This window comes from Zootoca vivipara, chromosome 8 (genome assembly GCF_965207765.1).
Source record: "Zootoca vivipara chromosome 8, rZooViv2.hap1.1, whole genome shotgun sequence".
Lineage (NCBI taxonomy): Eukaryota > Metazoa > Chordata > Lepidosauria > Squamata > Lacertidae > Zootoca > Zootoca vivipara.
The window spans coordinates 87,831,991-88,110,406 of NC_142591.1; the positions used below are offsets into that span (position 1 = coordinate 87,831,991).

General features: G+C 52.3%; 9 protein-coding genes and 1 long non-coding RNA gene across 69 annotated transcripts; 8 read left to right on the top strand and 2 right to left on the bottom strand.

The window, feature by feature from the left end:
* Positions 1 to 2,504: 2,504 nt before the first annotated feature.
* EPPK1 (epiplakin 1) lies at positions 2,505 to 41,572 on the top strand. 2 transcript variants are annotated; one of them, XM_035124476.3, is made up of 2 exons: positions 2,505 to 2,646; positions 18,149 to 41,572. In XM_035124476.3, exon 2 carries the CDS (start codon positions 18,234 to 18,236, stop codon positions 37,665 to 37,667), a length of 19,434 nt encoding a protein of 6,477 aa, XP_034980367.3. In that variant the 5' UTR covers positions 2,505 to 2,646; positions 18,149 to 18,233; the 3' UTR covers positions 37,668 to 41,572. The 2 variants fall into 2 exon arrangements, with proteins under 2 accessions (XP_034980367.3, XP_060134181.2); XM_060278198.2 differs by lacking the exon at positions 2,505 to 2,646 and adding an exon at positions 16,120 to 16,300.
* An 18,004-nt stretch (positions 41,573 to 59,576) lies between these two features.
* LOC148684944 (epiplakin-like) lies at positions 59,577 to 62,264 on the top strand. Its single transcript, XM_088676136.1, has one exon. It carries the CDS (start codon positions 59,577 to 59,579, stop codon positions 62,262 to 62,264), a length of 2,688 nt encoding a protein of 895 aa, XP_088532262.1.
* An 18,351-nt stretch (positions 62,265 to 80,615) lies between these two features.
* On the top strand, positions 80,616 to 98,076 carry NRBP2 (nuclear receptor binding protein 2). The gene is made up of 18 exons (XM_035102648.3): positions 80,616 to 80,848; positions 88,435 to 88,557; positions 88,710 to 88,811; positions 89,435 to 89,524; positions 89,861 to 89,901; positions 90,003 to 90,097; positions 90,362 to 90,385; positions 91,008 to 91,091; positions 91,187 to 91,242; positions 91,460 to 91,555; positions 92,863 to 92,995; positions 93,101 to 93,203; positions 93,294 to 93,344; positions 93,668 to 93,803; positions 94,023 to 94,076; positions 94,235 to 94,298; positions 94,595 to 94,650; positions 95,424 to 98,076. Exons 1-18 carry the CDS (start codon positions 80,717 to 80,719, stop codon positions 95,490 to 95,492), a joined length of 1,509 nt encoding a protein of 502 aa, XP_034958539.2. The 5' UTR covers positions 80,616 to 80,716; the 3' UTR covers positions 95,493 to 98,076.
* An 11,036-nt stretch (positions 98,077 to 109,112) lies between these two features.
* Positions 109,113 to 123,056, top strand: PUF60 (poly(U) binding splicing factor 60). 2 transcript variants are annotated; one of them, XM_035102649.3, is made up of 11 exons: positions 109,113 to 109,165; positions 113,637 to 113,732; positions 114,142 to 114,231; positions 114,942 to 114,992; positions 117,138 to 117,299; positions 117,410 to 117,502; positions 118,008 to 118,221; positions 118,302 to 118,492; positions 118,796 to 118,940; positions 122,206 to 122,441; positions 122,630 to 123,056. In XM_035102649.3, exons 1-11 carry the CDS (start codon positions 109,139 to 109,141, stop codon positions 122,927 to 122,929), a joined length of 1,605 nt encoding a protein of 534 aa, XP_034958540.3. In that variant the 5' UTR covers positions 109,113 to 109,138; the 3' UTR covers positions 122,930 to 123,056. The 2 variants fall into 2 exon arrangements, with proteins under 2 accessions (XP_034958540.3, XP_034958541.3); XM_035102650.3 differs by lacking the exon at positions 114,942 to 114,992.
* A 6,698-nt stretch (positions 123,057 to 129,754) lies between these two features.
* Positions 129,755 to 188,625, top strand: SCRIB (scribble planar cell polarity protein). 46 transcript variants are annotated; one of them, XM_035102667.3, is made up of 46 exons: positions 129,755 to 130,157; positions 141,666 to 141,783; positions 142,479 to 142,557; positions 144,140 to 144,229; positions 144,315 to 144,371; positions 144,624 to 144,687; positions 145,234 to 145,308; positions 145,722 to 145,866; positions 147,413 to 147,531; positions 147,674 to 147,873; positions 149,823 to 149,989; positions 150,118 to 150,239; positions 150,591 to 150,716; positions 151,019 to 151,315; positions 154,598 to 154,915; positions 155,165 to 155,227; positions 156,661 to 156,750; positions 156,916 to 156,993; positions 157,488 to 157,805; positions 158,026 to 158,106; positions 158,776 to 159,060; positions 159,263 to 159,373; positions 165,496 to 165,672; positions 166,062 to 166,178; positions 166,546 to 166,734; positions 166,889 to 167,008; positions 167,139 to 167,195; positions 171,736 to 171,801; positions 171,891 to 171,974; positions 173,321 to 173,611; positions 174,820 to 174,888; positions 175,021 to 175,071; positions 175,461 to 175,505; positions 175,953 to 176,078; positions 176,203 to 176,310; positions 176,404 to 176,656; positions 177,034 to 177,214; positions 177,618 to 177,710; positions 177,798 to 177,992; positions 182,841 to 182,990; positions 183,503 to 183,642; positions 183,787 to 183,824; positions 184,450 to 184,524; positions 185,502 to 185,550; positions 185,638 to 185,671; positions 188,475 to 188,625. In XM_035102667.3, exons 1-45 carry the CDS (start codon positions 129,996 to 129,998, stop codon positions 185,640 to 185,642), a joined length of 5,844 nt encoding a protein of 1,947 aa, XP_034958558.1. In that variant the 5' UTR covers positions 129,755 to 129,995; the 3' UTR covers positions 185,643 to 185,671; positions 188,475 to 188,625. The 46 variants fall into 46 exon arrangements, with proteins under 46 accessions (XP_034958558.1, XP_034958555.1, XP_034958556.1 ...); XM_035102664.3 differs by having other exon boundaries at positions 185,638 to 185,667; positions 187,041 to 188,625; XM_035102665.3 differs by having other exon boundaries at positions 185,638 to 185,667.
* LOC148684945 (uncharacterized) lies at positions 181,191 to 181,684 on the top strand. The gene is made up of 2 exons (XR_015951623.1): positions 181,191 to 181,536; positions 181,645 to 181,684. It is a non-coding gene; the product is annotated as an uncharacterized LOC148684945 (long non-coding RNA).
* Positions 188,626 to 189,030: 405 nt separating the features above from the next.
* On the bottom strand, positions 189,031 to 207,228 carry IQANK1 (IQ motif and ankyrin repeat containing 1). Of its 10 annotated transcripts, none has more exons than XM_035102684.3 (16): positions 206,768 to 207,228; positions 204,653 to 204,750; positions 203,077 to 203,139; positions 201,221 to 201,354; positions 200,742 to 200,906; positions 198,600 to 198,791; positions 197,501 to 197,626; positions 197,126 to 197,265; positions 195,433 to 195,487; positions 195,095 to 195,187; positions 194,642 to 194,750; positions 191,044 to 191,140; positions 190,698 to 190,832; positions 190,368 to 190,496; positions 189,477 to 189,638; positions 189,031 to 189,222 (listed from the first exon to the last, which is right to left on the bottom strand). In XM_035102684.3, the coding sequence occupies exons 2-16, from the start codon at positions 204,744 to 204,746 to the stop codon at positions 189,168 to 189,170; spliced, it is 1,749 nt and encodes a 582-aa protein (XP_034958575.1). In that variant the 5' UTR covers positions 204,747 to 204,750; positions 206,768 to 207,228; the 3' UTR covers positions 189,031 to 189,167. The 10 variants fall into 10 exon arrangements, with proteins under 10 accessions (XP_034958575.1, XP_088532305.1, XP_060133516.1 ...); XM_088676179.1 differs by having other exon boundaries at positions 204,657 to 204,750; positions 206,768 to 206,922; XM_060277533.2 differs by lacking the exon at positions 206,768 to 207,228 and adding an exon at positions 206,529 to 206,600.
* An 834-nt stretch (positions 207,229 to 208,062) lies between these two features.
* SACK1H (scaffolding CK1 anchoring protein H) lies at positions 208,063 to 237,999 on the top strand. 2 transcript variants are annotated; one of them, XM_035102644.3, is made up of 5 exons: positions 208,063 to 208,243; positions 225,187 to 225,662; positions 230,308 to 230,472; positions 231,501 to 231,625; positions 232,580 to 237,999. In XM_035102644.3, the coding sequence occupies exons 2-5, from the start codon at positions 225,204 to 225,206 to the stop codon at positions 235,191 to 235,193; spliced, it is 3,363 nt and encodes a 1,120-aa protein (XP_034958535.2). In that variant the 5' UTR covers positions 208,063 to 208,243; positions 225,187 to 225,203; the 3' UTR covers positions 235,194 to 237,999. The 2 variants fall into 2 exon arrangements, with proteins under 2 accessions (XP_034958535.2, XP_060133514.2); XM_060277531.2 differs by lacking the exon at positions 208,063 to 208,243 and adding an exon at positions 208,342 to 208,480.
* A 2,098-nt stretch (positions 238,000 to 240,097) lies between these two features.
* MAPK15 (mitogen-activated protein kinase 15) lies at positions 240,098 to 253,789 on the top strand. 3 transcript variants are annotated; one of them, XM_035102645.3, is made up of 14 exons: positions 240,098 to 240,253; positions 240,414 to 240,512; positions 241,098 to 241,127; positions 243,949 to 244,039; positions 245,156 to 245,286; positions 245,631 to 245,794; positions 246,953 to 247,092; positions 247,899 to 247,956; positions 248,113 to 248,250; positions 248,441 to 248,546; positions 249,984 to 250,248; positions 251,660 to 251,814; positions 252,468 to 252,614; positions 253,196 to 253,789. In XM_035102645.3, exons 1-14 carry the CDS (start codon positions 240,182 to 240,184, stop codon positions 253,418 to 253,420), a joined length of 1,821 nt encoding a protein of 606 aa, XP_034958536.1. In that variant the 5' UTR covers positions 240,098 to 240,181; the 3' UTR covers positions 253,421 to 253,789. The 3 variants fall into 3 exon arrangements, with proteins under 3 accessions (XP_034958536.1, XP_034958537.1, XP_060133512.1); XM_035102646.3 differs by having other exon boundaries at positions 252,471 to 252,614; XM_060277529.2 differs by lacking the exon at positions 241,098 to 241,127.
* Positions 253,790 to 254,534: 745 nt separating this feature from the next.
* Positions 254,535 to 257,882, bottom strand: CCDC166 (coiled-coil domain containing 166). The gene has a single exon (XM_088676189.1). The coding sequence runs from the start codon at positions 256,192 to 256,194 to the stop codon at positions 255,154 to 255,156; it is 1,041 nt and encodes a 346-aa protein (XP_088532315.1). The 5' UTR covers positions 256,195 to 257,882; the 3' UTR covers positions 254,535 to 255,153.
* Between the last annotated feature and the right edge of the window lie 20,534 nt (positions 257,883 to 278,416).

The window sequence follows — 278,416 nt, forward strand, 5'->3', positions numbered from 1 at the left end:
AATTAGGGGCTGGACTGGGTGGGCCCCTTTGGCCTGATCCAGCTCCTACAGGGCTCTTCTGATAGACTAATACGGGTTGAGCACGGGTGGAGACACAGCGGACATCCAACATGTGCAGGGCCAGATTTACATATAAGCTAAACAAGCTCTAGCTTAGGGCCCCGTTCTCTTGGGAGCCCCCCCAAAAAATTAAAGGGGGAAAAACTGGATGTACATTTCCAAAATATAAGATAAAAAACATATAAAATAAAACCTACATCCAGCAACAGTGTTTAGTGTTGTGTAGGCTCCTATGATGTAAGTCAGGGGTCCCCAAACTAAGGCCCGGGGGCCAGATGTGGCCCAATCGCCTTCTAAATCCGGCCCGCGGACGGTCCGGGAATCAGCATATTTTTCCATGAGTAGAATGTGTCCTTTTATTTAAAATGCATCTCTGGGTTATTTGTGGGGCATAGGAATTCGTTCATATTTTTTTTTCAAAATATAGTCCGGCCCCCTGCAAGGTCTGAGGGACAGTGGACCGGCCCCCGGCTGAAAAAGTTTGCTGACCCCTGATGTAAGTCATGGGCCCCGCCTGCTAACTGCTCCCTAAAATATCACATATAAAGGGCACCATTACCTCCAGTAGCTTAGGGCCCCTAAATCCGCCCCAGAACATGTCTCCCAGATGTCTAGGGCTGGGCCCACAGTGTTTCTCAAATTTGGGTCTCCCGCTGTTGTTTGACCACAACTCCCATCATCCCTGACCACTGGTCCTGCTAACTAAGGGTAATGGGAGTTGCAATCCAACAGCAGAGGGAGATCCAAATTTGAGAAACCCCAGTAGGGGAGCCCAGAGTGTATTTTAATGTTTTGTTGGAAGCCGCCCAGAGTGGCTGGGGGAACCCGGCCAGATGGGCGGGGTATAAATAATAAATTATTATTATTATTATTATTATTATTATTATTATTATTATTATTATTAGGAGTTCTTGCAGAGAGCATCTCAGCACTCTGTGCACTTTCCCCAGTCCCAACTCCGCCCTCCCCCAAGTTGATGCCATTCAAATGGTGTGTGCGCACTAAATCTTCTGATCAATTATGTGGGGTGGGGCTTACCTGGCCGCCCAATCTTTTATTCCAGTTGGCACCCCCTGCCTACATCTTCTCCTCCGTACCAAGCCAGGTCCACAGGGACCAAAAGCCACAGTAAGAAAGGAGACGCGGCTGGCTGGCTGAGCTGCCTTGCACAAACTTTTGAGCAGGTTGAGCTGCCTCCTCCTCTGGCAAGGATGGTTCTGGGAGAACAAACAGCCCCACACAGCAAGCTGCTCTCCTTGCTCACCCAGCCTGGTTACTCTTCCCACTGGGCCACCCAGCCCAGCTCTGCAGGCAAGACAGAGGCTGGGGCCATGTCAGTTCTCACTGGGACTGGGGGGGGGGGGGGCAAGTGAAGGAAACGCAGAGGAGCAGGCAATACAGAACAGAGTGTTGGCAACTCATCCTGATGGGGTTGGATCCATGTCATGTACCAGACCAGCGGGGTAGTAGGCAAGTGCAGGGTGGGGTGGAGGGTCTTCTCCTGCCCTGTCCAGAGGGGGCTAGTGCTGGCATTTAAACCAGGAGAAGCTTTGCCTTGTGATGAACGCTGGTGAACAAAATTGACCCTCACCCCCCCTCCCAGTTTGGCCGGGTGCAGCGTGCCTCTTCTGGCAAGCCCCCACCCCACCCAGCAGAGCCCAGGCAAAATGCAGGGCTCTCCCCACTGGTGATGCTTTGCAACTAGCCTTCAGAGGTGGAACACAAAGAAAGGAGGTGGAATACAGCTATCTTGGCTAGGAGCCACAGAAAGCCTTGTCCTTCATGAATTTGCCCCGCCCTCTTTAAAGCCATCCAGGTTGGTGGCCATTACTGGCTCCTCTGGCGGTGAGTTCCACAGATTAACATTTCCTTAATCGGTCCCGACCCTTCCAACATTAAGAGAAAGGGAGAACTGCTTCCCTCTCTCTGCTCTCTCCACCCACGCTGCTCCCACCCCGACTTGCACAACGCGGCCCGGCCCATTCCCAGGAAGACGCACTCTCCAATCTCGCTTTCTCAGCTGCGGCAGCAGGGCCGAGGAAAGCCCCGAAGGGCAGATCAGGTGGCAGGAATTCCGTTGCAGACACACCTGGGCAAGGATTAGGATTGACAAGCTGGAGAGGAACCAAAACCACCTCCAAGCTGGCCCTATCACTTGAGAGCCTGGACCCCACCCAAGGGTCTTCTCATACTCCATGAGCCCCCTGGTCTCTCCCTCTCCCCAGCGACACTCTTCTTGCCCATCCCAGGCAGGAGCATTGCACAAAACCCCTGTTTGTTTGTGTGTGTGTGTGTGTGTGTGTGTGTGTGTGTGTGTGTGTGTGTTTGCACACTGCCTTCTGAACACCATCCCCTCCCTCCGGTTTGGGCAAAATCAGTGCCTGTGCGAACTGAAGAGGCAGGTGTATAGCAGGATCGCTCCCTCCCTCCCTCTCTGTGTTTGCACCACTTGGGTTGGGCCAGTGTGTCATCCCAGGGCGGGGACATAAAAGCAAGGTTGCGCTCAGGCCGTCCCACCTTGGCACAGTTGGAAAGAGCAGCAAGAGGCGGCAACAGCAGAGGACCTGCCCAGCAGAGGACCCACAGGTAGGACTGAGGAATGCCTGCTTAGGGGTCATCAGCTGGGGAACGGGGGGGAGTGGGGGGCTCTGCTCCCCTTGGCAAGGCCACTGGGAGTGCTGGGCACTGGTGCCCTTGACAGGGGCAGGCATATGGGAGTGAGGAGCAGCGCCCATGGAGCTGGGCTGCCCTTGGCAGGAGGTGCCTCACTTGTTGCTAGGAGCCAGTGTGGGTCTTCTTGCTGGGGGACACGTCTGGGGGGAAAGCAGCCTCAAAGGCAGACCCCCCCTTGCATTCCCTCAGGCTTCTCTGCCCAGGTGGCTCCCCTTTGGGTCTCCTGTTCTGGGGCATACCTATGGATTGGTTAGGTATGGGGGCAAAAAATCACACCTCCCGACGCTGAAACATGTCCTTGCCGAGGGTTCAAGGGAACCTAGGTCTGCCTCTGCTCCTGTTTGCTCCCTGCCACCTTGCCACCAGCCACTCTGCCGGTCCTTGGTGCCCACTCTGCTCCCTGGGCATCTCCCTGGGTGAAGGCTGGCAGGACCAGGAGCAAGGTGGTGGCAGTGGCAGCAGGATGCGCTCTAGGCTCATACCCTCACTCTGTGTGCCAGAGGGGGGAGAAAAAAATGCCCCAGGAGGGCTCAAGGTGCTTCCCAGGTGCAGCAAGGAGGAGGAGGACTAGGAGGAGGAGGTGGAGGTCTTTGCTCCAGGCTCCTCCAGCATTTTGTGGGCCTTTCCAGTGGTGGCCCCTTCCAAGGGACACGCCCTTTGCAACTCCATGGTCTTTTCTGAGGCACCAGGTGAAGCCAGGCCTGCTGGCCTCCTCTTCCCAAGGGAAACCTTTGCAGGCACCACTGGCTAGTCAGACATTTAATTTTATCCATGTGGAGTTTTCATGTTCATTTCTTAGGGACATTTTCACTTTTCTAAAATGAAAGGCAAAGCATTCTGAAGCAATGCAACCTCTTGGCAAGTAGCTGATATGACGAAAGGCTTTAAACCGAGGTTGGGTGTCCATCTGCCAGACATTTTTCAGCTGTGATTCCTGCTTTGCAGGGGGTTGGACCAGATGACCCTTGGGGTCTCTTCCAACCCTAGGATTCCATGAGAGTGTCCCCCACATGTGTGTGGGTCTGTGGTTTATCCAGAGCCTCATGATCCGGGGGCGGGGGCGGGGGGGAGCATCCAGAGCCCAGCTATGGCGCTGCCAAGGCTCTTGGCTTTGTGGGATCCACTAGCATTGCCTGAAGGCAAGCCCCCAATCTTGTGCTAACTCCCTATTCCTTCACAGGAGCAGGATGAGCTCTTGAAGGGGCCCCGCAGGATTAGGGGCGGGCAGGGAGCACAAGCCCCTGGGTCGTCTCTGCTAGAGCTCCCCCACCCATTTCTGGCGTTGTTGTTTTTTAAATCACACCATACATCTGAAGCACATTTAAATCACATGGCATTTCCCCCCAATGAATCCTTGGTTGTTATTGGTGCTCTGTGGTGGGTAAACTACAGTTCCCAGGTTTATTTGGGGGAAGCTCTGTGGTGCTTTAATTTCATGGTGTGGGTGTGTTTTAATCTTTATTATTATTATTACAGTATTATTATTATTATTATTATTTTATTTTATTTATTTATTTATTTCATTTATACTGTATACTGCTCCTCATCAGGGGGAACTACTTTTCTAGATGGGGTATTTTGGGGTAGGGGGGCTCAGAGCACACACACACACACCCCGGAGAAGATTTGCCAATTGAGTGACTGGCATGTTTTTTGTTTCTTTAGAAAAAAGGATGTTAAGGGGACAGTGAACAAGGGGAGACCAAAAAAAATCAATGGGGGGCAGGGGGGGTGCTGAGTACCGCAAGCACACCTTTTTGGATAAATCCAGTGAGATGGAGTTTCAGACTTATTAGAATGCTTTCCTTTACAAATTCTCCAGAAAACCAAAGACCAGTTCCAAAGGATGTACATACTGATATAAGTTGTGGTGCATGTATGGGAGTGTAGGTTTTCAGAATGTATTTGGGGGGGGGGGTCTCTGGGGAAATACTTAAAAGGGGGAATGCTTTCAGAGGGGTACATTCACAATGCAAAAGGCATCCCATCCTGCTCAGCCCAGGCAAGGCAAGGGGGGGGGCGTGGAGCGGAGTTTGACACCATCTCTGCAAACAGAGGTCCTGCATTTAAACCTGCAAAAGTTCTTTGGTTACCAGACAGGCTCCTTTAAGCAATTCTTGAGTGACAGGAGTGGTCCTGCAAAATCCACCTTCAGTAAGGGAAAGTGAGCAGATTTGGCGGGGTGGGGTGGGGGTCTCCCAGAAGAGACTTTCGCTGTGCCTTTGCTCTCTAGAATTATAGAGTTGAAAGGGACCCCAAGGATCAGGCATCCCCAAACTGTGGCCCTCCAGATGTTTTGGCCTACAACTCCCATGATCCCTAGCTAACAGGACCAGTGGTTGGGGAAGATGGGAATTGTAGTCCAAAACATCTGGAGGGCTGAAGTTTGGGGATGCCTGCCAAGGATCAACAAGCCCTGCCTTATTCACAATTTTTTTCAGGGGCTCCTATTCTTAAATTGTTCCTGTTTATAAAAGCAAGGTGGCATTCTTTACATGGAAGCTGTCACTGTCTGTCATGACAAAAATTCAAAAGACAATGTTCCACACACACAAAATCCTGGAGGAGGGAGCAAAGCACAGCTCCTGGCAGGACGATGGGTGGGGATTGGACCCTGACTGGGACCCCAGAAACCTTCACATCTTCATGTCTGGAGCGCCTCTTAGTTTCAGGAACTTCTGCTACCTTCCTGCAGGCATGGGTCATCCCCAAAGTTAGCCACAGGGCTTCCAAGCTGTGCCGTGGGTCTCCTTGCTCATTACCCCCCCCAGCAGCAGCTTCCCTCCCTGGCTGTGTGTTTGCACCAGAAAAAGGGCTTGTTATTGGTCTTGCAAAACAAGCAGGTATTTAGACTTCCCCCCTCCTACCTAATCCCTGAATGCTCAGGCAGGCAGATGGCAAACATTTGAAAATGACAAGACTGCAGTTTCAGGAAAAAAAATGTGTTTCAAATGTGAATATACTAGTAAAAGAAGAACCTGTCCCTAACTCATGGCCAGCTCTAAACTGCTTCTGGGGCTCCCGGAGGATGCTGTGGGAGGCAGGCAGGCAGGGAGGGCACAGCAGTCCTTGAAATTATACTCTGGCAATGATCTGGGCACCTGCCAGGATGTGCTTTGGGCTGAGCCTCTGGCAGACTAAGAGGTCCCAGGGTGCTCTGCGGGTCAGTGGGGGCTCTCCCTCTTGTCAAAGGGGCCCTGCTGCCTGCAGCAGGTGGGGGTCATGTCCTGGGTGCTGCTGGTGCCACTCGGGCCTTCAGCCAAGGCCTCTTTGGTCTTCCTGCCCTCGGGAGCACTGCTGCTGCAGGCTCCCTCCCAGCCCCAATGTGGCCCCCTCCTTCCTTCCTCCCTCGCATCTCCTGAGCTGCCTGGGTGGCCAGACCGGGTCATCATCTCCTCTTACCTTGTGTCCCCAACCGACTGCCGTGTGCCAGAGGCTCCTTTGCGCCAATCCACTCTCCATAAACAGCAATTCTCCACATAATTGCATTTGGATTAGGCTGAAACCACATAATTGCAGAATAATTGCATGCTGAAAGGTGTGACTTGCCAGCCTGTCATGGCGCAATGTTAAAGGCAGTTTTTATCACTCCTCCATCCATGGGTCTCTATGGATGCTATAAAGGCACTTGGGGAATTAGAGACCTGCCCCCCCCCCAAGCAAGCAGAGTGTCTGGAGTGCCACTGCTGCGAAGGTGGGATTTTCCTTGTGACAATGTGAGGGTGGGGGACTAGGGACAACTGTGGACATAGGGACATAGGGACATGAGGCTGGAGCAGGGCAGGACGCAGTGGCTGGGCTGCTTGTGGGGCAAATGACTTCCAGCATAGATGAGCTTGTTTGTGGGACTAGCTCTGGCTGCAATTCTGCCTCTGGGCCAGGTCCAAGACTTTGGAATTCACAGGTCAGGCCCAATGAAGCTCAGGACCAGGTAACTTGAGGGAGACCCTTATCCCTGACCTGCCCCATAGCCGGTCACTCTGACCTGCAGGAGAGTTCCTCCTTCAAATCCCCCCAGATCTCAACAGCCCCCTCCACGGTAACTTGGGGCAGGCCTTTGGGGGGGGGCGTCATCCATCTTCCATGGACAGCATCCCTCTTGAGTCACAGGAGGGCGTCCAGGATGCTCACTTCCCAAAAACCACCGGGGACAGATTTGATTGGAAAAACTTTTCTAGCTGAGTGAAAAGGTCTCTGCCTTTGGTGCTGATTCTGTGTTGTTTTGAAACACATCTTTAATTGTTGCTTTTTTGTACTGTTTTTATTTTCAGTGTTTTTTATGGTATGCCTGTAAAAGGGCCTTGAGACTCATGCGGAAGGTGATGCATAGATTAATGAATGAATAACCACACATGCACTTGTGGAGCCTGAGGCAGAGCTGGTCCGGGACAAAAGGGCACCTGGAGCAGGGCAAGCCCCTCCCCTGCCCAAGTCAAGGGCCAAGAGGCTCTGGTCCCTGGAGGACTCCACCAACACAGTGGGGTTCAGTTCAATAGCTCCCCATTTGCTTCCCTTTCATGCTATCCCAGGTCAGCTGCTCTCCCTTCCCTTTAGAACTTCAACTTCTTCTTCTTCCCTTTAGAACTTCTTCTTCTTAGGAATGCTTTGATGGAGTTTCCTGCTTGGCAGGGGGTTGGACTGGATGGCCCTTGTGGTCTCTTCCAACTCTATGATTCTATGATTTGGCAATCACTCGTAGCCGAGTAAGATTGTCTTCCATAAACACGGTTTTCACAGTGAGTCCATGAGTGACTGTGGAGGCCAATTCTGGATCCACATGTCTTTCCACAGTGGGGACATTGGTTTCCGGGTGGGAGTTGATCACGGTGAGGTTTTGCCAAGCATGCCTTCCTCTTAGCCTGTTTCTCCCTTGCATCCTGAGTTCGAGTGTCTTCAAAGCCCGTGTCACCTTTGGTAAAGGCTGTTCTCCAACTGGAGCGCTCACAGGCCAGTGTTTCCCAGTTGTCAGTGTTTATACTACATTTTTTTTAAGATTTGCCTTGAGAAAGTCTTTAAACCTCTTTTGTTGACCACCAGCATGACGCTTTCCATTTTTAAGTTCGGAACAGAGTAGTTGATTTGGAAGACGATCATCAGGCATCCGCACAACATGACCAGACCAACGAAGTTTATGTTGAAGAATCATTGCATCAACACTGGTGATCTTTGCTTCTTCCAGTACACTGGCACTAGTTCGCCTGTCTTCCCAAGTGATGTGTAAAAAATTTCGGAGACCCCGTTGTGACCTCCATCCGAATGCAATTAGCCTTCAGCAAAGGACCTCCAAGGCCTAGCATTTCCTTCTCTGCATTCCACCTGCATCCAGGGGGTGGAAGTGGGTGGTGGGTGGGTGCAAATGGTGACAAGAGCAACTTCCGGGCCATGTTCCCATGAAGAAGCTCCACGTGGGCTGGACATTGAAGTGGCCAGACACGGATCCGCTGGTGAGCCCAGGGCCACAGCAGCCCAGGGACAGAGCTGCTGCTGAAGGTCCCGTTCCCAATGTCAGCCCCTCCAGGTTGAGCTGGGAACGTCCCTTGTCTGAAAGCCTTTGACTGCCATTGGGAGCAGGCAGCGCTGACAGGGGTGGGCCAAGGGTTTGATTCGGCGTGACTCCATAAGGGACCAGGGCAGGGGATGGGAGTTTCTATAAAGGAGGGTCAGATTCGGCAGTGCTGGGTTCCCCACACCCCCAACCCGCCAAGTCCTGTGGTGTGTGCAGGCTCTGCTGGGTGTGGTGGGGACCAGTTTCTGTGTGTGTGTTGCCATGAGACGCTGCAGCTGTGCAAACAAGGGGGCGGTGGTGTTGCATGTGCGATGTGTGACTGTGGTTGCTGCCATGTGTGTGGACAGGCCCAGGGAGGTGTGCCCAGCCTGGCACTCTCCCAGCCAGGCCTGGGTCCAAACAGGCAACAGTCAATTCAGGAGGAGGAGGACCAGGAAATCTCCCCCTCCTGCAGAAAGGCAGGTGATGCAATTTCCAGGCAAGGCAACACCCTTTAATTTGCAGGGAGCAGAACCTTCTCCCAACCGGCCCAGTAGCTTTTATCACTGGGAATCTGGGGTGTCAACACTACGCAGATCCCAGGCCTCCTGAATCCTGTTTGCAGGTGCTTCCCAGGGAGGAGGCTTCTTCCAGGCCCAGCAGGAGCCTCCGCCTGCCTCCCTCCCCCTGCCAGGGCTGGGAGAGGAAGGCTCTCACCCCACCCACCCCCTGCAAAGGGACCTGTGCATCGAATGGCTGCAGAAGCACCTGGCATTGGCCCGAGGATGAACCTTTTCCTGGCATGTGGATGCGGTGAGGGGGAAGCTTCACCAGGGACCTTCTGCATGCAAAGCAGCTGCACTGGGGCTGAGCTATGATGGCCTCCTCCCATTTGTTGCATTAGAGTTCTGCAAGATTGCTGCTTGCTGGCTGTGACTGTGGGTTCGCATTAAAGCCGGGCAGGATCACTTTGGGAAAAGGAAAAGGAATAACTCCAAATGATAGAAACAGAATTGTAGACCTGGAAGGAACCCCAAAGGTCATCTAGCCCAAAACAGGAAGGAGAAACTGGCCTTTTCGTGACATCGGCCCAGTCCTGTGGAACTCCCTGCCACTAGAGATTCAGCAGGCACCTTCTGTGCCAGTTTTTAAATGACTGCTGAATACTTTTATATCCTGCCATGCCTATACAGGCAGTTAAGAATACACCCTCCACAATCATCTACTGATGCCTGTTTTTAATTTATTTTTGCTTTTAACTTTTAAAAACTTTTATTGTCTGTTTTTATGTTTTTATATTGTTGTAAACCACCATATTTACACTGTATATTTATGATACAGTGGTATATACATTTTTTTTTAAAAAAAATAAATATTAAAAATGACCAAGCTAAATAATCTCTGGCAGGTGGCTATCCAACCTCTGCTTCAAAAGCTCCAGTGCAAGAGAGTCCATCACCTTCCAAGGTTGCCTGTTCTACTGTTAGAAAGTTCTTCCTAACGTTTAGTCAAAATCTCCTTCCTTGTTATGTGGATCCATCAGTTCGGGTCCTCCCCTCTGGAGCAGCATAAAGCAAGCTTGTTCTGTCCTTTAGCTATTTGAAAATGGCTATCCTATCGCCTCTCCCAGTCACCTTTTCTCCAGGCTAAATATATCCATTCACCATTTCTCATAAATAAGTCTTTCTTTCTTCAGCATCTTGCTTGTCCTCCTCTGCACGTTCCAGCTTGTCAATATCCTCCTTAAACTGGGGTGTCCAGAACTGGACACGGCATTCCGGGTGGGATTTGACCAAGGCAGAATATGACTTTTGATCAGAACACTCAACTTAGGTTGATACAGTCTAGTTCAGGGGGCCCCAAACTTTTTTCAAAGAGGGCCAGATTTGATGAAGTGAACATGTGTGAGGGCCGACCAAAGTTGTTGAGCTTTTTTTAGGATTGAAGTTATTGAGCTTTGGGGGGATTTTAAACTGCCACAGGGGCCAGATTACAGTGACCTTCAAGACAGATTAGGCCCCCGAAACGGACTTTGGACATGCCTGGTATAATTAGTATAGCATTAGCTTTTTTTGCTGTTTTGAAAAAAACCACACGTGGTTCATGACTCCTTAATGGCTCAGAAAGACTCCTTAAGAGGAGCTAATTGTTAGAAGATGCTCACTTGATAAAGAAACCTCTCTGGAATGTTCTGGGTAGAGAAACCCATCTATTTAGGGAAGGCGATGCCCTAAATAGGGCAGGAATGGGGGGGGAGCTTCTAGATGCCATTGGGCTCCATCTCCAATGGCCAGGGGTGATGGGCAGTCATAGTCCACCAGCTTCTCAAGGGATGCAGAGTCTCCATCCCAGTGTTAAAGGGGCGGGGGAGGGAGCCATTAAATCAGCTGGCGCTGTTGAAATGCTTGGCAACCCCTCCCTCATCTCCAAATCCTGGAGGCTTCCAAATAAGTTGACTGGGGCTCTTCTTTTTCTTTGGCGATCCCTCGTAGCCGAGTAAGATTGTCTTCCATGAACACGGTTTTAACAATGAGTCCGTAAGTGACTGTGGAGGCTAATTCTGGACCCACACAGTGGGGACATAGGTTTCCGGGCAGGAGTTGATCACGGTGTGGATTTGCCAAGCGTGAGCAATGGATGTCAGTTTTACAAATGGGCTCAGGCTGTGTCAGTTGAGGAACTTGGGTTTTCGGGTACTGCTTCTGTGTTTGGCGATTCTACCTTCTCAAGAACAAGAGCAAGTTGTTGGTTTCTGCAAAGTCTCTCACATTTGATTCCTTGCACATTGGATTCCACGGGTTCTGCCCTGTCTGTTCTCCAGGAGGACTGAGGGCTCATCCACTCTTGGCTTTGCTCTACATTGTAAGCTTTCCAGGTTTGTGTCTGAGCCGTTTCCCCTTCTGTTTTTTTGCCCTGGCACTTTCTCTGCAAAAAAACCCACTCTTGACCACTGAATCTGGGCAGCCACCTGCAGAAAACCCAAATTGCCCTTGGTTCCAATTCAGCTTTAAAGAGCATGTTTTTCTGGTATGGGGTGGAAGGGCCTGGACACAAGCTGGGAAGCAGCAGGGCAAAAACAAGTGTAGAGGATGAGCCTTGATACCATAAGCTCTCTCTTTGCTCTTCTGGATCTAAATGGCATAGTTTTCACACTGAATTGCACCGATTCTTAAAAAAAAGAAGCTTATAACCTCTCTTAGCTTGGAAATATGAAGTGGCCATTATTTCCAGGAATTAAATTCTGACCATAGCTGCCAAGTTTTCCCTTTTCTCGTGAGGAAGCCTATTCAGCATAAGGGAAAATCCCTTAAAAAAAGGGATAACTTGGCAGCTATGATTCTGACCAAGCATTGGAGAAGGGTGTTCTGTCTTCCCATTAGCAGTTTTGCTGGACCAAATCTAGTTGCTATCAACGGAGTTGACCTGTAGCTTACAAGAGCAAACAGGTCGGGCATCCTGTCTCAATATTTTCTTGGCAGTCTGTGCTGCTCTTTCTGCCTCATTATTTTATTGAGGGTCAGGGCCGTCTTAAGCAGATCTGGCGCCATGGTGCGACGTATCCCTCCGGCGCCCCCACCCCGCGCCGTTTCCCAGCGTGGCGGGCGGGTGGGTGCAGTGGGCGGGCACCCCGGCGCCCCGTGCCACCCAGCCTGGCCATAGGGCCGGCCCTGTTGAGGGTAATTTGAGCTAGTGGCAATATGGCAAAAGTTGCAAGATGCCAGAAATGACTGGAATTCTGCTACTGTAAATTGGTTTGCATTGTGGGTCATGTTGATCAGGCGTGCCAAAGCAAACAGACCTATTCTCCAGTGTTTAGGCAAGGGAAGTATCTCAATAGACCTTGAAAAGCAGGACCTGAGAAGCACGCCAGGTCAGCCTTACAGTTCACAAAGGTCAGCTGCACTGTCTGCACACCTTTCCGAAGGTCTATCATTTGATTAAAGGATCTTTCCACTGTGCTGATCCAGTTCTTCTACAGAAGTCACACCATGAGATTTTGTTCTTTCTGCCCCTTCCAGAACCTGACCATCACACTGTCCACTTGGATCACTTACAGCAGCCCAGGGTTAGACCTTGACAACCTTGGTAGATGGATGAGTTCTGGTCTAGACAAGTTCTAGATCTAGGATCTCTTTCCCCATTGGTTGTGCTGCAACAATGCGCTTCCCTTTGGGGATTAGGCCTTCCAGTTCACTGCAAAGTTCTTCCGACTCACCTCTGAAGAATTGCAAAAGTCTTTAGGCCATCCTGATCCAACATAGCAGAAGACTTCTTGAAGTTCTGGATCTCCATGAATAGCATTTGGGGTTGGAGTTTTGCGAATCCCGGCCACCATTCCAAGAGGCTTCCTCGCTGCTTTCACTCATTTGATGGGGAGTGACTTTGTACAGTATTGTTGTTGTTGTTGTTTAGTCGTTTAGTCGTGTCCGACTCTTCGTGACCCCATGGACCATAGCACGCCAGGCACTCCTGTCTTGCACTGCCTCCCGCAGTTTGGTCAAACTCATGTTCGTAGCTTCGAGAACACTGTCCAACCATCTTGTCCTCTGTCGTCCCCTTCTCCTGGTGCCCTCAATCTTTCCCAACATCAGGGTCTTTTCCAAGGATTCTTCTCTTCTCATGAGGTGGCCAAAGTATTGGAGCCTCAGCTTCATGATCTGTCCTTCCAGGGTGCACTCAGGGTTGATTTCCTTAAGAATTGATAGGTTTGATCTTCTTGCAGTCCATGGGACTCTCAAGAGTCTCCTCCAGCACCATAATTCAAAAGCATCAATTCTTCGGCGATCAGCCTTCTTTATGGTCCAGCTCAGTATTGCGCTATTGCATCTCCCAAGAGCTCTATGTTGCGTTGATGAAAAGTGTATTTCTCCTTGTTCAACTTGCGGCTGGATTCATGGAAGAAGCAGCAGCAGCAGCAGCAGCAAGGATCATACAGACCAACCTCCAGCCACCATGATTGGTGGGGGTCCTGTGGAACTGCCCAGGGTCAGCTTTCAACTGGATCACAGAACCACAGAATGGTAGAGTCTAGTGTCTGGTGTCGGCAGTCTTTGCTCCCTGGGTGGCCATTGGTGGTCAAAGGAAGACCCTGCTATGGCCAGGGCAGTGTTTAACCCTGACACATTCTGCCATTCCCAGCCTCGGAGGCTCATATCAGGACCCATTAGGAACACATCATCAATTAAGTGAATTATACATTACCTTTACGGTTCACAAATGATGAGATAACACCCACATTTTAAAGCATGCAATTAGTCTTCATCTGTCTCCACCCAATATTAAGAGCATGTGTTTCAGCTGAATTACAGGTTTCTGTCCCTTACCTCCACATTCCCATCCTTTTCAGGATTGTGGCTGTGTACACATCACACATTTAAAGGACATTTCCACCCCTAAAAATACTGGGAACTGTTGCTTACCCCAGAGCTATAATTCCTAGCACCCTTAACAAATGACAGTTCCTAGGAATTGTTGTTGTTGTTGTTGTTGTTGTTGTTGTTGTTGTTGTTGTTGTTGTTGTTTTACAACCAAACATAGTTATTTAAAAGTTCAACACACCAGAGAGATGTGAGAGGCAGCTATTTCTAGACTGTGTTGTGCTGAACAGTGCGATGTTAAGGGACTTGGTGCTGAGCCTGCTTTGCGCATGGCTGTGTTAAAGATGCTCCGTGCAAAGCTCTCTCCCCTCTAACTTGAAAAAGGCATGAGCCTATTTGGGGGGCGGGGGCGGAGGGAGCACATGCAAATATTTGAGGTGTCGGAGTGGTGCCTCAGCCCCATTTTGCAGTGGAGTTACAGCTGGACAGGACCTCTTCAGTTCTGCATTTCCTTTAAGTTCTAACTTTGTGCCTTTGCTCTGGTCTGAAGGGGCTGCTTGGAAGTCCAATTGTCTGCCTGCACACCAGATCCCTTTGAAGCACTTTCGGAGCCCATTTCCCCCTCAAAGCATCCTGGGCTCTGCACTTTGCCCCTCGCAGATTTACGATTCACAGCCACTCTCTTTGAAGGCCACAGCCCATCCACAGCCCAGGCTGCTATTTGTGGGGAGGATGCTTCATGCATTTTGCTTCATGCATTTTGTTCCATTTATAGTTGCTAATGTTATTTATATGGAGGTTTTCTTGCACTTTTTTATTGCGCTTGTATCTGATTCTCATTTGCAGTGTTTGAAATTTCGCAAATTATTTAAGGTAGGTTGTAAAACACTTAGAGGTTCCTTTGAGATTGTGAAGGGGTATGGAAATCATATATTCATAGAATCATGAACTGTAGAGTTGTAAGGCACCCCCAGTGATCATCTGGCCCAACCCCCTGCGGTGCAGGAACCATAGCTCAAGAATCTGCCGCTGGAGATGTCTGGAGCCCAGGGGGGCTCCGGGGTCCCACTGTGGAAAAGTGAGCTGCAAATGGAGCTGCTGCTCCAGAGAAGCGGACACAGAGCAATGGATTCAAACTTCAAGAAAGAAGATTCCACCTGACAGTAAGAGCTGTTCGGCAGTGGAATTTGCTACCAAGGAGTGTGGTGGAGTCTCCTTCTTTGGAGGTCTTTAAGCAGAGGCTTGACAGGCATATGCCAAGAATGCTTTGATGGTGTTTCCTGCTTGGCAGGGGGTTGGACTGGATGGCCCTTGTGGTCTCTTCCAACTCTATGATTCTATGATTCTATTCTATTAGATGGCAGCAGGCCTGTGTGGCGGGAGCTGGGTGAGTCCGCTGCTGTGGAGTTGGCTTCTTAAGGAAAGAAAAAGTGATGCTGTGACAATTGGCATCAACCCTAACATGCCCACGCTGGGCACTGATGCTCTGCCAGGCGGCCACTGTCACCCACTGACTGCCCCTAGTGGTTGTTTCCTCCCCACCCCTAGGTTGTGGGGCCCCAGGCTTGGACCATGAAGTCTAGCATCCTAAACACCAGTCCCCATTTACAGGGGCCTCCCCCCCCCCACCATACCTTCCACTGCAGCTGCCTCCAAAGAGCATTTTGCTGTGGAAGCAGGGAGGGGGAGGGCCTCCCTTGTACCTTTCTAACCACTAGGCTTCAGGACCCCTAAAGCCACCAGCTTCAGTACGTTTCCGAGCACAATTCAAAGTGTTGGTGCTGACCTTGAAAGCTCTAAACGGCCTTGGTCCAGTAAACCTGAAGGAGCATCTCCACCCCCATCATTCTGCCCGGACACTGAGGTCCAGCACCGAGGGCCTTCTGGCAGTTCCCTCGTTGCGAGAAGCCAAGTTGCAGGGAACCAGGCAGAGGGCCTTCTCGGTGGTGGTGCCTGCCCTGTGGAACGCCCTCCCATCAGATGTCAAAGAGAAAAACAGCTACTAGATTTTTAGAAGACATCTGAAGGCCGCCCTGTTTAGGGAGGCTTTTAATGTTTAATAGATTACTGTATTTTATTTTTCTGTTGGAAGCCACCCGGAGTGGCTGGGGAAACCAAGCCAGATGGACGGGAATAAATAATAAATTATTATTATTATTATTATATTATTAAGTTTTACACATTATTTCTACTTTTTGTAAAATACCAGGATTTCAGGAGTAAAACACACACCCCTGGCACATTTCTTCTGTGCAAGCAGGCAAGCCGGCCCTGCGCAGGAGTCCTGAGATCAAGACCCGTCAGCCTCTCACTTGGCTAAGCTCTGGGTGCCCTCAAGGCCTGGCCTGCCAGCAGTTTATCTGACGTTGGGCTACTCCATAGGCTAGTGTGGGTTTCACCCGTGGCAGCCGGCAGTATCGGAGCCAGCAGCTGGGTGCTGTGTCCCCCCTTCTCTGCGTGCCCCCCCTCCCTGACCCCTCCTGCATTCCAGGCTCAGTGCAAGCCTTGATGGGGATTATCTGCCACCAAGAGGAACAGGGCTGGGCTGGGGAGGGGAGAGGCAAGTGGGACGCCTGGGCTTGCCTCCATCCTTTGTTGCTCAACCTTGGCAAATGCTCAGAATGTAAGCGGAGCGGGGAAGTTGAAAGAGGCTGGGGCTGGGCTCAGGAGGATGCCAAACCTGTCTGGGTTTCCTTCACCGCTCTACTCCTTCCCACCCTAGCGCAGGCTGAAAGGGGACAGAGATCTCACGAAGCAACAGGGGGTGAGCTAATACGCTGTGGCTGGTCATTATTCCGCTTGGCCTTGACAAGTGCTCAGTTCCAGCTTCATTCGAGGGCAGGTTTCTGGTGCACTGACTCCGTGTGCCCAAGGAAGATCTCACCTGGCAAATCCTCCGAAGGGGCTGGCCCAGCCCAAAGCACAGAGACCCTCCCTCACCAGGCCCCGCTTCCTGGGTATTACTGGACTGTGGGGGTTCTGCACACACCACATGGGCCCCTCCTGACATTTCTGCCTTTTTATTCCATGCTTTCTCTTTTATTACCGGGGTTTTTGTTTTCATGCCAAGCTTTTGCTTGTGGTGTGTTGTAACATTGCTCCATTATCGCTCGTAATTGGTGGGAGTGTCCTTACAACCGGAAAAAGCAGATCTGCACAGTTGTGAGGAACCACTTTTAAAATCTGTTTCTTTCTCTCCTCAATTAACAGGGAGTATTTGGGAAGTTTCCCCTTGTGTCTCCCCCATGGGAATGTGCTTGAAGGTAGAAGGCGCATTCCAAGGACACTTTGCAGGTGCCACTCAGGTCTCAGGTTGCATCCAGAGTGAAATTGCATGCCAGCAATCCTTAGGGAAGGAATGGAAAATAAAACTGCCAGTCTCATAATGCCATTATACAAATCTATGAGGCAACCCCATTTGGAGTACTGTGTGCAGGTCTGGTCACCGCACAATGAAAAGGATATTGCAGAGTTGAAAAAGGTTCAGAGAAGGGCCACCAAAATGACTGAAAAATAAAAAAAAAATTCCTTCAGTAGCACCTTAAAGACCAACTAAGTTTTTATTTTGGTATGAGCTTTCATGTGCATGCACACTTCTTCAGATACACTTGAAACAGAAGAGTCAGACCCTATATATATACAGAGGGGGGTGGGGGTGGGTGGGAATGGGTGATGGGCTGATAGGAGTGGTAAACCTGTGGATGTACCTGTAGATGTACATACACCCGGACAACATCATTACTGGCCCCAACAACATCCAACATGCCATCTCAGGACTATTTAATTGCTCATCTTCTAACATTGTGTATGCCATCAAATGCCAACAGTGCCCTTCAGCTCTCTATATTGGACAAACAGGCCAAAGGATAAATGGACATAAATCTGACATCAGGAATCACAAGACAGAGAAACCAGTAGAACACTTCAATCTCCCAGGACATTCTATACAATATCTCAAAGCAGCTGTTTTATTACAGAAAAATTTCAGGAACAGACTGGAAAGAGAAGTTGCTGAATTGGAACTCATTACCAAGCTTAAAACCATGGAGCCACCTGAGATGAACAAAGACATAGGATTCTTATCTCATTATGCATGATCAAGCTTTATTTAGCACCTCAGCCCTTGCTCCCCCCCCCCCGCAGGACCTATTGCAGTCATCAGCAGTCGTTAACAGCCATCAACAGGTTTACCACTCCTATCAGCCCATCACCCATTCCCACCCACCACCCTCTGTATATACATAAGGGTCTGGCTCTTCTGTTTCAAGTGTATCTGATGAAGTGTGCATGCACACGAAAGCTCATACCAAAATAAAAACTTAGCTGGTCTTTAAGGTGCTACTGAAGGAATTTTTTTATTTTGCTTTGACTCAGACCAACACAGCTACCTACCTGTAACTACAAAATGACTGAGCTTGAGTGATTCCTCTGTGAAGAAGGTTTGCAGCACTAGGGACTTATTAGTTTAGAGAAAAGAAGTTGAGAGTAAGAAGTGGCACAACAGAAGTTTATAAAGGGATGCATCGCATGGGAAAAGTGAAAGAGAAAAGGTTTCCTTTCTGCTCTGCTCTTCATGACAACTGACTGTTTCCTTTCTTTCCTCTCCTTGCAGAGACCCACTTGCCACCCGCAAAGGGAGCAGAAGAGTCACCTGCTTGTGCCAGGAGCGGGAGACTCGGAACAACTGCACAAACAGAATGGAGGCAAGGGGCCCAGGGACACGGGGGCAAGCAGGGTCAGCAGCCATGCCAGGGGGCTACATCTCCCCCAGCAGCTCCTCAGCAGCACCAAAGGCAAACCCACACATCAGGAGCATTGCCGGAGTCTACGTGGAGGCCTCTTCTGGCAAGACGATGAGCCTGAATGAAGCTGTCCAGCATCATTTGCTGCACCCTGATGTTGCATCAGCTCTCTTGGAGGCCCAGGCAGCCACCGGTGGCATCGTTGACCTTGCGGGAAAGCAGCTGGTCTCTGTGGCAGAGGCCCTGGAGATGGGACTGGCAGGGCTGGAGATGAAGGAGAAGCTGCTCTGCGCAGAGCGAGCAGCAACGGGCTTCACAGACCCTTATACAGAGGAGAAGATCTCCCTCTACCAAGCCTTGCAGAAAGAGCTCCTTGGAAGGGAACAAGGCCTGTATCTGCTGGATGCCCAGTTAGCCACCGGGGGCACCATTGAGCCGTCCACTGGTCACCACATCCCTCCGCAAGAGGCTTATGAGAAGGGCTACCTTGATGAGAAACTAAGCAATTTCCTCTCTGACCCTGAGAACGAGGAGGCCAAGGGCTTCCTGGACCCAAACAACAACCAGAAGGTCACCTACATGGAGCTGATGAGAAGGTGCATTTGTGACCACACCAGCGGCCTGCTCTTGCTGCCCCTGAAAATCTCCTTTCCTGGGCTGCGAGGGTCTGTGTGCAGCCATGAGCTCCTGGATGCTGGAATCATTGACTCAGCCATGTTCAAAGCCCTCCATGACGGGGAGCTCACGGCACAGGAAGTGGCGGAGCTGGACTCTGTCCAGGGGTACCTCTCTGGGACAAAGAGCATTGCCGGTGTGGCACTGCTGCACGCCAATGAATGCAAGAGTCTGTACCAGGCCTTAGCGGAGCACCTCCTAGTGCCAGGCACAGCTGTGATTCTCCTGCAGGCTCAGGCTGCGACAGGATGCTTGATAGACCCTGTAAGGAACGAGAAGTTCACGGCTGATGCGGCCATCCGTGCAGGAGTTGTTGGGCCAGAGCTCCACGAGAAACTGTCTTCGGCAGAGAAAGCAGTCACAGGGTACAAAGACCCCTACACTGGCGAGACGGTCTCTCTGTTTCAAGCCATGAAGAAGGGGCTTGTGCCCAGGGACCCTGGCATTTTCCTGCTGGATGCCCAGTTTGCCACTGGAGGCATCGTCGACCCCCACACGCATCACCGGCTTCCTGTGGAGATGGCCTGTCAGCGGGGCCACTTAGACAAGGACACAGAGAGCCTCCTCCGCAACCCCACAGATGAGATCCGTGGGTTCTTTGAGCCCAACTCCAAGGAGAACTTGTCCTATGCAGAACTGCTCTTGAGGTGTGTCACAGATCCAGACACGGGCCTCTGCCTCTTGCCTCTCTCAGGAGGCCATGGAAGGGAGAACTCTTTCATTAACCACAACACAAAGTCCGCTCTGGAGAACGCGGCTGTGTCGGTGTCCTGTGGGAAATTCAAGGGGAAGCAGGTTTCACTCTGGAAGCTCCTCTTCTCAGACTACTTTACAGGACAGCAGAGGACAGACCTCATCCAGCAGTTCCGCTCTGGGCGCCTTTCCACTCGGCAACTGGCTGACAAAGTCTCTCACACTGTCCAGCAAGCCGTGGCCAACTCCAGGGTCACCTTTGAGGGCTTGAGGGACAAGGTGACGCCCGCCCAGCTTCTGAGCTCAGACATCATCAACAAGAATTTGTTTGAGAAGCTGACCCAAGGGGAGACCTTGGCCAAAGATGTCGTCAGCATGGGCACCGTGAAGAAGTATCTGGAAGGGACGGGCAGCATCAGTGGGCTGCTCCTGCCCGACTCCCAGGAGAAGATCAGCATCTACCAAGCGAAGAGGAAAGGCTTCCTGCGGCCAGGGACCTCCCTCATCCTCCTGGAGGCTCAGGCTGCCACAGGATATATCATTGACCCTGCAGCCAACAAGAAATACTCTGTGGACGAGGCCCTGAGGGCCAACGTAATTGGCCCAGATGTTTACGACAAGCTCCTGGCTGCCGAGAAAGCTGTCACTGGCTACAGGGATCCTTACACAGGAGAAAAGATCTCCCTCTTCCAGGCTATGATGAAGGATCTGATCATCAGGGACCATGCCATCCGCCTGCTAGAAGCACAGATAGCGACGGGGGGCATCATCGACCCCATCAACAGCCACCGCCTGCCTGTGGAAGTTGCCTACAAACGGGGCTACTTTGACAAAAAGATGAACCTGATTCTCTCGGACCCCAGTGATGACACCAAGGGCTTCTTTGACCCAAACACCCATGAGAACCTGACCTACTTGCAGCTGAAGGAGAAGTGCATCCTAGAGCCCTCAACCTCCCTCTGCCTCCTGCCACTGAACAGCAAGAAGCCGCGGTTCATTGACGCCACCACCAAGCAAGCGTTCAGGGGCTCCTCGGTCTTTGTGAAATACGGGCGCTTCCGAGGGCAAAGGGTCTCCCTGTGGGATTTGCTGAACTCTGAGTACTTCAGCGAGGGCAAGAGGAGGGAAGTCTTCAACCATTACTGCCTGCGGAAGGTCACTCTGGAGAAAATCCGGCTCATGTTGGAGGAGGAGATGAAGAAATGGGCCTGCATCCAGTTCCCAGCCATAAGGGGTCGCGTCACCGCCTACCACCTGATGGAGATGGGCATAATTGACAGGACCCTCTTTGAAAGTTTGCTGGAGGGAGCTGTGAGCCCAGAGGAGGTTCTGCGCATGGGCTCCGTCCGGAAATACCTCTATGGCACTGGAAGCATTGGAGGCATCGTGCTGCAGCCCTCCAACGAACGAGTGAGTCTCTACGAAGCCATGAAGAGGAACATTGTAGTGCCAGGAGTAGCCGTGCCCTTACTTGAGGCACAAGCAGCCACTGGCTTCATCGTTGACCCAGTGAAGAATAAAAAACTTGGCCTGGATGAGGCTGTGAAGGAAGGCCTTGTTGGCCCCGAGCTCTATGAGAAACTCCAACGGGCAGAAGAGGCTGTCACTGGCTACAAGGATCCTTTCACAGGCCAGAAGATCTCCCTCTTCCAAGCCATGAAGAAGGGCCTTGTGGCTGACAAACAAGCCAGGCAGCTGATGGATGCCCAGCTGTCAACGGGGGGTGTCATTGATCCGCACAGCGGACATTATGTCCCAGTAGAATTTGCCCAGAAGAAAGGTTACTTGGATGAGGACTTCAGCAAAACACTTTCCAACCCAAGCAGTGGTGCCCAAACTTTCAGCACTCTGGACAGAAAGGAGATGGTGAGCTACAGCCAGCTGATAGATCAGTGTCAGAAGGATGAAGCCTCTGGGGTCCACCTGCTCCCTCTGCCGCAAGCAGCTTCTCCTGCCTCCACAGATGAGCAGATCAAGCAGCTCTTCAGGGAGACCTATGTGCAGGGCAAAAGGGCCTCCCTCTGGGAGCTCCTAAACTCTGGCTACTTCACGGAGGAGCAGAGAAGAGACTTCCTGGAGAAGTTTAGGTCTGAGGCAATATCACTACAGCATCTGGTCACCCTTGTCCAGGAACTCATCAAGGAAATGGAACTGAAGGCTCAAACCCAGGTCACTTTCCAAGGCCTGAGAGGTGCGGTTCCCGCAGTCTGGCTTTTGGATACTGGCATCATTTCGGAAAAGATATTCAGAGAGCTGGCTCAGGGCAGGAGGACAGCCAGAGAAGTGTCTGAGATGGACAGCGTGAAGCAATACCTGCAGGGCACTGGCAGCATCGCTGGGGTCTTCCTTCAGGCCTCCAACGAGAAAATGAGCATTTACCAAGCTATGCAGAGGAGCCTCCTTCTCCCCGGCACAGGGGCAACGCTTCTGGAAGCCCAGGCAGCGACGGGATCCATCACGGACCCCGTGACCAACCAGAGGCTTGGAGCAGAAGAGGCCGTCAAAGCTGGCATTGTAGGCGAAGAACTTGTGGAGCAGCTACTGCAGGCTGAGAGGGCCCTGACAGGCTATCCTGACCCCTACTCAGGGAAGCCCATCTCAGTGTATCAGGCAATCCAGAAGGAGCTGATCTCCACCACTGCTGGCATCCCCTTGCTTGAGGCCCAGTTGGCCACTGGAGGGGTCATCGATCCCATCCACCACCACCACCTTCCTCTCCAGGCGGCCTACAAGCACAACTTCTACGATGAGGAAATGCACAAGACCCTTTCTCAGCACACTGACGACACCTGCATCTTCTTTGACCCCAACACACAGGAAAGCCTGACCTACCAGCAGCTGAAAGAGAGGTGTATCCGGGATGCCGAGACAGGACACTTGCTGCTTCCTCTCTCAGAAGAGGCCACTTTCTATGCGGATCGGCAGACCATGGAAGTGCTTAAATCTGTCACCGTCGGTGTCAACATTGGGCGGTTCAAAGGCCAAGAGGCTTCGCTCTGGGACTTACTGAACTCTGAGTACATCACCAACAACAAGCGGAGAGAGCTGGTGGCAGCATACAAAGAGGGGAATGCTGAGATCCTTGATGAGATTGCAGTGGCTGCCTCCAAGATCATCGAAGACACAGAGCAGCAGAGCAAGAGGTTCACTTTCAAGGGCCTACGCAAACAGGTGTCAGCCAGTGACCTCTTCCAGTCGGAGCTCATAGACAAGGAAACTCTGGACGAACTGAGAGAGGGGAAGAAAACTGTCCAGGAAGTCACCCAGATGGATTCAGTCAGCCGATACCTTGAGGGCGGCAACTTCATCGCTGGAGTCCTTCTGCAGCCAAGCCAGGAGAGGCTGAGCATCTACCAGGCCATGCGGCAGAGTCTCCTCCGGCCAGGGGCGGCTCTGGTGCTGCTGGAAGCCCAGGCTGCCACTGGCTTCCTCCTTGACCCAGTGAGGAACAAGAAGTTGTCAGTGGACGAAGCGTTGGCAGGCGGGCTGATTGGAAGAGAGATTTATGAGAAGCTGAAGAGTGCAGAAAAAGCTGTGACAGGATACACACACCCCTACACAAAAGAACAGATCTCCCTCTTTGAGGCCATGAATGAAGGGCTCATTGTGAAAAGCCATGGCATTCGTCTCCTGGAGGCCCAGATAGCCACCGGGGGCATCATTGACCCTGTTCACAGCCACCGCATCCCCGTAGAAGTAGCTTACAAACGAGGTTACTTTGATGAAAAACTGAACCAAATCCTTTTGGACCCCACAGATGATACCAAAGGCTTTTTTGACCCCAACACCCATGAGAATCTCACCTACTTGCAGCTTCTAGAACGTTGCACCCAAGATCCAGAGACTGGACTGTACATGCTGCAAATAGTCAAAAGGGGTGGAATGTACTTTTACATCAACGAGGCAACCAAACAGCTCCTGCGAGCACAACCGATGGAGATGCACATTGGCAGGTACAAAGGCCAAACTGTCTCCATGTGGGACCTCCTTTGCTCCCCATACATTCAAGAACAGAGAAGGAAAGAGCTGGTGCGCCAATACAAGTTTGAGGGTCTGACCCTGGAACAACTCGGCAAAGCCATCACTGCTATCATCGAGGAAACGGAGCAGCAGATGCAGGCGCTCAAGCTGAAGGGACCGAGGGGGGACGTGTCAGCGGCAGAACTCTTCAACTCCGAGATCATTGATAAGAAGACGCTGGATGGGCTTCACCAGGGGCCTTGTGCCCTCCACCAACTTGCCCAGAAGGACTCAGTGAAGCGATACCTGGAGGGAACAGGCTGCATCGCTGGAGTCGTAGTAGCCCAAGGGCAGAAGATGACCATCTATGAAGCCATGAAGAAAGGGACCCTGTCCCCAGAACATGGTCTGATGTTGCTGGAAGCACAGGCTGCCACCGGATTCATCATCGACCCATTGAAGAAGAAAACGTTCTCCGTTGACCAAGCGATCTCTGTGAGGCTTGTGGGTGAAGACCTTCGAGAGAAACTTCTTTCTGCAGAGAAAGCCGTTACTGGCTACACTGACCCTTCCACAGGGAACAAAATATCTCTCTTCCAAGCCATGAAAAAAAGCATCGTAGAGAAAGGACTTGCTCTCAGGCTTCTGGAGGCCCAGATTGCCACTGGTGGCATCATTGACCCTGTGCATGGTCACCGCATCCCTGTGGAGGTGGCTTACAAACGGGAGTGTTTGGATGAGGGCACTTACCTCTGGCTTTCTGATCCAAAATATGCTACCAAAGGATTTGTGGATCCCAACACCCAGGAAAGGATTACCTACGCCCAGCTATTGCACAGGTGCACCAAAGAGACAGGAATGTACCTCCTACAGCTGCTGAGCAAGAGGGACTATTTCTATGTAGATGAAATAACAAAAAATATATTTTCATCCACCAAAGTAAATGTAACACTTGGGAAATTCAGGGGCCAGACTGTGTCTCTGTGGGACCTTCTTTCTTCAAGCTACTTCACTGAAGAGAAGAGGAACGAGCTGATTAAAAAATACAAACTGGAATCTTCTGCTGTTCTGCAGCCCATCACGGATGAAATTCTGAACATAATAAAAAAACACGAAGAAAATAGAAGAGATATATGGTTCCAAGGGCTACGGAAACAAGTAACAGCTTCAGAACTACTGAAAGCAGAAATAATAGGTAAAGAGACACTGAAAAGCCTGGAGGAAGGAAAGCAAACGGCAAAAGACGTGGCCAAGATTGACTCGGTGAAGCGATACCTGGAGGGCACCAGCTGCATTGCCGGAGTGCTTGTGCCGTCCAAGACAGATCCTTCCAAGACTGAGAAGATGAGCATCTACCAGGCCATGTGGAAGAATGTCTTGAGGCCAGGAACTGCTCTGGTGCTGCTGGAGGCACAAGCTGCCACTGGGTTCATCATTGACCCCCTGAAGAATGAGAGACTGTCTGTAAATGAGGCCATCTCTGCCAGGCTGGTGGGTGGGGAAATTCACAACAAGCTCCTTTGTGCTGAGAAAGCTGTCACTGGATATACTGATCCAAACACAGGGAAAAATATATCTCTTTTCCAGGCCATGAAGAAAGATCTGATCATCAAAGAGCACGGGATCCGCCTGCTAGAAGCCCAGATTGCTACAGGGGGCATAATTGACCCAGTCAACAGCCATCGTGTCCCTGTTGAGGTGGCCTACAAACGGGGCTATTTTGATGAGGAAATGAACCAAATTCTCTCAGACCCCACTGATGACACCAAGGGCTTCTTCGACCCCAACACCCACGAGAATCTCACATATATGCAGTTGCTTAAGAGATGTGTTCATGACACAGAAACTGGACTAATGATGCTTCAAATACAGGATCAGACCTCAATTCCCTTCAGTTTGGAGGAAAACATAAAGAAGACTTTGAGGTCTACGACAACAAGAGTAAATGTGGGTCATTTCCAAGGACAGGTGGTTTCCCTTTGGGATCTCCTCTTCTCTAAATACATTACAGAAAATAAAAGCCAAGAGATCATAAGACTGTACAAATCTGGAAAAATAACAATTCAGGAAATGATTGATACATTGATATCAACCATCAAAGAGAAAGAGGAGCAGAGCATTAATCAACAGAGAAAACAAGAACATGACACTGCCCAGCCATCCATCAAAGAGAACTGGCAGAAGACCTTGAAGTCCACGACCCTCCAAATGCCTGCGGGGCCGCAAAGAGGCCAGACAGTCACTGTGTGGGACCTGCTCTTCTCCAACTATATCACGGAAGAAAAGAGGGCAGAGTTCTTGAACTTGTACAAGAGAGGGATGCTACCAATGGACCGGTTGATCCATGTCCTCACCACCCTGGTCACAAAAAAGGAATCCACAAGTAGGAAATTGGACATTAAAGTGAGAAGCCCCAGCAACAATGACTCTGAGCGGGAGGGGGACGGGGAGGAGGAAGATGATGATGATGAAGAGGAGATGGACGCACCAGAACTGGGAGAAAAGGAAGTGGCTCTGAAATCCCGGAAGGTTAAAGTCAGCGCAAGCGCGTTCCACGGAAAGGAGGTGTCCGTGTGGGACGTGCTCCACTCCAAATACATCCCTGAGGAGAAGCAGAAGGAGCTGTTTCAACTCTACAAATCTGGCATCCTCACCATTGACCAAATGGAAACCGTAGTCACCGCCATCGTCAACAAAACAGAGGAGGAGAAAAGGAAGGAAGCATCCCATTCGCCCTCGCCCTCGGGAAGCTGGGAAGAGCCCTTGCGGAATCACACCGTGGTCCTGCATGTCGGTGAGTTCCAGGGGCAAGAAGTCTCCCTGTGGGACCTCCTCTTCTCTCAATACATTCCAGAAGCCCAGAGAGAGGAGCTCTTCACAAAGCACCGGTCAGGAATCCTCAGCATTCAGGAAATTATTATGACACTGGCCCCCCTTCTCACAGAGACAGGAGGAAGCCACGGCGGAGATAGAGAAGGTGCCCGCAGTCCCAGCAGGGAAAGGACTCCGTCCCAAGGAGATCCTGCTGCAGCATCCTCAAGCGAGGAAGAACTGGAAAGTGCCTTGCGGCAGGTGACCGTGGAGGTGCCCTCGGGCGAGTTCCAAGGCCACAGGCAGTCCGCATGGGATCTTCTCTTCTCCAAATACGTGACTGCAGACAAACGGCAGGAACTCCTGGAGAAGTTCCGAGCAGGATCCTTGACCAGCGAGGAGCTCGTCCGAAGGATCACCATCCTCATTGAGGAGATGGAGGAAAAGAGCAACAAGCTGAAATTTTTTGGGCTCAGGAGGCAGGTGACGGCCTCGGAGCTCTTCAACTCGGAAATCATTGACAAGGAAACACTCTCTGAACTCACGCACGGAACCAAAACTGTAGAAGAGGTCACGGAAAGAGATTCGGTGAAGCGATACCTGGAGGGCACCAGCTGCATTGCCGGAGTTCTCGTGCCGTCCCGCTCAGACCCTTCCAAGACAGAGAAGATGACCATCTACCAGGCCATGTGGAAAGGCTTCTTGAGGCCGGGCACCGCCCTGGTGCTGCTGGAGGCACAGGCCGCCACGGGGTTCATCACGGACCCTCTGAAGAACGAGAAGCTCTCTGTCGACGAAGCTGTCTCTGCCGACCTGGTGGGTGCTGAGCTGAAGGACAAGCTTCTCTCTGCAGAGAGAGCCGTGACCGGATACAACGACCCCTACACGGGGAACAAGATCTCCCTTTTCCAGGCCATGAGGAAAGGCCTCATCGTCAAAGATCACGGCATCCGCCTCCTGGAGGCTCAGATCGCCACTGGCGGCATAATCGACCCAGTGCAAAGTCATCGCCTCCCCGTCAACGTAGCATACAAGCGGGGCTTCTTTGACGAGGAAATGAACCGCGTCCTCTCAGATCCCACCGATGACACCAAGGGCTTCTTCGACCCCAACACCCACGAGAACCTCACGTACTTGCAGCTCCGGCACAGGTGTCTCCCTGATCCTGAGACCGGTCTGTTGATGCTCCAAGTGATGGACAAGGGCTCCTTTTCCTTCTATCTGAACGACAGCACCAGGAAGGTCCTGCAGTCTGCCAAGACCAGGGTTGGCGTGGGCCTATTCGAGGGCCAAGATGTCTCCGCCTGGGACCTCCTCTTCTCCAGATACATCTCTCCGCATAAGAGGATGGAGCTGCTGAGGCAATACAAAGCTGGCACCCTAACCCTTGAGGAGATCACCCACAACCTCGTTGCCATCGTTACCGAGACAGAGGAAAGGAACACCAAGCTGACGGGCCACGAACACGCTCCACGTACACCTCAAGCAACATCACCAAAGCGAGACCCTGCCCAGCCATCCTTCGAAGAGAACTGGCAGAAGACCTTGAAGTCCACGACCCTCCAAATGCCTGCGGGGCCGCAAAGAGGCCAGACAGTCACTGTGTGGGAGCTGCTCTTCTCCAACTATATCACGGAAGAAAAGAGGGCAGAGTTCTTGAACTTGTACGAGAGAGGGATGCTACCAATGGACCGGTTGATCCATGTCCTCACCACCCTGGTCACAAAAAAGGAATCCACAAGTAGGAAATTGGACATTAAAGTGAGAAGCCCCGGCAAAAATGACTCTGAGCGGGAGGAGGAGGAGGAGGAAGAGGAAGATGATGATGATGATGAAGAGGAGATGGACGTGCCAGAACTGGGAGAAAAGGAAGTGGCTCTGAAATCCCGGAAGGTTAAAGTCACCGCAAGCGCGTTCCACGGAAAGGAGGTGTCCGTGTGGGACGTGCTCCACTCCAAATACATCCCTGAGGAGAAGCGGAAGGAGCTGCTTCAACTCTACGAATCTGGCACCCTCACCATTGACCAAATGGAAACCGTAGTCACCGCCATCGTCAACAAAACAGAGGAGGAGAAAATGAAGGAAGCATCCCATTCGCCCTCGCCCTCGGGAAGCTGGGAAGGGCCCTTGCGGAATCACACCGTGGTCCTGCATGTCGGTGAGTTCCAGGGGCAAGAAGTCTCCCTGTGGGACCTCCTCTTCTCTCAGTACATTCCAGAAGCCCAGAGAGAGGAGCTCCTCACAAAGTACCAGTCAGGAATCCTCAGCATTCAGGAAATGATCATGACGCTGGCCCCCCTTCTCACAGAGACAGGAGGAAGCCACGGCGGAGATAGAGAAGGTGCCCACAGTCCCAGCAGGGAAAGGACTCCGTCCCAAGGAGATGCTGCTGCTGCTGCTGCTGCTGCTGCTGCTGCTGCATCCTCGCGCGAGGAAGAACTGGAAAGTGCCTTGCGGCGGGTGACCGTAGAGGTGCCCTCGGGCGAGTTCCAAGGCCACAGGCAGTCCGCATGGGAGCTTCTCTTCTCCAAATACGTGACCGCAGACAAACGGCAGGAACTCCTGGAGAAGTTCCGAGCAGGATCCTTGACCAGCGAGGAGCTCGTCCGAAGAATCACCATCCTCATTGAGGAGATGGAGGAAAAGAGCAACAAGCTGAAATTCTCGGGGCTCAGGAGGCAGGTGACGGCCTCGGAGCTCTTCAACTCGGAAATCATTGACAAGGAAACACTCTCTGAACTCACGCACGGAACCAAAACTGTAGAAGAGGTCACGGAAAGAGATTCGGTGAAGCGATACCTGGAGGGCACCAGCTGCATTGCCGGAGTTCTGGTGCCGTCCCGCTCAGACCCTTCCAAGACAGAGAAGATGACCATCTACCAGGCCATGTGGAAAGGCTTCTTGAGGCCGGGCACCGCCCTGGTGCTGCTGGAGGCACAGGCCGCCACGGGGTTCATCACGGACCCTCTGAAGAACGAGAAGCTCTCTGTCGACGAAGCTGTCTCTGCCGAGCTGGTGGGTGCTGAGCTGAAGGACAAGCTTCTCTCTGCAGAGAGAGCCGTGACCGGATACAACGACCCCTACACGGGGAACAAGATCTCCCTTTTCCAGGCCATGAGGAAAGGCCTCATCGTCAAAGATCACGGCATCCGCCTCCTGGAGGCTCAGATCGCCACTGGCGGCATAATCGACCCAGTGCAAAGTCATCGCCTCCCCGTCAACGTAGCATACAAGCGGGGCTTCTTTGACGAGGAAATGAACCGCGTCCTCTCAGATCCCACCGATGACACCAAGGGCTTCTTCGACCCCAACACCCACGAGAACCTCACGTACTTGCAGCTCCGGCACAGGTGTCTCCCTGATCCTGAGACCGGTCTGTTGATGCTCCAAGTGATGGACAAGGGCTCCTTTTCCTTCTATCTGAACGACAGCACCAGGAAGGTCCTGCAGTCTGCCAAGACCAGGGTTGGCGTGGGCCTATTCGAGGGCCAAGATGTCTCCGCCTGGGACCTCCTCTTCTCCAGATACATCTCTCCGCATAAGAGGATGGAGCTGCTGAGGCAATACAAAGCTGGCACCCTAACCCTTGAGGAGATCACCCACAACCTCGTTGCCATCGTTACCGAGACAGAGGAAAGGAACACCAAGCTGACGGGCCACGAACACGCTCCACGTACACCTCAAGCAACATCACCAAAGCGAGACCCGGCCCAGCCATCCTTCGAAGAGAAGACCTTGAAGTCCACGACCCTCCAAATGCCTGCGGGGCCGCAAAGAGGCCAGACAGTCACTGTGTGGGACCTGCTCTTCTCCAACTATATCACGGAAGAAAAGAGGGCCGAGTTCTTGAACTTGTACGAGAGAGGGATGCTACCAATGGACCGGTTGATCCATGTCCTCACCACCCTGGTCACAAAAAAGGAATCCACAAGTAGGAAATTGGACATTAAAATGAGAAGCCCCAGCAAAAATGACCCTGAGCGGGAGGGGGAGGAGGAGGTGGAGGAAGATGATGATGATGAAGATGATGAAGAGGAGATGGACGCACCAGAACTGGGAGAAAAGGAAGTGGCTCTGAAATCCCGGAAGGTTAAAGTCACCGCAAGCGCGTTCCACGGAAAGGAGGTGTCCGTGTGGGACGTGCTCCACTCCAAATACATCCCTGAGGAGAAGCGGAAGGAGCTGCTTCAACTATATAAATCTGGCATCCTCACCATTGACCAAATGGAAACCGTAGTCACCGCCATCGTCAACAAAACAGAGGAGGAGAAAAGGAAGGAAGCATCCCATTCGCCCTCGGGAAGCTGGGAAGAGCACTTGCGGAATCACACCGTGGTCCTGCATGTCGGTGAGTTCCAGGGGCAAGAAGTCTCCCTGTGGGACCTGCTCTTCTCTCAGTACATTCCAGAAGCCCAGAGAGAGGAGCTCCTCACAAAATACCGGTCAGGAATCCTCAGCATTCAGGAAATAATTGATACATTGATATCAACCATCAAAGAGAAAGAGGAGCAGAGCATTAATCAACAGAGAAAACTAGAACATGACACTGCCCACCCATCCATCAAAGAGAACTGGCAGAAGACCTTGAAGTCCACGACCCTCCAAATGCCTGCGGGGCCGCAAAGAGGCCAGACAGTCACTGTGTGGGACCTGCTCTTCTCCAACTATATCACGGAAGAAAAGAGGGCAGAGTTCTTGAACTTGTACAAGAGAGGAATGCTACCAATGGACCGGTTCATCCATGTCCTCACCACCCTGGTCACAAAAAAGGAATCCACAAGTAGGAAATTGGACATTAAAGTGAGAAGCCCCGGCAAAAATGACTCTGAGCGGGAGGAGGAGGAGGAGGAAGAAGAAGATGATGATGATGAAGAGGATGAAGAGGAGATGGACGCGCCAGAACTGGGAGAAAAGGAAGTGGCTCTGAAATCCCGGAAGGTTAAAGTCACCGCAAGCGCGTTCCATGGAAAGGAGGTGTCCGTGTGGGACGTGCTCCACTCCAAATACATCCCTGAGGAGAAGCGGAAGGAGCTGCTTCAACTCTACAAATCTGGCACCCTCACCATTGACCAAATGGAAACCGTAGTCACCGCCATCGTCAACAAAACAGAGGAGGAGAAAAGGAAGGAAGCATCCCATTCGCCCTCGGGAAGCTGGGAAGAGCCCTTGCGGAATCACACCGTGGTCCTGCATGTCGGTGAGTTCCAGGGGCAAGAAGTCTCCCTGTGGGACCTCCTCTTCTCTCAGTACATTCCGGAAGCCCAGAGAGAGGAGCTCTTCACAAAGTACCGGTCAGGAATCCTCAGCATTCAGGAAATGATCATGACGCTGGCCCCCCTTCTCACAGAGACAGGAGGAAGCCACGGCGGAGATAGAGAAGGTGCCCGCAGTCCCAGCAGGGAAAGGACTCCGTCCCAAGGAGATGCTGCTGCAGCATCCTCAAGCGAGGAAGAACTGGAAAGTGCCTTGCGGCGGGTGACCGTGGAGGTGCCCTCGGGCGAGTTCCAAGGCCACAGGCAGTCCGCATGGGATCTTCTCTTCTCCAAATACGTGACCGCAGACAAACGGCAGGAACTCCTGGAGAAGTTCCGAGCAGGATCCTTGACCAGCGAGGAGCTCGTCCGAAGAATCACCATCCTCATTGAGGAGATGGAGGAAAAGAGCAACAAGCTGAAATTCTCGGGGCTCAGGAGGCAGGTGACGGCCTCGGAGCTCTTCAACTCAGAAATCATTGACAAGGAAACACTCTCTGAACTCACGCACGGAACCAAAACTGTAGAAGAGGTCACGGAAAGAGATTCGGTGAAGCGATACCTGGAGGGCACCAGCTGCATTGCCGGAGTTCTCGTGCCGTCCCGCTCAGACCCTTCCAAGACAGAGAAGATGACCATCTACCAGGCCATGTGGAAAGGCTTCTTGAGGCCGGGCACCGCCCTGGTGCTGCTGGAGGCACAGGCCGCCACGGGGTTCATCACGGACCCTCTGAAGAACGAGAAGCTCTCTGTCGACGAAGCTGTCTCTGCCGACCTGGTGGGTGCTGAGCTGAAGGACAAGCTTCTCTCTGCAGAGAGAGCCGTGACCGGATACAACGACCCCTACACGGGGAACAAGATCTCCCTTTTCCAGGCCATGAAGAAAGGCCTCATCGTCAAAGATCACGGCATCCGCCTCCTGGAGGCTCAGATCGCCACTGGCGGCATAATCGACCCAGTGCAAAGTCATCGCCTCCCCGTCAACGTAGCATACAAGCGGGGCTTCTTTGACGAGGAAATGAACCGCGTCCTCTCAGATCCCACCGATGACACCAAGGGCTTCTTCGACCCCAACACCCACGAGAACCTCACGTACTTGCAGCTCCGGCACAGGTGTCTCCCTGATCCTGAGACCGGTCTGTTGATGCTCCAAGTGATGGACAAGGGCTCCTTTTCCTTCTATCTGAACGACAGCACAAGGAAGGCCCTGCAATCCGCCAAGACCAGGGTTGGCGTGGGCCTATTCGAGGGCCAAGATGTCTCCGCCTGGGACCTCCTCTTCTCCAGATACATCTCTCCGCATAAGAGGATGGAGCTGCTGAGGCAGTACAAAGCTGGCACCCTAACCCTTGAGGAGATCACCCACAACCTCGTTGCCATCGTTACCGAGACAGAGGAAAGGAACACCAAGCTGACGGGCCACGAACACGCTCCACGTACACCTCAAGCAACATCACCAAAGCGAGACCCTGCCCAGCCATCCTTCGAAGAGAACTGGCAGAAGACCTTGAAGTCCACGACCCTCCAAATGCCTGCGGGGCCGCAAAGAGGCCAGACAGTCACTGTGTGGGACCTGCTCTTCTCCAACTATATCACGGAAGAAAAGAGGGCAGAGTTCTTGAACTTGTACAAGAGAGGGATGCTACCAATGGACCGGTTGATCCATGTCCTCACCACCCTGGTCACAAAAAAGGAATCCACAAGTAGGAAATTGGACATTAAAGTGAGAAGCCCCAGCAACAATGACCCTCAGCGGGAGGGGGAGGAGGAGGAAGATGATGATGATGATGAAGATGATGAAGAGGAGATGGACACGCCAGAACTGGGAGAAAAGGAAGTGGCTCTGAAATCCCGGAAGGTTAAAGTCACCGCAAGCGCGTTCCATGGAAAGGAGGTGTCCGTGTGGGACGTGCTCCACTCCAAATACATCCCTGAGGAGAAGCGGAAGGAGCTGCTTCAACTCTACAAATCTGGCACCCTCACCATTGACCAAATGGAAACCGTAGTCACTGCCATCGTCAACAAAACAGAGGAGGAGAAAATGAAGGAAGCATCCCATTCGCCCTCGCCCTCGGGAAGCTGGGAAGGGCCCTTGCGGAATCACACCGTGGTCCTGCATGTCGGTGAGTTCCAGGGGCAAGAAGTCTCCCTGTGGGACCTCCTCTTCTCTCAGTACATTCCAGAAGCCCAGAGAGAGGAGCTCCTCACAAAGTACCGGTCAGGAATCCTCAGCATTCAGGAAATGATCATGACGCTGGCCCCCCTTCTCACAGAGACAGGAGGAAGCCACAGCGGAGATAGAGAAGGTGCCCGCAGTCCCAGCAGGGAAAGGACTCCGTCCCAAGGAGATGCTGCTGCAGCATCCTCAAGCGAGGAAGAACTGGAAAGTGCCTTGCGGCGGGTGACCGTGGAGGTGCCCTCGGGCGAGTTCCAAGGCCACAGGCAGTCCGCATGGGATCTTCTCTTCTCCAAATACGTGACCGCAGACAAACGGCAGGAACTCCTGGAGAAGTTCCGAGCAGGATCCTTGACCAGCAAGGAGCTCGTCCGAAGGATCACCATCCTCATTGAGGAGATGGAGGAAAAGAGCAACAAGCTGAAATTTTCTGGGCTCAGGAGGCAGGTGACGGCCTCGGAGCTCTTCAACTCGGAAATCATTGACAAGGAAACACTCTCTGAACTCACGCACGGAACCAAAACTGTAGAAGAGGTCACGGAAAGAGATTCGGTGAAGCGATACCTGGAGGGCACCAGCTGCATTGCCGGAGTTCTGGTGCCGTCCCGCTCAGACCCTTCCAAGACAGAGAAGATGACCATCTACCAGGCCATGTGGAAAGGCTTCTTGAGGCCGGGCACCGCCCTGGTGCTGCTGGAGGCACAGGCCGCCACGGGGTTCATCACGGACCCTCTGAAGAACGAGAAGCTCTCTGTCGACGAAGCTGTCTCTGCCGAGCTGGTGGGTGCTGAGCTGAAGGACAAGCTTCTCTCTGCAGAGAGAGCCGTGACCGGATACAACGACCCCTACACGGGGAACAAGATCTCCCTTTTCCAGGCCATGAAGAAAGGCCTCATCGTCAAAGATCACGGCATCCGCCTCCTGGAGGCTCAGATCGCCACTGGCGGCATAATCGACCCAGTGCAAAGTCATCGCCTCCCCGTCAACGTAGCATACAAGCGGGGTTTCTTTGACGAGGAAATGAACCGCGTCCTCTCAGATCCCACCGATGACACCAAGGGCTTCTTCGACCCCAACACCCACGAGAACCTCACGTACTTGCAGCTCCGGCACAGGTGTCTCCCTGATCCTGAGACTGGTCTGTTGATGCTCCAAGTGATGGACAAGGGCTCCTTTTCCTTCTATCTGAATGACAGCACCAGGAAGGCCCTGCAGTCTGCCAAGACCAGGGTTGGCATGGGCCTATTCGAGGGCCAAGATGTCTCTGCCTGGGACCTCCTCTTCTCCAGATACATCTCTCCGCATAAGAGGATGGAGCTGCTGAGGCAGTACAAAGCTGGCACCCTAACCCTTGAGGAGATCACCCACAACCTCGTTGCCATCGTTACCGAGACAGAGGAAAGGAACACCAAGCTGACGGGCCATGAAAACGCTCCACGTACACCTCAAGCAACATCACCAAAGCGAGACCCGGCCCAGACATCCTTCGAAGAGAACTGGCAGAAGACCTTGAAGTCCACGACCCTCCAAATGCCTGCTGGGCCGCAAAGAGGCCAGACAGTCACTGTGTGGGACCTGCTCTTCTCCAACTATATCACGGAAGAAAAGAGGGCAGAGTTCTTGAGCTTGTACAAGAGAGGGATGCTACCAATGGACCGGTTGATCCATGTCCTCACCACCCTGGTCACAAAAAAGGAATCCACAAGTAGGAAATTGGACATTAAAGTGAGAAGCCCCAGCAAAAATGACTCTGAGCGGGCGGAGGAGGAGGAAGATGATGATGATGAAGCTGAGGAGGAGGAGATGGACGCGCCAGAACTGGGAGAAAAGGAAGTGGCTCTGAAATCCCGGAAGGTTAAAGTCAACGCAAGCGCGTTCCACGGAAAGGAGGTGTCCGTGTGGGACGTGCTCCACTCCAAATACATCCCTGAGGAGAAGCGGAAGGAGCTGCTTCAACTATATAAATCTGGCATCCTCACCATTGACCAAATGGAAACCGTAGTCACCGCCATCGTCAACAAAACAGAGGAGGAGAAAATGAAGGAAGCATCCCCTTCGCCCTCGGGAAGCTGGGAAGAGCCCTTGCAGAATCACACCGTGGTCCTGCATGTCGGTGAGTTCCAGGGGCAAGAAGTCTCCCTGTGGGACCTCCTCTTCTCTCAGTACATCTCAGAGGGCAAAAGAGAAGAGCTTCTAAGCATATATAGAAATTGTCAACTAACTCCTGAGGAATTGGCAGCTGTTCTTTCTACTCTTATTACTGAAATGTCAGAGCAACGCCATAAACCTTATGCAGATAATCTCTCATCTGCTGACATAGCTTCATCTGGGACAGAAGAAGCATCACTTCTGGAATGGGAAGAAAAGGAAAAAGCTCTAAAATCCCGAATGGTGGAGGTCACCATAGGTGAGTTCCGTGGACGGAAGCTTTCTGTGTGGGACATCCTTCACTCCAAGTACATCCCTGAGGAGAAGCAGGAGGAGTTGTTGAAGCTGTACAGATCAGGGGTCCTCACCACTGACCAAGTCGAAACTGTTGCCACCTCCATTGTCACTAAAACTGAGGAGCATCCGGAGAGGACTTCACATCTTAGCAGTGATGCAATTGAGCAAAAGGATATTGAAGCTCCAGAGTCATCATACTATGACCTTCTCCAGCACACCTTGCGCCTTAAAAATATCGATGTCACCATACGAGAAATCCATGATCAAAAGGCTTCCGTCTGGGATCCTTTCTTTTCACGGTTTGTCTCCAATATCAGGAAAGAGGAGATTGTACACAGACATGGAGCACCAACCGTAAGCGTTAAAGAAAGTATTCAAAGCATCACTACACTTATTACACAACCCACAATGGGTAGTGGCACACCATGCAGAAGTGAGGAAATTCCCATGGAAGACATTAAACCACCCAGGACACTTGACGCTTCTCAGGCAGAAGACCAAGAGAGAACGCAGGATGCTTTGAAATCCAGACTGGTCAACGTATCCATTGGTCAATTTCATGAGCCCCATGTATCATTGTGGGATCTGCTCCATTCTCATTATATCCCCGAGGAGAAACGGAAGGAGCTGCTGCAACTGTACCAGTCTGGCATCCTCACCATTGACCAAATGGAAACCGTCGTGACTTCTATCATCAACAGAACAGAGGAGGAGAAAGTCACTGACCCTGGATGTGTTGCAAGTCCAAAACAAGAGACACGATTGCCAGACAGAGCTGAGAACATTTGCCTCTCCCCTTCCTCTTCTTTGGAAAACATGCTACGCTCTGAGAGTTTTGTGGTACCAGTTGGAGAGTTCAAAGGGCAGATGGTGTCTTGCTGGAATCTTCTCTTCTCCAAATACATCTCAGAGGAGAAGAAGCAGGAACTTCTAAACAAATGTGAAGCCAAAGCGCTCTCTGTGCAGGAACTAATTGGCATTCTCACCAGCATCATCACCGAAATGGAAAAGCGTGACAGAGATCAGCCAGCAAGTGCGGAGGGCAGCCTCGCGGAGGAACACGCCAATTCACATGCACGGCAGCAGCAGCTGAGGAAATCCTTGAGGACAACTATGGTCCACGTGACTGCAGGAGAGTACAAGGGGCAAAAGGTTTGTGTGCTGGATCTTCTGTTTTCTAAGTATGTCCCTCAAGATAAAAGGCAAGAGTTCCTTGAATTGTACAGAGCAGGGACATTGCCCATTCAAGAAATGATAACCACGATCACTGCCATGATTGATGAGGTTGAAAGCAAACGTGGGAAGCACAACACAAACAGAAAAACGTCCTGCAGAAAAGGGAAAGTATGTTGGAAAGACCAGGGTGCCCACTTATAGCCAAGTGAGTCATCAAAGCCTGGTGGTTCATTCGGCTCTCTCTAACCAAAGGCTGCCCGCCCCGCCCCCCAGCATCCATCCTTAACCAACATTCTCCTTCACAAGAACACCACGGATGGGCCCTGTCAGCAGGAAGCTGTTCATCTGCTGTGAACTTTTGAGAGAGTTCTTAATGTTTCTCACTGTTCTCTACCACTGCATTTGCACACTGGTGGGGGCCTGGGGCACTTCTTGTTTTGAGCATCTGGAAATGAATACTTGATTTCCACACCCATCCATTTTTTGGTCAAGTGCTGCTTTTTCCTTGTAGATTGTGGGGAACATAGGAAACTTAGCTTCCATTTTCACTGATCTTTGTTTATTCCAAACCTGGGGTTGCAACAACCGCCCTGGAGACATCGCAAGGGGGCTGGAACTGTGAGCCCAGGTCCAAAGGCCCTTCCATTCTGTGATGGGTTCCAGAGCAGGTGATATGAACGCTTCATGAGAAAGGATGGAAGGGTGTCACAGAGCAACTACTCAGCTTGACTGTTTCTACTAACAATAAAAGGCAACTTAAAAACTCTGTAGGATTATGTGACTGCATTGATAAGATAAGATATCTTTATTGTCATTGTCCCCTTGCGGGAACAACGAAATTACTCTGCATTGACTGCATTAACATTTAGATCCATTGTTTCTAGATCTCCTAAGGATTGGCAGTTTCATTCATTCATTCATTCATTCCAAAATTTAGTATTTATAGGCAAAGTCCTCCTCCCAATATAGCTTACATAAAACATTTAAAACATGAAATAAGTCTTAAATATACATAGAAACAACCCAATTAAAACCAGCAGCAGTTAAAACAATATATAGCCCAGCTCACAGTGTGCTTAACGAAAAGCTGGCTGAAACATTTTAAGACCTGTTTGAAAGCTCATGGACCTTTCCTCGTCCATTGCCTGTCTCTGTTGCCCCCTAGGCCGATGGGTCTTGTTAACGGAAATCTGAGGGCTCTTTTAGACAAAACAAGACTCCAGCCAAGAATATCAGAGCAAAACAGCAGCCAGTAGGCTTGGTCTTTATCAAAGAAAAATACTGTTACGACAGAGCCCCACCTGCAACAAGGTGAAGCAAGATGGAGACTCAGAACAAAAGAGAACCTCCACTTTGTTATCAGTTTTCCCATCACCAAGAAACACCGCCAAAATACATCATTCCTACATCACAGCTACATAATCAATACCTCACAAAAAGAGAGGGTTCAAGGTAGAAATCTGAGCACCTTTGACACCCCTCCTAGTCCTCCTTTGACCCCTCCCAGGTGTGAATTCCTAAACACAAAAAGAAATTAACAGTTTCCTAAGAGTTGATCACTGTCTTTTGTTCGGAGGAGTCTTCCATTGTGAATGAGATGGCTAGCAGTCTGGCACCATTGATGGGGAAATGTCCAGTTGGCAGAGCCTTCTGCCTACGTGTCATAAGGCTTAGAGGATTATGGCTCCCAAGTCCCCCTTTCGATAGTCATGTGGAAATGTGTGTGTGTGATTCAGTGGGGTGAGGGGAAATTCCTACAACAGTTCCCCCTTCGGGGATAAGATTGCAATGGTGGCTACCGTACAATCCTTTTCTCCGCACAATTTAATGTGTTAAATAATAACCTGCTTTCCAACCTACCAGATGTGTGGGTCTATGTGAACCTGGAATGGACTTGCACGTCATGCTTCTTAAGGCCATTCGCAAGTGTAGCAGTGTACATAACTGGACATAGGATATCACATAAAAATAATACATATTGCATTTTGTTAGTACAGTGGTACCTCGGTTTATGAACACAATTGGTTCCGGAAGTCTGTTCATAAACTGAAGCGTTCATAAACTGAAGCGAACTTTCCCATTGAAAGTAATGGAAAGTGGATTAATCCATTCCAGACGGTCCGCGGAGTAACCGTTCATAAACTGAAGCGAACTTTTCCATTGAAAGTAATGGAAAGTGGATTAATCCGTTCCAGACGGGTCCGCGAAGTACTTAAACTGAAGCGTTCATAAACTGAAACATGGGTGTAATTGGTTCCGGCAGTCTGTTCATAAACTGAAGCGTTCATAAACTGAAGCGAACTTTCCCATTAAAAGTAATGGAAAGTGAATTAATCCGTTCCAGATGGGTCCGTGGTGTTCATAAACCAAAAATTCATAAACCGAGGTGTTCATAAACCGAGGTTCCACTGTAAAATTACTTGTGACATTCTAGCACTTTGGGATAAGCATTTTCTCAATAGTGGTCTATGCTTTACATTTATCAGGAAGGTTCAGCAATGATTGAAAAATGCATTCTGCTTTGTTTCTGCCTTTTTGTGTGTTCTCAGGTGTCAAAGCTAGTTTTCTGGTCCCACACCTCCAACATACTCACAGCAACAACTCCTGGCGAAATCCCCTTAGGGCTTTTCTTTTGACCATGTCGCCTTGTCCCTGGCATAAGTTTGGACATGTCCTGAGAGAAATGCCTTTATGGGATTGCATCATTATTTTTGGCGTTGGTCTTGCACTCTAGGAAAGTTGCTCAGTTGTTCTGAGGGGATCAGAGAAAGTTCATTGCACCTGGGATACATGGCCAATCAGAACTGAGCCAAATTAGAATTTAGATAGCACCACGGTTTGGTTTTCAACTTTTCAAACCAATCCGTAAAAAAAACATTCTAAGAAGGGCACTTGTCCAAATAGGTTGATTTAATTGTATAAGGAATCATTCCTGGTAAATCAAGGCATATATCTTGTATCTGCTGTTTCATGGATCCTGAAACTACTCTTTGGTAAAACAAATTAAAACAATCTAAAATGTATAGAGAAGGTTGGGACATGGAAATGTGGTCATAAATTGATGTAACTTAAATACTGGACTACGCAATCCCCCCTCATCAGTCCCCCACCCCCCTTTGTGGAAGTAACACACTATCAGACACATTTCAGCATTCCTACATAATAACACATAATACTCAAAACATACAAATTATTAATTATACACCAGTTGTATATCTTGAGGCAGTCATGTGATCATGAGACAAACTTTTCAACAACAGTTTCCCCCCTTCCTTCCCCCGTCCCCTTTTGTCCCAACGTCCATTATGGAAACAATGGCTGTGCCTCTTCTCATGGTGTTCAGCTGCTGAAGAGTTAGGCTGTAGGTTCATTGTCCAATCTTCAGAAATACATCCTTTGAAGAGATAGCCTGCAGGGGGACAAGAGTGCTTGGGATTAAAAAAAAAAAAACAGGAGGGAAGGAGGTAAAAGCCAGGGCGGGAAAAATCTCCAAGAGTTTTTTGGGGGAGGTACAAACAGTAAAAAATCTTAGCAAGTTAAGCATTTTATTCATTTCAAGTATTATTATCACATTTCTATATAATTGTTACTGTTATTATATGCTAAAATAGAAAAAAAGAAACCACATAAAAAGAAAATGAAAATGAAAAAAGATAGATTACCAGTTAAACAGTTTTTTTTCAGATAAAATAAATGCACTTGACACAAAGACAGCGGATTTTAAAAAAAGAATTATTAACTAATACACAGATATTATCAGAACCATACAGATTACTATTGGACTGGAACCTTATTCCAGATGTGATGGACAAGTCCACAAAGTAAAAATAACAAAAACAAAACAAACCATAGCAAAATAGTGGAAATGAGTTAATACCAACAAAAGATGAGTGGCAACTTAGAAGTTGTGCAGGCACCTCGAACTAGCCATGATGACAGAATTAATAAGACATTTCAGGTAACAAAAGGGAATGGGTTTGCTTAAAACTACCTGATAAAATATGATTCCAAAACGATACTTGGTTGTGGTTAGATTAATTTCAGACATAATGTAAAAGAAAACTTATTAAATAAAAGAAACAGATTATTTGTTATTTAAAAGAAAAGTTCAAGCCACAAAGAAATGGAGGGGAGTCGGCTTCCTGCCCAGAGCCTTATAATCACTTTTGATCTTCTGGAGGCTATGGCTAGCAGTGTCATTGGTGCCCACATGGACCAAAAGGAAGGGCTATTTGTCAGTGGGTTTTTGATTCCTTGCAGCCGTTCTGTTACATCTTGGATCTTTGACCCGGGGAGACAGCACACCTTTCGAGACGTCTTATCAGGCCCACAGATCACTGCTTCTGTACCCCTCAGTAGGGAATCCCCTATCACCACCACACGCCTCCTTGGTCATGGCTTGGTCATGATTCTTGGTCATTGATTTCTAGTTTTGCATTTCAGGGGGTGGGGAAGACACTGGTTGTCACTAAAAGAAGCTTTCCAGCACAGGCATGAGGGAAAACGTGGCTCAGAGGCATGGAGAGTTACGGAGCCTCATAATCTGTTTCACTTAATCACAGGTTCCCTCTTTGTCCACACATGTCTTCTGTGGTTTCTTGGTGGTTTTGCTGCCATTCTGTGCAAAATTCATGAAGCTCCTTGATAATCCATGCCTTGAAACAATGTTTTTTTTATGGAGGGTTCAGTCCCAAAGGCATATGTAGGTGTGGGTGGCAATGGGGAAACCCAGATGGGCAGGGAATAATAATAATAATAATAATAATAATAATAATAATAATAATAATAATAATAATAATAATATGCCATCTGAAATCCTGGAGAGCTGCTGCCAGGCTGTGTGGGCAACATTGAGCTGGAGGAACCAAGGGTCTGACTCGCTGGAGCAAGCCCTGAAGGGGTCTCCACCCAGCTCCCGCTCACCCCTCAAATCAGGAGCACATAGCAGCCTGCAGGCTGTGAATCCAGAAACTGCTATGCAGAGGCACTTGCCGCCTCCAGCTGTGGAGAGAAATCATAAAGCTGGGAGGGACCCCCCAAGAGTCATCTACCCCAAGGTCAGGACCGTCTTAATCTCTCCGGCGCCCTCCCGCCCCATTGCCCAGTGCGGCGGGCAGGCAGGCAGGCACAGCACGATCTCTCCGGCGCCCTCCCGCCCCGTTGCCCAGCGCAGTGGGCGGGTGGGCGCAGTGCGCAGCTGCGTGGCGGACCGGCTGGCCAGCGGGCGGGCGCAGCTCACGGCGCCCTCCTGGCGGGCCGGCGCCGTGGTGCCCTGCGCCACCCAGCCTGCACATAGGGCCGGCCCTGCCCAACCTCCTGCAATGCAGGAATCATGGCCTCAGGAGTTGGCAGCCATCAATGGCCTGATCCTTTGTGAATTTGTCTGGTCAAGGAGAAGCATCCAGCCACAGAGGCAGGGCCAGTTCCCAGAACCTGGCTGCAGGTTTTAGGGGTCCATGGTGTGGCATGCAAAGGGTTAAGTGCAGTTAAGTCACAACAATCCCTAGAGCAGGCATCCCCAAACTGTGGCCCTCCAGATGTTTTTGCCTACAACTCCCATGATCCCTAGCTAACAGGACCAGTCATTGGGGAAGTTGGGAATTGTAGTCCAAAACATCTGGAGGGCCGAAGTTTGGGGATGCCTGCCCTAGAGAGTCCACTTGGAGGACTGTGGAGGATCACATGACTAGCTTGGTTTCCTGTTCTTCCACATGCAAATGAGTTGGGGAAGCGGCAGATAAATTCACTGGCGAGAAGCCATTTCCTTCTCTTGGACCAGACCTCTTGGACTACACACATCTAAGAAGCAACATCTTAGTGAGTCTCCCTCTAGGCTTCCAGCCCAGAGAGAGATGAGATGGAGTCTCACTTCCTATAAGTGAACTTCACAATGTATATATTACTTTTTACCTAAGCAAGTCTGCCTCTTGAGTGTGCTGTACCTCGAGATGCTTGTAAGTAAACATCTTTTATACTTTTAAGAGCATTGTGTCGTGTCTTTTCTTTCAAGAGTGAAAAAGGGGGAAATACCAGGAAAATACACTTTATTTTATAGCTTAAATCAAGCCTGCGCAAACGCTTTTCTGTTGTGCATTTTGCAAAAGGGGAATGTTTTTACTCTGCTAAAGTTTGGTGCTTACTAGCTCAAGCGGGGATAGGATATATTAAACAATATCTGCTCATCCACATTCCTGAACATTCCCACACATGGGCCATGTGTCCTCTCTTGGGCCGGCTCCTCTGTCGGCTTGCTCCAGATCTAGCCACCCTTTAAAATTCCCACAATGCCCCAGCGTGATGTTAGGTCAGGAGCATTGTGGGAAATTAAATGGGGGCTAGGTGCAGCTGCCCTGAGCTGAGCCATGGAATGAATCTTTTAAGGTGGGGTGGGGAGAATTGGGCCAGGCATCAGGAAGCACACCCTCAGCTCTGGCCCCAGTGCTGGGCCCTGGTAGGATGTGAAGAAGAAGAAGAAGAAGAAGAAGAAGAAGAAGAAGAAGAAGAAGAAGAAGAAGAAGAAGAAGAAGAAGAAGAAGAAGAAGGAGGAGGAGGAGGAGGAGGAGGAGGAGGAGGAGGAGGAGGAGGAGGAGGAGGAGGAGGAGGAGGAGGAGAAGAAGAAGAAAGAGATGCTGGGGGGTGGTGGTGGTTTATTTTTATATTTTGTACAACACATCTTGGCTTCAAGGGCTTAACTCACATCAAGGGCTTATCTCTATCAGCAGCTCAAAAACCATCCGGTTTGAAGACTTTACGGGGCAAATCTCCTTCAAGCTGAACTGCAGTGGGCTAATATAACAATAAACTACCACTCTTTCCAGCATCTCTGAAAACATTTCTCTCTCTTTGGATTTACATTATTGGACGCTTCCTGCTTCCCATCAGCAACCCAAGGATGCTAGAGGCCCTAGCAGTTTTCCCTTCCCAAACTGGGCCATGCTTTGGGCAGTAGGCCAGAGGGTGCCCCAAACTCCGCTTCCAGGTGTGGGCAGGGTGCCCCCCAGTGGCCATGCAGCAGACTCAGGCTCAGCCTCCTCAGCTTGGCCTGGACCCCTCCTTGCAGGATGCAACCGTGAAGAGGCTCCCTTGTCACCTGCTCTCCCTTCACCTGAGCACCAGCCCCCTCAGCACCCAAAGAGGGGTGTCTTCATGCCCAGCTCTTGGTGGGCACCAGAGACAGAGGAATTTCAGTGGTGCCACCCTCTTTCGGCTCTTCAAAGAGCTCTAAGGACCCATCTGTCTCAATCTGCTTTTAGCTGAGATGGCAATTTGTCTGCTGGTTTGAAACTGTATTTCAGCATGATTGAATTAACTTTAGGGCTTGCTAGGTTGGACTCTCTATTGCCAGATTTTGTTAACTATTCTTTTAAATTAAGGGGTTTGTTGAAATTGTAAACTGCTTAGAGGTTTTACTACAGTTAAGTGGTATATATGATTTTGTTAATTGAATGAATCAAAACTGATAGTGTGTTTTTACTGAGTTTTAGCCTCCTTTGGAGATTTCTTTCCCTTGTAAGGAAGCCTGCGCCTTACTCCCAAGAGCCTGGGCACAGTGATTGCTCAGTGAGCAGGAAAAACATCTCTCTGCCAGGCTCAGAGGTGCTGCCCCCATATGGTGTCTAATAATAATAATAATAATAATAATAATAATAATAATAATAATAATTTATTTATACCCCGCCCATCTGGCTGGGTTTCCCCAGCCACTAAGGGCGGCTTCCAACAGAAAAATGAAATGAAATAATCTATTAAACATTAAAAGCTTCCCTAAACAGGGCTGCCTTCAGATGTCTTCTAAAAATCTGGTAGCTGTTTTTCTCTTTGACATCTGATGGGAGGGCGTTCCACAGGGCAGGCGCCACTACCGAGAAGGCCCTCTGCCTGGTTCCCTGCAACTTGGCTTCTTGCAACGAGGGAACCACCAGAAGGCCCTTGGTACTGGACCTCAGTGCCCGGGCAGAACGATGGGGGTGGAGACGCTCCTTCAGGTATACTGGACAGAGGCCATTTAGGGCTTTAAAGGTCAGCACCAACACTTTGAATTGTGCTCAGAAACGTACTGGGAGCCAATGTAGATATTTCAAGACCGGTGTTATGTGGTCTCGGCGGCCGCTCCCAGTCACCAGTGCCGCATTCTGGATTAGTTGTAGTTTCCAGGTCACCTTCAAAGTCCCACGTAGAGCGCATTGCAATAGTCCAAGTGGGAGATAACTAGAGCATGCACCACTCTGGCAAGACAGTCCGCAGGCAGGTAGGGTCTCAGCCTGCGTAACAGATGGAGCTGATAGACAGCTGCCCTGGATACAGAATTGACCTGTGCCTCCATGGACAGCTGTGAGTCCAGAATGACTCCCAGGCTGCACACCTGGTCCTTCAGGGACACAGTTACCCCATTCAGGACCAGGGAACCCTCCATACCTGCCCACGTCCTGTCCACCACAAACAGTACTTCTGTCTTGTCAGGATTCAACCTCAGTCCAAGTACTTGCAGGCTTCAGTAAGCCAGGGGACCCAGCAGGGGGTGCCAGCTGACCAGGATCCGGCCCTGAAAGAGGGCGAGGAGGAACTCTGCAGCAGGCCCTCTTTCTCTCTGCCAACACTGCACCAAGGTCACGTCACCCACGTTTTAGATTCGAGTGTATACTGTATGTATGTGCAAATGTGCATCTATCTCTATCCATATGCAGATGTGCGTCAGTTGAAGCAGCCACACCTGCAGAGCCGTCACTCTTCTGGCTGAATCCTTCAGGTGTTTTCCAAGAGGGCAGGTGGGGTTGGGGGCTTCCTCTCCAGGCCTTTGGGAGATGCAGAGAGGGCTTTGATTATCAGAGGGGGGCACCCCTGAAAGGCCCCCTTCCTCCTCATGCCCTCCAACATTTCTCTTATGGAAGCAGGGACATTCTGTTCTGCATCCAGGGCAGTCTCGAGCAGGTCGCGCGCCCTGGTGCTGAGGGGCGGACATAGCTCCGGCGCCCCCGCCCTCGCAGGGCGCAGCATGGTTTCCGCGTGGCTTTGCCGTGCGGCGCCTGGCCTACCGGTCCGGCGCCCTGGCACACCGTGCCACTGGGGGTCTACCTAGAGCTGGCCCTGTCTACATCAATGTGTGGCATCTATGTGCGCGGGACATGAAATGCGGGAGCAGCTTCCTGATGTAGAATGGTCACCTGGAGCAAATGACTGCCTCTCTGCCGAACCTACCTCACAGGGTTGTTGTAAAGAAAAAATGAGGGAGGGAGGGAGGGGATCATGTATAACATCTTCCACAGGTAAAGGGAATGAAACACCAGTAAAATTTTAGCTGGAAGCTGCCTTAAGTCCCTGACAGGGGAAAAGGTGGGGAAAGAAGAAGAAGAAGAAGAAAGAAGAAGAAGAAGAAGAAGAAGAAGAAGAAGAAGAAGAAGAAGAAGAAGAAGAAGAAGAAGAAGAAGAAGGAGGAGGAGGAGGAGGAGGAGGAGGAGGAGGAGGAGGAGGAGGAGGAGGAGGAGGAGGAGGAGGAGGAGGAGGAGGAGGAGGAGGAGGAGGAGGAGGAGGAGGAGGAGGAGGAGGAGGAAGCTGTTGAGAATGATCAGGAACTTACCAGAGAGAAAATTCTACTGAATTCTGGAACTCAGTTCTGAGTAAAAATGCTTCGGATTGCAGTGTAAGGCTGCCCCAGTCTGGACCCAGTTACTTGGGAGTAATACAGTGAGACTTACTTATGAGTAGACAGCATAAGGTTCTATTTACAATAAAGGAATCAATACTCCATGCACCTCCTCTGAGGGACGGGTCTGATCTCTCCACCACTTTCAATTCTTGTCCAAGATGTCGAGGGGAGGGAAAAGGAAAAGCAAGACCTTCTGGGATCGAATCAGAAACCGGAATGGCTTCTGTAATTCTGGGACTGTCTCTGGAAAATTGGAGAGTATGATGCTAACAAAGGGCGAGGGGCTTTCCTTCAGCCTGGTGGGGACGTGAATGGCAAGGGCCTCCCAGCCACCCCCCACCCATCCTGGACCATTAAATTGGAACAGGAGCATTGAGGGTTTCAAGCCAGCGCTGGAACCCAGCCGAAATTGTGGGTCAGCCCACAGAGAGCAGCTGAGTCCACTTCCCTCCTCCTGCTGCTGCCTGGCCTGGCCCTGCTCTGTGGTGGGCTCTGCTTGGCGGGAGACCCCTGTCCTGCTGCGGCCCCTCATGGAAGGCCCAGCAAGGCCACAGGAGGCAGGGCTGGGCCTGGGGGGCAGACCTGCATGGCAGGTGGTGGGGCTGGGTGACCCTCGGGGGTCCCTTGGATCAGGGCCGTCTTAAACGCCCCTGCCGCTGTGGTGCGCCGGATCTCTCCGGCGCCCTCCCGCCCCGTTTCCCAGCGCGGTGGGCGGGTGGGCGCAGCTGCGCGGCAGACCGGCGGACCAGCCGGCCAACGGGCGGGCGCAGCTCGCGGCGCCTTTCTGGCGGGCCGGCGCCATGGTGCCCTGCGCCACCGGGGGTCTACCTAGAGCCGGGCCTGCCTTGGATTTGGCCGCCCTGTGATCACTGTGATCATGGGGGGTCTCTGCGCCATGGCCTGCCATGGCCCCTGAGGCCACTTAGGCTGGGGCCAGAGACCCCCGGCAGGCCGAGGAGAGAGAGAGAGAGAGAGAGAGAGAGAGAGAGAGAGAGAGAGAGAGAGAGTACCCCTCTCCACTTGCAGCCTCTGCCTAAAGCACAGCCAGCTGAGCCACCACCAGCACCAGAGCCTGAGGGAAGTGGAGCGATGGGCTTCCTTGCCAGGAGAGAAAACTTAACGGCAAATAATCTAGGGGTTTCCAGAGGCAGAACAGGCAGGAATCAGACAAGCGCCACAACAGCTGGCTCTGCCTCCGCCTGCCGCCATGTAGTGGCTGGGTTGGGGGGGCGGCCTCTGCCCTTCTCCACCCACTTCAGGGAGGTCCAGTTGCTGCCCCCCTTTTCCCCTGGGGAACTGAGGGGCTTCTGCTGCCCTTGGAAGCAGCTGGCAAACCTTCCAGGTGAAAAAAATGGCCCCCTGTCCCTGGGCAGACGGAGGAGCGAAGAGCCGACTGCTGCTCTCCTTCTTATTACATCTATTTGGAGCCCACATTTTCTTACAGGTACAAAATGCAAAAACACAGATAAAATAGAAAAAGCGAAAAACATAAGAATGCCAATAATCAACAACTACAGTGGTACCTTGGGTTGCAAACACTTCGGGTTTGCAGACTCCACTAACTCGGAAGTATGACCTCGGGTTAAGAACTTTACCTCAGGATGAGAACAGAAATCGCGTGCCGGTGGCAGCGGGAGGCCCCATTGGCTAAAGTGGTACCCAGGGCCGGTGCTAGGGTTTTTTGCGCCCTAGGCGAGATCACCTTCTGGTGCCCCCCCCCAACTAATAAAAAATAAAATAAAAAATAAAAAAATAAAAAGCAGAAAAAATAAAAATTAAAAGTGGGAAAAAAATAAAAAGTAGAAAAAATAAAAAGTAGAAAAAATAAAAATGAAATGAAAACAGCTGAGAGGCGTGGCGAGGTGGCCCCAGGCTTGTGCCCCGTGTTGGGAGCGCAAGCCTGGGGCCGCCTCTACTGCGCCTGTCAGCTGTTGAGCGGCTTCAGGCCACTCTCCGGAGGCATGCGCGTGTCGTGGGATAGCGGCCTGAAGCCACTCAACAGTGACATGCGCGAAGGAGGCAGCTCAAGGCTCGCTCAACAGCTGACAGGTGAAGTGGAGGCCGCCCTAGGCAGCAGCGGGCAGCGGCGGGGGGCAGCGGGCAGGCTGTCGAGCGCCCCCTCCATTTTGGCGCCCTAGGCAGCTGCCTAGTTCGCCTTAATGGATGCGCCGGCCCTGGTGGTACCTCAGGTTAAGAACGGTTTCAGGTTAAGAATGGACCTCCGGAACACACACACACACAAACAATTGCAGTGAGGTATGCAACTGGACTGGGCAGCCTTTAAAAGGCAGCAGCAGTGGGAGATGCGCAGACTTGCACCAGGGCGAGAGCGCATCCTGCACCCAGGAAGGCCTCAGATGTTGGCGTGACTCAAAAGTGTCCAGCGCTTTAATTAATCTGCCCCACCCCAGCTCAGGGCTCACCAGCAGCACCAAGGCATATTTTAAGCTCCCATTCATTCTGTGGAGAGGCAGGGAGGGGGAGGGGAGGGAGAAGCTCCTTCATAGGCCAAAGGGGGCTGGAAAGGGAGAGGCTGGGCTGCCCATCGGAGTCCATGGCCAGTTCTACAATGGGAGGGGAGGGGGAGAGGCAACCTGGGTTGCACCCACCCAGTCCCTATAGTGGGAGCAGGCACCATTCTTGGCATTGGCAGCAGGTGGGCCCTGGATGGGGGGGGGGCAAAGGCAAGTGGGCATGGCAGGCAGTGGCAGTGGTCAGGGTCATTCACACACACCCCTTAGAGACACACCTCGTCCCAGTTAGGGACACACACCCATTAACACATCCAGATTCACCATGACACCCAGTACCCCCCCATTCCCCACCCCCCACGCACAAAACCTCCCTCCCTAGCCCCTCCCTGTCTCTATCACTTTTACCCACTTTTTACCCACCTGGCTTGAGAGCAGTACATGTGAAAAGGACCTAGGAGTCTTGGCAGACCACAGACTTGACATGAGTCAACAGTGTGATGCAGCAGCTCAAAAAGCCAATGCAATTCTGGGCTGCATCAATAGGAGTATAGCATCTAGATCTAGGGAAGTAATAGTACCACTGTATTCTGCTCTGGTCAGACCTCACCTGGAGTACTGTGTCCAGTTCTGGGCACCACAGTTCAAGAAGGATACTGACAAGCTGGAACGTGTCCAGAAGAGGGCAACCAAAATGGTCAAAGACCTGGAAACGATGCCTTATGAGGAACGGCTTAGGGAGCTGGGTATGTTTAGCCTGGAGAAGAGAAGGTTAAGGGGTGATATGATAGCCATGTTCAAATATATGAAAGGATGTCATATGGAGGAGGGAGAAAGGTTGTTTCTGCTGCTCCAGAGAAGCGGACACGGAGCAACGGATTCAAACTACAAGAAAGAAGATTCCACCTAAACATTAGGAAGAACTTCCTGACAGTAAGAGCTGTTCGGCAGTGGAATTTGCTGCCAAGGAGTGTGGTGGAGTCTCCTTCTTTGGAGGTCTTTAAGCAGAGGCTTGACAGGCATATGTCAAGAATGCTTTGATGGTGTTTCCTGCTTGGCAGGGGGTTGGACTGGATGGCCCTTGTGGTCTCTTCCAACTCTATGATTCTATGATTCTATGATTCTCACATCCCCCCATTCCCACTTCCCCCCAACTATCAGCCATGAGCTAGAGTAGGGCTGGGCTAGGTTTGGGGGCTCATGGCTGTCCATCAGGGATTCTTCAGCTGCAATTCCTGCATTGCAGGGCTTGGACTAGATGGTCTTTGGGTACCTCTCCCTGCGCTACCATTCTGCAAATGCCCCTGGCTCCCTCCCAAACTGTGTCAGTCAGTCGGTGTGGGTAGAATCTATAAGAGGAAACCAGCCAGACCAGTTCCTTTGCTCAGGTAATGGCCTCAGCCGGTCAGTTAAGGACTAGCATTTGCAGGAGGGGGAAGCTGCCCTTTGCCAAAGAGACAAATGGGGGCAAATCCCACCCCCAACTGGAAGGGCGGCAAACAATAGCCAGAGGTTTTTGTGTGCATGTTTTGGGGCTGATGCTGGAAGCTGGAGAGACAGAGGTCTGCCTAGCTCTGTGCTGGATCTCTAACAAGGAGGCCGGATTGGCCAGTGCTGTGAGCCCCTCTGCTCAGGTTGCAGATCTGCATAAATAAAGCTGTATATCTTCAAAGGAGGTTTTCAAACAGAGGTTGGGAGGCAATTTCTCAAAAATTATTTAGCTGGGATTCCTGCACTGCAGGGGGCTGGACTAGATGACCCGTGGGGTCCCTTCCAACTCTACAATTCCATGAAGACACCACACTCTTCAGTGACCTTCATTCCAAGGAAACCGAACCCTGGGGAGCCTCCAGAATCTCTCGCTGCTCAGAGATTGGGGTGCAGGCAACCGTGGGGAGACACTTGTTGTCCTCATGTGGGTGGACTGGGAGCACTGGCTGGGGTGTGGGGCTGAAGCCTCCCCATCAACAAAGGACAAGGATCTGAACAACGATCTGGGAGGACAAGTCCTGCCTGCCCAGCACCTCTCACTGTGCAAAAGACCACAGCTCCCTCCCCCACCTCTGGCTGCCATCAACATCCTCCCCGAGGTCCAGGGACAGGTCTAGAGCCAAGGTCTGGAAAGACCTGCCTGCCTGCTGGCCTGCAAGTTCCAGCCCTGAAGAGGGGCCAGCCATGGGGTGTCCTGGCGGGACAAAGAGTCCCATATGAGAAATTGATGCCTGGGGGGAGGGGTCTTGGAGCTACTGACCTCTTTGGGCTCGATTTTGCAAGGTGAGGGGGACGTGGCATTGGTGACCAAACTGCTTGCATTGTTGCTTTCTGCAGAGCCCAGCTCTGGCTGTCAGTTCTCAGCTTTTGTAAGGCTGGTTCCACAGAGGCAGTTATTTTGCATTTATTTATTTATTTATTTATTTATTTATTTATTTATTTATTTATTTATTTATTTATTTGCAAGTCAAGTGCTTGACTTCATTTAGGGGAAAGCTGTCCAGAAGAGGGCAACCAAAATGGTCAAAGGCCTGGAAACGATGCCTTATGAGGAACGGCTTAGGGAGCTGGGTATGTTTAGCCTGGAGAAGAGAAGGTTAAGGGGTGATATGATAGCCATGTTCAAATATATGAAAGGATGTCATATGGAGGAGGGAGAAAGGTTGTTTTCTGCTGCTCCAGAGAAGCGGACACGGAGCAATGGATTCAAACTTCAAGAAAGAAGATTCCACCTAAACATTAGGAAGAACTTCCTGACAGTAAGAGCTGTTCGGCAGTGGAATTTGCTACCAAGGAGTGTGGTGGAATCTCCTTCTTTGGAGGTCTTTAAGCAGAGGCTTGACAGGCATGTCAAGAATGCTTTGATGGTGTTTCCTGCTTGACAGGGGGTTGGACTGGATGGCCCTTGTGGTCTCTTCCAACTCTATGATTCTATGATTCCATGTCAGGAGCCGAACCCGGGACGCCTCCGTTCGCCAAGGCTCTTCCAGATGCAGCCACAAGAGGGGAGGACCTTCTAGAGCAGCTGGAGGAAGGCAACCCGGCTGGCTGGCTGGCTATGCCCCCTCTCCTGACACACCCTGCGCTCCAGAGCAGGCTCAACTGGGAGCAGGGAGGGCATGGGAACCCCCCATTGGCATTCTCCACCCCTGGTGGGCCCCTGCAGGGCCCAGTGCAATGGGGCAGAGGCCCATCGCCACGACAACCCCTCTGCAGTCTCCCCTGGGCCAGATCTTGCCTGCCCATCGTTCCCTTGCAAAGAGGAGGCGGCCTTCCTTGGCCCACCCTGGCTAGGGTGGGGGTACCCCCGAACCTCCCTTTCCAGGGGCTCTGAAAGGCTTCTCCATGTGAGACAGGATGGGGTCTCCAGGGTCTTCCCACCTCTCCTGCTCCACAGGCCTTCTCTCCCTCGATTCCCTCCCCCCCCCAAAAAAACGCCCCCTTGGCAGAAGGGGCTCCCTCCTCAGCTGCCTGCCTCCTGGGGGTGTCAGAGGGGTGCCTCTAGCAGCTGTTTCAGCAGGGGGGGGTTACTGTGAGGAGCTGCTGGCCTGGTCTTGGGGGCTTCTTGGCTTCCTCCAAGGAGCTGGGCTGGGGGGGCAGCTGGACGGTTCTCCCTGCCCCATCTTCTCCTCCCCTAGAGCCCTGCAAGGTCAGCTAAGCTGAGAGAGGCCTCATGCTGCAAGGCTGCGGTGGGATTGGGACCCAGCTCTCCCTGGCCCTCCTCTGACACCCCCCCCCAAGCACTGCAGGATGAGGCCTCGTGTTCCTTGCGCTGCATTCAGATTTTATGCTGGTTTCAGTTTGTGCTTCTGCATTAAAATGGAAATGCCTTTCCAAAGGGCAGTGGTCTTGTCAACCTCCCCCCCCCCCGTTGTGAAGACCCCTCCCCTTGTTTGGGCCTGCTGGTTCTCTGGTGGCAAAGGAGGACCTGGGGAGGCAGGAAGAGGCTTCTTTCTGCCCTGTTGTTGTGGCAGCGTGTGCCTGCCCCCACCTTGGCCTGGCAGGCAGGGCTGGGCTGGGCCGTGTGTCATCCCTGGGCGGGGTGGCCAGGTTTAAAGCCGGGCAGCAGCACCTGTGGGACAGTCAGAAGAGGCAGAAGAGATCCGTCCAGCGCTTCACCAGGAGCTTTCAGGTAGGGGCTGGGGGCACCTTCGGGGGGGGCACCTGGGAGGGTGCCAAGGAGGGAGAGGCGGAAGTGCCTTCCTGCTCAGATCCCTCCAAGAGGAAATTAGGCAAAGGGATGCTGAGGCCCCTGCTTGACCCCCAGGGATGGGGCTGCCCAGTCAGGGTCTGGCAAGGAGCCCATGGATGAGGGTGGAGGAGCTCTCCTCGCCAGCTGGCTGACCCCTCACCCCCTGGAGTTCAAGACCTCCCTATCCTCACTCAGTTTAAAAAGGTGTTGGGAGAGAGGAGAGCAGGAGTGGGGAAATGAGGGAGGGATGGAGGAAGAGATGGAAGGAGGCTCTGGCCTGGCTCGTGTCAGGTGCTGAAGCAGCCAAATGGAGGCGGGAGACCATACCAGTCCCAAATGCAGCTTAGTTGCCCACTGAACAGCCTTCTCTCCAGAAGCGCTCCCACTCAGACATGGCTGCACCCTCCGCTCTGCACCCCACTGGGCCACAGTGACGCTTAGATGGCGAAGCTGCAGATTCCAGCCCCCCAGCCCCATGGGGAGCCCACAGGAGTGAAATCAGAGGCTGGCCAAACTCCCTAATCCAGACGTGCCCCAAGTGTGGCTAAGATACATGCCTGTTTGCCCCCCCACCAACTCTTCCCCAGCCCCAGGGGCTGCAGGATGCAGAACAGGAGGAGGAGGAGGAGGCGGCACCCAGTGCCTTCTTGTTTGCAGGAGCTCAGCACCAGTGCCAGGGAGAAGAGGCTGGGCTCCTGGAGGGACTGCCTGGCTCAGCTGCTGGCCAGGACCTGGAAGCAGCAGCAGCAGCAGCAGGGAGGCTGAGAGGCACTCAGGAAGGGTCTGGATTCTGCCACAGCCACCCCTTTGGAATGGGGTGCTTGTGGGGAGCAGAGAAAATGAGGGGCAGCCCAAGGGTGTGTGGGGGGGTTAAGGGGCAGATCCTGCTGGCCTTGGAGGAGAGCCAGCAACTCCACCAAGCCGTGCACCTGGCTGCCGTGGCCTCAGAGGGGTGGTTGATCCCCCTACCCTGGGTTTTGGTGTCGAGTCCCTCAGGCCCTTCCCTGTGCCAGGCTCATGCCAGCCCCACGGGTCCCCAGAGAGGCTCAGGGGCCAGCTGGCCATTCAGCAAATTGGCCCCAGAGGCAGGAGGCCATTTGGGCAGTTGTGCTCCTCCTCCTCCTCCTCCTGTTGTTGTTGTTGTTGTTGTTGTTGTTTGTTGTTGTGTCATTTCCTCTGCTTGGCTGGCCCTGGCAGAGCAGGTGGCCTCTGCCTCCAGGACTCCAGCACCAGGCCAGCCTCCTCGGGTGGCAATTAGGCGGGCATGGAATGTGGTTGGCTGCCTCCTGGCACTCCAGATGCATCCGGCTCCTGCACCTCTTTCCCCAAATTGGCATGCCACTCACCAGGAGGAGACCGGGCAGCTCTGTCTGCCTCTGAGAAGCCACAGAGTGAGAGAGGGCAAGAGGAGGGAGCAGGCCGCCTTTCTGAGCCGCCTGGGATCCACTCAGCCCTTTCTCTGCTTGAGGAGCAAATGGACACCAGGCCTTGAACAATGCAAGACGGTGCGTGGGGTGGAGAAAGTTTTCTCCCTCTCATGATCGTAGATTCAGTGAAGTTGGAGGTTGGACATCCTTCCACATGAAGCACATGGTTAAAACTATGCAGGAGGCAGCCATGGCCACCAACCTAGATGGCCATTATTATTATATTATTGTTGTTGTTGTTTAGTCGTTTAGTCGTGTCCGACTCTTCGTGACCCCATGGACCATAGCATGCCAGGCACTCCTGTCTTGCACTGCCTCCCGCAGTTTGGTCAAACTCATGTGCGTAGCTTCGAGAACACTGTCCAACCATCTTGTCCTCCGTCGTCCCCTTCTCCTAGTGCCCCCAATCTTTCCCAACATCAGGGTCTTCTCTTCTCATGAGGTGGCCAAAGTATTGGAGCCTCAGCTTCACGATCCGTCCTTCCAGGGAGCACTCTGGACTGATTTCCTTAAGAATGGATAGGTTTGATCTTCTTGCAGTCCATGGGACTCTCAAGAGTCTCCTCCAGCACCAGAATTCAAATTATTATTATTATTATTATTATTATTATTATTATTATTATTAGCCCACCTATCCCCTGATGGGACTCAAGGCAGCTTTGAAAGAGAATCAGACAGACGCATGGAGGATGAGCCTACTAGTCAGGCCGGCAGCATCTTTTCTTCTGACTGCTGCTTGCTGGGAAGGGCAGGTGGGGAGAGCTCTGCTGCTGCAGCTGCTCTTGGGGGCTTCTTCCCTCTGAGAATTGGATGCTGGTCGAGGGCCCCCCCTCTGGCCTGATCCAGCTGCTGACATTCTTATGAGGGGCCCTTGGCTGCATTTGCCACAAGAGCCCTGGAAGCACTTTTGTGTTTTCACTGCAATCTGGTGTGTCATTTATTCCACATTTCAAGGACAGCCCTGCAGGATCAGGCCCAGGTGGGCCCCTCTAGTCTGACCCCCGTGGCTACCCAGATGCCCCACTGGGAAAACTGCAAGCGGGACATGGAGGGGGGTACAACCTCCCTCACTGCTTTTTGCACTACAGCACCTGGCACAGTGGGGTAGACTGCCCTTGCAGACAGAGATTCCACTCTAATGAAGCCGTAACAAGAGTCCTACTGACCAAGCCAGCAAGCGGGATGGGGGGGGCATCCACAGCCCTTGCACCCCTTGCCTGCTCTCTTTGGTCCCTGGTGACTTTGGCACTTCATGCGGACTCCCCTGTGTCTGTATTGTGTGGGAGGGGTTCAGGTACAGGCTGCAGGTGGAAGTTTGCCAAGCTGCAGGATCAGGCCCAGTTAGGCCCCTCTAGTCTGGCCCCAGTTTCCCTCATGGCTACCCAGATGCCCCACTGGGAAGACTGCAAGCGGGTCATGGAGTGGGGTACAAAGTGGATTAAATCCCTCTGTTACCCAAGTGCCACAAATCTACTTTTAAAAAGCAGCAGTGGTTAGGAAAGTGAAGCAATGAAATTGGGGGGGGGGGAGAGAGAGAGCATTAACACACAACTTGTGAGGAGTATCAGAGCTTACAGGGTTAATCCATAAATCCCACACAACTTCCCTGCAAACAGACTGCTCAATAAATACTGGGTTTAATTCAACTTCTGCGCATTGGCGTACCCAGCATGGGGCAAGGGGGGCAGTTGCCCCCCCCCCAGAAGGCCAAACCACGGGCCCGACTAGGGAAGCCTCCGGAAAGCGGCCTGAAGCTGAGAGGTGCGCCTGGGTCGGCCTCCGCTGCACCTCTCAGCGGGCGTAGTGGCGCCCCTGGTGGCCTGGCGCCCCGCGCCACCGGACCTGGGCCTAGAGACGGCCCTGCTTCAGAGCAGGGGAATTTTGTATGAGAGAGTTTAGGGGGTTCGTTTAGCGGCTGCAGCCGCCGCCACCGAGTTGTTGGGCCCGCTGGCCCTGTAGCCCCGCCCACATTCCCACTTTGTGGTCCCTCCCCTCCTGTGCCTTGGCCCCGCCCCTGAACGACCATGGCTTGCCACCCCCACCCCTAGTTTTGATCCTGGGTACGCCCCTGCTTCTGCGTAAGCTTTGTGTGAGCAAATTGGGAAGGATGCAAATTCATGGCGGAGGGGGCTACTAGTGAGGAGTAGATTATCCTGGAGGTGCCTTCTGACTGCAGCCCTAATGCTCAATGATTCTGTCTCCACAGTCAGAGGCAGCAAGGCTTCTGAATCGCAGTTGCTGGAAAACACAGGAGGGGAGAGTGTTGCTCTTGTGCCTGAATCCTGCTTGTAGGTTTCCGCCCAGGGGCATCTGGGTGGCCGCAGTGAGAAGAGAATGCTGGACTTAGAAGGGCCCCTTTGGCCTGATCCAGCAGAGTTCTTCCCACCTTCTTATGCTCATTAGGTGGTTGGGGAATGGGGTCCCCCCCCAACCCGGCTGCCTCTCCACACTGGCCACCGCAGTGGGTGGAGGGTGAGTCGGAGCCAGGGGCCGGTGAGTCGGAGCCAGGGGCCGGTGGGTCTTCTCTGCCCTTTCAGCTCAGGATGAAGGCTGAGGGTGGTTGTCTTTGTGACTATGCGACCGAGCGGGGAGGGCAAGTGCTTGCCCCAGGCACATTCACACAAACACACAGAGGAAGGGTGTGTGCAGTTCCTGTGTACACGCGCCCATCCCCCAAACCCTGCCTCCCGTGTGGTTTTCCCAAATTGTTTCAAAGGAGCCCTTTTCCTCCACTTCCTCCCCAGCAAAGTGACTTTGCTCCACCACAGCCCCAATTAGGTACATTTGGGGCATTACCTCACCAGGCAGGCAGCCCCGCTTCCAATTTGAGCACCAAATGAGACAAAGCAAACAGCCGCCAAGCCCCAAAACACGGCAATTAACATAATGACGCAGGTGAGTCGGCAGCCTGTGGACGGACGGATGCAGGGCCTGCAAACAGGTTTCCTGGCTGGGGGCACAAAGATGGGGTCACATGCCTGGCCAGGCCGGTCTGGCTGAGCCCCGTGGCACAAGCAGCGTGCCCTCTCTGTCTTCCTCTTCCTCTGCCCGCTGGCCCCGGCAGCTCAGCTTCAGGTCCCACTTGTCCTGAGCAGGTGGAATCCTGCGAAGCAATTCCTGGCACAGGAAGTCTCAGCGGAGTCTGCTAAACTTTGCCTTCTCCATCATGTTCTTTGCTTAACTCAGGGGTCACCAAACTAAGGCCCGGGGGCCGGATGCAGCCCAATCGCCTTCTCAATCCGGCCCGCAGACGGTCTGGGAATCAGCCTGTTTTTACATGAGTAGAATGTGTGCTTTTATTTAAAATGCACCTCTGGGTTATTTGTGGGGCATAGGAATTTGTTCATATTTTCCCCAAAAAATATAGTTCGCCCCCCCCCCAAGGTCTGAGGGACAGTGGACTGGCCCCCTGCTGAAAAGCTTTGCTGACCCCTGCTTAACCAGTTTGCTTGAGAATGAGTTGGAGGGAAGCAGCCCTCAGCCTAGGCTGAATCAACACCCCCCCCCCCGCCCTACCAGTCCATGCAGGCACAGGACCCCCCCCCCTCCCAGGGGACTTCCTTCCAGATCAGCCTCTGCTCCCTCCTCCAAGGCAGCCTGGCCAGGATTTCTGCCCCAGGAGCAAACACACACACACACAGCACCAGGCATCATCACCAGCAGGTACTGAACTGGCACAGTTACTCACCTGGTGCCTGAATAGTCAGCAAAGGAGAGGCAGGGCTGACACAGCAGTGGGCAAGACTTGTGGGGAGGGGATGTGTGCTGGAGAATCACCCTAGAGAAGTGTCTGGGAAGGGGCTTGGTCTGCATTCTCACGTTTACCCTGGGAAATGGCTGTGAGCTAGCCGTCTCTAAGCCGACGCCCTCCTGGCATCCTGGACCTTCGCTCCCACTGTCCCCACCTGCTGGCAATGCCGCAAGGGTTGGTGGGAGCTGCAGTTCAAGCCATCTGGCAGCGCCCAGTTGGAAGACGGTTGTTGGCGAAGCCACAGCTGAGCTGAATGACATTGCCGAATGCTTGGCCTGTGCTGCCTATCCCAGAGATGGCTGGGGCACACCTCACGGGGCAGTTGGGCATTTCCTGGCAGCCAGCAAGGGAGCAACCTCTGCCCAGGGCAGGATCCAGACGTGCCACCCAGGGCCAACTTGACAGGTCTGCATTTGGGACAGGCAACAGGTGTTGGAAGGCCCAGCACTGTGTGGAAATATTCCCCTGCCTGCCTGGCGCTGGCTGCTCTCTCTTTTTTGCAAAACAGCTCCCCTTGTGACCCCCAAATGGGAGCACAGTTGTCTCACAAAGCCTTTTCTCCCTCTCTCTTTCTCCAGAGACTTTCTTGCTTCCCCCACCCAGAAGACACGCCTGGACCCCCTTGCACCCAAGCCATGCCACAGGACAAGCAGCTTCCCAAGGGGGGCACGGACGCAGCCCCAATAGTCCAAGTCCGCGAAGAGCCACGCTGGCCCTTTCCTTGTGCGACCGACCTGAGCGAGGACCATGTCATTGCGGGGATCCTCAAGGAGCCTGGGAAGGAGAGGCTGAGCATTCGGCAAGCCATGCACCGAGGCCTCCTGACCCACGGGACAGGCCTGGCTCTGCTGGAGCACCAGGCGGTCTCAGGCTACATCGTGGACTTCACAAACAACCGGCTGCTGTCTGTGAGGGATGCCAAGAACGCTGGCCTGGTCGACCGGGAGCATTTCAACACTCTCCTCATTGCAGAGAAGGCCGTGACAGGCTACACGGACCCCTTCTCCGGGAGCAAAATCTCCCTCTTCCAGGCCATGAAGAAAGGCCTGCTCATTAAGGACCACGGCATCCGCCTGCTGGAGGCTCAGGTCGCCACGGGGGGCCTCATCCACCCCATGCACAGCCACCGCCTGCCTGTCGAGGTGGCCTACAAATGGGGCTACTTGGATGCGGAGATCTTCCACCTGGTCTCCAACCCCGCCAACCACACAAGAAGGTGCTTTGACCCCAACGCCCGTGACAACCTCACCTACCTGCAGCTCCTGCCCAGGTGCTTTCCTGACCCTGTCACTGGGCTGCTGATGTTTCAGGTGATGGACAAAGGGTCTGTCCATGTGGACGAGAGTCTGCGGAGGTGCCTGAAGTCTGCCACAGCCCAAGTCCACGTGGGGCTTTTCCAGGGTGAAGAGGTCTCCATCTGGGACCTCCTCTTCTCCAGGTACATCCCCCGGCACAAGAGACAGGAGCTGCTGCGGCAGTACAAAGCGGGCACCGTCACCCTTGAGGAGATCACCCAGACCCTCACGACCATCATCACTGAGGTGGAGGCCAGAAGCAACCCCGGCTGTGTGAAGAAGCAAAGAGCCACCCAAACGACAGCGTTTCCGGAGGCGGAGAAGAGCAAGCGGACTTCCGAGCGGGACGAGATGGTGAAGGCGCTCAAGTCCAGGGTGGTCAAGGTGCCTGCTGGGGAGCTCCGTGGGAGGAAGGTCTCTGTGTGGGACTTGCTCCACTCCAAGTACATCCCCAAGGGGAAGAGGAAAGAGATCCTGAAGCTGTACAGGATGGGCATCCTCAACATGGAGCAAATTGAGACGGTGGTCACTGCCATTGTGGCCAAAATAGAGGAGGAGAAAGCCAAAGAGCTGGGTCAGGTGACTGGCAAGGCTCAGGGCGAAGGGAACAGAGCCGACCACCAGGAGAGACAACTGAAGCAATCTTTACAGCTGGTGCGGATCCCTGTGACCTTTGGAGAGTTTAAAGGGCAAAGTGTCCCTGTGCTGGACCTTCTCTATTCTAAATATTTCTCCCAGGAGAAAAGGCAGGAGCTGATGGAGCTGTACAGGACAGGGGTCCTCAGCCCTGGACAAATGACACTGGCTGTTAGTGAGACCTTGGAAAGAGCAGAAGCCAGCAAGAAGAAGTTCTCCATCAGAGTGAAAAGCCGGAGCCGAGAGTCGTCAGCAACCAAGGAGGCCAAGGAGGCCAAGGAGGCCAAGGCTGTGGACCCCTCACCCAACAAGCAATCGGATGATGTGCTGAAGGCCAAAATGGTCACGTTGCCCGCTGGGGAGTTCCGGGGCCAGCAAGTCTCCCTGTGGGACCTCCTCTTCTCTCACTACATCACAAGAGACAAGCAGGAAGAGCTCCTGAGGAAGTACAGAGATGGCCAGTTCAGTGCCGAGGATCTCTCCTCCATGCTCACCATTCTGGCTTCGCTGCACGACCTCTTCTACACTCTGGAACAAACGCCAACAAAGGCCCCGGCCCAGGAGGCGGCCTCTTCCCCAGCAACATCACTTGAGGAAGACGAGGAGGAGGAGGAAGATGACGATGACGACGCTGATGATGACGACGACGATGACGACGACGAAGGGCAGGATGACAAGGACAAGGTCTTGAAGTCCAGGATGGTCGAGGTCCCTGTCGGTGAGTTCCGTGGGCGCAAAGTGTCCGTGTGGGACCTTCTCCACTCCAAGTACTTCCCAGAGAAAAAAAGGAAAGAGGTCCTGAAGCTGTACCGGATCGGGATCCTCTCGGCTGACCAAATGGAAAAGGTGGTCACGGGCATCGTCACCAAAGTAGGGGAGGAGAAGTCAGGCGAGGGTCGGCGTGCCAGCATCTCCAGCCAAGGGGCAGGAGCCCCGAGCGAGGCGAGGAGCGCCGGCCTCCCCCAAGACAGCCCCGCAGACCGGACAGTGGAGGTGCTCACCTTCGAGTTCCCCCTCGGGGAGTTCCAAGGCCGGAGAATCTCCATGTGGGACCTGCTCTTCTCCACGTACATCTCGGAGGCCAAAAGGCAGGATCTTCTGGCGAGATACATGACAGGAGCCCTGAGCAGCCAGGAGATGGTCAGCATCCTCTCTGCCCTTGTCGTCGAGGCGCACAGGCAGAGAAGCTCCACCAGCATCCCACACCTCTTTGGCCTTCTGCACCCTGATGCCTCCTACATGATGTTTGGGCCGTCCCAGGCCCAGTCGGGGTCTGTGCACGACCTGTTGCAGTCACATGAACAAGAAGCGCCCAAAGCAGGGAGGGTGACCTTCAGTGAAATCACCATGACCACCACCGTTGTGCATGGGCCTGAGCAGAAGCCGGAGTAGCTTTGGAGCAACGCAGCCGCCAGCAAGCGGCAGGTCCCAGAGCAGAGAGCTGCTGGTGGCTGTAGTGGGGGGGGGCAGCAGAGCACCCCCTTCTGGGTGGGGGAGGGGAAAAGGGGAGGCCAAGAAGGGAGGGGGAGGGCAGGGGATACTAGTGTAAGTAGGCCACTATAAGAGGTTGGTGGGAGGGAGGCTGGGGGAGGGGGTTAATTGGGGAAACAGAGATTTGGGGCTCCATCCTCGAAACTACGAACATGAGTTTGACCAAACTGCGGGAGGCAGTGGAAGACAGGAGAGTCTGGCGTGCTCTGGTCCATGGGGTCACGAAGAGTCGGACACGACTAAACAACTAAACAACAACAGCTAGGCAGGCAGTTCAGTGCTGGCCTCATCTACAGGACAGATCTACCAGTCTGATGCAAAGAGCAGTGCAATCTTCAGCCCTCCCAGGGAATTGGATGGAGTAGCTGGGGGGGTGTTGAGGGGGGAGGGTACCCAAAGGAGACCCCTCAGCTGGCCAGGAAAGGACTACCAGGGAAAGGACTACCATGGTGGCTAAACCTCAGAAAGAACTTTCTGATAGTAAGAGCCATTTGACCGTGGAACGGTCTCCCTTGGGAGGTGGTGAGCACTCCTTCTTTGGGGATTTTAAAGCGGATGTTGGGCAGCCATCTGTCAGGAATGCTTTAGTTGAGATTCATGCATTGCAGGGGGTTGGACTAGATGACCCTCGGATCCCTTCCAACTCTATGATTCTATGATGATGAGGTTGGTGTGTGTGTGAGAGAGGAAGAGACTGTGATGGGGCTTCTTCAGATGTGGTCCTGAGTCTTCTTCCCCTTGGCAGGGTGAAGGAGGGGGAACTGATCTCAAGGGCATCGCCCCAAAGCAAGCCAGGATCCGCATGCAAGCAGGTGACCAAGAGCAGCAGGAAGGCACCTTGGACTCCGCGCCAACCTACAGCTCCAAAACATGCTCAGGGCACCATGTCCCAGAAAGCCCCCAATCCCAGTGGCCCTGCCAGTTGGGGGAAGGGGCTGGCTCTGCTAGTGGGGCTCTTTGACCATTGGGTTGACAGGCCCTTCCATGGGGAGATGTGTTCAGACCTCCCTCTGTCAAAGCTACAACCAGCCACAGAGGGAGAGTGCCTGGAAATGGTCCTGGTAAGATGTTCAGTCAAAGTTAGGAAAGATTAAAGTTGACGACATTAGTGATGAATAAAGTGAGGGTGGAATGCAGGTTTGAAGGCTGAGTTTTTGGATTCTAAAATCATTGAATTGTAGAGTTGGAAGGGATCCAGAGGATCATCTAGTCCACCCCCTGCAATGCAGGAATCTCCACCGAAGCAGCCATGACAGGTGGCCTCCCAAACTCTGCTTTAAAACCTCCAAGGAAGGAGAGTCCACCACCTCCCTCTAGAGACAGGAGGGAAGCCTGGATGTCCCTGATGTGAAATCCAGATACAGAGAGTGAAAGGCAAGAGAGACTAAGGGATGGATCCTGGAAGCAGCTGCTCTCTGGATCAAGTCATGGGAGACCAGCATGGCCAAGCTGCCTCTTTCTATTGGTGGCAGTAACCAACCGGGAGGGGGGGTGTTCCTGGGTGCTCCCCTTTTGCTGACGCCACATTTGCCTACAGCTGAGAAAGAGGAAGAATGGAACAAGAGGAGCGGAAAGGCGCCTGGCCCAGCGGCTGCTGCCTGTCGTTGCTGACCAGTTCCCAGCAGGCAGCGCTGCAGAATTGATGATGGGAGAAGCCATGAAAGGATGAGCAGCAGCACAGCCACGCGGAGCCTCCCAGGGCCTTTCGTGTGGGTCATTCGCCGATGGCTCCACAGAGTTCCTTCTTCCATTTTAGTCCATGCCAATAAAGCTATTTCTGGACCTTCTACTGGTGGCCTGATTCTGTACCCCTGCCTGGGTCCCAGAGGTGCTTGGAGCAAGGCCCAGTTCCAAAGGGCTTCCTTTCACCCCACAGATTTCCATTCTTTTGAGGCCAGTTCTGCAAATGTTTCATTGTTGTAAAGGACGTTTCTGGGATTCCTACCAGCTGTCCCTGTTGACCAAGGACTCAGCTACACAACTGCAAATAAAATGTCTTAAATGTGCTATAAAAGTGCAATATACAAATGTGACACTAAATGGCAACAATGAGCTATGCAAAATTCAATGTATTTTCCAAAAATGGTTTTTTTAAAAAAGTATTTTCACAGTATTTTTTATATGTGTGTAGATCCCACTCAAGAGTGATTTTTATTCTGAGTCACCTGCCCTTCTGTCCAGCACCTTTCTCTTTGCCTTCTGCAAAAGCATTAGGCCTTATTAAGATGTTGCTGACGTGTGACTCCCCAGAGGATTGTAGCAAACTCCTCCACTGAAGTGTGGAGTCCTCCTGCGTCTCTTGGCTATGCACATAAATTCTTGCGCGTGAACCACACAGTGCTGATTCTTTCGGACACCAGCTGCAGACTAGAGTATAAATGTAGGGCAAATGACAATGCCCCAGTATGCTCCAATATGGAGCAATGCCCCAGTTCTCTGTGGCAAGATCTCCAGGGCTTCTGTTTCCTTGGAAGGAGGAAACTAGGGGCAGAACGGGTGTTTTGTGACATGGCTAATTTCCATGTACATATATACAGGTTGAGCACAGGTGCCCTCAATTCCCTGCTCCTCATCAGGTACCAAGGGGCACCCATAGATTCTCCAGAGAGCGGCTCAGCCCTCCGCCTCCTCCCCTCCGCCTCCCCACCCTTCCTGGTTGCCATGCCTCAGGCAGCTTCCTTCCTCCACAGCTTCACTTTCACAGGCGAGAGTGAGCACCTGACCCAGCTGAGACAAGAGGTGGGCAGGGCAGGTGGCTTTGCTCCTTCCAGGCCTGGAAAGAGCCATTGTCCTCATAAGGCAAAGGACTTGATCATCTCTGGCCATCCTGCTAGCTCCAAAAGCCCCCTCCTCAACCAACCCCAATTCTAGAAGCATGGGCAGGACTCCATGGGAGACTGTTCAGAACTATCTTCCCATCTCATAACAATTGCACAGGAAGTTGCCTCCTATCAACTCAGTCCGTTTACCTGTAGAAGCAGAGATGAGTAGAGTTGGAAGGGACCCGAGGGAATTGCAGAATCCCTGATAAATGGCCCCCCAACCTCAACTTCACAACCGCCAAGGAAGGGGAGTCCACCACCTCCAGGGGAGTCTGTTCCCCTGTCGGAACAGCTCTTACTTTCAGAAAGCTCTTCCTGGTGTTCAGTTGGAATCTTCCTTTTTGTCACTTGGGATCTTCCCTCTGGAGCAGCAGAAGACAAGCTTGTCCCACTTTCCATTGAGAGCCCTTCAGATGTTTGGAGATGGCACTCAGGTCATCTCTGGGTCTCCTCTTCTCCAGGCAAACATGTAACTCATGACTGTCCACTCTGCCTGGTGGGTCTTTCCATCCCTGCCTTCCTTCTTTGGAGGTCTTTAAGCGGAGGCTTGACAGGCATATGTCAAGAATGCTTTGATGGTGTTTCCTGCTTGGCAGGGGGTAGGACTGGATGGCCCTTGTGGTCTCTTCCAACTCTATGATTCTATGATTTTATGATTCCCACCCTCCCCTTACATCCGGAGAGGCATCTGGGGACTGAGCAGGGACCCTCTGCCTGCAAAGGAAGGGCTCTGCCACTGCTGGAGGCACTGAGCCAGATTCAGCAACATCTGGCCATGCGGGTGCTCAGGCCTGAGCCTCCCTGTGAGAAGAGGGGGTGTCCTGAGGGGATTTGTGAGACGCTGCCTGGAACGCACATGCCCAACAGGAAGAACAAGGAAACAGTGGGGTCACTTAGAGGAAAAGATGGTGAAATGCGAACAGGGGACAGAGAAAGGGCAGAACTCCTCAATGCCTTCTTTGCCCCAGTCTTCTCCAAGAAAGAAAACAATGCCCGACCTGAAGAATATGGAGCTGATCATTCAGCAGGGGAAACACAGCCCAGAATAAGTAAGGAGGTAGTAATTGGCTAGTTTAGATGTATTCAAGTCTCCAGGGCCAGATGAACTACATCCAAGAGTATTAAAAGAACTGGCAGAGGTGATTTCAGAACCTCTGGCAATAATCTTTGAAAATTCCTGGAAAACAGGCAAAGTCCCAGCGGATTAGAGGAGGACAAATGTCCCTATTTTCGAAGGGGAAAGAGAGGACCCAAACAATTACTGCCCAGTTAGCCTGACATCAATACCAGGAAAGATTCTAGAGCAGATCATTAAGCAAACGGTCTGTGAGCACCTAGAAAGAAACGCTGTGATCACTAAAAGTCAGCATGGGTTTCTGAAAAATAAGTCATGTCAGACTAATCTGATCTCATTTTTTGACAGAATTACAAGCCTGGTATATGAAGGGAACACTGTGGATGTAGCCTATCTTGATTTCAGAAAGGCCTTTGACAATAATAATAATAATAATAATAATAATAATAATAATAATAATAATAATTTATTTATACCCTGCCCATCTGGCTGGGTTTCCCCAGCCACTCTGGGCGGCTTCCAATCAAATATTAAAAACAGTACAGCATCAAACATTAAAAACTTCCTAAAACAGGGCCGCCTTCAGCTGTCTTCTGAAAGTAGAATAGTTACTTATTGCCTTGACATCTGCTGAGAGGGCGTTCCACAGGGCGGGTGCCACTACTGAGAAGGCCCTCTGTCTGGTTCCCTGTAACCTCACTTCTCGCAGGGAGGGAACCACCAGAAGGCCCTTGGTGCTAGATCTCAGTGTCCGGGCTGAATGGTGGGGGTGGAGACGCTCCTTCAGGTATACAGGACCGAGGCCATTTAGGGACAAGGTGTCCCATGGTATTCTTGTAAAGAAGCTGGTAAAATGTGGGCTAGACAATGCTACCATTCAGTGGATTTGTAACTGGCTGACTGACTGAACCCAAAGGGGGCTCATCAATGGCTCCTCCTCATCCTGGAGAGTAGTGACTAGTGGGGTGCCACAGGGTTCTGTCTTGGGCCCAATCTTATTCAACATCTTTATCAATGACTTGGATGATGGGCTTGAGGGCATCCTGAGCAAGTTTGCAGATGACACCAAATTGGGAGGGGTGGCTAATACCCCAGAGTACAGGATCACACTTCAAAATGACCTTAACAGATCAACTGGGCCAAAGCAAACAAGATGAATTTTAACAGGGATAAATGTAAAGTACTACACTTGGGCAAAAAATAATAATGAAAGGCACAAATACAGGATGGGAGACACCTGGCTTGAGAGCAGTACATGTGAAAAGGATCTAGGAGTCTTGGTAGACCACAAACTTGACATGAGTCAACAGTGTGATGTAGCAGCTCAAAAAGCCAATGCTATTCTGGGCTGCATCAATAGGAGTATAGCATCCAGATCGAGGGAAGTAATAGTACCACTGTATTCTGCTCTGGTCAGACCTCACCTGGAGTACTGTGTCCAGTTCTGGGCACCACAGTTCAAGAAGGAAACTGACAAGCTGGAATGTGTCCAGAAGAGGGCAACCAAAATGGTCAAAGGCCTGGAAACGATGCCTTATGAGGAACGGCTTAGGGAGCTGGGTATGTTTAGCCTGGAGAAGAGAAGGTTAAGGGGTGATATGATAGCCATGTTCAAATATATAAAAGGATGTCATATAGAGGAGGGAGAAAGGTTGTTTTCTGCTGCTCCAGAGAAGCGGACACAGAACAATGGATTCAAACTACAAGAAAGAAGATTCCACCTAAGCATTAGGAAGAACTTCCTGACAGTAAGAGCTGTTTGGCAGTGGAATTTGTTGCCAAGGAGTGTGGTGGAGTCATAAAATCACAGAATCATAGAGTTGGAAGAGACCATAAGGCCCATCCAGTCCAATCCCCTGCCAAGCAGGAAACACCATCAAAGCATTCTTGACATATGGCCATCAAACCTCTACTTAAAGACCTCCAAAAAAGGAGACTCCACCACACTCCTTGGCAGCAAATTCCACTGCCAAACACCTCTTACTGTCAGGAAGTTCTTCCTAATGTTTAGGTGGTGGAGACCTTCTTTGGAGGTCCCATATTTGATGGTGTTTCCTGATTCTATGAACAGAGCCCGGCTGCGCAGACGCCCCCTACTTCTGTCGAGGCAGGCAGCGCGAGTCCTCGAGGGGACCCACACCTCCAACCCGGTGCTTCCCTCGCTCTTGGCGGGCGCTGGATGCGGAGGGGGCCGCGGGTGGGGGGCTCCTGGGCGGGCCGTAAGGGTTGCTTCACCTTGAGGGTTTCCCAGAAGGGTCGGCGCCGGGACGCCTCGCCGTGGGGAAACCAGGAGCGCTGCCCTGTGGGGGGGGGAGTTCAGGCTCTGCGCGTGCCACGCTCCGCTTCGGCCGCTGAGCCGGGGCGGGCGGGCCTTCCTTGCCAGCTGCCTCGCTGGCCCAGGACAGCTTCGCCCCGGCAGGGAGCCCGAGGGGCCCGTCGAGCCTCCCTGCGGGGTCGCCCTTCCTGCGCCCGGTGCACTGCAAAGTGCGCCTGGCCGGAGAAGACGCGGCGCCTGCTGCGCACCAGACTCAGCCCACATCCGGCAACCCCTGGAGGAGTGCGGAGGCCCACGATTGGGCCCCCTCTGCCTCCCCGAACCCCAAACGTCTGGGGCGGCTCTGGAGCCAAGAGGGCGCCGCAGCCGTTGCGCCTCGGCTGAGCCCAGAACACCAGTGGCCCAGTGGATTGACTCCGCCAAAGATGCAAGTTAAAAGCCAGGCAGTCCCTTCTTGCAAGTTTAGCATCTGAAAGACAACACAAAATGAGAGGGGGAGGGGGAGGGAGAGGGAGAGGGAGAGGGAGAAGGAAAACAAGTGAACCCAGACGTTGCCTGGGAAAGCTCCACAGCTGTTCTCAGGGTCGGATTGAGGTTGGATGAGGCCCTAAGCTACTGAAGGTAATGGGCTGCAGAATCCGGGACCGGCAGCCATGTGACACCAGAAGTTGCGTCGACGTAACTTCCGGTGTCGCTTTGCCCTTCTATGGGCACCAAAAATGGCCACCGCCAACACCAGAAGTCGCGTCTATGCACTTCCGGACATGCGTAGATGTGACTTTTGAAGCCAGCGGCGGCCATTTTTTGTGCCCATAGAAGGGCAAATCGGAAAGAAAAAAATGGCCGCCAGCAGGAGAAAATAACGGAGAAAAACGGGAAACGAAGAGATACGGGGGACCACCGGGAAAAGGTAAGTAAAAACGGGGGTTTCCCGGGGAAAACGGGGTACTTGGCAGCTATGGGTAATGGGGCCCTTTCTATGTCCAGCTGCCCTTTGTCAACAACAAATTGTCTGTTTTTTGTGTTGAATATATATTATATGGTAATTTATGGTAGTTTATGTTGCCATGCAACCAGTCCATGCAGAATGTAGGCACCCTATATATAAAAATGAGCAAACCAGGGATATTTGAGGGAGCAGGCGGGGCTCATGACTTACATCATAGAGCGTACATAACACAAAACACTGTTGCTGTAATGTCTCGGGGAAAGTCACATACATCACAGTTGCTGTAGGTAGGTTTTATTTTATTTGTTTTTTATTCTGGTGGTTCCTTCACTGCAAGAAGTGAGGTTACAGAGAACCAGGCCAAGGGTCTTCTCGGTAGTGGCACCTGCCCTGTGGAAAGCCCTCCCATCAGAAGTCAAAGCAATAAGCAACTATCTTACTTTTAAAAGACATCTGAAGGCAGCCCTGTTTAGGGAAGTTTTAAATGTTTAATGCTGTATTGTCTTTTTAAAATTCGGTTGGGAGCCGCCCAAAGTGGCTGGGGAAACCCAGCCAGATGGGCGGGGTATAAATACTAAGTTGTTGTTGTAGTAGTAGTAGTAGTAGTAGTTACCATATTATTATTATTATTTTGGAAATGTACATCCAGGGTTTTTTCCCTTTAATTTTTTTGGGGGGTCCCCAAGGGAGTGGGGCCCTAAGCTATAGATTGTTTAGCTTATACGTAAATCCGGCACTGGCTGTTCTTGCAGTGAGCAGCTGTGCTGTAAATAGGCACGGGAGGAATCTGCTTCTCCCTCCTCCCAGGCTGAACGGCAGCGGCTGCTCTTTCTCCTTTGCCTCCTCCTGCGCCCGACACACAGCTTTCTCAATCCAAAGGAGTTGGAGTATTTCTGATGTTTTGCCTGGCTGAGGTTTGAAATGTGCCACATCTTTGGACTTCGAAATACCACACAGTGTGGCTGCTGGGGGTGGAATGGAGGGCTGGACTGAGAAGGAGGGTGGGTGTGGGTGTGCCTGGGCACCAATGCCATTGCCCAGTCACTGTGGGTGCCAGTCAGCCAGCGTCTCCCACCTGTGGGCTGCTGCAGTTGCTGCCAGGAGAAGAAACAGCCCCCCTCCCCAGCCTCACTTTCTCTTCTGGACCTTTGATGTGTTCCATGTGGGGCTCGGCCAGAGGGGGACAGGAGAGATTCTGCTGCCCTTATATTTGTTGTTGTTTAGTCATTTAGTCATGTCCAACTCTTCATGACCCCATGGACCAGAGCACACCAAGCACTCCTGTCTTCCACTGCCTCCTGCAGTTAGACCAGGCATCCCCAAACTTCGGCCCTCCAGATGTTTTGGCCTACAATTCCCATCATCCCCGACCACTGGTCCTGTTAGCTAGGGATCATGGGAGTTGTAGGCCAAAACATCTGGAGGGCCACAGTTTGGGGATGCCTGAGTTAGACTCTGCTATTTTAAAAACCACTAAGCATTTGCTGGAATTGCATCATTTGCTCACCTGCCTAGAAGTTGCCTTGTGAAAGTCTTTGTCTCAAAGGAAGAATATAAATTAAAAATAAAAATAAAAATAAAACAAGGGCTGCTTTACTGGGGGGGGGCAGATGTAGGAATGTGTGTCTTTTGCATGGTTGGGATGGAGCTAAGCTTCCTGCCCCCCTCCCACTGGCCTTGGTCATTGTTGGTTCCTGTGAGGGAGCGAGTTCCATAGTCAAAAGCCTGCTTCCGGCTGCAGCCTCCAGCTCATCCTGCCTGGTGGTCAGTGCCTGGCAAAATGCTTCTGCCCGAGGATCCTGCAAACTGGTTCGGTCCCATCTGTGTTATGACTCCTCTTGGCATTTGCCCCAATAAGTGTCTTGTGCATAACACAAGTCACACTCTTTGAGGCCGGCCAATTAGCCTAATTTCAAGCTGGTGGCTTCCTGATCTCAGCCTGACATGAATCAGGATCATCCTTCTGCAAATTCCTTTCTATTGTATGTAAACTCCCCTTCTAGGCCTCTGCTTTTGTGTAAACTTAGCAATTGCTTGAAGGGAATTGAGGCAAGGGGTGGGGGCTGGTGCTCAGCCTGCAGCAAGCGATTCCGCTCAGGTCCCTTTCTGCCCCTTCCCTTTGCGGAACGGAGGAGTGCTGCCGGCCTGTGATGGTGTCAGGGTGGACTTGGCTCTTGCCCAGAGGCCCCCCTTCTTGTCAGCTGCTCAAAGGGCTCAAGGTTGGCTTAAAAGAGGAAGAACCAGAATAAGGCAGCTACATGCAGATGAAACAAGAGAGCTCAAAAGCATTGGCTTGAAAAGGCAGAACTCCTCAATGCCTTCTTTGCCTCAGTCTTCTCCAAGAAAGAAAAAAACGCCCGACCTGAAGAATATGGAGCAGATGATTCAGCAGGGGAAACACAGCCCAGAATAAGTAAGGAGGTAGTACAAGAATACTTGGCTAGTTTAGATGTATTCAAGTCTCCAGGGCCAGATGAACTACATCCAAGAGTATTAAAAGAACTGGCAGAGGTGATTTCAGAACCACTGGCAATAATCTTTGAAAATTCCTGGAGAACAGGCGAAGTTCCAGCAGACTGGAGGAGGGCAAATGTTGTCCCTATTTTCAAAAAGGGGAAAAGAGAGGACCCAAACAATTACCGCCCAGTCAGCCTGACATCAATACCAGGAAAGATTCTAGAGCAGATCATTAAGCAAACAGTCTGTGAGCACCTAGAAAGAAACTCTGTGATCACTAAAAGTCAGCATGGGTTTCTGAAAAATAAGTCATGTCAGACTAATCTGATCTCATTTTTTGACAGAATTACAAGCCTGGTAGATGAAGGGAACGCTGTGGATGTAGCCTATCTTGATTTCAGCAAGGCCTTTGACAAAGTGCCCCATGGTATTCTTGTAAAGTAGCTGGTAAAATGTGGGCTAGACAATGCTACCATTCAGTGGATTTGTAGCTGGCTTACTGACCGAACCCAAAGGGTGCTCATAAATGGCTCCTCCTCATCCTGGAGAGTAGTGACTAGTGGAGTGCCACAGGGTTCTGTCTTGGGCCCAGTCTTGTTCAACATCTTTATCAATGACTTGGATGATGGGCTTGAGGGAATCCTGAGCAAGTTTGCAGATGACACCAAATTGGGAGGGGTGGCTAACACCCCAGAGGACAGGATCACACTTCAGAATGACCTTAACAGATTAGACAACTGGGCCAAAGCAAACAAGATGAATTTTAACAAGGAGAAATGTAAAGTACTACACTTGGGCAAAAAAAATGAAAGGCACAAATACAGGATGGGAGACACCTGGCTTGAGAGCAGTACATGTGAAAAGGATCTAGGAGTTTTGGTTGACCACAAACTTGACATGAGTCAGCAGTGTGATGCAGCAGCTAAAAAAGCCAATGCAATTCTGGGCTGCATCAATAGGAGTATAGCATCTAGATCAAGGGAAGTAATAGTACCACTGTATTCTGCTCTGGTCAGACCTCACCTGGAGTATTGTGTCCAGTTCTGGGCACCACAGTTCAAGAAGGATACTGATAAGCTGGAACGTGTCCAGAAGAGGGCAACCAAAATGGTCAAAGGCCTGGAAACGATGCCTTATGAGGAACGGCTTAGGGAGCTGGGTATGTTTAGCCTGGAGAAGAGAAGGTTAAGGGGTGATATGATAACCATGTTCAAATATATAAAAGGATGTCATATAGAGGAGGGAGAACGGTTGTTTTCTGCTGCTCCAGAGAAGCGGACACGGAGCAACGGATTCAAACTACAAGAAAGAAAATTCCACCTAAACATTAGGAAGAACTTCCTGACAGTAAGAGCTGTTCGGCAGTGGAATTTGCTGCCAAGGAGTGTGGTGGAGTCTCCTTCTTTGGAGGTCTTTAAGCAGAGGCTTGACAGCCATCTGTCAGGAATGCTTTGATGGTGTTTCCTGCTTGGCAGGGGGTTGGACTGGATGGCCCTTGTGGTCTCTTCCAACTCTATGATTCTATGATTCTATGATTCTATGAAAAGAGGCTTTGACAAATTCATGGGTTCCAAAGTCAGAGACAGTCATGCTGGAAGCCACAGGAGAGAACATTGTCCTGGTGTTCAAGCCCTGCTTTTGAGCATCCCATAATGCTCACCTGGTTGGCCACTGTGAGAAGAGGGTGCTGGGCTGGATGGACTTGGGACTGATGCAGCCGCCAGGGTCCTCTTCTGCTCTTCTGAGCCACTGCTGCCCCCTGCAGGAGGAACAGGCACTTCGCCAAGGCTGCTTCAGCCCATCCTAGAGATCAAAGGAACAGAGAGGCAAGCAAAGGACTCCTCTGGGCTGCTGACCTGAATCCAGGGCCTCCCACTGAGCTCCCATGGGGCAAATGCAGCCGGACCCAACGTCTACAAGGCAGCTGCCATCGCCTGCAAGGCTGCATTGCCTGTAAGGGGACACAGTGATGCATGTCTCTGGGGGAGGAAGTGTACAGTCCCCCCCCCCAGTGGCAGTGGGGCATGTTTCTTGCATAAAGGGAGGGTTTATGTCTGTTGTGGAGAAGATGTTTCAAACCTGAGTTAAACATATGTTATATGAACATTTTGGGGTTGGCTTTTACTGCCTGTTATTGGGGGGGGGGGAATCCAGAGTGAGAGACTACTCAACAGCCCCTTGTGGGTCTATGCAGGCAGTAAAAGCCAAGTCATTTGGAGCAAAACAGCAGTCCGTAGACCACGATCCTTATTGTTGTGCAACAGGTCCCCCCAGGAGTAAAAACCTTGAGCATGGGGTGACATTGACTTTTAAAACTTCCCTCTTTCCCCCAGAATATACTTTGAGAGGCATGATTGATACATCATCACTACATCACTAGCATGTCACAAATGGGGAGGGGTTTGTCTACGAGGGTTACTTACACAAATTCAACATTGGGCCACTTTATCAGAGCCCTTTCCCAACACCTCTAAAGTAGTCATCACCCAAAGAACAATAAAACTCTTGACATAGCCTTGCCCTCAGGGCTTCTCCAGAGATGGGCTTTCAGAATACCTGACTCTATTGTTGTCCCCTTGGTCGCTCCCTGGGGGGGGGGGGGTTGTGTCTGTACTCTCACGCTTGGGGAATTATGGTGAGATGCCCTGTTCCTGCTGCCTACGTGACGTCCTGCTTCTTGGTTCATGGAGGGAGGTGGAGCCCAAATTCACCTTTCTTAAGGGTTAAAATGGCATTGGAACATGGGCGTAGCCAGGTGGCAGGGGGGCAGCTGCCCCCCCCTAGAAGGCCAAACCGCGGGCCCGACTCAGGAAGCAAATACCGCGCAGGAAAAGACGTGCAAACCCCCGGCACAGGCGCCCCACTTGTTGACACGGGGGGACGGGGACGCTGCTGGTGCCTCGGCTCCGCAGCGGTGGCTTCTCTCAGCACGCCCTGCCTACTTTGCGCCAATTCCCACCCACTAAAGCCTTCGCGCCTCCCAATGGGAAGCCCTGCCGGGCAGCAACCTATACTGCCAGAGAGTTCTAAAGCCACACCCACTTTTCCAGAGACTGGCGGTTCTGAGGGACCCAGGGCTGCCCGGGTGGTTGCTCTAATCCCGCCTTCCCTGGGAGGGATTCCTGGCATCCTGAAAGCAGACCAGAGTGCCAGACAGGTAGCCATTCCAGAAACAACAAGCCCAGATGAAGACAAAAGGGTGTGATTAACTTAGCTGGGTAACAGGGAAATGTAAATACGGTATCTCTCTTGTTCCACTTGAGGGATGGAGGGCAAGGGGAGGCATGGGGCAGGGTCCAGGATGCTCAGATGATTGCCACCAGACCTCCCCTTTCATGATGTAACTATGATATATTAGTGATGTAGTTTGGGGGGGAATAGCAGCTAATAAACGTTGGAGCTTCCATCTTGTTTCACCTGGTGGCAGGGGGGAGTCCTGTCGCGAGTCTTCAATAAAGACCAAGCCTACTGACTGCTCTTTTGCTCTGCTATTCCTGGCTGGTGTCCTTGTTTTTTTGTCCAAGGGAGCCCTCAATATTTCTCCGTTAACAACAGAAAAGTAAGGTATTTCCTTCTGCAAAGGAAATGTTGGGAGCCATTAAGAGTCAAGATGGCTTCAAGATTGCTCTCCTCTACTATTTCAGACATCTGGTTTGTGTACATACTGTATTTATGTGTAAAATAAAAAAATTCCTTCAGTAGCACCTTAAAGACCAACTAAGTTTTTATTTTGGTATGAGCTTTCGTGTGCATGCACACTTCTTCAGATACTTCAGATTTATGTGTGCTTACCTTGTTCACTTACATTTTATTTATGCCACCTTAGAATTATTATAACACAGAGATGGCTGGGGGGGGGCAGCTGTGTGAGACTCTTTCCATCATGGAAAGAGTCTCACACAGGGGCACAGAGTATAGGGTGGAGTGGGCTTTCGCCCCCCTTAATATTTTGGGGCAGGGGGCTCAGCCTCCCCAGTATTGAGGGGGCTGCCCCACCCTGCCACTGCTGTTGCCGAACCCCATCCCCCTGCCCCACTGCCAGGTGGGACATGTGAGGCTGAGCTTCACCCTCCGTGTGCCCCATCCCTCATGCACCGCCATCTCTCTCTGCCCCTTGGTTCAGGCTTGACCTGTGGCCAGCAGCCTCTCTCCGCTGCAGTGGAGCTATGCACCGGGCAGCCCAGTTGAGGAGAGGGGCAGCAGCTCTCGGCTGCCAACCCTCCACTCTGAGGAAGCTGCCTCCAGAAAATGCGCCCGGTGGATGGCGGGCTGAGTGGGTCTGGGCAGGTTGGGAGGGTGTCATGCGCGGTTCCACAGAGCACAACTGGGAGAAATCTTGAGTCGATCCTGTCCTAAACATCAAGAACTGAAAAGTGCACAGATTGCGAACAGCATTCATTCATAGCTGGAGGAATCCGAGACCTCCCCCCCCCCTTTAGGGACATCACACCAGCACCTTCCTCCTCCAGTGTAGGACGCTGCACCCTGGAGCTCTGGACAGCCTTCCAGATTTATTTGAGTGCCTGCAAGAGTCAACCCTTGTCCCCCAAATCTCATGTCAGTAGAAACCAGGCCGCGTTTGTACCAAGGCATGAGTGGCTGGAACACATCAGGGTTGCAACAAACGACACTTGTGGGGGAGGGCTGTGAAGTGGGGAGCAAGAACTCAGCTGGCTTTGGGGTCCATGGCATGGGGCAGCAGGCACACTGTAATATTGGGGGTGGGGAGGTGCACAGGACCTGGCTGCTGAGCCTGGAATGGCTTTGCTCATCAGGAGGACAGGAGCGGCTTTGCTTCCAGTCTCCTCCTGCAAACTGTTTGCTTTCCCCATAAACCTGGTGGGGTGGGTGGTGGAGGAGGAGGAGACCCGTCCTCTCTCTCCATTGGCGGGACAGTGAGCTATTCCAGGCCTGAAAGCAAAGTGTGTGGGGGTGGGGAGGAGAAACAAGGATGTGGGGAGGATGAAAGCCTTTCCAGGAAAGCAGCTCTGAACAAGACGCACACACAAAGAAGCAGGTTCTGCCAAGGAGCAGAGAGAGAGGTTCCTGGCACAGCAGGCGAGCTCTGGAGCGGCCCCCAGCCTCTTGCAAACACAGCTACTGTCATAGGACAGAGCCTGCTTCTTCAAGAGGGGGGAGAGGGCTGCTGCTTCCACAGAAGCGGTGCATCGCCCCCACACTCTGAAGAATGCACAACGAAGCACCTTTTCACCCACACAGAAACATCCCCTTCTCTCCTTCACTCTTACTGCAGGAGGGGGGGTGAATGTGCTTTAAACGTATGGGGTGTGTGCAGCCTCAGTGGCCCCATAAAGCCAAGGAGATTGATTGTGGCAGGCAGCTCCATAGGAAGTGTCCACTGCACCCAACTCACAAAGGGCCCCCCCTAAGTGTTGATACATCCCTGAGGACCAAGAGATGTGCGTGAGACCGGCTGCATGGGCCTTGGAAGCAAGCGATGCAGGACCTTAGGGGGCCACAGCCCCTGGCAGAGCCCAGACAAACAGAGGACTGAAGGAAGGCCAAGCTCCTAGTCCTCATGGGGGACTCTGCTCCCATCCAGCCGCCACCGGAAAGAGGCGACTCAGCAGGAGGATGGAGCCACGCTTGACAGTGCCTCAAAAGGTTCCCCTTCCCCGCCTCAAGGAGCTGGAGAGTCCCAGGACTTGCCAAGACCAAATTCCTGGCTGTCACTGATGAGTGCCAGAGGAGGAGGAGGAGGGGCAGCTGCCTCCTTTGCCAGAGTTGCAGCAGAGTCTGGCCTTCTCCGGCTGGAGGGTTGGGAATGTGTGTCTCTTTTCCAGCACTTGATCCTTCCAACAGGAGAGGCTGCCAGGAACATAGGAAGGTGCCTTGTACCGAGTCAGGCCATTGATCGGTCCAGCTCAGTACTGTCTACACTGGCTGGCAGCACTGGCTCTTCAAGGCTTCAGGCAGGAGCCCCCCCCATGGGCGTACCCAGGATCAAAACTAGGGGGGGGGCAAGGGGAGGGGCCAAGGCACGGAAGGGGAGGGGCCACAAAGTGGGCGGGAACGGCGAACTCGCGCTCCGCCGGGCTGTGCCCCTCCCTAGAAGCAGGGCTGGTGGGTGGAGGCGGAGCCCAGCCCAGCGGAGCGCGAGTTCGGCGTTCCCGCCCACTGCGCCGCGCTCCCTGGTTCCCCGCTGCGCTTGGCCTTGCCTGAGGGCGCGGCGGGGAGCTGGAGGGAGGGTGCGGCGCGGCGGGAATGGCGAACTCGCGCTCCGCCGGGCTGTGCTCCGCCTCTGCCCACCAGCCCTGCTTCTAGAGTAGGGCAGCTGCCCTAACTTGCCCCGTGGTGGGTACGCCCTTGCCCCCCCCCCAGCCCTACTTGGAGGTTGAAGACACTCTACTCACTGAGTTATGGCCCTTTGGTAGTGGATTTTTGCCCCGGAAGGGGGGTGGCTTCTGCAGGCTGAGCAAGGGCCTCTCACTGAGCTACCTGGGGCCCCTCCCCCATTCACAATGCTCCAAAGAACTTGCCAAACATGTGAGGATCCTGTGACCCTCAACCCAGTTGCACAATCCTGGTGCTGTTGTTTTTGACCAGAAGAAGGCACCTAGGGCTTCTCTGCACATTTAAGATTTGGGGGCTGTGGCCTCCATGTTACGGAGTCTTTTCAGAGATTGTCTTGCCGCTGCCTGGATGGGCCAAGGGACTTAGAACCCCACCCAGCCTGTGGCTCTGTGGGGTTGGCCAGACCACACCCTGGGCTCCCTGTAAAGCAGCGACAGAACCCAGGGCCCTCTCCATAGGAGCCTCTGGCTGAAGGGACCCCCTTCCCTGCTCCCTAGACAGGCCCCAAGCCCCCCCCCCAGCAGGCACCTTCCAGAGGGAGTGGCTGTGCAATGGGGAGTCTCTCAGCCTCTCTGTCTCTCTCACTGACACCTCGAGTTACAAACACTTCAGGTTACAAACTCCGCTAACCTGGAAGATTTACCTCGAGTTGAGAATTTTGTCCCAAGATGAGAACGGAAATCGTGTGCCGGTGGCGCAGTGGCAGCAAGAGGCCCCATTAGCGAAAGCACGCCTCTGGTTAAGAACAGTTTCAGGTTAAGAACGGACCTCCGGAACGAATTAAGTTCGTAACTAGAGGTACCACTGTATTACAATTATTCTCTGCCCTTCGCTCAAAGGTTCCAGGGTAGAAACCTGCAGGGCAGCTCTCTGCCCCCTTGCAGACCAGTGGGGCAGCTGGCAGAGGGAGGGCTAGTGGCTCCCTGGCTGATCAGAGGGCAGCCCCTTTGGGTCCGGGGGGGGGGGCAACACGCCACAAGGCTCCTCCTTCCTGCACCTTCTGCTACCGACTGAACTGCAGCCATTCTGGGGACTTGTTCTGCAAGACAGATGTTTCTACGGAAGACAAACTGTTGTCGTTTAGTCGTTTAGTCGTGTCCGACTCTTCGTGACCCCATGGACAAACTAGGCAGCCAGAATTGTAGCAGGACATGGAAGGAGCAACAGGCAGAATTCAAGAGCAAAGTCCTCCTGCCTTGGCCACTGGCCCATCTTGGCCTGCCTTCCTGGGTCGTGTCCAGTTGCACCCTTCCCCCACACAAACGGGGGACCACTTTTGACTTTGTGCTAGCGCTCATCACAGAACATCCCCTCCCATTTCTCCGCCTGACCAATTCACCCTCTTCCACAGACAGACGTGGGGGGGGGGCATGCACTACGGAAATTCTGTCATGGGTGCTGTTTGGGGGCTTCTCTCATGCGCATGCACAATTTCAGTCTGTACATGCTCAGACGGGCACAGTGCCGGATTTATGTATCAGCTAAAAAGGCTATAGCTTAGGGCCCCACTCTCTTGGGCCCCCCAAAAAAATCAAAGGGGAAAAACCTGGATGTACATTTCCAAAAGATAAAATAAAAGACAAATAGAATAAAGCCTACATGCAGCAACAGTGTTTTGTGTTGGGCAGGCTCCTCTGGTGTAAGTCATGGGTCCTGCCTGCTAGCCTGCTCTCTCAAATATCCCTGGTTTGCTCCTTTCTATATATAGGGGGCCTACATTCTGCATGGACTGGTTGCACGGTAACATATGCAAATGTCTTGAGATACCTATTAGGTCCAATAATTACTTTGATAAAATACATATTTTGTTATGTGCAAATGTCTTGAGATACCTATGAGGTCCATCAATGACCATATAGCATATATTCAACACATAAAACAGCGACAACCTGTTGTTGACTAAGGGCAGCTGGACATAGAAAGGGCCCCAATAGCTTCAGTAGCTTAAGGCCTCATCCAGCCTCAATCCGGCCCTGGTCAGTCACCACCAGCAGCAGCAGCAGCCCACGACACCCCCTTCCCGGAGCCCGGAGGTGGGGGGCTCGCTCTCCTTGGCCCCCGCACCTTCCTCCCGGGTGGCCGCGAGGAGACCATCCCCCCGCCGGGTCCCCTTTGGCCACGGAGGGCGAAGGGGCCTCGGCTCCCGTCTCGGGGGACCCGCGGCAGCAGAAGAGGGCAGACGAGCACCGGGCCACCTTCTCCGGCGGCGAGCCGGGCCTCCTTCTGCCGCCGCCAGGGCCCGGAGGCCTCGGTGGGGCGCCCGAGGGTAGCGCCGAGCCCGGCGGCCGAGGCCGGCACTGGGACCCGGGGCGGCTTCCGGAGCGGCGGCGGGGCGGAGCTGAGTCCGGGACCGCCCCGGCAGCGGCGGGCTCGGGCGGAGGCGGCGGGGCAGCAGCGGCGGGACGGAGGCTGCAGCTGCTCCAGCGGCGCGTCTGTCCCTCGGGCGGCGGCGGCGGCGGCATGTCGGGCGCGGCAGAGCCGGAGGCGGCGGCGGCGTCGGTGGTGTCGGCGGCGTCGCAGGAGGAGAGCGAGGACGAGAGCGAGGTGCTGGAGGAGAGTCCCTGCGGCCGATGGCAGAAGCGCAAGGAGCAGGTAGCGGCGGCGCGGGCGGGCGGACGGAGCCCAGGGACAGGGAGGGCAGCTCCCGGAGACAGCGACCGGGCCGCGGGGTCCCCTGGCCGCCGGCAGGAGGAGGGGCGGCAGCAGCAACGGCGGCGGCAACCGGGCGGGAGGCAGGACGGAGGCCGAGCAGGGCTTCCTCGGGGACGGGCGAGCGGGGTCTGCTGCACCCGCGCCGGTGCCTCCCGCCGTGCCCAGCCCCGCCGGACTCCCCCTTGCCTCGCCTGGTCTCCGCGCCAACCCGGCGAGATAGGCTCGCGAAGGGCGCCAGGAGAGCGGGGCTCCCGGCCGGGACCCGTCGGAGTGGCCTCCCCTCCCGGCCCCTCGCACCGAGGGGGAGCCCGAGGATGCAAAACAGGGCGACGGGTTAGGGTTAGGGGACCCCTGTTCGGGAGCAGCCCTGCCCGGGGGGGGGGCTGGTCCTGGCTTCTCGTGGGCTGCTTATCTGGATGTGGCCCGAGGAAGGCGCCCCAGAAGCGAGGTGGGGGCGGGAAGCAGCCCAGCTCAATCCCCCTCCGGTAGGGCGAGGCAGAGGCTCTGCCCTCTTGGCTCCAGCCCCGCTTCGCCCCATATCCAGAAGACAGTTGCCTCCTGTCGCCCACAGACAGAACATGTCTTTGACGGGGAGCGTTTGGATGCTCAGGTGGGGTCCTGCCTACCTGAAGAAATCTCTCCTTGGTCAGGACCCGTCTAAAGGCAACAAGATCAGGAGGAAACCTCCGAATCCCCCAAAGGGGCGCCCTCCCCCCGGCACCAGGACCCACCTTCTTCGCACGGGTGCTGAGCGATCTCCTTTGCCTTCGCTGGTGCAGAGACCCCCCCAGGCGCCTCCGGTGCTGCTGCTCCTGATAAGGCCATGTCTGCCTTCAGGGGAGGCCCCCAGCATAGCTGCCAAGTTTTCCCTTTTCTCGCGAGGAAGCCTATTCAGCATAAGGGAACTTGGCAGCTATGGGGGGCCCCAGGGCGGCCTGCTTGCCCAGTGCTGGGGCGCCTTCTTCTTTGTGCTGCCGCCCCTGAACCAGTCAGAGTAGGTTCAGTGAGGCTTAACCTGCCTGGAAATGTGGCTCCCTGAGCCACACTCTGCACTGGACCAAAAACACAACTGAGATGTTGTCTGTGTTTCTGCTGGCCAGCTGGCCAGGACTGAGCTCTCTCTCCTCTTCCGGGGTCTCCCCTCTGCCTTCCCCCAGTCCAGTGCCTGTCTCAGGATCGCGCTGCAGCAGCCAGCAGGGGAGTCTGCTGGGACTCTGCCATTGCCAGGGAAGTGGATCCTGCCCAGGTGGCTTCGCTGCAGCTCTGAGGCCCAGGGTGGGGCTCCTGCTCTTGGCTCTGCCCAGTGCCAGAGAGGCTCTTGCCCTCCTGGTCACTCGTTCCTGGGCCTCTGCGCACAGAGTGGCTGCATCACAGTCCAAAGGGTCTCAGCCGCTGCCGACGAGAGTCTCAGGAGCCAAGGCCTTTGCTGGCAGGATGCAAACCCAGGCAAGACAGGGCGATTTCTTCTGCGCTGATCTCCCCGCCTCTGCTGTTTGCAAAGCATTGGCAGCTTCAAGCTTTCATTGGCACAAAACAGGTCTATGGAACCGCCAGCAGTCCCTCTTATGACCCACCTCCTGCCCAGGGGGGCTCCTGCCTCGTGGGAGTGGCCACCATTGCCAAAGCTGCCTCAGGAGCCCGGCCCACCCATTGAACCACTCGCTCTGGCCTCTGGGGACAAGCCTAGATGTGCTGGTGTCCCTCTGGGGCTGGGGCAGACTTCTGGAGCCCCACAGGGCCAGATTTGTAATCCCTGCCTTCATTCCTGTCTTCTGTAGAAAATGGGAAGCTTGGAGGGTTGTTTTTTTTAAAAAAAAATACTCAGGCAATATGGTATATGCAATTCATGGAAAAAATGCCTAGGACAAGCTGTGGGTCTGGCCTGCCTCCCCCCCCCCCCGCACTTTGCCTCCTGCTCCTCTTCTTAAGGAAGAAAGCCCTACCACCCGCCCTCCACAGCGGAGGATCCTAGAATAAGCATGGGTGGGGTGCCAGGGGTGGGGGAAGGGGGTGCTAGGGCGGGAGCTGTGCAAGCCAGGAGGCCCCACAGGTGACCTCTGCAGAACAGCTGCTTATCTTGCAGCGGACCTGGCCTCTGGGCTGGCTTATCAGGGCCTCTTGCTGTGCCAGGCTTAGGGGAGGGGGGAGGGGGCTTTGGCTTCAGTTCGGCCCTCAGCCCCTCCAGACCTGCTGCCTGCCTGCCCAGCCGGCTCCACTCTGTTCTGGAATGAGGCCTCTTGAGGAATTCTCCTCCTCCTCCTCTTCCTCCTCCTCCTCCTCCTCCTCCTCCTCCTCCTCCTTCTTCTTCTTCCCCTTCCCCAACAGGGTCTCAGGGCACCTTACAGCTAAAATACAAGCAGCTAAAATATAGGGGGGAAAGCAATAATTAAAAAACAATTAAACATTAGTACAATTAAACAATATGAATATAAAAATCACCACTACAGCATCATTAGAATATGAACACCACAGGATGAGCCCTTTCCTCAAATAACAGTCGGTTCCCAAAGGCCAGTCAAAATAAAACCATCTTCCCCTCCTGCGGAAGGAGTGCAAGGAGGGAGCCCGCCTGGCTTCCTAGGTTTCAAGGTTGGGGGAGAGCAGCCACCACCAAGAAGGCCCTCTCCTGTGTTCCCACCCAACGTGCCTGGCTGGGAGGTCCTACTTGGGCAGCTTCGGCCACAGGCTTTGCTTTCTGCCTTCCTGGAGAGAGGCTGGCACCCTTCCCAGGAGGTAAAGGAGGGAAATGGGTCTCATGTAGCCTCTGTGGGGGGGATCTCCTGCTCCTTTTGCAAAAGGGACCTCAAGGCACTTTCTTTGCAAAAGTGTCCCCTCACAAAATGACCCTTGAAGGCTCAGGAGCGCCCCCCCCAGCAGCTGCCTCCCTTGCAGCTTGATCTTATGCTGCCCGCTGTTGCAGCCGCAGAGATCGTAAGGCTTCCACATGCCTGGCCCTGTTTGCCTCCTGGGTCTGGCAATGCAGTTGCCATGACTACAGCTTCTCCAGAGCAGCTGTGGTACCCAGCCAGATGGCCCTGCAGCATCTTGTTGGCTGATGAGCCAAGCCCTCTTGTTCCTCATTGGCTGCCTGGGATGAGAGGAGGAAAGCAGAAAGAAAGAAAGCACCTCCAGCTGCTGAAGAGGCCAGAGACTATCTTGGTTGTGAGTTTTGGTGAACCTTCTCCCAGCCTGGCTGGGAGGATGGGGTCCAGACTGACTCCAACTACGAAAGCAGAGGCTGCTGAACAGACCCATGGTGCTGTTTGTGCTTTGCTGTTGTCAGGGTTGTTGCTGTTGGTTTTGTGTATCTTTATTTTGTATCTTGTGATTTATGTGGAAACGGTTCAGTTTGGCTATGTACTTTTTCATATTTCATTTATTTTTATGACCACTTTTGTCATGTTGTTGTTACTTATTTTTTCATGTTGTAAGCTGCCTTGAGCCAGGGCTTTTGCCCGAGGAATTTCTCACCAGCATCAGCACGATGTTTTTGTAGCAGTTGTCAGGCATCCTTCCCCCGGAGAGGGTGGGATAAAGGACATTTATCTCACGCCTTCCCAACAGAATGTTGCTCAAGGCAATCAATGATAATAATAAAAAAGGAAGCTCATCAAAATTCAAATGAAAACATTTATAAACTTCAATTATAAGGGCTTCAATTATATCAACAGCCAACACAAAGCTAGCCACTGAAAGTCAGTGGCAGAGCCAGTGGGAAAGAGCAGTTACCTCCCCCCCCCACTTGCCACCTGGAAGGCTGTCAAAGAGGAGGTTGAACTGGTCAAGAGAAATCCTCAGGAGTGTGTACCTGTGGTTCTCAGGGAGGGGCAGCCTCATCCAGTGCAGGTGGGGTCCCCATTCCTGCTTCACTTTAAAGACCACCAGCACCTGTGCCAGGTCTGTTGACTTTTGGCTTATTTGCCACCTCCCAATGTCGGACCAGGACCTTCTCAGATGCCTTAGCACAGGCATCCCCAACCTTCAGCCCTCCAGATGTTTTGGACTACAATTCCCATAATCCCTGACCACTGGTCCTGTTAGCTAGGGATCCTGGGAGTTGTAGGCCAAAACATCTGGAGGGCTGCAGATTGGGGGTGCCTGCCTTAGCAGGACAACGAAAGAAGAGACAGAGCTGGGTGCCACCTGCTCATTGAGACTACAGAACTGCAAATCCCTGGGTGACCCCCTCAGTATTGGGGGACAAGCGTCTGTGATCCAGCTCAGGTGCCCAGCAGGAATCCGCAGTGTCTGGAAGTGGCCTCCCAACAGGGACCAGGACACCCTCTTTCCAGGCCCCTCTTCTCAGGGAGCTAGTCCAGGAGGCTGTCGTATTTCTCTGCCCCGTTGAAATTTTGACTAAACTTCTGGGGACAGGGACCTGCCCTGCCTTAAAAAACCTTTGACCCCTATTGCTTCTGTGTGTTACTCTGCAAAGCGCACTTCCTCTGCTTTGAGCTGTCCCCTCTCTGCCCTGACTTCTTTCTCTGCCTCCCCCCTTTGCCCTTTGCTCCTCCTCTTCTCAGCAATGCCACTCGTGTCCTGGCATGACCCCCCCCCCTTCCAGGCCACAGAGCCAAAGGCGAAAGAGCAACAAACCCTTTTGCACCAGCAAAGCGGCCTCAGCCATTTCTGCACAACAGTGGTGGGGGCTGTTGGATGAAGAAATGCCTGTGTGTTGTTGTCCGTCCACCCCACCCCACCCGGTCCTTTTTGGGCTTCTGCTCCCAGGTACCCTGCCTGGGTTTGACTGGCTCTGAGGTGAGTCACTCCCCCTTGGTCTCTTGTGGGGGGACATAGACCTTCAAGAAGCCTTTTTTCGAGGGGGAGGGGAGTTCGTCTGACATCCACTTGGCTGCCCCTTTTGCAATCCCAACTAATAGACAGGCAAGAGGGTGGCGCCTGCCCATCATGTGCGCAGATTGTGACCTGTTTAATTGGCAATGGGCAGACAGGTCCAAGGCCTTTCCTGGTTGGGCTTGGCCACCGGCCCAACTCTGGCTTCCTTCTTGGCAGACACTGCCTCCCTCTTGGTGGATCTCTTTGGCCCATGTGAGGGGTGCCCTGTTCTGGCAATCCCAGGCACACCTTTCTGGGCCTTTGGCAGAGGGGGTCCCCACGCCAGCTAGCCAGGCAGCCAGCAGCAGAGCCCCCCTCGGGTGAAGGTGGCTGGTTTCTGGCCCTGGCAACCCCACTCCTTGGCCCAGGGGGAGGCAGGTGGCCAAGGGGGGGGGAGAAGGGGACAATGGGGCCTCTTTGTTCCTCGGGCAGGAACTGGGCCATGAGGCGCCGCTGCCAGGACAGCTCCATCTTCCCCTCTTAATGAACTCGAGCTGGCGTTGCGGCTGGAGGCCTTTGTCCCTCCTGGCCTGCCAAGACAGACGTCTGCGGGTGCCCCAAGCCCTGGCAGGCAGGCGGGACAGGGTGTCCTCTCTGGGCCACAAACAATCCTGCCTTTCAGCAGGTGCTGGGCCAGCTCTTGCATCCCCCCTGCCAGTGCCCGCTGCTGTCGGAGGCCCCACAGCAAGAGCCAAGGGGTTTGCACAGCCCCCCTGCAGGGCATACCCTTGGTCCCACGTCCAGGAGCCAGCCCTCTGCCTCAACTTCCCCTGTGGCAGGAGTGGCCAGCCAGGCAGGAGAGCAGGATGGAGCCCAGGGCTGGGCTAGCAGGCTGCCTTTGGCTCTTGCCTAGCAACAGGTGGGGCCTTGTTTTTTCCACCCATTTCTGCCAAGGAGATGTGCTGGGTCTGGGGGCAGGTAGCTTGGCCAATTGGGGGGCCATGGCAATCTCTCTTCCCCCCAGGGAACCACTGGTGACATTCCCCCCCCCTCCCAAGCATCCTGGGAATCTCAGCATTTCTTTACTAAAAGATATCCCACATTCCTTTGCCTGCCCTGGATGCCGCCTACAGAAAGGCTGGGAGAGTGTGCCTCCTGCCCCACCCCCGTCAGCCTCTGTGCCCCCCACAGAGGTTGAGTAGTAGGACAGGAGCCCAATAGACCCCCCCACACACACACACCCTTCCTTGTATTCGGAAATATACTGCCTTTGATCATGGGGGTTAGCTTTGCAAATTTATTAATAGCTTCCCACAACAGATGGTCCCGCAGCAATTTAGAAGACAATGAAGCAGAAGAAAATACATGAACATATTAAGACATAAACAAAATAAAAGCATCTCGTCGCTGGTGCTGCCCAGAAAGGCAAACCCAGATTTGCCTGGCACTGAAAATAAGACAAGTTGGAGGCCGATGGGTCTCCTGGGGACGGGGCATTTTCTAGCTGGGAAGCTACTGCAGAAAAGGCCCATTCTCCCCTCACCAGCCCTGAGGACAGAAACAGCCTGCAGGATCAGGCCAGTGGCCCATCTAGTCCAGCATCCTGTTCTCACAGTAGCCAACCAGAGCATGGCAATTGTGAAGATTCCACCTAAACATTAGGAAGAACTTCCTGACAGTAAGAGCTGTTCGGCAGTGGGATTTGCTGCCAAGAAGTGTGGTGGAGTCTCCTTCTTTGGAGGTCTTTAAGCAGAGGCTTGACAGGCATATGTCAAGAATGCCTTGATGGTGTTTCCTGCTCGGCAGGGGGTTGGACTGGATGGCCCTTGTGCTCCCTTCCAACTCTATGATTCTATGATTCTATGAATGGTAGCCTCCGGTAGCCCTGTCCTCCATGGCTTTGTCTAATCCTGTTTTGAAGACATCCACCTTGGCTGCCATCCCAGCCTCCTGTGGGAGAGAGTTCCACAGTTTGACTCTGTGCTGCATGGAGGACTTTTATCCGTCCTGAATCTTCCAGCATTCAGCTTCATTGAATGTCCCCGAGTTCCAGCATTATGATTGGGGGGGGGGGGAGAGCTTTCCTCTCTCCACTTCCTTTGTGCCAGGCATCCTTGTAGAGGCTTCTCTCATGCTGCCCCTTCCTCGCCTTTTCTCTAAACTTAAAAGTCCCAAATACTTCAACCTTCTTTCATTGGGGAGTCAATCCACCCCAGGTCATTTTGCTGGGCCTCAGGAGGGCCTCAGGTGAGGATCTCTGGGACTGGGCAGGTAAATGTGGGGAGAGACAGTCCTCTAGGGTTATGAGTCAGGAGCCATGGGAGGTTTAAAGGCCGAAAGCATCACTTTGAATTAGGCCAGAGCAGTTTCCACAAGAAACAGTGTTAAATGTTGTTGTTGTTGTTGTTGTTGTTGTTGTTGTTGTCATTCACCACCATTCATAGATATCAGGGCAGTTCACAACATAAAAATACAAGATAAATAACACAGAATACAAAACAAAACAAAAGACGAAGCAATAGCCCACATCCCCTCCTGCAAACAGATCTGCTCCTCCTTGTTCCGGTTGCCCATGGAGCCTTCTGCACTAGCCAGATTCCAAGCCATCTCCCAAGGCAGCCCCATGTGCAATGCATTGCAGCAGTCTCAGTCTCATCTTTGAGAGAAGACCTGGGGCCGTGACTCCGCTGGGCTCTGGTGGGGCAGGGCCCATGTTCGGCAGCCGCTCTGAGCCGCGTCTCTCCCCTCAGGTCAACCAGGGCAACATGCCTGGACTACAGAGCACCTTCCTGGCCATGGACACAGAGGAAGGCGTGGAGGTCGTGTGGAATGAGCTGCAGTTCACCGACAAGGCGGCCTTCAAAGCTCACGAGGTGAGGCTGGCAACCCCATAGGCCTTGGGGGTGGTGCACGCCAAGCACTCCTCGCCAAAGGAGGAGGCGCTTCCCCCTGCCCAGCTCCAGACCCCCAGCTTGTTCCCCATTGCTGAGAGTCTCCCCTCCCTGCCCACTTCCTCTGGCAACAGGAGAAGATCAAGACCATGTTTGAGCAGCTGGTTGTCGTTGACCACCCAAATATCGTGAAGGTCCACAAGTACTGGCTGGATGTGAAGGAAATCAAGGCCCAGGTGAGGCAGGGGCCCCCCACGGAGGCTTGGCAGGGCTGCCCCCCAGCCCCAGGGGTAAGCCCCCTCCACGATACGGGTCTCAGACCTGACCCTGAGTGGGGAAACGGGTTGAGGGTGACCACCCTGGGGGAGGTGGGCTTGTGTAGGGGTCTCAGGGGCAGGGGAGCCCTTGGGTTCAATCCTGGCAGCATCTCCCATCTCGGCTGAAGTGGCAGCGGCTGCTGAGGCTGCCAGCACAGGGCAGGCTTGGCAAGACCCTCCTGCGACTCTGGGGAGCCCTTGGTGCTGCTCCAGGGGACCGAGAGCCTGACTTGGTCATGCCGGGGTGGGGTGGGGTGGGGGTGGGGAGGTAGAAGCCCCACACATCCAAAGTATGGTGTCCATGCCCTGGTTTTGGCCAAGCCGTCAGGTACAAAAGAGCCTCTGGCTGGGGCCCAGAAAGGAAGGCAGCAGGTCCAGGGCAGGATCCTAAGACTAGTAAGAGCCCAGCGGAAGGGAGGATTCCTAGAACCCTCTTTCTGTTGTGGGGCTGGCTTCATCTTTGGGCTGCTGTGGGAAATGTGAACCTGGGGCGGCAGGTCAACCCCTCAGGTTCACCAACCTGGTTCCCCCCCCCCCACCAGGTGATCTTCATCACAGAGTATGTCTCCTCCGGAAGCCTGAAGCAGTTCCTCAAGAAGACCAAGAAGAACCACAAGGCTATGAATGCCCGGGTAGGACCCCTGCCCTGCCCCCTGGGGGGAGGCAGACCCCAACCCCCACTTCCCCCAAGCCAGGAAGGGAGCGCAGCCCCTGCAGGGATGCTCCAGCTTGTACCCCAGGGCAACAGGGCAGGTGGGGGGGCTGGGGGAGAGCCAGGCGACCCCTTGGGCTGACCGGGGCACCCCGATGGGTGGGTGAAGGTGGATTCAAGGCAGGCTGCTGCCTTGTCCAGGTGGAGGCTGCTCCTGTTGAGTGAAAAAGGCACTGAGTCGAAGTGTTGGCGGGGGGGGGGTGTCTCCTGAGCTGGCTGACTGTCTCATTGCTCCCCCTACCAAAAAACAAAACAGGCTTGGAAGCGCTGGTGCACCCAGATCCTCTCGGCCCTCAGGTAAGCCTCCGCTGCTGCTCCCCCCCCCTGCGCAGTGCCTCAGCCCCACCTCTCTGTGGGGAGAAGCAGTCCAATGCCCCTCGACTCCCTTCCTCTTGCAGCTACCTGCACTCTTGCGACCCCCCCATCATCCACGGGAATCTCACCAGTGACACCATCTTCATCCAGCACAATGGGCTCATCAAGATTGGGTCAGGTACAGAGCAGGAGCCAGAATCCTGGGCCTTGGCAGGGGGGATTCCGCCTGCTGCCCCCCCCCCCCCCGGGAGGGGAAGGGGGTAAAGAACTGCCTTTGTTACCCATGGAGCAAACTGACATGGGAGGACCTAGTCCAGCCCCCACAGCTTCCCCCCCGTGGCCAGGCAGGGGCCTCAAGGCTAGGTTTGAAAGCCTTTCCCCACCTGCTTCCCAGAACCACTTGCTTTCCAGTAACTCTCCCTCCCTGTTCTCTCCCCTGCAGTTTGGCACAGAGTCTTTGCAAAGGGTAAGTGCTGCCTCTTCCTCTTGCACCCCCAAATGTATTCCCCGCCCTGTTTCATAGGGAGCGGCAAGTGGGGTTTTCTCCACATTCTTCAGGGCTCCAGGTCTTGGGCTTGACCAGAGGCAGCACAGCCACCCTCAATAAATCCCGGGAGTGCTGGATTGCTTCCTTGTGCAGACCTTCTCTGGGTCACTGTAGGGTGGCCTTGGGCTTTGGGGGCAATGGAGTGTGTGTGTTTGAGGGGGGTCCCCGCCCTTTGTTCTGGCCCCAGTCCATTCCTGGAGGCTATGGGATCGCTTGCAACCGGCTGCCTGGGGGAGGATGTGCCCCTCTGGACATTCCAGTAAGCCCATCAGAAGAGGCTGCCAGGTCCAGCCAGTGGTCCAGATACCTGTGGGAAAAACCTGCAGGCAGGATCCGAGCCCAAGAGCCCTCTCCCCTCCGGGGGTCAACTGAACTTCAGAAGCATTGCTGCCTCTGGCTGTGGAGGACAGAGCAGAGCCATGAAGTTGTGCCATCCTCTTTGAAAGGCATCCCCATTGGTGGCTGCCATTGGCTCCTGCCCTGCTTCCTGGTATCCGCCCTGAATGCTGCCGTCTTCCTCTCCCTTCTCGCCCTCCCACAGCCATCCCGCCTGAGCTCCGCAGCCCCATCCGTGTGGAGCGAGAGGAGCAGCGCAACTTGCACTTCTTCCCCCCGGAGTACGGGCGTGAGTAGTGGTGCAAGAGTCCTCGGGAGGGTGGGCGGGGCTTCCCTGGAGGAGGGGCTTTGGCCAGCTGGGTCTGCTTGTGCTTGCTTTTTCAGACGTGGCGGATGGGACGGCCGTGGACATCTTCTCCTTTGGGATGTGCGCTCTGGAGGTAGGGAAGCTGGACCCAGGGGCCCTGATGACCCTGCCCTCGGGGTGTGGGGGTGTGGCTCCCTTCCTCACATCCATCACCTCTTCAGCAGGGGGCTCCTTCTCAGGGCCAGGCCCTGTCTTCTGGCAAAAGGGCTGCTGCCCGGTGAGCCGTGCTGCCCCTTTCGTTCTGCCCCAACTGCATCCCCTTGCCCCCTCCCCTCTGCTTCTCCCCCCAGATGGCAGTGCTGGAGATCCAGTCCAATGGGGACACCTATGTGTCGGAGGAGGCAATTGAGCGGGCCAGGCATTCTCTGGATGACCCCATCATGCGGGTGAGAAAAGCCCCTTGGCCCCCTCCCCACAGGGGAGCAGGGGCTCAGGCTACCTGCCTGTCTTAGTGGCTGTGACAACCCCTCTGCCCCCACCCCCATTGTAGAAGCCTGAAACACCCCACTGCCCTTCCGTTGAGGGTGAATGCTGCCAGGCGGCTTAGCCATTCTGGCCTTGAGAGGATGAGCAGAATGGAAGGGAGGCCTTCCCCGCTCCTCCCCAAGTCCTGCTGCTGTGGCTGCTGCCCAGTGAGCCAGAGCAAAGCCCTGGGGAATCTGGCTTCCCAAATACCCACCAGTAGCACACCAGGAACAAGCCTTGGCTACAGCTGGAGGGCTGTGTTAGGAGTCTGGGGCCTGTGCTGGATGCACCAGGACGGACGGACGGACGGACGGACGGACGGAGCTTGTGCCTTCCCCCTGCCAAGCCATCGCCAGGCTTAGCGTGATGCATGAACTAGGGCAGGGACGTCCAACTCCCAATAGGCTCATAGTATAAAAAAACTGGCAGTGATCTATCCATTGTTGTAAAAAGACTGGCAGTGATCTACCCAAAGATGTGGAGCTTTTTTTAGGAAGCCAAAGTTAGGTGGGTTCTTTTTTTGCAAGGAGATCGCTGAGGGGCCAGAGATCGTCTACCAGGAACACCCTGCGATCTACCAGTAGATCATGATCTACCTGTTGGACACGCCTGAACTAGGCCATTGTGAAAGGCTTGGGGCGCCCCATGGCTACGGGGGAGGGGGGCAATTTTACTGCATAGGAAGAGCCTGCTGGATCAGGCCAAAGGGGCTCATCTAGTCCAGCATCCTGTTCTCACAGTGGCCAACCTGGTGCCCATTGTGGGAAAGCTGCAAGCAGGATTCTGTCCCCCTATGGTTTCCACCCACTGGAATTCAGAAGCGCCTCTGCCCCCAACTGTGGAGACAGAGCACAGCCCCCCTCCATGCAGGGGCCGCTTCAGCCCTGGCTGCCTCCCTCAACACCCCCTCCCCGCCAGCCCCTTTGGCAATCCCAGTTCTGGGTCAAGCAGGGCCTAAGAGGCCAGAGGCAGGAAGCTCCCAGGAGGCAAGGCAGGTCCTCGGGAGGGGGAGCAAATGTGTGTCCCATGGGGCAATTCCCTGGCAGCGTCTCAGCTGCCCTTTCTCCTGCTTTCCTGGGCAACCTCTTGCCTGGACACTGTGGCCACTGATCTGTGGCTTTTCCTGGCCAGCCTCTTGGCTATGATGCCCAGCTCTCCTGGCAGGAGGTTGGCGCTGAGCCCGCCTTCCCCTTAAGACACCCCCCCCGCTGCCCCTGTGTCCTTGCAGGAGTTCATCCTGGGTTGCCTCCTCCTGAACCCGGACCGGCGCCCTACAGCTCACAACCTCCTTTTCCACCGCGTCCTCTTTGAGGTCCACTCCCTGAAGCTCCTGGCCGCTCACTGCTTCATCAGCAACCAGTGTGAGTTGGGGAGGAGGTGGGAGGGGGGCAGCTGGGAAGAGCCCCGCCCCGCCCCTGCCAGGCCATCCTGCTTCAACCCCAACCAAGCCTGCCTGATTCTTGTAGACCTGTGGCCTGAGAATGTGGTGGAAGAGAAAACCAAGCAGCTGGACCTCAGTATCGTCATGGCAGAGATCCAGCGGAAGGGTCGCCCATCCGTGCAGTGGAGGTGGGCAGCCAGGGAAATGGGTGGGGCTGGGCAAAGGGAATCTCCCCCCCCCCCAACCAGCCAGCTCCTCATTCCTTTTCTCCACTTTAGATACTCAGAAGTTTCCTTCCTGGAGCTGGACAAGTTTCTGGAGGATGTCAGGTGAGTCTGTGCATGGGCTGCATGTGTGGGTCTGTAAGGGTCCCCTGCCCCCTTCACACCCCACAGCAGGATTCCAAGGGTGGGGCTCCCTTGAGTTCTGGGACTGCAGAGGAGCAGTCCTGCTTTTTGCCTCCCCCCCCCCAGTGGGGGGTGGGGAAGACGGATGGATGAAGCAGAAGAGCTGCTGCTCTCTTAGGGGGCTGAGCCCCAGAGCCCCCCTCTCCCCTTCCCCTCTTGGGCTCTGGCTGCCAGTCTCCACCAGGCTGTGGGATCCATAGGGCTGATACTCCCAGCGGGCCTGTCTTTCTCTCCCCTCTCCCCAGGAATGGCATTTATCCCCTGATGAACTTTGCTGCTACCCGCCCCCACACACTCCCCAGATCTACATCCCAGCCCACCGAAGACCCTCAGAAAGCCAAGACGCCGACGCCAGAGCCCTTTGATGTGGAGACCAGAAAGGTCAGAGCAGCCGGGGGGGGAGAGGGAGGGAGGGAGGGGTTGCAGAGCTGCAACGGAGATCCTGACCTTAGTTCCCCAAGGGCATCTTTGGGGTGGGGGGCTTGGAAAGACCCCAGCTTGAATCCCTGGGGGGAACCGGTGTAGGCTCTGGCCTCAGCCCCCACAGGAGACCCTCTTCCCCAGCCTCGCCTCCTGAGGAGTGTCCCTGCCTTTCCCCAGGTGGTGCAGATGCAGTGCAGCATGGAGTGGAGCGAGGAGAAGAGGCAATGGCGGGTACGTCTCCCCTCCCTTCCTGGGCAGGAGGGAGCCCTGGGTGTGGGGCAGAGGAGAGGCGGCAGCTCTGTGGGTGCCCTCCCCCTCTCACACATGGGGGGGAAAGGTTCTCCCTCAAGAGCTTCCCCCCCATACACTCTCCATGTGTGTCCCCCCAGCTCACCCTCCTTCTGGTCCTGGAAGACAAACTTCACCGCCAGTTGAGCTACGACCTGCTGCCAAGTGAGTGGACTCTCCATTCCCCCAGGGCAGGGGGGCCTCCCCTGTACCCCCACCCTCACCGTTGCCTGGCTCTTGGACATGAGACCTGGGTGGGGGGCTCCCAGCGGCACAGCCATGGGGTTGGGGGGCTGCTTTGTTGGCCTGGGGTCAGCTGTGCCTCCCCCGCTTTGTGGGGGACCCTCCCCACGCCATTCTTCCTTTCACCTCTCACTCATTGCCACGAGAGGCTGGAAATACCAGCCGGGCCTTGGGCCCTTTGGTGCCCCCCCCCTTCAGCAGCTCCTCCTCCTCCACAGGTGACAATCCCAAGGACTTGGCTGCGGAGCTTGTGCACTACGGATTCATCAGCCCGGTGAGCTTCTTCAAGGCCCCCCCCCCCTGGTGAAGGGCGAGGGAGCAAATGAGGTTGAAAAGAAAGGTTGGTTTGAGGCAAGAGCTCTAGTGCTCCTCCTCCCAGGGATTAAGCAGGTGAAAAACAGGTGGGGCTGCATTTTCCTGCCAGTTCTGTCTGCCTAGGAAAATAATCCCAGCTGTCAAGTTCCACAAGCGCTTTCTTTCTTTCTCCTCCCCTTTCTCTTTGTGTGCCCTTTTCTGCGCAGCCTCTGCCCCCCCTCCGCTGAGGTGTGGGCACCGCCTTCCTGCTCCCCCTCAGTCAGCTGGCATGGGGGCACCAAAAGGCCCCCCTCCTCTTCCAGGGCCCACATGCAGAGCCAGACTGCCAATTCTCCACCCTCTTTTTCAAATCTATTTTGATTATTACATTTATACCCCCCCTTTCCTACCCAGGAGCTGAAAGCAGCCTACATGGTGCTCCCCCTTCCCATTTCATCCTCACTGTCAGCTAGGCTGGGGATGGCGACTGGCCCAAGGTCACCTGGCAGGGTGGCGAGAGCCAGCTCAGAGCCAGCCCTGTGTTCGATTTCTGCTGGGATCCCTGGAAGTTGGGGGGTGGAGTTGTGCACCTCAGGCTGCCGAGGGCAGAGAGGAGAGGAGCAGGGAGAAAGGGCACGGAAGGCAGTGGGGCAAATGCACCAGGCTGCGCTCTGGCAGAAGCCTCCATATAGGGGCCAACTGGGAGGAGGGGGAGGGGAGCCCCTGCTGACCCTGCCTCTTGTTCTCCCCCAGGACGACTGTGACAAGCTGGCCGCCTTCCTCGAAAGCGCCTTCCGCAAGCAGCACCCTCCTCCTTCCTGAGCCAACGTTTGTCCGGGGCAGGTGGGCCCCATTGGAGAAGGGACAGAAGCCACCTTGGGCGTGGTGGGCCGGAGGGAAGCTGCCGAGGCTCCTCTGTGCCAAGGCTGGCTTGGAGGGCAGCAGCCAGGTGGGGGAGGCACCAGGAGGCCTGAGGCTGCCCCACCCTGAAGACCAGGAAGAGCTGGGCAGGGCTGAGAGTTGGCGCTGACCAGGGCGAATCTCAGGAATAGTTGCCTTTCCACCAGCCCCCCCCCATCTCCCTCTGACTGGAAGCAGCTGTCGGTGGGGGTGGCAGAGGAAGTGCAGGCTTGCTCAGAGCACCCGCTGGCTCCTCTTGCTCTGCAGCATCCTTGCGATGGAGAGGGTGGCAGGCTCAGAGCCACGAGAAGGAAGCAGAGCTCCAGAGGCCTTAGCTTGGCTACCACACCCGCTGGATTCCCCCCTCTGCTCCTGTCCGTCTCAGATGGTGGGCGCCCAGGAGGGAAGTCCCAGGACCTCGTCCTTCTTGGAAGGGCCGGGAGCCACAGGGCAGCTGAGCTGCTGGCATTTGGACTGGGAAGGAGCTGGGCCCCAGGAACCCCCTGCTTCAGAAGCTGCTTCTGCTGCCGCCACTTTGAGCTGCTCAGCTGTGCCCTGCTTCTCTGGGCACGCAACGTGTGCGGATTCTGCTCTCTTGTGATGTATGCTGTGTTTGCTGCTTGCAGCCTGCTGAGCTGCCTGCCTTGGGCACCTTGTGCTGGCTGTGCCAAATCTCTCCCCCCCCCCCACTGCCCCGGTTGCTTTGCCAGTGCCTGTGATGATAGCAATTAATATATTAAAATATAACGAGCCTCTTGGGGAACTGCTGCCTCCTCCTCCTCCGTCTCTGACAACTGGCCCTTTTCCAGCCATTCTTCTCTGGGCTGCTCTGCCTGCCTGCCTCCCTCCCCTGGAGCCCATGGAGCTCGGGTGCTGCAGCTCCAGTCAACTGGATGGTTTGTCCCCTGGGAAGAGGCAAAGTAGTGATCAGGAAAGGCAGACAGAGGCAGGAAAAGGAAACGCTCAGCTCAGAGGGCCCCGTGGGAGACTCTCCTCTCTTCTCTAGACCAAAAAGCTGCTTCCCCTGCACCCACCATCCTGCCCCAGCACGGAACCCACAACCCATATGCATGCCCTGCTCCAGCACCATCAGCCTTGCTGCTTGCTTGGAAAGAAGACGGGGAGCTAGCAGAAGCTGCTTCTCTGGTGCTGCCTCCATGGTTGGGTTACTGGCTGCTCTCTCTCCCCCCCCCCCATGTGCTAGCAAAGGAAATCCCAAGGCAAGATTCAACTAGCAAGTCTTGCTAGCAGGACAGAGCCAGCATGAGGGCTCCTCTTTCTCCCGCTGTGCCCACAAAATTGGCTGGCAGTTGCTGGGAGATGCCCCCAAACTGCACTTGGGAGGAAGAAAGGAGATCATCCCACCTGGCAAGCTGAGAAGCTGGTGCAGATGAAACAACTGGCCCTTGTACTGCGTGGTTTTTCTCAGCACAGGAATGCTGCCTGCCAGCACCCTGGCCTTTGGTGAGCAAAGGGATTCTTGCTTGCTTGCTGCTGCTCTTTGATAAGCAAGCTGTGATCCTCTCTGCAGGTGGGCTGGCTCAGGTGCATTACGTAATGTAACTTGTTCTTCCACCCCCACTGCCCTTAGGCTTCCCTTGTCAAAAAGCCAAAGCCCTGTTTCCATCAAGACAGTTGGGCTAAATGAGCCTCCGATCCTGCTGGTTTCCTCAAACAAAGCCCATCCCTTGCTGGGAGCGCAGATGCAGGCCTGCTGTGCCGTAAGAGGCTGAAAGGCTTTTCAGTACAAAGATGCACATTCCAACGGACACATACGAGGTCCAGAGAGGAAGTTCCAGAAGTGGGACCAGGGGGCATGGAGCCCCAGACTCTCTTCTATTTCTTTCTTTTTTGGAAAAAGGATGCCTCCAGTCCTCCTGGAAATAAAGTTAAGCAGCAAGATGTGCAGGCTCCCCTTCTACGCACTGTCTGTAAGAAAAGCCACTCGGGCTGATCCTGCCTTTCGAGGTTTTTAGCCAGTGAGTGAAGTCAGAGCTGGGACTGATGAGTGAGTTGTTTAGGACCCCAGAGATTCCTCTTGCCTGGTGTCTTAAAGAACTGCTGTTTTCCCCACTCCTTTAGCACAATTTTCTGGCTTGTGATTCACTTTCTAATCCTTAGAATCTCTGTAGTTTGCCCACCCTTTTCTCCTAGCCGTTAGGATGCATCTTTCCTGTGGTGTTACTTTCTGCAAATACAGTAAGTATGCATGGATGTAAAAAACAAAACAAAAAACCCACCCATGCAAATGGCAAAATGTGAAAATTTTGCCAAGAGCCTTAGATGTCTCCTGTTGTGCACTCATTAAGAAGTCATCTCTAGCCGACTTACAGTACAGTGGTATACATGTCTACTAAGAAGCCTGTTTGTGATAAACAGAGCTTACCCTATGGCTGGCATGGAGGGAAAGCAGGCTCCTTGTGCCTTTAACAGCTGTGTGGCAGACAGAAGTTCTAGAAGTTAAGCCTTTTCAGTTATGAAAATACAACGTTTCACTTGTTCACAATCTGTGTCCAAGACATTTTATTATGTATGCTTGCACTGATTCTTAATTAATTAATTTCATAAAATTTAAGCATTACTTGATTGTAAAAACAAAACTATTTGTATATGACACCAATAACCGGTAACTCTTTGCACCATTTTGCAAGAGTCAGAGGACCCAATCCACAGTGCACTCTCCCGAGAAAATCCCACTGGCACCCCTGGTTGCAGGCAGACCAGATAAATTTTCCAGATTTGCATAATCAAATCAACTTCTAGTTGCAGTACAAGGGGCCAGCTTCAGACCCCAGAGAGCTGAACTAGGAAAGCAATTCAGCCTCACCTACTTGGTGCCCACTTCACTTGGGCCCTCCATCCTTTCCCAACTTCTTTGAATCAGATACCTGAGCCTTATAACCCACAACTTCTGGCTTTTGGCACCAGGGAAGATTCCACGTCTGCAGTGCCTTCAGGATCTAGGCCAGATCCTGCCATTAATGCCACTGTCAATTATTGGTCTTTGTTGCTCATGTAGAACCCAGAAGGGGGAACGTGCTTCTTTAGGATGCTGTTTCATGCAGATTTCTTCCTGCTAGGCTAGTCAAGGAGCCTCCTTTGCACCAAGAATCATAGAGTTGGAAAAGAACACAAGGGCCATCCAGTCCAACCCCCTGCCAAGCAGGAAACACCATCAAAGCATTCTTGACATATGCCTGTCAAGCATCTGCTTAAAGACCTCCAAAGAAGGAGACTCCACCACACTCCTTGGCAGCAAATCCCACTGCCGAACAGCTCTTACTGTCAGGAAGTTCTTCCTAATGTTTAGGTGGAATCTTCTTTCTTGTAGTTTGAATCCATTGCTCCGTGTCCGCTTCTCTGGAGCAGCAGAAAACAACCTTTCTCCCTCCTCTATATGACATCCTTTTATATATTTGTACATGGCTATCATATCACCCCTTAACCTTCTCTTCTCCAGGCTAAACATGCCCAGCTCCCTAAGCCGTTCCTCATAAGGCATCTGTCATGAAGTTGGGAAGTCACCCCCCTTGTCACTCTCTGCTCCAGCCCCTCATCCAAGGCCACTGGACTCCGCAAAGTGGATGAGGCGCACTCTCCCACACTTCTAATTTTAAAATGCATGGAACTCTCGGTATCGCTGCCACCACTGAACACCCCCTAGAGTTCAGGCAAAAGTTGGCTTAGTAGGGTCCGAGCAGTCTAGGACCAGATTAAGCTAAGCAGCCCAAAGGAACAAAACCCCAGACAAACGTCTTAATTATTTATTCAAAAGTAAACAAGAATGGTTATGCAGTTCTCAACAAAAAGGTTACAATTAAAAATAACAAAGGTATAAACTAATTAACTTATACATACGTATGGAAGCTAACAGGAAAATCAGCGCTGTGCCGTCTCCTGCCTGGCAGGGCACAGCGCGAGCACTTGTTGTTACATCTGCCCCAGGTTAGAGCGTAGCAAAACTTTCAGCAAGCAAACTCCAGCTTAGCTCAGACTCCAGCTCTAGCAATTAACATTTCAAAACCAACAGGTCTTAAGGATTTAGCACACGTGTGTATTTCAGTGTTAAGCCAATCACATTTTACTTTGATTCTTGAATGAGCCTATAGGTGGTCAACAGGATGCTCTTCTTTTCATCTCATTAGGAGTTAAGCCAGATGTCTTAAGTTTACATATCAAACGGCCCTGGAGAAGTTACTCCCTTTCGATTCTCAGGGCAGCCAGAGACAATAAACCAATTAAGGCCCAGCCCTTTTGTGATTGTAACACTTCTCAGCTACAACAAATACCCAATTAGCATGTAAATCAAAAGGGGGGGGGGGCTGACAGGAGAGAAATTTCTCCCTCAGGCCAAAAGGACAGCTTTTCAGAAACACAGGTTTCTCTTCCCATTCCCAGGCTCCTTTGCAGACCTTCCCAGTATGCACTGCAATGAACCAAGGTTTACTCCAGATACAGCATATTGCTTATTCCATGACAGCATCATTTCCAGGCCTTTGACCATTTTGGTTGCCCTCCTCTGGACACGTTCCAGCTTGTCAGTATCCTTCTTGAACTGTGGTGCCCAGAACTGGACACAGTACTCCAGGTGAGGTCTGACCAGAGCAGAATACAGTGGTACTATTACTTCCCTTGATCTAGATGCTATACTCCTATTGATGCAGCCCAGAATTGCATTGGCTTTTTGAGCTGCTGCATCACACTGCTGACTCATGTCAAGTTTGTGGTCTACCAAGACTCCTAGGTCCTTTTCACATGTACTGCTCTCAAGCCAGGTGTCTCCCATCCTGTATTTGTGCCTTTCATTTTTTTGCCCAAGTGTAGTACTTTACATTTCTCTTCCACTCTATGATTCTACGACTCTTAGTGATCCCAGCGTTCCTTTCTAGGTGCTCACAGACCGTTTGCTTAATGATCTGCTCTAGAATCTTTCCTGCTATTGATGTCAGGCTGACTGGGCGGTAATTGTTTGGGTCCTCCCTTTCCCCCTTTTTGAATATAGGGATATTTGCCCTCCTCCAGTCTGCTGGGACTTTGCCTGTTTTCCCGGAATTCTCAAACATAAGTGCCAGTGGTTCTGAAATCACCGCTGCCAGTTCTTTTAATACTCTTGGATATACAGTGGTACCTCGGTTTGCAAATGCAATCCATTCCGCGGAGGCGTTCACTCACCGAAGGCATGCTTCTGCGCACACACGAGCTGTGCAGATCGCTTCCGTGCATCCAAGCGCCACGGAACCCGGATGTAAACACTTCCGGGTCCGCGGCATTCGTAAACTGAGGCGTTCATAAACGGAGGTAGGCATAAACCGAGGTTCCACTGTAGTTCATCTGGCCCTGGAGACTTGAATACATCTAAACTAGCCAAGTATTCTTTTACTACCTCCTTACTTATTCTGGGCTGTGTTTCCCTTGCTGAATCATCTGCTCCATATTTTTCTGGTCGGGCATTGTTTTCTTTTTTGGAGAAGACTGAGGCAAAGAAGGCATTGAGGAGTTCTGCCCTTTCTCTGTCCCCTGTTCGCATTTCACTATCTTCTCCTCTAAGTGACCCCACTGTTTCCTTGTTCTTCCTTTTGCTACAGACATACCCATAAAAGCCCTTTTTGTTGCTTTTAACCTCTCTAGTAAGCCGGAGTTCATTCTGTGCTTTAGCTTTTCTCACTTTCGTCTCTACATGTGCTGGCTATTTGTTTGAATTCCTCTCTGGTGGTTTCCCCCTTATCCCATTTTTTGTACATATCCCTTTTAAATCTTAACTCAGTTAAAAGTTCTTTAGATAGCCACCCTGGCTTCTTCAGGCACCTTCCTTGTTTCCGTCTCATTGGTATTGCCTGAAGTTGTGCTTTTAATATCTCCCTTTTAACAAACTCCCAACCATCATGAACTCCCTTCCCTTTTAGTATTTCTGTCAATGAGATTTCACCCAGCATTTCCCTAAGTTTTCTGAAGTCGGCTTTCTAAAAGTCTAGAATTTGAGTCTTAGTATGCTTGGTTGCTCCTTTCCACTGTATAATGAACTCCAGAAGAGCATGGTCACTCCCCCCTAATGATCCTGCCACCTCTACCCCACTAACCAGGTCATCACTATTGGTTAGAATCTGATCTAAAATGGCTGATCCTGTTGTTGCTTCTCCCACTTTCTGGACAATGAAGTTGTCTGCAAAGCCAGTGAGGAATCTGTTCGACCTTATGCTCTTGGCTGAGTTTGACATCCAACAAATATCAGGATTGTTGAAATCCCCCATGACTACTATCTCACTTCCTTTTGAATGGTTGGCCATCTGTTCCAGGAAGGCTTCATCTGTGTCCTCAGTTTGGCTTGGGGGTCTATAGTAAACTCCCACAATGAGATCACTGTTATTTTTCTCTCCTTTAATTTTGGCCGAAATACTCTCAATTTAGCTTTGAGGTTTTAAATCCTGGATCTCTTCACAGGTATACACATATCTGATATATAATGCCACTCCTCCTTCTATCCTGTTTGGTCTATTTCTCAGAAATAGATTGTATCCCTCTATTAGCACATTCCAATCATGGGACTCATCCCACCAGGTTTCAGTGATGCCTATTATGTCGTATTTAGTTTGCTGTACCAAGAGCTCAAGTTCATCTTGTTTTTTTCCCATGCTCTGTGCATTAGTATGGAGACATTGAAGACCATTGATCACCCCCCCTAGACTCTTATTTAAGGATTTTTTCCTCCCAACACTAGGTTTGCGTGCTGTTTGCTCCATTTGGTCCCTGACATTTGGATGATCATCTTCAGCACTTGATAGATTCCTACCTTCAGGACCACTGTCTCCCTCCCCCACATGTCAGTTTAAAGCCCTCCTGATGAGGTTTTTGAGATTCTTGGCAAAAACATTCCTCCCAACTCTTGTGAGGTGCAGCCCATCACTTGCCAGAAGTCCATCTTCAAGAAACTGCAGACCGTGATCTAAGAATCCAAACCGTTCCTGCTTGCACCATTTGCAAAGCCAGTTGTTCACTTCCCCTATTTTATCCTCTCCCTGGGCCACATCGTTCAACTGGGAGGACAGATGAGATGACAATTTTTGCATTTAATTGCTTCAACTTCCTGCCCAGAGCCTCATAATCACTTTTGATCTGCTGGAGACTATGGCTTGCAGTGTCATTGGTTCCCACATGGACCAAAAGGAAGGGGTATTTGTCAGTGGGTTTTATGATTCCTTGCAGCCGTTCTGTTACATCTTGGATCTTGGCCCCGGGGAGACAGCACACCTCTCGAGACGTCTTGTCAGGCCTACAGATCACTGCTTCTGTACAGCCCTCTAATAGGCTTGGTCATGATTCTTCCATGTGCTGTCCCTTCCAAAGTCACCTGCATAGAGGCAGACCGTTCTCACTCAACCGCCTGACAGACGTTACTATGTAGTCAAATCTCTCTAAGATGGCTGAGGAACTTCTGAAGGGAAACATTCATGGGGGAGGGGGGGAAGTCCTGTTTTGCTCATGACCTGCTTGCAGGCTTCCCATATACAGCCCATTGGGGGAGCAGGATTCCAGACTTGGTGGGTCCCGTCTGGCCTGAAGCAGCGGCAGCAGCAAGGCTCTTGTGACGTCGTCGTTGTGTATGTGTTAAAGTGAAGGGCAAAAATTCATGCAGGGGCCACAATTTACTGAGGGCAGAAGCTGCAGGCAGGCACAATGTAACACAGCCTAAAAGCCTCAAAACAAGAGCAAACAAAGCCAAAGTCTGAATGTCTGCACAACACAGTCACTGCAGGGACTGTCATTCCTGAGGAGGTATCCAAGGCCAGGAGGAATAGTGCCTGGCTGCATTCACCAGCTGAATCTAACCAGTGTGATGTAGTGGGTTAGGGGACGCAGGTGGCGCTATGGTCTAAATCACTGAGCCTCTTGGGCTTGGCGATCGGAAGCAACGGGGTGAGCTCCCATTGCTCTGTCACAGCTTCTGCCAACCTAGCAGTTTGAAAGCACACCAATGCAAGTAGATAAATAGGTACCACTGCAGCAGGAAGGTAAACGGCATTTCCGTGTGCTCTGGTTTCCATCACGGTGTCCCGTTGTGCCAGAAGTGGTTAAGTCATGCTAGCCCATGACCCAGAAAGCTATCTGCGGACAAACACTGGCTCCCTCAGCCTGAAGCAAGATGAGCAGCAAACCCCATAGTTGCCTATGACTGGACTTAACCGTCCAGAGGTCCTTTACCTTTACCTAGTGGTTAAGGTGTCAGACTAGGACCTGGGAGACCAGGCTTGGTATCCTCACTCGGTGGTGAAGCTCACCAGGTGACGTTGGGCCAGTCACTCACTCTTGGCATAACCTACCTCACAGGGTTGTTGTGGGGACTAAATGAGGAGAGAGGGAACCGTGTGAGCCACCTTGAGCTCCATGGAGAGAAAGATGGAATAGATAGGCAATAAATAAAAAATGCTGTACAGTGGTACCTCGGGTTACAGACACTTCGGGTTACGTGTTTTCAGGTTGCGTACTGCGGGAAACCCAGAAGTACCGGAAAGGGTTACTTCCGGGTTTCGCCGCTTGTGCATGCGCAGAAGGGCTAAAGCGTGTCACATGCCTGCGCAGAAGGGCTAAATTGCATCACGCACGTGCGCAGACGCAGCGTTGCAGGTTACGAACGCTACAGGTTGCAGACGTGTCTCTGTCCCGGATTACGCCTGCAACCCGAGGTTCCACTGTACAAGAAAAGGTTGTTGCTTGACCCATCTGCTGTTCCCATGTGCCACCCTTTCCGCGCGGAGCCTCGCCCCCCCCCCCCCGGCTGTGCCACGTCACAGGGGCCAGCCAGGGAGAGGGCCAGCCGGCCTGGGCTTCCCAGCTGGGGGCAGAACAATGGGAGAAGATGGGAAGCCCTGCCCCCACTTCTGGAGCCAGGCTTGAGAAGATGATTGACAGGCACAATTTCATCAAAACAAAGAAGATAAGCCTACAAGGAAAGCTAAATGCAAATTCAAAAAAAATTATCAAACTAGAAATACAACAAATACTTAAAAGTAAACATTGTAATATAATATTCAATGATTATTAGTAAAGAAGTAGAGTGGAAATTTTTTTAAAAAAAATGAAGCAAAAATATTTTGAGCATGCTAACAAACCAGGGAAGTCGTTGGCATGGCAATTAAATAAAAATGAAAAGAAAAATATTATAAGTAAAACTAAAGTCAAGGAAAAATGGAAATATAACCCAAAAGAGATTAGGAAAGAATTTGTTAAGTATTTCACAGATCTATACAGGACAGGATTAGAAAAAAAGATTGAAATAGAGGAATATCTGAGAGCAAGTAAATTAACAAAACTTACAGATGAGAAATTAGTAATTTTAAATGCCCCGATAACATCTTCAGAGGTATTGGAAACTATTAATCCAGCAAAAACAGGGAAGTCACCAGGACCAGATGGCTTGTCGGCTAAATATTATAAAAAATTAAATAAACATTTACTAGCACCATTAGAAGCAACAATGAATGAAATTTTAAAGCTTTGAAAGGCACCAGAAACATGGAGAGAAGCATATATAACTTTAATCCCAAAACAAAGAGATGGATTTGACCTCAATAAAAAAGTATAGTTACAGGTAGGTAGCCGTGTTGGTCTGCTGTAGTCGAAACAAAATAAAAAAAATTCCTTCCAGTAGCACCTTGGAGACCAACTAAGTTTGTCATTGGTATGAGCTTTCATGTACATGCACACTGCTCTGATTATAACATCGTTATTAAATAATGATTACAGTATAAATTGTTTGCCAACATATTGGCCAATAGGATGAAAACAATATTGAAGGAATTTATACACCACGATCAGGCAGGTTTTCTCCCGGGGAGACAAATGACGGATAACAACAACAACAACAACAACAACAACAACAACAACAATAATAATAATAATAATAATTTATTATTTATACCCCGCCCATCTGGCTGGGTCTCCCCAGCCACTTTGGGCGGCTTCCAACAGAAAAATAGAACACAATAATCTATTAAACATTAAAAGCCTCCCTGAACAGGGCTGCCTTCAGATGTCTTCTAAAAGTCTGGTAGTTGTTTTCCTCTTTGACATCTGTTGGGAGGGCATTCCACAGGGCGGGCGCCACCACCGAGAAGGCCCTCTGCCTAGTTCCCTGCAACTTGGCTTCTTGCAACGAGGGAACCGCCAGAAGGCCCTCGGTGCTGGACCTCAGTGTCTGGGCAGAATGATGGAGGTGGAGACACTCCTTCAGGTATACTGGACCGAGGCCATTTAGGGCTTTAAAGGTCAGCACCAACACTTTGAATTGTGCTCGGAAACGTACTGGGAGCCAATGTAGGTCTTTCAGGACCAGTATTATGTGGTCTCGGCGGCTGTTCCCAGTCACCAGTCTAGCTGCCGCATTCTGGATTAGTTGTAGTTTCCGGGTCACCTTCAAAGGTAGCCCCACGTAGAGCGCATTGCAGTAGTCCAAGCGGGAGATAACTAGAGCATGCACCACTCTGGCTAGGCAGTCTGCAGGCAGGTAGGGTCTCAGCCTGCGTCCCAGATGGAGCTGATAAACAGCTGCCCTGGACACAGAATTGACCTGCGCCTCCATGGACAGTTGTGAGTCCAAAATGACTCCCAGGCTGCGCACCTGGTCCTTCAGGGGCACAGTTACCCCATTCAGAACCAGGGAGTCCTCCACACCTGCCCACCTCCTGTCCCCCACGAACAGTACTTCTGTCTTGTCAGGATTCAACCTCAATCTGTTAGCCGCCATCCATCCTCCAACCGCCTCCAGGCACTCACACAAGACCTTCAGTGAATATAAGAAATATCATAGATGTTATAGAATCCTTGGAAGTAAGAAACGAAAAACAGGCAGCGATGTTTATAGATGCTGAAAAAGCGTTTGATAATGTCTCAAGAGAAATTATGAAAAAAATCCTTGAAGAAATTAATTTTGGAGAAAATTTTAGGAAAGGGATTCAAGTAATATATTCTGGTCAAAAAGCCAAATTAATTGTAAACCAGGTGGTAACAGATAATTGTAAGATACAGAAAGGAAGGAAACAGGGATGTCCATTATCATCATCATTATTTATTCTGACTCTAGAAGTCCTGATGAGAAACATCAGAGCAGATGAAACCATTAGAGGAATTACGGTGGGGGGGAAAGATATATAAATTAAAGGCATATGCAGATGACCTTGTAATTACAGTCGAGGATCCTAAGAACTCTCTTCCAAAAGTTCTAGAAAAAACAAACAGGAATTTGGGCAAGTGGCAGGCTTTAAGTTAAATAAAAATAAGACAAAGCTGTCAGTGAAAAAATTATGAGAGGATAAAAAAGAATTACAGAATATAGAAACAGATTCATAAAGAAGTTAAATATTTAGGAATTTGGTTGACAACCATAAAATTATTATTAAAGATAATTATGAAAAAATGGAATGAAATTAAAAGGAATCTAGAAATATGGGGAAGAATGAATTTATAATTGCTAGGAAGAATTGCAGTGATTAAGATGAACATATTTCCAAAAGTGTTATTTTTATTTCAGTCAGTACCGGTCATAAGTAGTGCAGCATGCTTCAAGAAATGGCAAAAGGATATTACAAAATTTATCTAGAAAGGGAAGAAACCAAGAATAAAACATAAATTACTTAAGGATATTAAAGACAGTGGAGGCTTTTCCCTTCCAGATTTTAAATTATATTATGAATCTGCTTGCATTGCTTGGATTCGGGACTGGATCAAATTAGAAAATACAGATAATTAAAAGGACATGACAACAGTTTTGGATGGCATGCGTACTTGCGGTATGATAAAGGGAAAGTGCATAAAGGATTCTATAATCTTATAATCAGATCACTTTTAAAAGTTTGAGAAAGATACAAGGACTTATTAGAACAAAAGACTCTCTGGTGGTTGTCTCCAACAGAAGCAACATCAATTAAAAAAATTAACATGAAGGAAAAATGGCTCACTTCTAGAGATCTATTAACAGAAACAGAAGGGAAATTAAAATTGAAAGATTTTGAAGAGATCCGAGAATATGTCAATGACCGGTTGCAGTACTGTATTTCCAAATAAATGAGGTATTTTAAAAAGATAAAAATAAGGGTTTAATTACACTTTATCTAGATTTCAAAGAGAAATCGTAGATGACAACACTAAAATATTGGAGATGTACAATTTATTGCTAGAATGGGTAACTAAAGATTAAGAGGCTAAATGTGTAATGATTAAATGGGTAAGAAGATTTAGGTCACGATATACAAATGGAAGATTGGGAAAAATTATGGAAAGTGGATTTAAAATTTACTGCTTATATAATTTGAAAGAGACTTACATGAAAATGATGTATAGATGGTATATGACTCTTGTTAAACTTGCAAAAATGTATAGAACAAGTTCAAATAAGTGCTGGAAGTATAAAGAGAAAGAAGGTACGTTTTATCATGTGGTGGAATTGTAATAAAAAATATTGGGAAATGATATACAGTATAATGAATTGAAAATGTTTAAAATAACTTTTGTTAAAAACACCCCAGAAGCTTTCTTGTTAGGTATCATAGGGTAGGAAGTACCAAAAGAGCGGAAGAAATTGTTCATGTATGCTACAATGGCGGCTACTGGCCCCAAAATGGAAAAATGACAAGATACCAACAAAAGAAGAATGGCAAGTTCAACTCAAGGAGTATGCAGAAATGGCGAAACTCAGGAAAGAGACAAACAGACTTTTAAAAAGACTGGGAATCGTTTATGTTGTATCTACAGAAATACTGTAAAGAAATGGACTCAGTAGCAGAGTTTGAGTAAACACAACGAAGAAAACAAGAGCAAAGGTTAAGACACAAAAATATGAAAATTAATTAAATGTAAGATGTTGTATCTGGAAGGAAATTTGGTATAAAAATGATAGGAATATAAGAGCACTCCGCTCAAAGATGAAAAATAAGATAAAATTAAGCAGAAGTCGCAAAGAGCCAGAAGGGGAAGATGAGGGAAGACCCGGGGTGGGGGGTGTTTTGCTTTTTTGTATTTTCTTTGATATGATTAATGTGTTGAATATAAAATTTAATAAAAACTTATTTTTTTTTTAAAAAAAGGAAAACATTGTTATAAGCCTCCAGCGAATGGCGGAAAGACGACAGGGCCGGCTCCTGCCTCACGCCAACAGGCCGGGAGTTCCGCAGGGGAACAGCGAGGCGGCGTGGCAGCAGCCTTCCAGCTATCGCGAGAGCACCCCGATCTGTCAAAAACATCACTTGGAGGCGGGACTTCCTGGTTTCCCGTCCTATCGGAGACCGAAGGCCTGTCTTTGCGCGGGAAAATGCGAAATGGAGTCAGGAGCTGCCGCTGAGACAAATATCGAACGCGGTTCCGAGTCTCGGAGCGGGAGCCTGGCCACCCGGGGTGACGGAGCGCCGCTCTCCCCGTCTGCCGTTGCGCTCTCAGACGGTCGGTCTCCAACCTGTGTCGTCACTGCCCCCGCCCCCCTCGCGAGAGAACCCCAAGGAAACGGAAGTTGGTTGGCCCGTTTTCCCGCGCGCAGTTTAGTTCTCGCGAGAGCCTCGCACTCGGGGAAGGAGGAGTCGGGGAAGATGGCGGCGACGACGGCGATCTCTCTGGTGAGTTAGTCGCCCCTCAGGCGGCGGGTGAGGGCTAGGCGGGCGGAAAGGAGGGTCGGCGGCGCGGAGAAGACCTCGTCGTTGTGCTCGGGGCGCGGGGGTGCCGCCGCCGAAGTGCCCCCGCTTGAGCCTCAGAGCTATCCCGGCGCGGGTAGCGGGCGCGGTGGGAGATGGCGGGACTACATCCCCCAGCATGCCCCGCGCCCCTCTCCCGCCCGGCTCACGGGGCCGCAGTTGCCGCGGCCGATGGGGCGCGTAGTTCTTCGCCTCCCAGTCGCTGAGGAGAGCTAGCGCTCCGGGGTATTCGAGGGAGGGAGGGAGGGAGGAGACCTCTTGGCGCATGCGCATCTGGAGGGCGCTCGCCGACTGGCGCTGACTGCCGCAGCTAAGGGATCCCGGCCCCTCGGGAGGAGCGGCCCTTTCCGTGGCCTCTCCTGGCGTGGGGGAACGGAAGACGCGCTTCTCACCCCCGCCCCTCGCGTAGCGGTAGAGGAAATGCTTCCTCCCAGGGGCATGGCGGGACTTGACTCCTGCTTCCCCCCCCCCTTATCTGCTGCTGGCGGCATCCCCGGCTCTAGAAGCCCCCTTGCCATCTGCAGGAGCAGCAGCGGAAACTACGGAACTCACTCCCGCAGGAGGCGAGGCTGGACACCTGGGTGGCTTTAAAAGAGGATTGGGCGAATTCACGGAGGAGGAGAGGTCTATCAATGGCTGCAAGCCAGGATGCTTATGCTGGGTCCTAGAGGCAGCAGTGCTTCTGAATGCCAGCTGCTGGAAACCACATAAGGGGGCAGTGTCCTGCTTGCGTGTTTCCCATTGGGGGCAGCTGGTTGGCCACTGTGAGAAGAGGATGCTGTGCTGGTCCAGAATTCTATGTTTTTAAGCTGTTGTTCTCCAGGCCCCCCTTTATTTGCTGTGCATTTGTGTGCTGACCCCCCTTCCAGCCCTGTCTGCACCTGCAAGAGTTGCAAACTGGAGCAAACTGTCATGGCAGGTCCTATCCCTTTCTGTTACCACACATGCTGTAGGTTGCTCTTTTTTCTCCTTTTGTGGTGCTGTAACACAGGCATGTCGCTTCCCAAGCAGTGATAACGTGGTAACAGTGGGAAAGTTTCACAGAACAGCTGAAGGAGTGAAATGATGTTTGGACCGGTTTGGCTTTAAGAGAGTCACAAGCAGAGGCAGCAATGCTTCTGAATACCAGCTGCTCAAAACCACAGGAGGGAAGAAAGCGCTTGTGCTCAAATCCTGCTTGCAGACTTCCCAGAAGAGGCATCTGCCTCTGTAAGGCCAATATGGGCTTCATAGACTAATCCTGCAGGAGCATTCTTGTGGCAGTCTGGTATAAATGTACCTCCAACTTGCTATTTTTAGCATCAGTGGCATTTTGCAGGTTGCACCTATGTTATTAAGTCATTGCCACAAGATGTGCTTGTGCCTGGCTCAGGTGCTTATAAAAGGGGTGTAGATAGGTAGGTGAGATTAGATGGAACCACTTGCTTAATACTGCATCAATTCACTTGTTAGTCCTTTTGTTAGTGGTCCCTCCCAAGGCTGCCTCTTGCTCCTTTGTTAAGAGGAAAGTCTACCTACCATCCTTTTGTTTTTGTCCTTAATCTCTTTCAGTTGATCTGAAAGGTCTTTAAGGAAATTCTCCTGGACCACTTTCCTCACACCTTTTCAAGTTCCCAGTCAAGTCATACATTTGTCTAACCTTTGCCCTCCTGTGAGGGTAGGCCATACTGAGTTACCGTGTTTCTCATATTATAAGTCATGTCTTATATTAATTTTTTCCTCAAAAAAACCCGACATGGCTTATTTTTGAGGGATGTCTTATTTTTTAAAAAGTGCACGCGGGCGCTGTTTGCCGGGCTTGTCAAGCCCAGCAAACAGCGCCCGCCGATCTTCGGTGACAGGCGGGGGTGGGCGGAGAGCGGAGAACGATCTCCGCTTCCCCCCCACCCCCGCCTGTCACACAGCACAGGTCGGCGGGCGCTGTTTGCCGGGCTTGTCAAGCCCAGCAAGGAGCGCCCGCCGATCTTTGGTGACAGGCGGGGGTGGGGGGAGAGCGGAGAACGATCTCCGCTTCCCCCCCACCCCCGCCTGTCACACAGGACAGGTCCGAAGATCGGCGGGCGCTGTTTGCCGGGCTTGTCAAGCCCAGCAAACAGCGCCCGCCGATCTTCGGTGACAGGCGGGGGTGGGTGGAGAGCGGAGAACGATCTCTGCTTCCCCCCACCCACGCCTGTCACACAGCACAGGTCGGCGGGCGCTGTTTGCCGGGCTTGTCAAGCCCAGCAAGGAGCGCCCGCCGATCTTTGGTGACAGGCGGGGGTGGGGGGAGAGCGGAGAACGATCTCCGCTTCCCCCCCCCCCGCCTGTCACACAGGACAGGTCCGAAGATCGGCGGGCGCTGTTTGCCGGGCTTGTCAAGCCCAGCAAACAGCGCCCGCCGATCTTCGGTGACAGGCGGGGGTGGGGGGAGAGCGGAGAACGATCTCCGCTTCCCCCCCACCCCCGCCTGTCACACAGGACAGGTCCGAAGATCGGCGGGCGCTGTTTGCCGGGCTTGTCCAGCCCAGCAAACAGCGCCCGCCGATCTTCGGTGACAGGCGGGGGTGGGGGGAGAGCGGAGAACGATCTCCGCTTCCCCCCCACCCCCGCCTGTCACACAGGACAGGTCGGCGGGCGCTGTTTGCCGGGCTTGTCAAGCCCAGCAAACAGCGCCCGCCGATCTTCGGTGACAGGCGGGGGTGGGGGGAGAGCGGAGCACGATCTCCGCTTCTCCCCCACCCCCGCCTGTCACACAGCACAGGGCCGAAGATCGGCGGGCGCTGTTTGCCGGGCTTGTCAAGCCCAGCAAGGAGCGCCCGCCGATCTTTGGTGACAGGCGGGGGTGGGGGGAGAGCGGAGAACGATCTCCGCTTCCCCCCCACCCCGCCTGTCACACAGGACAGGTCCGAAGATCGGCGGGCGCTGTTTGCCGGGCTTGTCAAGCCCAGCAAACAGCGCCCGCCGATCTTCGGTGACAGGCGGGGGTGGGGGGAGAGCGGAGCACGATCTCCGCTTCTCCCCCACCCCCGCCTGTCACACAGCACAGGGCCGAAGATCGGCGGGCGCTGTTTGCCGGGCTTGTCAAGCCCAGCAAACAGCGCCCGCCGATCTTCGGTGACAGGCGGGGGTGGGGGGAGAGCGGAGAACGATCTCCGCTTCTCCCCCACCCCCGCCTGTCACACAGCACAGGGCCGAAGATCGGCGGGCGCTGTTTGCCGGGCTTGTCAAGCCCAGCAAACAGCGCCCGCCGATCTTTGGTGACAGGCGGGGGTGGGGGGAGAGCGGAGAACGATCTCCGCTTCCCCCCACCCCTGCCTGTCACACAGCACGGGTCCGAACATCGGCGGGCGCTGTTTCCCGGGCTTGTCAAGCCCAGCAAGGAGCGCCCGCCGATCTTCGGCTCTGTCCCCCGATGCGCTACGGCTCGGGGAAGCAGGCAGGGAGCTCCTGCTGGGTCCCGCGCCTTCGCCTCTCGCTCGGTCGGGGCTTTGCGATAGTGCTTATTTTCGGGGTATGTCTTATTTTTCACCAACCCTTAGAAATCCTGTCATGGCTTATTTTTTGGGGATGCCTTAAAATATGAGAAACACGGTAGGTGGATCAGTGGTCTCCCTTGATCTGAAGCTGCTTCTGGTGTTCTGCAAGGTAGCTTCTGTCCCATCTCTCTCAAAACACTTTGCATGCCTCCATCTCACCTGGGCCACCACGCCAGCCCCCTTCTCTGCATGCTACTTTGCTCCATAAGGATCCCTTGTGTGTCTTGAAGACAAGGTGTTTTGTAGATTGCCACTCACTTCCTTTCCTCCTGGATCTGGTTACATGTTTAGGGTTGCCACATGTGCTGAACAATTTGGGTGAAGGCCCCAGAAGTGAGTAGAGCAGCCACATGAATGGCCAGCATCTCTCTCTGTCTTGAGTGGTTTGGAAACTTCCACCGGCTATGTGCAGCTCTTATATGAAAGTGAAATGTTTTTGCTCTGTGCACTGCAGCCTCCTTTGCTGTTCCAACAAGTGTTTGCCTGGTGAGGCCTCTTTGGGTGTTTCAGTTGCTGCATTACAGCATATGTAGAGAGGCCTTTTCTGAGCTTTTCTGAGTACTACTGTGGGTCTTTTCTGAGTACTGCTGCTGGGCTATGGGGCCATGTGTGCATCCTTGAACTAGAGCTTGTTCAGAGGCGCCCTGGAAAGAGGGTGGCAGCAGTGGGGAGGATACAATGGCAATACATTGGGGATCACATGGCAGCTTTTTGGGATGGGGTGGGCAATCACTTCTGGAAGAAGAAAGCTGGGTTCTCTGAGGGAGGCTCAGAGACTTTCCCTCTGTATTCTCATTGCTCTCCCTGCTGAAGCAGCACAGACTTTCCCTGCAGCACTGCTCAGGCCTGGCCGCCTTTTATGAGTGTCTCTTTAATTGCAGGGCACAGAGACCATCAAGGTAGAAAATGGACAAAGCACAGCAGCCAAGTTGGGACTCCCTCCTCTCACCCCAGAGCAGCAGGAGGCTCTTCAGAAGGTGAGTGGACCAGTAGGGGCCTTCCAGCTTGCATGCTTCTCCCTCTCAAGGCTAGCCATAATGAGGCTAGAAAGCATCACAGCTCATGGGGAGTAGAAGGCCAGGGGCTAGTCTGCTCCTCCATCCCTAGATGTCCACTTCTTGGGTCTAGGCCCCCTTGGCAAACGACTCCAATAGCTTTGAAGGTGATGGGGGGAGTCTTGAGCTTCTCGGTCAGCGTTGGGCAACAGCCACTGACTACCAACCTGGTGGTGGAGGGGAACTGGTCTCAGGAAGGTGGGCTCTGGAGGAGGAGGGGGCTGTCCTCTGTGCTTGCAGTGCTGGGAAATGCCTTATGCTTTGAGGATGCCCCAGTTTGTTGTCGCTGTGGCTGTCTGCTCTGTGACTCTGGGCTTTGTATCCCCTTCAGGCCAAGAAGTATGCAATGGAGCAGAGCATCAAGAGTGTCTTGGTGAAGCAGACTATTGCCCACCAACAGCAGCAGCTCACCAACCTTCAGGTGAGGCACCACCCAGGGAAGCCCTGCCTTTGCCTCTCCCCCCTCCCCCAAGGTGGATCCCTTTATGCACTTAGAGCCACTGCACAGCCCTGAGATGTGACTGGAGCCAGGTACTTTAGCTTCCGTTTCCGCTGCGAAATTGGAGTGTGTTCTATTCCCTCCCCCCTCTGCTAGCTCCCAGGCCCACACACTTGCTTGCACTCACTGCCTGGGAAGGGGAAGCTTAGCTGCTGAAGGAGGAGGAGAGCTAGGCTCCTAGCTGGGAGTCCTGCTGTTGGCCTGCCTCGAAGGGGGTGCCTGGGGTTGCTGGGTACATCGTCCTCACACTGACAGGGGTAGGGAGTGGCAGTCGCCTTATAGTGCAAGAGGGGTCTGTAGGTGCTGGTGAAGCCCTCTTGCTCAAGAGCCACGGGGTGGGGGTGGGGGCACTGAGGCCAGGCCCTTTGGGCACTTCTGGGTTACTGGGTGGGGGCACCTCCCTGCAATTAGGCAGCCGTTGAGGGTCAAAGAGGAGCCCCGCCTGTCCTGAAACACCCCCCTCGCTCCCTGGGGCTGGCAGGGGCTGTGCAGCAAGGAGGTGGAGGCGGCAGCGGCAGGCAAGCAAGGAGGAAAGAAGGAAGGAAGGAGAGGCCTCTTCCACTTGAGTTTTGACGAAAAGCCGTCGTATGCTCAGCTCCCACAGACTGAACTCTGTCTTTACTGTCTTTCAGATGGCAGCAGTGACAATGGGCTTTGGAGATCCTCTCTCACCTTTACAATCGGTCAATAGACACATTCACTTCTTCTGGGGCACTTGGTCTTAGTCAGGGCCTAGCACAGGGGAGGACGTAGCTGTGGCCTCCCCCTCCCTCCCTCTCCTGCCACATACCCACCTGCTTTGGACACGCCCCACCAACCCAGGCCAAGTGTTAGCTCCCCAGAGGAAGGAAGACCGTGGGCTGGGGGCAGCCGGGGCCATTGGAGGCATTGGGCAGAGAGAGAAAGAGCGAGAGAGCTTTAGAGCCAAGCAGCTGGGAGAGCCACCTCTCTAGGGATGCTGAGGTCCTGACCTAAAAGTAACTGCCAAGGTAACTCACCAGTGGGCCAGCACGGGACGCAAGAGGCCTGGCTGCTGGGTGTTGGGGCAGTGAAGGCCCCTCTGGGCAAGTTGGACTGCTCTCCCAGGAGAACACTGCTAGGACAGTGTTTACTGGGGGCGGGAGAGAGATGGCAGTTGCCAGTCCCCCCTCTGCCTCGCCATGCGCAGGGCTCGGGCTGGTAGGGCACCCGCCCCTGCTCCTGTAGCTGGAGTCTAAGCACTGCACAGACACCTCACAGAGCCTGCTCCCAGGAGGACTCCTCCTGCTGTACTGAGGCTGGCAGGGTTAGCCTGAGTGCTTGGCAGGGCCTGGATTCCTGCCAGGCCCGTGTGCTGTGCTGGGGCTGGGGCTGGGCTGGGGGTGGAGCTTGCTGAGGCATCCTGGTTACTGCTGCGTGGTGGACAGGGAGGCAGAAGTCAGAATGAGCCCTCCAGGAGCCCTTGAAAGGTCCGGCATTTGAGCACGGAAGGGCAGATGTGCCCTTGAGGGCTGCCTCTCGACTTGACGGAGGGTACCGACCGCTCTTCTGGGGCTGGGAGCCTGGGTTTAGCTTAGCATTGGCGGTTCAAGATCTCCACGGGAGCAAGTAACTGGTTGGCGGCCTTGCAGTGCACCTGGCCATCCACCCGTGGCACCGCATAGGAGCTGCCCGTCGCTTCCCTGCTTGTGTTGGGAGGAGAGCAGGCAGCCCAGGTGGCAGGTCCTGGGGCGGGCAGGGGTTGGTTGTCCTCAACCCCACGTGCTTCCCTTGCGAGTGCATGCAGCATCTCTCCCTAACTCTTTGCTCTGCTGGCTCCTGAATGCTGGGAGGTGTGACGAGGTCCTCGAGGTTGCCCTGTGGCTCTAGTTTCCTTAGTCTGCAGCTGGGAGCCCCATGCCAGAGAGGGGGCCCTTTGCTGGCCCCACAGGCCCCAGACAGGCTCACTTCATATAGGGAAGGCAGGCTTGGCTTGCAGCTGTCCACTGCCTCACCCATGCAGTTCTCTCCTAGCATGGTCTTCAGCCTCTGTCCCAAAGAGGGAGGGAGGGAGCAATGAAGGAAGGAGTGATCAGGGCAGACCTTATTTGCCTCCTTTTGGTCTCTTGGGTCATGCAGGTTCCTTCCTGCCAGAGAAGCATTGTGGGGCCCCTTGGGAGCCCCAGTGCAGCCCTGACTGTTGCACAAAGTCCACGTGGCTCTGGGCAGCCAGTGCATGTCCCTGGCCACTGGACTCTCCTCTGCCCACCTGATCCCAGAGAGCAGTTTCTTCTGCTGGCCCCATGCACAAGTGCGGGAGTGCAACTGCTTCAGGGTCCTCCTGGGTTTCCACAGTAGCCTTGTGTGCTACTGCAGGCCAGCAGCTGGGTGGTGGCAAACCAGGGATTGGACGCCAGCTGAGGGTGTCTGGCTCAGGGCTCCAGCCAGGACAGTATGTGGTGGGGAGGGGCAGGGAGACGCATGTCTACAGCCCGTGTTTGGGACAGCAGCCTGTGCTTCGGAGCGCAGGCAGCGGAGATGTCCCCTTCACGTGGACTGGTGGTTGTTTCCGATGGGGCCTGTCTTGGGGGATGAGGGTTTTTGTCAGGTGAAGACTGAAGCTGGATCTCTTGCTGCCCCATGGGAGGTGGTTGACCCCTTTTTATCTGCAGTAGGATGTGGCAGGTTCCTCTTGCAGGAGTGAGATGAGATGGCTTGGGTGGGCTGGGGCTACTGAGACTCGGAGCTTCCCTTTGCTGCTGGGGGGGGTGTTGGGAGTGGGAAAGGAAAGTGGGGTTGTTGGGGGAGAGCTGTCCTTGCCCCTCCACCTACCCCCCAGGCTGACCAGCCAGACCTTCTCTCTGATACAGATGGCAGCCCAGAGGCAGCGGGCTCTGGCCATCATGTGCCGGGTCTACGTGGGCTCTATTTACTATGAGCTTGGAGAGGACACGATCCGTCAGGCCTTTGCCCCCTTCGGCCCCATCAAGAGCATCGACATGTCCTGGGACTCTGTGACCATGAAGCACAAGGTTGGTGCTGCTGTGCTGCAGCCAGTTGGGTGAGCCCCTTCAGGAGGGGCACGGCACAAGGGCCCTGGCATAGGTTGTGAGCAACACTCTCTCCCCCTCCTTCCATGCAGGGCTTTGCTTTTGTGGAATATGAGGTGCCTGAAGCTGCTCAGCTGGCCCTGGAGCAGATGAACTCTGTCATGCTGGGGGGACGGAACATCAAGGTACAGCACACAAGTGCCGGCAGGTAGCTCTCCCTGGCCCTGACAGGGCGGTGCTGCACCCCATTTGACTGCCTCTCAGTTCACTTGTTTTGGTTTTCTCCCTGCCAGGACAGGACAGGACTGCAGGCGTGGAAGCCCCATGCTGACTCCCTCCCCCTACTGGAAATCTGCTTTGGGGCCCGCCCCCACCCACCTGGATTTTCAGCAGGGGCTGGACTCCCTCTCCTCCAAGCACACCTCCCCTCTCCTCTGGCCCGTTAGTTGCCTGCTTATTGTCCAGAGGGAAGCAGACGCTTGTACCCAGCACTGTCTTCTAGGGGGCTCCCTGCAGAATTGTGTGTGCAGCACCTGCCATGTGCAGCAGTGTCGGGAGAGTGTTGGTTGGGCGGCATGTATGTCTGTCCTCAAGGCAAGGAGCATCTGTTGGGCAAGCCAGGCCAGTGGTCCCTGAGAGGCTCCCCTCCAGGCCTCGCCTGCGCCTCTGACAAAAGCCCTTTCCTTGCAGGTGGGGAGGCCCAGCAACATTGGCCAGGCCCAGCCCATCATCGACCAGCTGGCGGAGGAGGCACGGGCCTTCAACCGCATCTACGTGGCCTCAGTTCACCAGGACCTTTCGGATGACGACATCAAGAGTGTTTTTGAGGCCTTTGGGAAGATCAAGTCCTGCACGTTGGCCCGGGACCCCACGACAGGGAAGCACAAGGGCTATGGATTCATTGGTAAGTGGGCTCTCAGCGGAGAGGGCAAAATCCACTCTGGTATGGGGCAGTTGCCCTCCAATCGCCCTCTTCTCTTGCAGAATACGAGAAGGCACAGTCTTCACAAGATGCTGTCTCGTCCATGAACCTCTTTGACTTGGGGGGCCAGTACCTCCGAGTGGGCAAAGCTGTCACACCCCCTATGCCGCTCCTGACTCCTGCCACTCCAGGAGGCTTGCCCCCTGCAGCGGCAGTTGCAGCCGCTGCTGCCACAGCCAAGATCACAGCTCAGGTAAGAAGCAGAGTTGGGCATGAGCATTGAGCCATGTGTGCTGCTCCGGGGTCTGGGTTTTGCAGGCACAGGTTGCACACGTGGGCACACATCTCTTCCATCACATGCTTGTACCTGCCTAGAGCATCTCTAGGGGCTGAAGCGACCTGCTTGGACTCTCTTGTTTCGGCCTGCTATGAGTGCTGGTGGGTGTGGCGCTGAAGACAGTTTGTGGGCCCCTCAATCCTCTTTGGGTGCTTGGAAAAGGAGGGCCGGGGCTCCTTGGGCAGGTCTGATGTGGTGCTGTTGCCATTCCTTCCGTAGGAAGCTGTGGCAGGTGTGACAGGAGCTGCCGTCCTCAGCACATTAACAACTCCAGGGCTGGTGACGCCGGCACTGACCTTAGCACAGCCCCTGGGCGCTTTGCCGCAGGCTGTGATGGCTGCCCAAGCACCAGGTGTAATCACAGGTGAGTGGAAACAGGGTGCTGAAAGTCTCACATGCTGGGTGTGGAGGTGAGGGTGGCCCTGGCATTTGGCAGCTGGAGGTCTCCTTCCTGAATTTGTTGAATCTTCTTTTTAAAGCCCTCAGCGAGGAGTTCCATAGGTGTGTTGTGTGGAGAAGTCATTCCTTTTGTGTCCTGAACCTGCTGCCAGTTTAATTTCATTGGGCAGCCAACAACCTTCTAAGCAAGATACTCCAGCCTCTTCATCATCTTGCTTGTCTTTTTCTCCACCTGCTTCAGTTCCATGATGTTCTTTTCAAAATGAGGCATCCACAGCATCTCTGTATGATGGCTGTTCTGGTTTTGATTTCCTGAAATGGCCCTTTTCTCTGCTGCTTAAACGCTGCTCACATTGCTCATGAAAGCCGGTGTGTTTATTGTGACTCAAGCAGGACATGTAAAGTTTCACTAACCTTTTAGAGTTCTTTGAAAGTGTAAGCAAGCCGATAGATAGAGGTGGTCAGTCAACATTGTGCATTGAACCTTTGGAAAAGCTGCTGGTAAAGTCTCACTAAATACTCCAGAATAAGTTTAGCGGTCATGGGGTCAGAGGGAAGGTTTGTAGCTCATTAAGGAACAGGAAGCAGAGAGTAGAACCAATGTAGGAGGTGGAGTCCCCCGAGGATTAGTATTGGGATGGGTGCATTTTAACTTACTCATAAGAGTTAGATGCAAGCAGTGAGGTGGCTGTTTGCTGGTGATGCCAAATGTTTCAAGTTGATTAAAATGAAAAGGGATTGTGAGGAGCTCCAAAATGATCTCTCCAAATTGTTAAATGGGTTTTAACATGGCAAATGCAATTCTGTTCAGTCAAAGGGAAAGTTAAGTACATTGGAGCAAAAAATCTTAAATTCATACATAGGCTAATTGGGGTCTGAACTGGCAGTGACTGACCAGAACCAGGACCTTGGGGCTGCAGTGGACAGCTCAGTGAAGAGCTTGACCCAGTGTGTGGCAGCTGTGAAAAGGCAAATTCCATGCTAGGGATCATTAGGAAAGGAACTGAAAGGAAAACCATTGATATCATAATGTTACAAAAATCAATGGTGTGACCACATTTGGAAGACTGTGTCCAGTTCTGGTGGCCTCACTTCAAAAGGATATTGTAGAGATGCCAGAGGTTTGTTGGCTTATAAAAGTACTTTTTTACCACTGTATATCATAAAATACCAGGGAAAAGGGCGACCAACATGACCAAGGGGCTGGAGCAGTCTGGGGAAAGAGAAATCTGGGAAACACCATAGAAGTGTATAAGGCATGCATTAATTGGAAGAAGTGGGAAGGACAAGGTTTTCTTCTAGCCACGTAATGCCAGAACCCAGTGAGGCCTTCCAAAGAAGTTGCATGTTTAGGACAGATTCAGGTACTTTTTCATACTGTGCATAGTTAAAACTATGCTATTTGCTCTCACAAAATGTTGTGTTGGCCACTAAAAAGATCTAGACCAAATAATGGTGGGTGAGGCTACTATCCATGCTCTGTGGCTCTGTGGCCATGATGGCTCTCTGTTCTGCCATCAGTGCCTGAAGCACTATCCTTCTAAATGCCAGTTGCTGGGAATCTCAGAGGGGGAGAGCACTGTGGGCTCTGCCTCCAGAGGCACCTGGCTGGCCACTGAGAGCAGCATGCTGTGTGCTCCACGGGCCTTTCTTATTTTCCAGAAGGGCTCTCCTTAAGTTCCTTGTGAAAACAGGTAATTCCTGCCTTTTGCTTCCTGTCTTTATACCATTTAGTTAAATAATGCCTAAGAGGATTTGACCTCTTTCTCAAGAGCCTTTGATGAGGAAGTTTGTCGAAAGCCATCTACATATTTGTTACTATTCTCAAAGAATTCTAAAAGGTTGGTGAGATGGGACTTCTTATTGCAGAAGCCATGCTGGTTCTTCCTCAGCAAGGGTTGTTCTTCTGTACATTTGACAACTGTAGCCTTGGATATATATTTTCTACCAGCAAAGCCTGATTTCGGGGACAGATCATGTCAGGGGATGCATTTGCCTAGTGCAAGAAGTCACTAATTTCTTGCAGTCACCCTCTCCCCAGATGGCTTGCAGCACATCAGTTTCATGCACCTCCAGAAGTACTTGTTAATCCCATGCTACAACTTTGAGGTACTTTGTAGCCTTTGCAATTCTGGGGAGAATCTCAAAGCCACCTCAGTTCCAGGTGTTTTCTCCCTTTGCCCACACCTGTTAAACTTGCTCTGTGCATTTCCTTGGCTTGGAGATAGGGGTGAGCAATGAAGTCATGTTTGTAGATGATGGGATAGTAATTCATTTACACTGTGTACAACTCTGGTTACCTTACCACAAACAAAATACTGTAGAGCTGGAAAAGAAATGTTTGGGGCTTTGTAGTATTGAAATGTGAGCAAGGAGGCATATGAGGGTTTTTTGAAATCATTTCATGGCATAGAGAAAGTGGAATGAGAGCAGTTTTTCTTCCTTGCAATAATAATTTAGGTTACCTTAGCAAGAGGCATTGGTAGTAGGTTCAGCAGAGATAAAAGGGGACTTCTTGGAATATGGAATTCGCTGTTAGAAGGCATAGTAATGACCACATTTCCTTTAATATAAGATTTGGTGTAGGCCAGCTTTCTCAGTGACTATAAGCTATGATGGTCATTGAACCTTCACAAATATTGCACGTCATGGAGTGTATGCCTGCCTTGTGATTTTGCAAAGCAGTATAATTTCTTTGAAAAACTGGTTGCTTGATCTGATTGAGCAGGGCTGCATTCAGGAGGACTGGGAAGCTGCTTTATAGAGTCAGAACACGGCTCTATACATAGCCCAGTATTGTCTTTCTTGACTGGCAGAGAAGGAGTCCAAGATCTTGGGCAGAGAAAGAGGTATAACAGTTAGTGGTAGAGCAGCTGCTTTGCATGTAGAAGGTTCCAGGTTCAATCCCTGTCATCTCCAGTTAGAACTGAAAGAGTCCCCTGCCTGAAATACTTGAAAGCTGCTGCCAGCCAGTGTAGACAGTCCTGAACTGGATGGATCTAGTGCCTTGACTTGGTATCAGGGCAGCTTGGTATGTTCCTGAATCAGAGCTCCCTCCCAGCAGCTGTCATGACTGCATTCTCCCTGGTGGTGTTTGGCCTCCCGCTTTTTGGATGCCCTGCTCATTGGCTAGGGGAGGGAGGGAGGGAGGGAGGGTGGGTGGGTCCTGGAGCATATGAGTTGCCTGGCACTGCTCTAGCTCATGCCTTGGTCTGTTTCTTTCCCTTCAGGTGTGACCCCTGCTCGCCCACCCATTCCCGTCACTATTCCCCAGGTGGGTGTGGTGAACCCCATCTTGGCCAGCCCCCCAACACTGGGGCTGCTAGAAGTAAAGAAGGAGAAGGAAGAGGAGGAAGTTTTCCAGGAGTCTGAGAGGCCAGAAATGCTCAGTGAGCAGGAGCACATGAGCATCTCTGGCAGCAGCGCCCGTCACATGGTCATGCAGAAGCTGCTTCGGAAGCAGGAGGTGAGTTGGGGCCAGAGCAGGGACCTTAGCTGCACCTGGCTTTCTGCCTTGGGGCTGGGCAGAGAAGGGACAGGAAGGTGATGCAGGAGGCACACCCTTTGGCTGGGGTGTGGGGAGCCAGCTCCCAGATGATTTCCCCACCCCAGAGTGTGGAGTTGTGATGTGTTGCTCTCCTTTTCTCCTGGCAGTCAACTGTGATGGTCTTGCGCAATATGGTCGACCCCAAAGACATTGACGATGACTTGGAAGGGGAAGTGACAGAAGAGTGTGGCAAGTTTGGGGCTGTCAACAGGGTCATCATCTACCAAGAGAAGCAGGGCGAGGAGGAGGATGCTGAAATCATTGTCAAGATCTTTGTTGAGTTCTCCATGGCCTCTGAGACGCACAAAGCCATCCAGGCGCTGAACGGCCGCTGGTTTGCTGGCCGGAAGGTGGTGGCCGAGGTGTATGATCAGGAGCGATTTGACAACAGTGACCTCTCCGCATGAACTCTGCTCCAGAGAGACTTTGTTCTTGTTCTCCTCAACCCCTTTTGTGTTCAGGGATGCTTCTGGGCCAGCATCCCTTGCTCCTGTCATGTATTTGTAGTTTCGGATAAAAGTGCAAGGAGAAAAACCTTTGTGCTGGAGTGGTGGTGGTGGTGGTGGGCATTCCCTTCCCAGTGGCAAGAGACTTTGCGCGCGCGCGCTCTTTATCTTTCCCCTCCCATGCTGTCTTTCTCTCCTCCCCTTTACCAGATGGCCAGAAAGGAGTGAGTGGGCCACTTTTACTTAGTTATGGGGGTAGAAATGAAGAAAAAGGGGGCAGTTCATTCCCCCACCCCACCCCCTTTCTGGCAATTATGAGGAACCCTTCTGTTGAACATTCTGGTCCTCTTTCCATACCCCTTGCTTGGTGATGGTGGCAGCAGTAGTGGCCAGCATCCCTTTACCCCTACAGAGCAGGCCTGTTGCCCCTGAGCCACATAGGGCCAAAGCCACAGCGCTCTGGGGGAAATGAAGGTGGCAGGCGCACCATCTAGCTCAGCTTTGCTCAGCCAGATGTTTTGGGCTGCAGTTCACCTTAGCGTTGGCTGTCATGACGAGTGGTCAGGGATGGTGTGAGCTAGGTCCAAAACCTCTGGAGAGGACAACAAGCTGGTGGAAGGCTGGCCCACAGGATAGATTGCAAACTCATAAGGTTCTCAAGGTGGGTGTGAGAGCAGCAGAATAAAGTAACACCTAGAAAAGAATGATCTGTCCCCCCAACCAGGCTTTGCTGGTAGAAAACATATATGCAATGCAAGGCTACAGTTGTCAAATGTACAGAAGGCCAACCCCTGCTGAGGAAGAAGAATGGAAAGGAAGATGGAAGACTAGGCTCCCAAGTGCCTGCATGGCCATGGTTGGGGTTGCCTCTTCCCCAAGTGGATGTGCCTCTTCCATGCCCTCTTCCTCCCCCAACCTGGGGGGAGGGCGCATTTGTGTCTCCTTCCTGCTGCTTTGCTCTGAAGTGTCCCCTCCCCAACCTGGGCAGCAGCAAGTTTCTTTTATTCTGTTTTTAAGTTGCCATTCTGTGAGCTGCTTTGAGGCAAGAGGTAGAATGATAACAAATATACCTCAGGTTACAGACGCTTCAGGCTGTGCGTTTTCGGGTTGCACACCGCGCTAAACCCAGAAGTACCGGAACAGGTTACTTCCAGGTTTCGGAGCTTGCGCATGCACAGAAGTGCCAAATCATGACCTGCGTGTGTCCAGACACGGCACTGCGGGTTGCAAATGTGCCTCTCACGGATCACGTTTGCAACCCGAGCGTCCACTGTATTGTTTGAAACAAAATGAAAAAATTCCTTCCAGTAGCATCTTAGAGACCAACTAAGTTTGTCATTGGTATGAGCTTTCGTGTGCATGCACACTTCTTCCGATACACTGAAACAGAAGTTATCAGACCCTTATATATAGTGAGAGGGTGGGGAGGGGTATTACTCAGAAGGGTGGTGGGAATGGGTGATTGGCTGATAGGTGTGGTAAACCTGTTGATGACTATTAACGACTGCAATTGAGATGGCTAAAAATAGGTTTATCATGAATAGAGACATTGGATTATCTCATATATCTCACTATATAAGGGTCTGATGGCTTCTGTTTCAGTGTATTGTTGTAGTTGTTTAGTCGTGTCTGATTCTTCGTGACCCCATGGACCAGAGCATACCAGGCACTCCTGTCTTCTACTGCCTCCCGCAGTTTGCTCAGACTCATGTTCGTAGCTTCGAGAACACTCTCAACCATCTCGTCCTGTCGTCACCTTCTCCTTGTGCCCTCCATCTTTCCCAACATCAGGGTCTTTTCCAGGGAGTCTTCTCTTCTCATGAGGTGGCCAAAGTAGTGTCATGGTCAGATCACTTCCTGGTGCAACTGGACTTCTCCGCAATCCTTCCCCTCTACAGGGAGGTGGGACCGATTCAGATGGTCCGCCCCCACCACTTAATGGATCCAATTGCCTTCCAGAGAGTGGTAGGGGATGTTTTATCCCATGTTGATGGTCTTTCAGCTGATTCCCTGGTGGCCCGCTGGAATGTGGAGTTAACCAGGGCTATTGACTGCCTGGCTCCGAAGCACCCTCTCCGATTGCATGGAGCCCGGACAGCCTCGTGGTTTTCCCCGGAGCTGAGGGTGATGAAACAATCGTTGAGACGGCTAGAGCGCTGGTGGCGGAAAACTCATTCTGAATCAGACCGGACACGGGTTAGAGCTCAACATCTAGCCTACCAAGTGGCAATGGCGACGGTGAAGAGGACCGTCTTCACCGTTTCTATTGCATCTGCAGAAAACAGCAGCAGGAGACTTTTCCAGGTGGTTCGCAATCTATCGGAACCACCTTCATCATCGGGGCCTGGTAGGGACCCCAAGATCTCCTGCAATGCTTTTGCAAAGTTTTTTGCAGATAAAGTCGCTCAGATTCAGAAGGAGGAAGACTCCACCGTGGGAGCAGGGCCAGGGCAGGAGAGTGCTAGAGTCCTGTCTAGTCATGTTATATGGGATCAATTCCAATCTGTTACCTCCGAGGATGTGGACCGGCTGCTTGGACGAGTGAAACTGACCACCTGTCTCCTTGATCCTTGCCCATCCTGGCTAATAAAAGTGAGCCGGGAAAGCCTGGGCAATGGGCTCCACGGGGTGGTGAAAGCTTCCTTCTACGAGGGAGCCTTCCCAGACCCACTGAAAGAGGCGGTCATTAAACCGCTTCTTAACCATCTTTAGACCCAGCCAATATGGCCAACTACCGCCCAGTCTCAAATTTACCATTCTTGGGCAAGGTGATTGAGTGGGTGGTTGCTGAACAACTCCAAGCACGCCTGAAATAAGCGGACCATTTGGATCCCTTCCAATCAGGATTCAGGCCTCACCATGGGACTGAAACTGCCTTGGTCGCGCTGGTCAATGATCTCCAGCGAGCTAGGGACAAAGGTGAGAGCTGTTTCCTAGTTCTGCTGGATCTCTCAGCGGCGTTTGACACCATCGACCATAACATCCTTCTGGACTGTCTAGAGGGGTTGGGAGCTGGGGGGCACTGTCATACAGTGGTTCCGCTCCTTCCTCCTGGGCTGTGTTCAGAAAGTGATGTTGGGGGATGAGTGTTCAGACCCTGGGCACTCACTTGTGGGGTGCCTCAGGGTTCCGTTCTCTCCCCCATGCTTTTTAATATAGTGATGCCTCGCTTAACGAATGCCCTGCTTAACTAAATTTCCGCTTAATGAAAGGTTTTTTCTAATGGAGGTTGCCTCGCTAGACGAATTCGTTTTACGAAAAATTCGTCTAGCGAATCGCGGTTTCCCATAGGAATTCATTGAAATTCAATTAATGCGTTCCTATGGGCAAAAAAAATTAAAAAAAATTCAATGCATTCCTATGGGATTCGCTAGACTAATTTTTCGTTATAAGAAAAGACCCGTGGAACGAATTAAATTCGTCTAGCGAGGCACCACTGTATCTATATGAAGTTGCTGGGAGAGATCATCAGGGGGGTTGGGCTGGGTGTTCATCAGTATGCAGATGACACCCAGCTCTAACTTTCTGTTAAATCAGAACCAGTGAAGGCGGTGAAGGTCCTGTGTGAGTGCCTGGAGGAGGTTGGAGGATGGATGGCGGCTAACAGATTTGAGGTTGAATCCTGACAAGACAGAAGTACTGTTCGTGGGGGACAGGAGGTGGGCAGATGTGGAGGACTCCCTGGTCCTGAATGGGGTAACTGTGCCCCTGAAGGACAAGGTGCACAGCCTGGGAGTCATTTTGCACTCACAGCTGTCCATGGAGGCACAGGTTAATTCTGTGTGCAGAGCGGCTGTTTACCAGCTCCATCTGGTACGCAGGCTGAGACCCTATCTGCCCGCAAACTGTCTCGCCAGAGTGGTGCATGCTCTGGTTATCTCCTGCTTGGACTACTGCAATGCGCTCGTGGGGCTACCTTTGAAGGTGACCCGGAAACTGCAATTAATCCAGAATGCGGCAGCTAGACTAGTGACTGGGAGTGGCCATCGGGACCACATAACACTGGTCCTGAGAGATCTACACTGGCTCCCAGTACGTTTCCGAGCACAATTCAAAGTGTTGGAACTGACCTTTAAAGCCCTAAACACATAGCTGCCAAGTTATCCCTTTTTTAAGGGATTTTCCCTTATGCTGAATAGGCTTCCTCACGAGAAAAGGGAAAACTTGGCAGCTATGTAAACGGCCTCGGCCCTGTATACCTGAAGGAGCGTCTCCACCCCCATCATTCAGCCCGGACACTGAGATCCAGCACCGAGGGCCTTCTGGCAGTTCCCTCATTGCGAGAAGTGAGGTTACAGGGAACCAGACAGAGGGCCTTCTCAGTAGTGGCACCCGCCCTGTGGAACGCCCTCCCAACAGATGTCAAGGCAGTAAGCAACTATTTTACTTTTAGAAGACAACTGAAGGCGGCCCTGTTTAGGGAAGTTTTTAATGTTTGATGCTGTACTGTTTTTAATATTTGATTGGAAGCCACCCAGAGTGGCTGGGGAAACCCAGCCAGATGGCAGGGGTATAAATAATAAATTATTATTATTATTAGAGCCTCAGCTTCAGGATCTGTCCTTCCAGTGAGCACTCAGGGCTATTTTCCTTCAGAATGGATAGGTTTGATCTTGCAGTCCATGGGACTCTCAAGAGTCTCCTCCAGCACCATAATTCAAAAGCATCAATTCTTTGGCGATCAGCCTTCTTGATGGTCCAGCTCTCACTTCCATACATCATTACTGGGAAAACCATAGCTTTAACTATACGGACCTTTGTAGGCAAGCTGATGTCTCTGCTTTTTAAGATGCTGTCTAGGTTTGTCATTGCTTTTCTCCCAAGAAGCAGGCGTCTTTTAATTTCGTGACTGCTGTCACCATCTGCAGTGATCATGGAGCCCAATAAAGTAAAATCTCTCACTGCCTCCATTTCTTCCCCTTCTATTTGCCAGGAGGTGATGGGACCAGTTGCCACGATCTTAAGGTTTTTTGATGTTGAGCTTCAGACCATATTTTGCGCTCTCCTCTTTCACCCACATTTAAAGGTTCTTTAATTCCTCCTCACTTTCTGCCATCAAGGTTGTGTCATCAGAATATCTGAGGTTGTTGATATTTCTTCCGGCAATCTTAATTCCGGTTTGGGATTCATCCAGTCCAGCCTTTCGCATGAATTCTGCATATAAGTTAAATAAGCAGGGAGACAATATACAGCCTTGTCGTACTCCTTTCCCAATTTTGAACCATATCCAGTTCTAACTGTAGCTTCTTGTCCCACATAGAGATTTCTCAGGAGACAGATGAGGTGGTCAGGCACTCCCATTTCTTTAAGAACTTGCCATAGTTTGTTGTGGTCGACACAGTCAAATGCTTTTGCCTAGCCCTAGTCAATGAAGCAGAAGTAGATGTTTTTCTGGAACACTCTAGCTTTCTCCATAATCCAGTGCATGTTTGTAATTTGGTCTCTGGTTCCTCTGCCCCTTCGAAATCCAGCTTGCATTTCTTCTTTGGAGGTCTGTCAGGAGTGCTTTAATGGTGTTTCCTGCTTGGTAGGGGGTTGGACTGGATGGCCATTGTGGTCTCTTCCAACTCTATGATTCTAACTGCAACTTGCTTACATTCTATGATTCTGGGAGTTCTCGGTCCACATATGAAAGCTCATACCAATGACAAACTTAGTTGGTCTCTAATGTGCTACTGGAAGGAATTAGTTAATTTTGTTTCAACTACAGTAGACCAACACCTGCCTGTAAATATTGTTTGGTAATTTAGGGGCAGAGGGGCTGGGGTAGAGAGGATGACCTTAGAGTTGACCCTCAGAGAATGATGGGCTGAGGGAGTTTTCGGACGGTTGAACCGTCTTCCCCCCCCTCCTTGCAGCAAAACACCCCTCAAGCTGCAGCGAATGTCAGTCCCCTAAAATATGCTGCTCAGGCGTCTTTGGGGCCAAAGTCGCCCCCCCCCCCTTGCACGCGGAAGCCTCTTGTGCTTTGAACGGCTTGTTGTTGTTGTTTAGTCGTTTAGTCGTGTCCGACTCTTCGTGACCCCATGGACCATAGCACGCCAGGCACTCCTGTCTTGCACTGCCTCCCGCAGTTTGGTCAAACTCATGTTCGTAGCTTCGAGAACACTGTCCAACCATCTCGTCCTCTGTCGTCCCCTTCTCCTTGCGCCCTCCATCTTTCCCAACATCAGGGCCTTTTCCAGGGATTCTTCTCTTCTCATGAGGTGGCCAAAGTATTGGAGCCTCAGCTTCACGATCTGTCCTTCCAGGGAGCACTCAGGGCTGATTTCCTTCAGAATGGATAGGTTTGATCTTCTAGCAGTCCATGGGACTCTCAAGAGTCTCCTCCAGCACCATAATTCAAAAGCATCAATTCTTCGGCGATCAGCCTTCTTTATTGAACGGCTTAAGAAATAACAAACGTCGTCTTCTCGCCATCCCAAATAAAGCCTGAGTTCCAGAGAGATGGAGCTGCTGCTGCTGCTGCTGCTGCTGCTGCTGCTGCTGCTGCTGCTGCTGCTGCTGCTGCTGCTGCTGCTGCTGCTGCTGCTGCTGCTGCCGGCGAGCCTAAGGGGCAGCATCGAGACCGCAGCGAGAGAGGAAAGGTGCGCGCTCGGAATGAAGAGCTGGGCCAGCTGGGGGCGGGCGAGGCCGAGAGGGCGGGGCCGTGGCCGGAAGCTGACCCGGAAGTTCCGCTGCGCCTCGGGTCCCGGGCGTTGGGTCGCGGGGCTTGCCGGGAGTGGTAGTCCCCTGGGCGGAGGGCGAGGCGGGCGCCCTTTCCCAGGGTGCTTGGCGCGGGGGCGGGGCGGCGCCAGGTGCCGGCGGGGCCCGGTCAGCGTCTCGGAGGGAGGGAGGGAGGCAAGGAGGGCCGCGCCGAGAGTGAGCGAGGGAGGCCCCTCCGCCAGCGCCTGCCCGCCCGCCCGCCCGCCCCCTTCATGGCTCCGGCGCTGCCGCCGCCGCCGTCTCGGCCCTCGGGGGCGCCCCGGAGAGCAGCGAGCGCGTGAGGCGAGAGGCCGAGGGCGCCGCCGCCGCCGCCGCCGCGAGGATGCTCCGCTGCATGCCGCCGCTGTGGCGCTGCAACCGGCAGGTGGAGGCGCTGGACCGGCGGCACTGCTCGCTGCAGGCCGTGCCCGACGACGTCTACCGCTACAGCCGCTCCCTCGAGGAGCTCCTGCTCGACGCCAACCAGCTGCGGGAGCTGCCCAAGGTGCCGGGACTGGGCGCGGGGGGGGTACTCCGGGGTCGCGGCGAGGCTCCGGCGCGGAGGTGGGCCTGGAGCGGGGCCCCACTGGGCTCCTCGCTGGTGGGCCGGGGGGGGGCAGAGGAACCGGCGGGTCAGCCCCGCGGGGGGCCGGGGGCCTCTAAGTCGGCTGGAGAAGAGACCCTGCTGGTAGGAGCCGGTCCTCGAATGTCGTCTCGTCCCCTGCAATGCAGGGATCCTGCCTGCCTGCCCTGCAAGGCCCGGGCGTGGGGGGGGGCTGTGAGGTGGGGGGAAGCCAGCAAGGGATAGGGCGGGGGCCAGTGGCCACCTGCTAGGGATGCTTTAGCTGTGACTCCTGCATTGCAGAGGGCTGGGCTGGATGACCCTTGGGTTCCCTTCCGACACTACCGCTCTAGGATGCTCTAAGGGCAAGAGATGGCCTGGCCAAGTCTCATTGGTCCAGCACACTGTCCTTCAGCCTGCACCCAGGACCCCCCAGAGCCCGCCATCTATGTGAGTGCTGGACTCATGTAGAACCATTAGGAGGCTCTGTGGTGTGCAAGGCTCAGCGTGAAATCCCCTGGGAAGCCTACAGGTGAGCTGTGCTCTCTGCTTCCGCAGCAGTGCTCCCAAGGCAGCCCCACAAGACAGACGGATGCTGCAAGGCAGGTGCCACAGTCAGACAAAGCTCTGGGTGAGCCCTTTGGCAAATGTTGCTCTTCAGTCCAGTGGAGCAGGTGCTGCTGCGCCACCTGAGGCCCCATCACAGCCTCTTGCCTTGGGCAGAGCTCTGAGCTGCAGCTTCCTTGCAGCAGGTGGATGCCTTCAGGGGTTTCCACTCCTGCCACTTTCCAGTTGGGCCAGCGGGTTCTTGAGCTCCCCTTACCAGCTGTGTTGATGCATTTAGGGTTTTTTTTAAAAAAAATCCTCTCTGCCTTTAGGGCGCAGTTAAGCTTGGTAATGACATGTTAAATGTAATCAAGTGAAACACTCCCTCTGGAGCCCACAGTGCTGTTGTCTGAAGCTTCCTTGTTCACCTGACTGGCCTTTCCTGGGGCCTTTCCTTGGTTTTTCCTGAGGCCTTGATGTGGCTGTTTCTGGCTCTGGAAGCTGCAGAGAGGGGAGGGGATTCCTTCTATAAGTGCAAACCAAGCGTGTTCTGGACCTAGAAGCCTGTGAAGAGCAAACAGTAGAATTGTCAGGAACGTTGGCTGGGACGGGTTGGTGCCCTCCTCCTTTGCCTCTTGATGGTGTGGATTGGAGGGACGTCCAGCTGAGCAAGCACCCACCATCATTGGAGATTTGAGTGGGGTGCCATCAGTCCCCACCCCCCAGCCATGTCCAAATCCCAGGGCTTCCCTGAATTCCGAGGGAGGGAGGCAGGGAGGCAGGCAGGCACCAGCCTCTTGTGCAACTGTTCCACAGCTGCCGTGCTCCACCCCACACTGGCCAGGGTAGGGCTGGGCCCTGAGCTCTGTGTGCATGTTGTGGAATGGCAGCCAGAGTGTTTTTCCTGAGGCATTTGATATGCATTCTTTGGGGCCTGAGAATGGAGGGTTAAATAGCAGGAAATCCGGCTAGCCTGCCTTGGGGAGGAGGCGGCGGCGGCTGCAGCCAAGGAGCCAAAGGAGCTGCTGTCTGTGTGGGTTGCTGTGGCCGCAGTGGCTGTGCTGGTGGCTGCTCATTGCTTACCTGCCTGCCTATGAGGGGGAAGGGGGTCTTTTTCTGACCAGGCTGCTGCTGCTGCTGCACTTTTCCTTCCTACCCTAGCTATGGCCTTTACTTCTGTCCTACTGACGCTTGCCATTCAGCCAGGTGGGTGTTATGAGGATGGTGGGTTGGCAGCTTGGCAGGTCTGCTGCCTCTGGGCTTAGCCATGCTTACCCTTAGCCCCACTCTTTCCAGGCACAGATCCCTGCTTTACGTTGTTGTTGTTGTTGTTGTTAGCGCTCTTTCTGAGCACCTCTCTTTTTTAGCCCTGGAGCTTTCCCCGCAAAGCACAGTACTTTAGCCCTCAAGTGTCCTTTGGACGTTCCCATGCATTGCCATTGGCTCTAATTCAGCTTTCAGGAGCAGGAATCCATGGGAAAGGGTGCTTGGACACGGAGCTTTTAAGCACAACTGTACCTGGGAAGAGCAGAGGAAAGGTGCATATGGATCGAAAGGGCCTGGCTGGCTTCCTCAGCCTCCTCAGCTGCTCCCCTTGGGCAGAGGGAGAGAGAAGCAGGTCCCATTGGAGGCCCCCAAGGCCAGGAGAGCTTCATGTTGGCCTCCACCCCACCCCTACCCCTGTTGTTCCCAGAGCTCAGAGCTAAGGCAGGAGGAGGCAGCCCTGCCCTGCAAGAGCCATTCCCTGTGCTGGGAATGCCCCTCTCTCTTGAGCTGGCATTCTGACTGGCAAGCCCTCTCCCCCTTGCAAGAATTGCTCTGCCCTCCCTGGTGCTGGAAGTCAGCTTGGCTCCCTCTCCTGGCACAGCGGGCCCTGCCTGGGGGTGGGGTGGAGGGCGGGAACTGTTTGGTCTGGGGAACAGATAGGTAGCCGTGTTGGTCTGAGTCGAAACAAAATAAAAAAAATTAAAATAAAAATAAAAATGAGCATGCACATGAAAGCTCATACCAAAATAAAAACTTAGTTGGTCTTTAAGGTGCTACTGAAGGAATTTTTTTATTTGGTCTGGGGAAGTTTTCCTTGAGTCCGAGCGGGAGGGGCCTTGCTCAGGGACCCTGTCCTCTTGCTAATTGCTTAGGAACAGTCCTGCAAGACACCTCCTGCCCTGTTTCCTCCAGGAGCTGGGTGAGGCCCTGCACAGTGCTTCCCAGGCCCCGCTATGGGGCATGGGGGAGGAGCAGGCAGTCCTGGGCGGACAGACAAAGCCACTCTTATTCTTGACCTGCGGGGGGGGGGGGGAGGCTTTCTACTGCACTTGGGGACCAAGGGGCGGGGATGGCTATTGTGATGCTTGAATACCCCCTCACCACTGAGCATACGGGAGAGGGGCTGGCTATCTGGGAGCTGCCATCTTGGGAAGCAGGGGGAGGGGCACCAGGGTGTCTTGGGGGGGGCATGTGGGTGAGGGTGGTGGTGCCTCTGTGCTCACTGCTAATCCTGGCCAGCCATTCACAGCCGCCTCCTGGGGGGGGGCTTTGTCTGCTGCTGCTGCTGCTGCTGAGAAGCTGCCTCCTGGCTCTGATCCTTTTATCCTCCAGCCATTCTTCCTTTTCATTTCCAACCCTCTGATGATGTGGTTGAGTGGCTGCCGGGGTGGGGTGGGGGTTTGTTCTGGCAGAGGGGCAAGGGGGTGACGGCCTCAAAAATGTGTTGGGGGGAGCAGGTATTGCCTGGGCCTCCCTGGCCCGGGTGATGGTGCCATTCAAAGTGGAGGACCAGGGTGGGCTGGAGGCGTGGAGTGCAGGCGGGGGGGGGGGGCTTTGTTCTGCTGCAAGCCTTGGGCTGGGTGTTCTAGGGCTAGGCAGTGTTTGGGACTTCTCCTGGGAAGAAGATTTTCTCCAGATATTGCCCTAGAAAAGCCTTGGTCCATTTTCAGTCCCTGTGAGGTTCGAAGTCAAGAGGACAAGGGACCTGGTCTCGAGCATCTGTGTTTGTGTGGGGTATATTGAATTTGTCCTCACCTCAGAAGCCAACACATTCAGAAGACTCTTCCTGAAGCTTTCATGCTGAGCCCCCCCCCACCACCACCCCCCATCTTGCACTTTCTCCCCTGCAGCCTCATCTGCCCCTCTGGCACTTTGCTGCCTTGAGTCGGCATGTTGCCCCCTGCCCTGCCCTGCCTGAGCCTTCTGCCCCTGCTCCCTTTGCTAGGCATCTTCCCCTGGGGTTGTACTGGCTGCACCAGTTGCCAGTGGATTAGTGGAGGGGCTGCTGGGCAGGGTGGGGGGAGTGGGGAGGGCAGCTCCAGCTCTGCAGAGCCAAGGGCAGTCCAGGTGCTGCAGGAGATGGGTGGGGGAAAGCGGTGGCACTCGGGCCAACTGGATGGAAGCAGGATAGTGCTTGGGGCAGCCTCTCCATGGAGCCCAGTTCCTGTCCCTGGAAACAGCCCTGCGAGTCCATGTGAGGTGCCAGGCCTGGTGGGAGCATCAGAGATTGAGTTGTCTTGGGAGGAAATGGGCACCCGACCCCATTCAAGGCCTCACTGCTTTCCCCTGACATCCTTTGCTGAAGGTGCCAGGGGGAGCCTTGGGGACGCTGATGGTACTGAGTTGCCGAGAGGAACTTCTTGCCTTTTTCACTCAGAGCGGGAAGGCAGTGCCGACATGGGATGTAGCTGCCTCCCATGCCAGGTGCCTGTGGGCAGCAGGCAGCCCTGAAACCGTGAGCCTGGCTTTTGAATCTTAAGGTGCTCCACAATCTCTGCTGGGGGGACAGAAGGAGCAGGAAATCCCCTTCTGGAGGTCCATTTGCTGGTGCCTCATCCTGACCCACTTTCTGTCGCCTCCCATCCAGGCTTGCCTTTGCAGCAGAGGGCTGTCTTGGAGCACATGTGTTGCGCTGTTTGTTTGTTGCTCTTTGAAAAAGAGTGGGAAGTTTTCCCTCTTTATTCCCACCCCTCCTTTGAAAGTGGAGCCTCCTGTTTGTGAAATGTCCGTTGCTGCCCCTGGAAGCCTTCCTTAGCTGGAGGGGGCAGGGTCATGCTCTCCAGTTCGCATCTTCCCTGCTGGCTGTGCAGGCTGGCACTGAGGGAGTGGCTACTGCTGCCCTGGCCTAGGAGGGTTCAGGTCTGGCCACAGGCTGGAGCTGGTGGAGGTGCTGAAGGGGCACTGTGCCCCCTCCTGGCTGCCAAGGGCTGGTCCGTCTCAGCTTGGGTGGGTGAGGGCCCTCCTTTCCTTGCATTTTGCTCTGTGTGGCAGGCGGCCCATGGCCATCCTTCAGAAGCAGAGATAGAAACTCCGATATATAAACTAATTGCCAAATGGCACCTTCAAGCTAGGTTATGGTCGCCGCAAGGAAATGTCTAGCCGTCTTTTTTTGCACTTTACTTTATTATTACAAGGGAATCTCTCCTTATTGGGGGAGGGATTCGATTCCTGGCTGCCGCTTGTATCACTGGCAGGTGTGTGAATCCCCCCCCCTTTCAGTGCATGCAAGAGGGGAGATGCCTGTATTCCTTTCAGTTACATACTGCTTTATATTTTAAAGAAAAAATCTCAAAGCAGTTTACAACACATTCAAACATCCAATAAAACAATCCTCGCTCCAAGGAACATATTTCAGAGCCTCCTCTAAGTGACATTTTGCTTTCCCCATACAGTGTTTCTTTATCTCCTTGATTTATAGAGCTGCCCCATAGCAGAAGTACTCTAGGGAGCCAGTGTGCTGTAGTGGTTAGGGTGTTGGGCCAGGACCTGGGAGATCAGGGTTCAAGTCCCGACCCAGTCATGAATCTCAGCAGGTGACCTTGGAGTCTGTTGCAGCATCTGAACCTCCCTCACAGGTTCTAGTTACAGGTAGGCAGCTGTGTTGGTCTGCCGTAGTCGAAGCAAAATATAAAAAATCCAGTAGCACCTTAGAGACCATCTAAGTTTGTCATTGGGATGAGCTTTCGTGTGCATCTACCTTCTTCAGATACACTGATGACTTCTGTTTCACAGGGTCATTGCAGGGATGAACTGAGGAGGGGGGTGAACTATGTACTACTTTGAGACAAAGGTGATAATAATAATAATAATAATAATAATAATAATAATAATAATAATATTTATTATTTGTACCCCGCCCATCTGGCTGAGTCTCCCCAGCCACTCTGGGCGGCTCCCAATCAAGTGTTAAAACAATACAGCATTAAATATTAGAAACTTCCCTAAACAGGGCTGCCTTCAGATGTCTTTTAAAAATAGGATAGCTGCTTATTTCCTTGACATCTGATGGAAGGGCGTTCCACAGGGCGGGTGCCACTACCGAGAAGGCCCTCCCAGGCTGCGCACCTGGTCCTTCAGGGGCACAGTTACCCCATTCAGGACCAGGGAGTCCCCCACACCCGTCCGCCCCCAGTCCCCCAAAAACAGTACCTCTGTCTTGTCAGGATTCAACCTCAATCTGTTAGCCGCCATCCTTCCTACAACCGCCTCCCTCCAAGGTGGGATATAAATGAAATAATGAAGCTCTTAAGGAGCCAGTGTGGTGTAGTGGTTAAGAGCGGTAGACTCGTAATCTGGGGAACCGGGTTCGTGTCTCCACTCCTCCACATGCAGCTGCTGGGTGACCTTGGGCTAGTCACACTTCTCTGAAGTCTCTCAGATCCACCCACCTCAAAGGGTGTCTGTTGTGGGGGAGGAAGGGAAAGGAGAATGTTGGTCGCTTTGAGACTCCTTCGGGGAGTGATAAAGCGGGACATCAAATCCAAACTCTCTTCTTCTGCTTACCTGCTTAAGAAAGCTGTAGGGGCCAGCCAGATGGAGATGTTAGTCATCCAGAGATCCCCACATGGTCACAATTGGACACACGCCAGTTGCAAAACATGCCTGGTGCCTGGAGAATTTCAAAAGCCAGTCTGGATTTTTTACCTTGGGCGTGTTCAGGGACACCTTCATGTGATTTGACTGGTACAAATCTTCGGGGCTGCCAATTCTTTCCTTTTAGACTAGTCTTCTGAAGGATCATCTCCACCCCAATTGTTCAGCCTGGACACTGAGGTCCAGCTCTGAAGGCCTTCTGGAGATTCCCTCACTGCGAGAAGTGAGGTTATAGGTAACCAGGCAGAGGGCCTTCTCAGTAGTGGCGCCTGCCCTGTGGAACGCCCTCCCATCAGATGTCAAGGAAAGAAGACATCTGAAGGCAACCCTGTTTAGGGAAGTTTTTAATTTTTGATGTTTCATTGTGTTTATAATATTCTGTTGGAAGCCGCCTAGAGTGGCTTCTTTATATGTGTTTTGTTGTCTGTGGGACAGAAAACAGGTTCACTTCTCCAGCTGTTTCAGAGCGCAGGCTGCCTTTTGCCTTTCTTAAGAAGGTGAAATTCTGGTTCAGTGAGGGAAAGCTGGGTGGAGTCTGCAACCACGGGGCTAGCTGTAGGGGGAGGTCGTTTGCTGGAGGGAAGGAGGGAAAGCAGCCTGGGAGTGAGCCCTGGGCTCTAGTCTCCCCCTGGGCAAGCAGGACAGCCAGAGAGGAGCGCCAAGGGGCGGAGGGGTATGGCCAGGGCAGAGGCAGGACCATTCCAGAGCAGCCCAGTTGAAGGAGGAAGGGCAGCAAGGCAGCCACTGTCGTCTGGAGACTTCTTGCACTTGGGTTGATCTTGAACCGTCCTTTGCAAGTGCCATGCAGCTGGCTTGGAAGCAACTGGGTGCATTGGGCGGGGTACCTTCAGATGTGGTCACAGGGAAGGTGAGCAGCTGACTTTCCACAGCCTCCTCAGAGCTACTTGGCATGAGGCAGAATATCTGGATCCCCATTAATCTGCCTTCAGGCAACTTTTTTGGTAGAAGTCACTTCCTTTCATCAGTTGGTGGTCTCTATTTATTTGCATAAGGCTTGCCTATCAATAGGGACGCAGGTGGCGCTGTGTTCTAAACCACAGAACCTAGGGCTTGCTGATCAGAAGGTCGGCGGTTCGAATCCCTGCGACGGGGTGAGCTCCTGTTGCTTGGTCCCTGCTGCTACCAACCTAGCAGTTCGAAAGCACATCAAAGTGCAAGTAGATAAACAGGTGCTGCTCCGGCGGGAAGGTAAACGGCGTTTCCGTGTGCTGCTCTGGTTCGCCCGAAGCGGCTTTGTCATGCTGACCACATGACCTGGAAGCTGTATGCCGGCTCCCTTGGCCAGTAAAGTGAGATGAGCGCCGCAACCCCAGAGTCGGTCACGACTGGACCTAATGGTCAGGGGTCCCTTTACCTTTACCTTTACCTGGCTATCAATGAAGATGGATGGGGTTTGGGGGCGGGCATGGACCTTTTGGGGATTTGTGGTCTACAAAGAGCCTTTGTGGATCAGACCGCAGGTTTTTCTCGCAGTGATTAGTCAGGTGCTTCCTTGGACGACCCCTTACAGTTCTAGTGTCACGAGAGAAAGGAATAGTCACTTTCCGCTCACTGTGCATAATTTTGCAACTGATATTATGGCTCTTTCTGTGGCTGAGCTTGGATTTGCAGTGGTTCCACTCCTACCTGCCCGGCAGGTTCCCAAAGGAGTTTCTGGGGACAGTTGCTCCACCCCAACAAGAATTGCCCTGGGATGTGCCACTCCACCCTGCTGTGTCTCCCATGCTGTTGTGGGAGGCCGTGGTGCCTGGAGTCAGCTGTGCATTGGGCGAGGGCCCAGAGACTAAAGCTCCGTCAAGAAAAGGCTGAGATGGGGATGCTGACGTGGAACCCTGGAGCTCTGGCTCCCCCTGACAAGGTGTCTTGACTGCTTGGATGCCTACGTTTTGTGTCAGGGATGCCTTCCAGGTCAAGGGACACCTTTCTCCACTTTGTCTTGGAGCGCTAGCTGTGCCCTTTCCTCAGCCATAGGTGGGGCTGCCTTTGAGGAGTGTTTGGGGACTGCAGGCAGTGCAGAGTGCAGCAGCCTACCAGTCACTGGCTTGAGGGGATGCAAGGAGCTGCTGGTCCCTGGCTCAGTTCCAAGCTGCATTCGGCCTGCCAAGGCTGTAAACTGCCTGGGCTGAGGTTCTTTAGAGGAGCACCCCCACCCCCCACCCCCGGTGCATGCTGCCACCAGGAGGACACCTAGTGAAGCTCCAGGGCAGTTTCTTCTGCAGCTTGGTGGGCAGGTTCTCTTTGGGTGCCCTTGCTGTGGGATTCCTTCTCAAAGAAGGTTAGAATTATAGAATCGTAGAGTTGGAAGGGACCCTGAGGATCATCTAGTCCAACCCCTTTAATGCAGGAATATTCAACTGTCCCATAAGAGGATTGAACCTGCAACCTTGGCATTATCAGCACCATGCTGTCACCAGTTGAGTTGGCCAGGCTGACTATGCAGGTTACTTGGCCCAAGGAAGGCTTGCCCTGCTAGAATGTTTTAAGTTACTTTTATTATTATCACTTCTAAATTGCCAGCTTATATGGCCGGAAAGCATAAGGGCAGAATTGTGGCTCCTTTGCCTGCTTCAGAGAGACCCTCTCCAAGGGGCTGGTTTTCTGGCCAGCCTGGTGGTCTCTCTGTCGCCCACAGTGGCTTGGTCTCCTCTGCAGACTTGACTGCATTTCTGGCTGATACATAGCTTGATCCTTTCAGGGCAGTAAGACAACATTATCCCCCTCCCTCTCTGATGGAAAATGCAATCAACCTGACCTTTCCCATGTCACCTCCTGCCTCTGCAGTGTCCCCTGGCTGTATCCATAGCCAAGAGGGGGAGTTTCACCACATCTCTCTTTATAAAGCAGGCTTGCAAATAAGCCCACAGGTGTTACTGGCCTGAGAAGGGCAGAGAGATAAGGCCAGCCTTAGCCTGCAGCATCCTAGTGCAGGTAAAAAGTAAAGGTGATGGACCCCTGGATGGGTAAGTTCAGTCAAAGAGAACCATGAGTTGCCGTGCTCATCTCACTTTTCAGGCTGAGAGAGCCGACGTTTGTCCACAGACAGCTTTCTGGGTCATGTGGTCAGCAGGACTAAGCCGCTCCTGGCGCATGAAGGACAATGACGAGTGGTTTAGACCACAACGCCACCCTACTTAGGGCAGGTTGTTGTTGTTTAGTCGTCTTAGTCGTTTTCAACTCTCCATGACCCCATGAACCAGAGCATGCCTTGGAAACTCTCACTTTCTTCTCAAAGCTTCTCCTTTTTTCTCTTCCTTTGCTTGGTCCCCAAGCAGTGCCATGTGGCTGAGTCTTGCCACCATTTCGGTGGCATTTTTCTGTTCTGTTCCTCTCCTGCTCCCTTGCATGCAATTCCTGGCCTCCTGTGGTTGCCAGGCTAGTGCTTAAATGCAAGGCTGAAAATGAGCCAGTAAAGATTCCTACTGAGGAACAGTTTAAAACACAGATAAAAGCAACTTACTCCTCCACTTCATACTAAAATACTCTTTGATGAAAATCTCCACATGCTTGTTCAGTGAGGCTGTGAATGTCTGCTCCCAGTAAACTGACATTCAAACATTGCAAGAGGTGATTTGGAGGATCAGAAATGGCTCCGGTGCTCCCTTCTCTCCTTAAGAGGAGACTTTCTGGGATCCTCCAGTTACAGTTTGCCAGGATGTCTTAGCTGGATCAATCCTAGTTTGGAGAGATCTTGCAAACCACACTTTATTGGTTCAAATGTCCCACGGACAACCTGGTTTGAACTTTCATGGAAACAAGGACATGGGGAGCATTTCTGCATTGTGGTCTAGACTAGTGTGTGGCTTCTGCCTCTTGCATGGGGATTTGGCTTCTGTTGCTCAGTTTCCCCAGCGTGACTCCCAGCCTCCCGGTACTGATCCCGCCAGAACCAAGAGTGGTTGGGGTTGTTCCCTCTGCTGGTCTGGGCTTTCTTGTCCTCCCTCTGTTTTCAGCAAAACATCTATCTTTTCAATATACTATTTAAAATCCACAATTTTGATGTTTTATTTTATATTTTAGTAAAATGCTAAGAGGTTTTATTACAATCAAGCATTAAATGAGCTTTGTTCAAACTTCTATTCTTATCAGTAGTGTTAAACTGGGCTGGGCTGCAGGGGGCACATGAGGCCCTGGCTTTACGGCTTCTTTGCTGCCATCCTTCGTGGCCCAGTTCAAAATGGTCTGTTTGGGCCTTGAGCGCCCTTCTGGGGCAGACGGCTTCCTCCTGCTATGTGATCAATCCCACCTGTGCATTAATGTGCTTCCTAGAAGCCCTGCTCTGTGTCCGTCAGTCTCCCCCCTTCCATGCCTGGGCAGAGCTGCCTCCCCGCCCCCTCTCAGCTGGGATTTTGGCCCCAGGCAAAGGTGCTTCTACCCATTGAGCTTTGGCTGGTTTGATTGGCAAGTGATGGCTGCTGCTGCTGCTGCTGCTACCTCTGCTGCCTTCGATCCTTAGATGAGCCTCGGTGTTTCCTGGCAGGTTTTTAAAAATGGTGCATCAGAATTCTTTTAGGACTAAGCTGTAAAAAAGAAAAGAAAGAGGTGTGCACTGTTTCTAGCTGGGGGCAAGTGAGGCGATGCTCTCGGCGGACGGGGGCTTGAAATTGTGTTTGGCAAACCCACGTCTTTCCCCAAGGGATGCGAGGCTCTTTCCATCCAGCTGCCTAGCTGGCGTCCCTCTCATGGAAAGTGATACAAAGACCTCCTCTTCCTGAGCCTCCTCTTCCTGCTGCCTCCTCCATGTCCCGTCAGGTTCACCCAGAAAAGCCACTTGGCCCCTCCTGGCCTGGGTGTGTGTGTGTGTGTGTGTGTGTGTGTGTGTTTCTCTGCTGGGCTGCTGTCATCCTCACTCCCCGTAGCCAAGGCACCTGTGCCTTCCCCAGCGTCCTGGTCTGGAGGGAAGGTTGTCTGCCAGAGGCACTGAGGTGGGCCGGGCAGGGCAGGGGCAGGGGCTTGCCCTTTCTGGCAGAGTGGTGGACTCTGCATGAGTGGCTAACTTCTCTCTCTTCCCTCCCCCCCCCCCCACAGCCTTTCTTCCGACTCCTGAACCTGCGCAAGCTTGGCCTGAGTGACAATGAGATTCAGCGCCTTCCCCCCGAGGTGGCCAACTTCATGCAGCTTGTGGAGCTGGACATCTCCCGCAATGGTGAGTAGATGCTGGGGGCGGGGGAGGCAGACAGGCCTATTGGTCTGTTCCCTGCAGTGGGAGCCTTCTCCTTCCCCTTCAGGGGGGGGGGGCACAGGACCTGCTTTGCCTGCAGAAGGGCCCCATGGCTGCCCCTGCTGGCAGGAGGTCTTTTGTTGGAGAGCGACCTGCCCGTCCCGTCAAGGGAGTCAGGGAGCACCTGCAGGGGGGCGGCTGCTGCTTCCCGTGTTGACGACTGGGGGCTGGGCCCAGGGCTGCAGGCCATGCTCTGCTCCCCTGACTCAGACAGAGCCCCAGAGGGGGCTTCCTGCTCTGACCGAGGTGGTGGTCTGGGCTCAAGCAGCAACCAGCTCAGCTGGCAGCTGTCTGCGGGTGCTTCATGATGGCCTTTGCTGAGGAAGCTTCCTTCAAACTGGCCAGGTTCCTCTGCCGTTCCCGCAGCAGTGGCTCTTGAGAATGGCCGCCTTGGAGGCAGGGAAGGGAGGTTGGCCCATCTCTATCCTCACAGCACACTCCCTTGGAGTAACTCATTGAGCTGAGTGGGGATTTGAACCCAGGTCTTCTCAGGGAGCCTCTTCAAAGACCTGTCAGTGGGGAGGGAATGGCTTTGCTGCTCTGAATTCCTTGAGGAATGAGTGGCACCTTTGTGGGTGAAGCCTCATTGCTGTGCCCCTTCTGTGCCTGGCTTGCTGCAGACATTCCGGAAATTCCTGAAAGCATCAAATTCTGCAAATCCCTGGAGATCGCGGACTTCAGTGGAAACCCCTTGTCTAGGTATGGTGGGAGCGGGAAGGTGGGCGGGGGGAGCTCAGGTGTCCTTCCTGGTCCAAGGCTCTCTTGGTCTGGCTGGGTCTTGGGGGGATTCAGAAAGGGCTTCTTGAAGGCACACAGACAACTGGATCAAAAGTAGGGATGGAGGGCCCATCCTGTCTTTTGCGGAGAGTCTTGCTGGTTCAAGAATCCTCTCTGCTGAAAGGAAAGGCGAAAGGTTGCAGCACTTGGGACTTTTGAGTTTAGAGGAAAGGCAAGTCAGAGGTGACATGATAGAAGTTTATAAAATTATGCTTGGACTTCTGTAACAACAGAAGTCCCTAAAAAACAAAATAATTTAATATTCTATGCCACCACTGTAGCTAAAAAAAATTATTGGTGCAAAGGTGGAGAACGAGTACGGTACCCACTAAGGAAGAGTGGCAGTTTAAAAGCTTGAATATGCTGAATTGGCAGGTATAATGAATAGGATAAGAGAAAAGGATGGTGAATATAAAGAGGATTGAAAAATGTTTATTGAATATTGTAAGAACCAGTATAAACAAAGCAGGTCTTGAGTAAATCCATCAGAATAGAAATTCACAAAGAAAGAAATGTGATGATTAAAAATTTGGAATATGTGATTTAGTCGAAAAGTAAAGAAACCAGGAAAAGGGTGGAAGGGAAGTCACTAGGTATTTAGTTGTATGTCGTGGGTGGTATGAAAGTTGAATGATTAAGGGATGAAGGGGATGGGGGATGTGTGGGGTTATTTCTGTGTTAAACATGCAAATACATTTTTTAAAATATAGGGGGGGATATAGCATTAAGCTTGGAATGGAGAAAATTGAGAGATTAAAGTTTTCCTCCTCCTCTTGTAACACTGGAACTTGTGGGCATCCAGTGAAGCTGAATGTTGGGCAGTTAAAATAAAGGAAAGGGGCTTCTTCACAGAGCACAGAGTTAAACTGTGGAACTCCCTCCCTCAGGAGGCCACCAATTTGGATTGGACAAATTCATGGAGGAGGAAAGGGCTCTCAGTGGCAGCTAGGCACAAAAGCTCTGCTCCACTTCCCCAGTTGGAGGTCACAATGTGCCTTTATCCCAGCTGCAGGAAACTGCCAGAGGGCTCTGGGCTTGAATCCTGCTTGCTGGTTTCCCATTGAGGCATCTGGTTGGCCACTGTGAGAACAGGATGCTGGATTAGATGGGCCCCCTGTGGCCTGATCGAGCAGAATTTCATGAAGCACAAAGCTTCCCCCCTCGGTCCATAGCTGCCCTTGCTAGAGGATCTCCTGATACAGAATGTGCTGCACGTGGTGGAGGCAGCAGTGGCCCCAAAGGCTGATCTCTGTCCTGTGGTTGCTGAGTATCCCAGGATCCTTCTGGCCCCTTTCCCCTGAAAAGGTGGGGCTCTCTTGCTTCTGGAGCTCCCACCTGCCAGGCTGTGCCAGCCGGGGCTTGGTTCCCCAGAACCAGCAGCAGGCAGGTGGAGGCCTCTCCCTGCATGTTGCTGGAATGCACTGGGGCGCAGGATCAGGCTGTGGGGGAGCGCGAGCTGCATGGGGTGCAGTGACAAAGGCCTGCCATTTCTGCTTCTGCCCAGGCTCCCGGAGGGCTTCACCCAGCTGCGCAGCCTGGGCCACCTGGCCTTGAACGACGTCTCCCTGCAAAGCCTGCCCAGTGACATTGGCAAGTAAGTTCTTGGCTGGGGCGGGGGGGGGGGGAGGAAGGGCCACCTCTTCCCTCCTGCTTTGCCAACCTCCCTCTTTCTCTTGCAGTTTAGCCAACCTGGTGACCTTGGAGCTACGTGAGAACCTGCTCAAGTCTCTCCCTGCGTGAGTGTGTGCAGTTTGTCTTGGGGGGTTGTCTGCCTGCTTGCCTGCCTCTGCTGGGCAGTGGGGTTGGGTGACCCCCTTAGGTGGAGGACCAGCACTTCTGGAAGCGGGCAGCCTGAGGATCGCTCGGCACTCCAGCTTTCAGCACCTTCTTGGAATTTGGTTGGGGGGGGGCGTAGATTCTTTGCCGCTCCTCCCTCTTGGTGTCCAGGACTCCCGGCCCCATGACTGAGCACCTTCTCTGCCTTGCAGTTCCCTCTCCTTCCTGGTCAAATTAGAGCAACTGGACCTTGGGGGCAACGACCTGGAGGTGCTGGTGAGTGCCGTGGGGTGTGGGAACTTGGGTCTCCTTCCTTCCTGGAGCCTCACCCTCGGGGGCTGAATGCTCCCCTCCAGGCTGCTCTTGCCTGGTCCTCTGGGCTCTTCCCAGGCCATGCCGCTCCATGCCACGCTCCATGCCCTTCTCAAGTGCTCTTGCTTGGCTGGAGAGAGATGGATCTGGCATTGCTGTGGCCTCTGGTAGGAGAGGAAAAGTCTCATCTTTGGCTCTACAGGCTTTTTCCTCTGGCCCCACCCACTAGTGGCATGTGGCCCCCAGAAGGTTGCCCAGGTGGGAACATGGCCCTTGGGATGGGAGTTTCCCCCACACCTGTACTTGGGGCTGTAGAAGCATCCTTATGTTCCCTCCTCATCTCCTTTTCTTTTTGTGAACTGGCTGCTTCCTCCCACCAGACACTCCCCTCCTTCCACTTAGTTTAATTTGAGGGGCCACCAAGTTGGAGGGCAGCCTCTTTGCCGGACGCAGCAGGATGTCCTGAGCAACTGCCCTCCTGAGTGACCGCTTGCTCTGTCTCATCCACAGCCGGACACACTGGGCGCGCTGCCAAACCTGCGGGAGCTGTGGCTGGACAGGAACCAGCTGTCGTCGCTGCCCCCAGTGAGTGCCCCCACCAAGCCCCCAGGCTGGGCCATGCTCTGGGTTGGGTGGGAGGGGGGCAGTTGTCTTTGCTGTCTTAAAAGGCCCTTGGAAAAACAAGCAAGCAAGCAAGCCAATGCTTCTGTTCTGAGGTGAATCCAGAAAATGGCACCACACACGAAAGAATCCAGCGCCTTGGCCCCCTGGCCACAAGGAGGCTTTCCCACAGAAGCAGGAAAGAGGGTTTTCATGGGGCTTTGCTAGGCAGCCTATAGCCTTTCCTGAAAGACAGGGAGGCAGCAGGCAGGCTGGAGGAGTCTAGCTGGGCCCTTGGGAAGGGGGAGAGGAAGGGCCCCATGTTGGGGGCAGCCTCGGGTGGCAGGTGCTGCCCCTGCAGGGCTCTGCCCACCCACCCTGCCGCTCTTCCCTCGCAGGAGCTGGGCAATCTGCGCCGCCTGGTGTGCCTGGATGTGTCTGAGAACAAGCTGGAGCAGCTGCCGGGCGAGGTCAGTGGGCTGGTGGCCCTGACAGACCTGCTGCTCTCACAGAACCTGCTGGAGTCCATTCCAGATGGGATTGGTGAGTCGGGTGGTTGTGGGGCCACCGGGGGGGGGCATTGGGATGTGTGCGCCTCCTGGGGAACATGGGAAGAGTTACCTGCTCTTGGGTGGGAGAAACAAATCTTGACTCAGGAAACCCAAAGCAGCTCAGGCGCTGCAGGTGCCTTTTCTCTTGAAACCAGGCTGGCTGCACTTCTCAGTAGGAGGAACAGGCTGTATTTTTCCATGTCCAGAATAGGGGAAAAGTATTTGATCCCCTGCTAAATTTGCCTGTTTGCCCTCTGGCGAAGAAATGACCAGTCCAAATAATTTGAATGGTAGGTTTATTGTAGCTGTGAGAGACAGAAGAAGAACGGGGAAAACCCCAGAAACCCAGAAGACAAAAGTCAGAGATTGATGTCCATTATAATGAGTGAAAGAAGTATTTGATCCCTTTGCAAAAGATGACTTAGGACTTGGTGGCAAAACCCTTGTTGGCAATTACAGAGGTCAGACGTTTCTTGGAGATGGCCAGCATCTACAAATACTTTCCCCCATCACTGTATAAGACAATGCTTTAAATAGGCAAAAAATTGGGGGGGAAATAGGCAAAAATTGGGTGTTGTCTTATACACAGATAGTGAAACCGGGGGGGGGGGGGTATCCGATTAATGGCAGCAGCAAGCAGGAGATCGGCAGCGGCGATTGGGCAAGTGATTGGCGGTTGTGGCAAGTGGGCGGGTGGGCTGTTGATGGTGGCGAGCGAGCAGACAATTGGCGGTTGTGGCGAGGTGTGCGATTGGCAGTGGCTGTGGCAAGCGATTGGCAGTGGCTGGAACGCAGGTGAACGATTGGCAGAAGTGACCTCCCTCACCCCAAAAAAGTTAAGCAACTTAATTTTGGGTTTAAAAAAGGGGGTTGTCTTAAAGAAGGGAAAATACGGTACCTGTCTTTGAGACCCAGCGTTACACGTCTGGCACAGGAGGCCACGTGCCAGACGGTTATTGGGTTGGCAAGCCCCCCACTGTCCTGTATTGAGACCATCCAATGTTCTCCCTTTGCATTGCACCCAGTGATGTTGCTCAGCGGATGATATGGCTCCCACCAGTGGAATGACTGAGGAGGGGGGAGAGACATTTTCAGTGCAGAGGAGACTAAAAGAGAAATTGGGGGGGGGGCTGCTCTTGCAGAAGAGTCACTGTCAGCAGAGAGACCCCTTTGGCAGACCAGCCTGGGTGATCCTGCCTCCTCCTCCAATGCTCTTAAGACTTCCTTAGGGGGGCCTTTTCTCCTCATCTGCTGGAGAGACGCTGCTCTCCCCAGGCGCTGTCTGGCCTGGCTTCTAACTCATGCAAAAGGTGCTGAGTTCTCTCTTTGGCAAGCAGCACACCACGTCACTTTTGCTCAAGCTGTTAGAAATGATTAGCTGTTAGCAAATGTTAGAATAACCAGTCGGTATGCAGAATTGTTTGGGATGTGTCAATGGGAAGCTGGATTTAGATCTGCACCTGGACCTCCCCATGCTCCTTGTCTGGTGTGTGGATCCCTGCGGGATGTGGCCCATGGCGCCCTTGTTCTTTGCCCAGGCCAGCTGAAGCAGCTCTCCATCCTGAAGGTGGACCAGAACCGGCTGGGGGAGGTGACAGAGGCAATTGGGGACTGTGAAAACCTGTCTGAGCTCATCCTGACGGAGAACATGCTGACGGTGAGTGTGCTGAGCCCTTGCCTGGTCAGCTGGCGTTTCTCCCTGGGGTCTTGGCCTGGGGGTGGGTGGGGTGGCCCCAGGGGCCTTTTGGGTGCCATGTGAGCTGGAAGTCCCCTCTCTGACTCTGGAGGCTTTTTCTCAGATGCTGCCCAAGGCCCTGGGGAAGCTCACCAAACTGACCAACCTGAATGTGGACCGGAACCGGCTGATGGCCCTTCCCCCCGAGATTGGGGGCTGCAGCAGCCTCAACGTGCTCTCCCTGCGGGACAACTGCCTGGAGTTCCTGCCTCCTGAGCTGGCCGGCACCGTGGAGCTGCACGTGCTGGACGTTGCTGGCAACAGGTGAGCAAGTGTGCTGGGTGTGCTGGGCCTCTGGGCCTTTGGCTGGGGCAGAGAGGAAGCTCTGCAGCTCTGTCACCAGGCCCGGGGGGAGCAGCCCCTGCCTTCTCAGCCCCCTGAGGCCTCGGCTGCATCACCATCACCCTCAGCATCATTCCTGACAGCCATGCTGGGGGCAGGAGACCCACAGCGTCTGGGGCCTCCCCCTACCCCGGAATGTAGTGGGGAAGAGATCTTCCATTCCTTCAGCCTGCTCCCTTGTGAATAACACCCCCCTCTCTCCCTTCATCCCACCTACCAGTGGGCTCAGGGGGACTGGGGCAAGAGGGGCAGCAGCGCTTGTGCTGCACGAATTCTGGTCCCAGAGCCCCACTGAATTCCACCCACAATTTCCACCCCATCTCTTACCTACAGTACAAAGATTAGTCATAAAGTATTATCAGAACTCAAAGGCCAGGGCAAACGGAAAACTTTGCCGGGTGCTGAAAAGGTGATAAGCAGGCATGCCTTGCTGGCAAAACAGCGGCACAAATCGGGTGCCACATTCTTAGAGTCCCTCCTCCCCTCTTGGCAGGGGGGGGGCACCCTGAAGGTGTGCAGACAGGTGTCTCTTTTGGGCCTCTGCTACGGGGTTTGCTTCACCTGTGGGCTCCTTGGCCAGGTGCTTGCTGGACTCTGTGCAGTTTCAAAGGAGGAGGTGTGAGCAGGATCAATGGCCATGCAGGAAATCCTCTCTTTCTCTCCCATGTATGTGTGTATGGCGGAGGGATGTTTTTCTCTTGTCCTGATTCTGCTTTGGCTGGTCTTGGCGAGTGCTGAGCAGGCCCCCAGAAGTCCCATTTTGCCTTTCAAGATCTCACCAGCCAGACCTTTTCAATTCCCTGTGCCCTTGCTCCAAATGGCATTCATTGCTCAAGAGCTCAAACGTGAAATTGCTGGTTTGTTAATGGTAAAAAGGAACTTGGCCCTCAGATCAGCCTCCACATATGAGGGCTGGAAAGTAGCCGGTGTAGCAACACCTCTTTAGAAAAAAAAAAGAGGGGCTCTGGGGTATTACAGATTAGTTAGCCTAACATATCGGCCAGGAAAATTGGTGGAAATAATATTGGATATAATCCTTCAACGTATACAAAATCAATTATTCTGGAAGCAGAGCCAGGAAGGCTTCTTTCTGTAAAGTTAAGTCTTGTCTCACTAACCTCCCTTGAGAGTCTCAAGAAACACGTGGATGGTCAACAGTCTGGCCTTGAGTGTGTCTTAAATCATATTTTACTGTGGCTGCTTTACTTTAAAGTGGTTGTTCTATTTGTGGTGGTAACGCTAGTTAGAAATTTTTATTTATTTATTGAATTTATATACCGCCCTAAACCCAAAGGTCTCAGGGCTGTTCACAGAATAAAATCACAATATAAAACTACAAAATACATAACAACAACAACAACAAACCAATACCCCCCCCAAAAAAACCACTTTTTAAAAGGGCATAGGATGTCAGTCAAATCAACCAAAGGCATGGTTAAAAAGGAACATTTTTGCCTGGCGCCTAAAGGTGTAGAATGAAGAAGAGGAGTTTGGATTTGATATCCCTCTTTATCACTACCCTAAGGAGTCTCAAAGCGGCTTCCTTCCTCCCCCACAACAAAAACTCTCTGAGAGGAGTGGAGGCGCCAGAGGAAATGAAATTGCATGTTGCTGGAAACCTGTGGTCTTGAAAGGTGGCTTAGAACAGCTGGCAAGAGATGGCTCCTTTTGTGGTCTCTGGATCTTGGAGGGTGGGCTTGGTGCAGGGTCCCTCCTGGGCAGGCGCTTGAAGGAAGCAGCCATAGCAGGGAGAGAGGGGGCTGAGACAGGTTCCCGTGAGGCCCTTTGGAGGGCTGGGTCTAGGCCTTCTTGGTAGGGGACCTCATCCTTCCTTCCTTCCTTCCTTCCTTCCCTTCTTCCTTCTGGCGCAGACTGCAGCACCTGCCCTTTGCCCTGACCAATCTCAACCTGAAGGCGCTCTGGCTGGCAGAGAACCAGTCGCAGCCGATGCTCAAGTTCCAGGCGGAGGATGACGAGAAGACCGGGGAGAAAGTGCTCACCTGCTACCTCCTCCCACAGCAGCCGTCACCCAGCCTGGGTAAATGCTGCTTCCTGCCCCACCCCTTCGGCCAGGCATGCACCTGGCAAGGCAGCCTTTGAGGGGGGTCTCCTGGCTGGGGCCGTCCTGCCTGCAATAGGATCCCTGACTGTGCTCTCCTCCCGCAGAGAACCTGCAGAACAGCCTGGACGACAGCTGGATGGACACCAACCTCAACCGCGTCAGCGTGATCCAGTTTGTGGATGAGCCCAAGTTGGATGATGAGGAGGAGCTGGGGGCCGAGAGGAGGGTAAGTGGGTGGGGATGGGGGCCATTTCCCTGCTGAAGGACTGTCAGATGTGGCTGTGGGGTTAGGAGCTAGGGGTGCCCATCGCCTGCTCTGTCCTTCTGGAGCACGGTGGGAGTGGGGGACTCAGCAGGGCCACCCTTTGCCCATCAGGCTGGCTGGCTGGGCTTGTGCACCTGCCTTGGGTGGGCCCTCCTGGGAGGGGGGCAAGTGAGCGCTAACACCTCTGTCCTGTGGTCCGCCTTTGTTTGCTCTGTTTCTGCTGCTGCTGCTAAGCCTGGCCTCTGCAGTTGCTTGGGGGCCTGTAGGTGGTGGGGGAGTTTTGCCCCACCACTAACCCCCCTCCGCTCACAGGGCCTGCAGCGAAGGGCAACTCCCCACCCAAGTGAGCTGAAGTCCATGAAGAAGGTGATGGAAGGGCGCCGCAGCGAGGCATCTGCTGCCAAACTGGACACCCAGCGGGATTCTTCCAGTTCAGAGGTGAGTGGGCGTGGGGTGGGGTCCATAATATAAAACGTTGCAGGAGGGGGAGAGGGAGGCACAGAGCGGGACAGGGCAGTGGGCCTGGACAAGGCTTCCTCGGAGGGAGGGTTGCAGTAGGGGAGTTGGGGACATGAGCCCCCACAGAGGGCTCTGAAGGGGGGAAGGGGGGGCGGCCTGGCCTGGCCCAGCCGTGGCCTTTGGGGCAGGAGGCCCATCCTGTACAGGGGCTCAGGGGCTGGGTGCCAGGCGGTGCAGCTGCCTTGTGTCCTCGCTGACTCGTTCCGCATCCTGCCTCTCAGGAGAAGAGGCTGAGTGCCACCTCCAACCGCAGCGAAGACTCACGGGTCTCCAGCAGCACCATCTCTGCCAGCTGCCAGGAGGCGGCAGTGGCAGCAGCAGCAGCGAAGCACCTGCGGGAGGCCTCAAGGCCAGAAGAGGCAGTGAGGGCCACTGAGGGGCAGGAGGAGGAAGAGGAGGAGGAGGAGCAGGAGCAGGAAGGCTGGTGGCAGCGGCGGCGGCAACAGCAGGAGGCCGGGGTGGCTGTGGAGGAAGCCCCAGCTGGCCCTGAGGAGGAGGAGGAGCTGGAGTACAATGAGGTACAGTGAGCTTCTGGGAGCAGGACTGGGGAGGTGGGAGTTGAGTCCAGCTGAGGAAGGGAATAAGAGAGACCCTGCTGGGCTGGCCAAGGATGCCATGGTGTTGGTGGCCGTGTTAGGAAGTGAGGGCAGGGGGTGTTCCCTAGCTCCTTGCAGCCCCATTTGTCCCACAGGGCAGCCTTTGGCAAGGGGCTAGGGGAGGGAGATCTCCCCCCCTCTTGCCTGGTGAAGGGCACATCCAGGACCGCTCCTGGGGAACTGGAAGGCTGTTGGCACCATGAAGGGACTCTGCTTCTTAGGGGCTGGGGAGGCCATGTCAATGGATGGGGTTCTGTTCTCTGCTCAGAAGATGACGGGGTGGCATCATCGCTCGTTGGGCACGTTGCTGCTGCCACGTTGAGGGATTTGTCTCTCAGTTGCATATGGAGAACCCTCATTAAATGTTTTTGCTGTGTGACTTCAGTGGCAAGGCATTTTTCTTGCTTGTGAGCATTTGGCACTGCAAGGGGTTGGATTAGATGAGCCACGGGGTTCCTTCCAACCCTTCAGTTTTATGAACCCTGTTTTGCCTCATCCAAATAGTCAAAGCAAAGAGGCTTGGGGGGGGGGTGTCAAATGAGCCATGAAAGGCCTTGCACTCTGGATTTCTTTCACATGTTGGCCCAGGGGCTGTGGAGGAGTCTCTTGCTGCCTTTGTGAATACTTGTGTGCAACAAAAACTCCTCAGTTTAATTTAAACCAGTTTTAATGTAGGGCATCACCGTTCCTCTCAAGGACCCACAATGGCAAACAAGTGATTAGGCAATAAAGACATATTTAAGACATACAGTACTGTATAAAAATGAATCCAAGCCAGATGCATTGGATGTGGTGGAGTAAGACAAGAGGGCAACCAGTGCCGAGGGAAGGAAGCGGAAACTGTGCCCAAAGGGGACGGTCACTCTGAGAAGAGCCTTTGTTCACAAGGTCTCTTTCCTCCTTCAGGAGTGGGTCACATGAGCACCTTCTGTGGCAGGTGATTCCGACCTGGGCAATTGGCTTCTGTCATGGCCATTGCTGAGTGGTGCTTGGGGCTGCCCAGCTCTGCTGTTAGCTGCTTGAAACCGGCTTGGCTGCAGCCCAGGGCAGCTCCCTGGGAGGGGGCTTTGAGTGCTGCCTTGGAGCAGAGGATCCCAAGAGGATCTGGATGGGGGTGGGGGTGCTTGGCGGCTTCATTGAAGGGTGTTGCACCTGCAGTTGCACCTTAACTGAGGGAAAGCTGTTGGCACAAGACAGAGCAGGTGATGGAGTACACCTGGTGGTGCTGATGAGGAGCCCCCCCCCCTTGAGAGTGGTGAGGTGTTGGTCAGCACCAGAAAGCAGGTTGGGAAAGTGAAAGGAGAGCCCCACTGGGCCAGGCTGAAGATCCTCCTCGAACAACAGAACTTCACTTGCCCAGTGGCTTCCCCCAGCTGCCTGACTGCAGGAGCAGCAGCCGCCTTCCCCTGGGCCTCCCCAGACACTCCTTGAATCCAGGGAGAGGCTTCTTCAGGAGGTGGAGGTTCCATAGAGCCACTGTGGGATCTGCTTCCTTCAGTGGCAGCTGAACTAGTGGCCTTTCGTGTGTCCGGCAGCAGCAGGGTCTTGTCTTGTGTCACGGGGAGGCTTCGCATGGTGCATAGCTGAATGAGTGAGCTTGTCATTGCAGGAGGTCGTGCCGACGCCCTGCTTAGCCATTCTGGCTAGTAAGACCTTAAGAAGAACCTGCTGGAGCAGGCCAGTGGCCCATCTCATCCTGCGTCCTGTTCTCACTGTGGCCAACCAGCTGCCCATTATGGGAAGCCAGTGAATAGGAGTCAAGCGCAAGAGCACTTCTCGCCTCCTGTGAGAAGTGCTCTTGCGCTCGACTCCTGTTCAAGTGGCCTTCAGGCACATTGCTGCCTCTGCCCATGTAGCCACTGATAGCCCTCTCCTCCATGAATTGGCCCAGCAAAGCTGCTTTGTTCTGGCTCTGACTGCTGGTACCCAGGGGAGGGGGGGAGCGTGGCTGCTGTTCTCAGGGCCTGTGTAGGGGGCCTTTCCATGGGGGCACCTGGCCGGCTGGACTAGAGGGCAGCCCTTTGGCCTGACACAGCGGTAGGAAACTAATCTCTGCAATTTGGGATGAAGGCTCTCTCTGTTCCTCAGGTTTGTTTAATGGCAGAGGTGGGGACCTCCATCTCCCCCAGGGGCCATCCAGCTGTGGCTCCCCCCAGGGCACTCAGAGCAGGCTGAGCTCAGTGGGAAATGGGGTGGGTGCAAGGGGGAGGGTGGCTTAATGAGGGCGCTTTGGGCTCCCCTGCTCTCTGCAGAAGGGAGAGGCCTGCCTGTTTGGCAGACTCCCAGATTTGTGCGCAGAAAAGCCCAGCAAAGATGGCAGGCCTCGCAATAACAGAGAACTTGGAGCCGTGCGAGAAGCCATGCCAGGCCTTCGCCCCAGAGAGCAAGAGGGCTCCCAGCCGCCCCAACACACCCAGGCGGACACAGCTCTGGTCAGCTCACCTTAAAAGGCATATTGAAGAGATGGAAAAGGTCAGAAAGGGGCACCCCAAGGATCAAGGGGATGAAGCAATTCCCCGATGAAGGAGGTTGAGAGAAAAGGCGAATCAGAGGTGCCATGGTAAAGGGACCCCTGACCATTAGGTCCAGTCGTGACCGACTCTGGGGTTGCGGCATTCATCTCGCGTTATTGGGCAAGGGAGCCGGCCTACAGCTTCCAGGTCATGTGGCCAGCATGATAAAAATAGGTCTGGAGTGGAGAAATGGAGAGAGGACCGTTTTCCTCCCTCTCACGACACTGGAGCTGGTGGACATCCAGTGAAGCCCAAAATTGGAAGGTTCAGGGTGGATAAAAGGAAGGACCTCTTCACGAAGGACATCGTTCAACTCTGGAGCTCTCTCCCACAGGAGCCAGGGAAGCACCAACCTAGATGGCTTTACAAGAGGCTCCGGCCAGGAGGAGGCTCTCGGGGGCTGCTAGCCAGGATGGCTCTGCTCAGTCTCCCCAGTCGGAGGCAGCCATGCTTCTGAAGGCCAGGGGCTGGAGGGGGGAGAGTGGCTGTGGCGCTCAGGTCCAGCTTGCAGCTTTCCCCAAGAGGCGCCTGGTCGGCCACTGCAAAGAGGATGCTGGACTCGGAGGTCCCCTGTGGTCCAATCCAGCAGGCTTTTCTTACGGAGCGGAGGAGAGTAGGTACCTGCAGAAGAGGCTGCCAGACCTGCTTGTATTGAGAGCCCAATTGGGGGGGGGGAATGTTTTCCCTGCAGCCCACGGTGCACTTTGCAGAAGACACACTGGTGCGCAGCGAGGAGGAGGAGGAGGAGGAGCAGCCCCCGTTCCCAGCAGGGAAGCAGCGGCTCATCCGCAAGGACACCCCCCACTACAAGAAGCACTCCAGGATCGCCCAGCTGCCCCGGCCAGAGGCAGTGGTGGCCCTTTTGCAGGGGCTGAGTGCTGAGGGGGGGCCCCAGGAGAAGGAGGCCGCCCCCGTGGAGGAGGAGGAGGAAGAGGAGGAGGAGGAGGCCAGGTGGGATGGAGACCAAGCCCAGGATGGGGCTGCACCTGCCCCACCCTCCTCGGTCAAGGTAGGGGCCTGGGTGGGCAGCTGGGGGGCAGTTCTCTCTCTCTCTCTCTCTCTCTCTCTCTCTCTCTCTCTCTCTCTCTCTCTCTCTCTCTCTCTCTCTCTGGTGCTGGGGCTCCTGGATGCTCGGGTGGGGCCTGCCCCTCTGCCTCTCCCTCCCTCTGTCTGTGTCCCCCCCCCCACCCGGTGGCGGTCCACCCGGCCCTCCCCCCCACTAATCCGCATGCCTCTCTGCTGGTTCCTGTCCTAACAGGGGGTGTCGTTTGACCAAGCCAATAATCTGCTGATTGAGCCTGCTCGCATTGAGGAGGAAGAGGTCTGTACTGCCTCCCCCCAAAAACCCATCTCTCCCCACCCCACCCCCTTTCCCTGGGGCTTGCAGGGGCTGCCCCTCTTTGCACTGTGGTGGCAGCTTCTCTCCTCCCCTCTTGTCTTCCCGCACCTGAACTTTGGGGGGGGGGGTGTGATGGGGGGGGCTTTAGTCCATGCTTATGAGGGAGAAAGGTGAGGAGAGGAGGCAGCCGGCAGTGGAGCCTGGAACCTTGAGCAGCTGAGGCTGTCTTGGCTGCACACTCCAGCCTGGGACGAGTCTAGGGCAGCCCTTCCCAGCACCCAGAGCCAGCCCAAGTGCTCCGAGGGAGGGCTGTGCTTTCCTTGAAGTACTGGTGTCATCCAGGCAAGCGCCAGGCACAGTCCATCCTGGGGGGGGGGGTTGCGGTGTCCCTGCCAGAGGCCTGACCCCAAAGTTGCTTCTCCTCCTCAGGGCACAACAGTCTCAGCGCAGCCGGGGCCCCTGAGCTCCCAAGAGAGGAGGGTGCTGTGGGTGGGGAGATGCCTTGTGCCATGGCCTCCCTCTCCAGGGGGTCTTCAGGGTCCCCGCTAGAGAAGGGAGAGCTGCCACTGGGCCCCATCTCCCCTCAGCCCTTTGGGCTGCTAAAGTTTGGCTCTGGCAGGTTTGGCAAATGCCGGTCTGCTGCTGCTGCTGCTGCTCTGTCCCCTGAGGCCGCCTCTCGGCCCCCCATGCCCCTCTGCTTGACTGGGGGGGGCTCAGACGCCTCCAGGACCTTTCTCTCCCCTGGGCATCCCCTGTCATAGGGGTACACACACACACCCTGCTTGGCTCCCTCCGTGAGCTTTTGGCCTGCTGAAAGGGGCCCTGGACCTCTGCTCACGCCTCTTGCATGAGGGGTGGGTGGAAAGTGTTCAAGGGCCGCCTGGATTGCACCAAGGGGGAGCTCCCGTTGCTTGCTGAGCCTTCCCCCAACCCTCTTCGCACAAGGCATTGCCTCCCTGGCTCTCCTGGGGCCTGAGCACTTGCTCTGTGGCCTTCAAGCAAGTGAAGCCCCCCCCCCCCAATAGCAGTGCTGGTGGGGTGGAGGAAAGCAAGAGCATCTCAGGCTTGTCCTGGGTGATGGGGCCCCCTGAGGGTCTCTGTTGGCTTTCTCCTGTTCAGGCCGGGGGGGGGGGGTATTTTGGAAGGTGGGTGGCTGGCAGTGGGAGATATTTCAGGGGACCTGGGATCTGGTGAGACTTACGGGAGCCCCCTCCCCCATAGGTGGCCCTGGTGGTGAATTGGCCATTTGGTCCAGGGGTGGATTACTGGCCTTGTGGGCACCCAAAGGAGATGCTTTGGGGGGGCTGCTTCCTCACCCCGCATTATGGGCTCAGACACTGGTCCTTGGTGCCTCCCCTCCTTCCATATGTCTTTGCTGCTGTGTCTCCCCTAACATTGCCCCCTTTTGCTTCCAGCTGACCCTGAGCATTGTGCGGCAGACGGGGGGGCTGGGCATCAGCATTGCGGGGGGCAAAGGCTCCACCCCCTACAAGGGAGACGATGAGGTACGGCAACTGCAACAGGGAGGCTTTCCACTTGGGGCAGCTGTGGGGTAGGGAAAGGAGTGGCCATTTTGGCTGGCATGGCTGACTTGGGGATCCGAGTCAGGCTGCTGAGCTGCTACTGCCCAGGAAACCCCCCCCCCCCTGACTGCCCCCCTCTCTTTGCAGGGCATCTTCATCTCCCGCGTCTCGGAGGAGGGTCCAGCTGCCCAGGCAGGGGTGCGGGTGGGGGATAAGCTCCTGGAGGTGAGTAGTTGGGCACCCTTAGGCTGGGTTGGGGAGGGCACCCATCCCTGCCAGGGGGAGGACACCTCTTCATAAACCCATGGCCAGCTGCTCCCTCCCTGTCCCGGGCGTAGAAGGCCTTGGTCAGCCCCTTCCAGGCCAAGCTGCCCCCCAGCTCCCTTTCCCTCCAGCACACTTGGCCTCCTGCCAGGCCTCCCCCCCCCATGACTTGCCTGCCTGCCTGCCTGGGGCCTGAGTCACCAGTCAGAATAAGTACATGCTGGAATAAGTACATGTCCAGGCTCCCTCGCAGCTCTAGGCGGGCATTTGCTTCTGCATTGCCCTGCAGAGGGGAAGATGGCCCTTGCCAGACCCTGCCATGGGAGGGGGGTGCCTGCGAAAGCCGTGCTAGGCTCCCCTTGGGGCTCTCTGGAGGGGGCCAGGGTGAGCCTCTGCAGCCGGTCTCTGGTTGGGTGCTTGCCTGAGTCAGCCCCCTCTTTTGCGCCCCCCGGCAGGTGAACGGGGTGCCTCTGCAGTGTGCGGAGCACCATGTGGCGGTGGAGGCTCTGCGTGGCTCGGGCACCACGGTCTCCATGACGGTTCTGCGGGAGCGGATGGTGGAGCCGGAGAACGCTGTCACGGTGACCCCACTGCGGCCGGAGGACGACTACAGCCCCCGGGAGCGGCGGGGGGTCAGCCTGCGCTTCCCGGAGAGGCCCGAGGGAGCCCCCCTGACGGAGCGCCTCTCCACGTGCCTCATGCGCAACGAGCGGGGGCTGGGCTTCAGCATCGCAGGCGGGAAGGGCTCCACACCGTACCGGCCAGGGGACACGGTGAGGAAGGGAGGCCGCCTCTCTGGCCGGCAGCCGCCTGGCAGGGGCTTCTGGTGACACCCGATCCCTGCCTCTGCGCTTATTCTTGGCTCCTCGCTGACGGGGGCACTTCACTGCTCCCAGCACGGAGGGACAGAAGGGCCCTTGCCTTTCCTGCTGGCAGAGGAGCAGGGGGCTCTTCAGGGAGGGGCCCTGACTTTCCTTTCCCCCCCCCCCCCAGGGGATCTTCATCTCACGGATCGCAGAGGGGGGCGCAGCCCATCGGGACGGGACCCTCTGTGTGGGCGACAGGGTCATCTTGGTGAGTGGACAGGACCAGGCAAGGTTCCTTCAGGAGGCTCTGGGGTCCCCCCTGCCCCCTGCTTGCCCATTCAGGGTGGGGCTGAGTCTAGCCACGGGGGAAGTGGGCTGGATTTTGGAGGGGGTGATAGTGGAGTCACCTTTCCGGAACTCTGGATAGGTGGGCACGGCAGGTGGGGGGGCAGCCATTTTGTTCTGAAGCTCTTTCCCTCCCTCTCCTGCTGCTCCTCTTCCTCTTCCTCCTTGCGGCCTGTTTCTCTGCCCCCTCCCGAGGCACAGCCGATCTCTGCCCAGCAGCCATGATGAGAGAGGATGGGGGGGTAAGCCCCGAGACGGCCTCGTCAGTGCTGGCTTCCGTCTGCCTGTGTCTGTCTGTCTGTCTGCCTCCCTCTCTCCTTTGCCCTCTGCTGGGTGACGTACACTTTGCCCCCACCTCTTCTGTCCCCCTCTCTTTGGGGACGAGGGCAGGAAAAGAGCTTGTGCTCGTTGGCCCTCTGTCCTGAGCTGCTGTTTGCCTTGATCTGGGGGGGGGGCATGCCTTGCCCTCCAAGCCCCCTTCCGCCTGCTGAGGCTGGGGCCCCTTGCCTCTGGTCCCGGGCCTGGGATTGGGTGCCCTGTATGCATGCCCCCCCTTCCCTCCCCCTTTGACACTGGTTTGGGGCCGTTCTAGATCAATGGGGTAGACATGACGGAAGCCAGGCATGATCAGGCCGTAGCGCTGCTTACTGCCGCCTCCCCCACCATTGCGCTGCTGGTAGAGAGAGAGGCTGTGCCCGCTGCCCCCACCGCCGCCACCCAGCCCAGCGAGGAAGACCTGCCCTTGGGGCAGCGGGCACAGCGGGCACACTCTCCGCCACCACCGACCCCCACCTACGGGGAGAGCCCACCTGAGGAGACGCCCCTGCCCCACAGGAACCACCCCGCCCAGAGCCTGGAGGGCCAGTACCCCATGGAGGTAGGTGAAGGGCATGGGGGGCATGGGGAGCTGCTGGCATGGGAAGCCCCCTCCTGTGGCCAGGCAGGTTCTCTGACTCTGGCACCCACCCTTGTCACCCTGGTTTTCGCCAGCTCCAGCCGCTTTCTTCCCGGGGCCTGGAGTCGGTTCCCATGAGGCCTTCTCTTGACCCTGGCTTCCTTTCTTTGCTTTCTGCCCACAGGAGGTGATCCTGGTCAAAGCGGGGGGGCCACTGGGGCTCAGCATTGTGGGCGGCAGCGACCACTCCAGCCACCCCTTTGGGATCCATGAGCCGGGGGTCTTCATTTCCAAGGTAGAGGCTTGCAGGGGTTGTGTGTGGAGCTGCTTAGGGCCCTGAAACCCCTCCCCCCCCCCGAGAACACCCTGGTTAGGAAGCCTAGTAGTTATGACACAACCCATTGACTGCGAATCTTGCCACTCTGTGTGCTCCAAAGCTAACCCTAACCCTAACCCAAAGCCCCCTGTTTTTATTAAATTATTTTAGTAGCAAATCTTAACAAGGAAGAACAGGGAAAGAACCAGCCCCCCCCCCAATTAGGGGTTCCAACACCCCTCAGTGCAGCCATCTCAAATGAAACACAAAAGTGGATTTCAGGCCCCCCAGGGGCGCAGAGAGAGCCTCCCCTGCGATGGGCGTTGATGGGGAATGCATTCAGAAGGGGCCAGGAGACAGCCAGTCCCTCAGACTGTTGTATAATAGGGGGGGGGTTGGGGGGGGGAGCTGTTAGCACCAGAAGAGCTTGCAGAGTCCACGTTTGTTGGCCTGCCATTAATCCCCATTACAGCAGCATTACTAATCCCCAGGAGACAGGAATGTGATTTAAAAGTACACGGACTTCTGCAACCATTGAGGATTTTGCCCATGAAAAATGGATAGGGACAGAAGCCACGTCAGACCAAAAGGAGGAGATATACAAATATCATCAAAAGGTGCATTTATTTCAGTAAGGCAACTTAAAAGGTGAAATCAATATATGAGATAGATGCATGACATGCAAAGCAAGATATGTCAAGCCTTTATTTGTTGTAATTGTAATTATTTGTCGTTAGGCGGGTCAATTATAAATGGAATGTAATTAATGAAATGTAATAGCAATGTTTATTTTTGTTTATTTTTGAATTATTGTAACTATTTGTTTTATTACTGTGGAATTTCCAAAAGAAAGCATTTGAAAGACCAAGTATTCTAAAGGGAGTGAGATAGTAGTAATGGGGGATTTCAACTATCCTGATATTTGTTGGATGTCAAACTCAGCCAAGAGCATAAGGTCGAACAGATTCCTCACTGGCATTGCAGACAATTTCATTGTCCAGAAAGTGGGAGAAGCAACAAGAGGATCAGCCATTTTAGATCTGATCCTAACCAATAGTGATGACCTGGTTAGTGGAGTAGAAGTGGCAGGATCATTAGGGGGGAGTGACCATGCTCTTCTGGAGTTCATTATACAGCGGAAAGGAGCAGCCAAGCATACTAAGACTCAAATTCTAGTCTTTAAGAAAGCCGACTTCAGAAAACTTAGGGAAACGCTGGGTGAGATCCCATGGACAGAAATACTAAAAGGGAAGGGAGTTCATGATGGTTGGGAGTTTGTTAAAAGGGAGATATTAAAAGCACAACTTCAGGCAATACCAATGAGACAGAAACATGGAAGGTGCCTAAAGAAGCCATGGTGGCTATCAAAAGAACTTTTAACTGAGTTAAGATTTAAAAGGGATATGTACAAAAAATGGGAAAAGGGGGAAACCACCAGAGAGGAATTCAAACAAATAGCCAGCATGTGTAGAGACAAAGTCAGAAAAGCTAAAGCACAGAATGAACTCAGGCTTGCTAGAGAGGTTAAAAGCAACAAAAAGGGCTTTTATGGGTATGTCCGTAGCAAAAGGAAGAACAAGGAAACAGTGGGGTCACTTAGAGGAGAAGATGGTGAAATGCAAACAGGGGACAGAGAAAGGGCAGAACTCCTCAATGCCTTCTTTGCCTCGGTCTTCTCCAAAAAAGAAAACAATGCCCGTACTGAAGAATATGGAGCAGATGATTCAGCAGGGGAAACACAGCCCAGAATAAGTAAGGAGGTAGTACAAGAATACTTGGCTAGTTTAGATGTATTCAAGTCTCCAGGGCCAGATGAACTACATCCAAGAGTATTAAAAGAACTGGCAGAGGTGATTTCAGAACCACTGGCAATAATCTTTGAGAATTCCTGGAGAACAGGCAAAGTTCCAGCAGACAGGAGGAGGGCAAATGTTGTCCCTATTTTCAAAAAGGGGGAAAGAGAGGACCCAAACAATTACCACCAGTAAGCCTGACATCAATACCAGGAAAGATTCTAGAGCAGATCATTAAGCAAACGGTCTGTAAGCACCTAGAAAAGAATGATGTGATCACTAAAAGTCAGCATGCGTTTCTGAAAAATAAGTCATGTCAGAATAATCTTGATCTCATTTTTTGACAGAATTACAAGCCTGGTAGATGAAGGGAACGCTGTGGGTGTAGCCTATTGATTTCAGCAAGGCCTTTGACAAGGTGCCCCATGATATTCTTGTAAAGAAGCTGGTAAAATGCGGGCTAGACAATGCTACCATTCAGTGGATTTGTAACTGGCTGACTGACCGAACCCAAAGGGTGCTCATCAATGGCTCCTCCTCATCCTGGAGAGTAGTGACTAGTGGGGTGCCACAGGGTTCTGTCTTGGGCCCAGTCTTATTCAACATCTTTATCAATGACTTGGATGATGGGCTTGAGGGCATCCTGATCAAGTTTGCAGATGACACCAAATTGGGAGGGGTGGCTAATACCCCAGAGGACAGGATCACACTTCAAAATGACCTTAACAGATTAGACAACTGGGCCAAAGCAAACAAGATGAATTTTAACAAGGAAAAATGTAAAGTGCTACACTTGGGCAAAAAAAATGAAAGGCACAAATACAGGATGCGTGACACCTGGCTTGAGAACAGTACATGTGAAAAGGATCTAGGAGTCTTGGTAGACCACAAACTTGACATGAGTCAACAGTGTGATGCAGCAACTCAAAAAGCCAATGCAATTCTGGACTGCATCAATAGGAGTATAGCATCTAGATCAAGGGAAGTAATATAATAATAATAAAAAATTCCTTCAGTAGCACCTTAAAGACCAACTAAGTTTTTATTTTGGTATGAGCTTTCGTGTGCATGCACACTTCTTCAGATACAGTGAAATGGAAGTTTCCAGGCACTTATGTAGAGAAGGGGTGGGGAGGGGTGGGGATGGGGAGGGGGGATCACTCAGAAGGGTGGTGGAAATGGGTGATTGACTGACTGATAGCTGTTGATGACCGCAAACGACTGCAAATGGTTTTGCATGAAAAAGCAAGGGTGGAGATGGCTGAAGATCGCTTATCATGTATAATGAGATAAGAACCCGATATCTCTGTTCAAACCAGGTCCCTCCATGGTTTTGAGCTTGGTGATAAGTTGCAATTCAGCAACTTCTCTTTCCAGTCTATTTCTGAAATTCTTTTGTAGTAAGACAGCTACTTTGAGATCTTGTATAGAATGTCCTGGGAGATTGAAGTGTTCTCCTACTGGTTTTTCTGTCTTCTGGTTCCTGATGTCAGATTTATGTCCATTTATCCTTTGGCGTAGGGTTTGGCCTGTTTGTCCAATATAGAGAGCTGTTGGCACTGTTGGCATTTGATGGCATACACAATGTTAGAGGATGAGCAATTAAATAGTCCTGAGATGGTATGTTGGATGTTGTTGGGGCCAGTAATGGTGTTGTCTGGGTGTATGTGGCAGCAAAGTTGGCATCTGGGTTTATTGCAGGCTCTGGTACCAGTGTCCATGTTAAGTCTGGTGGTTGTATTATTGTGGGTGAGGAGTTGTTTAAGATTGGGTGGCTGTCTGTAGGCAATGAAAGGTCTTCCTCCCAGAGCTTGAGAAAGGGAGCGGTCATTGTCCAGGAGAGGCTGTAGATCTCTGATGATGCGTTGTACTGTTTTAGCTTGGGAGCTGTATGTGATGACTAGTGGTGTTCTGTTATTTTCTTTTTTGGGTCTGTCTTGCAGCAGGTTCTCTCTAGGTATCTGTCTGGCTCTGTTGATCTGTTGTTTAACTTCATCAGGTGGATATTTTAGTTCTAAAAAGGTTTGCTGTAGATCTCTTAGTTGAGATTCTCTGTCTGTAGAGTTGGAACAGATGCGGTTGTAACGTAAGGCCTGGCTGTATACGATGGATTGTTTGGTATGTTTGGGATGGTAGCTAGAAGCATGTAGATATGTTTGTCGGTCAGTTGGTTTTCTGTATAAGGTGGTGTCTATACGTCCATCCTGTATTTTTATAGTAGTGTCCAAAAAATGTATTTCTTGCATAGATTGGTTCATTGTTAGGTTGATGGTGGGGTGAAAGTCAGTGAATGTCTGGTGGAAGGTTTCCAGGGTCTGTTGTCCATGTGTCCAGATAATAAAAATATTGTCAATGTATCGCAGGTACAGGAGAGGTTTGAGTGGGTAGGAGTTAAGGAAACGTTGTTCTAAATCTGCCATGAAGATGTTGGCATACTGTGGGGCCATGCGGGTGCCCATGGCTGTGCCGCTGATCTGGAGGAACAGGTCATCACCAAATTTGAAGTGGTTGTGGGTAAGGACAAAGTGGCAGAGTTTGGTAGCAAAGTCCGCTGTGGTTTTATCTGAAATGGTGTTCCTTATGGCTTGTAAACCATCATTGTGTGGGATGTTGGTATATAGAGATTCCACATCCATAGTGGCTAGCCTTTGACTGTGTCGACCACAGCAAACTATGGCAAGTTCTTAAAGAAATGGGAGTGCCTGATCACCTCATCTGTCTCCTGAGAAATCTCTATGTGGGACAAGAAGCTACAGTTAGAACTGGATATGGAACAACTGATTGGTTCAAAATTGGGAAAGGAGTACGACAAGGTTGTATATTGTCTCCCTGCTTATTTAACTTATACGCAGAATTCATCATGCGAAAGGCTGGACTAGATGAATCCCAAGCCGGAATTAAGATTGCTGGAAGAAATATCAACAACCTCAGATATGCAGATGACACAACCTTGATGGCAGAAAGCGAGGAGGAATTAAAGAACCTTTTAATGAGGGTGAAAGAGGAGAGCGCAAAATATGGTCTGAAGCTCAACATCAAAAAAACCAAGATCATGGCCACTGGTCCCATCACCTCCTGGCAAATAGAAGGGGAAGAAATGGAGGCAGTGAGAGATTTTACTTTCTTGGGCTCCTTGATCACTGCAGATGGTGACAGCAGTCACGAAATTAAAAGACGCCTGCTTCTTGGGAGAAAAGCAATGACAAACCTAGACAGCATCTTAAAAAGCAGAGACATCACCTTGCCGACAAAGGTCCGTATAGTTAAAGCTATGGTTTTCCCAGTAGTGATGTATGGAAGTGAGAGTTGGACCATAAAGAAGGCTGATCGCCGAAGAATTGATGCTTTTGAATTATGGTGCTGGAGGAGACTCTTGAGAGTCCCATGGACTGCAAGACGATCAAACCTATCCATTCTTAAGGAAATCAGCCCTGAGTGCTCCCTGGAAGGACAGATCGTGAAGCTGAGGCTCCAATACTTTGGCCACCTCATGAGAAGAGAAGAATCCTTGGAAAAGACCCTGATGTTGGGAAAGATTGAGGGCACTAGGAGAAGGGGACGACAGAGGACAAGATGGTTGGACAGTGTTCTCGAAGCTACGAACATGAGTTTGACCAAACTGCGGGAGGCAGTGCAAGACAGGAGTGCCTGGCGTGCTCTGGTCCATGGGGTCACGAAGAGTCGGACACGACTAAACGACTAAACAACAACAAAACAACAATGATAGCCATGTTCAAATATATGAAAGGATGTCATATGGAGGAGGGAGAAAGATTGTTTTCTGCTGCTCCAGAGAAGCAGACACGGAGCAATGGATTCAAACTTCAAGAAAGAAGATTCCACCTAAACATTAGGAAGAACTTCCTGACAGTAAGAGCTGTTTGGCAGTGGAATTTGCTACCAAGGCGTGTGGTGGAGTCTCCCTTTGGAGGTCTTTAAGCAGAGGCTTGACAGCCATCTGTCAGGAATGCTTTGATGGTGTTTCCTGCTTGGCAGGGGGTTGGACTGGATGACCCTTGTGGTCTCTTCCAACTCTATGATTCTATGATTCTAAAAATAAAAATAAAAAATAATAAGTTGCATTACTGAAATAAATGCCCTTTTCGACAATTTTCTAATTTTCTGAGTTTCACCTGTATATTTGTATCAGCAGACAGAAGTGCCTCTGGGGGGCGGGGGGCATCTTCAGCCTCTCGGCCAGGCCAAACGCCCATCCAGCTTCAGGTGTTGGGGACGCTGCCAGCTTGCCCCTCCCAGGCTGCAGGCAGGGCTTTTTCCAATCTCTTCTGTCCTGCATTGCCTTGGCAGGTCATTCCTCGCGGCCTGGCCTCTCGCAGTGGGCTGCGGGTGGGAGACCGGATCCTGGAGGTGAACGGCATTGGCCTCCGACACGCCACGCACCAGGAGGCCGTGACTGCACTGCTCTCCAACACACAGGAGCTGAGGATGGTCGTCCGGAGAGACCCTCCGCCCCCTGGCATGCAGGTAGGAGACGCAGCTCTGCTGTTGTGCCTCTGGAGAGGCAGGGAGGTGCCTCCACCACTGGGCATCTCCTCCTGCCTGGGTGCTCTTCAGCCTCGCTGGGGGGGGGGGGCTGGGCTGACCCACCACAGCTCCCTCTCCTCTGGCCTGCAGCCTCCGTGGCTTCCCCAGGATGGGGTCCCCTGCCCCCCTCCCTGAAGGCCTCCACTGCCCACCCCCTGCTTTCCAAAAGAGCCTTCCCCAGTGCCTGTCTGCTGCAGCTGAGGTGGGGGCAGGCAGGACTGGGAAGGAGGGGGCCTCTCTCTCCTGGAAGGGGGGGCTGGGGAGGCGAGGGGGCTGCTGCCCAGCTGCCCAGCCCACCCCTTCCAACTTGCTTTTGCTCACTCTGTCAGGAGATCTGCATTGAAAAGAGGCCAGGGGAGAAACTTGGCATCAGCATCCGAGGAGGCGCCAAGGGCCATGCGGGGAACCCCTTTGACCCCACGGACGAGGGCATCTTCATCTCTAAGGTACAAGGTGGCCCCCCACCCTGGCCCAAGTTTGCTGTGCTTGACTGCCCAGTGGGGCAGGGAGGTCCCAGCAGGGTTTGGAAGGGCCCACAGCCTTGTCTCCATACACCACATCCCTCCCACCCAGTGGGACATTCTTGGGTTGCTCTGAGGACTTTTGTTGCCGGGGGGGGGGGGCTGCGGAAAGCAGAGTTCCGGAGCCTTGAGCAGAAGGTGCCGGAGGCAGCTGGTGCTGGACCCCCTGCCTGCCCCCCTCCCCGAACCATGAGGCCCTCCAGCTCTGGCTGCTCCCAGGGCCTTGAAGGTGGGGGTTGCCTCCCTCTTCCCCCCCCCGCTCCTTCCTCACCCTCCTCTCTGCTTTGTGCAGGTCAGCTCCACAGGGGCTGCAGCCCGTGACGGGCGGCTGAGGGTGGGCATGCGCATCCTGGAGGTGAACCACCAGAGCCTGCTGGGCATGACACACACGGAAGCTGTCCAGATCCTGCGCGCTGTGGGAGACACCCTTCTGGTGCTGGTCTGCGACGGGTTTGACCCCAAGGCTGTGGCGGCTATTGAGGTGGGTGGTAGCCAGGGGCCCCTTGCCAGGGACCAGAGGTTTGCCTGCAGTGCCTTTTCCAGCTGCTTAGAGAGGAGGTGCAACATTGGTCTGGTGTGTGCCCCCAGACCCCCCCTATGCCTGCCTCCTCTCACCCCCCTCGTCTGCCCCCCAGATATCTCCTGGGATCATTGCCAACCCCTTTGCAGCCGGCATTGGGCGCAAGAACAGCCTGGAGAGCATTTCCTCCATTGACCGGGACCTCAGTCCGGAGGAGCTGGATGTCCTTCAGAAGGTGAGGCCTGTGGTTCCCAGGGGAGGGCAGGCTAAGTCTCCCTTCTCTCTGGCAAGGCTGCCAATCCCCCCTCCAAAGGAGTCGGGCTGGCATGTGCCCTCCGCTCTGACCGCCTCCTTTGTGTCCCCAGGAGTTGGAGATGGTGAGGGAGACAACCCAGTGGGAGAGGGAAGAGACGGAGAAAGTGGTGAGACGCAATGGGCCTGCTCTACCCTTCCAGGGTGAGGGAAGGGGGCTGCCTGGACCGGGGCCTCCATTCCCTCCGGCAGCCCCCTTCCCTCCCTCCTGCTCCTGCTGGGGCTGCTTTGGGGCTGCTTTGGGGCCTGGGCTCTTCCCCCCAACCTCTGGCTCCTCATCTGCCACTAGAAGCTGCCCTTTGCTTTGGGCTGGGGGTGAGTGGAGAGGTCTGGCAGGGAGGGAGGGGCAGCTTTGTCCCAGCACCCTTCCCTCTGCTTCCTGCTCATCCTGCTCTTGTCTCCCTCTCCCCCATTGCGAGTGCATCTGCCCGGCCTGGGCAGCGTCCAGCCTGCCTTTGCCCGTAGGAGGCTGCTTGTTCTAGCCCAGCCCATGCCCTCTGCCTGCAGTGCCAGCTGCCTTGAGCCTCCCATCACGCCTGTGCCGCCTTCCCTGGCTCCGTGGGGGAGAGACACAGCCATTGCCGAGATACTGTGCTCAGCAGATTGCCCCCCCTGCCCCTGCTTTCGTGTGCCTGGCCCCCAAGATCCCTGCAGGGCCACAGGTCTTCCTCAGCCCTTTCCCGAGAGGTTCTGGAATTCGATCTCGGGGCCTGGCGCCGCTCCATCTCTGAGCAATGGCCCATTGTTGTCTAGTGGAAACCAGGTGGAGTCTGACTTTTGTCTGGCCACAATTCAGGGCGTGAGGCGTTCTCCTTCTGGGAGCAGCGACAGGAGCTGGGAGCCTTTTTCTGCGGGACCAGGACCCGCCAGACAGGTTCTTCACCACAAGGTGGTTTTAGGAGGCCCCCGTAGGTCTTCCCAGGGGGACCCATGGTGGGTGAGATGGCCGCACTCTGGCTCCCCGTGGGCACAGTGCCAGCCACTCAGGAAGGGAGGGAAGCCCCCCTGTAGCTCTGTGTGAGGCAGAAGCAGATGGGTCCTGGCCAAGCATGGGGTGGGGGGGTGGCTTTTTCCGTACCTGTTGTTCAGATATTCCTTTCTGAGGAAGAATCCTTGGGCAAACCACCTCCTGTGAGATCTAGGGAGTCTGGATTTGCTCTGGGAAGGAATGTGGGCGTGGAATGGCCCAAGAGACTAGGCCTGGGTTTGGCCTGAAGAGTAATCACTCATTCTTCCCTTTATGTGAGGTTGGAGGAGGCAGTTGGGCTCTGGGCTTTGACTGCATGTATCTTGGCGCTCAGGACCATACTGAGTCCTCCAGAGGGATCCAGCGGAGGGTCTGGGGAGTGCCTTGTGGCACCTGGAGCCCGGAAAGCAGAAGGCCCCAACCCCTTCGTCCAGCTCCTCAGCCGCTGCAACTGGTTGTGCTTTGGGGCAACTTCCAGATTGAGATGTGCAGAATTCCCTCCAGGCTTCATCTTAGCCAATTCCTGTGAGGAAGCTCCTGAGCTCTTCAGTCCTCAGGTCAGAGTGAAGCCAAGGTCCAAGGAGGCCGGGTGCCTTCACTGCCCTCATTGGTCAAGCCAGACGCTTCCCCTTTCCTTCCCCATGTGGTTAAGAGCAGTAGACTTGTAATCTTGTGAACTTGTAATCTTGTAGACTTGTAATCTTGTTTACTTCCCTGCTCCCCCACATGCAGCTGCTGGGTGACTGTGGGCTAGTCACACTTCTCTGAAGTCTCTCAGCCTCACTCATCTCACAGAGTGTTTGCTGTGGGGGAGGAAGGGAAAGGAGAATGTTAGTGATAAGGCAGGATATCAAATCCAAACTCCTCTTCTTCCTTCCTTCCTTCCTTCCTTCCTTCCTTCCTTCCTTCCTTCCTTCCTTCCTTCCTTCCTTGGCTGCTCCATGTGTGGAGGGGGGGGCACACACTCTCTCCTTCATGCCTGGAGGAAAAGGCAAGCATTCGCCAGCACAGGAGAAAGGGGGGGGGCAAAGGGGATGGAGCAGCAAAGGGGAGCCTCCAGTGGGAGTGACTCCAGCTGGGGTCACGCAGGAGGGTGCCAGATTTTGGAAACTAGCAAATGACTCTGGAGCAGCCGCCCTCCTTCCTTCCTGCTTGCCTTCCCTCAAGAGCTTTGCCCAAGACCAGGGCCTTTGCTGCACCTGCTTCTGGCTGTGGGGGGGGGGGGTCTGTAGTTTGCTTTCTTATTCAACATCTTTATCAATGACTTGGATGATGGGCTTGAGGGCATCCTGAGCAAGTTTGCAGATGACACCAAATTGGGAGGGGTGGCTAATACCCCAGAGGACAGGATCACACTTCAAAATGACCTTAACGTTTTAATGTTTGATTTCTGTATTTTAATGTTTTGTTGCAAGCCGCCCAGAGTGGCTGGGGGAACCTGGCCAGATGGGCGGGGTATAAATAATAAATTATTGTTGTTATTATTATTATTATTATTATTATTATTATTATTATTAACAGATTAGACAACTGGGCCAAAGCAAACAAGATAAATTTTTACAAGCAGAAATGTAAAGTACACTTGGGCAAAAAAAAAATGAAAGGCACAAATACAGGATGGGTGACACCTGGCTTCAGAGCAGTACATGTGAAAAGGATCTAGGAGTTTTGGTAGACCACAGACTTGACATGAGTCAACAGTGTGATGTAGCAGCTCAAAAAGCCAATGCAATTCTGGGCTGCATCAATAGGAGTATAGCATCTAGATCAAGGGAAGTAATAGTACCACTGTATTCTGCTCTGGTCAGACCTCACCTGGAGTACTGTGTCCAGTTCTGGGCACCACAGTTCAAGAAGGATACTGACAAGCTGGAATGTGTCTAGAAGAGGGCAACCAAAATGGTCAAAGGCCTGGAAACGATGCCTTATGCGGAACGGCTTAGGGAGCTGGGTATGTTTAGCCTGGAGAAGAGAAGGTTAAGGGATATAATAGCCAGGTTCAAATATATAAAAGGATGTCATATAGAGGAGGGAGAAAGGTTGTTTTCTGCTGCTCCAGAGAAGCGGACACGGAGCAATGGATTCAAACTACAAGAAAGAAGATTCCACCTAAACATTAGGAAGATCTTCCTGACAGTAAGAGCTGTTCGACAGTGGAGCTTTCTGCCAAGGAGTGTGGTGGAGTCTCCTTCTTTGGAGGTCTTTAAGCAGAGGCTTGACAGGCATATGCCAGGAATGCTTTGATGGTGTTTCCTGCTTGGCAGGGGGTTGGACTGGATGGCCCTTGTGGTCTCTTCTAACTCTATGATTCTATGAAAAGGACAGTTTTTAGGTAGGCAGGAAAAAAGGGCTATTTTGCCCAGCTTTCAGTGGTGTTCATCATCCTAGTTAAAGTTTTCTCTTCCGTGCTCTCAAAATTTGCCTCTTAATCTTCATTAGGAAAAGAATTGAAAATAAAACTGTGAGTAAAGGGTAAAGGGACCCCTGACCATTAGGTCCAGTCGTGACCGACTCTGGGGTTGTGGCGCTCATTTTGTGTTATTGGCCGAGGGAGCCAGCGTACAGCTTCCAGATCATGTGTCCAGCATGACAAACTGCTTCTGGTGAACCAGAGAAGCACACGGAAATGCTGTTTACCTCCCCGCTGTAGCGGTACCTATTTATCTACTTGCACTTTGACGTGCTTTCGAACTGCTAGGAGCTGGGACCGAGCAACGGGAGCTCACCCCATCACGGGGATAATAATCATAATCATAATCATAATAATAGTAATTCATTCATACCCTGCCTGTCTGGCAGGGTTTCCCCAGCCACTCTGGGCAGTTTAAAAAATGAATGAATTAAAAATACCATAAAACATTAGACATTAAAAACTTCCCTAAATATGTCTTCAAATGTCTTCTAAAAGTCAGATAGTTGTTTATTTCCTTGACATCTGAAGGGAGATTGTTCCACGGGGCGGGCGCCAGTACCATGAAGAAAAAGTTGCAGTGTCGGGGACTTTTTGGTTTAGAGAAAAAGCAGGTCATAGGCAACATGAAAAAAGTTTGTAACATGATGCCTGAACTGGAGAAAGTGGAGAGAGGAAAGTTTTCCTCCCTCTCTCATAACGATCGAACTTGTGGACATCCAGTGAAGCTGAATGTTGGAAGAGTCAAGAGTTGAACTGTGGAACTGCCTGCTGCAGGAGGCAGTGGTGGCTTCAGAAGAGGATTGGGCTCTTATGCCCCGGCTCCGCTTGCTGGTTTCCCACTGTGAGCAGAGGAGGGTGGCTAGATGGGCCCCCTTGGGCCTGATCCAGCAGGTGCAGCTGAGCTCTTCTGATGCTCTTGTCACAGAAGCAGGAGTGGGCTGAAGGGAAGACCCCCCCCCCCGGGGCAGAGCCTGGGAAGGGAAGGGCCCCCTCGGCTGCTGCTGAAGCTCTGGCTGGCCCGGGGTCCCTGCTTTGCTGCAGACCCTGCTGAGTGGCCAAACACCCGCCGGGGACCCTCTTAGTCCTGTTTCTGGGCAGAGCACCTTCTGGCTGTGACGTTGTGGGTTCTGCTTGGGACTCTGCCTGCTGCTCGGGGGGGGGCTTCCTTCTCCCTCCCTCTGTCCCTCCTGCTCTGTGGGGTCCCTGGGCCTGCTGCTGACCCCTCTTGCTCTCTCTTTGCTTGTGCCGCCTGCCTGCTGCCTCTGCGAAGGAGCGGAAGCGCCGGGAGCGAGAGACGGCCACGCAGCTCCTGGCGGAGGAGGAGGAGGAGGCTGAGGTGAGAGGGGGGCGGCTGGGCTGAGGGGCTGCGAGGAAGGGGGGCTGGGCTGGGTGGGCACGCCTGACCCTCTTCCCCCCTCCCCACAGGACCTTGGCGCTGAGCCCCTGCAGCTGGACTACCGCACCTTGGCAGCGCTCCCCAACAGTGGCCTCCAGAAAGCCACCCGTGGCGTAAGTGATGGGCACCCACTGGCTTGCGCAAAGGGCGGGCGGGATCCCAGCCAGCCTCGGCTGCTCCCTCTACCTTCAGCTAACCCAAGCCATGGCTCTTGTGGATTGGGGCCCCAGGCGAGTCTCCCCAGCTGTTTCGGAGGCCTTGTCCCTTGGAGGGGGGGTCCTGCGCCCTGGAAGCAGCTGCTGGCTTCAGGGCTGGCTCTCTGGGGGAGAGAAGGACCCAGAGCTCTGAGGAGGGAACACCAGGTGACACTGGAGGCAGGCAGGCAGGCAGGCAGCACAAGTATGGGAACTCTGCTTCTTGGGAGGTTGCCCCTCAGCAGCAACGAAGAGCAGTGGCGTGTTTGCCCCCCACTCTGGCTGGGTGAGGAGGGAGCAGGTGGGCTGCTTGGGGGCCATTTTTGCTTCTCTGGAAATCTGATCTGCCGGAGTGAGATTCCTGGGCTATTTTGGGCTTGCCTAGTGGGCGTTGGAGGAAGGGGTGGGGTGGGGGGTGTTTTCCTTTGTCTGTGGCTGCTGGCGGGCACTCACGGTGAGTCTCTCTCTTTCTCCTGGCACCTGCAGGGCTTTTCCTCTGGGCACAAGGGAGCGGGGGGAGCTGCTTCCTCAGGCTTGGTCAGGGCAAGGGGCTCTGCTACTGTGCCTGCTTTCATGGGGGGGGGCAGACAAGCTGTGCCCCTCCGGATGTTGCTCAGGCCTGCCATGTTACTCCTGGTGCGGCAGGCAGTGGATGCCAAAGGGCAGGAGCTCCATCTCTTGGCTGGGTGTGCCAGGGATGGCGGGGGGGGGGCCGAGGGGGTGACCCTGGGGGTTTCCATGGTGAGCAGCTGCCCTCAGCGCCCTTGCCTGCCTCCCTCCCCCCCCTCCCTGCATCCATGGCGGCTTCCTGGGCAGAGGCAGCCGGGGGCCTCCCAGCCCCCTTGGGGTCCCATCCTGAGACTCCACCACTGCTGGGATCAAATGGGGAGGGGGCTATTGCAGGGGGGAGCCACTCCCAGCCCCTTCTGCTGTACCTGGAGGCCTCTCTGTTTCTCTGAAGTTTCCTTCTGCCTTTCAATGTTAAAAAATAAACATGCAGAGCCCGGGTGTTGCGTAGCTGTGTCTTGGGGTTCTGGCTTATGCCCAGAAGGAAGACGGGGTTTGTGTGGGGTGCTCCCTCCCTCCCTCCCTCCCTCCCTCCACCCCAGGCAGCAAGACCAGTTATCACAGAGGCTGCTGGTGCTCCCGCTCCCTGTGCCCCCCCCCCAGCCACACAGTAGGGAGCTGCTCCCATGACCCACAGAGCTGCCTTGGCCCCACCAGCTGTTGCCCCTGAAAACGCAGCTCTCGTGTCTCTTCCTCAGCTTGCCCTTCCTTGTGCCATGGAAAGGGACCCACGGGCGCCTCCCCTGCTGGCCCCGACTCCCTTGGACCTGGGCCAGGCAACCAGCGCCACAGCCCCCACCAAGGGGGCTGCCCCCTCACTACTGCCAGCTGCGGAGGTGGTGGAGGAAGAGAGCTTGGTGGACTCGCAGCCCATCCCCTTCAGTGCCAATCCCTTTGTGCTAGCCAACCGGCAGGGCAAGGCGTGCCTGGGGGGGCCTCCCCTTGGCTATGGCAAGGGGGGAGTGCTGAAGACCAGCCTCTGTGCCAAGGCAAGCGGCCATGTGGGCCTGGCCTGCTGTGTGCTGTGCCTCTGCTGCATGCCTGGGGGGGGGGAGCAGGGGGAGAAGGCAACCACAGCTCACGCTTGGGCTGGGACCCTCTCCCCCCACCCCATCTCTTGCCTGGGGGGGGGGGCTCAGCTGCTCTGCACTGCATGCAGGAAGTGTGTGTGTGTGTGCGTGTGTGTGGAATGGAATCGAGGGGAAGAGGCCGGGGAGCTGAAGCTTCTGCTGCGGGGACATGCCGTTGCTGTCCAGGCTATGCGGCCTCTGGGAGACCCTGAGAAGAAGGGCAGGAGGATGAGGCAGTGGGCTTGGAGAGGAGGGCCCCTGCGGGCCCCTGCGGGCCCCTTCCTCCCTTGGCTCTTTGCAAAGTCTTTGAGCTGCTCTTCCGTTTGGCTGCTCTTCTGTTCTGCTTGGCTACTAACCTGCTTTGGGCCTGGCTCGTTTTGGCAGCGTTTGTCGGCTGCCCTCGTGAGAGGAGCCCCCCACCCCCTGGGCAGCTGAGCCCCTCTTGGAAGGGCCACTAACATGCAGACACGGCTTTGAAAGTTCCAATGGTGTGTTTGTGTTCATGGTTTGTTGTGCCAACCTTGTCCACCTCTTTGTGCGTCCGTGGACAGCAAAACAGGATAAAAGTCATAATTCTCAATGTCAAAAGAGGGTGGGATTCTGCAGTGTGCACAGTTCCATCTTGACCCAACTCTCCAGCCACTTAAGAGTTGGCACAGAAGCGGGTTCAGGTTTTCGGATCCTATAATGTGCACCCATGGGGACTAGGAGCTTGTGTAGAAGAAGGCATGTGCTACATTCCTTGGGAAGGGAGGGGGCTGTTCCTTCCCTGCCTTTGGGCAGAGTTGCAGCATCTGCTCAGCCAATGAATAGGTGCTCTTTCACTATGTCCCAGCAGGGGGGCTTCTTAGGGTGAGCAAAACTAGAGATTCTCATGCTGAGGGAGGGGTTTTCCTGAGTGTGGGCTCGAGTGGAGGAAGAGTCTTGGCAGGTTTATGGCTCCAACTGGGGAGATCAGGCAGAATCATGACCAGCCAGAGCCCCTTTTGGGGGCAGATCCCATAGGGAAGGGGCTTCTGCCTGGGGGTTGGGAGGGGCTGGTCCCTCTGGGCACCCCTGGGCAGGCGGTCCCTCCTCAACACTACTGCGCCCCCCCCCTCACCAGCTGTCCTTCCTCTCCCTTTCAGGCCCTTTCGGGGGAAGGGGAAGCGGGAGCCGCCTGGCGAGATTCTCCCTACTCTCCTGGCAGCCAGCAGGTAAGCGGTGCTGCAGTGGGGGTGGAGGGTGCTGGGGGGGGGGGTGTTGGGTCCTCTGCCTATCCTGCCTATCAGTCAGCCAGACTCTCTGGTTCTCTCTCTGGTTCTCTCCTTGGCACTGCTGCCTTCCAGCCTCCTGCTGCCCCCCGGCTAGCCCACCTGGTGGGCAGAGAGACCCGCTTTGTAAGTGCCCCCTTGGTGTGCTGTGCCCGCTCTCCTCCTCTGCCCTGGGTGGGGGGAGGGGGCTGCTGAGGCTGCGCTTGGGGAGGCTGCTCTGTAGGGCGGGGGGAGGGACCCTGCTGGTCTTTTGGGCTGCTTCTGCAAGAGTGGGCTCTAGCTGTAGTCTGGGAGGGGCAGGAGGAACCAGTTTGTGGCATCGCTGGGGCAGGAGCTTTGCAGCAGAGTTCAAGAGCGGAGTCTCTTTGGGGAGCAGGGGCAAGAGCTTCATGTTGGGTAAGTTTGGGTAGGGGCTGCTGGTTCTGGCGTGGCCAGCTTGGAGGTGCCTGGGCTTGGGTGAGGGCCCCCCGCGCCCCTCCCAGCCACCCAATGCCACCTTGACTTTCTCCTTCCAGGCTGCCGTCCACTTTGTTCCCAGCCACAGCGAAAGCAAGTCCTCGGTGAGTCCTCGTGGCCCCTCCGAGTGCGCCCATGGCCTCCTGGTGCCATGTGGGTCACAGAAGGGGCCTGGAAGGGGCTCCAGTTGGGGTAGCCTTGTGTAGCCATTGGGCACCTGCTGCCTGCAAGGAGCCTTGCCCAGCCCCCTCTTGGCATCAGCAGGACTCTGAGATGGTGCAGCCACCTGCAGTCAGAGCGGGGGGGGGGGAAGGGTCTGGCTGAGCCGCGTTGGGGGCCGGGAATAGTTTGTCATACAAGTTTGTGGGCGACCCCCCCCCTGCTTGGGGACGTCCTGCTTTAATTCATTTTGCTCAATTTGTCCCTTTTTATCAGAGGGTAACAATAAGACTTGTGTAGCCATTGGCCTGACCTTTGCTTGCCTTTGGGTCAGAGGCTGAGTTTGCTCTCCTTTGTTCTGGCTGACTTCACCCCCCTCTCACCTGTGCCAGACCAAGCCGGGCGTGATCCAGCCCGTCACCCGCATGCGCCCAGCCCCAGCCCATGCGACCTCGGAAGGCCGGGACAGCCCCAATCCATTCCAGCAGCCTGAGCTCTGCTCCAGCGCCCACAACTCTGTAAGTTACTGGCCCCGGGGCTGGTTGGGGGAGGGTGTGCTGGTGGGGTGAGTGGCCCCCCCTTGGCCTCTTGCGGGTCTCCTTCCTCCTCCTCCTCCTCTGACTTGTGCCCTCTTTCCCCCAGCCACGATCTCCCAGGCCCCCCTCGCCAGGCGACGTCCCTGTCAGCGCCAAGCAGGCCTACAAGGCCTTTGCAGCTGTCCCAGTGCCACATCTGCTCCTGGAGCCTGAGGTGAGGGGGGGGGCCTTTGGCACGGGGGGGGGGGTTGGGGGTGGCAGAGTGCCCTTTGTGGATGTAGCCATTGCCTGCCCTTTCTTCCCTCAGGAGCCCCAGAAGCAGAAAACTGCAGAGCAGCCTCCCGGCCTCCCTGAGGTGAGTGGCAGGGGAGCCGGGGGGCCTGTTTCTCCTGGCCAGGCTCCGCTGCTGGGAGGCGGCCTGCACAGCCCAGAGCAGAGGTCCTTCCGTGAGAGGCAGAAGTACTTTGAGGTGGAGCTGAAGCAGCAGCCGGCCGAGAAGCCGCCCAAGAGGGTGTCACTGGTCGGGGAGGAAGACCTGAGGAAGATGAAGGAGGAGGAAGGTGCGTGGAAGGGGCAGGGGGGAGCCAGGGGGGAGCCAGGCCAAGGCCCCCACTCTGCCTTTCTTGGGCCCCTCCCGACTCCCAGGGGCCGCTAACTGCTGGGGGGGGGGAGCTGCTCTATAGTGAAACACCCGCCCTCCCTCGCCCTCCATGTTTGGCTAAGCAGCACAGAGAGCCCCTCTGCAGCAGCCGCTCTCCTGGCCTGCCTCAGCTGCCAGCCTGGTGGGGAGGGTCCTCTTTGAAGGACATGGGAAACACACAGGTCCGGGTGGGGATTCCCCCTCCCCCCACCTGTGTTCCTCTTGGAGGCATTCCCTTGCCCAGCCAGATCCCTCCCACCTTTGGGAGGCTGACCTGTCGGCTTCTCCCTTGGGCAGCTCGCAAACTGCAGCAGAAGCGAGCTCAGCTGCTGGAGGAAGAGGAGGAGGAGGAAGAGGAAGAGGCGGAGGCCGCCAGGCAGAGACGCCAGCCAGATGTCCCCTCCAGCATCTTCATTGAGGGCGTGGAGTACAAAGTGGAGAAGCTGGATGGGCAGAGCCTGCTGCCCTCCACGCCCTGGTGAGTGAGCTGCATGCTGTGCCCCCTGCGCCGCTTGTGGCCAGGCCAGGGAGGGGGTAGGGCTCGATCCGGAGTGCACAGGCGTGCTCTGTCTCTCCAGCCTGGCATCCTGTTCTCCCAGGAACCAGCCAGGGACCCTGGTGGGAAGAAGCCCACAGACAGGACCCTAGGCGAACAGCAGCCTTCTCCCTGCTTCATCAACAGCTCCGGGATTGCCCCCCCCCCAAGTCCCAGCACTTGGCCTGGGGGCTTCTAGCATCCACCAGCGGACTCCTCTCCCCAGGGGTCTCCTGGCCTGAAGGTGTTCCCTTTGGTCTCTTGGCTCCTCCCCAAAGGGAAGCCCCGCCCCCAGGGCTCCGGTCTCTGCCCTGGCTGGGGCTCACAGAGCTTTGTGTCCTGGCAGGTTCCCAGAGCTGGAGAGGCACAATGGCTCCTCGCCGAGGAATTCCCTGGAGGAGGGCCGGAGGCTGGAGGTGCGGCCCACTTCCATGGCTGGGTAAGATGGGAGGGCAGGCGGAGGGTGGGGCCTGTGGGGGAGGGAGTGTGGGTCTGCCCCCATTGAGCCACGCTCTCTCCTGCCCAGGCTGAGCCCTGTGTACCCCAAAAGCGGCAGTGAGCCTGGGGCTCCCGTGCGGACGGCGAAGGCTGAGCGCCGGCAGCAGGAGCGCCTTCGCATGCAGAGCCCAGAGCTGCTCAGCGCCCAGGAGAGGAAGGAGCTCTCCCCAGCCGAGCGCCGGGCGCTGGAGGCCGAGAAGAGGGCCATGTGGCGAGCAGCACGGTAGGTGGGGAGGGGCGGGCAGGGGCAGCATCCCTCTCCTCGCCCTCCCGGCATGCTCTCTGAAGGGGGCTGGCAGGAGAGGGGCTGTGGACCACCAGCTCATGGCATGTTGGGTTTCTTAGCTGCTTGCCTTGCCCATCGGTGGGCCCTGCATTCGCCCCACAGCCAGCCAGGGGACCTCAGGTGGGGGGTGGGGGAGGCCAGGGGGCTACCATGGGTGCCTCTGCTCCGCTTCTATGGGTCCTTCTGCTCCCATGGGTCCCTGCGGCCTGAATGTTCACCCCACTGCCTCACCCCCAGTCCTGACAGAATGCAGGTGGGGTTAATGCTCCGTCTGTCCGCCTCCCTGACAGAGCTGGCAGAGGGGGAGTGAGGGGCTCTCTCATCCTGCATGGACCGTTCCCTGGTGAGGTTTGGGCTGCTCTGCCACTGTGTTGGAACGGTGTATATTTGTTGTTGTTGTTTAGTCGTTTAGTCGTGTCCGACTCTTCGTGACCCCATGGACCAGAGCACGCCAGGCCCTCCTGTTTAGTCTGACCCAAAACAGGTGAAGTGGCCCCGTTGCACCTGTCATGTGGTGGGGGCCACAGCAAATCAATCTGACTTCACCACCACCGTGGTTTCCACAAGTAGCCGTGTGGCCAAGCTTTTCTGAGTGGCGAATGGACGTGCGTCCCCTGACACCCTCGGGGGGCAGCCAGAAGATCCCTGCCAGGCATTTGAGGGACAAAAGGGATGCCGCCTCAGAGCAGTCTAGCAGAGGCATCTAGCACACTGTCTCCTCCCTCTGCTCTGCATCAGTTTTGATTATTGCAGCCTGAGGATATGGACAAGTGGCTTGAAGAAGTGCGGCCAGCCTTGGCCCTGGCCCATCTTGGCCTCTTAGAACTTCAGGGACTGGCTGGGGGTCAAAGGAGTCCCCACTTAATAAGACCTCCCTGGACCCAGAAGTGTTAGGCAAATACTGGGCAAGGCGCTTGAGGAGGTGGCAGCCCCGCATCACACACCCTTGGAGGAGGACTTCCGGGAAGGCATCATAGCTGGTTAGTTGCCTCTGTCGAGACGCTATCAGCAGAAGCAATGAAGTGGTGATTAACATAGCTACTGTCTATCGTATTATCTCTGAGAAACAAAGATACAGTAACAGGAATTAACTTCCAAATGTTCTGGAAGGATTGCTCCCTCGCTGTGGGATGGAGGTATCTTCAAAGGACCCGGACAGATGGGGTGAGTGACCTGGGAAGAGAAGAACCACAAACTTGCCCCCCAACACCACTCAATAGCCCTAGAGGTCAGTCCCTGGGGCAAATATCAGCAAAGCCTCCTTTAATTACTTCCGAAACGTCTATAAATACTACTGAAACTCTCTCTGCCGGTTAAAAGGTTCATTTGAAATATGACCCAATGGCTGGCTTAGGAGGAGGCCCCATTAAGAGGATGAAAACAATTAAGAACGAAGCATGCTCTTAAGATATATACCCCCAAAAGTGACAAGTGGGGTGCCTCAGGGTTCTGTCCTGGGCCCGTTGTTGTTCAAATTCTTCATGAACAACTTGGATGAAGGAATTGAGGTGATGCCCATCAAAACTGCAGGTGACACCAAACTGGGAGTGGCAGCTAATGCCTCAGAAGCCAGAATCAGGATTCAAAAGATTTAACAGATTGAAGAACTGGGCCCAAGCTAACAAAATGAGTTACAGTAGGAACAAAGGTAATGTTCTGCACTTGGACAGGAAGAATCAGGTGCACATATATAAGATGTGCTAATAATAATTAGCTAATAATAATAATTTATTTGTACATCTACTTCTGTTTCATTGACTACGCAAAAGCATTTGACTGTGTCGCCCACACCAAACTATGGCAAGTTCTTAAAGAAATGGGAGTGCCTGATCACCTCATCTGTCTCCTGAGAAATCTCTATGGGGGACAAAAAGCTACAGTTAGAACTGGATATGGAACAACTGATTGGTTCAAAATTGGGAAAGGAGTACAACAAGGCTGCATATTGTCTCCAAGCTTATTCAATTTATATGCAGAATTCATCATGCAAAAGGGTGGACTGGATGAATCCAAAGCAGGAATTAAGATTCCCGAAAGAAATGTCAACAACCTCAGATATGCAGATGACACAACCTGGATGGCAGAAAGTGAGGAGGAATTAAATAACCTTTTAATGAAGGTGAAAGAGGAAAGCGCAAAATATGGTCTGAAGCTCAACATCAAAAAAACCAAGATCATGGCCACTGGTCCCATCACCTCCTGGCAAATAGAAGGGGAAGAAATGGAGGCAGTGAGAGATTTTACTTTCTTGGGCTCCTTGATCACTGCAGATGGTGACAGCAGTCACAAAATTAAAAGACGCCTGCTTCTTGGGAGAAAAGCAATGACAAACCTAGACAGCATCTTAAAAAGCAGAGACATCACCTTGCCGACAAAGGTCTGTATAGTTAAAGCTATGGTTTTCCCAGTAGGGATGTAAGTGCAAGAAGATCAAACCTATCCATTCTGAAGGAAATCAGCCTTAGCTGTCTGGAAGGACAGATCCTGAAGCTGAGGCTCCAATACTTTGGCCACCTCATGAGAAGAGAAGACTCCCTGGAAAAGACCCTGATGTTGGGAAAGATTGAGGGCACTAGGAGAAGGGGACGACAGAGGACGAGATGGTTGGACAGTGTTCTCGAAGCTACGAACTTGAGTCTGACCAAACAGGAGTGCCTGGCACGCTCTGGTCCATGGGGTCATGAAGAGTCAAACACGACTAAACAACAACAACATTTGTACCCCAGCCATCTGGCTGGGTTTGCCCAGCCACTCTTGGCGGCTTCCAACAGAGATTAAAAATACATTGCCAGTAATATATTGGAAAAGGATCAAGGGGCTTAACCTGAGTCAACATTTTGAAAGTGGACAGATGTCATTTTTTACACAGTACAGTAAGATAACAACTACAAAGAACTACACAGTCCTCTCCTAAAGGTAATTGTCAGCCCCCCCCCACCCTCAGCTCTCACTGAGGATCCTTCCTTTCTTCTCCCAGCCTCTCATGCTGGGAGACCAATGTTCCCCCTTCTCCCACCCAGGACCCTCCATCAGCCATCTACCACCCCCATGAATGCACAATCCCTGGACCTTAGCTTCCAGAAGTCCCCAAACATATGACTCCAAAGAAGAAAGAAGATGAAGAAAAGAAAAAACAAGAACAGACATAGATAAAAGGAAAAGGAAAGATAAAAGACAAAAGGAAAAGAAATGTTCTATCTGCTGGTTGCATAAAAAAGGGAAGAAAGATTACTTAAGACATTCGGTCCATGATAATATCAGTCTTCTCCACTTTATTTTAAGTCAAAGTGTCTCAGAATCATTCGTTTCTTTCCCCCACTTTTTCTAGCTTTCACGAGCAGGGAGTCAGAGGAACAGAGAAAAATAGTGGTAACAAGAGACAAAGTACTAGACTTTAAAGATGAAGTAAAAACTGATAGATCACTGGGTCCAGATAGCACCCACCCAGGAGTTGTTAAAGCACTCAAATGTCAAATTGCTGGTAAGCTTAAAAAACAACAACCTCTTGTCACTAAGATCAGCCCTGGAAGGTAGCCAATTGTTAGATTTTTTTAATTGATTTTTTATTTATTTATTTATTTATAAAAAGGTTCCCAAGAGAGGATATGATGAATTACATGCTGGTTAAACTAACATCTGCTTCCAGAAAAACTGGCTCCAGAAGGCATTGTTAAAGATATAATTGCTAGGGATAGAAAAGGACGAGTCTTGCTGAAATGGAACCAGCATGGCTTCTGCACTGAGAAGGAAAAGCCCTGAGAGGCTGCCATGCACTTTGCCCAAGGATGGAACATTTCATGCAGTCCAGAGATTTGAGAAGCGGAGGAGCCAAGATGGAGCGTCCAGCTGCTCTGATTTGCCTCCCAGGGTTCTGTCCACATCCTCAGGCTGCTCAAGTCCAGAAGGAGCCCAAGGGGCCCAAGAGAGATCTGCTGGCCCTGCTCTGCCTGCAGCCCCCGAGTCTGAAGGGAGGGGAGCTGCTTCATCTGCAAAGCTCCTTGCAGGCAGAGCTGCAGGGGACCCTAAGGCTGCCCAGCAAAGCTCTCCTGGGTGAGATGCGGTGGCTGCTGTCATCCCCAGAGGGACAGCTGCCCCACCAGCTCGAGTCCGCACTGGAGGGGGTTGGTTGCTCTGGGGCCAAGGGCCCTTCTTCCGCCTCTCAAGTCCCCCCTCTGCTTCTTGGCCTTTGGCTCGTCTGCTCGAATCTCCCCAGGGCTCTGGGGACCTCAGCCAGCCCCTCCCCCTGATAAAGACCCTGAACTGGCTTCCCTCCCCTCCTTCGTTCCCCTGCAGCTCCTCAAAGCAGAGTTGGTTCTCTCAGGAAAGTGGCCCCTGCCAGTGGCTGATGCCAGCTGGGCACCGAACAAGAGAGGCTGGGAGGTGCCTTGGGAAGAGGCTCTGGACCGCCTCCCTTGTCGCCAGTATCCCCTGGTGTGACTGTGCCCCTCAGAAGCCCACTCCATTTGGAGTCCTCTTCCCTCAGTCTGGCTGGCTGTGTATGGGGGGCCCTCCAGGGCAGGCCCCTGCCTCCTTCCCCCCTCCACCCATCTGCATGCACCTGGTGGGACTCACTCATCTGCCATCTGGGAGGGCAGGGGGGGGCTGCCCTCTTCCCCACTGACCAGGACAAGTGAGGTCCGCCCCCCGCCCCCTTGCTGGCACCTGCCTCTTCCTTCTGCCCACCTTTCCTTCCCTCTCCTTTTCTTTCTCTCTCTCTCTCTGCCATCTTCCTGCCTGTCGGGACGTCTTCGGTGCCTCCCTTCTACTCCTCCTCCTCCTCCTCAGCTCTTCCACCCTAGAAGAGAGCATGAAAGAGTATGAGCAGGATCTGGCCAGGAGGCTCTACCAGGCCCGCCAGCAGGCACCGGGGGGGCAGGGCCCTGCTGCTGCTGCTGCTACCACCACAAGGAGCCCGGGGCCAGGGGGCCACCTCAGGTGTGCAGACCTTCCACAAAACCCCACCTACACCCCAGGGCCTGCAGAGCCCCAGAGGTGCCCCCAGGTCCAAAGGGGCAGCTGGGCCACCCCTGTGCTGAAGGCCTGGCTGGTGCTGCCACTGGAGAGTCCCTGCTCTGCCTCCTCTGCTCCTCCTGTGGTGGACAGGCGTGTTTGCCAAGCAAGAGACCAGGCTGGGGCAGATCTGCACCCATGGCTGCTCCTGAGAGCCTCCGCCCTGGCTGAAGGAGGCAAGGGGTGCCCTTCTGCCCCCCACCAAGTTTCTGCCTTCTCTGCAGCAATGGGGGGGGACGGGACTGTGAGCTTCCTCCTCCACCCCTCCTTCCTCCCTCCCTTGCCACTGGCCTTTGGGGCGGCTCCACTCAGCACTTCCTCGGTTGCCCAGGTGAGGAGGGCCTGCAATCCCCCCCCTCCCGGTGACGGTTGTTGTTCCACCTGTCTTTCCAGCCCACCCCAGGTGTGCCAACCTCTCTTCCTCTCCCGCCTGGCAGGATGAAGTCCCTGGAGCAGGATGCCCTCAAGGCCCAGATGGTGATTGCCAAGTCCAAGGAGGGCAAGAAGAGGTCCACCCTGGAGCAGCTGGCGGAGTCTCCCTCGCCCGCCCCCACCCCCTCACCCACCCCCCTGGAGGGTAGGTCACCTTCTTTCATGGCAGTCTGGCTTAAGAAGGGGAACCCACAGCGGCTCAGGGGGGAGGCATGTGTTTGATGTCTCCCCCCCCCCTCCCCGCACAATTCATCCTCTGTTTTCTCTCCAAATCCTGTCTCTCTTTCAGACTGCAGCCCCCGAATCCTGACTTCTCCAGGCAGGCTGGTAAGGAGGGGGGACCCAGAGGGGAGGGGCTGGGGTGCGTCTGGCCTTGGCCCAGGGCGCTCCTTCCCTGCTTCCCACACTGTTCCCTCTGTCTGTCTTGGGGGGGGCATCCCTGGTGCTCCCTCTTGCTCTGACTCCTCCCCTCCCTCCTGGAGTCTCCTAAGGATCTTGGCTGGGAGGACAATACCCCTCTCTCCCCCCCCCCCAGTCTCTGCTCCTGCCCCGACCAGCACAGCCAGCCTCCCCTTTTGGGGATGGGAGGCATTCTGTGGGCCTCAGGCATGACCTCATTGCTGGTGCACTCTGAAGTTGGCCAGGGCAGGAGGGGCCGGCTCCACACGTGGGGGCAGGGGGGCATCTTTTAGGGAGTGTGACCCTTGAGGAGGTGGGAAGATGGCTGCCACAGGGAAACTTCATGAGGGAGCCCCTTGATTCCTCCCCCCCCCCAGTCCATCCCTGCAGCCTGTCAAGAAGAGCAGGAGGAAGGCAGGAAGGGCCCCGCCTGCCCCTCCTGGAGCCCCCCCCCTCTCTCCCTTCTGCTTCCCCACATGCTTGTTCATCCTCTTTCCCCCTTTCTCTTTCTGCCTCTTCCCTTCTTCTTTCTGCTCCTCCTTTGGCCCTCCAGTCTGTGCCTGAAAAGAAGTTTCTCTACAGGGAATTTGCTGCCATTCCTTCTTCCAAACCAGTTTATGAAATCCAGGTACAAGCTGCATGTGGTGGGGGCAGCCAGGACCCCCCCTCCAGGCAGTCGGGGTCTGACGCTCCACCACCCATCTAGCCTGGGTGGGGGGAGGGGAGAGTCCTGGGGGTCATTGGCGGCCACCGGGGCTTAGGGTGGAGGCTTCCCCCAACCCAGAGCAGAGTCTCTTTGGGGGCAGCTGAGGGCTCCTCCCGTCTGTCCCAGGCCTCGTGGGAACCCTGCTGCCCCTCCTTCCAAGGTCTGTCTGGGGGCAGCACCTGCTGTGCAGGGGGGAGGTGGTGGGAGAGGCTGCTGAAGACCCCATTCAGGCAGGCCAGGGCTGCCCCGTAGTGGTTTCTTGGCCCCCTCCCTGCCATCTCCAGGCCATGTCACAAGGACACCCCCCCCCAAGCCAGGCAGGTGTTGTGCTGGATCCCTTCTGGCACTGGTCTTAGGCTGCTGGGCTCATTCTGGCTCATGATCTGGCTGCCTCTGCAGCACTGGTGGTGAAGGGGCTGCTTGCCCCGCTGCCTTTGCAGCCGTCTTCTTGGAGGCTCCAGAGACCAGTTGGCCTCTGTCTTGGAAAGCCTCTGTCAGCCAGCTATGGCCAGCAGGGCCTGCCCTTAGGAGACCCTCTCCCCCCAGCAGTGTCTTGAGGGTCTGGGGGCCTCACAGATAGGGAGCATGTGAACCACGCTCTGTGGGCTCTGGTGGGATCTCTTGCCGGATCTCCCTGGCCCCACCTCATGCCGGACCTGCTTTTCTATCCCTCTGCCTGGCTGGGGGGCAGGGGGCTTTAGCACCAGGCACTCTGGCTCTGGAATTCCCTTGCTTGTTTCTGGGGCTCCTGCCTGCTCTTCTCTGCACCCCCTTTCTCCCCCTCCCACTACATGCTCCCCCCAACCACGTGGGAACGGGCAAGGAATGCTTTATGTCCTGGGTGCTGGGGGGTGCGGGGAGCAGGAAGGGACTGATCCCGCTCTGCCCTGCCCTTCCAGACTCCAGATGGCGGAAGCACCTGCAGACTCAACGATGCCAGCAGCTCAGGTGAGTGCCCAGCTGGAGCCTCCTGGCCTCGGTTGCTGCCACCAGCACTTCTCTCCTGAGGCCTCTGCTTTTTCTGTTCCTTTCTAGAGTGAATGGTCAACTGAGCAGCAAGGAGCGGTGGGTAGGACGCCCTTGCATTGCCTAGGAATGGAGTGCTGTGATGAGCATGCAGTTGCGGGGGGGGGGGGGGTGTCAGATCCCGCCTAAGGAGCTGGGAGTGGCCCAATGAGCATGCCCAGCAGCCTCCCATTTTGGTTTGGAAAGGAAGTTAGGGGTACCCTCAGGGACCCTAATGCTGGAAGCCTAATTCCAGGCAAGGCTTGAAGGTGTCTGGCAGGCAGGAGGGGGAAGCATTCTCAAAGGAGAGGGGCTGGTCTTCTGCCTCCATCACTGGGGGTGGGGGGAACTGCGTTGAAGGCTCAAGGCTTCCCTCCCTGCAAAGGCCAGGGGAGGAGCTGCTGTGCTTTGTGGAAAAGCCTTGAGGTTGCTCCTAGGTCTCAGGCACTGGTGCCATCTCCAGGGGGGTGCTGAGGGTTTGGGCACCCATAAAATGTCTACTGTGGGTGCCTGGCCATCGTGTTGCTGTTGGCCTCTGCCCGTCGCCCCTTGCCCCCTGCCTTACCTCTGCAGGCTCCCTGGCACCGCAAGTGGCGCTGGAGCCTCTGCTGTGGGGCCTCTGTTGGGGTCTGCTGCGGCCACAGATGTGCTTCTGGGTGGGGGGCAGTGTGCCGTGGAGGACTTGCAGCAGAGGTCTTGGCCTGGTCGCCATGGCGGGTGGGGTGCCAGAGTGCCATCTCCATGGGGCCATGGGCACCCAGGCTCTGCTGCCCCAGCCCAGTCGCTGCCACGAGCGATGTGACGTCATGAATGTTGTGCACACGCACCACTGGGCACCCCCAGTCTGGGGCCAAGTTGCCACCTCTGGTCTCAGGAAGCTGCTTTGGAGCAACTGGCTCCCATTCTTCACCGGCGGGGGGTAGGGGGTGAGCACTGCAAGTGGTCCAGCAGGGAAGTTGGTGGATCTGCTGGATCCCCCCCACTTCTGACTGCTCTAAAGCTCCTGCTCCACCGCCAGTGAAGCAGGAAGGATCTCTGCTTGCCTTGGGTTGCCTGCCTGCCTGTTTGTCTGTCTGTCTGTGTGTTTCTGAGGTCTTGCTGTTGCCGTTTTCCAGTGCAGGCTTTGGGCACCTCAGTTCAGCCCACCTGAAGCTGGCTGGACACTGCTTGGAAAGCGGAGGCCTCTCAGTCCCCCCCCCCCCCGTTTGCAGGGCCACAGCCAGTGCAGGCAGTCGAAGGGCCCAGCCTGGGGGCTCCAGACCCTCCTGCAGCAGGCAGTGCCAAAAGCAGCCACCAAAGGGGGCAGGGGGCAGAGGTTGCCCGGGGCACTTCCAGCCCTGACCAGAATCAAGCCAGGCAGGGGGTTGGGGTCAGATTCTGCCACCCCTTTGGCTCTCCATGACCTCTTTCCCTCTGCTCTCTCCCCACTCCAGTGAGCCAGGAGCAAGACGGACAGGCAGCAGCCCAGGAGCCCCTTGGGGCACACGACCCCTTGATTCCCAGTGCAACTCCCCCTCGGGAAGAGATGGGGCTCTGCAGCAGCAGCAGCAAGCGCAAACTCCGGCCAACCCAGCACAACCTGGAAGCTGCTGTCCCCACATAGTAGACTTGCCCTTGGGGGCTGTTAGAAACACCACCAAGCCAAGTCTGTGGACAGTGTGGTGATGTGGCCAGCTGGCTCCCAGGGCTCCCAGGTGGGCCTGGACAGAACAAGTTCCCTGGAGCCTCAGCTGGCATCTTGTGGGCTGTGACTCTCCTTCCTCCTCCTCCTCCCCACGCAGAGGGGCAGGTTGTGAGCTAACTGGGGCCGAAGAGAGCAGTGAGGGGGCGGGGGGGGACCCATGCAGGGCATGTGTGCGTGTAAATATTGGGTGTGTGCGTGTGCGTGTGCATGCAAGGGTGCCCGGGTGTTGCAGCTGCTTCAGGCTGACCATCGTTTGCAGAGGGCCTAGCCCCAGCTGACATTTGCCAAACAGCAAGGGGGCTACTTGGGAAGCACCAACTGTCCTACCTCCTCCCTGATTCAGGGCAAAGGGCAACAGAGGGACAGCACCTTTGTGCAGGATGGGGATGGAGAGGGGGGTTATTGCCAAGTGCTGCCATTTTCCTTCTGTAGAGCCTGGGGGCCCATCCATGCCGTGAGGGGGGCACGGGCGGAAATGGGCACTTCTGCCTCTTCAGCAAGGGTTGGAGGGAACGTTTGGGAGCTGCCTGGTGCTAGCAAACGTAGAGCAGCGTGGGAGCAAGAGTAGGAGCAGGCTAGTTTCATTAGGATGGGGTGAAGCAGATAGAAGGTACAGGTAAAAGGGGGGATTTGGTGGTTGGGGTGCAGGGAGGGGGTAGTGCAGGGTAGGGCAAAGATGTTGGGGCACAGGTTGGCGGCTGAGGGTCAGGTGGGGCTGGTGTCTGTGTCGAGGTGCTCCAGCAAAGGCCAGGGCTGCTGCTTGCTCTGCCTGCTGGCTCCAGCCTCTCGGGCCCCTTTCAGAGAAGAGTGGCACTGCCTGTGCGTGGCCGTGGCTTGGCCTCACTCCTTGCTGGGTGGTGGTGAGCAGTGGGTGGCACTGGCTGGCGTGTGTATGTGCTCTCATCACGTGTGCAAACTTGCCAGGCAGCCTCTGCCAAAGGACAAGATGCAGAACCTCCTCATGCCAAAATCAGAGGATCATTTTAACAGAACTTCTGTGTTTGTCTCCAGAGGGCGAGAGGGGAGGCTTCCCTCTGCCTGCCTCTCTCTAGCTGCACAGTGGCTGCTTCCACAGCAGCAGTTAGAGCTTTTTGATTTTAATCTAATTTTAGCATTTGCTTTTAATGAGCAATTTGGGAAGTGATCAGGCAGGGTTTCCGTGACTAACATACAACTTCTCTAGGTGCTGGGCTGTGGCATGTCTCTCCTGTCTATCTGTCTCCTCTCCCAGAACACTCCGAGGGAGATCAAGACTGTAACTAGTGACATTTGTACAACCAAAGAAATCTATTTTGTGGTTCAAGGACAATAAAGTTTACTTTACATTTTAGAAACGATGCTTCTCTCTTGAGCTGGCAGAGCCTTTGCCTCCCTCACCTTGTGTTGTCCTGGTTGTGCAGGCCACTCCAAGGACTCAGGCCTTCAGGGAGGCAGGGCAGGAAGTCCTTCAGCTGCATGAGGCTCATCCCATTGAGTCCTGTTTTCACGCTGACCAACCACAAAAGGAATAGCCTGAGAAGCAGAGGGGGGGGGAGGGCAGCAGGAGTGGGGGGTTTGTGGAAGGATGCCTCCTTCTTTGGAAGTCTGGGCCAAGTGAATGAGTGCAAACCATGCCTGGTGACTCCAACCCACACAGTTCCCTCCCTTTCCTCTCCATGCACGCGCCCTCAATTTGTTCTAGGGGAGACCCCTGCAGGCCCTGGTGCATTGATGTGTAGTAGAAATACTCAAGAGGCACCTTTTCAAGGAAACTTTTATTTGCATTCAATTCTGCCTGCCTGCTTGCAAGAGTCAAGGGGAATGAGTTGTGCTAAGGTGAAAGAAAAGGCTTCATGGCTGAGGTGAGGATTGGCCCCAAGGCTTTGGGATGCACTTTTCATCGGGCAAAGGGACGCTGGTGTGAGAAGGGGGCTCTCCGAAAGCCTCGCTTTCTAGGGGGGAAAACAAGCAATAGTCTTAGTGAGGCGGCTGCCTGCTACAAGCCGCAGCTTCCCTTGGGGGCCAGCAGCCACTGGTGGGGGCTGGCAACCACTTGCCCCCCTGCTCTGTGGGTAGCCAGCTCTTGGCAGAGAGAGAACCTGCAGAGTGCTGGGCCTACAAGATTCATTACAGGACACAAACCCACTGCTCAGGTTTTCTTTTAATGTCCAGCACTGGATGAGGCCGCCTGCCGTGCATTGCCTACCGGGACAGGATGACCTGGATCGGAAGGAGCTGCTGCAGCATCTCTTCGGGAGGATGCTGCTGTTTAGTTACAATGAAGAGTTTGAATTTTTCTATTCGAGCTGCTTGAAACTCTGTCTCTGCATATTCAGGCCCATCTGTTGGCCTCCGTAGGGAGAGATACCTGCAAGATTGCAGACAGAGCAAGGCGGGAGTAAGTCTCAGGGAAAGCGACCCCCTGTGGTGGTGGTGGTGCTGTTTGGGGGCGGGGGGGGGGGGAGGACCCTTGACCTTCCACGCTGCCTCTTGGCTCCCTCCCATGCTGCCTCTTGGCGAGTAATCTGAGCAATGAATATATTCGCTCGGTGGGGCTTGGGGCATCTGCTCACGGAGTGCAGGGCCATTAATTTCTGCCCAAAGCATCCTGCTCTTCATTTCTGTGCCACACTATACAGCAAGAAGAGTACCATCCGCACCCAAGTGGGAGGTGGCAAAAAGCTATGACAATTCTGGAATTTTGCAGAAATAAAAAATCTGGTAGAAACCCACAAAAGAAAGAAGCTTCAAGAGCAGGTTGAAATAAATCTCCCATCAGTCCTGGGGTGAGGGGTCGGAACTTGCATGGCACGCTGCCCAAAGCCTGGCTGGAGCAATAGAAGGGTCACGGGGGAAGCAAGTGCCCAGAATGCAGAAGGGTGGGAATGAGAGAGAGCAGACTAAAGGAGGGGGAGTAAGCACCCTCTTGGTAGGAAGTGGGGAGGCACTAAAGGCATTGATAAAACCACTGGCTCTATTGATTTGGGCACCCATTTGTCAGGTGAGAGGACTGATGCTGCTAAGAGTCCCTTGGATGGTGGTGGGCTTTCCTTCCATGGAGGCTTTTAAACAGAGGTTGGAAGGTCAACTGTCCCACCTCTCATTCTGTAGGATCTTCTTGTCCAGCATTGCCTCTGCCAAGCCTGGTTTAAGCCGTTCCAGCTGCTTCTTCACGGTGTCAAACATGTTCACCTCCATCATGTCAAAGACAAGGGGCTTCCCATATCTGGAGGAGACAGGAGAAGGCAAGTCTTTGCCTCTCAGTGGACCAGATACCTTTGGATGCTACCCCACTCCTCCCCTCGCTCGCCACTCCTGCCACGGCTCTGGGTCACCTGGTGGCGGCGGCAGCAGTGCTTCTCTCCCCCAAGTGTTTTTGCCTGGCAGTGGGCAGCCTCTCTGCCTGGCATTTGGCTAGTGCCCCTACCGCAGAGAGCCCAGCAATGCCAGGCGAATGGTCTCTTCAGCCATGTCGCTGGGGTTCACTGTGTTCAGAAAGTTGGTGTCCCGATAGCGCAGGAAGATGGCTGCCTGCCCGGAAGGGTCAATGATCAGTGGCCACCTTATGGGGAGAAGGCACAAGAGAGAGCAAGTCTTCCACACTGCCCAGCAGCTGAAACCTCATGGGTAGGGACCTCAGCAGCTGGGAAATGGGGGGAGGGGCTAAGACTGTGAGGCCAAAGGGGGGCCTTTCAGTGGAGGGGAGGGGAGGCTGTAGGAGATGTTGGCCAGGACCCCCAATGTCTAGTGAAAGTGCTTTCCCTTCAACTCACCGTCCATCTGCATGGATTTTCCCACCCACGTCTTTCAAGAGCACATCATCCAGCTCCTGCACAGAGCACTTCAGGCCATGGAACTCTGCTGCTGACCCTGAAAAACCAGCACAACTCTCTGAGCATTGCTGCACTGTGGTCCTGACATGGGTCATTGCAGGCTCCAGACCCCCCTTGATGCTTCAGCATCGACAGTATCAAGGACCACAGCAAAAAATGGATATTTCAAGGATCTTCAAATATCTAAAGGGCTGCCAGGTAAAAGATGGAGCAAGCTTGTGTTCTCCTGCTCCAGGTGGTAGGACCTAAAAACTAATGGATTCAAGGAATAAGAGATTCCAGCTAAATGTAGAAGAACTTTCAACCCTTGGAGTGAGTGGACTCTGCCGCAGAGGTTTTAAAGCAGACGTTGGATGGTCATGGTCTTTTCCAACTCTAGATCTCTAGGATTCTATGAAAATAAAAATGCTGATATCATAATGCCTTTATACCAGTCTCTGGTGTGACTGCACATAGAATGCTGCTCATCGCTCTTCACAAAGGATACTGTAGAATAGGAAAAGGTTCAGAAAAAGGCTGCAAAAAGGATCAAGAGGGGAGGGATGGAGCGACCCCCTATGAAGAAAGGTTACAGTGTTTGGGAATTTTTAGTTTAGGGAAAAGGTGAGTAAGAGGTGACATGCTAGAAAAGCATGAAATTATTCATGATATGGATAAAACAGATAAAGTTTGTCTCCCTTTCTCAAAACATTAGAGCTCAGGGACATTCAACGAAGCCGAAGATTCGAAGATTCCAGACACATAAAAAGAAGGACTTCTTCACACAGCCCATAGTTGAACTATGGAACTCACTGCCTAAGGAGGATTTAAAAGATTAGAAAATGGCATTGCTGGGAATGACAAGTGGGGAAAGTTGCTGCTGGCTGAAGTCCTGCTTGTGGACTTTGCTTGGGGGGCACCTGCTAGGCCACAGACAAGAATGCCAGACTAGATGGACCTGATTCGCCCACTTTGGCCTGATTCTGCTGAAGTGCTCTTCCAAAGTTCTTATGCGTTTACTCTGAGGCCAAGTTGCCCATAGGAGCTCCTTGGAGCAGCAGGGCAATGCAAAGCACAAGATGGGGGCAGACCTCACTCTAACAGGCCTCACTGACTGGAAGAGAAAATGAAGCCATGAGAGGACTTTCCCAACACAAAGAAAATGGCCATCTGGAGCATATCAGGAGCATACCAATTCTTGGATTGCAGAGGCTTGGTCCAGATGACCCTCGGGGGTCATTTCCAATTCTACAATTCTCTGACTGACTGGATCAGACTGGGAAGTGGCATAGAATCATAGAATCGTAGAGTTGGAAGAGACCACAAGGGCCATCCAGTCCAACCCCTTGCCAAGCAGGAAACACCATCAAAGCATTCCTGACATATGCCTGTCAAGCCTCTGCTTAAAGACCTCCAAAGAAGGAGACTCCACCACACTCCTTGGTAGCAAATTCCACTGCCAAACAGCTCTTACTGTCAGGAAGTTCTTCCTAATGTTTAGGTGGAATCTTCTTGTAGTTTGAATCCATTGCTCCGTGTCCGCTTCTCTGGAGCAGCAGAAAACAATCTTTCTCCCTCCTCCATATGACATCCTTTCATATATTTGAACATGGCTATCATATCACCCCTTAACCTTCTCTTCTCCAGGCTAAACATACCCAGCTCCGTAAGCCGTTCCTCATAAGGCATCGTTTCCAGGCCTTTGACCATTTTGGTTGCCCTCTTCTGGACACATTCCAGCTTGTCAGTATCCTTCTTGGACTGTGGTGCCCAGAACTGGACACAGTACTCCAGGTGAGGTCTGACCAGAGCAGAATACAGTGGTACTATTACTTCCCTAGATCAATGCTATACTCCTACTGATGCAGCCCAGAATTGCATTGGCTTTTTTAGCTGCTGCTTCACACTGCTGACTCATGTCAAGTTTGTGGTCTACCAAGACTCCTAGATCCTTTTCACATGTACTGCTCTCAAGCCAGGTGTCATCCATCCTGTATTTGTGCCATTCATTTTTTTTGCCCAAGTGTAGTACCTTACATTTCTACTTGTTAAAATTCATCTTGTTTGCTTTGGCCCAGTTGTCTAATCTGTTAAGGTCATTTTGAAGTGTGATCCTGTCCTCTGGGGTATTAGCCACCCCTCCCAATTTGGTGTCGTCTGCAAACTTGCTCAGGATGCCCTCAAGATTGTAAAGGGGCAGCAGAACCAATGGAACCAGGATTTATAAAGTCACTCCACACAGATGAAAGTTCAGCATTTGAACATACTGAATTGTATCGATCAGTCATTGGGAGTCTACTTTACTTGACACAATGGTCCAGACCTGATATTTGTTATGCAGTAGGCATACTGAGCAGATTGGTTTCGAAGCCTACACTTAATGCTTGGAGAGGTGTGAAACAAGTGCTAAGGTATCTTAAACAAACAATTGGCTATGTGTTGCAGCTAAATTCTGCAGAAGATGAAGTACTGTATTGCTACTGTGATAGTGACTGGGGAAATTTGCCAGATAGGAAATCTGTCACAGGTTTAATCATTATGTTTGGAGGAGCTTTAATTAGCTGGCGTTCACGTAAACATTTTGAAGTGTGATCCTGTCCTCTGGGGTATTAGCCACCCTGCCCAACTTGGTGTTGTCTGCAAACTTGCTCAGGATGCCCTCAAGCCCATCATCCAAGTCATTGATAAAGATGTTGAATAAGACTGGGCAGTTCTTCTCCCCTCCCAGAAGAATTGTTCCGAACCGACCACCTGTTGGCACTGGACCACAAGCTTAACATGAGGCAACAATGTGATGCAGCAAAAAAAAAAAAAAGAAACAAAAGCTAGCACTACTCTAGGCTGCAGCAACAGAAGTCTAGTGTCCAGATCAAGGGAAGTCATAGAGCCACTCTATTCTGCTTTGGTCAGACCACATCTGGAATACTGTGTCCAGTTCTGGGCGCCACAATCTAAGAAGGATGTTGACAAGCTGGAATGGGTGCAGACCAAGATGATCAAGGGTCTGGAAACTAAGCCTTATGAGGAGCAGTTGAAGGAGCTGGGTATGTTTAGCCTGGAAAAGAGGAGATATGAGAACCATCTTTAAATATCTTAAGGGCTGTCACATGGAAGAGGGAGCATGTTTGTTTTCTCCTGCTCCAGAGAGTAGGGCTTGAACCCATGGCTTCAAGTTACAAGAAAGGAGATTCCGACTATACATTTGGGGGAAAAACTTTCTCACAGTAAGAGTTTTTCAGCAGTAGAACAGACTCCCACAAGTAGTGGACTCTCCTTCCTTGGATGTTTTAAAGCAGAGGTTGAATGGCCATCTGTCAGGGATGCTTTAGGTGAGGTTCCTGCATTGCAGGGACTGGACTGGACTAGATGACCCTTGGGTCCCCTCCAACTCTATGATTGACCTGATTGCTTGAGAAGGAAGGGGGCAATTCATCTGAAAAGAAGCCTCATGCCTTTTGCTCACTTTGTCCATCAGGGTGCGGGAGTGCTAGGCAGGACATTTCTGCAGACCTGTCTCTCCCAGGAACAAGAATCAAGCATTTCACTGCACAGGACTGACCTTCCTGCATCTGCTCCCGCAGCTTCAGCCGGGCCAGGGAGACCTTCTCCTCAGCATTTTCAGCAGCCACGCGTAGCGTCTCCACCAGGGATTCTGCGTCCGCGATGGCCTGTTGCAGAAACAGGTTGTCAGAAAAGCCCTAGTGCGGAGCGCGGCTGGCCTTGCCCTGTGGGAACTGGCCTCCGGGTGCCCAGCAGAGCCTCCTCTCCCTCAGGGTGGCCTGCAGTGGATGCCAGGCAGGAATCTGCTCCCTCCACCAGCTTATGGGCTGCCCAACAGCACACAGCCAAGGTGCCAGGCCAAGGAACAGGAAGCCCTCGATCCCAGCTGCACAGAAGGCAGAGAGCTCAGGCTCTCCTACCCACTTGGATGCCAGCCTCATTGGTGGGCAAGGGCATAACTCTGAGAGAGAAGCCTGCCTACTCAGAAAGGCTACAGGAAGGTGGTGCTCACACGGAGGGTGATCTCCGCATTGTCCATCTGCTTCCGCTGGCACTTGTCGTGCTCTGTGATCCTCCGGTTCAGCTCACAGTAGGCCTGCTGCAGCTGCAAAGAAGATGAGCAGCCCCAGCCTTTGGCAAATGGGGAGGGAGGAACGAGGACACCCACACAGCTGAAGCTATGGAAGGGCCCAGCCTTGGGTGGCTTCTCCCCATAGCAGGGAGAGCCAGGGCCCTGCTGCACAGCCCCAACATGGCTCAAGGAGAAGGCATGAAATCCACCCCAGGGCCTTCTGGGGAGGAAGACCATAGAGACAAGGGGGTGGCCGCATAGAGCTTCTTGGCTCCCACCTCCTTGCTGCATCTCTCATGCTCCTTGGCCAGCTGCTCTACCTCCTCTGTCATCCTGTGGAGGGGAAAGAGGAGTCAGAGGCTTCAGAGATCCTCTTCAAGGAGTTGCATCTCCTTCCCCACCAGCATGCAATCGGGTTGGACTATTAATGGCCCTTAAGGATCCCTTCCAACTACAATTCTATCATTATAAGTGCTGGCAATATAATTTAATTCTCTTGATGTTTCTCCTTCTGTTAAGGAAACTTTTATCAATTAATAGTAGTATAAAAAAGAAAACTCTTAACAGAGTAAGATCGTAACAAATTTAACAACAAAAGGATTTTTTCTCCAAGTGTTTGTTGCAATAAGCAAGTCAATAAGTGTAACCATTGAGTCAAAATTAAATGTAAAATCATAGCATGAATGGCCAAAAAAAAGTACAGTGGTACCTCAAGTTAAGAACTTAATTGGTTTGGAGGTCTGTTCTTAACCTGAGGTACCACTTTAGCTAATGGGGCCTCCTGCTGGGTGATTTCTCTTCTCATCCTGAAGCAACGGTTTAACCCGAGGTACTATTTCTGGGTTAGCGCTGTCTGTAACCTGAACCGTCTGTAAGCTGACGCGTCTGTAACACGAGGTACCACTGTACGTACTATTGAAAATCAAAAACAAAACTATTTCCTTCTGTTAAGAAAACCAGAAGATCTGAAGCAGCTGGCATGGCCATGTGAGCTGTCTGAGGGGAAATGGCAGCAGGAGCAAGTGGGGGGATCCAGCGGAGGGCAACTGCAGCCTCCTCCTGAAAGCAGCCACTTAATGACTCACGGTAGACCCTGGTCATAGTAACAGTTGGCAAGAGGGAGAACCTCCCTGCGCCAGCCACCACCCTTTCCCCTCCTGCCCTCTCTGGCTCCCATGGGGCAAGGACCCTGGCAGGCTCTGGTATCTGCTGGCAGTGAGAAGGGGCCAACAAGCTGCAGGACAGTGGAATTTGCTGCCAAGGAATGTGGTGGAGTCTCCTCCTTTGGAGGTCTTTAAGCAGAGGCTTGACAGGCATATGTCAGGAATGCTTTGATGGTGTTTCCTGCTTGGCAGGGGGGTGGACTGGATGGCCTTTGTGGTCTCTTCCAACTCTATGATTCTGTGATTCCCTTTGCTGCCACTCCCCAGGTGCTTTTGCTAATTCTTTCCTCCCTCTTAATCCTAAAGCCCAGCAAGGTCATTCCATGAAGTTGAATGTGGGAAGCTGAGGACAGACCAAAGGAAAGACAACTTCTTCAAGAAGTTTATAAAGAAACACCAGATGTAGTGATGGCCGCCAACTTGGGCTGAGACAAATGAATGGTGAATAAGGTTGCTTGTAGTCTAATCCATCAACAGCTTGTGTTCTTAACTCAAGCACCCCTCCCTGCCTGATACAGGACACCATGGGCTCGGGGTGGGGGGGGCACCTCCTTGAGTCTACTGACTGAGCTGTCCCTGGAATCCAACTGGCTCCACTGGGGTTGTTTTTTGTGGCGGGGGGGGTCACCTTCCAGGCTGGGCCAGCACCTAGTGGCTCCAGGTGAGAGCAGATGAGCCGTCCAATGGCTGCAGTGGGATTGGGGAGGGATGCCAGTGGGTGCCTTTGTAAAAGCTCCTGCAGCTTGATCCTGCCCTGAGCCCTGAAGAGCGGCTGCCCACAAGTGGCAACTTCCCTGGCCAGGCTCACCGTCGGGTCTCTGCTTCTTTCTGCTTCTTGTCCTGCTGCGCCCTTCGCTGCTCTTCCGCCTCCATCTTCTGGAGCATGGACTCTGTCAGGTGGATGTCCCAGGAGTTCAGCACAGCCACCAAGCTGTCCAGGGAAGCAATCTTGGGAGAGACAAAAGGGCTGTGGCTTTGAAATGCCCATCCCAGCCACCAGGCCTGGCATGTAATGAGAAGGGCACTCTCGCGCTCACCCTTGCTCTCCCTCACTCTCCATGGCTTCTTCAGGGACACCAGCTCCCCTTCTCTTTCAGTGGCCTGGTGGAAACAGCCTCCCTAGAGCTCAAGGCCAAGCAGAAGGGCTCAGCCAGCTGCTGGGGGAGGCGCTTGGGGTTGGTACCTGCTCTGGGGTGTTGCCGTCATCCGCATAGAGTCGAGGGTCAGCCCCGTGCTGGAGAAGCAGCTCCACTGCTGCTAGGTGGCCCCCAAAAGCAGCCCGATACAAAGGAGTCCGGTTAAAAGCGCCCTTAAAAAGAAAGAGGGCTGAAGATCAAAGGGGGTTTACAGAAGGAAGGCAGCTGGAAGCGAAGCATCCGCAGGAGACACATTAATGCCACTAACAATCTCTTTACAGTACATTCCAACTTCATCTGAATATAACATATGTTATATTCCCAACATAAAAATAAAATGAGAACACAGAATAAAAGAAACCAACAAGCCCTTCCCACAAACACATTTAAAAGGCCATAGTCAGCCAGGGCCTGGTTAAAAAGAATGGTTTTTGCCTGGTGCCTAAAGATATGTAATAAAGGGGGCAGGTGATCCTCCCCACAGCTTAGCTGTTCCTGATAAGGCATTACCACAATGCTATTTTAGGTTTGGTGCGTGAAGTGACATTACACATGGGAATACAGAACCCTTGGCCTTTGGCCCATCAGGTTACAAAAAAAACACCTTGTTTTAACAGTGAAATCCCTCAGCATGGGGTAAATACACAGAAGGGAGAGAGAGAGAGAAAGCAAGAGACTCCTTCACATTATTAGTTTGCCACGCAGAATTTCCAGCAGTGAATTTGGCTCAAGCAAACTGAGCTTTGGTTGCTATGGCCCCAACCCTGTGAAAGGCTGCCCTCTCTTTCCCTCCCTGGTTGCTGAAGAGCCAGTTTGAAGGCCAGGCTGTGACCCTCTTAGGTATGCTGGCTGCCTCACCTGCACACCAGTTGCCAAGCCAGAGATACAAGAGAGGGGAGCCAAGTGGCACTTGTGGCACCAGCCTTGCTGGCATCCCAGGGGAGGGAGGCTTGAGGTGCTGGCCCACCACCCTTCAGGTCAACTGCAAAGCAGCCTCCAGGAAAGCAGGTGGCTGGTCAGGGACACAGAATCACTCTGGCCCCCAAGCACCACCTTGGCTCTGGCTCACAGCCACAGCGCCAGCAGCAGCCATGAGCCTCTAGGAGCCCCCACCTTTCACCCTGCAACCTCCCTCCTGCTTCTCACCCGGCTGTTGGGGTTGGCTCCGTTCTCTATCAGCATCCGGATGGCATCAGGGTGGCCCCCTCCAGATGCCTCAGAGAGGGGCGTGTTGCCGTTGGCGTCAGTGCAGTCCACCATGTTGAGGTGGTGTCGGAGGCGCAGAGCCTTGGCCCCCTCGTCTGTCCCCAGACCGCTCTTGGTGTCCAGGTCTGCCACCTTGAGAAACCAAAACTGTGGGTCACAGTGGGGAAGGGACATGGCGATTCTGCACTGTGCCATAGCAGAGCAGGGAAGGAGGCCCTCGGCATGCAGGGAGCATGGGCTCCGCACTCAAAACCAGCATGGCACCAACCTGGGACATCTTCTGTGCCCACCTGCACCTGCCACCTCCAAGCGTCTCACCAGCAAGACTTTCCCGGCAGCACCTCCCTTTGCCTCCTGTGCAATTCATTCCCACACACTCAAGAGAGTAGCCCCCAACCTCCGTGGCTTTTGCAGAAGGAACACAAGAGCTGGCAAAACAAGCCCCATGTAGAGCACAGGCCAAACTCTGAAGAACAAACTAAAGGAAGCTCAGTCGTGCTCTGTTGGTGGAGAGGGGAAACAGGACATACTGAGCTTGGTAGGCTCACGTGGGCCCAATTGAGGAAGGTAGTTCTTACACTCTAGCAATCTGGTCCTTTTCCTACTCCCTGCTTTGTTTCTCTGAGCAAAGCCATGCCATGGCTTTTCCACATTTTTGGGGCTGAATAAGCCCCGCAGCAGCAGCAACAACAGCAACTCCCCTGTGCCTTACTCCCTCACACATAAATTCTGACTGCAAAGCCTGAAACTGCAGCTTAGAAAAGGCACAAAGAAGACTCCAACTCAGTGTCGTGACCTTCTGGAATTGTGCTATGAAGCTGCTGCTGACACTGATGGGCTGAGCTGCTGTGGCAGCACAGAAGGTTCAGTTGCTCAGGGAACCTGGCCTGGTACAAAAACCTCACATAAACGCAGAAAGAGGCGGAATGAGGAAGTTACCAGATTAGAAATGAGGGTTATAAATTAGAATTTTTGTTTTTTGTATGTTTTTGTTGTTTGTTTAAAAAAATTCTTAATAAATATATTTTAAACAAAAACCTCACATGTGGGCAGACCTCAGGGCTGCAAATTGTCTGGAGTCTGGGCTGAACACAGTGAGGCCCAGTTTACTGACAACACCTAATTAGTCAGGGTGGTAAAACAATACTGTGCCAAAGTCTGCCCTTCAATTTCTCAAATGTTTTCTTTCTATGCTAAAGAGGCTTCCATTTTTCTGCCTCATTCTCAGGGCACTTTAGATTTTCAGTGGATGCAGTGAGATTATCTTATTGTTGCAAGTTGGCTGAGGGTGGCCTAGGGGTCCCCACTCCCAGAAAACACGACTTCAGCACTCTGCAGGCCTTTCCTTCTGATATGAACAAGCCCTGAGGGGGAAGTGACTTCACGGCGTCTTCTGCTGAGCTTTCACTGAAACAAGGGCATGTGGGAAGGCTGCAGAGTGCAGGTCACGAGGTGGGGTACAGGGAGAGGATTTGCAGAATAAGAGAGAAACAATCAGAAAATCAACTCCCAAAAAAACACCTGGTTGCTACTTGGTACTTGAAGGAGCACCAGAATACGAAACAGGGTGGACGAAGCCTGGAGCCAACTGGCACAAGTCTCACTCTAAAGCTGACCAAACACTGGTGGTAACACACAATCGCACCTACCATGTGGCAGTGCAAGCTGCGAAAAAGGCTCATTTGCAGCTCACATGGTTTCATCCAGGAGCCGGCTGGCAAACTTATTTTGGACGGTGCAGAGGTTACTGATTCCCAGTGCAAGAGCAGAACCTCTGGAGCCCCCAAATGCGCCCTGTGAGTTGAGGGTGAGCATGAATCCAGCTGAAGTACCCAGTGTTGCTACCGGGGTTATTTTGTGCAATTGGTTTCACCTGATGCAGTCAGCTGATGTAGTCTCTGTGCCTCCCTTGAAGCCACCCCCACCCTGTCCAAAGTCCACCATGTGGTCCCTCTGTTCTCATTTTGAGACTCTAATTTGCCTGCACAGGCCATGAGAACAGGAGCTGACAGCCAAGCAGCTCAGAAGCCACAAGTCGAGGCCTGGGCTGAGTGATTCTGGCTACAGCGAGGCCTTGCCCACCTCTTTCAGGACGGCCTTCATCTCTTCCACATCCCCATCAAAGGCCGCTTCCAACATCCGCTTCCTCCTCTGCTGCTCCTCCCGCTGCTTCTTCTTCTCTTCCTCCTCTTTCTTTCTCTCCCGCTCAGCTTCCTCTCGCTCCCTCTTCACCAGCGCAGCAAAGGCCTATGACAGAAGCCCATGGAGCCAACAGGCCAAGTCACGGGGAAGCAAAACAGAGGAAGGCTTTCAACACTGATGGGCAGCGGAAGAGCATCAAGAAGAAGGCAAAGCACAGGGAGACCCCAGGAAGATCTGGAGGGCTATGGCCAGAGCTTCAAGCCAGAGAGATGTTTTCCTAGCAACCACCCTCACAAGCGAGCCCTGGACTGGATTTTCTGTCTCGTCTACAATGCCTTCATGTTGCTGATGTCTCTCCCAGCTTCCCTTCCCCCTGGAGGGGGCTTCTCTCATGTTCCCAAAGCCAGGTGTCACCTCACCTCTCTCTGGAGGCGGTCCATTAACTCATTGTACTCCTGTCGCTCTTGCAATCGCCTCGCTCTCTCACGACATGCCAAGATGCGGCGGAAGGCACTCTGCAACGTGAGTGCAGCCTTTACTTCACGCGTCAGCTCTGAGAGGGCAGAAAGCAGAAGTGCAGGGCCATAGAAGGGAATCCCAAGGGATTTGCTGGTGGTTTATGTCCTATGAGGTAATGGCGCTTGTGGGATAGGGATAGGGGGCTCTCCAGGTGAAGGTTCCCCACGTACAGTCTATCGTCTTGCCTTACCTCAATCCTGCTTTACAGCCACACCAACGAAGCACTTTTGCAGCACTGAGCCCAGAGAAGTACTTCAGCCTTGTAAATGAGCTTCCAAATGCTACTAGCCTGGAGGCTGGCAAAAGAGGGGGGCAATTCCATAATTCTGGAGACTGGACCCACAGGAGGGAGGGGACAGGCCTTCCCTCCCCTCCCAGCCAGCCAGCTCACAGCAGACATGCGCCCTCATACAGAGCTACAATTACCAGGCAAGGGCGTAGGTACAAGGCTGAGATACTTGCTCCTTTTCTCTGCTTCTTCAACTCTGGTGAGAAAACTGAGGGTGAACCTAGTCACAAACTTCCTGTAGAGAAAAGAAGTTCTATACAACATGAAAATGTCAGTCCAAGTAACATTTTTTGCTGGTCAATGCAGATTGGAGAAGGGGACGGCGGCAGGGTGTTCCCCTCAAACAGGTATTCTGAATGCAGAGATTTGGAGCCTTTCCAGAGTCTGGTTGTTTCTGGAGTCCATTTGGCCTCCTTTCTGACATTGTTGGAATTAGTGCTGATATGTTTTAATTTGTTTTTTCAGCTGTATATAATTCTGGCACATTTATTTTTTGAGGCAACCAACTCGTAAATGGGATGCGGGTGGCACTGTGGGTTAAACCACTGAGCCTAGAGCTTGCTGATCAGAAGGTTGGTAGTTCGAATCCCCACAACAGGGTGAGCTCCCGTTGTTCTGTCCCAGCTCCTGCCAACCTAGCAGTTCGAAAGCACATCAAAGTGCAAGTAGATAAATAGGTACCGCTCCGGCGGGAAGGTAAACGGCGTTTCCCTGTGCTGCTCTGGTTCGCCAGAAGCGGCTTAGTCATGCTGGCCACATGACCTGGAAGCTGTACGCCGGCTCCCTCGGCCAATAAAGCGAGATGAGCGCCGCAACCCCAGACTCAGTCACGACTGGACCTAATGGTCAGTGGTCCCTTAACCTTTACCTCGTAAATAAAACATAACCCTCATCATTTTCACAAGAAAATAACAAACTTTAGAATCATAGACTCAGAGTTGGAAGAGACCACAAGGGCCATCCAGTTCAACCCCCTGCCAAGCAGGAAACACCATCAAAGCATTCCTGACAGATGGCTGTCAAGCCTCTGCTTAAAGACCTCCAAAGGAGGAGACTCCACCCCACTGGTGCTGGTCCTGGTCCTCATTCCACTGTGATGGGGTTTGCCTTTAATGGCTGTCTATGAACACATCAAATCAATTCCAAGCTGAAGGCAAACCTGAGCCCAACAGCTTCAGTTGCTCGTCACTATTCCTTGTCCCACTTCCTCTGCTATCCTTCCAGGTGGGAGTCAGAGCCTGCCTCATTTTTGCATAACAAATATGCCATGAAGTGCCACGAAGAGCAGTGGGGCTGACTGTGGGAATAAGCCAGCCTGCCTACAAGGGGTTGGGCTCAGAGGGCAATCTTGCACCAAACCTGTTCAAGAGTCTCTGCTCTCCTCCCCCGCCCTATTTCACCACCATTAAGTCCCTGCCACAAAGGCCTTGCAGAAATCCCCCCAGCTTCTGCCGTGCCGCTGCCTACCTTTGGGATGGCTGCTCAGGGCAACATCTTGGGGTCTGGTGCTGTTGCTTGGTAGGGCTGCATCTTTTCCAATAATTGTGGGCCCCGAGCCAGCGGGAAAATAAGAAAGAAACCAAATTCAAAAAATGCTAATTGTCACTGGGGTAGCTAGTGCTGCAGAAGACAGAATCCTGCCTTAACAGATTGGGGAAATCGGCCCAAGCTAACAAAATGAACTTCAACGGGGACAAATGTGAGGTTCTGCACTTAGGCAGGAGGAAGCACAAAATACATTTGAGCCACCCTTAATATATTGTACTAGCTGGCCCTGCCACGCGTTGCTGTGGGTTATTTGTGTGATTTCCCCTACCCTGTGCCGATCCATGGCATATCCCTGTGATTCCCCCACTCCTCCCCTTACCCCCGGCTTATCCCTGTGATTGCCCCCTCATCCCCCTCCCTCATCCCTGTGAATCCCCCAACTGTCCTGATCCATGCTGTATTATGCCCCCTCTTCCCCCCACCCCCAGCTTATCTCTGTGATTTTCCCCCTCTCCTCGCCCTAACCCCTCCCACTGACCCCTGTGATTTCCCTCCTCTCCTCCATCCAACCCCCCCCCCCCCGGGTTATCCCTGGGACCCGTTCATTTTGCGCACAATCATTCCCCCAATGCAGGTGTTCTGTAAAATTTTGCCCTACCCCAACCCTGACTCCCCTACCCACGTGTGTTATGTGAAATAACATTTATTCTACCCAAAGGCACGGCCCTGTAAAAGGCCCATATTCAGTTGATTCTATGCTGCGGCCTATTTGCCCCCCCAATCCCCCATCCAGGCAGGCCCCTAAATCCACTCAGCCTAGTCTGCAAAGCCGAGGTGAGATACTGTGGAGGGGAGGTTTCATCCCTGTGTCTCCCCCCACCATGTTCTGACCCATTACCTATCCCTACCCCCTATTCTGGCCCCCCCATCTCCCCCCAGGCAGGCCCCTACCTCCACTTGGCAATGTTGGGCCTTGTTGCTACAAAAGGCCTGTTTTCAGTTGTTTGGGCCTTGTTGCTGCAAAAGGCCTGTTTTCAGTTGGTTTGGCCTTGTTGCTGCAAAAGGCCTGTTTTCAGTTGGTTGCTGTGGAATTTTGTGATGTCATCTAGTGGCGCACCTTTGGAGGTAGCAGTGGGCGATCTGCCTTTCTATTGGATGCTGCTGGAGTCTTCAGAGCTTCTGCTGGTGACGTCTAATTCGGGCGTCACTTTTTTGTGTTTAATCATTATTTTAGGTATGAAAGGTTTGCTTTTTTGGAAAATAATTTATGCCAGATCCCTCACTAATGGGCATGGAACGTTGTGGCCAAATTTGTTACATTACAGTTCAGCGGTTACGGAGAAAGGCTGTGACCTCTGCGCACACAAAGCCTACATTTATAGATATATAGATATAGCATAGTACATTTTGTGTACTCCTCATGACAAGCAGAAATCCTACAGGCACCCCTTGCTCCACATCCTGGACTGTGCAGTAGAGCCTCACAGCTGGCTCAGAGAGCTGCCTCTGCAGCAGGGCCTCAACCCTGCCTTCCTCTTCCCCCTGGGTGCTATACCTGCCTTCACAGGGACCCCCTTTGCTGGAGCTGCTGGCTTTGCCCCTTTCCGAAGTGGAGGCTTTCCTGCTGCTGCCGCCTTCTTGGCACTCATCCCCCTGGAAAGAGAAGAGCAACAAGGTGAGCAGAGAGGAAGAGGGGCCTCAGCGAAATCCAAGGCGGCCCAACACGTCCCGAGCACACAGGTCATGTGTTCTTGTAGATAGGCTCGCTCCCTTCAGAACAGTCAAGCTTTTTATCCTGAGTACATCATAAGTAAAATCTCCAGGAAACTTGGGGCAAAGCTAAAGCAAAGCAAGTCTTTTGGATCTTTGATATCTGCGTAGTGTCTTTTTTATTGCACTTTTAAGACTGATGCTGTCAAGTTCTTAAAGAGATCAGAGAACATGTATATGATTGGCTGCAATATTGTCAATTGAATGAGGTATTTAAAGAAGACAAAAAGAAGGCATCTATCTCTAGATTTCAAAGAGAAATAATAGAGGGTAATACCTAACTTTTGAAGGTGTACAATTTACTACTAGAATGGGAAACAAAAGATGAGGTTAAATCTGTAATGATTAAATGGGCACAAGACCTAGGACATAATATACAAATGGAAGACTAGGAGAAAGTATGGAAAATGAACTTAAAATGTATAGAACATGCTCCAATAAGTGTTGGAAATGTAATAATAACAATAACAACAACAATAATAATATTTTATTATTGTTAACCTCAGATATGCAGATGACACAACCTTGATAGCAGAAAGTGAGGAGTAATTAAAGAACCTTTTAATGAGGGTGAAAGAGGAGAGCGCAAAATATGGTCTGAAGCTCAACATCAAAAAAACCAAGATCATGGCCACTGGTCCCATCACCTCCTGGCAAATAGAAGGGGAAGAAATGGAGGCAGTGAGAGATTTTACTTTCTTGGGCTCCTTGATCACTGCAGATGGTGACAGCAGTCACGAAATTAAAAGACGCCTGCTTCTTGGGAGAAAAGCAATGACAAACCTAGACAGCAATGACAAACCTAGACTTCCGGTGAGCTCATACCTAAGACAAACTTAATTGGTCTCTAAGGTGCTGCTGGAAGGAATTTTTTTTTGTAAGCCCTAATATAGACATTTTGAAATTCCCTGCCCTGGAGCTCAAGACCACCCCTCCATACATCATACATACATCACAGAACTGAAATCTGAGTGCAGTGTGTTGTTTATCTCCTGTCTGGCAGGGCACTTGATTGGATTCCCTGGGGAGCCTGGCCAGTCTTTTTGTAATGAGAAATACTTGGCTCCTGAGCCAGGTCACAGGCGCACCATCTTCATACACAGACATACCCTTAAGACAGGATTTGTGAACGAAAAGACATTCAATGGGGAGGCTTTTCCATTTTCCTTCGACCTTGCAGAGAAATATTTGAGGTCAATTTGGGAGGGACAAAATGGTTTCAGGACTTTTTCTGTGGGGTTTCAGACATGGGGCTTATATATTTATGTACGTGTTGGCTTGCTACATTTATGAACATTTATTACATTACGAAGACCATAAAATTCTTACAACACTCCCTTGTGTTCACCCCCCTAACCCAAGCAGCTCTCCTGGCCTTCCCCGGTCCTGCCTCGCCACCAGCTCCAGGCCTCTGGCTTCCGCCCCGGTGTGCCCTACCGGGCCCCCGAAGCGCTTCCGTCCTGTGGGCCAATGGCCCAGAAAAGCGGCCGGGCCCAAGGCCACTGGCTCCCTGGCCTGAAAGAGGAGGAGTCGCCCGGGGGTCCTTGGCCTCCCGCTTAGGATACAGAACCGTCCCCGGCGCATTTCTGAGGAGTCGCTTTGTCTTGCGGCTCTTGCCCAAAGCACCCGATGTATGAAAGCCAACGGGGACGAATCCTAACCCTCCTGCTCCTTCGCGGCCGGAACCCCTCGGGGGAGGCGCCCCTCTCCTCCCTCTCGCCGCTGGCCGCGTCGCCAGGCAACGGCAGAAGGGGCGGACTGCGCAGGTGCGGCTGGCTTGGAGGGCGGAGAGGCCACGCCCCTCCCCTTCCCTTCCGGGAGACGCGCTCGGAAAAACGCGGGGCCCGTCCCGACGTGACCGCTCCTCGCGGTTTCTCCCGCGCAGCCGTCGCTCAGGCACCTGCACGCGGGGCGCGGCCATGTTCGCGGAGGAAACTTCCCGCCTCGCGGCTTCGGCGCCCTCCAGGGAGAGAGGGAACTTGGAGGCTGCGCGGCGGGACGCGGATGCTGGCGGGGGGCTTCGCGTGCTCCGGGTTTCGCCGCCCTTCCTGGCGCTTCGGAGAGCCTCCGCCCTGCCCGGCGGAAGGGCGCCTCCTGCTGCCCGGCAGGCGCTGCCGAGCCCGGATCAGCGCCCCGCGGCGCCGGAGGAGCGCTGGCTCCGCCCGCGGGCGCCTCACCTGAGGCGGGGCTGCCCAGGTGGATGAGCCGCCGCCCGAGCAGGTCAACCCGGCAGCCCAGGAAAGCGCCCCGCCTGCTCGGCGGAAGCCCTCGAGCTCCTGGCCCGGAAGGCGCGGCTTGACCCGGGAGCCCTGCTCTGAGCACCGGCCCCGACGGCGTCCCTGCCCCCCCCCCAGGCGTCGCCCGTAGGCTGTGGCTTCTGTCCACGTGCGTTGAGGCAGCCCCTTGCCAAGAATCTGCAAGGCTCGCCAGGCGCCTTCATGATAGATCTTTAATGAATAAAAAATGTAGGGTCAATAGAAAAGTTTTTTTTCGCGGGGAACAATAGAAGTCTCATTTACTGTGTATCTGACGAAGTGTGCATGCACACGAAAGCTCATACCAAAACAAAAACTTAGTTGGTCTTTAAGGTGCTACTGAATGAAATTTTTTATTTTGCTTCGACTCAGACCAACACGGCTACCTACCTGTTACAGGGGTCTTGTGAGGATTCATGGAATGGGACAATGTAGGCAAGTGAAGCACTCTGGGCACGTGAAATGGGCCGCGAACACTCGCTTATGGATTTGCAGAGTTGGAAGGGATTCCCAAGGGTCATCTAGTCCACCCCCTGCAATGCAGAACTAGTAGCCTCGCAAACGCTCCTCCTCCGAGCAAAGCAGTCTTGCGTAGCCTCAGGGTGGATGGCTCCCCACGACGTGGGTGGTCTCGCCCTGAGACGCCCTACCGGAGCCCTACGCGTTTTCCTACGTGGGAATACTTTCCATGTAGGAAAGCCTAACGTCTGAAGGAGCGCACGAGGGGATTCCCCCTTCAGGGACTGCCTGGTGCTTTCCTTCCCCTCGAACAGGGTCCGGATGAAGTCTTGGCGAGTCGTCGCGGGGCAGAGGGCTCCCTGGAGGCGGGAGGGGTCCCGCGACGAAAGCCCCGTCCGTCCCCCGCGGGCAGGGCAGGCCGGGCCAGGCCAGGCAAGGGCGGAGAAGCGGGAGGCGGAGGCGGCGCATCAGGAATGTGCCGAGGGAGGGAGGCGCGCCTTATCTCTCTCCCTCTGCGGCCGACTTCGCTCCGCTCCCCGCGCTGCCCTGGGTGGAGCTTCGCTCCCGCCTGCGCCAAGGTGAATCAGGCGTCGCGGGAGGAGAGGCAGCGCCGCCCGTTTGCCGGAAAGAGGACCCGCGCCTGCCCTGGCTCACCTGGCAAGGTAAGGCGCGCGCCCCCCGACGATGCCGTCGGGCGCTCGGCGGCTGATAGGCGGGGCCGGCGAGGGGGCTCGCCCGGTGGGGTCGCGGCCTGAGCGGCCGGCCCCTCACCCCCGCCCTGGCAGCCGGGAAGGGCCTGGCCCCGGGATCCCTCTTTCGCGCGCGGCGTCTCCCTTTGCCGTCGGGGGACGGGCAGAGGTCCGTGGCGGACTGGAAGTGCTCTCAAGAGGCCAAAGCAGGTAGCGGAGGTGGGCGCGGCGTGGGGGTGTCCGCTCCCCGGGCCGCCGAGGGAACGAGCCTGTTCCCGGGTGGGGGCTGGGCAGGGCCGAGAAGCGTCTGGCTGCCGCGGGGCTGCGACTCCTGGGGTCTGTCGGGGCTCCTCCGCCGCCGGCCGGCCGGGCGCAACGCGACGGGTCCCTGGAGGCCGGAGGGGCGCCAGGCTCCCGGCCCGCGCGAGAGACGGGGCGGCCGCCGGCTGGGAATGCCGACTCCTGCCCAGACACGTGCCGGCGTCCTAGCTCGCTCCGCTCCGCCGTTCGGCGTGCCGGGGCAGGCCAGCGCTCGCTCGCCCATCCGGGCCCCGGCCACCGCGGAGCCTTGCGCGCAGCGGGTGCGCGGCCCGGCGAACTGGGTGCGGCCGCGCCTCGGCAAAGCTCGCCGCCGCCCCGTCTGCCCTCCCCTTGAGCTGCCGCAAAGCTTTCCCGGCCGGGACTCCGCGCAGCGCGCCCTCCGCGCAACGCCTTCCTCTCTCCGCCGAGAAGTCTCCGGCGACTTCAGGTCAAGCGGCACTTCGGAAAGTGGAGGTTGGAGGGCCACCTGTCCGAGATGCTGGAGTTGTGATTCCTGCAGGACAAGGGGGTTCAGCTGGATGACCTTTGGGCTCCCTTCCAACTCCACGATTCTATGGATCCAGAGGAGGAGCTGCTTGCTTGCTTGCTTGCTTGCTTGCTTGCTTGCTTGCTTGCTTGATTCCTTCCTTCCTTCCTTCCTTCCTTCCTTCCTTCCTTCCTTCCTTCCTTCCTTCCTTCCTTCCTTCCTTCCTTCCTTCCTTCCTTCCTTCCTTCCTTCCTTCCTTCCTTCCTTCCTTCCTTCCTGGCCTCCGCTCTTCCAGGAGCTGTCCCGGGAGGAGGGCAGGTGGGCCCACTTCGGACCCCCCTCTACTTGCGAGGGCCCCCAAAAAACATTTGCAAGCCAGTGCTCCTCTGAACAACCCCCCACACAAACACACACACACACTATCTGGCCTTCAGCTTCAGAGAAGTGGGAGAATGGTGGGTCTGTCTCCCAAGACGGAGGAGGAGGCAAGAAGTGGGGGGGGGCTGCCCCCTGCAGGGACCTTTGAAGCCCCCTCACCTGTTTCCCCCCCCCCCCACCGCTTCATTTTGCTCTGGCTAACTTTTAATTCAGTAGCCAGATGAACAGGGCCCACCTTAGTGGTGTCTGAGTGTATTTCTGCCTCCCCCAATTTAATTTTTGAATTGAAACAAATGGGTATAATGATCAATAAACAATCACAAAACAATAAGAAAAGCAGGACTGCCACAGAGAATATCAAGGGCAGGGTGAGATTCACGCAAGAAGAGCTGTTGCCTGAAGTTAACACCAGCTTTCTGTCTAATGGTGAGAGCTGCAAAATGCACAAGTTGCACACTTTGGAGCCAACCTGAGCTGATGGGTTGGAAGGTACCATTCTGCCCCATTGCATTTGTGCCCCTTTCTTTGGGAGCCAGTTGCCATCTCCTGTGTAGCCAGATTAGAAAACAGTGGGCTTTAAAACTTTTTCAGTTATAATTTCTAGTAGAGTGCTACCTCAGTTTACGAACTTAATCCGTTCCGGAAGGCTGTTCTTAAACCAAAACCATTCTTAAACCGAGGCACGATTTCCCTAATGAAGCCTCCCCTGCCGCCAGTCCCTTCCACCATTCGGATTCCGTTTTTAGACCAAGGTAAACGGGGACACTATTTCCGGTTTTGCGGAGTTTGTAAACCAAATTGTTCTTAAATTGGACTGTTCTTAAACCGAGGTACCACTGTATACACAAAGTCTAGAATATATTCCAGATCTATTTGGCCACCTTTTTGTCTATGCGCCACTCCAGTATTTCATACATGTGTGATGATTTTGTTTTATGCTTGGTTTTAAATTTCAGTTTTAAAAAATAACACTTTAGGATTGTGTTGTGAGGTAGTCAAAGGGATATTTTGTGGAACTGGAAAAGTTTCAGAAAAGAGTGGGTTGAGAGGGAACCTTCTTTAATATGTGGTGGACATGTAAAGCGGTAAAAGTATATTGGTAAATGATTTATAATGAGCTGAAAAAATGTTTAAGATTATCCCCCCCCCCAAAAAAATGTGTCCTTTTTACTGGGAATAATCCAGACAGAAATTCCTAGGTGTCAGAAAAGGTTATTTATGTGTGCAACAACCGTGGCCCATGTTTTGTAAGCCTAAAAATGGAAAGTGAGCAAGGTCCCAACTAAGAGGACTGGCAGTTTAAGAGGATAGAATATGCAGAACTTGCAGATTTATCACATAGAATAGGAGAGCCAGAAGGACATATATTTAAAGAAGAGTGGGAAACCTTTATTGAATATATGGGAAATAACTACACAGCAGAAAACGCAGGCAGCATTAAGAGAAACTCAACAGTGTATATAATATTTGATGGATGTAAAAATGGAAAATAGATTTCAATAGTTATAATAAAATATGCAGGAACGTGTGATACGTAAAATGAACTATGCAAGGAGAAGAAGGGAAGTCTTTGGATATTTTAAAGTTTGTAAAATGTTTATTTTGAAATGTAAAATTGAAAACTTAATAAAAATTATTCAAAAAGAGAAGAAAAGAGTGGGGGTGGGGTGGGGGTGGAGCAAGTCCCCTAAGAAGAAAGGTTACAATATTTGGGACTTTCTAGCGAAAGGGGAGTAGTGATAGACTTGAACAAGGGGTATAAATTATGTGCATTGGGAGGAAGTGAATAGGGAGAGGTCTTCATCTGTTTTAAAACTGGAGCTTGGAGTTGCCCAGTGCAGCAAAATGTTGGCAGAGTTCTGGACGTTTGAAAGGAGGTACTTTTTGCACCACAGTATTGAATTGGTTCCTGCAAGGTGTAGCTTTGGCCACCAACTTGGATGGCTTTACAAGAGGGTGACACAAATTCACAGAGGAGGAGGCCAGTTGTTGGGAATCACAACAGGGCTGCGTTCTGGTCCTGCTAGCAGCCCACCTCCAGTTGCACATGAGGGAGTCTCTCCCCCCCCCCCCATTTATAGCTCTCCAGATGGCTGTATTTGTTTATTGGCATAGAGGAGCCGATCTGTCTTGTCTTATAAGAGCTTTTCTCACCCTCACCCTCACCCCCCCCCCCAGTCTGAAGCCGGACAACCGAGGCAAAGGCAGGTTGGCTGCCTCATCTGCTGTTTGTGAGAAAGAATCATAGAATCAAGATGTGGAGTTCTCTGGGCAATCCACTTTTGTGAGCGCTGCTTCCTCTTCAGGGTCCTCTGTGGCTTTATTTATTTGCTGCCCAGGTTCTTGGTTGCAACAGGAGCTGAAAGGAGGGACATCCTACCACTACAGGGAACAGTAGCCATGGGAGAGGCCCCTTGCCAAGGGCTCCCACCAAGGTCTGGCACCCTTCTCCTTGCCCACCACCCACCATGAGGCTGCTCTTATCCTGCTCTCAGTCAGTTGGGTGGGAGGAGCCAGTGTGAGTTGGAGCCTGGGTGTGCGTGGCCTGGTGGGTGAACAAGACTGTGCCCCTTCGTCCCCAGAACAGGGGAAGTGTGCACCCCTGTTCATAAGAGCCTGCGTTTCCTTGGGGGCTAGCAACTTGCTGCGTTATACCTAAAGCTGAGGTGGTTAAGGTGCTAAATTCTGCATCAGCCTTTGAAATGTGAAGCCTCAAATGTGTCCACAGAATGTAGGTGGAGGCCTCTAAAGTAATGGCTGCCTGGAAACTGGTTAATGTGGCATTGGGATAATTCTTTTCTCTCTCTGCCCACTTATGCCATTGGCTTTAGAGGTGCTGGGCGAGCTCATTTCGTGTGTGAGGAAGGCAGAGAGGGGCCTGCTTGTCCCACGGGTGTGGGTGAGTGTCTGGCTGGCCACCATCTGCTTCCCCAAGACGTCCTGTAAGTGTCTGGAACAGTCCTGTGGCAGTCCCACTACCCCTTCGCCTATCACGCCCCCTGCTTGGTGGGAAGTGGGGCTCTGGCACTCTTTGGGTGAATTTCTAAGAGGGGTATAAGAGCATGTGGCTGCACAGGAAGTAGCCCCCAGAGGAATGCAGGGCTGTGTTTGTGGGGGAAACACCCAGCGGGGGGGGGGGGTGCTCCATGAGGCTCCTGGTCAGAGCAAGGCAGACATGCTTCCCTGGCCTCCTGCCTTGGAGGAAGAGCAGAGAGCTGAATCCTCCCTCTGCCATTTCGCACTCCCAGGGGCAGCCATGGCACATGTATTGCTGGAAGGATGGCGAGGCAGCCCCTCCCTACCATGTCCCTAGCCCAAGGGCAGAAGGCTGGCTTCTCATGGGCATCTGGTTGGCCACTGTGAGAACAGGGTGGTGGACTAAATGGGCCACTGGTCTGATGTTCTGATGTCCACCAGGCCTCTCAGCATAAGCCCCAAGCAGGACCACCCTCACCTGGGAGTGGGGCAGAGAGAGGGGTATTTTGGTGCTGTGCTGGGACTGGGAGGTTTCCAGCCACCAGGTGCCCACCTGTGTTCTGTGGGACAGTGGCATTTGCTGGAAAGTTGGCCTTTCCAAGGCAGCCGCAGCCTGTATTGACTTGCTGGGTCAGAAGATTCCCCCCACCTGCTGAGGCCAAACCGCACCCCTAGAGGCAGGTGTGAGGGGAGGCCATCCTTTTGCTGGCTGAGCAAAGGGCTGCCTCCCCCCACCCTCCCTCTCTCAGTTTCCATGCAGCTGGGTGTGTCTGAAGCTGCCAAGCCAGTTTCGCAAGGAAGCACCCGGTGGTGCTGGGAACCAGCCACAGCAGCTGCAGCACGTAGCAACAGGCCTTGCTGGTACAGGCCGGGACAGGAAGGAGCAGCTCCAGAGCCCGGGGACAAGGCCCTGGCAAGACCGGAGCAGAGCCTGCCAAGAGCCCAGGCTCTGCTGGGCTGGCGGAGGGGGCTGCCAGAGCTGAGCCCAGTGCATGGCCATCCCTTGCCAGAGCAGGTAGCCAAGCCAGGGGCGGAAGGAGACTTTCTGCTGGAGGGAAGCAGAGTCCTGAAGCACAAATGCCAGCTTGACCCCAATCAGCAAAGCCAGGCGGGTCCCCTCCGGTTGGCAAAGGGCACCTCTGGAGCTTTCCTTTAACGCTCGGAGTTGGCTTGGCTCCGCCAAGAGCCTGGAGCTGAGCAGCTTCCTCTTGTTCTTGCAAGCTGGAAGGTGAGCAGCCAGAATCAGGAGGGGCTGCGCTTTGTGTGTCCCCACCCTACCCTGATGCCCCTCCTTTCTCACTGGGTGTACATTGAGTGCCAGCAACACTGGGCATTGAGGAAAACCTGGAGCTGCACTGGAGATGGCAAGGCCTGAGAGGCTTCTGGGAACACAGAAAAGGGGGTCCAAAAATGGAGGAGTTTTTGGGGGGCAGCTGGCCAGTGCATGGCCAAGGAAGGCAGGCCATGAGCAATGGGCTGTTGGTCAAGTCTAGTGATGTTAAATTCTTGAGAATAATCTTTTGGAGAATATTCTCAATTAATGAGAATATTAGAGAATTTTCATTTAAAATAGGGGAATATTCATTTTAATGCATTGAAAATGATATAATAAGGTGATAGCGCCAGTAATTGTCATGTTAAGGTTTGGTATGAGGAAACTCAGTAGTGAAATCATATTTTATTCTTCCATTAGAACATGTACATGTTATAGGACAAGTCAAAAAATACAATTGGCATGTTAAGGTTTGATACAAGTAAATTCAGTAATGGGCTATCTTGTGCTTCTGATAGCTCTAACACTTAATAACTGTTTTGGTGACTAAAACACAGCTTGATAAACAAAACTATATGCATACATATATAAAAAAGCCATTAACATTAAATATATTATCGGTATGTCAGTATCTGGTAAATGGCACCATGTACCATTGAATGGCACTGCAAAAACCAGTTACTGGCACTAAATAAAAATATAGAAATGTCAACTGTTTAAATCAAGGGCCATCTCACATGCTGTTACACATAATTTTATAGACCTAGGTACTTTAAGTGTATAAAGCATTAAAGCTACTTTCTGTAAAAAAACCAAAAACCCTACTGTTTACACTGTTTACAAATTTACAGTTTGTGGAGAATATTCTCCAGAGCACATTCTCCCCTCCCCTCAGTCAAGTCAGCATCATTTGGGCTCCAGGTGGGCAAGGCACAGGGCAGCCCATCCTAGCAGGAGACAATTGGCAAGGGGCAGGTGGTGCAAGTGTGAGGGATGTGGCTTCCTTTAGCTAATGGCAAGCCTAACAGGTGTGGCTCTAGCTAGAAAAAAGCAAGCCCCCCAACCATGTCACATCAGGGCAGGATCTGGAACATTTGTCTTTGCATGTGGACTCTGGTCAAGAGCCACCTCAGCTGGCGTGAGCAGATAAGAGACAGGTGGGGGCACTTTCGCTGGAAGAACGTGGAAAACTTTCTGTACCCTCTTGGAACAGCCCCCGGATCATTTGTATGTCAACATCATATACCCGTCTCTCCCTGAGCCGTTCAGAATCAAAAGTATTGTAAACCGCCCTGAGATCCTCAGATGAAGGGTGGTAGGCAGAGACATCACCTTGCCTACAAAGGTCCGTATAGTTAAAGCTATGGTTTTCCCAGTAGTGATGTATGGAAGTGAGAGCTGGACCATAAAGAAGGCTGATCGCCGAAGAATTGATGCTTTTGAATTATGGTGCTGGAGGAGACTCTTGAGAGTCCCATGGACTGCAAGAAGATCAAACCTATCCATTCTTAAGGAAATCAGCCCTGAGTGCTCCCTGGAAGGATAGATCGTGAAGCTGAGGCTCCAATACTTTGGCCACCTCATGAGAAGAGAAGAATCCTTGGAAAAGACCCTGATGTTGGGAAAGATTGAGGGCACTAGGAGAAGGGGACGACAGAGGACAAGATGGTTGGACAGTGTTCTCGAAGCTACGAACATGAGTTTGACCAAATTGCGGGAGGCAGTGCAAGACAGGAGTGCCTGGCGTGCTATGGTCCATGGGGTCACGAAGAGTCGGACACGACTAAATGACTAAACAACAACAACAACAAAGAGAAATAATAGTAATAGTAATAATAGTAATAGTAATAATAATAATAGACGTGGTGTGGAGCAAAGTTGCCTGCCCTGCTCAAGGGCCCTCCTCGTGTGCTCAGAGGCCAATAGAGCCAAGAGCGATGGAAAGCAAATGGAGAGCTGTCTTCAGCTGATAAAAGGTGACTTGCTGCAGACTTGGACTCCATCTCAGCTCCCCTAACTTTCCAGTTAAAAAATTGTGCTGTGCTTGTCCCAGTGTTGTGACGTCCAAATGGGCCCCGCCATTGCTCCATGGAGCAGCCAGGGAACCAGTTTGCCTTGCATCTTCCAGTCTGGGAAGCCTTGGAGCCACACGAACTGTCAGAAGTGTGGCTCTGAGATGTATGGACCAGGACAGGACGCTGGCCTTGAGGGGCTTTCACACACCCCACCTGGTATATGGCTGGGGACGGCAGCATCTGCATGCAATAACACCAAATAGCCCTCTCTCTGAAATGGGGCAGGAGGGGCAGAACTCTTAACCGAATCAGAAGAGAAATATGTCACTGAGGCACCAATTTAGGAGGAGAGCTGGTGGTGTGGCCCCCCTGCCGGACACCACCCTCACCCATAGCACCCTGCCCCCAGTGATTCACACGCCAACCAGAGTTCTCTCTTGTTTTTTTTTATATAATTATTTATTAAGTTTTCCAAATATACACATTTAAGACATTATACAAAACAAACAAACAAACAAACATTCAAAATACATACATCACTCTTTTTACCAATCTTATTATACTTAACCAAAAAAACATGCTCCGCCGAGCTTGACTTCCCTCCCTCCCTTCAAAAGGTTTTCTAATCAATTCTTATCTCGCAGTTCCTTTGTATCTAATCTTTAGAATCAATTCGTAGGATTTATTTCACGCCTGCAAGTGTCTTCAAACCTTTACAGTTCATTTCCATATAATCCACAAATTTACTCCAATCCCTTAGAAACTTTGTCTCCCTCTGGTTTCGGATCCTGCTAGTCAGTCTCGCTAGTTCTGCATATTCAATCATCTTTGTCTGCCAGTCTCCAATTGTCGGTAAGTCCTGGGTCTTCCATTTTGGGGCTAATAATGTCCTCGTACCAGAGTTCTCTCTTGTAAGTCACATACAGCTAGATCTCACCTTATGCTGGTTTTTCGTACACAATGACAGCTTTATGCAGAAAATTAAAATAATACATTTAAAGGGTCGGGAGAGCAAGAACCCCCCCCACTCCTGTCCAGAAGGGCTGACTGAGAGCTTGCAGGAGTCCTCATGCAGCCTACCCATTCCCCTGGTGGGCACAGATGGCAGCATGGCCCAATGGGCAGGGCTGGCCCAATACATTTTAGCACCTGAGGTGGACCACAAAATGGTGCCCCCTTCGCTGCCAGGGAAGAAGGGTGAAGGAAGATCTCCATCAGGAACAAGGAGGAAAGAAAGCTCAACCTTGGGACCTGCTGTGCCAGGGGCCTCATGAGTGGGATGATTGTGCCACTTGCCGCTGCCTTCACATTCTGGTTGTTGTTGATGATGATGATGATGATGATGATGATTATTATTATTATTACTATCATTATGTCTTAGAATGTCTTTGCATTTGTGGAAACCATTAACTTCTTTTTATGCTTTATTGAAGTTAAAAAGAAAGAAAAGTTGTTGAGCCTTTTAAACCCCAGAGTTACAGGGGTCGGATTGAATCGACCGGTGGGCCGGATTAGGCCCCCAAAATGGACTTTGGTCATGCCTGTTCTAGATCATCTCTTTCCTGCTTAGTTTGAGTCTTGACCAAGAGATTTGTTTTAGAACTGTTTAATTTGAACCCCACTACCTGCCCAAAATTCTTGATTATTTCTAATACCTTTAATAAACTTTCTTTTTGGTTCTCTGTTATGATAATAAGGTCACCGGCAAACACCTTTAGTTTATATGCTTTCTCTCCTAATGTTATTCCTTTTCTGTTTTGGTCTTCCCTTATTTTTTTGTTCAGCACTTCCATTACCAGAATGAATATTAGTGGGGATAGCGGACAGCTTTCCCTTGTCCCTTTTCTTATTACAGAGTCTTCTGTAATGTTGGAATTGGTACCGTGTTTCCCCCTTTTTAATACGTAGTCATAAAGTAAGACATGGCAGGGTTTTTAAGCATTTGAGAACTATAAGACATACCCCGAAAATAAGCCATACTTCCGCGCCGCGCGGAGCAAGACCACCGAGCACCCCAGCCAGCTAGCGGGACCCAGCACACCGGCCGCAACAGGAGGAAGCCTGCCGGGTCGGGTCGGTGCCCGGAAGCGGCGGCGGCTGCTGCAGCACTGATAAAGCGTGCAGCAGTGCCGCACGGAGCACCAAGGGCACAAGCAGCAGGAGGAAAGAGAGAGAAGCTCGTTGCTTGCGGCCGGAATGGGGGAGCAGCCCGTTAATGGGAACAGCTGCTGCTGCTCCGGCAGTTCACTGGGCGAAGACGGGGGAATTCCAGCACCGAGGCTGAGACCGGGAAAACGTGCGGAGGGATGGTAGCGTGCGTGCGTGCGTGGCTGCTGGCGAGGCCAGTGCGCGCCAAGGTGGGAAGCCGCGGCGAGGGCTGCTGAAGCGGGAGGAGGAGGAGACGGCGACCACAGCAGCAGCAGTAGCGCAGAGAAACAGGGAAGCTCCGTTTCCCTCTGGCGTTTGCGTCTGGGAAGGCTCCTCGCTGCCAGTTCCCCACTCCCTGGTGAAGTTTTCCGAGACGGAAAGCCAAGCCGAAAGCTCCTCGTTCTCCCTACGCGTGGAGCATGCCGAGCGCTACGCAGCGCCGTTCGGGCCAGGCGGAGTGCCTGAGCCAGCAGCCTCCACCTGGCCCGGCCAAGGAGGTCTGCCTCCCCGCCGCCCGGAACTGGCGGCTGCAGCACCGAGCACACCAAGCGCTCCGCAGCGCCAAGCGCTTGGAGCGCCCTGTCGGGCCGGGCGGAACGCCTGAGCCAGCAGCCTCCGCCTGGCTCGGCCAAGGAGGTCTGCCTCCCCGCCGCCCGGAACTGGAGGCTGCAGTGCTGAGCGCTTGGAGCGCCCTGTCGGGCTGGGCGGAGCGCCTGAGCCAGCGGCCTCTGCCTGGCCCAGTCTTGGAGGCCTGCCTCCTCGCCGCCCGGAACTGGCGGCTGCAGCGCCAAGCGCACCAAGCACTCCGCAGCGCCGAGCGCTTGGAGCGCCCTGTCGGGCCGGGCGGAACGCCTGAGCCAGCGGCCTCCGTCTGGTCCGGTCAAGGAGGTCTGCCTCCCCGCCGCCCGGAACTGGCGGCTGCAGCTTGGAGCGTTGGAAAAGACTCCTGGATGAAGGCAGAAGAGAAGCTGGGGGGTTTGTGAGTTGACCCCAGGGCAGAAGAATCGTGGGCAGTGTGGAGGGATGCAGAATGAAGTCGGGCAAAATTAAGACACCCCACCGAAAATAAGACACCCCGTGTTTTTTTGAGGGAAAAAAGTTATAAGACGGTGTCTTAAAAAGGGGGAAACACGGTAATAATCTTGGCCTCAGAGTATATAGCCTCAATTCCTTTACAAAACTGTTCTCCAAACTCCATTAGTTGCATCATTCTTTTCAAGAATCTCCAGGAGATATTATCTAAGGCTTTCTCTATGTCGACCAGCATTAATACTGCTGGTTTGTCAATTCTGATTTGATAACATTTCTGATGATATTTTGCATCTGGCGTCCAGGGAGAAAGCCGGCCTGGTCTTCGTGACTGATGTAGAGTCATATAATCATAGAGTTGGAAGAGACCACAAGGGCCATCCAGTCCAACCCCCTGCCAAGCAGGAAGCGCCATCAAAGCATTCCTGACATATGCCTGTCAAGCCTCCGCTTAAAGACCTCCAAAGGAGGAGACTCCACCACACTCTTTGGTAGCAAATTCCACTGCCGAACAGCTCTTACTGTCAGGAAGTTCTTCCTAATGTTGAGGTGGAATCTTCTTTCTTGTAGTTTGAATCCATTGCTCCGTGTCCGCTTCTCTGGAGCAGCAGAAAACAATCTTTCTCCCTCCTCCATATGACATCCTTTCATATATTTGAACATGGCTATCATATCACTCCTTAACCTTCTCTTCTCCAGGCTAAACATGCCCAGCTCCCTAAGCCGTTCCTCATAAGGCATCATTTCCAGGCCTTTGACCATTTTGGTTGTCCTCTTCTGGACACGTCCCAGCTTGTCAGTATCCTTCTTGAACTGTGGTGCCCAGTGTCAGGTGTGACTTCAGCCTGAACGTAGCAGAGTGTTGCGCAATCCGGAAGCTTCTAGCGGTAGTAATGACTAGACGTCTGGACGCAGAATAACTATTTACAGGATTTCTTAAATAAAAGAAATCCAGAGTTTCTATGTACAACTTTAGAACTCAAAAACAAAGTACAACAAATCCTTTCCTCTCTGCCTGTCTCACAACCGATACAGCACTTTTCCTCCTACACTCACCACACCACATACTGTGCTAGGTTTCTCAGATAACAGGACTCAGTGCTAATCTTCAATGAGAGAGCAGTTGCTACGGCTGAGGCAGACCTTGGCTTTCTGCCCAGTATTAATTGCTTGTCCCAGAGTTGATTGTGTGAAGAAGTAATCTGATGGTTTCTCATGCTACCAATTTAGCATTCCAGGTGAGGTCTGACCAGAGCAGAATACAGTGGTACTATTACTTCCCTTGATCTAGATGCTATACTCCTATCGATGCAGCCCAGAATTGCATTGGTTTTTTTAGCTGCTGCATCACACTGTTGTGACAAGCTGACAAGCTGGAACGTGGCCAGAAGAGGGCAACCAAAATGGTTTGGTTATTATTTGGTTTTTAGTATTATTTGGAGTAACAATGATTTTTATGATTTTCATGATTTGTTTATGTTTATGTTCGTTTATGTTTTTGTTCTGAGCTGTTTATTTTGTTTTGATTTGTTATGTTATGATTTGAATTATAATAAAGCTTATTTTAAAATTTTAAAAAAGGAAGAACTTCCTGACAGTAAGAGCTGTTCGGCAGTGGAATTTGATACCAAGGAGTGTGGTGGAGTCTCCTTTGGAGGTCTTTAAGCAGAGGCTTGACAGGCATATGTCTGGAATGCTTTGATGGTGTTTCCTGCTTGGCAGGGGGTTGGACTGGATGGCCCTTGTGGTCTCTTCCAACTCTATGATTCTATGGTTCTATGTGTATTTAAGAATCGTTCTCAGTCTTTCCGAAAGTATGTCAGCAAATAATTTGTAATCATTGTTTAAAAGGGAAATTGGCCGGTAGTTTGAGACAATTGTTAGATCAGTTCCCTGCTTAGGAAATAGGGTTACAGTTACTTACGAATTTTTCTACTTACGAATGGAGCTCCGTCCGCCATCTTGGATGCGGTTTAGATAGGATTTTTTCTACTTACGAATTTTTAGATAGGGTTGCTTCGACTTACGATTTTTTTCTCCCAATGCATTCCTATGGGATTCGACTTACAAATTTTTTCGACTTACAAATGTGTGTTTGGAACGCATTAAATTCGTAAGTAGAGGTACCACTGTTTTATATAACTTTCTGTCCATGATTCCGGCAGTTTTTACTATGTTGTTCATTATATCCTTTAATGGTTGGAATAGGGGTTCTTCTGGCTTTTTGTAATAGCTTGTGGGTAGCCATCTGGGCCCAGGGCCTTGCCTGATTTCACTTTTTAATTGCTTGTTGAACTTCTAATGCGGTAATAGGAGAATTTAGGAGGCTGATTTTCTCCTTTAGGATCTTCGGTAAGTTGTTCTGCTTTAGGTATTCCTTCAATTTTGTTGTGATTTTCTGTTCCTTCCCTGTATAGCTCTCTTTCCTTTGGGTCATCTGTAATCTTTTCTTTGATTTTAATTTTGTTTATGATCCTTTCATTCTGGTGTGTGTTTTTTTAAGTTGCCATGCTAATAGTTTGCCAGCTTTATTTGCAAACTTAAAGCTTCCATGTTTTTGCAACTTGATTTTCCATTCAATCTCTTGGTTAATAATTGAGAATTGTGTCTGGAGCATTTTAATATTTTGTTTGATTAGTTCACTGGTCAGGTTATTAAATAATTCTTTTTCATTTTTCCCATTTTCTTCCCAGATTTCCATCTTTTCTTCTTTTTGATTTTCTTTTTGATTGTGTTCTATTGTATGAAGAACCCTCTTAGGATGGCTTTGCTCGTATCCCATACTGTCTTAATGTCAGTCCCCTGATTTGAGGTCGAAAAACTCTTTTAAGGTTTTCTTGGCTTTTTGCAGAACTGTTCCGTCGTTTAACAAACCTTTGTTTAATCTACATCTCTTTACTTTCCTCTCGTCTTTTTTAAACCGTACTGGTCCTCAGTTGAATTTCAGCTTTGCTTACGTTTAGTAACAGTTCCTTCAATACCGAAATAGCATTAATTCGACCAGCAGAGTTGTTGGGTTCAGAAAAATATGTAAATTCTTTCCTGGTGGGGTTCTTAGTTCTCCATACATCGTTTATATTTAAGATTTATACCAATCAAAATAATGGATGTGGCAGCTTTTATTGTTTGCTCTCTGCTTTCTTTGCTGCCCTATCTAACTCTGGTGAGGTGACCCCATTTAGATCACCTAGAAAGATAATCTTCTCTCCTAGATACTCCGTTGTCTTGTCCTCTCGGAATTGGTAAAATTCAGCTTTTTTTCTCATTGGGGGCATATATTCCTATGGCTATTACTTTCTCACCTTGAGCCAACATTTCTAAACTATTCTTCCTTCCACATCCTTGTATAGTAACTTTGGCTCAAATTGTGGTTTTGCATAAATAACTATGCCTCTCTTTTTTTATTCATCCGATGACACGAAGTCTGATCCTAGTCTCTTGTTGGACAACACTCTTTTATGCTTTCTCGCAACGTGCGTCCCTTGCAGACATATTACGTCCCATTTTTGTTTAGTTAGGATATGTTCTACTCTGTTTCTCTTGGCTTTAGCTTTATCATTAAGTCCATTTACATTCCAGGTGACAATCTTTTAAGTTCATACATTAATGTATCTTCACTTCACAGAAATAAAAACAGTAAATACACAATATAAACAACTTATTAACGCCCTCGAGTGATGCTTAAATCACTCCTTTTATCCAATCTCTCTCTTTAATTTCCTTCCATTGCCGTTGCCGGATCCGTGTCGTCCACTCCTCCCACTAGTTGTTTTCCCCCCTCCCATTTTCTTCCAATACTTCCTCCAGAATTTGTTGGTGTCTTCCGCCATCATATACCTTCGTCTCTTTCCTTTAAAAAAGAAGGAGATACCCTTTGGGAACTCTCATCTGTAAACTATAGAGTTTGTCTTTAGGGCTTCGGCAAGAAGTTTGTAGCTGTCTCTTTTTTTCAGAAGCCTAACAGGGATTTCCTTAAGAATGATAATGTCTCTTTCATCTATTCTCAGTTTCCTTTTATTGTTCATTTGCAGCACTTTGTCTGATGTCAATTGATGTAAAGGACACCAGGCAGTCACCAGGCCACTTATTAGCTCTGGCTTCACTTGATCTAATTCTGAATATTTTTTCTATACCTTGAGACATCACCTGTTCATCCAAATCTAACCACTTGGCCAACTCTTTCGTAATTTTCTCCTCAATCTGCTCTTCTGGGACACCTCTGAATCTTTAAATCCTCCCTCTCCTTTGCATCTGTAATGTTGCTATTGCGTCCAGTGCTGCTTCCTGCGTTTCAGTTCTGCGGTCTCTTTTATCTTGTCACGTCCTTACTCTCATTCTGCCTCCTCTTAGCTGCCTCTTCTAGATTTTGGTATTTGCATTTAAGGTCTTGGACTGTTTTTGTTAATTCCATGTTTTTTGTTACCAAATCGTCCACCTGACTTGATAGTTCCACAATAATTTTGGCATTTTGATCAATTTTGCTTCCCATTCTATTAAGTTTCTCATCAATTAGTTTTGCATTGTCATTCATAACTTTTTTCATATCTAATATTTTCCTTTTAAGACCTAAAATTATTTATTTAATATCCATGCTCGACTCAAGTTCGGTTGCAGAGCTTCTTCTACCTCCCATGGAGGACCATTCTAGCTTTGTGTGGTTTTGCTTATATGTACAATAGTCAGGAAGAGCCCCTATGTCAGGTGAGACCTGCGTCTGCCCCTCTGCTCTTCCTGGGCTGGCTACATTGGAGGAAGCTCTCTCCCCCCTGCTGGGAGGTTCCATCATGTGTGATCCTGCCGGGTGCTGGATTAGGAGAGGGAGAGAGATGTGCTCTCTGCCCTCCACACCATCCAGGATAGAATAATAAAATCATAGAACATTAGAGTTTGAAGGGACCCCCAGGGGGCATAAAGTCCAACTTCCTGCAATGCTCCTATCAAGCTGTATCCCCATTTTATACTGAATATTTTTATATTGCTCTTGGTACTTATGATTTTAGTAATTTGGAACTCTGTGTATTGTATGCATAAGGTGCATTTATGTACTTTATGAGTTTATTTTATGAAGAAAATTGGGATACAGATCTTAAAAATAGCATTAATGTATTGCCAGGGAGCTGAACGGGGATGTACTTGTGGTCAGATGCACTCCCTGTTGAGTTTTGCAAACAATGTTTAGAAACAGTAGCTAAGTCATTGATTAGGGGACTGAGGGTCATCCTTTCTGTGAGTAAAATATCTGACTCATGGAATTGTGGGAATGTTAGGGATGTGGATTAGGATATATTATTAGATAGATCCTATCCAAGCTTGTGTTAGCAAGCTTCCAATATCAGCAGAGTGACATTCCCCTTTTGTGCGCAGCAAAGCATGTGCGTTAGATTCGCTAGAATCTCTATAACAATATTACACTTTATACTTCAATATTACACTTCCTGGCAAAGGTCCCCTTTGTCCCTCTTAAAAGAAATACACAACACAGTGTTTATAAAATAAGATAGAGTTTACTTACAGTTTCATCCTGAGTTACAGCATAATTCAGAAAGGCAGGCTTGCTTAGAAAAGTTACAAATATATACATGTAGAGACTACTTAGTAAAGTAAGACTCCATTTGGTCTCACTCTTGGCTGCAGGCCAAGAGTGAGAACCATCCTAACTAGAGATTCTCTGAAGATGTGTTCCCATCGAAGGAGGAAGTAGCTAAGAGAGCGAGTGATTGCAGGCTAGGGCTCAAATCAGCTAATCTCATCTGCATATCAGGAGGGGACAGGAACTGACCTGTAGTCAGGTGTCCCTCCAGGTGAGTTCCTGTTAGTGGACACTCTAGGAACTGTTGTGACTTGTCTGCCCCAGTGTTCCATCCCACAGGAATCATTCCAAAATTATAGTTACCTAAAAAGCAGATAAGGACCCATTTCAGAATTCTTCTTCCTGCTCTTAGATCCCACCCTAAGGCTTGGGGGGGGGGGCAAAATGTGGTTCACGTGTCACATCCAGCACTTTGCTGGTCTCCTGCAGACGGAGCAAAAGAGCAGAGGACGAGACCTCAGCCTTCTCCACCCTTGGCTCTTGGGCTGCTTTTTTAACCAAACTGTTTCCTTCCCGCTGGGAACAATGGGAGGCTCCTCTTGTCCTGCATTCCCATGTGCATTGGAGCCTTGGGCTGGGGGGGGAGGGCTGGCAATGCTGTCAAGAGGGGGGCTTCGTTCCCCCTGGCGTTCAGGCCAGAGGGAGGGGATGGGGGCCCATTTTGTGAATAGTCGCCCTTGGCCTGCTCTGCTGTGACACGGCTGCCTCTTCCCTTTGCAGTGCCCCCATCTGTCGCCATGGCTCGGCGGTCTCAGAGTTCTTCGCAGGGCGACAACCCCCTGGACCCCAACTACCTCCCGCCCCACTACAAAGAGTACTACCGCCTCGCTCTGGACACACTGGCCGAGGACGGGGAAGAGAACTACCAGCGCTTCCTGGCCGAGGAGGGCGCCCCAGACTTCCTCTGTCCCTCTGAGGTGGAGCACATCACCCAGCACATCCAGAAGCCCCAGTATGCCCATCAGGAGGGTGGGGCTGGCAGCACAGACTCCGGCCCCCACGACACAGACATGGACGGCTCCTCGGGCACTTACTGGCCCATGAACTCTGACCTGGCCGTTCCAGAGCTGGACCTGGGCTGGCCCATGGTCTTTGGGTTTCGAGGGACGGAGGTGACCACTCTGGTGCAGCCCCCACCCCCAGACAACCCCAGCATCAAGGAGGAAGCGTGCAGGATGATCCGGGCGGCACAGCAGGTAAGAGAACAGGAAGGGGGCTATGGTAGAAGGACGCTGGCAGGAGCCCAAAGGCAGGCGGGGGGGGGGAGGAAGGGGAAGGTAGGCAGGATCCAGCAGTTTCTGACATAACTGCTGCCCTGAAAACTCTCTCCGCCCTGAGCCTTTGGGGGTTCCAGGACGTCCCTGCTGCCAGTCCTTAAGAAGGAGCTGCCTTGGCTCCCAGTTCAGACAGTGGCACTGAATGCTTTATGGGTCTGGCCAGGCAGCAGACGTGGCAGCAGCTGGGGGTAAGCAAGACCAGGGGTAACGGTGGGAAAAGCTAGCGGCATTCGCTGCTGTGATGAACCAGTTGTCAAAGCCCATTTCACAGAAGGCAAAGTGGTGTGACTCAGAGACATGTAACTTGCCCAAGAGCCTGGGCGCAGTGGAACTTGCTTTTGAGCGAAGCTGCACAGGGTTGTACTATGTGTTGAATGAATATCCCTCTTTTCCCCAGGTGGCCAGATGCCAAAGAGGAGGGGGCTGCTGTGCTTTAGTGGTGGAAGAGGGCGTTTCAGATATGCAGATGGCAGGATCAGCTACACTTCCAAAAACTTGTGTTTTTACTTTAAAAATATTATAGCCTGCTTTTCATTGAATCTGGGGCTCAAAGCAGTTTTCAAAATGGAAACATAGAGTCTACAAAATTTAAAACATAAATTGACACCATAGATAAACATCAGAACAGCATCCATGGTGCAAAGACTTTCTCAAATAAAACAGTTTTAACATAGCAGGGATGGTGCCTGTCGGATTTCAAGTGAGAGGGAGTTGCATCAAGCTGCCCCACCCCCCCACAAGCCACAGCAGTTCCCTCTTCTATGCAGTGATTAAAGGAAGTTGCAGGAGTCCCCCGCTCTCCTTGCATCCGGCCTCCCTCCTCCCACACTCATTGTCTGCCTTCATCTGTCCCCTTCCACCTTAAGGCTGCAACTTCATGCATGCTCACAACTCCGTGGAACTTGCTTCTGATCGGACATGCGCAGGACAGGCTTGCTGGAGTCCTAACTAAATCAACGGACTCCCATCCTTACGTGCATCTCAGGAGGACTCCTGCTCTCGAGTAAACACACAGGATTAACAACAACCTCTTCAGAGGCAGCTCACACACTGAGACAAATTGGATAGTTATAAAAATGTGTAATCAAAGGCCACTTTTTAATTAAAAATTTCCACTTTTTACAAATGTATACAAATCCACACCAAAGCGTTATCTATATATAGAAAAATGTAAAAATCATGAAAGTGCGGGCTCCACTTTTCTCCGTAACTGCTTGACCGATCGTCCTGAAATTTTGACACAACGATCCAGGCCACTCCCCGAGTGTTGTTAGAAGAAAAAAAATCCCTCACATCTCACACATCCGCAGGTAAAAACCTGTTTTCCCACAAAGTAAAACAGCGTCCTCAAGTGCAATTCCTCCCACAGTACACCCCCTCCCTTCCTCTGAAATCTACACCACACCCACAAACCCCGCTTCCACCATGAGATCCACCACTCACATATATCCATCCGGCAGAGGTGTCGAAGACCTCAATGGAGACAAACGACACCAGCATCTTTACCTCCTACCAGCCTCCAAAAATCTTCTATATCTTTCCCTCTCAAACTCCCTCAATCATCCTAATACGTCCAGTTCCACGCAACCAACTGAAAACAGGCCTTTTGCAGCAACAAGGCCCAACATTTCCCAGCAGAATGAATAGGCCGCAACAGACTAGGCAGCTTCCACACCAAGTGGAGGTAGGGGCCTGCCTGGGGGGGGATGTGGGGGCTAAAAGGGGGCAGGGATAAGTAATGGGTCAGTCATTCATCCTTTCCCCTAACACGCACTTGGGGGCATGCCGAGGGGTTTCTGCTTTTTAATTTAGTGGGCGTTGTGTCACATGCGAGGCTCTGGCAGCCATTTTAAGTAAGGGCAGTCGTGCAGCTTTTAACCTAGGCTTCAATTCCCCCCACCCCTTGATTTACAATCCCCTACCTTCCCCTTGCCACTTCCTGGGTTTTTTATGGAACCAAACAGCTTGGGCGCTTCGGAATATGCCTTCTGCTGCTATGGGGCTGTGGGGCTTCGCTATTTGTCGTCGTCGTTCCCCCCCCCCCCCGGTCGGGTTTTTTAAAGTAGTTCTCTGGGTCCCGGGACGCATCATCACCCCCGATCCTTCTCTTTGCCCAAACAGACCTCTCCCCAACTTTCCTCGACACCAAATACTCCTCAATTATATCCACAATAAAAACCATAAAAAGAAAAAAAGTTACAAACAACACAAGGGGACTTGATACCTCATGGGTCGGGACAGAGTAGGGCAAGTCACATGGATGTGCTGTGGGGGTGGGGGGGAAAGGGGGCTTGATAGCTCATGGGTCGGGACAGGATGGGGGCAGTCACAGGGATGAGCCGGGGATGGGGGGGGGGGGAGGCAGCAGGACAAGTCATGTGTCTGGACAGAGTGGGGGGAATCACAGGAAAGAACCACAGCAACGCGTGGACAGGTCAGCTAGTAGGAAATAAAAAACAATATTTGGGGGGGGGAATGCTTCCCAAGCCTCACACTTTCCCTTTTAAAAGCTTATTGGTGAAATTCGAGATTGGAACAGAGATCTGTTCCAAGACTGTTATGTGCACCTTTTGCAAAAATAATTAAAGAAATAAATAAAGGAGGAACGTTATGGAGGAGTGTTGTAATGGAAGAGTCGACACCGCCTTACTCTCATGTTGTACATGCCTGTCCTTTCATGTCCATTAAGCAGAGGAAAAAGCAGCAGCAGCAGTAGCACTCCTCCTTGCTGGGCTCCTTAGCAGGCGGCATTCAGAGGTTTCTGACCCTGGTAGCCACTGAAAATTAACAACAACATCTGAAAAAAGTTGTGTGATCTGTTGCACCTGAGATTCCCCAGGCTGACTCTCTCCCCCCCCCCCCCCCATCTTGGTCTTCTAGTAGTAAGCAGAGCAGATCCTCACGTCCCAAAGTCGGCTCATGCCCGGCAGGGCACAGATGCACTTACCCCAGTAGTTTCCAGCCAGTGTGCCATGAAACCCTGGGGTCCTTGAATAATGGCTAGGGGTGCCACAGGCAACACTGGCCTCTGTCCCTCTTTCCTTCCCTCCCTCCCTCTGATGCCGTCTCTTGTCTCTGCCTCCCAAAGGCTTGCACAGTTGTTTGTTGCAGCAGCCCTGGCTACACGCTCCCCAGGTGAATGGTGCCTCTGGGGCTGGCCAGGGGGTGCTTCCCAGGCCCCTGGGGGGCAGTGTGAGGAGGCACCTCTTTGGGGCTGGGGGGGCTGCTCAGAGACCAGGGGGGCAGCAGGAGCTGCCCAGAGGACTCCCAAGGGGAGGGGAGGGGAGGCTGAGGGAACACTCCACAATGGAAGATTTGCAAAAAAGCAGAAATACTGTACAGGAAGGGATTTTACCTCTTGAGGCTACAAAGCAGAGAGACGGAACATGGACACGGGGCTTCCAGATATTTGGAGGGTGCTAAGCAAGGGCTTCTGAGGTAAAGGAAGATATGGGGCTGGCTAGCTAGCTAGAGGAAAGGATCCATTGTAAATGGTTTCAACTGATGTTAACATTGCATTTTTATATTGTTGTAACCCACCCTGGGACCATGTGATGAAGGGAAGGTAAGAAATCTAATCATCATAATAAATAATAGTAATAAAGCTGGGCTTGTTAGTTATGGGCCACCGGGGGGGTGCTCATCTAGAGGGATGCCCTGTGGGGGGGTCCCTCTTCCTGCCTGCCTGCCTGCCTGCCTGCCTGCCTCACCCACCCAATCACCCAACCACCCCAGGAGCTCTCCTACGGATTCCACTGTCTGCCACGTCTCTGGTGCAGATTCTGTCTTGTCCGGAGGTCAGTTCCACACAATGCAGAAGTTGGGCCTTTGCTGTGGTGGCTCTCCCAGCCCTTGGAATTCCCTCGACTTGGAGACCAAAACAGGCTCCTTTTCAGCACCTACCAAAGACCTCCTCCTTCCAACAAGCCTTTCACATTGAGATTCTTCCTAGCCTGCAACTGTATTAGAGTTGTTCTTGAGATACATTTATTTGCTATCATTTCTTGCTTGCTGCCTGGGCTTCTTTGGAAGGAAGAGCAAGATAGGAATGTGATTATATAGATACATATATGAGAACTGTGAGGGGGACTTCCTGGCCTTTTCAGTCTAGGTATAAATTGAGGTTTTGGCCGGGGGGGGGGCAGGCTGCTATGCACAAAGCTGTCAGCTTTGGTGCTACTGTCGAATCTCATCAGTTATTCATTCCTTCCATGTATAGACTGCTATCAGTAGATCCTTCTTTTGTTATTAACGTTTTGTTGTTGACATTTCCAAAAAAGAAGCTTTCCACACCCCAGGGGCCCAGCAGAGAAGGCCCCCATAGGGTGTCTTGACTTTTATTTACACTGCTTCCTGCGAGCACAGACATCTTTGTTTGACTGGCTCTGGCTAGGGAATGGGAGGCCAAGGGCTGGCAGCTCCTTCAAAGGGCAGGTGCCGGGAGAGAGGGGACTGAGCCCCGCCAGGGCACCTGAGGCTGCTCCCAGGAGGTCCGTCCTCTGGGTTCCCAAGATGGAAAGAGAGTCATGAGAGGTGTTAACCTGCCCTTTTGCCTCCCCTCCAGGTGGTTGCCATCGTGATGGACATATTCACTGATGTGGACCTGCTGGGCGAAGTGCTTGATGCTGCAGCCCGCAGGGTTCCTGTGTACATCCTGCTGGATGAGATGAATTCCCAGCTCTTCCTGGACATGGCAGCCAAGTGCAGAGTCAACCTCAACTACGTGGAAGTAAGCACAGCAGGAGAGGGCAGGGGCTGGGCATGGGCCAATGTGACACTAAAACACAGGGTGCAATTTTGTGCCCCTTTGGTACCCCAAGACTCGAGCCCCCCAAACAGCGCAGGCATCTCTGAGAACACCAGGTGAGTCTGGCTGCTGGATCAGGCCCAGGGGAGCTCATTGGGTCCAGCATCCTGTTCTCACAGTGGCTGACCACAAGGGAGACCCGAGCACAGCCGCACTCCCTTCCTGGGGTCTCCAGTAACTCGCATTCAGAAGCATTGCTGCCTCCGGCTATGGAGGCCTAGCTGAGCCGCTGTGGCTCTAGAATCACAGAATGGTTGAACTGCAGAGATAGAAGGACCCCAGGGGTCATCCAGACTATCCCCCTGCAATGCAGGCATCTCAGCTAAAACATCCCTCACAGGTGGCCACACAACCTCTGCTTAAAAACCTCCAATGAAGAAGAATCCCCCACCTTCTGAGGGAGTCCATTCCACTGTCAAAAAGTTCTTCATGAGGTTTAGTTGCCATCTCCTTTCTTGTGGTGTGAATCCATCCGCACGGGTCCTGACCTCTGGAGCAGCAGGAAACAAGCTTGTTCCATCTTTCCTGCGACAGCTAGTAGCCATCCGTTGCCCTCTCCTCCTCCTCCAGGAGTTTGTCCGTTCCTTGTTTAAAGCCATCTAGGTTGGAGGCTATCCCTGCTCCCTGTGGGAGTTCCACAGTTTTAACAATGCTTTGCAGGAAGAAGGACTTCTTTTTGTCCTGAATCTTCCAACATTCAGCTTCACGGGGTGTCCATGAGTAGTAGCTCTATGAGAGAGTGGAGGAAACCATGCAGCAACACACACACACACACCCATCCTGCATTGATTCCTGCATTGCAGTGGGTTGGATTAGAGGAGCCTAGGGATCCCTTCCAACTCTGGTTGTATGATCTGCCTCTTGGGAGCCTGAAGCTAAATGGCCTGGGTTGGGGGGGAGCAGTGGCGGCCGTGGGGATTTTGATGCCTGATACCTCTCTTGCCTTGCAGTTCCTCCGGGTGAGAACAGTTTCCGGCCCCACCTACTACTGTCGCACCGGGAAGTCCTTCAAAGGGCATGTGAAAGAGAAGTTCCTGCTGGTGGATTGCATGGTTGTGCTGAGCGGGAGTTACAGGTGAGTGGAGGGCAGGGGAGCTGGGAGAAGCCACAGGTGGCTTGACTCCTTCCTGCTGCATCAGACTTCAGCTGAGATGGCTGCCTGGGCAACTGAGGGCTGTGATGAACCTTGGGAGGGAGGAGGCAGTGCAAATGACCACCCAGCTGCCCCAAAGGAGGAGCCAGCCATGGGTGGAGAAGCTGGCCAGGATCCTAAGTCAGGGCAAGCAGAAATCCATCCACTCTTGGAACAACTGGGCCTTGCAGCAAACTCTGGCTGTCCTGTCCAGGTAGAATCTCTCAAGGCAGAGCAGGAGTCTGGCATTTCCCATTCCCCTTGCTGGGCCAGAGCTCTTTGGGTTAGTGGGGAGGCCCTGTCCAGTTCCCACAGAGACCTTATGGAGGATGGGGGGGGGGGTTTCATAAGAGAAACAGCAGAAGTAGGTCTGCCTTTTGCTGTTCCAGGACTCCAGTTCTCATTGCGAGGCCTTGGGCTTGGATGTGACTCGCACAAACAACCTGTCCCAACTGTAATTCTTCTTAGATTATAAGGCTCTGGCTTTGTACAGTCTTATGTGGAAGAGTTACATTCTGCCTTTTAATTTGAAAGACCACCCAAGGGGATTTCAGCATTAATACAAGATCACTAACAAGTAGGCATTATTCTGCTTCAAAGCAGGCACTAACTCAAGGCCCTCTGGAAGAAGATATTAAAGGGAAACAGCAGCAATAAGGAGCCCTCCCCCCAATTCCAGGCCATTGAAGGCACAGGCAGAGTTATTTTAACCTGGCACCAGATATCTCTGGGGAGGGAGTTCCACAAAGGGGATGTCACCCTCCGGTAGAGGTGCCCACAGTATCCTGTGGGTACAGGGAGGTGGAGGAGGAGGAGGAGGCATCTTGCGCATGCCCTGCGAGGCAGAGTGGCCCCTCACAGCAGTAACGTGCCCTTCTCTTGCCTGCTTCTCCACAGCTTCATGTGGTCGTTTGAGAAGATCCACCGGAGCATCGCTCACATCTTCCAGGGAGAGTTGGTGGCCAGCTTTGACGAGGAGTTCCGCATCCTCTTTGCCCAGTCAGACCCGCTGGTTCCTCCTGCCAATGTCCTGATGAAGGCGGCAGAGACCCTCATGGCACCCTTTGGCATGCCGCCCTACAGCAGCAACCTGCCCCTCTTCCCCAAGAAGCACCCCCTGCTCTTCCCCAGGGAAGACAACCTGTTCTCACCGCTGATGGACAGGGTTGACCCAGACAGGTACTTCCTGTCCTCCTTCAGAAGAGACGACATGCTGCGCCACACCTTGGAAGGGTCAGCAATGCGGATGTATTCCAAGAAGGTGGAGATGGAGAACTCCCAGCTGGACCCCGCCCGTGGCTTTCTCCGCTCAAAGCAGCTGGAGATGGACTCCTTCAAAAGGCATAGCTTTGCAGAAGGGACCTTTGAGAATTTTGCTTCTTCAAAGCAGTTTTCCAGGCAGATGTTCATGAACAATTTGGATGATTTTAAAATTCAGTCCAGCCATTTTCAGAAAGACCAGTTCTTTCAGTATCAGTTTGAGCATCCCCACGGTGCAGGCAGGCCCCAGGGGATCTTCGAGAGAATAAGGGGAGGCAGGCCTGGGTTCAATGAAGCGGAGGATTACACCGATGGCTTCCGGTGCCCAGAGGTAGAATCCGGTTTCCCCCAGGAGGGCTACCCTCTACGGCTGGACTATGTGCCTTCCAATTCCTCCAGGGAAGTAAGGCATGGCTCTGACCAAGTGAATGTGGCCGGGAATGGCCCTCTTGGGCTGCCCTCATTCTGGACACAGAACATGGGGCAAAAGTTCATGTGCCAGACGTCCCCAACCCAGAAGCAGAGCCTGGAACAAAGGCTGTTCCTGCAGGACCAAGACCAGGATGCAGATCAAGGCAAGAAAGGGCAAGAGAACCGGGCTGGCCTGCGTAACTGGAGAATTTCCTCGTACCTGAGTGGGTACCAGTCTGACCCAGGAGAGGAGGGTCTCCCGACGCCCATGGAGTCAGAGGCCTACAACGAGGTGCTTGGCCCCACAGAGCCCGTCCCAAGGTTCCCCAGTGACCTCCTCCCCTCTTTCAAACCCCCACTGCCACTTTCAGGAGCTGAGAGACAAGCTGAGGAGGCCTCTTTGGTGAAGCAGGATCCCTTCAGGAGCAGGATCAACCCCTTGATTCAGAGGAGCTCACGACTCAGGTCGTCCCTTATTTTTAGTGCTGCCAAATTGGACCAGCAGAACACGTCGGCTGAGAAAGTCCAGATGATTCAAAAAGAGCAGACATCCAACGAGGTGACAAAGGACAGCGAGACAGTCAAGACCACCACTGCCTCCAAAGTAGCTGAGCTACTTGAGAAGTATAAGACAGTGGGCAAAGACTCAGAAAGTACGACTGTCAGTCACACAAAGGCCATGTCCTCTTTCCTGCAGGAAGAGTCCCAGAATGCAGAGAGGAAGTGCACCAAGTCAGTGCAGTACAAGATCTTGGAGAGCCATGTGTCAGACTCCAAAGACTCTCTTGGCAGCTACAAGTTGCACTTGGAGTCAGAGAGGGCATTTGGAGAGTCCACCTCTGCCGGTCAGCTCACTGATGTGCTTGGCAAGGATCCCATTGCACAGATGAGCAGTAAAACGGACAAGCTCTCTTCTCGGTTCTACCCAATAGAGAACAAGCCCAGTCTTCCAGAGGAGAGCCTCATATTTGTTGGAGAAACTCAGAAACGAGCTCTTGCAGAAAGGAAGGAGAAGCTTGGCTTCAAAGGGGAAGCTCAGAATCTGTCCGAGACAGAATTCAAGAAAGCAGAACAAGCCCAGGCTGTGGAAGTTCCCTCCAAGGCTCACGGCTCCAACAGCTCCCTCAATAAGCCAGAGGAAGACGGCTGTAAGCAGGAGCAGAGCCCACGGGAGTTTTTCAGGAAAGGATCTCTCAGGCTAAAGCAGCTGCTGAGCCCCAAAGGGGAGAAGAAGCCAGAAGAAGATGCCACCCCTGAGAGCTGGAAGCCAGAGAAGCAGAGTGTGGGAGGCGTCAAGCGATTGTCCAAAGGTGACTTCCAGGAGGCAATAGAGGAAGAGAAGTCTCCAAAGCTGGCTCCTTCCACCCTTGTCCCCAAAGGCAGCCAGTCCCCTCAGCCTCGGTTTCCCTCATCCACAGCCAATGTCCTCTACAGCAGCAACCTCCGGGATGACACAAAGGTCATTCTTGAGCAGATTTCTGCTAACAGCCAGAAGAACCGAGCGGAGTTGGCCAGGCAGCTGCCGAGCTCCAGCAACCCAGAGCTGTCCAAGTCAGCCACCAGCCTGGACCACAGAACTGAGGAGAGAAGCACCGGGATCCTCCGGTCGGAGAGCTTTGGCAGCCACCGGCGAAATCTGCAGAGGGACCCTTCGGAGGACAGGGACTCCCTCCTGAAAAGGATGGAGAGCATGAGAAAGGAGAAGCGGGTTTACAGCCGGTTTGAGGTCTTCTGCAAGAAGGATGAGCATGGCGAAGAGGAAGGTGAGCCCGATGCCAAAGACAAGAAGGTGGGCAAATTCATGCCCAAGCTCCTGGGCACATTCAAAACAAAAAAGTGACTCTGATGTTGCTGCCCACCTTCACCTCTCTGGTCCAGAACCGCTTTGCCTGGGAGAAATGCTGGTGGGAAGCCCTCCTGTCAGGACAGCTGCGTTGACCCCGGCTGTGGAATGGGCTGAGCAGGTGGCTGGGCAGGTGGCAGGGGGGACCAAAGGGGCATCGGAAGGCGCTGCTTCAAACCAAAGACTGTGTTAGGGGGAGGGGGAGCCCAGCTGACATGGAGTCCTCTAACCATCTGTCAAACAGCTTTCTGTGACAAACTTTCTGCTTCTGTGTCAGGAGTTGGCGGATGCGGAGCTGCTTTTTGGGTTAAGATCCAGCCTTTCTTGTCCAATATGACTATTCTGGCTTAGTGCCCACCTCAGCGAAAGCATCGCTGGCCCCTCTACAGCGGTCTGCTCAGCACCAGAAGATGCCTCCTTGACCAGCACTGAGGACCCACCAGATCTTTCTCTCTGTGTGTGTGGGAGGGGGGGCAGGGGGGTGAGAGTGGACAAGGCACTTGAGGGGCTGGGGTTGCCAAGGGGATCTGTGTAAACAGCAGCATTTGCAATTGCAGGGGAGGCTGAGACTTAGGTGGTGGGCAGAGCTGGCTGCGTGCTGACTTCCACCACAGCACATGTCGCCATTGCAAGACAGACAAGTCTTCCTCCAGGCGCTGGCAGGAAGGAAGAAACAACCCTGCTGGGCAGGTTGAGGATAGGAAGAGGAGACGACAGTTCTGCTCTGCTGAAGGACAGGGGCTTTGACATCCCATAGGGAACTTCTTCTGCACCACCCTCCCCTCCCGCCCCAGTCCTGATACCCTCCACTGTCACTCAGGGCTCCTCCAGGCACCCTATTTATTGAGCATCCTCCATCCTGACTTGCTTCCACAAAGCTCCTGCACAGGCAACAAGGCTGCATCCAGCCTTCACTGGGCATTTGTTCTTATTTGCTTGCTGGGAGGTTGTACAATAATGAGCATCCATCTTGGTTGGTTTAGACATCTTGCTGCTCATCATTCATTCATCCCACACTTTTCAGTGTGTTTCCCTATCCCTTTTCCTAACTGCCCAAAGGCTGCTTTTTCTTTTAAGTGGCTTTGTGGTGCTGGGGTGACAGAGAGGGGTTTAAATCACTTGAATTGTGCAAATCTGAATTTACGGTATGAATCGCCCCCATGAGTTTGGAGGTGTGCAGACTAAGGTGGGCTGCTCCATTTCAGACTGCAGGTGGAGCTCATGTGACAGAATGCTCCTTCATAAGTAAACGTTCTTCCTTCCACATAGAAAATGGCTTGCTGGCTTAGTCTTCCTGAAATGCTCGTTGTCTATGTGCAGGGAACCCTTTCCCTGGGAGGAGCATCCACTCCTTTGACCTCCATTCTGAACAGCAGCAGCCAAGATGCGGCTGGCAGGAACTGCGGTTGAGTGGAAGAGGGCTGCTGTTGTGCGTAGGAAGCCCCAGGGCAGCAAAGGTTCCTGGTGCCTCCCGTTAGACCAGTCTCAGTGAGCAGCACAGCCAGGAAAGGCTTTGGAGAAAGAGGAGAGGCGAATTGGGTCATGGACAGAAGGGGAGCAGACACACAAATAATGTTTAATGGCTGTGGTTCAAGCAGGGGACTCAAGCCAGGTCTTGGCCAGGAATTCCACCCCACCCCCGTGCAGCAGTGGAAACCATTGTCCACACATGTTGGACCAGGAGCATTTAAGAGAGGCAACTATTTATATCCCTGGAAGTAAACCAGTAGGCATGTAAACCACCACTGCTTTATGAGGATGGTTTTCAGGGTGAGAGCAAAACCCATGCAGGTTGTTAGAAGCTGGCAGCCAGCGGGGAGAACTTGATGTCCCTCCCTTTCCTCCTTGTGTTGGCTCTCTGCATGCTGCCTTTGAAAGACAGATTCTGTTGGCGAGGAAGCACAGCATGCAAAGGAGCACTGCCATGTCCCTTTTGGGAGCTGTCACTCCAAGCCATTGCTGCTTCCCCAAACATAAGGTGGCCTCTCCTCAAATCTCAGGGTGAGGGAGATGCTACCCGCAAGCATGGGCAGCCACCAGGCTGGAGCATTTCTCATGGTTTCAATTGTATGAACTTACAAATTCATGGAGGAGAGTAAGGTGACTGCCAGTCATGAGGACTGTGTCCTGCCTCCAAGAACACCAGTCGCGAGGGGTTGCCACACGGAGAAGCTGTTGTGCTCATGTTCTGCTTGTGGGCTTCCCAGGAGCATCTGCTGGGCCTCTGAAAGGAACCCAGGGCTGGACTGAAGGGCCCTCCTGTGCTCCAGTTCAGCTGCAGGGTTCTCTGCCTCTTCTGGACCTCATTGCCTTGTGCCAGATGCTAATTGGTTTGGGTTGTGAATGTCTTGAGAAGAGAAGAAACGAAAGAATCAAAGTAGATGATGGAAGGCTGGGAATATTGCACTGAAGAGCAGAGGGGACCATGAATGACTGCAGACAGGCCCAAGCTGTCAGGGGGACTCTCCTGCGTGACCCTTTGGCTTCCTGTGCAGAGCCACAAGCATCTGCTAGTCCTGAAGCACAGTTTGCCCCTTTCTGTTTGCTGCATCAATTGAAATAGTGTAAATTGCTTAAAGTGTCAATTGGGTAGCATTCAGCAGTCCACTGAAATGTAGAAGCTACTTCTGGAGCAGGCCCCACGGCACTGGCAATTGGAGCAGGTGACAGGCAGAGGCCACCCAGCCAAAGCCACAGCAGAGGGGAGGGGGCACAGAAATACTGTATCAGGAGGGTTGACATTCTGCACTAAAAGCAATAATAAGTTCTGTGACTGGAATAAACTATGCAAATGTACATACAATTCTGGAGTCTGTCATATATTTAGATTGCAGTAACAGAAGAACAAGGGCTCCGAAGCTTGCATTGTCTTTTGGAAACAAGTAATGGGAAGAGTTGTGTGGCTCAGGAATAGGGTAGGGGATGACTGTGGTCCTGCAAGCATGGTTTGAGTCTTCATAGAACTGGAAGGAATCTAAGGGTCATCTAGTCCAACCCCTGTAATGCAGGATCTCAGCTGAAGCATCCATGACAGATAGCCATCCAACCTCTGCTTAAAAACCTCCAAGGAAGGAGGGGGATACGGTTCCACTGTTGAACAGCTCTTGCTGTCAGAACATTTTTCCGAATACTTAGTCGGAATCTCCTTTCTTGTAAGCCATTGTTCTGAGTCCTGTCCTCCAGAGCATTCCAGCTCCCATCAGCCTGAGTCTGTCTGGCCAGGGATGATGAGGACCGTAGTTCAGGCAATGTCTGGAGGGCCACAGGCTCCCTGGCTAGGTGAAATGGGAGGGTGGGAGGCTGCATTGCTGCGAAAGGGTCTCCACCTGCAAAGGCCACCTAATGCATGTTTCCCTTGCACTCCAGTGAGAGCCACTGATAGCCATCCTGAACAAATGAGCTTTTATACTCCCCCAAAGCTTTCACTCATGACTGCCCACCCCACCCCACCTCCAAGCTCCTCCGAGACCTTGGCTAGCCTCACATGCCAGTGGCGCCCCCCCCCCAATTGCAGAAGACAGGATTCAATAGAGATTTGTCTCCACTTCAACCAGTTCCTTAACATTTCATGTCCAACTATAAGAAATCAGATTATGGAGAATGAAATCAAGGAGGCAGTCAAAGGAAGAAGAGTTGTGGCAAATGTGTGTTCTGCTCATGGCAAAATTCCCAGCCATCCTCAAGGACATTGCCCTGGAAGCAACTGTGGTGCCTGGGACTGGGGTGAGAAGCAGTTGGAGGGATTCAAAACAGCCACAATGCAATCCAATTCAACAAGTACTTACTTAGACAACTGGCAAGGAAGTCCAAACAGACTTTACTTCAGAAGAGGAAACTTCTCAAAAATCAGAAGGTGAAAGGCAAGCCAGTCCCAGGAAACTGCAAGAGGGGACAGTTTCTCATGCACTTGGTCCTGCTTGTGGGTTTTTGGCTACTGTGAGAACAGCATGCTGGATTAGATGGGCCTCCTTTAGCCTGATCCAGCTGCAGGCTATTCTGTATGGAACACGGGTGGCGCTGTGGGCTTAACCACCGAGCCTCTGGAGCTTGCTGATTGTAAGGTCAGCAGTTCGAATCCTGTCGCTTTGTCCCAGCTCCTGCCAAACTAGCAGCTCAAAAGCATCCCAGCGCCAGGAGATAGGCACTGCTGCGGTGTCCCGTTGCACCAGAAGCACTTCAGTCCTGCTGGCCCCATGACGCAGAAGGCGCTCTGCAGACAACGGCCGGTTCCATTGGCCTGAAAGCGGAGATGAGCTCTGCACCCCATAGTCGAATTCAATTGGACTTAACCGCCCAGGGGTCCTTTAAAGGTAAAGTTAAAGGGGCCCCTGACCATTAGGTCCAGCTGCAGACGACTTGGGGGTTGCGTGCTCATCTCACTCTTAAGGCCGAGGGAGCCGGCATTTGTCCGCAGTTTTTTCGGGTCATGTGGCCCGCTTCTGGTATTTATTTTCCCGCCGGAGCGGTACCTATTTATCTACTTGCACTTTGACGTGCTTTCGAACTTCTAGGTTGGCAGGAGCTGGGACCGAACAAGGGGAGCTCACCCCGTCGCAGGGATTCGAACCGCCGACCTTCTGATCGGCAAGCCCGAGGCTCTGTGGTTTAGACCACAGCGCCACCCGCGTCCCATAGGGCTCCTTTATGTACAGGTCTCCGCAGAATGCGGGCGGGGCGGGGGGGGAGTGGTGTTCACAACCACAACAGTAGACGCTCAGTCAGCGGCATGTCGAGGCTAGAGGGGGACAAGAGGATGCCAGCGCGGCTAACGAGCAGCGTCAGAACGGGGGGGGGGCAGGGAGAGAGCTAGCGCCTCGCCGCATCCACAGCGCACGCGCGCGAGGCGCCCTGGAGGGGCTCCGGCGGCGCCTCGGCGATTGGCGCCCGCTCGGGGTCAGAGGGCGAGGGGGCGGGGAAGGACCCGCGCCTGCGCTCTCCTGCCTCGGCGTTTCCATGGTAGCTGCAGCCAACGGGCCGCACCGAAAATGAGCGCCGCCGCCGAAGTGGAGGAGCAGGTGGCGCGGCGCTACGAGATCAAGCGGCGCCTCGGCAAGGGGGTGCGTGGGGCGAGGGGGGTCGGGGGGGCTCGCTGCCTGGAGGACAAACCCTTCTCAGCGCGGGTGGAGGCCCAAGTCTTTCTATCGATTCACTTGAGGGGGACGCTGCCCCCTTTGGCCGCGCCCCTGACGCCCCCTCGCTCCTCCCCTCCCCCCGCAGGCCTACGGGATCGTCTGGAAGGCCGTCGATCGCAAGACGGGCGCCGTCGTGGCCGTCAAGAAAATCTTCGACGCCTTCCGGAACCGGACCGACGCTCAGGTGAAGCCCACAATGGATGGAGGCGCAGCAGGGGTTCGACTAGATGGCCCCCGGCGGTCCCTTCCGGATTCTGTTATTCTTTTCAGCCTAGAGAGAGAGGGAGAAACTTCTCGCCATAGAGATAGGAAGGAGCTTTAAGGGAACGGTTGCCTGAGGCTTTGAGGGGGCCAAATGCAGGTCCCTGTTAGGTGTGGCTTCTGCATGCCTTCAAGCACTTTATCTGGGCTGGAAGAGGGGTGTATTTTTGCCTGGGAAACAAACCACCCTCTGACCGAAAGTGACCTGAGGGAGTCCAGTAGGGATGGGAATAACAGTTTTAGAGCTCTTTGTAAGAATCCCAAGGCTCAAAAAATAAATGGCTATATAATTATTTTTGCAGTTACTATTGTATATAGAATCATGGTTATTATTACTAAGTGATAATAATAATCCCCAGCTTGGCACCTTACACTATAGGATCCAAATATGGCTGCAGGGCATAGAATATGTGGGGCATTGTAGAACGCTGATGTGCTTATTGCATGGCTTTACTGGGACCCTGAGAGGCTACTCCGTCCTCAGCCAATGGTATGTGTTTATTTTCAGAGAACCTTCCGGGAGATTATGTTCCTTCAGGTAAGCAATGACTGTCTCTTGCCTTTTGGCCCGTGCTTCTGCTTCTCCTAGAATGTCTTTTGCCTGCCTGTCACTGGGGGCATCACTGGATTTCTATGGCTACACGTGTATTTGTTACAGGAAAATTGGAAGGGGGATGAGAGACTCCCCCCCCCTCATGAGCCTTGCCTCTCCACACCAAAGACAAAGAGTCTTCGCTACACAAATTTTCACTCACACAGGTACCACACAGATATATTTCCCTGCCTTTCACCTGTCAAACCAAATCCTAGTGTCAAGAGAAAATCACAGCAACGTATCTGCAAAGTCATTGCATCCGCCAGGGGAGCTCAGCTCAGTTTGCAGAAGGAGCCTGCGACTCCCGGCTGAGCCCCAGGTCTCCAACAAAGGAAAACAGGGAAAGTGTCAATACCAAATGCAGCAATTTGCTGAAATATGTATCTATGTACTGGCTCAATGGGAAAACTTTAGAAATTCATAAGAAATCACTTGTATAATCTTCTCAGTACAAATAACATTTAGGACCCAGGGAAGTGAGGAATAAGGGGAGGAGTGAGTGAGCCCACCATAATCCCTGAGATGTACAGTCATGTCTGCAGGGCCTTCCAAATGAGTTGACTGGTGATATCCTGCCCCAAGAGTGTCAGACAGATAGCCATCTCAATTACAGTGCCTACCCACCCCATAGTGGGATGAAGCGGACAAGACAAGGGGGTGTATTTGACTTGACTCAGGGACCAGGAAACACTAAATACTTTCCTTTGTACTGTGATGGAGTGAGTGTGAAAGGCTATATTTGAGTGACAGGGGCATGCCTGATGTGACATATCTATGATGCCTTGATGCAGCCTGAGATGTATTATGGGAAACTTTGGAAAACATTGAAATACTGATGTAACCCATTGATTGGGGCTTCTGGCTGCTTCATCTTTGCGTTAGTGAGAAGTCAGGCCTACTGGCTGCTGTTTTGCTTCTATCTCCTGGCTCACATCTCTTGCTTGTGATCCCGACCTGAACCTTAAGGAGTCTAGGTTAGGCAATTGTGGGGTGCTCCATGGACTCCTTGTTGCATAATAGTTTGGCTTCATGCCCCAGGTGGGAGGGAACAAGTTGGATTCCAATGCTTCAACTTCAGTGGCTGCTTGTTTACTGGTGAGAATATGAAGCTGCTTTCTGCTGAGTCAGGCCATTTGTTCCAACCGGTAGTGACTAGCTAAGTTCCAAGGCAGACATCTTTTCCAGCCTGGTCCTCTTAACACCCTTTTAACTGGAGGTGCTGGGGGTTGAACTCTTGAGAATGCAAGACAGCTGCTCCGTCTCTTAGCTCAGTCTGTGCGGTGACATCCATATATGTCACATTCCCCCTCCCCACTTTCCTTTTGGTTTTTCTTCTCCCCTTCCTCTCTCACATACCCACACAGCAATGAATAACTCCAGAGCAAACTTCCCTTCAGTTGTGCTGAATAACTGGCAATTGTTAGAGAGAGAATTTGGTGCTAGGAAGCCACATGGCTGCATTGTCTGTGTACTGACTCCTTTGCAGTAGCTGCTGAAAAAGCTGCTTGGGGGCAGTAACAAGTATATACAGCAGGCATCCCCAAACTTCGGCCCTCCAGATGTTTTGGACTATAATTCCCATCATTCCTGACCACTGGTCCTGTTAGCTCGGGATCATGGGAGTTGTAGGCCAAAACATCTGGAGGGCCGCAGTTTGGGGATGCCTGATATACAGACTTGTTGCCCCTACTGATAATTTGGTATCTGTATTACCAAGCTTTTTATGCTTTTGAACTAACTTTAATGTTAAACGAGTACATGATTGAGTTGTAATTAAAGCAATATACAATCATAGAATCTTAGTTGGAAGGAACCCAAGGGTCATCTAGTCCAACCTCCTGCAATACAGGAACCTTACCTAAAGCATCCATGACAGATCATCATCCAACCTCTGTTTAAAAACCTCCAAGGAAGGGAGTCCACCGCCTCTCGTGGGAGTCTGTTCCACTGCTGAGAAGCTTACTGTCGGAAAGTATTTCCAAATGTTTAGTCAGAATCTCCTTTCTTGTAACTTGAAGCCATTGGTTTGAGTCCTACCCTCCAGAGCAGGAGAAAACAAGCATGTTCCCTCTTCCATGTGAAAGCCCTTAAGATATTTGAAAATGGCTGTCATATCTCTTCTCAGTGTCCTCTTTCCAGGTTAAACAAACCCAGCTCCTTCAACTGTTCCTCATAAGGCTTGGCTTCTAGATCCTTGAGCATCTTGGCTGCCCTCCTCTGCACATGTTCCAGTTTGCAACATCCTTCTTAAATTGTGGTGCCCAGAATTGGACATGGTATTCTCAGTAAGGTGTCTGAAACACACTCTATTGTAGCTTTTCCCAAACTGGTGCCCTCCAGATGTTGTTGGACTCCAAACTCCTTTCATCATCCCTGATCATTTCCCGGGCTGGCTGCTGTGGTTGCTGGGAGCTGGAGTTCAACAACATCTGGTGGGCACCAGGTTGGGAAAGGCCACATTACAATTGTCAGCACATTCACTTTGGCAGAATATTTATTACACCAAAGTTGGGGTTAGAAAACCATCTTGCTGCAGATGAGTAACCAAGACTTGAGGAGGGCACCTTCTCATGGGAACACCAGTGAGTCAGTGCCAGGCTCTTTCTCTGCAGCCGCCAGACGAGTCTTCCTGCATGCAAACAGCGACTCAACCCACTGTCCCAGTGGTGGTTTTCTGTTTAGAGTATGTTGGGCTCTGCCAGCAGGCTCTGTGAAAAGTCCTCAAGAGCAGCTGCCATTGATGGGCAAGTCTTTCTTCCTGTAGGAATTTGGAGAGCATCCAAACATCATCAGACTCTTGAATGTCATCCGAGCTCAGAATGACAAGGACATCTACCTGGTTTTTGAGTCTATGGGTGAGTTTTTCCTGACTGTAACTTAGGCTTCCTTCTTGTGGAGAGGGCCTTGACAATGAGCAGCAGGAAGACAGAGTAAAAGTGCATGTTGAGCAGAACATTTTGAGTGCAGGGTAAATGCTACTAAGGGAGGGAAGCGGAGAAGGCTGAAAGCAGCTGGCCCACAGGCCTGTAAACAAACAGGCCACCAAGGCCAAAGGGGGAGCTGCCAAAAGGAAGGTCCCCTTTGGGTGGCTCATTTGGAAATAGTGATGGCGGGGCTCTGCCTTCTGTGATCGTAGCATGGAGGAGTCTTTCCTGAGTGGGAGGCAGGCACCGCAGAGTCTGTGCTAAGTGTCTGTGTGCCCAACTCAGTCTCACATTGTGAGTGGGGGCTGAGGGAGCTGTCGCTCTGGTGAGCACTTCAATCAGTGGCTCTTTACTACACACATGAATAGCTAGGAAACAGCTACATCCGGTGCGAGTATAGTAGCAGCGTGGTGGGGGCTGTTGGAGTAAATATGGTTAGGGGGCATGAACATCCTGTTACTGGTTATCCATAAGTTATACCTGGGGTGGGGGGAGACTCATGGATGGTTTACAGGGGGTCCTAATGTATGACCTCTCTCAAGGGGGAAGGAGGGGGAGTGTGGCCCTGTTGCCACTGTTGGATCTCTCAGTGGCCTTTGGTGCCATTGACCGCAATACCTCTTGGCATTCCTCCCTGGATTGAGAGCTGGAGGCACTGCTACCTGCATGGCTAGTCTAGGGCATTGTGTGTTTACCTCCCAACACCTTAGCTGTGCAATGCCACGTGGCACTATTTTATCCCCAATGCTATTTAACATCTTCATGAAGGTGTTGGGAGCAATCATGCAGAAGTTTGGGGGACAGAGTCATCACTACACTGATGACACCCAACTCCATTTTGCTGTTAAATCTGCTCACAGGTTGTCATTCAGAGTCCTGGGTTAAGCTCTGAGATATTTGTGACCCTCTTGGCTGAAACTTTTGGGGTAATCGTTGCCGGCCTGGGTTTGGAGGCGGTCTAGCAGAAGGGCCAGGGTTTGTGGTCTTGGGCTGTATGGTCAAGGCAGGGCCAGGCACCCACTGCTTCTCTGCTGTTCCCCATTTCAGAGACCGACTTGCATGCTGTGATCAAGAAGGGAAATTTACTGAAAGATATTCATAAGTGTTACATCCTGTATCAGCTGTTAAAAGCCACCAAATTCATCCACTCAGGAAACGTCATTCATAGGGACCAGAAGGTACATGTGTGGGTAGGACTTGGGCTCCAGCCATACATTGAATTAAAGGAGAGTGAGGGGTGAAATGCTGCAATGGGTGGGCCTCCCTCGTTCCATTTGATCTTTTATTACATTACTACACCTCCTTCCAAACAGCTCAGGAGTCATACTTGGTTCTTTCTTTGCCTGTGACGTAGGTTGGTTTGAGAGAGAGTAAGTGGCTCTGGATCACCCAGTGCACTTCCTGGGGAAGCAGGGTTTGAACTTGGGTGTCCCTGTTTGTAACCTAGGACTCTAACCACCACACAGACAGGATGGCTGTTTCTTTTGTTCTTTCACTCCCCTGATACCTTTTCCACATGCAGCCTTCAAACATCCTGCTGGATGCAGACTGCTTTGTCAAGTTGTGTGACTTTGGACTGGCCCGTTCCCTGTGCCAGATCCACCAGGATCACGACAGCCCTGCCCTGACGGAGTATGTTGCTACTCGCTGGTACCGGGCCCCTGAGATTCTGCTTTCCTCTCACAGGTAAGGAGGGTGCCTCCAGGAGCCTTGGAGAGGCTGAGGAGCTTGAGTCTCTGCTTGCTGTTCACAGCCTCCCATCCTCACTTCCTCGCCTTTGAGACAGGTGAGGCTGTGCAGGGACTGGGCTGGTGCCTGGAGGCAGCGATAGGCAGGCTGGCTGGCTGGCTGAGGGCCAACAGACAGAAGCTGAAACTTGGCAAGGCAGTGGGGGTGGGGGTCCTGTGTCAGGGAGTTGGGGAGCCAGCCTGTTCTCAATGGAGCTGCCCACTCCTGAAGGAGCAGCGTGGTCGCTTGGCGGTCCTCCTTGATCTGGATTTGCCCTTGTTGAGCTGCCTTTGCCACTCTTGTCATGCGCTGGGTGCAATGTGCTGTTACTGGCTTTGCAGGTGGCATGCCAATCCAGAGCCATGGCACCTCCCCTTGGGGAGCTGAGCTGGCTGCCTACTTGCTGTTGGCTCCACATGAGTGTGTTAGTCCCAAAGCAAGAGGACCCATGTCCCTAGAAGTCAATCTGTTCTCACATTTGCCCAGCCAGGCCTTGCTGTTGGTGGGGGAGGCCATTCAGATGTCCCATCAACGGGCATGGCTTGGTGCCCAGTGGTGGTGGACCGGGCCTTCTCTGCAGTGCCCTCCCTCATGGAGATGGTGACCCCCCCCCGCCTCCCATCTGTTAGAAGGTGAATGAAAGTGTTCTTCTTCACACCAGCTTTGGGGTGAGGACTGCGGAAGGAACATTACAATTAAAGTGCAGCTGAACTGTTTTAATTCTTGAACAGTTTTACTGCTTTTGATTTTGTATGTCGCTTCATGATCTTTTGTGCTTTGCCCTGATGAAAGGTGGTCCAGGAAAACAATGAAATACATTTCTTCCTCTGGGGGCATCACAGATGGTGGTGCTCGCATTGGGTTGCCAGTCCCAAGGGGCACTGGCAGGTCCAGATCTAGCCCCAAAGTAGCCCTTGTTTGGTGGGGGCCTGAAGTGAGCAACTTTTTGCCAGTACACAAATAGGAATAGGAGTGATGTGGAAGAAAGAAAGGGAAAGGAAGAAAGCAGGATCAAGCACATCTTCAGGGCTTCAGATCTGGCTATCTGTGTTGAGGACACCCCATGGATGTCTGACACTTGAGGCTCAACATGGATGTCTTCTTCCTTGCTTGCAGCTACACGAAGGGTGTGGACATGTGGAGCCTGGGCTGCATTTTGGGCGAGATGCTCCTGGGGAAGCCTCTCTTCCCTGGCACGTCCACAGTCAACCAACTAGAGCAGATCCTGCGTGTTGTTCCTGCTCCCTCCCCAGAAGGTGAGAAGGTTTTGCGGAGGAGGAGAGCCAGCTCAAGGAAAGGGGGACCTTTGGAAGTTCTGTGGGTGCTGCAGAGAGTGTGGTAAAGGGGTGAAAAGGTGCCCAGCCCCCTTTCCAGCTGCAGCTACAGAACTATACTTTTAAGCCAGCACCAAAAGAACTGAGCTTCAGGACTGCCCTTGGGGCTGCTGGTGCAGAATGTGAGGGCTAGACTGCTGATGGGGAGATCTGGTGGAGAACTTGTTAAAAGAGCCAGGGCCGGCTCTACATAGACCCCCGGTGGCGCAGTGCACCACGGGGGGGGGGCTGGCAAGCTGGGCGCCGGCCTGGCAAGGAGGGCGCTTGCGCCCTGCGAGGGCGGGGCGGGTGGCGGAGCGATCTCCACCCCTCAGCACCAGGGTGCACGATCTGCTCAAGACGGCCCTGAAAAGAGCTGCACTGGCTGCCCATCTGCTACCCAGACAGATTCAAGGTCCCTGAAGTACTTGGGTCCAGGGTGCCTCTGGCGTCGCCTGAACCCTTATAACCCAGCTCAGTCACTGAGATCATATGCAGGAACATCTATGGTCATCCCATGAGTTGGTGATGCTAATTTTACAACATCTGTGTCATTGGCCCAGTCCTGAGGGGCTGGTTGACTCCCAGGGCCCACCTCTACAGCCATGCCCTCCTGCTGCTGCACTGTATGTGTGTGTTCCGCTGGGAAGGAGGGAGAGAGAGAGCAGAGGATGAGTGAGCGGCACTTCCCTGGCTGACGCGCCTGCCTCCCGTCCTGGTGAGGTTGACTGACTGCCTTGCTGTTGCAGATGTGGCCGCCTTCCACTCCGACTACAGAGCCTCCATTATCGGCCGACTGAGCTGCCAGTGAGTGTCTTGTCCTTCCCTCCCATTCGGGGGGGGGGGGCTTGAGCAGCCAGTTGCTCACGGTCCTGCTGAGGACACACCCTCCAGGGCTGGGTGGGGTGGTCTGTCTGTTGCTTGCAGGTGGGGAGCTGCTGTGTGCCTTTTCTCCAACTGCAGGCCACAGGTGGCTTTTGAGGAGCTTCTGCCCACCTCCACCCCCACCCAAGCCCTGGACCTTCTGAAACGGCTCCTGGTATTCAACCCCGAGAAGCGACTGACGGCGGAAGAGGCATTGGAGCACCCCTACATGCGACGGTGAATGTCTTGAGGACTGGGTTGCAGTGGAGGCTTCTTGGCCTGTGCTGAGTGGGGAGTTGCCCATCTTCTGAAGGGTCAGACAGGCATGGTGGGGCCAGCTGGTCAGATCCTGGTGCTTGGCCAAGGGCCAGCGTCTCTCCTTGGTGCCAGCTGAAGGATCTTGTCTCACTCTATGTGCTCTTGGCAGGTTCCACTGCCCCGGCAAAGAGCCTGCTCTTGACTACAGTGTGGTCCTCCCCCTGGATGATGACGTGCAGCTCTCTGTGGCTGAGTATCGCAATAAGCTCTATGAGGTAAGACTCCTCGTGCACCCCTAAGACTGAATGGGCTGCTGGTGCCCTTGACCTGTGGTCACCACGGCATCCTCCAAAGGGACTTGGGTGGGTAACTACTGTGCATGCCAACATTGTGCATGGCTTTCCTGCCATGCACAGCCTCTGCTGAGTCTCCAGCAGAAAGGAGTTCCAAGGGTTGAGGGGCAGCCACTGATTGGACCAAAAGGAAGGGGTATTTGTCAGTGGGTTTTATGATTCCTTGCAGCCGTTCTGTTACATCTTTGATCTTGGCCCCGGGGAGACAGCACACCTCTCGAGACGTCTTGTCAGGCCCACAGATCACTGCTTCTGTACCCCTCAGTAGGGAATCCCCTATCACCACTACACGCCTCTTCATAGGCTTGGTCAGGATTCTTCCATGTGCTGTCCCTTCCAAGGTTACCTGCATATTCCCGGAGGACTGACTTTGCTCCTCGTCTTCATATTCCTGATCAACTGTGATGAGGGAGAGATCTTCAAATGGAGTCTGTTCCTCGTCTTCGGTGTTAAGGGAGAGCACTTCAAATCGATTGTGTAGTTCTAAACACTCAGAGCGATCCCTGGGCCTTCTGCTTCTATGAGTCACGTTCCTCCATACATCTGGATCCTGTGTTGGGGAACTGACCTCCTCCTCAGGGATGTCCCCTGTCTCCTCCTTGGTGCAGACAGTGCGCTCTGCTGCATCCAAGGAAGGCTCCAGCTCTTTAATTCCCTGGAGCGTGGATACATGGGCCTGAAGCTGCTGGACCTTGCCTTCCAGTAGGGCAACCTTGTCTTCTAGTAAGGCAACCAACTTGCAATTGCTGCAGGTGTAGCTGCCTACATCCTTTGGCAAGAACACGATCATTGCACAGGAATGGCAGGTGACTACAGTTGTTCCCTCCCCCTCCATCTTGAAAAGCTTGAAGTCAAGGGGGAATGAAGAGGAGGCCTTGCCCCCCCAATAAATGTGTCAGACTTGTACCCTAAATCTAAAAGATAGGCCAAACTGCGCGTGCCGTTAACTAGTCAACAGCTAGTCAACTGACTCACCAGAAGCCCCACTTCTCACTTCCAAGGTCACCAGCCAGAAACAAACACACACAAAATCCAAGAGGCAGAAGCCCTAGAAAACAAGCACAAGCACACAAATAAGGAAACAAATAAGAACACAAACTTTCTCTCACACAGCCCCCCCAAAAACCTTCTCTCACACAGCCCCCAAAAGACAAACCCACAAAACCTACAGAGTGTCTCCCAAGCTCAGCTCTCCTGTAATCCAGGCTGTCCCCTCTCTGCTCAGTGGAATGGTTGCCTGTTCTCTCCTTAAGTATTCCCACTGCCAATGCATTTCTGTACCTGCCATCCAGTGAAAGAAAGTTCTTAACTGCTCTTGCCATACTAGTGATTTGAAACCTGATCAGATCTTCTTTGTAGATGATCTTGGAAATGAAGGCCAGGAACCGCCACCCTCAGAAGCATCAGCAGCCCCAAAATGAGAACCTCCAGCCCAGTCCCCCTCTCAAAACGCGCTGTGAGGCACAAGGAGTGTCACCGCCCCTCCCGTCAAGGGGCTCCCCCCAGTTGTTGGCACCTTGCGAAGCTTCCCAGCAGAGGGCGAAGGAGACCAGGAGCCTTGGCCGCATCAGGCCAGGGACCACACACACCCTGTGCAGTCCCATCACCCACATGACCAGCCACGGTAGGTGTCCCCTTGCAACTGTGCCTTTGGCTGGGGTGAATGGGAAGGACCCAGTGTCCCAGAGCACCTTCCTCTGGCTTGTGAGGCTGGCCAGCCTCTTGTGAGATCACTGAGAGAGGCAGGTGGACAGGTGGAGGTGGCTCCAGCCATCCCCAGCCAGCTTCCACCACGAGGTTGTGCTTGAAAAGCCTCCAGCCCCTGGATTTCTGTGAGGCCAGGAAATAGAGGAGGGCAGCTGAGCAGTGTCCCAGGACTCCTACTAGTCAAAGGCTATTGAGGGAGGAATTTGTCAGTGTGTCATATGTGTGTCATACTTGTGGAGGAAAACCTTAAACACATTGCAGAGTTCTGCAGAGTTCCTCAAAATAGACCAGAGGCAATAGTACTTCATTCAGCAGAGCTTTCCTTGTGCTGAAGGCAAATGTAGCGTAATGGTTATCAAATCCAATACAATCAGGATTGGCTCAGTCTATACAAAATCCAGTTGCAGCATTTAAAAAATTAACTCATAATAAGACTAAACCTTAGCACTAAGCATCCTATGTACAGAAACAGTAACACCACACCAGAAGGAAGAGAGAAATAAAAAAGAAGAGTAAAACCCAGGCTCCTTCTGGCCTATATTTATAGTCAGCATGACCTTAATTGGAAGATAACTAATTCAAAGCAGCTGTACTCGGCTCTGAAGGTATAACCCAAACAATCATTAACCCTTCTGGCTCTGCTTCTCTCACACAGAAGCTTCTAGTAGCTTCTAGAATTAATCGGAATAGAAAAGAATAGGAAAGATCTTTACAAATGAGATCAATACTTTCTGCACTAAGAAATGCAAACTGACACAATTGGCTTGCCTTCCAGGGCAGGAAAGGCTCACTGGAAGGAGGAGACCAGGAGCAGGGGGTGCCTGGGGGGGTGCAAAAGGAACATCTGCACCTCAGGAAGCCTTGCCCTTGTCCTGTCTTGGCATCCCTAGTGCCAGGAGAAGTTCGGGGTGGGCGTTCTGGCAGGACAGGCTGTGATGAGTTTTTGATTCTCGTTTGAATTGCAACACAGGGGTCTGTTTTTTGTATTTACTTGTGATGAGTTTATTGGCAGGCTTTATCTCGTCCTTTTATTCTGTTTAGTGTAATAATTTCCCCACTGGCTTGGCTTTCTGGGTTGCCTGATCTGCCTTACAAAGGTCTTGGGGTTCCTCTGCCAGTCCAGGAAGGACCTTTGCTCAGGCTTGCTCAGAATAACTGGCTTGGATGCCATTGTCCTTTGCCAAAATAGCATAGGTGGTGCCCAGTGGAGAACCAAGAGAGGAGCCTCCCCCAGCCCTCAGTGGGTCATTCCAGTCTGCCTGGGGCACTGAGCCTCCTGTGTGGCCTTTTCCTTCCTGGGTGTTGTGATTCAGGCTCTCTCATTTCAGCACATAGCCTGGCTCCCAGCAACATGGCCAGGAATCGCTCTGCACCACTCCTGCAGCAGCCGGCTGCTGCCCTCAGCCAGAAAGTGGGGAAGCAGGCACTCGCCGTACTAGCCAGCAGCCCACCCCCTGCAGCAGCTCCTCAGACTATCCATGTTGTGAGTACCTTGGTTGTTGTCTTCCTCTTCTTCCCATGCGCTGGCCGGCTGCAGGAGCCACACACAAAGCAGCTCTCCAGCAACACTGAAACGCCAGCAGCTGCAGAATGAACCCACCTGCCTCACTGCCTCCCTCCCCCACCCCACCCCACCCCACCCCTACCATGCTAGGGAGGCCAGAGAGATGCAATGAGGTCTCTGCCTCTTCTCCAAAGCCCTTCTGCTCCATCCAGGTCTGTGGCTTTGGAATTTGAAACATCTTCCCTGAGTTGCAATGGCAGCTGTGGCCAGCTCCAGGCTGAGGACAGCCCATTTCCTTCCTGCAGGTAGATTGGGGCTCCCTCCTGGGGACTGGCTCTGGTGCTCCATCCGCAATCCCTCCCCTTGGAAGGAGGGATGCAGCTTGGATGCGTCAGGAAACCCTCCTTGGAGTAGCCCCTTGGTGACTTGCTCACTTGTGCTACTGCCCCAGCACACAGCCCCACCTGCAACATGGGGGTCATGAAGGGTGTATGGATGGCAAGGGGCAGCTGGATCCTTTCTCAGTGATGGCCGTTGTTGTGGGAAATCTCCCAGTTGCTGCAGCTGTTTTGCTTCCCCCTTCTCTACTCTTGAGTCAGGCAGGGTTCAGACACTGCTTTGTTTTGCTTCAGCAGGTGCCCAAACGCCTGGAGGTGGGGAGAGGCCAGGCAGCCTCCTTCCCCAGGCCCCATTCACTGTGCGCTCAAGCCCAGGAGGCAGCTCTTCACCACCACCTGGTGAGGAAGGAGGGCTCCCCCAGGAAGGCAGCTGCTGGCCTGGTGAGTGAAATGGTGCCTCTTTCCTGCCCCCCCCCTTTGTGTGAAAGGGGCCACTAGACCAGGAGCTCAACCAGCCAGGTGGGCTGCAGATGGAGTGGGCAGTCAGGGTGGGCTACAGGTGGGCCTGGGGAAAGGCTGCAAGTTGATTCCTGATGGCTTCTAAGGCTGGGAGAGCATTGTGCAAAGCAGGCAGAGGTGAGGAGCTGAAGAAGGCAGACCATGCTCCTCTATGTGGGGAGGCTGGGTTGCGATGGACTGGGTTTCTCTGGTCTGGCAGGAAGGCAGGGGAGGGAGGCAGCTAGCTGGCGGAGGGAGGGAAGGCAGCAACTGGTTTGACGGGTCTGGAACTACGGCCTCTGAGACTGGGCTGCTTATAAGATGCAGCTGTCTGGCCAGCCCCAGCTCTCCTGTCCAAGACTGGCCAGGAAGCAAAGGGGCTGAGTCTTGGGAGCTGCTGGGTTCAGCTCAGACCTTTCAAGTTGTCCCAAATGGTGTGTTGAGGGATGCTCCCTCTCCCACCAAGTTTCTCTGCTCCTGCTGCCATCTGTGATGCCCCCACAGCTCTCCTGTCTCTTTTGCAGAATCCAGGGAGCTCCGAGAGCCACAGCAGAGAAGCTCGTTCATTTCTTAAGCCCAGTAAGAAGATGTTCCGGGCTACAGCAAACGTGGGAATGGCTGGGGACCCAAAGGCCTGCCTGGGCAGTTACTCCCAGTCCTATGGGACCATCTGCAAGTCTGCTCTTCAGAAACTGCCTGTATCAGACACTTGCCAGCAGGCGATAGACCACAACACCCAGCAGCTTTGACCTTCCTAGCCCAGCTCAACCTGCTCCCAAACTGCAGAGCCAATCCTGCAACTGCCCAGGGCCTGAAAGGCAGAGGGAGGGAAGACGGGCGACAGTTGAGCGGGGTGCACTTGCTGCACCACAGTCTCTGCTCCCCTGCTTTTCTTCACCATTTCAAGCCCTGGGTGTGAAACCACTCTAAGAACCACCAGAGACAGAGAAAGTGCTGGGTGAGACCCCTGACCCACCTCCCTGTGTGCCTTTTGGGGTCTTGGGCCACCTGCCAACGCCTTTCTGCACTCTCCTCTCTGTGTCCATGGCTACAGCCTGTGGACTTATCCTTGTAAGGGTTTTTAATAAAATGAGTCTTTTAAAAACATTTTAAAAGAATCCATGAGAAAGGACTCTTTCTTGGTTATCTGCTGTAGAGGGAAGTGAATGGAATAAATACAATAATTTTGATTTCTGCTCTAGCTGCCCCCCACCCGCCTGCAGCATTTCTGGGTGTTGCTGCATCTCGATTCTGAACTGTTTGAGTGTGTGCAGAGGAACAATGTCCAGGAAAAAACATGCCCCAATAGTGAACCACAAATTTCCCACAGGAAATCAATTGCTCCTCAACTATTCGTAGTGTCATTACACTGAATTTTCTTTATAATTGTTAGCTGTTTGGTTATTATTTTAATAGAAAAGCAAGGTACGAGTAATTCAACTAAACTGAGTGTGCTCAAAGTGTTTTGCACACTCATGGGATGGGCTCAGACTGGCATCTGGGTGTTACCTCCCTCCCCCCCCCCCCCCGGCCCGGTCTTCTTAAGCCCAGGCTGACCCAGATGCCACTGCCTTGCTCCCAACCCCCTGACTAACCCAGGCGCTTCTCCTGCTTGGGGCTGAGGCCAGGCTCTTTAGGAAAGGAGCTCTGCACTGGGAAATTGGGAGGGGGGCTGTCAAAATGAGACCTGGAAGGGCTTGCACCTGGCACCTTTAGGCTGCAATCCTACAACACACTTCTGTGCACATTGGCACCTGCATTTAAGGAGAGAGGCCTTGGCTTGTGCTCTCAGAAGTAAGCCTCTGTGTTTGGGAGCATGCACACTTGCACACCAGCACTACTGATTCAAAGCTGTTTCTGAAATCCTTTCGCTAACCAGACTATGCGTCCATCAATGTGTCACCAAGGAGACAGAGGCTGGGAAAGCGACATTTATTTTATATATTTCTATGTCACACTTTAGCACAAAAATTTCCAAGGCAACTTACAACAAGAACAAAACAGTAAGAACAAAAATAACACTAAGACAACCAACAAGCTAAACATTTAAAACTGCAGAAAGACCAGTGATGTTGCTGCAAGCCCCTGCTGAGGTGCTGGTCATGCTGACAGGAGGGCTGTGTGCCTAGAACTGCTTCTGCCCCATCTTTCTGTTGCCATCTTGCCTCTCTGAGAGGAATCAGCAGCAGCCACAAACCTCAAGGGTGCTTGCCTGGTAGCAGAGGGACAACTCAGTGGGGACAGGTGCTGGGACCAAGGGTGTCATCTAGGGGCAATGTGAGGGATGATTAGCTGCACAGGGCCTGGGGCTTAGCTGGCTATGTGGAAGAGGGCCGTGGTTGGCATGTGATGCACCTTGTATGAATGGACTGCCTGCAGCACAGGATGGACCCTGGGACATGTTTAAGGGGCATGTTACATTATCCATATACCTCGGTAGTGAAAGTAGGAGAAACAGGAAGCTGTCATCTCTAGCTCCAGTTCATTGGTACTTTGTAGGGAGTGAGGCACTGGGAATCCTAAGTGATGACGAGCTCTCTTGGGCATCTGGCTGCAACCTTGGGACCTGTTCCCCAGCTGTGAGAAACCTGGAGCTGCTTTCCTGCGTGGCAATGACTCTGCTCCTAATCGGTGTGGTACATCTGAAGCTGGTGCCACTGGGGATGACCAGCCGAGCCCCTCGATGCCTAAGCCATCTGCGCAAGCGTGCAAGGTCTTGCCTGTACTGGTGCTCTCGCAGGAGCAGCTGCTGCTGCGCTTTCAGGTGAAACACAATGGATTTCAGCACTTTGGCCTCTCTGATGAGATCCACCAGCTCATGACGCAGGCGCCAGTTGTCCGCTTTCACCTGCTTCGTGTGCCGGATGAGGCTGCGTACTGCTTCCTTTTCAGCCAGCCTAGCCAGAGCCTGGATCTTCAGCTGAGCTTGCATCTCATAGTCTGTCACCTGCTGTACATACTCACTCTTGAGCTTGTGCATTTGCTCTGCGTGCAGCACTTTCATGACCAGCAGCTCCTTCTCCAGGTCCCGGATCCGCGCCAGCTGCTGCTGCTGTAGCTCCTGGTAAGGCTGCAGGGCTTCAATTTCCCTGTTCACGAGGGAGATCTTTGTCTCCATCTCAATCAGCTGGTGCCTCACCTCTCTCTCCTTTTCCTGGTACTCAGTGGTCAGCTTTGCCCTCTCCTTCCGGATCTGGATTAATTCTGAGAGATTCTGGTCATTCAGAGAAATGATGGCGTTCTGGTTGCGGAGGGTGCGTCTGTTTATGTAGGAGATGTAGACTTTGTTGATATCTTTGATCTTTTGGGCTTCCTTGTCCAGGAACTCGTTTTCCCACTGAAAATTCCTCACACGCTGAGTGTATGTTTTGATGTGCTCTGTCAAGGTTTCAAATTCCTTCTGCAGGTATATCTCCCTCTCGCTGACGTATGGCAAGGAACTTGTTTGCCCCTTGGCTGCATCCTTGGCTGCTTTCTTCTTGGCTTTCTTCTTTGGTTTGGTGTTTTTCTTCTTTGGTGGCATCTTGGGCTAAGTGGGAGGGTTCTAGACACTGCCAAATGTGATTATTGTTATTGTTATTATAAATGTCAAATAGTTCTTACTAAACTAAAAAGCCCCCCAAACTAATCTTGCCTCATAGGGGAGTTGTTCCGTTCCCTTGATCACATTGCTTTCCCTTTTCCAACTCTAAAATATCATTTCCGAGGGGAGTGACCAGTAGTCAAAGTATGGTTGCACCATAGATTTGTATAATGGCAATATGATGTTGGCAGTTTTACTTCCAATTCCTTTCCTAATGATCCCTAGCATGGATGCACACTAGGGAAAGACAAATACATGGAACTACCTGCTGTGACCCCCATGGTCTTGTTCTTGGTTCACTACTGCCAGTTCAGACCCCATTAGCCTATGGGTGAAATTAAGATTCCCCCCAACATACATCCCTTTAGACTTTTCTTATTTTTTCTTATTATTAATTAAAATTATATACCACCCTTCATTCCAAGATCACAGGGTGGTTTACAACATAAAAACACAAAATATATAACATAATAGCAACCCTGCATTTGAATGGCAATGTCAATCAACTTTGGGGGGATTCAGCTCCCTATAATATCTTACAGTGAACTGAAGGGACCTTGGCCCCTAGAAATTGGTTCCTTTGCTCCACAGTGAAAGCAATATCAAAAGCTGAACTGCACCACCAGGTTAATCTGGCACTTTTTAATGCCAATAAAGGAGATAAAAATAAATTTGATCCATACTTGCATGCCAAACTCACATTGTGGGGAAACCCTATATTAAAAACTGATAAAAATATGGTAATGTGGAAAAACTGGATGGAAGCAGGTAGAATCATAGAATCATAGAGTTGGAAGAGACCACAAGGGCCATCCAGTAGTAGAAGTAGACCAAACAGGAAAGGAGGAGGAGTGGCGTTATATGTCAGGGATGTGTATACGTGTAGAGACAAAGTCAGAAAAGTTAAAGCACAGAATGAACTCTTGTAAAGAAGCTGGTAAAATGTGGGCTAGACAATGCTACCATTCAGTGGATTTGTAACTGGCTTACTGACCGAACCCAAAGGGTGCTCATCAATGGCTCTTCTTCAGATGACACCAAATTGGGAGGGGTGGCTAACACCCCAGAGGACAGAATCACACTTCAAAATGACCTTAACAGATTAGACAACTGGGCCAAAGCAAACAAGATGAATTTTAACAAGGAGAAATGTAAAGTACTACACTTGGGCAAAAAAAACAAACGAAAGGTACAAATACAGGATGGGTGACACCTGGCTTGAGAGCAGTACATGTGAAAAGGATCTAGTAGTCTTGGTAGACCACAAACTTGACATGAGTCAACAGTGTGATGCAGCAGCTAAAAAAGCCAATGCAATTCTGGGCTGCATCAATTAGTCGTGTCTGAGGACTATCCCTGCCTCCAGGTCTGGTCCTGACCGGACGGATATTGGAATAGGCAAGGGATACCCACATGACCTGAAGGTGCTGCTGTGCAATGCCAGGTCGATGATGAATAAGACCACCGCCATTCACGACCTGATTGTGGATGGAGGATTTGACCTGGCATGTGTGACAGAGACCTGGTTGGAGGAAGCCGATGGGCCCGTTCTTGGCGCTGCTTGCCCACCAGGTTTCTCTTATGCACAGCAACCCAGGCCATCTGGGCGGGGAGGGGGGGTTGCAGTGATTTTTAGGAAGTCATTAGTTTGCACCAGGCGTCCTATTGGGAAGACCCAGTTCTCTGAGTGCATGTTCTGGAAGTTGGGCAATAGAGGCAGTACAGGATTCCTTTTGGTGTACCGACCTCCCCGCTGCACCAAGGATTCCCTGCCCGAGCTGCTTCAGGTCGTGTCGGATGTGCTCCTGGAGACACCTAGCTTGGTTGTCTTAGGGGATTTTAACATCCATGCCGACACGACCTTACAAGGAGCCGCTCGGGACTTCGTGGAAAGCATGGCCACCATGGGGCTGTCCCTGAATAAGTCTGGCCCAACTCATAGCCGCGGACATGCCTTGGACTTGGTGTTTACCTCTATGGATGTTGGTGATCTGACATTAAGTAAAAGCGAAACAAAAGAAGTGCCATGGTCAGATCACTTTCTGGTGCAACTGGACTTCTCCGCAACCCTTCCCCTCTGCAGGGAGGTGGGACCGATTCGGATGGTCCGCCCCCGCTACTTAATGGATCCAATTGGCTTCCAAAGAGTGGTAGGGGATGTTTTATCCCATGTCGATGGCCTTTCAGCTGATTCCCTGGTGGCCCGCTGGAATGCGGAGTTAACCAGCGCTATTGACTGTCTGGCTCCGAAGCGCCCTCTCAGATTGCATGGAGCCCGGACAGCCCCGTGGTTTTCCCCGGCGCTGAGGGCAATGAAACAGTCGTTGAGACGGCTAGAGCGTCGGTGGCGGAAAACTCATTTTGAATCAGACCGGACACGGGCTAGAGCTCAAGTTCGAGCCTACCAAGTGGCAATGGCGACGGCGAAGAGGACCTTCTTCACCGTCTCCATCGCATCTGCAGAAAACAGCAGCAGGAGACTCTTCCAGGTGGTTCGCAATTTAGCGGAACCACCTGCTCCATCCGGGCCCAGTACGGGCCACATGATCTCCTGCAATGATTTTGCAAAGTTTTTTGCAGATAAAGTCGCTCAGATTCGGGAAGAGGTAGACTCCACCGTGGGAGCAGGGCCAGGGCGGGGGAGTGCTAGAGTCCTGTCTAGTCAAGTTTTGTGGGATCAATTTCAATCTGTTACCTCCGAGGATGTGGACAGGCTGCTTAGACGAATGAAACCAACCACCTGTCTCCTTGATCCTTGCCCATCCTGGCTTATAAAAGCTAGCCAGGAAGGGCTGGGCTTCGCGGGTTGGTAAATGCTTCTCTCCATGAGGGAGCCTTCCCAGACCCGCTGAAAGAGGCGGTTATTAAACCGCTTCTTAAAAAACCATCTTTAGATCCGGCCAATATGGCCAACTATCGCCCAGTCTCAAATCTTCCATTCTTGGGCAAGGTGATTGAGCGAGTGGTTGCGGAACAACTCCAGGCACGCCTGGAAGAAGCGGACCATTTGGATCCCTTCCAGTCAGGATTCAGGCCTCATCATGGGACTGAAACTGCCTTGGTCGCACTGGTCGATGATCTCCGGCGGGCTAGGGACAAAGGTAAGAGCTGTTTCCTTGTTCTGCTGGATCTCTCAGCGGCTTTTGACACCATCGACCATAACATCCTTCTGCACCGTCTAGAGGGCTTGGGAGCTGGGGGCACTGTCATGCAGTGGTTCCGCTCCTTCCTCCTGGGCCGTGTTCAGAAAGTGGTGGTGGGGGATGAGTGTTCAGACCCCTGGGCGCTCACTTGTGGGGTGCCTCAGGGTTCTGTCCTCTCCCCCATGCTTTTTAACATCTATATGCAGCCGCTGGGAGAGATCATCAGGGGGTTTGGGCTGGGTGTCCATCAGTATGCTGATGATACCCAGCTCTACCTCTCTTTTAAATCAGAACCAGTGAAGGCGGTGAAGGTCCTGTGTGAGTGCTTGGAGGCGGTTGGAGGATGGATGGCGGCTAACAGATTGAGATTGAATCCTGACAAGACAGAAGTACTGTTTGTGGGGGACAGGAGGCGGGCGGGTGTGGAGGACTCCCTGGTCCTGAATGGGGTAACTGTGCCCCTGAAAGACCAGGTGCGCAGCCTGGGAGTCATTTTAGACTCACAGCTGTCCATGGAGGCACAGGTCAACTCCGTGTCCAGGGCAGCTGTTTATCAGCTCCATCTGGTACGCAGGCTGAGTCCCTACCTGCCCACTGACTGTCTCTCCAGAGTGGTGCATGCTCTAGTTATCTCTCGCTTGGACTACTGCAATGCGCTCTACGTGGGGCTACCTTTGAAGGTGACCCGGAAACTACAACTAATCCAGAATGCGGCAGCTAGACTGGTGACTGGGAGCGGCCGCCAAGATCACATAACACCGACTTCCGGTGAGCTGCGGACACAGAAGGGAGCGCGCAGCAACCGCTCTGTGGTCGCTCCGGTTGAGGCGTGGAATTTACCGGGTTTCTGTAAGGCTAACGGACCCGAGATTCAAGGGGGACTTACCTTGAAGTCGCAGGTACTCAGCGGCGCCCAAAGCCGCTCTCCTCCCTTTCGGGGCCTGAATTAGTGGCCTCGGGGGGGGATTGAGTGGCGGGTGCGAGGGAGTACATCGCCTACCACGCCCCACGCAGCCTCAGGCTCCCGTGGCAAGCAGCTTATCTCCGAGACTTATAAAAGCAGTCTTGGCAGATATCTCGGTAAGCAGATTTACAAGCCGGGATGTTTGCTGAGCGCTAGAAGGCATAGGAAGACTTATCGGAACCTCTCTCTCAGCTTGGAGTTAAATATGGCGCCCGTTACAAGGTTGCAGGAAAACGCCGACTACATCTAACCACAGCAAGAAGAAACATTCTATCGGTTGAGGGGGTTAAATGGACGGCGTTTTGCTTTTGTGGTAGAGATCTAAAGACCCGCCTCCCCCCCCTCCCGAGAAGGGAGAGGAAAGGTAAAACTGCTCTTTGGTTTGCGTTCTTGGATTCGCCTAGACGGAGAAGAGCTTATTTTAGGAGAATTCTCCCCGTTTGCGCAAACTAGCTTATTAGCTAGATTGACTTGAGATATATGGGGAAGGAAATTATATATGGTCTATCTTATAATGGAATATATCTGATACCTTTTTTGTTGGGGCACGGTGGAACCACAGCACGCTAATTTCTCGGATGTGTGAGTCTCCAGTGCAGTGACTTCGTGCCGTACCCTCTCTTTTCTCCAGTGTATTATTGAAGGAGATACCCAGCGACACAAAGTTGTTCTCTCTCTAAGTACTGTGAGACATAAATTTGCTATCTTTTGTGTTACATGAGGATTACCCTACCCCAGGATTATTGGAGGCTAAGTGGACTCTCTACCCTTAATTGGGGTGTGAACCTCTGAGATAAGTGCTTCTGAGTCAATATCATCCCAGAAGGACAGAACTAATACGGAACTATTGAGCTTTACTACGACTATTGAACTTTAATAGACTGTAAAGAACCTCCCAGCAGTGAACCTCTATTGTTACAATGGAAGAAGAAGGAGAAGAAGAAAGAAGAAGAAAGATACCAACTCTGTAAATAAAACAGTAACAACGTCCCACTGAGACTTTGGGGAAGGTGGGAGGGTAGGGAGTTTCCTTTCTCCTCTTTTGGGGGGGTTGTGTCTTTTTTTTTTGTATCTTCTCTATTCCCTCCCACGGGGGGGAAATTTAAACAAATAAGGGACCTCGGGGGAAAGGAAAGGTTAAAACTAGTGGAGTGTTAGGGGAGGGGTGGATTGTTGGTAAAATGGGGGAGAAAAGAGGAGCAAAATCAATGGCAACGCCATCTGATAGACGCCCCTCCAGGCAGGAGGAAGGTAAAGAAGGTAAAGACTGGGAGGGACTCTTAAATGATATCAAAAAAGAAATTAAGCAAAGTGAACAGAATATCGAAAAAAATTTGGGTGATATACAGGCTTCAATAGATCTAAAATTTGAGAAGGTGGTGGGAGAATTGACTCAAGAAATTAAAGAGGTAGCAGGGAAAACCAAAGGCTTGGAGGAAAACACTAAAAGAGTGCAGAAAGAGGTGAAAGAGATAAAGAAAGAAACTGAGGGTTTAAGGGAGGAGATAGCTAAACTAAAGAAGGAAAAAGAAGAAATGTTAGATAATATGGCTCTTATGGAACTTAGACAGAGGCAGCAAAATTTGAAATTTAGAGGCCTTCCTGAGGAGCAAGATGAGAATATAAAGGAAAAACTTTCAAATGGAATAGCGAACTGGTTGGGACGTACCAAAGAGGAGATAGAAGGGGCAATTCTAAATGCATTTAGAATCAAAGTCAAGTCAGTGAAGGCAAAGGCGAGAAAACTCCCGGGGGACTGCTTGGTAATATTTAATTCGATGTTTCTAAGGAATGAAATCCTTAGACAAAGCTTTATAAGTAAACTGGCAATCGATGGGAGGGAAATAATCATATTTAAAGAAGTGCCTACTAGACTGTTACGCAAAAGAGAAAAATTTCGAGAGTTCATTGAAGTATTAAGGAGAAATGATATTGGTTTTAGATGGGAAAACCCGGTTGGACTCACCTTCTATTATAAAGGCATAAGAACTACGGTCAAAAACCAGAACGATATAGGAAAGTTTAGAAGAAAGTATGGACAGGCCTTAGGAATGGAGAAAAGTAGTGAAGAAGGGGCAATAGGAGGGGAGGAAAATGATAATGAAGAAGACATGTTAGGGGAAAGAGAAGAGAAAAGCATTGATGAAGAAGAAAGAAACTCAGACATAGATATTGATAAAGAGGAACAGTCATAAAGGACCAAAATTGGTATTTTCATAAACTTAATAAAAATCTATTTAAAGGAATAAACCATGGTATTGAAAATTAAATCTTGGAACGTGAATGGACTAAATAATAAAAGTAAAAGAAACAAATTTGAATATGTCCTGACGAAAGAAAAATTAGATTTAATATGTTTACAGGAGACACACATTTCAAAAAAACACGAAAGGGTCCTGGTGAATAAAAAATTAGGAAGGGAATTTACATCTTTAAGCGAAAAGAAAAAGAGAGGTGTGGTATTATATATTAAAGAAAAATTTAAACCGGAATTGGCTTTTAAGGATGAAGAGGGGAGAGTAATAGCAGCCCGAATCATGGTACAGGGGGAAAAGATGCTGGTAGTGGGAATATATGCTCCAAATCAGAGGAAAGCAATATTTTATAAAAAATTAGAGAAAAGGTTATTAGAGTATATAGAGGAAAAAATGCTCCTAATGGGAGATTTTAATGGGGTGGTGGACCCACTACTAGATAGAACGAAAAGGAAAAAAGTCAGTAAGGATGGTAAATTACCAAGTTCTTTTTTTAAAATGGTGGAAAGGCTGGACCTGATCGATGGCTGGAGACATAAAAATCCCACATCTAAACAATACACGTTCTTTTCCGAACCTAATCAAAGTGCGGGAAGAATAGATTACATTTGGCTATCGAGAGAACTAAGCACTAAAATTTTGAAATTAGATATTCCACCCAGGACACTTTCAGATCATAATCCAGTATATCTAGAAATGTCAGATGAGCAACCTTCCCCCTTTCGGTGGAAAATGAATGAAGGCCTGTTTCAGGACCAAAGAATTGTTGATAAAGCCCGGGAAGCATTCAAGGAATACCTTAAATTTAATCTAAAAGAGGGATCAGAACTTAACTGGGTCTGGGATGCAGGGAAAGCATTTATGAGGGGTTTCCTAATAAAACAAAATAGTATAAAAAAAAGGGAAAGAGAAAAGAAGAAAGATCAAATAACAAAAGATTTGCTAGAAAATGAAAGACAACTGAGTTTGAACCCAGGGAATAAAGATATAAAACAAAAAATAAAGATGTTGCGGGCTCAATTTTCCACTCTGCTTAGTCAAGAAGTGGAATGGAAATTAAAATGGATTAAACAAAAGAATTTTGAACATGCAAATAAGTGTGGTAAACTTCTAGCCTGGCAACTGAAAAAAAGACAAAGACAAAACTATATTAGTCAAATACAAAAAGATGGTAAGGTGACAGGAAACCCTAAAAGTATAAGGAATGCATTCCAAAAATTTTATAAGGAATTATACCAGAAGGGGAAGGAAAAAGGAGAGGAAATAGACAGCTATTTAGAAAATTGCAGATTAAGGAGAATAACAGAAGAGCAAACTAACTTATTAAATGCCCATATAACAGAAGAAGAAGTACAGGAGGGAATAAAAAAAAATGAAAATAGGAAAGGCGCCAGGCACAGATGGGCTGACGGCCAAGTATTACAAAGAATTGAAAGATGAGGTGACGCCTATCTTAACTAAATTAATGAATGAAATTATGTTAAAAGGAAAGATTCCAAATTCCTGGGAAGAGGCCTATATTACCCTAATTCCGAAAGAAAATTCAGAATTGATGGATGTCAGAAACTATAGGCCGATTTCTCTTCTGAATTCAGATTACAAACTGCCGATATCCTGGGAACTAGACTTAAAAAAGTGCTATCCGAAATTATACACAAAGACCAGACAGGATTTTTACCAGGCCGCCAAATGAAAAACAATGTGAGAACAGTGGTAGATATTATTGAATACCTGGAGTTAAGAATTGATAAAAAGGCAGCTTTGATATTTGTCGACGCCGAAAAGGCGTTTGACAATATATCCTGGGAGTTTATGAAAAAGATATTAGAAAAAAGAGACATGGGAAGGGAATTTAGACAAAGCATTGAAGCAATATACACCAAGCAGAGGGCCAAACTGATAATAAATAATACATTATCAGAGGAGATAAATATCAGGAAAGGAACAAGGCAAGGGTGCCCCTTATCCCCTTTGTTATTTATCTTAGTTTTAGAAGTATTGTTGGACAAAATAAGAGAGAACAAGGGGATAAGTGGGATAAAGATTGGAAAGAGAGAATACAAGCAGAAGGCCTTCGCCGACGACCTGGTGATAATCCTGGAAGATCCCGACGTTGGTCTAGCAGAATTAATGAAGGAAATGGGCGCATTTGGAGCAGTAGCAGGATTTAGACTAAATAAAAATAAAACCAAAATAATAGTTAAAAATCTGATGAAGAAGGAAAGAGAAGATCTGCAAAGGAATTATGGTATTGAAATAGTGAAAAAAGTAAAATACCTAGGAATATGGTTATCGGAAAGAAATATAAATCTGTTTAACGACAACTATATAAAAACTTGGAGCGATATCAAAAAAGACCTAGAAACATGGAAAAAACTATACCTGTCACTGTGGGGTAGGATCGCCACAGTGAAAATGAATATATTACCAAGGCTTTTATTTTTATTTCAAATGATTCCGGTAGTAAAAGGTGTCAGCATATTTGAGGAATGGAGGAAGGAAATCTCTAGGTACATATGGCAGGGGAAACCCCCACGAATAAGGTATAAGATCTTAACAGATAGAAAAGAGAGGGGGGGGTTCTCATTGCCAGACCTTAAGATTTACTATGAGGCTTCATGCATGGTATGGCTAAAAGAATGGGCAACTTTAAGTGATCCCGATCTTTTGGACCTTGAAGGTTTCAACAACAGGTTCACATGGCACAGCTACCTTTGGCATGAAAAAGTAAAATCGCACAGAGGCTTCCTATCACATGTGTTTAGGAGGCCACTGTATGAAGTTTGGAGCAGAATTAAAAGCCTAATAGAAAGGAGAACCCCAAGGTGGCTGTCGCCAACAGAAATTTTAACAATCAAAAAAACGAACATGGAAACAAACTGGCTTTGTTATGAAGATCTCCTTATAGAAACTGAAGAGGGATGGAAAATCTTATCCTATGAACAATTGAAAGAAAGGGGTATAGGTTGGCTACAATATCACCAGATATATGATTTGTTCAAAAAAGACAATAAAAACCACGGTTTCGAGAGTAAAAAATCTAAATTTCAACTAGAAATACTGGAAAATATTGTTAACCAAGATGTATGACCTCCTTCTAGACTGGAATACGAAAGATGAAGCTACTAAAGAGTGCATGATTAAATGGGCATTAGATCTAGGTCATAATATCAGTATTGATCAGTGGCAAAACCTATGGAAGTACCAAATCAAATTTACAGCTTGCACTCTTTTAAAAGAAAACATCATGAAAATGATGTTTAGATGGCATCTTACGCCGGTCAAACTTGCAAAAAATAATAAGTCTAGTAATAAAAAATGTTGGAAGTGTAACATCAAAGAAGGAGACTATTACCACATGTGGTGGCTCTGTGAAAAGGTAAAAATCTATTGGGAACAAATATACAATGAACTAAAAAGATTGTTAAGATACACGTTCCCAAAAAGACCTGAAGAAATGCTACTAGGAATTTTAAGCAGAAGCATAAAGAAAGGAGATCACAAACTTTTCATGTACGCCACCACGGCCGCAAGGGTTATTCTAGCGCAAAAATGGAGAACAATGGAGGTGCCAACAATAGAAGACTGGAGAGAGAAGTTGATAGAATACTCAGAGCTAGCGAGGTTAACGGGGAGAATTGGAGACCAAAAACAACAAAAGTTTCAAAAAGAATGGGAAAAATTTATAATTTATAGGAAAGACTACTGTAAGATTTAGTAAAAGTAAGACCAAGGAGAAAACAAAATGGGGAAAAAAAAAGAAGGAAAAATCGGTAAATGGCCATTACAAAATGCAACAAGAGGGTATGTAACCAGGACGTAAATATACAGCCAAGAATAAAATGGATAAGGGTATCTGGTAAAACATATAGGGACGAAAATAATCGGATGGAAATAAAACCATAAGAGAGAGAGGGGGAGGTCAAATGGGGGAAGACGAGGTGAAGAAGGAAATGTGGATCAGGAAGGAAAATATTGCAATTTGAGATATAAACCCAGGTTGACGATTTGTATAAAATGATAACTTTATTTGAGGTATGTAAGCTGTAAAGGGATACCTGTGGATTACTTTTCTTTTTGGGTATGGTATTGCTCTCTCTTCCTTTTTAGGTGATTTGTTATTGTATATAAAATTAATAAAAAATTATATGAAAAAAAAAGAGATCACATAACACCGGTCCTAAAAGACCTACATTGGCTCCCAGTACGTTTCCGAGCACAATTTAAAGTGTTGGTGTTGACCTTTAAAGCCCTAAACGGCCTCGGTCCGGTATACCTGAAGGAGCGTCTCCACCCCCATCGTTCTGCCCGGACACTGAGGTCCAGCTCCGAGGGCCTTCTGGCGGTTCCCTCATTACGAGAAGCCAAGTTACAGGGAACCAGGCAGAGGGCCTTCTCAGTGTTGGCGCCCGCCCTGTGGAACGCCCTCCCACTAGAGGTCAAAGAGAACAATTACCAGACCTTTAGAAGGCATCTCAAGGCAGCCCTGTTTAGGGAAGCTTTTAATGTTTGATGGATTTCTGTATTTTAGAATTTCTGTTTTTTTGGAAGCCGCCCAGAGTGGCTGGGGGAACCCGGCCAGATGGGCGGGGTATAAATAATAAATTATTATTGTTATTATTATTATCTAGGGAAGTAATAGTACCACTGTATTCTGCTCTGGTCAGACCTCACCTGGAGTACTGTGTCCAGTTCTGGGCACCACAGTTCAAGAAGGATACTGACAAGCTGGAACGTGTCCAGAAGAGGGCAACCAAAATGGTCAAAGGCCTGAAAACGATGCCTTATGAGGAACGGCTCAGGGAGCTGGGTATGTTTAGCCTGGAGAAGAGAAGGTTAAGGGGTGATATGATAGCCATGTTCAAATATATAAAAGGATGTCATATATAGGAGGGAGAAATGTTGTTTTCCATTGCTCCAGAGAAGCGGACACGGAGCAATGGATTCAAACTACAAGAAAGAAGATTCCACCTAAACATTAGGAAGAACTTCCTGACAGTAAGAGCTTTTCGGCAGTGGAATTTGCTACCAAGGAGTGTGGTGGAGTCTCCTTCTTTGGAGGTCTTTAAGCGGAGGCTTGACAGCCGTCTGTTAGGAATGCTTTGATGGTGTTTCCTGCTTGGCAGGAGGTTGGACAGGATTGTTCGGTTTCTGATAATTGGTTCTAATGGGAAACTTACAGATTTTTGCTTCACACAATTAACTCAAGGCAGTGTCATTTTACTCTTGGCAGAAAGCCAAGGTCTGCCTGGCCTGGCAACAACTCTCTGATTGGTTAATGACCAGCACTGAACTCTGTTATCTAGGAATGCTAGCACAGTTGTTTCTTGTGGGTGTTAGGAGTAGGAGTGCTGCATATGGTTGGAGAGAGAGAGAGTAAGAATTTATTTTGCTTTGCTTTGCTTTGTATGCATAAACTCTGCTGGTGTTTTCTTTTAATAAATCCTGTAAATAGTTATTCTGTGTCTAGCCGACTAGTCATTTCCACCTCAACTAGCTTCTGCGCTGTGTAGGAAAACTCTGCTACGTTTGGGCTAAAGCCACTAGAGCTATGCCTGACACTTCAAAATTCTAAGAGGGATGGCCCTTGTGGTCTCTTCCAACTCTGTGATTCTATGAAGTCTGTTTGGGCCATCAACTTTCTCAGTTTCTGAGACACCTGTGATTCTGAGCAATTGAGTAATTCACTTGAAACAAAAAGCCAGCAGTTATTTGAATTATGGTGCTGGAGGAGACTCTTGACAGTCCCATGGACTGCAAGGAGATCAAACCTATCCATTCTTAAGGAAATCAGCCCTGAGTGCTCACTGGAAGGACAGATCGTGAAGCTGAGGCTCTAATACTTTGGCCACCTCATGAGAAGAGAAGAATCATTGGAAAAGTCCCTGATGTTGGGAAAGATTGAGGGCACTAGGAGAAGGGGACGACAGAGGACGAGATGGTTGGACAGTGTTCTCGAAGCTATGAACATGAGTTTGACCAAACTGCGGGAGGCAGTGCAAGACAGGAGTGCCTGGCGTGCTACGGTCCATGGGGTCACGAAGAGTCGGAAACGACTAAACAACAACACTCCGTTAGAGTGGCAGTTGGCTGCAGAGAGACGGGACATTCCGCTCTTTAAAAGGAGGGAGCAGCCTGTTGGTCAGGAGGAGAGGGCGGGGGAGAGTGGTGACTGGAAGAGAGAGGGTGTGGGGCCAGGATAGTGGTGGTTAGGAGAGAACAAGTAGGAACTGCAGTTATACACCTGAATGAAGAAAGCATACTGTAAACAAATGAAATACTGAAACAGTTATGTTATATTAAAAATAAAGCCTAGTTCTTGTTGTGCTAAGAAATATCGCCGACTGTTTGATCCAGTAAGGCGGGTGGGCTCAAAAGGTGGTAAACTTGAAGAAAGGGACACTAAGACTTACAAGGTAATAAGTCAGGTCCTGGAGTCAGCCAAAAGAGGGGTGAAGGGATGAAAAAGCTCAGGAGTGCCACATTGTTGCCCTGTGTGCTGAGGTGACAGTAACAGGGAGGGACCCTAGACAAAGGAAGTTCCTCTGGTGGGGACTTCACGGCGTGTAACTCTATTAAAGAGTTGGTTACAGGTAGGTAGCAGTGTTGGTCTGGGTCGAAGTAAAATAAAAAAATTCCTTCAGTAGCACCTTAAAGACCAACTAAGTTTTTATTTTGGTATGAGCTTTCGTGTGCATGCACACTTCTTCAGATACAGTGAAATAGAAGTCCCCAGGCACTTATGTAGAGAAGGGGTGGGGAGGGGTGGGGATGGGGAGGGGAGATCACTCAGAAGGGTGGTGGAAGTGGGTGATTGACTGACTGATAGCTGTTGATGACCGAAAACGACTGCAAATGGTTTTGCATGAAAAAGCAAGGGTTGAGATGGCTGAAGATCGCTTATCATGTATAATGAGATAAGAATCCGATATCTCTGTTCAAACCAGGTCCCTCCATGGCTTTGAGCTTGGTGATAAGTTGTAATTCAGCAACTTCTCTTTCCAGTCTATTTCTGAAATTCTTTTGTAGTAAGACAGCTACTTTGAGATCTTGTATAGAATGTCCTGGGAGATTGAAGTGTTCTCCTACTGGTTTTTCTGTCTTCTGGTTCCTGATGTCAGATTTATGTCCATTTATCCTTTGGCGTAGGGTTTGGCCTGTTTGTCCAATATAGAGAGCTGAAGGGCACTGTTGGCATTTGATGGCATACACAATGTTAGAAGATGAGCAATTAAATAGTCCTGAGATGGTATGTTGGATGTTGTTGGGGCCAGTAATGATGTTGTCCGGGTGTATGTGGCAGCAAAGTTGGCATCTGGGTTTATTGCAGGCTCTGGTACCAGTGTCCATGTTAAGTCTAGTGGTTGTGTTATTGTGGGTGAGGAGTTGTTTAAGATTGGGTGGCTGTCTGTAGGCAATGAAAGGTCTTCCTCCCAGAGCTTGAGAAAGGGAGCTGTCATTGTCCAGGAGAGGCTGTAGATCTCTGATGATGCGTTGTACTGTTTTAACTTGGGAGCTGTATGTGATGACTAGTGGTGTTCTGTTATTTTCTTTTTTGGGTCTGTCTTGCAGCAGGTTCTCTCTAGGTATCAGTCTGGCTCTGTTGATCTGTTGTTTAACTTCATCAGGTGGATATTTTAGTTCTAAAAAGGTTTGCTGTAGATCTCTTAGGTGAGATTCTCTGTCTGTAGAGTTGGAACAAATGCGGTTGTAACGTAGGGCCTGGCTGTATACGATGGATTGTTTGGTATGTTTGGGATGGTAGCTAGAAGCATGTAGATATGTTTGTCGGTCAGTTGGTTTTCTGTATAAGGTGGTGTCTATACATCCATCCTGTATTTTTATAGTAGTGTCCAAAAAATGTATTTCTTGCATAGATTGGTTCATTGTTAGGTTGATGGTGGGGTGAAAGTCATTGAATGTCTGGTGGAAGGTTTCCAGGGTCTGTTGTCCATGTGTCCAGATAATAAAAATATCGTCAATGTATCGCAGGTACAAGAGAGGTTTGAGTGGGTAGGAGTTTAGGAAACGTTGTTCTAAATCTGCCATGAAGATGTTGGCATACTGTGGGGCCATGCGGGTGCCCATGGCTGTGCCGCTGATCTGGAGGAACAGGTCATCACCAAATTTGAAGTAGTTGTGGGTAAGGACAAAGTGGCAGAGTTTGGTAGCAAAGTCCGCTGTGGTTTTATCTGAAATGGTGTTCCTTATGGCTTGTAAACCATCATTGTGTGGGATGTTGGTATATAAAGATTCCACATCCATAGTGGCTAGTATAGTATTGTTAGGAAGATTGTTCAAAGATTGTATTTTCCTCAGAAAATCTGTGGTGTCACGTACGTAGCTGGGAGCACTGATAGCATATGGTTTCAGAACAGAGTCCATATAGCCGGAAACACCCACTGTAATGGTGCCAATACCTGAGATGATGGGGCGTCCTGGATTTCCTGGTTTGTGTATTTTGGGTAGAAGATAGAAAGTTCCTGGCCGAGGTTCCGCTGGTGTGTTTGTGAGGATCTGTTCTTGGATGTGTAGGGGTAGCTCCTTGACAATCTTGTTCAGTTCTTTTTTGTATGCTTGTGTGGGGTCTGAGTCCAATTTCATGTAAAAGGCAGTATTGGAAAGTTGTCTGTGGGCCTCCTGGATGTAATCAGTTTTGTTCATGATGACGACAGCTCCACCCTTGTCTGCCTCTTTAATTATAATGTCTGGGTTGTTCCTGAGATTTTCTATGGCTCTCCTTTCAGCATGGTTTAGATTTTGTTGTAAGCGATGCTGTTTTCTGGTCACATCCGTTTGGATTCTGTGGCGGAAGCATTCAATGTACAGATCTAGTGTGGTATTGCGTCCATCAGGAGGGGTCCACGTGGAGTCCCTTTTTGTGTAGCTTCTTTTCGGTGGTAGTTGGTGGTCAATGTTCTGTTCATTGATGCGTTTGGAGGGTGATGGTTGTTCCCCAGTAAGTTGAGAGGTGTTGTGTTGTGGGGATGTAGTTAGTTCTACTTTGTCTTGTTCTTGGGTGTGATGAAAATACTCCTTCAGGCGTAAGCGGCGGAAAAATGCTTCCAGGTCCCCGCAGAACTGAATCATGTGTTGGGATTTGGCAGGGCAGAATGATAGTCCCCCGTGAAAGGACGGATTCCTCAGCTGGGCTGAGTGTTTGCTGTGAAAGATTGACAATGTTGTTGATCTTGTTTTGATTGGTGGCCTGTAGGTTGGAAAGGTTGCAGAGTTTTTTATCTATTAAAGAGAACTTCATAAAAATGTTCTACAGATGGCATATTACTCCATTTTATTGTTGTTTAGTCGTTTAGTCGTGTCCGACTCTTCGTGACCCCATGGACCATAGCACGCCAGGCACTCCTGTCTTCCACTGCCTCCCGCAGTTTGGTCAAACTCATGTTTGTAGCTTCGAGAACACTGTCCAACCATCTCGTCCTCTGTCGTCCCCTTCTCCTAGTGCCCTCAATCTTTCCCAACATCAGGGTCTTTTCCAGGGAGTCTTCTCTTCTCATGAGGTGGCCAAAGTATTGGAGCCTCAGCTTCAGGATCTGTCCTTCCAGTGAGCACTCAGGGGTAATTTCCTTCAGAATGGATAGGTTTGATCTTCTTGCAGTCCATGGGACTCTCAAGAGTCTCCTCCAGCACCATAATTCAAAAGCATCAATTCTTTGGCGATCAGCCTTCTTTATGGTCCAGCTCTCACTTCCATACATCACTACTGGGACCTGGAGCTGACTGTAACTCAGATCATCAGTTTCTTATAGCAAAATTCCAGCTTAAACTGAAGAAAGTAGGAAAAACCACTGGGCCAGTAAGATATTACACCATATAAGATCTCAAAAATGTATAAGAACGTGAGCAATGTATGCTGTAGATGTGAGGAGGTGGGAAGCTGGTATCACATCTGGTGGGAATGTGATAAAATGGCAAAATTCTGGAGTGAAATCCATGCAGAAGTAGAATAGATCTTTAAAATCAAATTTCGCAAAACACCAGAAGCGTATCTTATAGGTATAACCACTCCGGATATACCCCCAAAAAATGCAAAAAAAAAAAATCTATATGCTTCTGCTGCTGCAAGAACACTGATAGCTTCTCACTGGAAAGATGTAATAGCACCTAATAAAAAAGAATGGTTCTATAAAATCTTAGAATATACGGAACTGGCTTACCTGTCAGAAAAAATAAAGACAATATGAGAAATAGTTTCATTGAGGAATGGAACAGGTTTTTGTATTATCTAAAAAAGGGATGCAACACCAACTCAACCTTTGCAATAAAATAATTCTTGTTGTATAAGGAAAAGCGATAGAAATATAAAAATCTAAAAAAATGATATTAGGATGAATAGAATAAAAATGTTAGAAGTCTATGTTATGTCTTATATTTTGTTTATCTTATTATCTGAGTTTAATGGAGAGATAAAATGGGGAAGTTAAAGAACCAAGATTATGGTTAAGAAGTAGGAATTATTTGGGATGATATTTACACGGATTTTGTACTGTAATGGTATAGTTGAATGTTGTATGTTTGTATGTATGTATGTATGTTAATACGTTAGTATGTATGTATGTACTTTCGTTGTGACTTATGTATGTATTTTTGTTGTGATTTCTGTATGTTGGTGGTTGTAATAAAAATAAAAATTTTATTTAAAAAAATCTGTATAAAAAATTATTGGTTAAGATTGCTTGATGCTGGAGATGCGTTAAGAACAATGCCTCCCTGAAACATAGGTTTATACAGTGCTCTATACTTAATTTTGGGAGAAAGTGCTGGATTTTATAAATATGACTGTTCAGAAAAAAACCTAATTTTTTCAGCAGAGAATATTCTTCTGAACTATATGAGTTAACTATATGGAAATCTAAACCACTGAGCCTCTTGGGCTTGCTGATCAGAAAGTTGGCAGTTCGTATCCCCACGACGGGGTGAGTTCCCGTTCCTCTGTCCCAGCTCCTGCCAACCTAGCAGGTCAAAAGCATGCCAGTGCAAGTAGATAAATAGGTACCGTTGTGGCGGGAAGGTAAATGACATTTCCGTGTGCTCTGGTTTCTGTCACGGTGTCCTGTTGCACCAGACCCGGAAAGCTGTCTGCAGACAAACGCTGGCTCCCTCGGCCTGAAGCGAACTGAGCGCCACAACCCCATAGTAGCCTTTGACTGGACTTAACCATCCAGGTGTCCTTTACCTTTTTACTTTTTTTCACTGTGGATTCATGCACAGCTTTTTTAAAAAATTGGTTTGGCAAAATGCATTTCCCCCGCTTTTATTGGAATCGGGGATTCAAACCGCCAACCTTCTGATTGGCAAGCCCAAGAGGGTCAGTGGTTTAGACCACAGTTCCATCCCCCTCCCTGTCCCTAATCAACAGTGTAAAGGAATGGGGAAAAGAGGCAAAGTGGAGCTCCAGCTCTAGCAGCAGAAGCAGTTTCTGTTTCACAGTTAGCAATAGTTCCATTTTATTCTGCACTATTCAGACATAATCTGGAGGACCGGGCTTGGTTGTAAGCACCATCACACTTTAGGTAGGGTTGTAACAGATAAACTGAAGCAGATTCAGAAAAGGAGAAGAAAGTTGGTCAAAGATGTACAAAACCTACTAGAAAAGGTTGAGGAAACTGGCTTTCTTTAGTCTGCTGTAGACTTGGGGGGTGGGGGTGGGGAGGCAGGAGAACAACCTTCAGGTACTTGAAGGGCCGTTCTCATAAAGAGGTCAAAACCTTGCTCACTGTCACTCTCGCCACAGGAGAAGGCAACACTAGGTCTAATGGTCTTCAATCTCACAATTGATGGTTGGGCTGGAGTTCAAAAGGATTCCTGTGGACCGCCTAGGACTGTAGCAGGGGCCCAAAGGGCCCCAATTAAGGTGATGATGTAAATCCCTATAAATCCTGAAATATGCTTATATTAGAAGAGTTATGGTAACCTGTTGCTTTAAAGAAACTGACGATTCAGCAAGAAGCCGTTCCTACTGGGATAGAAGATCAGCTAATACGTCAATCACAAAGAAGCAATTCATAAACTAGAACATAAATTGTTACATCTACACGTAACACAGGTTCCCATGCATGTAAACTAACAATATGTAACAGATCACGGTAAGAATCAAAGTTTAGTTAGCGATGCTTATTGCGCATGAGTATTAAATATGAAATGAGGTAATGATGAATATTAAATATACAATGATGTAATGATTTCTGTGATTGGTTAAATCAAAATCCTTTGTCTGAAATGTTATAAATACCTCTGCCCCACGTTGGGCGGGGTTGCAATTTTGTGAAAAGATTCGACTGTAACCTTATTGCTTTGCAATAAACATAATGGACTCCTAACTCCTCTTGTCTCTGAGTTTTATTGGGCTAACTCAGAAGATAAGCCATTTTTTGGCTTGCAACAGGACTGCAGTTGTTATTGTGTGGAAATAGAGTGACTCCCACAAATGCAGCAAACCACCGGATGTCTCACTAACCTGGGTGCTATGTTTGCCTCTCTTATCCCCCAACTCTTGCCTGGCACCTCCGTGAGGAGCAGAGGAGAGGCTGTAGAAAATGGACAGGCAGCTGCAGTTGGCTGACAACCACCTGGCATCCTTGGAAAGTGGGTTGTTTCCATGGCGATGGAACACTGGCATAACTGACCTTTTCCAGCACTGCCAGCTGGCCTTGTGGCCCAACTCTAGGCTTTGCCTATGATGCTATTACAAATTTGTCAGAAGTGGTGGAGGGCAACAGAGGGCACAAAGAGAAGGCAGTGCTACCATGCAGGACATGCTGAATGCTTTAGTGTCTCCAATTCAGAAAGGGGTCTTTCTGTCTAACACCTTCTTTGGAAGTTCTTCCCTACACAAACCTCCCTCAAAATAAAACAGGCTCAGTGTCTTTAAATATCACTGGCTTTTTTTAAAGGGGAATGTTTCTGATCTCCCCGCTTCTGAAGCCATTTCTACCAAAGTTCACATGAGAATTGTATGCTGAACTTCAACTCCAGTAAATTACTCCAGAACCAAAATTATTATTATTATTATTATTATTATTATTATTATTATTATTATTATTATTATAAAACGGACTTGCTCGCCTCTGGACAAATGGCATTGCTTTGAACTGGGATTTAATGTGACTTCAGGACTCAGCCAGAACCATTTTTTTCAGTGTCAGAGTTTGACCCTGGGACATGTGAAGGAATGAGGAATGAGAGTTTCTTTGTGCATGGGCAGAGTGCTGAACGGCTACAACCAGCCTCTGCACATCTGAGCTTAAAGGGAACGGCTTCTGGGAGAGGCATGTATAGGTGCGCTTAAACCGAAAGAGGTCGCTTTAGAAATTCAGCACCATTTCTTACATGTTCATAATAAGTAGAACTTAAAAATATATGCATCTTGATTTTAGGAAAAGGGGGTTTTAAGTGCTTATGCTCACAATGTAAAAAAAAACACAAGAAAATAACACTTGCAACTGTAAGTATCGTATTTTTCCTTATTTTAATAATTTCAATGGGGGGGGGTGACAAAAAAAACCCGCACCGGGTACCACCTGACCTTGCTATGCCATTGGGTCGACAACTCTGGGAAACAGAGGGGGTGGGGCGCTGGAGGGATCTTTGCACTACGACGCTGGATATGCTTAAGATGGCCCTTGGCTAGACTGGTGACTGGGAGTGGCCACTGAGACCACGTACCAATTGGCTGTGCCCCTGGGCATTATAAGTGATTTGACAGCTGTAGCGCAGCAAAAAGGCAAAGAAGATCAGCTGTCAGCCTTCTTGCTGCGCTACAGCTGGTTCCCCTTTGCATTACGCTGGTCTCTGCCGGTTGCCCCTCACCGCTCGTGGCAACTGGCAGAGACCAGCGGAACACAAAGGAGAACCAGCTGAAGAAGGCAAAGGAAGATCAGCTTCCCGCGCTGACAGCTGATCTTCCTTTGCCTTCTTCCCATGTTACAGCTGGTTCCCCTGTTGTTGCCGCTCGCCACCGCTTCGTCTTTCTATGGCTGCGCTTCGCAAGATGAAGCAGTGATCATAGAAAACCTCGTCGTCTTGCAAGTCCCTCGTGCAAAGGAAAACGGTTTCGTCTTGCGAGTTTTTTTGTTGCGCGAGGCATTCGTCTTGCGAGGTACCACTGTACTTAATAATAATGATAAAATAATAATAATAATAATAATAATAATAATAATAATAATAATAATAATAAATAATTTATTATTTATACCCCGCCCATCTGGCTGGGTTTCCCCAGCCACTCTGGGCGGCTTCCAACAGAAAAATGAAATAAAAATAATCAATTAAACATTAAAAGCCTCCCTAAACAGGGCTGCCTTCAGATGTCTACTAAAAATCTGGTAGCTGTTTTTCTCTTTGACATCTGATGGGAGGGCGTTCCACAGGGTGGGCGCCACCACCGAGAAGGCCCTCTGCCTGGTTTCCTGCAACTTGGCTTCTCGCAACGAGGGAACCGCCAGAAGGCCCTCGGTACTGGACCTCAAAGTCTGGGCAGAACGATGGGGGTGGAGACACTCCTTCAGGTATACTGGACCGAGGCCATTTAGGGCTTTAAAGGTCAGCACCAACACTTTGAATTGTGCTCGGAAACGTACTGGGAGCCAATGTAGATCTTTCAAGACCAGTGTTATGTGGTCTCAGCGGCCGCTCCCACTCACTAGTCTAGCTGCCGCATTCTGGATTAGTTGTAGTTTCCGGGTCACCTTCAAAGGTAGCCCCACGTAGAGCGCATTGCAGTAGTCCAAGCAGGAGATAACTAGAACATGTACCACTCTGGCGAGACAGTCTGCAGGCAGGTAGGGTTTCAGCCTGCGTACCAGATGGAGCTGATAAACAGCTGCCCTGGACACAGAATTGACCTGTGCCTCCATGGACAGCTGTGAGTCCAAAATGACTCCCAGGCTGCGCACCTTGTCCTTCAGGGGCACAGTTACCCCATTCAGGACAGGGAGTCCTCCACACCTGCCCGCCTCCTGTAGCCCACAAACAGTACTTCTGTCTTGTCAGGATTCAACCTCAAACTGTTAGCCACCATCCATCCTCCAACCGCCTCCAGGCACTCACACAGGACCTTCACTGCCATCACTGGTTCTGATTTGAAAGAGAGGTAGAGCTGGGTATCATCCGCATACTGATGAACACCCAGCCCAAACCCCCTGATGATCTCCCCCAGCAGCTGCATGTAGATGTTAAAAAGCATGGGGGAGAGGACAGAGCCCTGAGGCACCCCACAAGTGAGAGCCCAGGGGTCCGAACACTCATCCCCCACCACCACTCTCTGAACACAGCCCAGGAGGAAGGAGCGGAACCACTGTATGACAGTGCCCCCAGCTCCCAACCCCTCTAGACGGTCCAGAAGGATGTTATGGTCGATGGTGTCAAAAGCCGCTGAGAGATCCAGCAGAACTAGGAAACAGCTCTCACCTTTGTCCCTAGCTCGCTGGAGATCATCGACCAGCGCGACCAAGGCAGTTTCAGTCCCATGATGAGGCCTGAATCCTGATTGGAAGGGATCCAAATGGTCCGCTTCTTCCAGGTGTGCCTGGAATTGTTCAGCAACCACTTGCTCAATCACCTTGCCCAAGAATGGAAGATTTGAGACTGGGCGATAGTTAGCCATATTGGCCGCATCTAAAGATGGTTTTTTAAGAAGCGGTTTAATAACCGCCTCTTTCAGCGGGTCTGGGAAGGCTCCCTCACAGAGAGAAGCATTCACCACCCCTCAAAACCCATCGCCCAGCCCTTCCCGGCTAGCTTTTATAAGCCAGGATGGGCAAGCATCAAGGAGACAGGTGGTT

Coding starts and splice junctions, on each gene's coding strand:
- EPPK1 (XM_035124476.3), top strand. CDS start 18,234: ATGGAGGCAAGGGGCCCAGGGACACGGGGGCAAGCAGGGTCAGCAGCC.
- CCDC166 (XM_088676189.1), bottom strand. CDS start 256,194: ATGCCACCAAAGAAGAAAAACACCAAACCAAAGAAGAAAGCCAAGAAG.
- LOC148684944 (XM_088676136.1), top strand. CDS start 59,577: ATGCCACAGGACAAGCAGCTTCCCAAGGGGGGCACGGACGCAGCCCCA.
- MAPK15 (XM_035102645.3), top strand. CDS start 240,182: ATGAGCGCCGCCGCCGAAGTGGAGGAGCAGGTGGCGCGGCGCTACGAG. Junction 240,254..240,413: donor AGCGGCGCCTCGGCAAGGGG/GTGCGTGGGGCG, acceptor CTCCCCCCGCAG/GCCTACGGGATCGTCTGGAA. Junction 240,513..241,097: donor GGAACCGGACCGACGCTCAG/GTGAAGCCCACA, acceptor GTTTATTTTCAG/AGAACCTTCCGGGAGATTAT.
- IQANK1 (XM_088676179.1), bottom strand. CDS start 206,788: ATGGCCGCGCCCCGCGTGCAG. Junction 201,355..203,076: donor CCTGAGCAGCCATCCCAAAG/GTAGGCAGCGGC, acceptor CTGCCCTCTCAG/AGCTGACGCGTGAAGTAAAG. Junction 189,223..189,476: donor ATCCAGGTCATCCTGTCCCG/GTAGGCAATGCA, acceptor TTTCCCCCCTAG/AAAGCGAGGCTTTCGGAGAG.
- NRBP2 (XM_035102648.3), top strand. CDS start 80,717: ATGTCGGGCGCGGCAGAGCCGGAGGCGGCGGCGGCGTCGGTGGTGTCG. Junction 89,525..89,860: donor ACAAGGCTATGAATGCCCGG/GTAGGACCCCTG, acceptor AAAACAAAACAG/GCTTGGAAGCGCTGGTGCAC. Junction 93,204..93,293: donor CGCCCATCCGTGCAGTGGAG/GTGGGCAGCCAG, acceptor TCTCCACTTTAG/ATACTCAGAAGTTTCCTTCC.
- PUF60 (XM_035102649.3), top strand. CDS start 109,139: ATGGCGGCGACGACGGCGATCTCTCTG. Junction 118,222..118,301: donor CAAGGGCTATGGATTCATTG/GTAAGTGGGCTC, acceptor CTTCTCTTGCAG/AATACGAGAAGGCACAGTCT. Junction 118,941..122,205: donor AGCACCAGGTGTAATCACAG/GTGAGTGGAAAC, acceptor CTTTCCCTTCAG/GTGTGACCCCTGCTCGCCCA.
- SACK1H (XM_035102644.3), top strand. CDS start 225,204: ATGGCTCGGCGGTCTCAGAGTTCTTCGCAGGGCGACAACCCCCTGGAC. Junction 225,663..230,307: donor TGATCCGGGCGGCACAGCAG/GTAAGAGAACAG, acceptor CCTCCCCTCCAG/GTGGTTGCCATCGTGATGGA. Junction 230,473..231,500: donor TCAACCTCAACTACGTGGAA/GTAAGCACAGCA, acceptor CTTGCCTTGCAG/TTCCTCCGGGTGAGAACAGT.
- SCRIB (XM_035102651.3), top strand. CDS start 129,996: ATGCTCCGCTGCATGCCGCCGCTGTGGCGCTGCAACCGGCAGGTGGAG. Junction 144,230..144,314: donor CTGCCCAGTGACATTGGCAA/GTAAGTTCTTGG, acceptor TTTCTCTTGCAG/TTTAGCCAACCTGGTGACCT. Junction 149,990..150,117: donor GCAGCCGTCACCCAGCCTGG/GTAAATGCTGCT, acceptor CTCCTCCCGCAG/AGAACCTGCAGAACAGCCTG.